The sequence below is a fragment of the Toxotes jaculatrix genome, chromosome 1, assembly GCF_017976425.1.
Source record: "Toxotes jaculatrix isolate fToxJac2 chromosome 1, fToxJac2.pri, whole genome shotgun sequence".
In the NCBI taxonomy this organism is placed as follows: Eukaryota; Metazoa; Chordata; class Actinopteri; family Toxotidae; genus Toxotes; species Toxotes jaculatrix.
Genome location: NC_054394.1, coordinates 20678454 through 20906090, shown reverse-complemented (window position 1 = coordinate 20906090; position 227637 = coordinate 20678454). Strand labels below are relative to the sequence as shown.

The window sequence follows — 227637 nt, the reverse complement described above, 5'->3', positions numbered from 1 at the left end:
CTTCAGTAAATGTACCACCACTGCCAATCATTTTTCTATGAAGTGGTTTACTTAAATGAGAAAAGAGTCAAAGAGTTCTGTCAGCTGTTGAGGTCAACCAGGAGAATGCATGTTCCTCTTCCATGTTTTGTTCAAATTTATGCACATTACTTTGAGCGCAAATTGATCTGCGAATCGAAAAAAATCAGTCCACAAACCTTTGTCAGGTAAAATTCATACAAACAGCACCGGCACCAGTAAGCAGGATTTTAAAGCCTTATTTGAGTTATTTAAGAACTAAAAATAGAAAAGCAGTTAAGTCATGAGAAAGGGTCTGTTTTTCACTCTCAACACTGACTAAAAATCAGCTTAACATGTTGCATGGGCTTGACTGTAAGGTAGTAGGACTGAGGTGCTGCCTTTTGTGTGTCCTTTTCTGAGCGTATAGACCTTAACACACTCTAAAGGTTAATAAAAACCATTGTGTGAAGCACTTTATTTGAGAAATAAGTTTTTCACAACAGCTTTTAAAAAGGTTTCAGACAAAAAATACATTGCTTCACCAGTGTGAAGTCCTCTCAGAAGAGGCACTGACAGGGGAGGTGGTCAAAATACAATGGATAGAAAAGTCTGACTTCTGTTGCACCTGCTAATGTGTAATAGAAAACTGTGTTTTTCAATTTAAGAATTTGGTTGCACTAGTCACTGTACCAGTTTTATGTCTTAACTAGACTGACATTATTTAGATGATCTGGTTCTGTCTGGATTTGTTTCTGTCATGCATTTGTTTGGTGAGTTTTCCAATGCCTCAAAGTCTGGTTTGATAGACAAAGCTGTGCTAGTCTCAGTCTTCGTCTTCCTTGTGTCCTGGGAGAAGAAGTGCATGCAGTATACAGCGCAAGCACAACAAGAGTGACATATTGTTAAATGAGGAACTGGGAACTTGTCTTTCAGATTCAGTTCCTTGAAGGCTGCCTTTAAATGGATCCATTTCGTGTCATATGGTCAGGATGATCCAGGCCTCGATAAGAGCTGTTTTTTTGTTGGTACATTTTTTGTGTGCGCGTGTTTTCTTTTTAATGGCCAAGTTGTTTAATCCACTGTTCTTCAACCTGTAGTGTCTAATGTGCAACACCCAGTTCTTACAACCTACAGAGTTGCTTGCTGAAATGTCCTTTGACAATCCATACCAGCAGTGGTATAGTTAAAACTACAGTGTGCCATCATCTGTGGGAAAGAACAACCACAGTTTTTCATTTTGTACCAGATCTTACAAGAAGTACATAAATAGGCAGCGTTAAACAATGTTCGTGTCCAGTATAAAATAAATACACTTGACACAATCAACAACTGAAAACTGTGACATAATAGGTGGTGTGAGACATGTTAAAAACGACAGAGAACACATGAAGGCAGACAACATTTTGGATTTATTACACCAAAATAATTTCTATAAAACTCTTGTTTTCTATGTATCTTATGAACAAATAGTTAAAGGACTGTAAGTGATTTGTTATGAACCCAGAGTGTGTTGAATCAAGCCTGTAACTCTTCTTTTTCACATTCTGCAGGCATGTTGCAACATCATAGAAAAACCATAAACACATTACCCTCACAGATCACATGCTGTGCCTTGTTTTTCCAAAATGTTTCCATTTGTCATGAACATGTGCGTGTTATTGTTATTGCTCTGACAACACTGACAATATACGACTTCACTGTGACCACTTTACTGGGTGCACCTGTAAAATATACTTTACATTTTACATTTTTTTTAGGTGTACCTGATAAAGTGGCCTGTTTACACAACGCACCAGTTGCGTAAACAATGATGAGTATTTGTAAAATATAATGAAATCCAACACAACAAACCAGCAAAATATGTGACACTTACTGTGTCCAATTTTAGTGAAGTCAGAAGTGTCAGAGATGTGTTGATTCATTCAGTTATGCACCAACACTGGCCAACTGCCATTTTTTCTGCCCTGAATACTTTTACCTTTAATCTGTCTAACTTCATTTTGCCAATAATAATTAACATACATTTACTTAAAGCAATCCTATGCAACTTCTGCTGAACAACAAAGTGTCAATTACAGAATATCATAGTCTAAAAATGAACAATTAAAGAGAAATCATAAAGTCAGCAAACCGGCTCAGTAATATCAGTTAAACAGCAAATTCTACAAAGAGGTTTCCCAGCCCTAGCTAACATCAGTCTCCATACTGCTTATACCAGACCAAGTAGCAGCAAAACCCTTGAGTGTTTCAACCTGTTATTTGTAACAGGAAGAACGTGTCATTTCTAATCTGAAAAGTTACATAATCTTGCTTTAAGTAACATTTTCAGTGCTGGACTTTTGTGGCACTCCTACTTAGTAGTTAGGGTTACACGCCTCACTTTCTTACCAAGAGTGAGATTACAGGATCGATACCGCTCTCATTTCTGTATGGAGCATGTGACACCATACAGCCAGCAGATGGTTAGCTTAGCTTAGCTTAGTACAAAGATTGGAAACAGGTGGAAATATCCAACCTGTCAAAAAAATCTGTGCACAGAATGAAGGGTAGTTTTATGGTGGGTTACACAATGGAGTATTGGAGTAAGTGATCTTTAAAGGAGCTGATGGGGAGACCTGTTTCCAGTCTTTATGCTAAGCTGGGCAAAGCAGCTGCTGACTGTATCTTCATATTTTCAGAATAAGCCTTATTTCCCAAAATGTCAAACAGTTCCTTTAGGTAAAGGATCTGAATACTTCCCCTATTTCTTAATGCAAGCCGGTACAAAAACACAAACAATTATGGGCTCAAATTTAAAGACTATTGCAATGAATTGCCTTCACGGTGTTTTTGTGTCAACCTGCCTGTGACTGAATGGCCAACTCTTACTCTTTAAAAACATGTCCAGTTAGATATGGTGTATAAAATAGTTGTTGGTGGCAGTGATACATATCTATATATATAGTTTTCAAGTGTAAGGGACACACTGTGAACTTATTCTGACTAAGTACAGCATTCTGGTTTGGCCCCACCACAGGGTGTAATTGAGCACTTCACAGTTTGCCGTCTGAATACGGTCACAAGATACATATCTCTGATGGTTTAAGCCCACACACACACGCAAACAGTTACTGTGGCACCTCTTAATTCACGGCCTCATAGTTTGGCCCCTGGAGTCTTTGGGTCTGCTCTGTGAAGGTGTCAATGTTCTCATCACTATCTTTGGATGCACTTATTTTCAGAGGCCACTAATATTCTGAAGGTAGTATAGTCTGCAAGCAATAAAATAGTACTATAATTGGCACTGCTACAGTTTACTTAACACTTCAAAATACAGGAATTAGACAGTGAAATACATCTGTTATTTACTAAGTCATGGTCATTTCTCAACAGAACTGTACATATTCTTTGTTGCATTATACATATTTCTTTGCTGGAATTCAGCAAAAAGTTTTTGTCAGACATGTGGAGTCTCCCCTAGTTCAGTTTCAGAAGAGTCACAGTGCAGGGTCACGAGATTGTGCCCACAGAGCCTTGCAGAGGGGAATGACACGCATGACCACTGACTGTGGAAAACAGGATACGGGGTACGTCGCAACAGGAAGTGTTGCACTCCTCCTCTGCAGAACATCAGTTTGACCAGAATGACTGCAGGTTGATGTCCACACTCTGTAACTCCTGTGGCAGTATTCAAATTTCGAAATCATCTTCGCTCACCATTTCTTCTGAGCTAGTTGAGTAATTCAGTGGAAAAAAAAAGGTTTCGTCCAAAAAAAAGAAAAGAAAAGAAAAGAAAAGAAAAGAAAAGAAAAAACCCAGATAAGCTGTACTTTTCTTTATATTGAATGCATCCAAATAAGAACTTACTTTAGTCAGTTGTGTGTGGCAAAAACAAAACAAAAACAAACAAACAAAAAAAAAAACACTGAGTCATCTATTGCAGCATTAAATTCATATTTAGTAGTAGTAGTAGGTTTTTACCAAAAAAAATTTGATACATTAACAACCACAACTAATAACATAAACTCAAGTACATATGTTTCTTGTTGATTTATGCATTTTAAGCTGTTTCAACCTTATACATGAAAAAATATAAAGCATTTAAATTGCCATCTGTCAGGTCAGATATAAAACGGGATGACTGAATTTAAATAAATCAGCTGTAGTTGATGTTCTATCTATCTATCTATCTATCTATCTATCTATCTATCTAGCTATCCTTTATATTCATGTTTGAGCAAAGCAGGCTACTAGTTTTAAACTACACCATTCAAATCTTGTATGAATTCTTAAAAACATGAAAGCATACACAAACCAAAAACACTGTTTTGAAAATTATAAAATAAGTAAATACAGCTAACTAAACATTGTATACATATAAAACACAAAGTACTACTAAACCTCCATCTCATATCTGTGTGCTCATGTAAGGAAAGTCAGGAAACGCCCACAGTCTCATTCGGAGAACAGATCTGCTTGGGTCTTACCTTTGGCCTCAGTACAACATGCAGTGATGAGCTGTAAAGGTGTCCACGAGTTGCTGAACTACTGGAAGCAAATTGCCAAAGGTGGTTTAAAAATGCAGGCTTTCTATATATCTCTGAATTAGCAGGGGAACTAAAAACTTCCTTAATTCTACCAATTTAGGCTGGTAACATAAGGCTTCTTCTTCTTCTTCTTCTTCTTCTCCTTCTTCTTCTTCCTTATTAAAACAAGAAGGTGACAAACTCTTCCTAAAAAACAAGTTTTTAAGCCCATGAATCCAGAGTGAACGCCTGCTGCTGATGAGTTCAGCTCGTTCAGTCAAATCTTGAAATCTTGAGTCTAAAGCCTCTGGACCCCATTAGACTTAAATGCTGAACCTGTTTTTCCTCTCAGATTTACTGTACATTAATCATGAGCACACAATGATACAATGAAAGTGACCACTTTGTGTCAACACTGCATGTCCATCAAGAATTTGTTTTTAATGGCATCTTTTTCCTTCTTTCTTTTGTTTTCACACTCTCAGTAAAAGGTAAAAGGTGTTAAAAGTGATACAGGTTGCATGTAAACATACAAGAGGTTTTAACAGACGTATTGCAACACTTTGAATTCATTTGCAACATGTACTTTCTATCTCTATCCACAAAAATAAAAACTACTTGGATGGTCCCTCTTTATGTCACTAATTTCTTTGTGTTTATATTTCAAAAAGCAGAGTGGTAGAATATAAAAAAAAATCAATTTCAGTTTGTAGTCACAGAACTGTTTTTGTAAAACAAGGCATGCATTTGGCTGTGACTAATATTTTTGACAACTGTAATGGCCGGGAGTGTCAGAGCAGCAGTAGCACCCCGTGACAGAGCTGCAGCAGATAGCAAGTATTAAAATCAGCTCATTCATTTTCATTTGTTCTGAATGAGAAGAGCTCAAAAAACAGAACAGCTGTTGTGTTGTTGTAACCGGTAAGTGTCCAGACCAACTTATACCAAAAGAAAACCACCTCCTATCTCCAGGAGGTGCAGAGTTGCAGTGTGTAAACACAATTCTTAAGATAAATTTATGTTTTTCTAAAGCTATGGAAGCATCTATTCACACATAAAGATGTTTTTGAAGACACTCTAACCTGCTATAACATAAGTAAGTACAAAATGCACTCTGTTTCACATATGATTCTCATGAAATCTGAAAAAAAAACAAGAGAATACTACTTAGAATATTTCAGTTCTGAGGGTGGACACTCCACTGAGAAGACCTATGTTTCCTGGCTGATAGCCACCCGAGGTTTCAGTGGCCGTCATGTGTTTCACAATGACATGGAACGGTCGCTTGACATGCGTGCAAGGGGACATCCAGCCCTCTCACTTCTTATTCCTGATTCCTCATTTTCTCCGGACTCCACAAGATTCAACGATCAGACTGGGCTGTGCTTATTATTAGACAAAGGTGAATCACAAGGCACACAGACGCGCGCATGCACACACACACACACACACAAGTGCACACTCACAAAAAGCCATTCACAGTGGAAAAGAACTTTTTCTACATGACACTTTAGAGTACAATTCTGCAACAGCATACCTAAGCTGCAGTATCAATCAGTTTTATAACATTCGACATTAACTTTTTTGACTATCTTCATTCCCAAACCACAAACACGTACATTTACCCATGAACACCCATATAAGGCTTTGGGCCTCAATCCCACCAAACAAGTAAGTTCCTCTTTCTTATGTATTGCTCAAGTCAGACAAGGATGACTCAGTGCGGATATTAATCATGTTTTTTTTTTGTTATCTTCACATCTCACTCTGCTAAGTCTGCCTGTCAGAGTTAGCCAGTCTATTTTTAAAAATCTGAGAACTCAAACCCTGGTCAGAACTATTAAATGTTAAAAGCAACGTCCCCATAAAACACACTTTCAGCTTGACTCCAACACTGTGCTTTGACAGGAGACTGTACATCATAATATGTTAAGCCATTTTATGTAATTTATCATTACAGTGGCAAGCATAAATGAAAATGCAAACCAATGCTATTCATTTTGCAACTCTGTCCAACTTGCATTAAACAGCTAGAGCTTCTTTTTTCAGTGTAGGTCCAAAATCAAATGGAGGGGGGGAGTATAGGTGGACAAGAAGGACTTCAGCTCAGGACAGACTGTTGAGTTATCTAACCTATGTGCTTAGCTATAAGTGCAGAATACCTTTTAAAAGCAGATAATGCTGTGGCAGGGGGATAGAATCTAATTGTTGTGATAATCTAATGAGATTTTTTCTCTTGGCTGTTGTCAGGGCAAATTTATGCAGCTAACCCATGTCACATACACCACCTGGTGGCCGGGTAGCTTATTGATTTAATTTACTGTATGGTTAGACCTCGGGTGCTCTGCTACTATATATATCACTGCCGTCAAGGGGTGCTGACAACCTAGGAACCCAACCGTGGGGGTGACCCTTACAAAGTGGGTACTGAAATGCCTGTTGTAAACACTGACTGTCTGTATATTTAAAAATAGTATTTAAATGTACTCATTTGGCAGAAAAATGGTACTAATAAAATATACGATTTTACTGAATTGATGATACTGCTGGTGCTATGTGCAAACAGCATTTCACTATTGCAGCTGGCCGGGGTGGAGCCATACAGTTGGGTAGATGACATCAATGGCTGCAAACCTGGGGGTTGTGCCCCCTCCAAAAGGTCACAGTCGAAAAATCTGAGGGGGCGTGTAATGATTGATGTGGCAGGAAAGAAGAAAAAAAAACCAAAGTTCTGCTGCACAAATCTGCACAAGTTTTTGGCCACTCTTTTTTGGCCAATCTTTCCTTCTTTTTTTTTTTTTGACGTATTTGCTAATTTAACCTCTTTCAGCTTTAATCAGCTAACTAAATTAAACCATCTAAAAAGGTTAGAGGGGAAATGTGTTTTAGGTGGAACTTCAGACAACTCATACACATCTAAAACATGAGCCCCAACTAGACACTGTTTTCTGTAAGGGGTCACAACCCAAAAAGGTTGCAAACTACTAGTTTAATCTTTAATTGTGCAGTATATTTTATAAACCTGTCTGAGTATTTTTCAATGTAAAACATTAACCTAAAAAGTAACAAGAGCTGTATATCAAATGTAGTGGAGGAAAAAGTACAATTGTACTATTTAAGTACTGTACCTGACTAAATGTATGTAGTTACTTTCCACAACTGAAAAAATCTCAAAAATGTGAAGGGATAGCTAGAAAGCAGAGCTTGCCTCTAAAGCACCTCTTGTTTTAGGGTCTGTAGTTAGGGGTGTAGTTCTTTGCTACACGCTTGCCTGATCTCTCTCATCTCCAGATATCTCCTGTGGCTTGTTGCGTTTATAAATAAACCCCATTTTCTCAATCTCAACTGATCCAGGGTTCCTGTTTATAACGACAAGAAAAAAAAAATGCTGTTTTGTAGGTAAATTTTATCTGGGGTGGCTTATATCAGGTACAATGTACCAAAAAATATATATATGTGTGTGTGTGTCTGTGTGTGTGTGTGTGAGCGCGTGCATGCGTGTGTGTGTGTGTGTACATATGTCTGTCTAACAAGGTAACACTGCCTTAGGTTTTCAACTACCCTCCTCCATCATACTTAACTACGACATGGGAACAGCTTTTAGTTTGTGCTGTATGTAAAAAAGTTGGTTGCCAGAGTGGTTCCCAGAACTCAGCTGGAGCATATATTTAAATCATTTTGCTTCCTGTTAGTACAACGACAGTATATATTAGGAAGAGTAATTTGCGTGTAGGTTTCACTATCCACGATCCTTATGTTCCCTAACACAGCCTACAATAATACACAGACGTTGCACAAACACCAATGTCCTCTAATGGGGCCCTTCAGAACAACACTGATGGTATGCCCCTCTTTTTATTGGCTGTTATTTATCTGTGATTAATGTTGAGGCTTTTTTCTTTTTATGGTACAGTTGAATACTCTTGTGACTTAGGCCACTTTACATATGGTGTTTTGCAGTTGCATGTTGATTTTATGTTAGGTTAGCGTATATATCATATCAGTATATCAAATATCTCAAATCTGTTTAGAGGAGGTCTGTAACAAACTGATATAGAAAGGTCTGGCAACCTAGATTAGGCACTGACAGCCCCCACTTTGGCTGACAGCGTGTTGACAAAGTTGGACCCTTGTCCCTTGAGTGCTGTGCTCCTGCAAGGTGGCTGTAAGGTAGTGGAACCCAAATTGCCCAAATGAGAAACCCTATGGTCTGATGTGGATATGACATCAAAGGAAATTAGCAGACCTTAGATAGCTTCTACAACATTGTACACTATTGTAAGTAGGCCATGAAATTACTCTCTGCATTTTACCCACACAAAGTGAACGAAACACACACACAAGCATGCTGCATGGTAGACTGGTGCCTTGCTCAGGGGCACCACGGCCATGGTCGCAGAGGCGGTGGGGGGGGGGGGGGGGGGGGGGGGCGTCTCCTTCACCACCACCCATATCCATTGTGCTTGGTCGAACCGGTGACCCTCCGATCTCCGGGCAGAGGGTCGGTATTAACAATACCAATCATCATTACTTTTTTTAATTTCAACTGTAACTATCTTACTGTGATATGTTTAGATAAGATTAGATTTAACCTAAATAATCTAAAAGGATTTTTTTCCTTTTTTCAAAGATACTCAAAAAAATGCACACACACACACACACACACACACACACACACACACACACACACACACACACACACACACATATTTTGTTGTACAAACAATCCAAAACCCAAAGATTATTCAGTTTATGTTCATTTAAGACAAAGACAAGCAGCACAGCCAGTGGATCTTTGACACTTTTGCTTGTAGAATGATTAAAATGATGCAACAGTTAACAAAGTGGCTGCAGAATTTTCTGTTGATCGTCTTATCAATGAATCCACAAGTCACTCTACCTGGAACTGTTATGAACTAGGAAATTATTTTTTAAAAAGAGAAAAAAAAAAACTGTACATAAAGGCATCTACTGTGTGTCACAACATAGCAGTATTACTACAACAAAACATTCAGACGGGTGCAGCAGCTTTAGTATGTTACAGATTACAAGCACAAATGTATGGAGCACAAATGAAATGTATTAATATTTTGTGATTTCCAGTTCCTTAATGATATAATCAAATTTCCCATGATGTAACAATAACATCAAGAACTACCTTGATGCTTCTATGTCCAATTTAGGGACAAAATAATTGAAACACCACATCTGCTTTGGGGAGGACTGTGGTGAATCCTGCTGTGAGTTACCTAAATGTGAACGTTAACCTCTTTAATTATCGCCCGTTTATGTATAAGCATGACGGATTTGATCATAGGTTTGACTAACTCCACTTTTTAACCATCCCGTTTTACTTAAATATGGGATAAATCTCCTCAGATCAGGCCTGCGCCTTGCTTAGGAGAGTTTCTGAGTCCCTGGGGCATAAAATAAAGTAACTTCCTGAAATCGTATTCGGGGCGGGATCCTGACCCTCCTCTCCTGTTTATATTTTTTTTCCTCCAGGATCCTGATACGTGGCTGTTTTGGGAAAGCCGCGCTGACCGACAGTCACTTGTGTGCTGCAGCTAGCGGATCCCTGCCCTCAGCAGCTGGGAGCGTGGAGAATCTCAGCGGCGCAAGCCAGCCTTCATCAAGCCGGCCTGGATGGCAGGGACACACTGGTGCAAAGACTGTCGAAACCACAAGGTATTTTAACCATAAAACGCCACATTCATGTCGTAACTTACACGATTTTCTGGCCCGTAACATTAGCACTAACTTACTCAAACTGATGCTAGTTCTAGCAGTGTGTAATCGTCAGTGTTAAATCTGCAGCGACTGCGTGTGTGTTGAAGCTAATCTGCCCCGGCTAACGTTAGCCTGCTAACTTTTATCCACAGACGTGAGAGTTAGCTAGTTCAGCATGTGTTTGTCAAAAGCACGGTTTTCGGTGTGACCTTAATTTACCGCGTTGTTTGTCAGTTTTTATCACCGCGACGTTTTGATTTTTTTCTGTGTACTTTATACCGCAATTGTCTGGAAGTGTTGTAAGTTAACTGGTGCCTCATCTGGTCAACTGTGCCCTGCTAACTCCCACACAGCAGCCTGCAGCAGCGAGCAGCAGTATGTGAAGATGCTTCAGAGCTTTAATAAATATCTGTTGCCGCCTTTCTGCAAGAGATAAGTGATAAGAGTAATCAGTTGCAGGAAGGTTAAAGCCACTGTAACTTTTAACTATGCTTGGGCAGCTGCCAAAAAAAAAAAAGCACTGCTGGAGGGTGGTATTTTTGAGGTTGTCTTTCGCTGGCACTAGTGGTGTAAAGTAACTAAGTACATTTACTCAAGTACTGTACCCAAGAACAGTTTTGGATAATAATCTAATATTGTAACTAATAATTGTTAGTTGCAGTCCTAATCTAATGCTCAGGGACTGTTTTGTCTTTACTTGAGTACTTCCAGTTTATGCTACTTTAAACCAGTTAAACCAGTGATTTCCAACCTTTTTGACTTGTGACCCTTCACAAAGTAGTCCTGTTGTCACATTTCAGATGTCAACGAGATGTTAGCAGGTCCACCAAGGGCAATTTCTCCTCTAAACTTCTCACATAGTTCCATTTAAATATCTGAGGCTCAAAAAGGTAAAATGGTAATGTTGCACAAAACAAAGCAAAAATTAAGTCACATGCCCAAATAAGAACAGAAATGTGCGTGGCTGAGCTTTGTTTTTTTCCTCTTTTTCCCGTTAATCATGTCACGACTCCTCAGATTTATTTTATGACCCTTTGGAGGACCCCCGACCCCTAGGTTGGGAACTAATGAACTAAACTAGCTAACCAAGTAATTAGAACTATCTAGCTGTTAACTAGCGGCTACAACAGTAAACTTCTGCTCACACACTGATGCATCAGTATTAATGAAGTAATGATTATGATCATTTATGAGATGAAACAAGTGCTTTCACTTTGATATTTAAGTACATTTGGCTGATGATACTTCTGTACTTTAATGTAAATAGAATTTTTCATGCAGGACTAGTAATGCAGTATTTTTGCACTGATACTTAAGTTAAAGATCCGTCTACTTCTTTCAACAATTTGTATTTGGTTTGAGTTTAACGATCTGTCTGAAACTGTGCTCCTCTTACAGCATTACTGGTTGCAAGTGCTCTTTGGACCGTGGGACGGATGAAAGGTGGAAGCTGTTGGAGGCCCAGCTGGGCTGTAGCTGCTCTCTTTATCCCGGTTACTCTGCTGATGCTGACCTCGAGAGGGGCATTAAGCAGCCAGAAGATGACACAAACAACTATGGCTCATGCAACTGCCACGGCTGCAGGACCAGGCCCCAGCCTGACAGATAACCTCGCAGGCCTCCAGGCAGTAGCAGACTTCTTAGCCAACGAACACGCTCATGTTTGGCTCCTGTCCCTGGTGGGCTCTGTTGCTGTAGGCCTCAGCGGGATTTTTCCCCTGCTTGTCATTCCTATTGAGGCCGGAGCAGCCCTCAAAACAGAAGGTAAGAAATGACAATATGTAACCTAAATATGCTTTTGAATTACTTTGTAAGGCACAATACTATACCATCACAATATTTCACTTATGACAATAATGATAACACAATAGACTATTCTGTCCTATGCAGTATTTTGCAATACAGCCATCAAGAATACATGAAGATATGTGTGAGAAAGGATGTCTCTTAGACAGTAATATAATTTTTCAAAAAGCAGGAATCAGTCATGTACTATATGTCTGCACTGCATTATGAAGAGCAAGCCATAGTAATAATAGGACTATTTTTCATTTCAGAATTAAAAATAGACTATCTTTAATCCATACACATCAGCATGAACACAGATGGTACAATCTAAATGTTAAACAGCCCGAAGTGTTGAAAGCAGCAGAGTTTAGAGTTCAAACTCCTGCAGTAAAAGAAGGAAATATCTCCCAGCAGAGTGTATTGCACTCCTGGTTCATACTTTATGCATTACGGGAGCTGCAAACAGCCCATCCGTCTGCTCTGGCATCCACAATTCTCACACTTCTCACAACTATAAATAAAAACTCTGTAGTAAAGCTCTGTAGTAAATCTCAGCTCTCCACACCCCCCTAACAAGAGGAAACAACCCCAGTGGGTTCAACAAGTTGCACTGCCAGGTTCTTTGTCAGCCATTCCTAGACCAGCCACACAGTCTTACTCTTGTAGATGGTTCGTGAAGTCAGTGGTGACTTGGTATGTTGTTTACCATGTCCGTGATCTTCATTCAGGTTGTTAACCTGATAACGTCATTGAAATCCATTTATATTCTGAGTGCCTGTACCCTATTGCATCTGCTCTTTGCTGCTGTAACAGTGTAATTTCCCCATTGTGGGACTATTAAAGGTTTATCTTATCTTAAGTGAGACATTTCACTCAAAACCAGACATGTGAACCTCATAGAGATCCTGGAGGAGGAAGGTAACCATGAATGTCTGTACATAATTTAGTGCCAGTTGGTGTGACAGGTGTTGGGATACTGGAGATGTGAATACATTGGTGGTGCTAGATAAAAAGTCAGAGGATTACCAAAGTTAGGAGGATTCCCTCAGCAACCAAGGCTAAGTTACTGTAGGTCAGCTTGAGGCCTGTGGCCTCCAGAGTGGCCCCACCCACAGAAACGTGGCATTCCAGATGTATTTTAGGCCTTGGGTTTTCAAGTGCAGTCCTGACCGGAGGTTAGTCATTGCCAGGGGAACTCCTCAAGAATAAGAAAACTGCTGTGCAAAGTGTGAAGACTCACAGTATATATTAGTAGCCTGGGCTAGAGACACTTTTGTGAATTTCTGTGAACCATGTTTTATTTGTTAAGAAATTATAAATTAATTGGTGGAAAAGGTTCCATTAAAAAAAAAAAAAAGAAAAATAAATGAACAGTTCTTTTGCCTCGTTTCTTCACCCCTCCCTTGTGTTTTCTCAGCTGGTTGCCAGAAACTGAAACAGCTCTTGAGCTTTGCTATTGGTGGTCTCCTTGGCGATGTGTTTCTTCACCTCCTTCCTGAGGCGTGGGCGCTCTCTGGCTCCCCAGGTTGGTTCTCCTTTTATCAGTGTCATGACCACCTTTGTTTCTGAAGTATTTATTATTTTTTTGACCCATTCTTCCCACTGAAAAAGAAGAATTGGATAGTTTTAGCAGAATAGCTAATGATATGTTTGCTATGTAAATATACTATTTATTATACTATTCCTACCACATTTCCTTCCTTAGAAAATTAAGTATTGTTATAGTTATTAGAGACAGCGTTGTTTGTAGAAATACCATTCACATATGTAAATGCCTGTAGAATTCTACAACTCAGTTGTCATTTACTGTATTTGTTTACTGAGTCTTATATACAGTGTCTCTGCTACCTGCCCCCAGCTGGTAAACAAAACCACTATGTGACCCAGGGCCTGTGGGTAATCATTGGCCTGTTGGCTTTCCTACTCCTGGAGAAGATGTTTCCAGACCAAGACAGCCACGAGGACCCCATTTCAGACTCAGACCTGAATTTTAACTCTTCTGTAAGTATTTCATCTGTAGTAGTATGTTTTAGGAAAATATGCTCACTTTTGTCCTTAGGAGTCTCTCTGCTCACAGACATGTCAGTACAAGTCTTCTCATAGCCTTCACATTCACTTCTGTGCTTACTACAGACCATGGCACAGTACATAACCCCTCATAAAACCACAGGATTTTGTATAGATTAAACAAATGAGATTTTAACATATTAATTTATGAACTTTAGAAGTGCTGGTAAGCAGAATTCATTACTTTCAGACTCATTTAACTGTACCCCCCACCCTCATCTCTAAGCTAAGCTAAGCTAACCAGCTGTTGGCTCTCAACATATTTTACCATACAGACATGTGAGTGGTATCAGTCTTCTCATCCAGTGCTCAGAAGAAGGAAAAAACACCCAATCCAAAATGTCAAACTATTTCTTTTACAATCCCCTGGCTATAAATAAATGTGAAGTGGATGTTTATTAATGTGCAGCCTCAACCATATAAGATATTGTGTTTACTGTGTATGGAGGTGAAACAGATGCTCATGTCACTTATTATTTAATTTGGGTTTTAACTAGTATCAAAATGAGATGCTTGTCCCAATAAGTGTTTAACACGTCGCTTCTTTGTAGGCTGTGGATGTCTGGTTGCAGTATTCTTCTAAAAATGGCCTCATCCTCCCTCCTGTCTTTTGTAATGCTAGTGAGGGAGAAGATTGGAATCCACGGCTCAGCTCCTCTACCAGTGTCTATTTATAGTGCTGGGGTGAAGCGGCTGCTTTAGCCATTTCAGTGTCCACAGGAGAGCACTCAGCTTATAGACAGAGGCAACAATAGACGGGGACAGGGTGTGACGGTGTGTGTAAGAGACAGAGAGGGAGGTTTTAAGTATTTTCTCTCAAAATATGGTGTGTTTGGGCTACACGTACCAAAAGATACAAGGACAGTAACAAACTTAACTTACAAACTTAAATGACGGATACATCATGTGTGTGGAGAGCTACAGTGGCTTAGTCCTCATCAAGCAAAACCAGCAAGGTGTTATGCAATGTCGGTTTAGCCTCAATCTGTTTTGCTGCAAGAGGAGATAGATAGCCCTGAAAATTCATCACACTTTATTACTTCCTCATGCTTCAATCATAGACATGGAGCAAACATTTCCTTGCCATGGACAGAAGACACTAGGCTATTTTCCTCTCGCTTGATTTGGCTATCAGTTGAAATGGCAACGTAAGTGGTTTCTGAATGAGGGAACAGGGAAGTTGGCTGTTCTCGGAAAACCGAGACTATAGCCTGAGATGAATCTGTCTCCTCTGATATATTTAAAATATCAACTTGTTGAACAGTGTTAGAATTTAAGGGTCATCTGTCTGAAAAATCAAAAAAAAAAAAGCAGAAGTACAAATGACTGCTTATACTGCATATGTAAAATGCTAATAAAATAATTAGGACTTTTTTTCAACAGCTGTTCTGCTGCTAGTGGGTGAACCCTGTGACACGCAGTGGGAGCTACAATAAAATGCCTGTTTATTGCACTTTGGAATTGATGCTACCATTAACTTTCAGTTTTTTGTAAGTTTTGATGGTCAAGGTGAATGAATTGTTAAAGTTAATGGCCTATCACTGATGGTAGACCCAGATGGTTAATAGGAACACAAAGATTATTTATTTAAAAGAAATCTTTGAGAATGTATTTAAAAAGAGGGTTCACATGGAGACAATGTGTTCATTTTAGCCTTGTTTTTTTAATCTTTTTTTATCCTTTTATCTCCACAGACACAGTCTAATTCAGTTTTCAGCGAAAAGGCCGTGGCATCACTCCGAAATGGGCACCATGTTGAGTCATGGAAATCCTCCAAGCAACAGAGTCTGCAGGAAAGATCAGAGAAAATCAAGGTAATGCTGACAACCAAGACATTTCCCACTTAACAAAAAAGAGAGAAAATGATTTTAAAAAATAAAGAGAGACGCCACAGGGGTTAAACTGTTGATAGGGGTTGTTTATGTAGGAGACGGATTCCTCAGTCCTCCCAACTGAGGCCTGTTGTTTGTCATAACCAGCAACTTAGTTGGCTCAAACACAACTTACTGGCTTTAAATAGTGCACCCAGCTCCTAACACAACAGTGCTTTTTATTAGCGAAGGACTTTAAATTGGGTTTGTTAAAAGTGGTTGGGTTATTTGTGAAGTCAGAGCAGCTGCTGGTTGTGCGTCTTTGTTTTCTACCACACTGGACTCAGATTCCAGGTTTCCTTAGAGGAGCAGATCATTTACAGCCCCATTTTTAATGGGGTCAGACTACAAAGCTGAAAGTAACTTTAGCTAACATCACAAGACTTTCTCAGTATTTAACATCACAACCTACACAAGCGTACAGTGTGGATATCAAAGTACAACTCCTCAAATTCAACCAGCATTATTGTGACTGATAAACAATTACATTCCTGTTGAGCAGGGTTTTCTTAGTTGTGAAGTGTAATGTGAGTAACAGTGGCATTGTGTTTTGTGTGTCTCAGACAAGTGGTTACCTAAACCTGCTGGCTAACTGCATTGACAACTTCACTCATGGGCTGGCAGTAGCAGGGAGCTTCCTGGTTAGCAAAAAGGTAAGAAGCTGCGATAACCTCAACACTAAGGTTAAAATTAGTGTCAATAAATATTACAATAAAGTTTTGACAGGCTCAGAAGGCAACATATCTAATTCATGTTTAGTTATTTCATGCAGGTAGTCCTTGAGTCAGAAGTTCAGACTGTAAATTTCACAGTGAATAAAAGTTCAACTTGCTTTAAAAACAAGTGAGGGCATTGTTTTAAAACAGAGATAGTGTTACTGTAGTCATGGGTCTGGTTCTTCAGTTATCAGCCATGTTTAAGTTGTGTTTTGTTCTGAAAATGTTTACATTTCTAATCTCACAGGTTTGGGAAATTAGTCATGCGAGAATGTGATTACATTGACACTTAGTCCTCACCATGCATATCGATTAGAACTCCCGGGGTTGCAGGCCAAATCAGCACACGATCATGAACTGACAGTCACTGTGAATAAATATAGTGCACAAACTGACACTTGCTCTTGCTCTTGTCAACATATAGGATAGTGAGGATATGTGAAACATAGAACTTCAAGTTGCACTTCAAATATACTCAATTTATGATGACAGAGAAATGTTATTATATAGGCAGGTATCAATATGTATTTAGCTCAGCTGGCTAGGGAAACCTCGAGTCCTGCCTCCTAACAAAATGGCTAACAAGAAGGCTGTGTCAGACTGAGTGACAAAATGTCCATTGAATGTGAAAATGTGTGAATGCAAATTTTGGTTATTTGTACTTTAAAAGCCTGAATATTAAGTACAGTACGAGAGCTGCAAAATGGTCAAAGAGGAGCGCTTTAATTCTTCATGAAAGCAAAGGACAAAAATATATCTGGGGAATCTGAACACCTCCCTTTGTGAGTACAGTGTTTGGCAGGGTATACAGGTTCACTGGCAGAGCAGGGAACCTGTTTTTATCAGCATTCCCACTGTCTTAAAAGAGGACCACTCAGTAGGCATTCATTAAAGGACACAGCAAAGTTGTGGTTCAAGTTGTGGTTCAAAGTTCAAGTTTGAATCCTGTTCTTGTTGTATTGTGTTACGGGCTTATTCAAAAAGGTACTTCTGAAATTGCAGTGGCAAGGGTTTGTGTCGCTTCAGTAGTTTACTGTATATTTGTAGCTGTGGGACCGAGAGAGTCCAGCTGGAGAGACATAAGGCAAGCAGCATGAACTATGGATGAATGTGCCAGAGAGGAAGTAAACTAGATGTCTCAAACATACACATACAAGACATCTCTCCAGTGTTTTTCTGTTTACGCTCATGCACATTTATCGCAATGTGACTTTGCCACAGTGAAATGCTGTATGAAGATGATCTGTACCAACGCAGTGGTGATTGAACATGAATAAATTGGGGTTCGTAATTTTTAATTGTGAATGGCTGATAAACATACTTTAAACTTATTATTAAAAAAATAGCACTTAATTATGTCAAGATAATGTCAAAATTAAAATTTCCCCTCTGGGAGTAATAAAGTATTAAAGGGGGCTGCTCATTAAATCACATTGCCTCGTTCAATTACACTCGGAGTGGGTTTATTAACTTGTTGATTTAATGTCTGAAATTTTTACTGAATGAGTTTTTGAGCTTTTTACATCCCCCTGCTTCTTGGACAAAGGGTCATTTTGTTATTTAATTGCATTATGCACTTTTTTTTTTTTTTACTTGAATTTAACTGCTTTTCACATCCTTATATCTGTGCACATCTGTCATTTATTAAAATGAAGCCTGGCCCTTATCTCATAAACAGTTTTAGCTGTTTTTAAATTTAAATTTCAAGAAAGAAGACGAAATTAATAAAGAAAATTATTTGGAAAGAAGTCATTATGCCACAGTTGACAGTTGACTGAATAGGGTGCTCAGCATTTGCACATGCCACAATTACTGTTGGATGCTCTTCTATTTTTTTTTAACAAAAATATGTTTTGGCTGTGAGTAGCCAGACATTTGCTGCACATTATGCCTCGTGATTGTCTGACTACACCCAGTTTGTGCTTCCAGTGTGCTGACAAAACCTGCTGATATCCAGTAGCCTTGCACCTTTAGTACATGTGATGTGCATATAATAATGCTCCTAACTAACCTCTGATTTACATAATTGATAGGTCTTGTCATCTCATCATGCTCAGACTATTTAATCTTTTAAAGACTTGCAGCTTTGTTGCAGCTTTACCTCACTTTATGCTTTTTTAAGTTTTTACTTCCTCTTTTATATTTTCCATCTGTGCACTGTGCTTTGTAAGCTGAACACGCAGAGCTAAGCACTCAACGTAGGTGCTCCCAAGCCTCTAATAACATTTCCCTTTGATACTACAGAGCACATTTCTTTACCGAGTAAGACAAAGTAGTGTTAATGAGACTTTTCTTGCAGGTTGGATTCCTCACCACCTTTGCTATCCTGCTTCATGAAATCCCCCATGAGGTGAGATTCTAGAATCCTTGGTCAAATTGTACAATATCATTTCAAAGCTTAAAAGGTTTACTTCAGGGTAAAAGTATGTCGAAAGAATGAGACTGCTACTGTGCCAATAAACACGCTGAATGTTTAGACATTCTTATGATGTGAGAAATGTGTTCGTCTGCAGGTGGGAGACTTTGCCATTCTGCTGAGGGCCGGGTTTGACCGATGGAGCGCTGCTCGTATGCAGCTGTCTACAGCCCTGGTTGGGGTCTTGGGAGCCTGCTTTGCTCTGTGCATTCAGTCACCAAAAGGCACAGGTAAGATCAGACTGAGATATGTACAATCAAAAACATTTTTGCTAACTGGAGACCACTTACCAGTCGCCAGAATCAGTCTTAAGTTTTTTTTATACCATCTCTAGAAAATGCCACTGCGTGGATATTGCCTTTCACTTCTGGAGGATTTCTCTACGTTGCGCTGGTGAACGTGGTGCCTGACCTGCTAGAGGAGTCCAGTTTAAGGTACATTGGGTGTTTTCAAATATTGATGCTCTTAAAGGTGCCGAGTGAATTTTTTTTTTTTTTTGATAAAGTTATGTTTGCATTTAGTCTGCACTGTTTACATTCTTGTTTACTAGCTTGCTGTCTTTTTCTTCACAGCTGTGTAGCTTATCTACATTAGTTGGCAACGGTTGCTCACTAGAAAAGCTTGAAACCAGCAGAAGGACTTGAGCACATGTACATCCTCGTGTGTGTTGACATTACATTGCGCTACTAGTAGCCAAAATTTTTTTACAGGATACCTTCGACTTGTTGTGCATTATTGGAGTTCAACCATGGTGACTATGTAAAAAGTCAAAACTGGGTACATCATGTGAAATGCACAGTGAGTTCTATGGTGTGAAAATGAGCAGATGGCATATTTCTTTAATGTCCTTGAATCTGTAACCTTTCTTTCTTTATTTATTTATTTATTTATTTATCTAGTAGATTTGTTGTTTTGTTTTTTGTTTTTTTCCCCCCAGACACTCCATCCTGCAGATCCTGCTCATTTTCTGTGGCGTGGCAGTGATGGCCCTGCTCTCTGCCATCGTTGGCTGAACATGGAGGCCTTACCAAACACTAAAACTCATCACTGGAGAGAAATCCTCTCTCTTAGGGGTTGGTTCTCCACCAACCCCTAAGAGATAACACCTCTTTGATATTATCCTCATCATGTTACACCAAAATAAATGTCTGACAAAAGAGTGGCACTTTAAGGACGGATGACTGAAAGGAAGACCTTGTCAATCTGCTGGCAGGACATTTTTGTGAACACTTCAACATGTGCCAGACTTAAATATCATGGGAAGTAAGAGGGTATGTATGGATATCTGTTACCAAATTCTTTATATTGTCGATCAGATAATCATGTTATTTTGCACATACATTTACACAGGTACACCTGACGTACCTGCTCCACAGAACAGGTGTTATAGAACTTTTACAAGGACCTCCTTATTAGAAATGTATTGAACCCTAAATTGTTTAAACATTATATGTGTTTGTTTCTGTTGTGCATCTTCTGTTTCTGATGTAGCTGCTGCATATTTATTGAAAAAGAGAAAAGCAACCCAGTTTTATCAGACGTCTACCGCAACCACCACGCCATAATGTTGTCTTGTTAAGAAATAAGTGTCAAGAAGTCAGGATGGTTGGTTACACAAATGTTGGCTCTAAGCCAAAGTGTGTTTGTTTTTTTTTTCTAGTTGTATTTCCCTAACAGAGTGTAGTCTGCACCTTCTTTTAGCACAAACTGGTGCTCACACCAAACTTTTGTTTAATAAATAATTGTGATAAAGTTGAAATTAATTGGAGAGTAAGAGCGATACTGTTTGTATTCGGTATTCAGTCTTGACTTATACTTGTTACTAGGAACTCTGTGAGTCATGGGACAGATTACAACTCTTAACCATGCAGGATTGTTCATATGATTATGTTGTTCACTCCTCTCTTGCTGAAAATTTCCACTCCTGAGGAAATAAATTTCTCTATAATCTGTATTTTAAAAAAGTCTTTTTAAAACTGTATGACAAAAAAAACACATACTGGAGACAGTATGAAAAATTGGTACTCAGCCGTTATATTGATCTCAGTGGGATTAGGATATCCCGATTATTGATTGGTAGACCTGCTTTAAAGGTGCTGAGGTATGCCCAGTGTGTTAAATTGACCTCACCTCACAAAAACCCGCCCACCATGAGCATGTTTTTACTGCAAAGATCCTATGCTTGAAATGTCATATGGGAGTGGAGGGAGGGGGTATTGATTGTGCGTTCACACTTGTCCAATTTCAACCCAGTCTGTTTGGCAAGCTTCTGTTGCCATAACGACTCCACCGCAGGTTGCCTTCCTTAGTCATCAGCCTGCGAGCAGCCTATTGTCTGTGGGAGCCTTCCTCAGTCACAGCACAGAAGGACAACAAACAACCACTATGTACATTGTAGTGGGAGATGTTCAATGGGAAACAGTGCAAATACGCGAGTGACAAATCTTTCATTGATGCTCAGCTAAATTTCCATAACTCCATAGCTTATTCTAAGTGTTTAATTCTTGGAGTCTGGATTACAATATTTGATCTTGTGGATGACAAATATAACTTTGCCGAGGATGGGGATGTCCCCTCTGTTGTTGTGTGGTAGAAATTAAGCAATAGCAAGATGCAATCAAGATGCAATCAAGATGCAGTGAGAAGTTTTAACAGGGCACTTCACCTGCCCACAAAAATCCTTTAAATTTCCCATCAGCTGCTTTTTGATTTAACGCCTGTGCTGAAGTCGGCATCATAGCAAGATTTCATAACATCAAAACTGAATGTTTCCAACAAGAACCAAGCTTTACAAGTCACACACACACGAAAACAGTCAGTCACATCAGGATTTTGCTCTGTAACATTGTTCTGTACTATCAGGAAGAATATATATTTTTTAAAAACCCACATAATTATCCAATACACGATATGAAATATAGCTGTATAATAAATATAGTGTTGTAAATTGACTGTGCAACATTATATATATATTTAAAAATGCATTTCCATCATCAACTTCATAGTGAACTGTAATAAAAGAAAAATGAAGCTTTGCAAACAAATCATTAAAAAAAAAACATGAGTTCCAGTTTCACAATTGAATGTTGCTTATTTATTTATTTTCAAAGCCATTGCAGGAAAGCAATTTATGTACAGTATCTTAAATTTCAAACCCAGCACCTCACTAGCTCTATTTATTTATTTATTTAAGGCCTTAAAATGCTTTGCTGTACTCTGATGTTATTAACTGCAAACAGCATCTCAGGCTGGATCATTAGCAAACATTTTTTTTTTCTGCTTTAGTTAAGTCCACTATTGTCTGCACCTGCCACTGATAGATCTGAGTGAGTGCAGATTTGATTTTTAACCCTATACTGTTGTATTCAACTGTTCTTCTTTTCTTTGATCCTTAACGTTCTCATCCTTTAGCTATAGTTTTTTTGTGTGTTTTTTTGCTCAGGTGGCTGTGCAAAAGAGAGAGAACTGCTCTAATTAAACAACCCTGTATAAATTAATATTTAATTAATAAATTGCAGTGGTGAGAACTACAGAGGTTAACATGCTTATGTAAATGTATATGCTCGTCCTCACTTAGAAGGGGTTTAAACTTCCATGACACATGAGTAATGTGTTATTTATCAAGATTACATTCTATATTCAAACATATGTAAAGACTGACATTTAGAATACACGTTTAGCTGGCACTCATCTCGTAGCTATTAGGTTTAGTTGGCAGAATCACAAAATAAGAGCAGTGGAATGAGATCACCACTAACAGTGCAACTCATAATTTGTAGCAGCCACTGTTTCTGGGGTAGGAAAAGAAATGATTGTTGATTTATCGCATATGATTCAATTCCCCCTCCACTGCACCTGTGTGTTACATGTTTACCAAACCTAAAAAGTGACCATTCGAGCATCACAAATGACCACTCCCCCTTAACAGAGCACATTCCCGTCTGCTCCCCATCCCGCAACAACCTGGAGGAGAGAGAGCGCAACTACATCACTGCCCCTGCCTCCCTCCTCACAGCGTTGGTCGCCATCCATCCCCTCTCCTCCTGTACCATAACAGATGGTGGGAACAACATTGCATCCACCGGGCACCACAACAATAGACCGCAGCATCCAGTCCAGACAACACTGGCCTTGCACCATCATGCTCCTAGTGCAGGACTGCGTGAGGCTGTGAGTGCCGTCGTGATTTATTTCACGACCACCACCACGGCCACGGAGGAACCTTCTTGCGACTGTTTTGGGCTCTCCATCGAGTGGGGGAAGATGGCCGCTATGAAAATATTAACCAGCACAGGGCTCTTCTTGGCGTTCTGTGCGCTGGGGCTGCTCGCCATGGCGATTTGCACCGATTATTGGTACGAGACCGACGCGAGGAGGCATCGAGAGAGATGTAAAAACTATGCCAACAAGCGAAACGACCCAGGGTACATCTACATTTCAAACCACAACCTCCCCCTCCAGATGCCTCCAAAGAGCCTGGAGAGGAAAGGTAACGGCCCAGATGCTGGTGCTCTCATCAGGGGGAAGCGGCACTTTCTGGCCGCAGCGTCTGCCATGGAGTCTCATTGCAGCCGGCAGTTTAACTCCACCATCTCCGGGCTTTGGAGGAAGTGTCACCGGGAAGGCTTCGACCTGGAGACCGAGGACCTTATTTACAAAGGTAAACACGAGCAGTCAGAAGCCTGGCTTTACTTGTGTGCACCAGGCCGTGATGCTCGGCGATGAGCTCACACCGAGCCTGACACAAACACAGGATCATCCAGAGGCCCAGACTCTCCCCTCACATGAATGTGTGTGTTTTTAAAATTTAAGCTTATGAAAATAGATGAGGATGCCTTTTATTTTTCTTTTAACCTTGTGTATCTTTTTTTGTGAATTTCGCTGTCCATGGTGCTGAGTGAACCTCGTCTTGCTGAGTCCCTGTCTGAGATAATGGCCGGTCTCGTTTTCTCCTTCTGTTCTCTGAACCCGTTTTGCATCTGTAGGAGACTAAACATCATCTTGTGAAGGTTTATGTCACACAGGGGCTGCTTTTGTAGTGCAAAAGCAGCTGAACCATTAATAAGAGCAGAGAAAACACGACGTACAGCCCAGAACAACAACAATAACAAGCCAAATCTCAGGCCTCACCAAACCTGCTATACCTGATCCACAACATGGTCCTAAAACTGAGCAGATACGTAAAGAGGGGAATCTCACTCTGTAGAAAACAGGGGTGTCACAAATTGTTGGTGTGATTACATCTGTCAGAGTGGACACAGATAAGACATCGTTCAAACATCAATGTACCTAACAACAGTCCCAATGGCACACGACTAACACATTGTCTTCTCTTCTAATCATCACCATGTTGTTTCAGAATCCACCTATTCCTGAACCCGCATCACTTTTATCTACCTAGACATGATGAGTAATGTCCCTGTGTGTTAAGTTTAACCACTGAAATCTGCAAATCTGCTAAATGAATAACACTAAGATCTAAGGCTCTGGAATAAAAACCATTTACAGTATAACTCTTTCAAGTCTGCCTTTCAAAAATTACATTGTGACAACAGTGCACAGTTGACATGTATGAAATATAATTACATACATGTAATATACAGTTATGTTTTTGTTTAGTTGAGTCTACATCTCAGTTCTCCAGGTGTAGACTTAATGACATGAGCACATTAATCCATTGCATACTACCATTATGATTCAGTCCTGTGGTCATTATGAGGTTGTACTGGATTGTTTACAGTCTCAGACATAGATCTGTCTTTTACATGTTGTGTCAGCAAAAGAATCCTAATATTAGTTGCATTCTACTATACACATATGAATTGTACATGCATGATATTATGTCCATACCTTGTACTGCTCAACTTTGATTGTGGTCACACAACTACATTGTATTTAGCTGTGTGCTAAAAGTGTCCCTGGCCCTCTGGGTCATTCAACATACAGCAGAATGGAGGTGCAGATTAAAATTAGCCTTGGCTGAAAGTTTAATGAAATCCATTTACAGTTCTATTAATTGCAGTTGCCCCAGAATTAAATGATGTATGTAATCTACTTAGTCCCCTGAACTTGACTTGTGTACCCCGCCTCTCGCCCAGTGTTAGCCCCCTGGCTTTCCACCCCCCCCATTCTGGATGGATGGATCTACTTCCTTTTGCCTGATTCTTAAAATCATATTTGGTTCTTTTTGTATTCATTTTTATTTCTTTAGCCAGCATCATTTATGGACTAATAACTACATTTAAAACAGACCAATAGCAGCTCCAATAAACCTGAAAAACTACATGGAATATGAATTTGCTCAAGTAACATTACATAAATGGGTGCACATGTCAAAGTGAAATGCCATTTCAATCACACAAATAATTTAACATCATAATAGCTCTGACAAAGCTTGTTTTCAGAGCTATACCAGCTACTCAGGCAGCCCAACTGTGAGTATGCTCGCCAGTTTGAAACCAAGTTTAAACACATTGTGAGATCAGACGTCAACAGCGCAGCCAGTCAGATGTTTTTAAGGTTCCTTTTTAAACTCTGTCGGTGTGCTTAGAGGCAAACAACAAATACACAGCTCTCAAGTGATGCAATTTACAAAACTGTGTTCAGAATCAGACAGAATGAAAGATAAAAGCTAAATGTTTAACAAGTGAATGCGTCTCATTAGGGACCATGATTTGTTGGAAATCATTTTATCAAGTACTGCAAATTATGCACCTTGATGGTGCACAGGCGTAAAGGTGACTGGTGTTTGTCTAATGATGATTACAGTTTCAGTGATCACAGCGCTGTGACAGCGGGGATGTCAGGAAAATAGCACGTTCTGTGTTAAACACATTCTGCTATTTTGGACAGCTATAGCATATAGCAGTGTTGATTATTGTTTATTTATAGCTGATGTGTTTTGGAGCACGTGTGTAGAGCTGCGATGATCAGTTGATTGATCAATTAGGAAACTGAAAGGACATTTAACTGTTAACTATTTTGATAATCAGTTAACTATTTCCAGCTTCTCTGAGGCATAAATTTCAAACATTTGCTGGTTCCATCTTTACAAATGAAAAATCCAAAATGAATTCTTTGTGTTATATGAAAGTAATTTGTAAGTAACTAGCTTTTCTAAGAGCTGGGGTTTAAAAGCCAGGTAGCCACCATTTTAAAATAAAATAAAAAATAAAAAACTATTTCTATTTCTTTTCATATGGAGCGAGGATTGCATAGGTTCCATACTTGTTGTGCTCGATAAACCATTTAAATATGAATGTGGCTAATTCTGAATACAGATCAAGCAGATATGAAGATATTCACTTTAAATGAGAACAATAAAGTTTCTGTATGTGGCCTTTGGTGGAATAATCCATATTCCATATTGTTTCTTAATCCCCCCTTAATAACAATGTAGGAGTGGTTGGGATCATGAGGTTAATAAGGCCAACTCAGTTTATTAAAACTCAGTGAGGGTGTAAAATAAATATGAAGCTTTTCTTCCATGTGTATGTTATCTCATAATCCCACATGCGGGGAAAAAGTTCGGAATGACATTTTTACTTAATTTTCTTTTTACCTCTCTCTACTTGTATTAAGGATGTTTGTGCCCCAGCTAAAATTGTTTTCATCATTTTTCTTTGCCAGGTATAATTCAAAGATGTACCCCAGTCAAATATCACTACTCTTCGTCCATCCTACCACGAAATTTACCCGTCAACATCACAAAGACCATACGACAGGATGAGTGGCATGCACTCCGTAAGTCTGAAAGCGTTTGTCTTCATGGAGTTGGTTGGACTGGTTTAGTTACCTGTTATCTGTTCTTTGCATCTTCAGTTTATACACATTTATTTTTCTGTTTTCTGCTTCTACTGCTTATGCTTCCAATTAACAGACTATCTAATCAACAAAAAGAGAAAAAAAAACTGGAAAGGTAGAGAAAATCTATGATCTACCGTCTGCTAACAGTCAATGTTTCATTTGAAGTCTCTACTTAAAAATTATATGCTCTACACAATCTTCTTTTGCATTTAGGAGTTTAGTTGACTCATTTTTCTAAGTATATGTGGAATTTGGTGTGCCTCAAGGCACGACTTTGGATCCTATGCTATTTTGTTTTCTTATTTTCATGTTTCTCATAGATCACATTATTCACAAACATAGCTCTACCACAGGCATTCTGAGATATTTTGGAAAAAAAACTTTCTAGCCGAACTATTTAAATAAATTCATGCTATTATTTCCCTGTGCTGTCATCATTCCCTTCAATCCTCTATAAAATTGTCAGTGAGCTTATTGTGAGTGAACAGTGCTTATTACCATAATGCCAGCCTCTTTACACCTGTTAATTTCTGAATTGTTTGAAAGATTTAACTTATCACTTTTAAGGCACAGCTGCCTTTCACCCCTGAATATATCACTTATGTAATTAAGCCCCTTTCTTCCATGGCTAGACCCATGACCAGAGGTTATCAGGTCATCACTATTAGGGAGCTGTTGGCTTTAGAATGGCTTATCTGAGAACATTTTGGTCAGACAGATCAGTGTATTCTTTTAAATCTCTCCTTAAAACAATTGGATAGGCTTGTAGTTCTTGCTTGATATCCTCAAAGAGATAGAGTAAGAGAGTTGTTTGGCCTTAGATTGCATCAGTTGTGATTTTCAGTGTGATGTAAGGGTACTTTTATCTTATTGCCTCTAGGTGTATTATTTTATGTTCTGTGCAGATGTGTCCGTGTTTTGCTTCAGTTTTGAATTCAGTGTTGTGACTCTGCTATGATATATTCTGCTTTAAACACACTATACTAAAACAATATCTCCAATATTATTCCTATTCTTTGTCATATTCATCTATATTAATACTATATACTCTAGATATCTTTATTGTTCCTAGTACTACTGTACTGTAGCTTATTGGAAGTGAAGCTTTATTTTATCGGTTCTTAATTTAAGAATTATTTCCTAATATATTTCTATTACTAGGCAATTTGGCACTAAATAATTCGTACACATCCCCCTCTTTTAATAAGTGCAAAAATGTGGAATTTGTCTACATACAGTTCAATTTAAATAAAAAATTTAGTTTCCAGTGAGGCCTGAATAATTAATATTTACTGAAAATGAATATTTGCTTGGGTTCAATTAGAGATTTTCTTCCAAAGACATTCCTGTTTTTGCCATAATTAATGCTAAATTACGTAGTTCATTCTGTAAAACTTCCTGGGAAATCATTAAAAAATGACATGCATGAAATTATGTGTTTCCCTTATTAGCTTTCACTCAATTCTTTGACACAAGCTAATAAGCATAATACTAGTGTCTCCTAAAGCAGCTGGGTTGTTACATCACATCTTTTATACAGTTGAAGTAATAATCGATTCATATTCAACTTACCTAGTCAAAAAACATTTTAGTTTGGTAAACAGTGATAGCGGGATACTTGATGCTCATACATCTGCACTGTAGTTTGAACGCACTGCAAAATTTCTTATATTGAATGACAGTTTAAATAAATTCAAATTTTTATTTATTCAGTTTTTTTTGGATTAAACTGGGACTTCTACATTTATCCATTAGCTCAGCCTTTCACAGTAATCTCCAGTTTCATTGTTCAGGACCTGTAAGTTACATTTCACTTGGTGATGGTTTCATCTCTGCTTGCAGATCTAAGAAGAATGACGGCTGGCTTTGTGGGCATGGCCGTGTCCATCATTCTTTTTGGCTGGATCATTGGAGTGCTGGGATGCTGCCAGCAGCATGACCTCATGCAATATGTAGCTGGGCTACTCTTTCTCATGGGAGGTACTGTGAGAGCACATATGCTTCCAACCACATACAGACACGCAGACAAAATCCAATTTTATTCAATTTCTGTATTTATTTGGTGACAGCTGAGAGCATGTATGGGTTACCATGAGAGAGCAGATCAATGTTGTGCAGTAACATGATTCCTGTCCTGCAGTGAGATGCACTCTACATGTACTTGTCTTGTTTCTTCTGCTCACACAGGAACATGCTGCATCATCTCTTTGTGCACATGTGTGGCAGGAATCAACTTTGAGTTATCCCGCTACCCCCGCTACATGTACGGCCTCCCTGAGGACATTAGCCATGGCTATGGCTGGTCCATGTTTTGTGCCTGGGGGGGCCTCGGTCTCACATTGCTGGCTGGCTTCCTCTGCACTTTGGCCCCATCCCTGAGCACGCCTGCTCGCACAACGACCCACAAGCCGAGGCAGGAGAATGGAACCGTGTGACAGGCCCGAGACGTGAAGCGACTGACCCACCGAACGCACAAGCCACACCCTTCCAACCTTGATGTGCAACTCTGAAACAGTTTTTGTCTGATCACCATCTCACACCACCCTTGACATCGCCATCCCCCTTCAGTGTTTTCAGTGTGCCTGAGTTGTGACAGAAGGATCAAAGTAATGACAAACTTCACACACCTAATCTCGAAAATCCCAGAGGGACCTCCAGGAACAGCAAGGGTAACACCTACGTAACATATGACTGAGGCATGGCTCTCACAGCACAAATAAAACATTTTTTTGGTTCAGATTTTTGACATGCTGACTGTACGATGATCTAAAGGTGACTGTTTTCTCTAAAGAGAATTTGTCTTAAAATGGTGCTCTCTTAAATACATAAAGCCACATACACTCCCACATATGCACACACACACACATGCACGCACACACACACACACCAGTTTTTCCACACATGCTCAATTACTCTGGATGAATCATGAGAGAAATCCTCCTAAACGAACAAACATACAAATCAGGCATCCTGTCAGCATTCCTCTTTCAGTCGAGTGATGTGTGCTGTGTTATTGTTTGTAAGAAAAAAAAAAAAAATCAGGCGTTGACTGCCCATTGCTTATCTTTAGTGTAGCACACTTACAGATATCAAACATGAGCCCCGGGGGTAGAAAGAACGTCTGCATCTTCTGCAGAGCACAAAACGGATCTAGCAGCGTGGTCAGTACGATAAAATACACAGAAGTAAACTTGCATTGAAAAGCAAATTGTTTGATGCTTCTTTAAAGATTCTCTATGTACAAATGCATCTCTATGTAGATCCAGATCATTGTTTGTGTAAAGTAGATTTTGAATAAGAATGTTTGTTTTCTGTTTGTTTAGAGGTGATGATGGCTGAAAGTATGGAGAGGATGAAGAGTGACAGGATTGTGCTAGGAGAATAAATCCATTATGTATTCAGCCACATGAAGGTATTTGGTGGTACCAAATGAAAAAGTGAGAAGTAGAGGAAAGCATTAAGTTACAGTAACTGCTGAGATGTGACTTAAAGCTGCTGTGCTGTTACCGCTCTGATAGAACCAGTTGTTTGCTGACAGCCGAATCATAGCCTGCCAAGAGCAAAACAAGAAACTAAACTGTGCAGGAAGCATTTGATTACTCCATTGTTTACCCTTAATATTGGTCAGCCGTTTTGTGTAACACTCAGAATACAAGCAAGTTAAGCAACTTTAGAAGAAAAATAAAAGTGCAATTTCAGTTTCCCACTTGAAACCAAAAGCACAAGCTGTATTCCCAGAAGTCATCTACTCTGAATACAGTAACATAATAGCATCACACAGCGGTAGAAGCCAAAGTGTAATCATTCCATAATTTCTAATTAAAATCCTGGCCAGTAATGACTGAAACAATGAAATAAGTGGAGCATAATTAACTTAATGACAAATGTTGATAACAAATGTTTGGTTTTGTTTACATGTGGGTTAGATAGCACAATCAGTAAAGCCTGTGAAGGCATGTTTCATAATATTCATCTGCAATCAGCAAATAATAAAGTTTACAAGCGTATGTATCATGACAACCAAACAAATTACAATTTCAGGACACAATAACGTGCCACTAGGCTGAATCAACATATGCTACTAACAGCAAAAAAAAATTTCAGTCTTCTGCACTGTTATGATTCAATAGTTTGATTGAGAATGTGTTAAAAAAGCACATATAAAACTCAGTCCCACAATACAAGGCATAACATAGGCTTTGACAACAAAACCAAAACTCAAATTTAAAGGTCAAAATAAAGTAATAAATCCATTCCAGTTTGATTGATCTGTGGAACACACCTTATATCAGTAAAATACGTATTTATTGTGTACTAACTTACAAAGTAGTACACTATGTGTTAGGCAGAATTTTTATCTTACTATTGGAATTCAACTGTTGGATTAAAAATCCAAATCTGGTGTCAAAAGAAGCACAAATACTGATTTAGAAAGGCTCTTGACTGCAGAGAGATACGCTAAAAGCTGTAATCCAAATACACGCTGAACATTTTGTGTTTTAACTGTGGCGTGTTCACATCAGCATAATTGGCATTACTGTCCAACAAAAACAGATGCTTTCTTGAAATTTAGATCTAGAACAGTTGCATTTTTGAAAACAAAATAATGAATATAAAGAAAGTACTACATTTCGAAGAAAAACATTTTTGATTGAAATTGGAGAAGCCATTTCATATTGACGGTCTGACTAAAGTGTGGTACACATCTTTAATAGTGTGTGTGTGCACCTACTTACAAAACTGTACATAGTATGTAGTGTGGGACCACATAAAAAGTTTTGAAAACACAGTTTAGCAGGTAAGACTTAAGATTGTTAAATGGAAATGGAAAAACAATTCTCCTGGTGACACTTTAGAATGATAATAACTCACTGTAGCCAGATTTCTGTTAAGCAAATATGATTTTTCTCCCTCCCCCTTAAATGTTGATTGCTGGAGATGAGTCTTGAGATACTCGAGCAGCTATTTCAATTAATGCTCTTAGGGGAAAAAAAGGTGTTATAATGTTTGTTGACAACACTGTATGTGATGTTCGGTCCTTTCACCATCACCATTAACCTCCTCATGAGGCTACCACTTTCCTGAGGTCAAGGAAATTTACTGAGGCATGATTGAAAACTGTATCTTCAGTGTCTTGTTGAATTTTTGCACTTTGCTGGGTCTCATAAAAGTCAGTGAACCTGAAGTCTGAGCAGGTGGAGTTATACATTATATGTTTGCAAGGTCACATGTGGGGGCAAAGTTGATCAGAGCATGTAATAAGCACCATGTTGTGTTTTTTACAGAGAGTTTAGGTTTACACCATGCTGTGTGTTTAGGGTCGGTCGGTCCAGGCTCTTATTGTGAAAATGTTTATGCCAGAAACAAGGCCATGCCATAAATGTAAAATTATTTATATTTATGGCCATTACATTGACAACTGAGTCAGCATATTTTCTGACATCCTACAACTCGCAGAATGCAATGCTGTTTGATGTTTTGGTTTTATGAAGTTTTAAGTTCACACCCAAACTGATACACAGTAATTTAAGTATTACTGTCAGCAGTAAACTGTAATGTGTAAGTACGTGATGCGAGTATAATGTGTCGTTAGGACTGAAGCACAACTGCACACAAATCTTAAGTTTTTTGTGTGTGTGTGTGTGTCTGTGTGTGTATTATAGGTGGGAAAATCTGACTTTTCCAGTACTGATGTGCCACCACTGCACGTGTGCAGGACTTGGTCAAAAAGTATTACAAAAAGCAAAAATTTGAAAGCACATATTTACGCCCCCATATCTCGAGAAGTTAATTTGAAGTACACAAGCACATAACAATGTCTGTATTTTAAAACGAAGACTTTGTCATTGATTGGGTTGCGCTTCAGTGCAGAAGAACAGCAGCACACAGTAGCAAGATTTACAAAACATAAAAAATAATGTACTTAAGAGAACGAATGAGGTCAGCACAGTGTAAAAATGCGTTTGAAATTGTTGTAAAATCCCTCTCAAGTGGCAACTTCCTGTGTTTCATGAGGAACTTAGAAATGTACTCTGTGCAATGAGAGATGCCCTGTGAAAAACGCCACCATTTAATGTGGCACTTATTTCAGTAGCACAGCTATTATTTTCTACAAGTCATTTCTACTGGTTCAATCCACTGCAGATGTTACGTGGGGACTAAAAAGACATTACAGTCTTGCATGAGCTCATTACAGCTAGTTTCTTTCAATATATGAAAAACTTGTGTCCATTTTTAATTAATTTATTTTACTGAAATAAAATCTGTAATTACTAATGTGTCGTTACTTTCAGTGTTTGCATTTGTGCCCCAATTCTGCTCTCCAAAGTTTCACATTTATGTTGGAATCTTCCCCACTAATATTTCATTATTTTCTTTAAAAAATGTAATATGTGACTCTCTTTATCTGGCTGATGGGGCAGCAGTGTGTTTTGTACCGTTGTATCTGTGGGGTTGAGGTAGTTTACGGAGTTAAAACTGAAAAAAAAAGAGTCCAGGCCTGATGTGAAATAAATGTCCTGGAGAGGTAAGACATGATCATAACACCACTGTCCTTCAAACGAGCATAAAGGCGAGGCCTGGCCTTTTGTCACTGAGGACATGGTGCCATCTAGAGGGGGGACTTGATGTTTTGTGCCTTTGCCTTTTTAAGGCTGACATGATCAGCTCACTGCTACAGGCCCATAATGTACAAGTACATAGGAAACAAGAATATAAAATTGATCACAAAACATATGTAATATATCCATCACATATTACAAGATATTGTATGAATGACAAGTTATCATACATATTATTATAAGCTATAATTTACAGTAGGCTGCTCAAGATATTTTTATCTTTAAAATAGCATTCAAACATATACTTTTTTAAAAAATAAGTTTATTTTAAACAGAAATCAAAACACATTTTATCCAGTAAAATACAGAAAAACAATACCATTAAACTAAAAGTCCCTATACACCAATCTTTAAGACCACTACTCTACTAAAACTGCTGCTGCAACTAAGGCATCCAAAATGCAAACGCTCAAAGACACAAATTAAAAACTACAGTAGCATGGTACATAAACACATCAATGTGTGTGTACTAACTACACTACAATAAAACAAGTCACAGTACAAAATTCAAAACTTAACTCACACCAAATCTGTGAAAGAATATGATGAGGATGATATATATGAAAGACATGATATATACAGCACTTAACAACTAGGGCTGCAACTAATGATTATTTTCATTTCTATTAAACGATTCATTCACTCAAACGATTTCAGTTTGAGAGTCTACTTCTTGCCACGGTAATGGGCGCCGACCACCATGTAGCTGTCAGGTGAGATGTTCAAACTGGGTGGCTTTGCTTTGTACCTACAGAACTTGACCTCAGATCTGGCTTCTGGGCCTCCCCTGCAAGGGTCATGTTTCTGCAGGTAACTTATAAAGGTCTCCCAGCCTCCGCCTACACGCACCATCACATGACGCTCATTTAGCATCTGAAAAGGTAACACAAGACAGCATAGTCAAGACGGGGATTGCGAGGAAATAAAATAAAGTGTGCATATATTTTCTAGATGGGTTATTGCCGGTAAATTCATGAATACACAATTACATGAAAAAACAGTGGTGAAGAGAGACTCCCCCTCTCTACAGACACACCAGTCTAATATTTACAAGCTTCTCCTCCCTGTGTAGCTGTGGCTATGAAAGGCAAATGATATCCCAGATAGCTTTGTCAAAATCTCATTAAACCAAATGAAATAACACCTCATGGCACCAGCTGAGCACACACACAAGACTAACCCACATATGAACATGCAAACACACACATGCGGTGACGCACAAAGGCACACCCACACAGATCTGCAAAACAAACCATCTAATAAGCACTATTTTAAATGAAATGACTACTGTACACCCAGTCTATATTTTAACAGTAGTTGCAGAGAGGTCAGTTGTATCTGAATCAACACATCCTTCACAGACAGCCGTCTTTACAGCTGAAAACCAACTGCTGCCATGGCAACTACAGCCACAATATAAAGCCCAGGGAAAAAAAAAAAAAATGAAAGAAGAAATTGAGATTGAGATGAGTTCAGCACAGTCCCTCAACTCCCAGTAGACATTAACATTCCCAGGAGGTCTCTCAAAGCCATCCGTTGTCCTGTCAGCACCGGCCCACCCCCTCTTGCCTTATCAGCAATAAACCCTTCATTATGGAGCCATTAAGAATGTGATAATACAAGCAGATCTACTCTTCTTATGAGGGGAGGCGCGTGTCATGTGCATAGGAAGAAAAATCAATGGTACAAGCACAGACACACGCAGGCGACACAGGCAGCTTTAGAGGAAGCTCCAGACGCGGTCCGTCTCAGCTGTCATCCTGCAGATTAAAATGTTGAGGTTGACAGGGGTCAAGTCTGACATCCTGAATAAACCACTTTCCTGTCAGACGTGGAGGGAATATCATTCTGACTGGTCTGCATTCTCAAAAATTCAGTCATCATCTAAGGTTTATTTCCCAAAGAAATAGGTTCTGGTGTTATGTAAATGTAATCCAGCATTAATTACTGGTTATAGCTGGATGTGACTTTAAAAAAAAAATTCTGTTTTTATACAAGCCAGTATTCCCCAGTGTTGTTATATCTGCCATGTTTAAAGTAAGTTGCTTAATCGAGCAAATAAAACTGGAGATTTTAAAGCTTTTATCTAATGATTTTAGATAAAATCATTTTTATGAGTCACTGGTTGGTTATCTGGCCAAGTCGCTGGTTGGTTATCTGGTTGGTATGAGTCACTGGTTGGTTATCTGGCTTTAAGTGTTGTTTCTTGTATGCTAGCGGATGATATTTGGATGATGTGGATGATGTTTCTTGTTCTTAGGTCTCTGGTGTATGTCTTTTAATTTATGTTTTTTTCTATTACTTCTATGGCTGAATTCTACTGTATAATATGCATTAGAACACATTTAGAGCAGGAACATATGTTATCACACATTACACCAAACTGATGATTTAGTGAAAAAAATACAGTCAGCATCTTTCTGTGCTGCAATATTCTACACAAGCTCTCTTTGTCAGGCAGACTCCTTTATTTCTGTCTCTACAACTGCCCCCCTCCCCCTTCAGGTCTCTGTACAGAGTGTGCTACGTCTGCAGCCCATAAACTACCGTCTGGATTCCCCTGTGTCCTCCCTGGCAGCTCCATTGATTCCCTCTCTCCTTTCCTGCTGAAAGATGCATGAGTGTAGGCAGGAAAGTGGAATCATTTCTTGCCAGTAGGAGGCAGGCTTTAGCCACATCCACTGCTTTTGATGCCATTTTTGAGTACAGTCAGAAAAGAGACAAAATGAGGAGCATTAGAGAGTGTAGTATACTTGTGTCTTGTCATTTTTTCTGTTTTTCCTGCTGTACTCAGGTCTTTGTTGCAAAAAAGACCTTGATCTCTGAGAGACTGCCGGAGTAGATAAAGGTCATATATACTGTATATGTGGGCTTTGTTGCACACCACACTGTCTGAAAGCCCCTGTGACAGCACGTTCATCAGAATGTAGACAAGCCTTTGCAGTTTCTGAATGTGACTTTTCCTTTTGGTGCCACCATCAGGTTTACATTTTTGGCTTTGAGTGAAATTCCAACAACGATTGCCAATGTCCAGGGCCACATGACAATGTACCCTAAAGAGTTTTGCGCTGACATTTGCACAGATGTTCATGTTTCCCTCATAATGAACTGTAATAACGTTGATGAATATTTTAGTTTACAACTAAATAGCAGCAAAAGTAATGATATTCTCATCTGCCTCGGCTATTCTTTAGCTTTAGTGGTAATTAGCACAAGTTTGTATTTAGATGGTGAACATGGTAAATTTTTACCTGCTAAACAGCTGCATTTTAACATTGTCCTTGTGAGCATGTTAGCAAGCTCATGTTAGCATTTAGCTCAAAGCAATGCTGTGGGTAAGTACAGAGTTGCTAACATACACATAGCCTCTTTCATTTGTTTATTCACGAGGTTTATAAATGTTCGGAATAATCATATTTGTGGTATCCTGTTGGCAATCATTTTTTCACTTTCCTCCTGCACAGTAAGGCCAGAGGTCAGGGTCACCTACAGAACAAAGACCTTGCTGCTTCTATGGAGTCAATGTCTTGCTCAAGGACTCTTGAGAAAGGAAGATAACAAAGGGTTTTTCTACCATTTTCTATCCTCATTTTGATGATTTTGCTCATCTATAATTAGTCTTCAGAACAAGATGTTTTCATTTTAGGTTTATCTTTTATATAGATAAGCATGATAAGCAAAGAACTGATTCGGCATGATATTGTGAAGTGTTTGAATGCTTTTTCCTTCCATTGACACAGTCAGACAGTGTCCCCGCTACAAAGCTGAAGGAGCCTAATTGGGTGCAGAGAATAAAGAAAAGCCTTCCTCTTTTTTAACACCAAAGAATGGTAGAACACTCCAGGGCCAGCGTGATTGAATAGTCTCCATAGGGAATAAGGAGGGGGGAGAGGGGGGTTGAAAGTTTACATGTGAGGAGGGGCGGTCATGCTCAGCCGCTCATTAACAAGCTGTCTGATTAAACCCCTCGCTAATGACTTTGCCTCGGTAATCAATAGTATCTGCTCTTTAAAAAGGTCTGTATACATTGAATGGCACGCTCTCCTAGGAGCAGCACAAGGGTTATCATGGTATATGGTAATTGAGGTTTATGGCGTGTTTCTCTGCACACATGTAGGCAGCTGTGAGCATCAAGGTAATGGATGGAGTCAGGGCTGATGGGCTGCAGCACTCTATTCACACAGCTGAGGTGCGTTTGCTTGTCAGTGGGGAGGAGAAAAGGGAAGGGAGCAGTGCACACAGAGTCTACAAACTCATAATTATAGCTGGAAAGTGGCAGATGGACACAGAGTTTTGGTAAAACACTGCATTTGCAAGGGCTGCATGGAGAAGGTGAGCACAAAAGATCAACAGTTAAGGTAGTAAAACTAATTCTTCAAAGCACTGAAATATAACATAACTAAAAAGGTGATTTCTCTGTCCTCTATATGTGATTTTGCTTTGCATAAATGTGTTCTGCTGGACCTAACCCTCAGCTAATAACATGCTTTGGTTATCACATCTTTATGGCCTCAGTTTTCTTTGATGTTGTGTTCAAACACGTTCTCCCGTGTTACTGTCAGGTCTGCTGTGGAAAAACAGGTGTTCTGTGACTTGAAGGGGAGCGTTCTTTTCTAAATGGGCAGTAAAAATATGTTGTCTGTCAGCGAGTCACAATGTAGATGTAACTCTGCTGGAAGCAAACTGACGCCGACAGCATTGATTACCAGTTTAGAGAGGCTGTTGCGTCAATGGGGATTTCAATACAATTAACAAAGCATTAAATAGGTTTTCACTAGTAACCAGTTAGCCACCAGAGCTGTGATACACCCGTGAGTGTGTTTAATGCAGAAGATATACAGTGTGAGATCATGTTCTGTTTTCAGAGTGATTTTAGCTTAAATTGTCCTGTTGGTGTTTTTTTTTTTCTTTTAATTTACAGCATTTACTGTTTCCTGGATTTATGGATAATGAATTACTTAGACATACTCTAATATGCAAACCACTGAAGCTGTTATATTTTCTCTCTGTGTATATGGATGGTGGATGAGGTAAAACCTTCTTCTTATATTCAATACCCTCCCCACATATATGGACTTGGACTCCCATGTGGACTGCCATTTGAACCACACACCATGGTCATATTTTCGTGAAATCACTCTGAAAGAGATGTGTTTGTTTTTCCTTCAGGTTTGAACTCTTCACTGAAGGTCTATGTTCTGAATAAAATCATTGTCAGCTCAGTCTTATCCTGACCATTGGTTGCCAAGCAACTCTGCCTCCCAGAAGGCCATTCCTCGAGCCTTTGTACAGACACATACGGGTGGAGCACGACTCAGGGAGGTTGAAAGGCACTGACATCTCCATCCTAAATGATTGCAAATCTGTCGCTCTGACATGTTGCACTTGTTGCTGACTCAGCTGTTGATTAATGACCTGAGGGGCCTTCATCCCTCACATCTTATGTGTTGCAGAATCTATGACGCATCTTCACTGAATAAGCCATTTGGTTTATAGTTGTTTATGTTTTTGTTGTACTTGTTTGCTTCCCACAGTCATTAAGGTGTCTTGTGCAGCCAAGCACACCTCCCTAAAGTTTTGAGTGTGTTAACCACACAGGTGTGGAGTTTAAGCATGTTTTAGTAGTAGTTTCTACAATATTTCCTAATTGTGTATGTGCATACTTTGTCTCTCAAAATGTATTTACTGTTGCACAGTAGTAGTACATAAACAGAGACAGAGTTAGCAAGAACATACTTACCCGTATGTACAGAACTTTATCCCCAACACGGTAGCAGCCTTTAGGTTGTTTCTCAACGAGAAACTTGGTAGGACAGCTGCAGGGGGGATTTTCAATAATGTTCCTCACCTGGACCAGATCAGACAGAGAAAGGGGAAATCAAGTACAAACACACACTGTATGCTTTTAGCTTCTGTAAGCTCAAATAAGGTTAATTCCACTGGAAATAAAATACATACAATATCATCCAAGAGGTTGTTGGTGCCTGTGCTTCTCCGGCTTGTGGATTTGCTGGAGGATCGAGGAGTCGGGGCTGCAGGTGGGGAGGTGATAGGAGGTGTAGCTGTTGGAGTGTGGTTGTTTACTGTGGTAGAGGAGACTTTGGCAGCGGATACCAGGGTTTGGCCTGGTGTGGGTGCTGACAGTGGAGTTGAAGCAGATGTGTTAGTGGTGCAGGATGAAGAGAACAAAGGTGTCTGTGTTGAGGCTGTGGTTGTACAAGGGTTAGAGGCTGAGGACTGAGGAGGGGATAAACAAGTAGGTGCTGGGTTTGTTGTGGCTGATGGAAGATCAGAGGCAAGGGAGGCAGCAAGGGGTTCAGACAGACAGGTTGCACTTGGAGTGAGGGGTGCAGGTGGAGGAGGAGGAGAGGGGGCTGGGGGCAGGGATGATTGTGATGGTGAATACAATGATGTAGGAGGAAAAAAGGCGAGGGGCAAAGGGGATGATGGAGATAAGCAACCCGCCTCCTCCCTCTCTATCTCTCTCTCCAACTTCACCAGCCCCGGAGGCTCCACTCCGTACCTGAGAGAAAGGTTTAACAAAAATAAATCAGCAAAAATCACATAAAGTGTAACACACAAAGAGAATAGTGATCCCCAGCCAAGGGATACTTGAACACCAGGGGACATTTCTGCAGCTACCGGGGGACATGTAAAGATGTGGAGGAGCTGAACTAATTTGGAAAAAAATTATCATTATTTGATTGCAGTTCTAACTGAACAGCATGTGTAGGGGTACAAGTGAGTTTTAAACCTAACAAGTGAGCAAATGATACCTAAAGGTAACTGATAAGCTAAAACAGTCAGCTAAAAGGAAGATAAACAGACACAGTTAGCTAGAAGTAACAGATAAACTGTTAAAATAGAGAAATAGTTAGATAATAGGCCGGGATTAATGCCTAAAATGGTACCTAAAAGTAATGGATGTCTCTAGATACTGGATAAAGCAACTAGTAAACTGCTGCTTTATTGCTGGTACAAATTTTTAAGCATGTTGCATCATGATTGTTGTGGGGTGAAAATTTCAACCCACAGAAAACAGCACAGCAGTTTTCTACTCAGTGTGATTCAACTGTGATTTGCTTTTTCAGGAGCTGTGCCATGGGTGGAGCAGTTGTTGTTTTTTAATTTTCTACTTACCTGGCTGCAATACGTCCCAGCTCCATCAGGCACAGGCACACCTCCCGAGGTTGCTTGTGGAGGACTTCACACAGCACATGCACGAAGTACAAAGAAAGAAGGTGGAGGGGCAGAAATAAAAAAAAAAAAAAAAGTTACTGATCTGAAAGGAAAGATGTTTTCCGAGATAAACGTCTGTCTGTGTCAAAAGAAAACAGGAGCTGTGGTCTGAACAGACAGGGCACATTTCAGGAGGTACTCTGTCTCTATTGTGCATCTCTATCTTTGAACCTGAGCAGGAATTCCTGTGGGCTCTGGATGTGCAGCTGAGGGCATGAGGGCATGGAAGCTTCATCAGAAAGTCAGCCTCTCCTGCCTCTAGTCCACTATCTGTACAATGAAAAAATGGCTTTGTGCACTCAGTTTGATCTGGACAAAGTCCTGGTTAGTTCATTTGTTATGGTGATAGTTTGGTTGAGCGCACATAAAAGTATGTACAACCACCCTATGTGGTGCACTATCTCCAGCAGTCAGCATTCATGACTGACACAAAATGTGATCAGCAGAGCAAATGTCAGTATCAGTGATATTTTATTTTTCATTCATCTGTATTTGACACCCACCATGACATGGCGGCTGGTGCAAGAAAAAGGATATCATCTGCACCATTGTGTTGATGAGGCAGTAAACTGAAGCCTGTCAAAGTACAGTCAGTTTACTCTCCCTGTCACTCAATTAGTCAAGTGAAGTAGGTTAGCCTGCCTGAAGGGGCGACTTATTGTTTGTGGGGATTAACCTGCACATTATCATTCTCACGCATCTGCTGCCTTGCGTAGACATGCCCAGGTAAGGAGTGCATAGAGAAGATACAGAACCATGTTAGCACGTTGACTGCAGGTTTTCTTTCTAGGCACACAGAGCATCATATGTACAGAAGGTGTTAGGGAGAAATGAAACAGGGAGTCTGAAAGCACAGAAATATTTAGTCATCACATTGACATTTTGCAACAAATTCAGCCTTCCATCAAAGTATAAATTAAATTGTCCAAAAACAATACAGCTTATCACAAACCCAAACAAAATTCTCCAGCTCAAAAATACTCATTCTCTTTCACAGCAGACTAGTTTAGAAGAAGACAGAAAAGCTTATACTAATTTAAAAGGCAGTGAGTAATTTGATTGTCTTAGGAGTAAAGACATTGCAAATCACTAATAATCACCAGTTTAAAATAAAGTAGTTTGTAAAGTAATACAACTGTACAGAAGTTATACATCTTAAATGTAACTGGGGTTCCCACCAAATAAAAATGAATGTATTATTTGCCACAAATGATGCACAGTGCAGTATGTGAGTCTTTCACGTGGAAAAATCAGAGGTGGAAAAAAGACACTGGCAAGATTTGTCACTAAACACAACAGAACTGGAGAGATCAAAGAGCAATGGAAAAATTAAAGAGGAAATATAAGGGACAGGATGTTCTCACACTACAAACCTCAGAAAGGTTGAACTCAAAGTCTAAAGATTTTAATTTAATCAATAAGGTACTACAAGTGCTGAAAGGCATGATCCACTTGAGGCAATTACTCTCAAAAAGGGGAGGAAAAAAATAGGTCAGTGCTCCTTAACTCCATAACGTTAAGAGCAATCTCCGGTCTTAACTCACCCAAATCCTCTGACTCAAAAAGGTAAGCCTCTTCAACGCCAGTCTTTCGACACCAGTAAAGGAAGTTGGCTGTGTTGTCTCGGGCGAAAAATGATCCAGAAGTTGCATCAGCTCGCCAGTGGATCACTCTTCTTATAAAGGGCTGTAATTGTTTTCAGCACACACATATACACACAGGTTATTTCTGCACATTAGTAAATTAATGTTGGTTCATGTGTAATGAACAACAATACACATGTCATCTGCATTATTCCAGCAGTGTTTAAATATAAAGACAGAGACAGAGGTGGAGACAGCGGAGACATGTTCTTCCATTATGCCAAGTTTTTTTTGGTTTTTTTTTTAATGTGTGTAGGTGTGTGTGTCTGTGTGTATTAAGGACAAATCAGGAATAGGATCTTGTCAAAACAAAACCTACTGTAGCAAGATGAGGATTAGTAACAGGAACCATGAACAGACATCGACAATGCCTGAATGCACCATCAGATATTGTCATTGCCAACCTCAGATCTGATCTGGTTTTGCAGTCTGTGTCTCAGCAGGCTCTGTGCGTTTCAACTGTGGCATCCTCAGACTTTGATACACTTTCTTTAAGCAAAGTTTCTATCCTGCAGTTCACTGATTCTTGACAACTGGTCTGAAACGGGTCTTCTTAAATCGTGGTTAATCTATTAAGACAAAACTGATAATCTTCATTAGCTATTATTAGTTTGTCAGCCATATTTTGTCACAGCATAAAAGTGTACAACAGAGTAAAACCCTTCTGAAACAAGTGAGCACAAATTTCTTTAATATGATGATAAAATGAATTTGAATTCATAGGGCGCAGCTTTTGGTGGATTAAAATGACTTTCGATGTGCGGTTTTGTGTTCTCATGATTGCACAAGTCCTCTCCTCCGTATTCAGGTTTGTGTGTGTGAACGTGTGCATGACTGTGTGTTGCTGCAGCACCTTGCCATTGTTGGCATGGATCATTTTCTCCTGGAGCAGCTGTGCCAGCTGACAGAGGAGAACGCCATTATCCAGCCTCTCCATCAAACTGTCTCCTGTGAGGTCCACACCTGAGGAGGGTGCACACACATTTACATTCAATTATATACAGTAAAATGTAGTTATTATTCAAGATATACCAAGAACTTAGTAGTCGATCAGTCTGAAACTAACAAAGGAGAAATTACAAAATGTTTGCGACCCAGCTAAAAAATAAAAAACACCCATAAAAGGCTGCATTAACACACTGCTTTCCTTAAATCTCTGTTTGATTTATAGATTTACCAAATACCAAATGTAGCCACAGGAATGCGTCACCTGACAATAAGCTTTGAAGTGTCAAGCAACAACAAACAATCAGGAAAGAACTTTAAGGTATTACTCCTAACACATCAAAATGACTTTCAAATCAATCACACTCACAGGCCAACAAGCTGTTTTGGCTTTTTTTTTTTTAATTCTTCCTTTTTTGTTGTCTTTGCATCAGTCAGAAACTCATCATGTTGGAGTCTTGTCACTTTCCAGACATCCTTCGACAGGTTGTGGCATGTGCACATCCTTTATGTTTTCCCTCACAATGCAGTAAAGTGGGAGAAAACACCCCTTTCCCTGAAGTCTCAGACACGGTTCTCCTAACGGAGAGGTATTTCAAGGATTTGGGATAATAAGTAGGTTAATGTGCCTCTGTGTTTAATATGACTGCAGCTTTGTCATCTTTTTTCTTCAAAATAAAAGCCCCAGTTCCAAACTCAGAGAGTCTTGTTCATTTATGGTTGACTGTGACAAACAACAGCCTGAGGTAATGTTATGAATATTACCTATATATGTCACACTGAAGTTTTGAATTGACTTTCTCTCTTGTGATGAAGGTCAAACACTTGTGAGTATTTTGGAAAAGAAAAGCAATGATCACAGTTTTCAGTTTTACAGACTTCAACCATCAGATATAGGTTCTGAATTACAGGATGATTGTCTCACCCATAATTGTGTTGAGCCAGAAGGCCAGGTCTTCTTTCATGGGTAGCAGGCTGGCATCATGACGATAAGGTAGCCATTGGTTGTACTCCTGAGGACTGGCAAGGCCTGGCCCTGAGTGTCTGTACTTTTGGCTTAGAAGGCAGTTCATCCCCAACCCAGTCAGGTGTCTGGGGCTCAGTGGACTGTCAAGGCTGGTGTTCATGGCTTCCACGTCACTGTCCATGCTTCAGCTCCAATTGGTCTTTGGCCTTAGTGGACCACAAAACAGATATGTTTGAGGAGATATCATGCCTCTCCACCTGTTTTTCATGCTTATGCTCAGCAATTTTGCTATTTCTATTTGCATATATAATACAGAATACACTTTACACGTTGTTGTCACAAGGCATTTTGACTTTAGATTTAACTACAAATCAAGAACCGAACAAAAAGTCATTTTTGAGCAAAAAGAAGACCATGGATTCTGTCCCATGTCTCTTCCTCTCTTCCACTGAAATTGCATTAGGGACTGAATTCTCCTCAGCCAATACAGACAAAAGGAATAATTACATTGACCAGTAACTGTTGAAATGTATGAGCACGCACATGTGGCGAAGGGCATGGGCATGCCAGTTTTGTTTTAAGAAAAAAACTTGAAAGAAATCTGAAACAATAAATAATTAAAATCTAGTGGTATTTGAGGATAATTAGTGGGTGTTCTTTGAAATGAAAACACAGAGCTATTCTGCACATGAACAAAACCAACAATGCACGCTGAAACTTATTTTATACACTGGCTACCATGCATGGACCTTATACTCACAGCCACGCAATACACACAATCATTAATCAAAGGGATTAAACTGACGGACTTAATAAGATGTACAGCTACAGCCCTGAGCCAGTCTCCTGGTTCTGCTGCATGGCTCATTTGTCCTGTTCCCAGAGCAGCCTTCATCATAAAGCTCAGCCCCATGCAGAGACAGGGTCTGGCTGCCAGTAATACTTGCTGCTAATCAGCTGGAATTAAGACAACAACACATGCAGTGGGTCACTGGGTCTGCTGAGTAATGTATAGTAGAGGCTGAGGCTCGGTTTATGCCAAACTGACTTTAAAGTTTTACTGTGAAGTAACAAAACTAAATGGGCATCAGACTGAAAACAGTCCTGCGTTAAAACAGTGCAAAGGGTTGTAATGGAGGTACTGGTTAGACAAGAAATACAATGTGCAACTCCGTTTGTAACAACTGAAAGAGTTGCAAAGATGCAAAAGCACTACACAGAGGTTTACAGTGCAATGCGACTGGGCTTTGATCTGTTTTATATATTGTTGTGATGATCACAAGGTAATTGTGTTGAAATTGTGTTGAAAACAATCCATCAGGGCGAGCCTGCGTGGCTGCGTGACTTGCTGGATGAAGCTGCGTTGAAGTAAAAGTTGAGCCAGGTTTTACTGGACTACCATGCATTGTTTTGCAGAAGCCACGTGGCTTCATTCAGTATTATTAATACTGCCATCGACAGAGCCATGCTGCTAGCATAGCTAAAGAAAATCTTATCACTTTATCTTTAGTAAAATTGTAAAGTAAATGCTCACCTGGAGGGCAGATGTTTGGGACCCTGACAGGCAGCATCACAGCTGGCTTTCTGAACTCATTTATGGTTGTGTTTGTTTTGGTTGTGTTACACCTGTGTTTTTGCATGAATGTACCTGCAGCTCAGTGTTGCAGATAATCATTACAAGTTCAAGTGTAGTTGTTGTAAAGTTGCCTTACACAGCAAAAAGCTGAAGACAAATCCATGCACCACAGCTGTAGAGGAAGCAGGGCAAAGGTGTAAATACAATATGTATGTCAGTGAATTCTTCTGACTGGATGTAGTGAAAAGGCTCTTTTGTAAACACATCATGCAGACATGGGACAGACACGAGGGATACGAAGGGGCGTCCTGCCAAGTTTGAGGCTGGTTTACAGGTTGACCAGCAGGGCATGAGAGCCTCTGTCTCTAACAAAACATCCAGGTGCAATATTCACACCTCCGCTACAAGACGGCTCTGCTGGGAAGGGAAGGCAAAGGTCACCCACTGGCCTAACTCTCAGACACAAGCAGTCTTTATATTCCTGCAGACCTGAGCATCCATGTATGTAAACACACACTCTAGTGCACAAACAGACACACACAAGCCCATGCATGTATCAGAGTTTCTATTTCACCTCATTTATGTTACGCAACCTTTAATGTTTCCAAAGTAGTATTTGCTTCAGTGGCATTTCACAACCTTCAGTTACTGTTTTCACAGTAAAAGCGATCATCTTCAGTGTAACCGCCTGTTTGGGGGAAACAGCTAAAATTACATGGCCAGCCTACCTGAAAAATGTGTGCAAATTGAGGGATCTGAGCTGAAGCATTGGCTTAAATACCTGAACATGTACTGTATGTATATGAGATGACAGAGTGATTGATGATTAGGTGCCTTCAGCACAGCTCTAACACTGGTGTCTCCTGAGAATGAAACCAAAGCCTATGTCTGGCAAACAACTAACTTCACAACTAGTTAACAAAATTCTGTTTCCCTACATAACAGGCTCAGTTCTCCCCTTTTTCAAAAAAGGTGAAGTTGCAAAACTGTCTGTTAAAGAATCACCTCCTCATTAAAAAAAAAAAGTGTGTTGTTTCCGCAAACAAATCTCAGTAGAAATTTTGTTTACTTCTATTACAACCTGCAGGCTTGTGTATTCTGCTTTTGTCTTCAAGGTCTGTTCAACATCCACTCTGTGTCAACTGTTTGAAAAAACTATACATAAAATATCAAGATGAATAACTTCATGTGGATGTCCAACAGCACTGCTGGCAGCTGTATCTCTCTCCATCAGCTTTGAGTGAATGATCTGCTGTCTCAGGTGTCATTTGTGGGATTGTAACAGCTTAAAAGAGGTAATGTAAAACTAGTGAATGAATAACAGGTATTGAATGGGCACAACTGCATAGCTGGGGTATAGGTTTCAGCTACAGTGGTGCTCTCACCCTATGGCTTCCCTTCAGCTGCTTCCAGACTAAATAAACCTCATATCAACACAGGATGGAAAGGTCTATTGCCCGCTGCTGTTTACGCACACTGAACAGTGGAGACCTACTGTCCTCTAGCTCCAGTGAAACACAATAAAATACAATTTTGGCACCAAGATTATAAAAAAAGGAGAAAAAAAGAAAACTTCCATTGATTGTTTTAGTGTGAGGTAAATCAAATAAACAATGAGCACCTCAGAACAGTCAGTTCATTCAGCGGATTCTGACTCAGCCTTTTGGTACCAAGGCTATGACAGATCAGACACCATGAACACTTTGGAGAATTCATTTCTGCATCCATCTATGGAGCACTCATGTGACAACTCATTTTAAAACTCACTTTCAAACACATACTTTTCTCTGACTGTTCATTGTGTGGCAAAGAAAAGAAAGAAGAGAGGAAAAAAACATTCAAAGTTCTTTGAATTGTATGGTTGTGACGTTAAATTGTGAAGACACACACCAATGAGTGCTAAACACTGGTGTAAAATACATGAGGCACATAACTTTGTGGTGATCAGTTTGATTATTACAAAAACCTTAACTTATGGTTACTGACCTACTTTTAAACATTAGTAATGTAATGAAAAAAACTTTGAGACAATGAAATAATCAATATTAATGAGCTATAGTGGTGGAAAGGAACTTTACAAGTTCTGCACTTGTGAAAAGTTTGATGTCCTTGTACTTGACTATTTCTCATTTTTGATACCTAACACTTCTACTCCACTACATTTAAGAGGAAAATACTGTACTTTTTACCCAAACTTGTCACTTTGCAGATCAAGATTTAATGTGAACTTGATCAGTTCATAAGATATACATTATATATTATTATATGTTGTCAAAGATATGCCTTGATTACATTAAAATGCTGCTTATACATGAATGACACACATGCTGAATCAGTAATAATCCAGTAAAATATTATATTAATAGCCCTTCATAAATACAATGTGGTTATTTTTGCATAATTTCTACATTTACTTTTGATACTTTTCATACATTTTGCCTCTAATTTTTATTTACTTCCACTTAAGTACGTTTTTGAATGCAGTGAGTGCTTTTACTTGTAGTCCAGTATTTTTACAGTTTTATTGCTTCCTTTACTTAGTGAGTACATCTTCCACCACTGATGTGTGAGATATAGGTTTTCGTTGTTTTCGTTATTACAGTGTTTGTTTTTTTAACATCACCTTCATTATGAACTGTCAACATCAGCAACAAACTTGTATGGAATCGAAACTACACAGTAGCTTTTATCGCGCAAAATATACTTACAAAACGCCAACGGGATTCTTCACAAGATTTCCTTTGTTTCATAAAAGTTTCTTTTGCGGATCTTCTCGCCCGTATTTGTCCTCTCATACACATGCATGCATCACTCAGAGCCAGATGTTCATCGCCCTCAGGTTCGACCCATGTATGTACACCACGCTGCAACAGGGGCCGTCGCTTTTAAAACAAACTCTCCTGTGAACACCCCTGCAAGTTTTGTGGTGTCAACTTACATCTACCGGAGACAAGTGAAAATGAAAAATAAGTCATCACTGCGGTTTCCTCAAGTTTTTAGAACTCTAAGAAATAAAGTAAACTTTATTGGACATATTTGAAGCAATATGAGTCCGTTTCTAATAAAAACCATTAAAGTTTATTGCAGGGGTTTGATTGATAGCAATGAAAGGGTCCATTGGAGCACGGTGAGAAGTCCGAGCAGCGCATCAAATTAGTGTTGAACACTGAATTTGCGTACTTTAGAAGATATTTGACAATACAGCATATATTTTTATTGTATTAGGGGTGTAAAAAAATAACCGATTTGAATCGTTAAATCGGTTTTGATTTAAAAGATGTGAGTGTATCAGTACACAGAGCCCTGAATGTAGGATGAACCGGCCGATGGCCCGATTGCAAAGTTATAAATCGGTTTAATGTTGTTCCCTGTCGGCATCTCCCTCTCTGACTCTCTCGCGCACCTTCCCATAAAACTCTCGCGAGACGTCAGATAACGTTGTGTTTGCGAGGGAAAAATAAAAATGTCCGACACCATCTACAACGCACTGTCAAGTTAAAAGTCAAAGGTCTGGAAGAAATTTGGATTTTATATGAGGAATGGAGCACTGGATAAAACCGCCGCGATATGCAAAGAGTGTAAATCCGCAGTAAAGTACACCGGTAGTACGACAAATCTCAACACTCACTTGGTGAGACGACATGGGGAAACAGGCCATGAGGAGGCTAGCATAGCTAGCACAACGACACACAGGACACAGGCGTACAAGACTTCTTCCAGCCGAAACTCTGCTACAAGAAGTCGGCTAGAGCCAAGGTAATAACTGCTTCAATAACCCGGTTCATTGTTAAAGATTTGAGACCATACTCTGTCGTGGAGAACGAGAGCTTTCGGGACATGATAAAAACACCGTAGCCCCGTTACAACATACCAAGTGGTCAGCATTTCACTGACAAGTGCGTGCCAGAGCTGTATAATAAAGTCAAAGATGAAGTCAAAGAACAGATGTCTAACACAGAACGAGTGGCAATTAAAATTTAATTAAATTAAAATGTTATGTTCTACCTCCATAGCTTACAGTTCCCTGATCTGAGGCTAAACAGATCTTTCCAAAAGTTTTAGTTCCTTCACCTTGTTTAGTTGTTTTTTTGGTTTTAATTTGTGCCAATAATGATTTAGAATATTGTTTGTTTTTCATTGTCAGAGGGGCTTTGTAAAGTTCTTACAGTGCCATATGTTGCACTAATAAGCATGACATGTTTCTGAATTCACATGTCAAAACACAAGTACAGATATACTTGTTCTCTAGTCTTTGACAAATCTATTGGAATGCAGGTAATGCCACATTTATAGTTCTGACTTGTTAATTCATAATGTAAAATGTCTAATTGTAAATTGCACAAGTTGTAAATTGTCTTCTTTGAACAAGAAACTATCAGATTGTGACATGTCCCATCGAAGCGAAGCGTATCGTATTGTATCATAATGAAATCCTACCAAATCGAACTGAATCGTTCCATTTTAAAATGTATCATTTCTGAATTGTATTATGTATCGAGATACGTATCAGATCGTCTTATATTGGAGAGATGCACATCCCTAGTATGTATACATGTAAAGTATATTTACTCCAATAGGCTACTGAAGTACAATGTTGAGGTACATGTACTTCAGCTTACATACGTTGTTTTCCCATTTAAGCCAATTTATACTTCTTCTTCACTACTCTCAGAGGGTAATGTATTTTTTAATATGCTTTTTTTCCTGCACAACCCTTATTTGTCAACAGCAGCGACAAGTTACTTTTCAAATTAAAAGTTTCAATGAGCGGCTGTGGTAGGGGACAAAACCTGCCTGCTAGGAGCAAATTTCGTCAAAAGTTTGATCCCACTTCTCAGCTTGTCTTTGCTTCAAATCATGCAGTGAAGCAGAAGACATAAATATGATGTAAATTAGTCCCTGGAGTGGGGGTGTATCTGTCTGCTGAAGGCACATCTGTAAACTGAGCGCTCCTTTGTTATACTGTATTTTCTCCTATATACATGGCAGTCATGTTTGTTCGTGAGTTAAATTACAGTTTGTCTCTTACATTTCTTATAGCTACAAATGCAGCCTTGGATAGAACCTTTATCACTTCATATGTTTAGATAAGGGTGAACCCCACTTGTGCTTCCTAGAGGCTGTGCAGCTCCTTTAAAAACAAAACAGACAGAAAAAGGAGATTGTTAAAGAATCTCAGGTCCAGAGAGTTTAGTGAGACAGGAAGTGGGTGGAAATGGTCACTTGTGCAGGGAAGGAGTTCAGGAAGTGATAAGAGGCTGTGTTCTCCACAGATTCCCTTTTTTTCTAAGCCATTGTATCTAACTTGCTACCACACCAGTAAGTTACCCCATGTTATTTGCTGTTTTTTTGTGTGCCTAATCCTGCTTATATTTGAGTTTATTTATACACAATTCTGTTGAGTAACATTTGTTGTATATTCATTTACTTCTTTAAATAAATAATGTGACCAGAGCAGCACTCCCTTTAGGCCTTTGGTGGATGTATCAACATATAAGTAGATTGTTTCCTCTTTGTTCATTTTAACTGGTCGTGGCATGCATGTTAGTATTTTGATTATGTATTCTTTTGTACAGAAACTCATCCATTCATCCAAGCATCCTTTGTTTGTTTCCACTTAATAAATGATTGAAATGGCTCCTGGATCCAGTGTAAATGTGCACACCAGACAGTGTTTTACAGAGATTGAACCAGCCAACAAAGGAGCGTTGTACCAATCAGAGGTGACATGTGCTGTGTGCTCCATGAAGTTATGATGTGCAAATATTTTATGAATTTACAGAAACTCTGAAATTATGCAGATGAGACGGGGGTGTAGTACCATGCATTACTCTCTGCTGTAGTGCATGCTTCTACACCTTCTTGACACTACCACTGGATGGTGCCAAGTAAGACATTTTCATATCCTGCACGTAGTGGTTTGAAAGTTCGTAAGGGTGGTTGGACAAACTGCATTTATATTTACTTTGCCAAAACCCACTTGAATTACATAATCTTGGTATCACAGGCCTCAGTGGCATTCTTAGAAACAACCGTAATTCAGTGTACCACTAGTGCACAGTGCCACTAGTGCACAGTTGGCTGCCTTTGCAGCAGGTAACAAACTGACTTATGCACATTTATGCAACTGCCTGAAACAATGTTAGAAACTCAGTAAAGAAACTGAACCTCACCTGGTGACTCTGTGCTCTGATAAGATGTCTGTAGTGGTAAATACATATTTTTGAGGCTGTTTCTGTAGCTGCTCAGGACCATGGTTTATCATTATCATGTCAAACATTCAGATTTTATCCTTCTTTTTACAAGACATGTTGGCATGAAATGGCAACTTCTCTGGATTGACAACTTATCTCTTCTATCGCTTTTTGCTCAATAATATTTTGATTACTGCTGCCAGGCTGGGATGGGTGTTAATTACATTTCTTCAAAAAGGACAAGGTGTGTTTTGTTTTTTTTGTTTTTTCTTTTTTTAATAGTTGCAGAAAGCAGCTCCAGGGCATCAATCAATCAAGTAGGTGGTGGAGGCAGCCACATGCTAACCCCAATATTCTTACCTCCTGTATATGTGTGAGTGTGTGTGTGGTGTAGTCCCAGGTGTGGCTGCTGGTTCATTTGCAGCACTCTCCCAGGAGATGAGTCCCTCATGTCTCTATATCTATCAGACCCTCCCCTTTTCGTCCATAAGTACACCTCCCCACTCCTCTCCTGCTCATTTGCACTGGTTAGCATTCATCTGACTTGAGCTATTGTGAATTTTAATGAGTGTGTGTTGGTGCATTAGTCTCATTTCATGCCACATGCATATAAGATTAGATATAACCAAACTACACACTGTCAAAGTTATTTTGTTAATCACACTGAAATGTGAGTTGTTTTGAGTGAAGTTTTGCTTTAGAGAAAATTCTGAGTCAGTGAACATTAAACTAAGTCTAAACTAACTGTGAATCACATCCTGTCTCTGTTATAGAAGCAACGTGCCTTTGAGCAGGTACGGTATAGCGGACATACTGATGGCGTTTTAAAGACCTGTTAAACCAATTTAATAATGACTCAGAAGCACCCACAGAGTTAATGAACAGTCCCTCAGCGTCTGGAACACAGCCTGGGTTGTAAAAAAGGAAGCCAAACAACAGTCGGATACACTGGTTTTTCTGTTTGCTTTTTTAAAATGCTTAACACTTAAAGGAGAAGTGTTAAGTGTTTTAAAAAACACTTAACACTTAAAGGATAAGGCTGGTGGTGACTTTGTTCGATATCTTTATTACTGTCAATTAACCTCATGAAAACTCCTAAACCAATGATGAACAGATAACAAATGTTGTCAAAACTACAGTATCCAGCTCCTTTAGGAAATTATTTAGCCTTTTATTTCTTGACAGTAGATAAAATAAAATATCACCAGAATATTACTTTAAAGCAAAAAGCCAATGTTTTGGAAACTTTGCTTCCTTGCCTTTTGATGGGGACAGTTGAATGAGAAGACGGAAATCACACTCATACATTACAGTAATTTTAAAAATAAGTCTACAGCGAACAGCTTGTTAGCTTAGCATAAAGACTGGAAACAAGGGGAAACAGCTAGCCTGGCTCTGTCTGAAGGTAACAAAATCAATCTATCAGCACTTCTTAGTTAACTCACAAATCAACACTTTATATCTTGCTTGTGTAAAAACAATAATTTGCGGCTTTACGAGAGGTTACAGACTGTTAATGTTAATGTTATCTTTGAGATTAAACAAATTAAAGATAACATGTTAATTATTGAGCATTAGATGTGCTGATAGGTTGATTTTTTTTTTTTTAACCTTTGGACAGACTAACCAAGTCTAAGCTACAGTTAAGAACAGACATGAGATTGGTATCAGTCTTCTTGTCTGACTCTTGGCAAGAAAGAGTCAGACAAGTGTATTACTGTCTCTTTGTTTTCTGTTTTCAAGCACTATATGTTGCTAAAGACAATAAATTGAACCACAGTAGGGATTTAAATGAAAACTCATCTTATAACTCCAAACCTTTCTAGTTAAATGTGTGCTGACATGAGCTCTTGTATTTTAATAGGAGGTCCTTCTGGCATTGAGAAAATGATTGAATTAAAACAATGTCTCAGCTACACGACATGGATCAGTACACACATGACAGATGGCATCTCAGGTTGCCAAGACAACTGAACCCTAATCCGCCTCCCTCTTATCCCCTTTGCAGTGGTGGTGGGGGGGGGGGCGGGGCAGGGAGGGGTGTTTGATAATTCAGCACAGGGCACCATGTGCTGTGTCCCACTCAAATTGGTCCCCTGGGTCAAGAGGACCCCAGGCCCATCAGATGGGGACACAGTTATTAGAGACTTACAAGTGTTTTATCATTCTGTCAGATTAAAGCAGATTTCATTTTTAGGTGGAATGAGCTCTGTTTATGTAATTGAATATTTTTTGTGTCTGCTTTTAACCAGATATGTGAATGTATTTGTTTTCAGGTTTTCATTGCTTTCTAGTTGACTCCTGTGTACAATAACTTTTCCTCATGCTGATTTCACATTCAATATGTTTTAGGACAAACCTGGCTTTTTTTTCTCCCCTACATATGACCATAATACCTTTTCAATTTTTGTTTCATATTTAAATTTAAAGGGGAATTCCACCACTATCACTACTCAGTCTGTGAGAACAGTTGTATATTGTCTTTGGTAGTTCTGGGGGAAATATCATCAGGGTTATTTACAGTAATCATAGGCTTGGAGACGACAAATTGATAATGAAAGACCTGTGTTACAAGGAGCAGGAGTAATGGAAAAAAAATGTAAGAGATTGCATTATGGGAAATGTAGGACCTAGTGTGTTTAGAGCCACCAGCAAGAATTATTCAAAACTCCCTGTCTAACAGAAAATGCTTTTTGAATTTTTGACAAAGGGAGTACCTTGAAATCTCTCTGTACTTTGCGTCTCCTAAAATGTGCTGCCATCGTCATATTATGCATTGTGAGTAAAATCCACCTCCACTCTGCCATTTTTTTTTTAATCTCAAAGGAATTTACTGTGATTTAGCTAAATCATGTCATTTCATTCTTCATCTTAATTACTGCTCATTATTCTGACAAAGTATTAAAATTGTCTCACTGTCACAGCCTGTCGGTGGGTGTGTGGCTGTGAGGCGTTCATATAAATGAGTAATAAATAATATGTCAGCCAGTCCTGCACATTACAAATGAATGCTGGTTACCTCGGCTCAGGCTGGCAGGACAGGGGGTCAGTAGCTGCGGGGCAGACCTTTACTTTAATTAAACTACCTGTCACACTGAGCGTCTAAATGTGGAGCCAGTCTGGAATCACTGCCAGGAAATTGCTGTACTTTTCCTTCGAGTCTAAAACAGGAAAGGCAAAATTAAGACAACTAAAAAAAGATTTTATTTATGCCAGTTTTAAGCATATTTTCACTATATAAAACAAACCAATATGCAAAATCCTGATACAGCAAAGTGGTTTCTATGGAGTGTCAAGAAATGGCCACCAGAGGGCAGCACAGCTGCTTAATCACAAGCCCTTGATGCTCGACTAAAAAGGAAAAAGAGGAGCCATCTTTACTTTTAATGGAGTGGGGCGCAGCCATTGTACAGTGATTTCATGTGTCTGCTTTTAAGTGAGAAAACAAGAAGACAGAAAGAAAACCAATCCAGTGCAGTGCAGGTTTTTCACTTCCTCCTAAGACTGCAAACAGCAAATGGACAGACCTTTGATGAGAACCAAAGGGGAATACCTGCATTTAAAAGTGCATTTCAGTACCTGTATGCCTATGCAGCTCCATGGTTACCCGACAAAAGCTTAATGCACTTCAAGACCTTCAGTCAGATGTGGAGAGGGCTCGGCTCCACGGGCGGGTGCCTCACTGTCATTTGTCTCTCTGTCACTGTGATTCCAATCACTGGGATTTTAACAAGATTACCAGGAGCAAGTGGAAGCAATGGAGTGCCAGTGTAATGTAATTATCAAGTGATGGAGTGCTTGAAATGGCTGTATTATCACTGGCAAGTTGCTTAACCCCTGTCAACAAGTGAGGGATCACAGCCTCACTCCCTGTGTGATGATGAACAAAGACTTATCAGCATATATGAGCATAAATATGTGTTACTGTTTTCATTTGACATTTTTTCAAACGCAAGCAATGCAAGGGTGGATGATGTCTTTGTGTCTGTTTTTTTTTCTTTGTGTCTGCTTTGTGGATTTATGTGATACACTTAGCTGAAGTACAATTACAGCAGCAGCTTTAGTAGAAATAATGAAATGTGAATGTACTTGAGTGTGTAAAAAAGCAAAGACCTGAATCTTCAGTCCACACACACACACTTATGCACACATACTCCGCAGGCTCACTCTTTCAGCCTCAACCCCATGGTCCTAGAGTCTCTCCTGTCCGCCACATTTCTCTCTTTTGCCACTTCCTTTTCACACAGTCTCCATAGCAACTCATCTCAGTTTTAGAAACATGGACAAAAGACACATGAAAAAAAAAAAAGACATTCACAAATAATACATGTAGACACACAATCAATAGAACACACGTACAATTGCACACACATACGCACATATACTTACAGATGTGCATAAGAAGAAATGCAGAGGCACACATGTATCACGGCCTCACCCATAGACCTTTCACCACTGAGAAAGGATTTAAAGCTGCTCAAAATGTTGTTTTCTGTCATATTTATAAGTATTTTACTGCAAGTTATTTCCTTAGTCACAGGGTGATACAACACCGTCACCAAGACATTTGTTTGTCATAATGACATCAGCCAGAAAATACTGTCATATCAATCGTTCAATGTCTCTCTTTGTTAATTCCTGTAAATGCATCCAAGATGAGTCTCTGATGAATGGCAAGATGTTTCATATTAACTTTTACTGAGTCATTTCTTTTGCTTTCTGTGGTCACCATTCAACTCAGTTTCACATTTTGTGATGGGATATTGTGCCATTCAGCTTCATCTGTGATCGGATGTCATGAACATGAACAAGCTAGGAACTTTTAAGATTCACCTTTCACCTTCAGGCTTTAAAAATATTGGATGTAGCAGAACCAGAGACATTTTCTTTTTTTTTTTCCTTTTTCAAACTTGTACTCTTCAGACTCAAGTTTGACACTTGAGGCAGTTTGTCAGAGTTTGCACAGCTCGCTCTGGAGCCACACAATGCCTGTACACAGGCTATGATGTGTAAAATTATATGTGGAGTATAAAAAGCAATCCCAAGCTTGGCCACACTCCACCACGGGTCCTGAAAATGTTACTAAAAGTGAAAACAGTAGTAAAGGTAGTAAAGGAGTTGAAGTTTCAAAAGTGAAAGTAGTAGTTAGTTACTTTCCATTGCAGGGAGCTGAAGCCATTGAAACGTGTTGCATGTGTTTGTGTTTGTATTTGTGTGTGAGTGTGTGCATTAAGGGAGAGAGTAGCAGGTGTAAGTGGTTAAAAACCTTCAACTCCAAGTCAAGGTGCTGACTCTGTTTCAGCAGAAGGGAGAAAGACTGACAGATGGACAGAGAGAACGAGGGAATGAACAAAAATCTTGCCCCTCTGTGGAGCAGTGGATTGACAGATTTACTGTGTGTGGACACATTTCTCCTGTAGCAGCGGTCAGGGTAGTGTGAAGGGAACACCATTAAAATCGGCTTGTTTGTTTAGTCAGGGGCAGAGCCTGAAAATAAGTGTTTGATACATCGATCATGGAGGCTCACTGCTTGTCGAGCCAAAGCCAAATCTGCTTGAGTTTGAGTGGATATAAGCATGTACAGTCTTTCAGAGGTCATAGCCTGCCAGTGTGTGCTCGTGCAGTGTTTGAGTAGTTGTACCTCTGGGGGAAAAAAAAAAAAACTTTTCGGAGATGGACAGTGTCCAATCGGTGTGTGACTCATCCGATATATCATTCAGATGTGGCATCTCTGCAGTGTCTGAGTCACCATGCAGTAGTGACAGAGCGAGGAAGAGCACAAGGGAGGGAGAGAGAGCAAAAGGAAGAGAGCAGATAACAAAGGAGGCTGATATGATGAAAGAAAGATCATGACATTATCTTATCCTTTTCATCTGACTCTTTTCTGCAGCCTTCACTTTGCTTGCTTTAGTCTGTCAAAGGCAGAATCTAGTGGCACGATTGATATTGTGTCAATCTAGAGCTCACAGGAGGTATAGCCCTTACGATGTTTTAAAATTTAACACAATATCTGGTTTAAATGAAAAAGTCTAATAGTCAATAATCTGATGCCGAAAGCAGGTTTTTCCTTAGCACTTCTTTGAAATATTTACATAATATTTCTGATTATGTGGAGAAAATGAGACAATTGAAGAGTGCAAAACACAGCTAGATATTACTATGGGGAGTCTAATACCAATAATGCAGGGGGACAAAACATTAAACATGCAACAAAAGATAATTTATTTTGTTTGTTTTTGTTTGGCTGAGGGGTATTTTACAAATTTATATAATTTTCTTGTAATCTCCACTCTCTCACCTCTGTGACTCAATCAGTAAATTAAAGAAGAAGAAAAAAAGCAATCCAAAATAACAATAAAATGTAACCAGTCTGGGTGTAATTTTACCAGTTGTGAGTGAAATCTTATGCGAGTTGTAGCTTTAGCTCTCAGTTTTCATGTGAAATATCAAGCTGCCTGTTTTTTCCATCACCTTTCCAAAGCAAATGTCAGAGGTAGTGTCTCCTGTGTGTTTTACCCTATTTGTTTATTGTCTGTCCCTTTTCTCCCACACACGTGTCCCAAGGTGTCCGCTCTCACGGGCTCAACTCTTAAAGGCACCATGCATCAATATTTTATCACAGCTATGAAACAAAACAAAATCCATTAGATGAATGCAAATGTGTGCTGTTAAGTTCTCATTAAAGATAGCTTCAGGAAGTCAATAACAAAGAGTGGACTGAATGACGGTTTTCGAATCAGCAATTTTGTTTTTCAATTAAGGAGCAAGCGCATGTTTGCTGCAGTGGATGGAAAGTAATTGCCTGCAATTGTAAAGCAATTTCTAACCCTAATGGGTAAATTGCAGGATGTAAAAAGGGGCTTGCTGTTGTGCCATTCATACCAGCAATTACAGCCAATGATATAACATGAGATGATAAAGGGCTTCTTTGTAAGATCAACATTGTTTAACGCATGTGTTTTACAGGTTGGTCATTATTTAACACAGCTGAAGAGAATGGATTCACCACAGTCAGCTCTTGCAGTCAGGAGTGTGTACTGAGCCATCTCTCTAAACGCAGAACAAAAGGGCAGACGGAGATAGTGTCGTATTATCACTCCGCTTCGAGACCTCTCTATCAGATGTGTCACATCACTGTAGCTAATGAAATCAGATGGACAAGTATTGGTGACAGCATGAAATCAATAAAGCCTCAAAGGAAGGACGTGTCTGTACGCATGTGTGGTTTACCTTTATAGTATGAGTCGATGTAGAAGTGCTGTAACTGTAAATGTCATGTTGTAATTTCAAATGCTGTAAAAGCAGCCATAAAAATCGATTGCAGAATGAGAATTTAGTCATAGCACAACATTGCTTGCATCAAGTTATTATATTTTTCCTCCAGTCCCATTAGACATGAAAGGCCCTCCCCCCATCTCTCACTTTTTAATGAGATTTGGAGTGTGTGTCACCCCACTGTGAAGCCATCGGTGACAGGCAAGAGGACAAAAGGAGGCCTGATGCTTGGGTTTTGGGAAATGCCCCCCTCCTAACCAGACACACACACACACACACATATCTACTGCTAGCTCCCATCTGGTGATAGGGCATTAAGAGACTAGCCTGAATAAAGAACTACTGGCACACATACATGCATGTCCGTGCACAGACAGACAGAAACACACACACATTTCAATTCAGGTGCTTTAGCTCCATTAACTGAGGGAGGAGGGAGGAGGGGGGGGGGGGGGGGTCCCTTCTCTTCCTCTCCATGTTACCAATGTTTTAATCCTCTATTCAGCATCATCTTGTAGTGCAAACTGTCCTTATCAGCACAGGAGAGAAAATAAAGCAACAAGTAAATTTTGTTCATGTTAAAAACCAAAATGAAACCAAAATAATAATAAAAAAAAAAAACGAAGAAGTCTCAACTTCGATGTGAAATGCTGAGGTACTCAGTTTGCACAAGCTTCTAACCAGATTTTCTCCTTGCATCCCTCCAGACATAAAATGTATGCTTTATTCTGAATAATGTAGGAATTTGTGATACAACCAGCAGCATCCCTGAAGTGTGGGTTGTGACTCATGCTCTTGAAAGACAGCTATTTTTTAAATTTCTTTTTGATTTTGAAATAGTTTCATTTTTAACCTGGTCCACCACTGAGGGGGGAAAAAAGAGAAGAAGACAAAGAACAAAGAAAGAGCATTATGTCTGTCAGCATGTGCAGTGTACATATACATATACCTGCAGGTTTCCCAGCTCCATGTTCAAAGTCTTGCATTATACTGTCATGTTTTAAGTGTCTTTCTGTGTATGTGCCTGAAGGAGACCTGATGAAGGAGAGTTTTGGACTTCCTAATATTAGAGTGCCTCGCCCCAGAGGCTCCCCCTTGACGAACCTATGACGCACTTCCTGACAAGGTGGTGGCTGCGTATGGGGAGAGGAGAAGGAGGATGGGGGGGGAGAAAGGGGGTTGATGGGGTGGGTGGGTGGGTGGTGGGGGCAGCTAAATATATACCAGCTGTGCTGATAGTGCTGAAGGCTGGCATGTGCAACCAATCATGCTTCCTCACTCGTGCGGGAGGAGGATCCTGCTGCTGTTTTCCGAGCCAATCGGCACTGATCCAGAGCCTGTTGTGGGGGTAGGAGGGGGGCGGTTGTAGAAGTGCGACGTATAGAATATAGAAGATCATTTAAGGTCTTGAATACCACAATGCTATGCTGTGTTTTATCTGCATTTTACATGTCTATGTACAGATCAGTGAACACGCCTGTGGTCGTGTTACGCAGTGATCCTTCACTGAGCACCATGGACAGCTCACGTGTGGCTGTATGTGACTACGGAAGAAGATGCACAGAGTTAAAACTTTGTATTAACCTCAAAACAGAGCTGTTTCTCTGTTTGCAGCTAGAATTAAAGAGTGATTCTAAAAGTTTTTAATAATTCACGAGCTCATTTATGCAGCGGGTTAATGCTGCATAAATGCTTTGTTTGTGAGACTTTGGGGATAATAATTCCTGTCATTAATTAATTCAAACCTAAAGCGATCTTCATGTGTCCATCTTGGTCTTAAATCGATATCCTATCTAAAGACGTACTGTCTCATCATCCCGTGAATAGCTCAGAGGTGCTGGAGGCACATTGTGCAAATCAGGAGCTTATTTACGAGCCATGTAGGATCTCAGGGGTCCCAAGCACAACATGAGCACAGCCCCCGAGTCATTAAAGACTGATTTTGGCATCTACTGCCACTCCCTTCACCCCCCACCCACCTCCCTTGAGGCAGTAGCAGCACCTGCCCCCCACCCACATTTGAACAGCCATTTAAGATGCTGAACATATGCGCACGCATTCTCTCAATTTAGCATCCAAGCTGTCAGACACACACGCCCTCATGCTGTATTTATATATGTGATGCAAATAAAAACATTAAAACCCAAGAGAACATTGAAAGAGCGGCTGGATGACGTCTTTCTGTACAAAGACTTGCATCAGCACACAGGTAGAATGGAGGATTTTTTACCTTTCGTTGGGGAGAGGCAGTGGTACGTTTAGTATAATTGGTGGATTGATGGTCACAAAGGGTTATGGGTCACCTCCCTCACTTGCACTGGGACAAGATGACGGTTCTGGCTGGTTGGCTGCGAGAAAACACCATTTAGGGGTGGCTGGTGACACGTTTATTGAGCCTGTCAAATTAACAAATGCAATGAGCTGAGCCGGGACAAGAGTCACAATAACAAACGCACACACACATAGAGGAGGGCGACAGAGCATGTTTTTAATATCACCTGATGCAGAAGTTGCTCATCAATCAAACAGTGATCTCTGTGTGACCTTGGGCTTTTCAGAGCTCTTGCAGAGTTGTTTGACGTCAGTGATGTTAGGACGGAGAATGTGGTCTGAATTTTATTTCACTAATGCTGCTCTACACATTGCAGGACTCCATACAAAATGACTTTAAAAGGAGACCTCAAGGTTCACATACACAGGAAAGAAATGATATGTCTACTGAATGTGTTAGCCTGTACCTTATTTTGGATGTAGTTACCAATTATTTTTTATCTTATACATTTGGTCTTCTTAAATTTATATTATGAATATTGTGTGTCAGTTGCACAAAACTGAGCACAAAGAAACTTTCCCCCTTCAGCAGATAAATGTTAAAACAACCTCCAGGTGTCAAAGTCTGCACATACATCATTCTGCACAGTGAATTTTAGTGGATTTTAGTTTCAAGTTAAAGTCATGCATGACTGTGGTAACCACTGCCTTACATAAGAGAAAGCAGTTTTTCTTTTAGTAGATCATTGAGCACAATTGGTCATTAAAGAGATAACCAAGAAATGCTGCCTACTCTGCCAATTCTCTCTTTGATTATTCAAAGATTATATCAACATCTGGTTGTGATATTTTGAGTTGTGACATGTGAAAAACTGAACCATCTTCATCACTCTTGAAGTATATCAGGGGAAAAGAAATTCCCAGGGTGCACTGCAGTTGTCTAAGCAAGACCCTTCACAAAATTACAAAGATTAAACCCCAGAGTTTAGATTCTTTATTACTATTAGTATTGTATGTCTGTGCTATGGGTTATTATTTTATCTATTCATCTTTAAAACAAGCATTTATATCTAAAATGCTTTATTCGTCAGGTTTCACATATTGCTCTTGAAAATGTCTTTCACTTCAGTGGAGAAAAAATCGTGCAGATTGCAGTCTTCTTTCACTGTAGCCAGACATCCCTGCCATTTGTTAATTTGATAATTGCTAATTACAAACTGTGTGGTCAGCTAATAAAAATAGAAGTTTGTGCCTAAAGGAACGAAGAAATGCCTATATATATATATATATATATATATATATATATATATATATATATATATATATATATATATATATATATTTTTTTTTTTTTTTTTTTTTTTTTTTTTTAAATTTGTGGGATCATTACAGGGTTAAAAGAAGACTTTAATCTCAATGACAAGTTTACCCGAAAGAAACAAATCATTTATCTCTGCTCAGGCTCAGATGTTTTCTCTGGTTGTATCTCCTCTGATGATCATCTGTGAGAACTGTGCGCAGAAGCTTTGTTGGTGTAGGGAGGGGTCGGCTCCTAAATCGAAGTAACACCTCCAAATAGCTCAGTAAGTGCTCCTCCTCCCTCTCATCTCCATTAAGAGGTTAGAACAGTCAATAGGTCCAGCCGAACACTGGGGACTGACCCTATTGATTTCACCGACAAGGAAGGAGGGCTGCCATTAACTATGTACTTCCTGTGGCCTTGGTGGAACAGCTAAAAATCACTCTGCTGAAAACCTCATTGTAATGATATTACGCACTGATCCCATGTTTTTTAAGTAAACTAAATAGATACTAGATGTTGTGAATATTCCCGGCATTCTCCATCAAGTTTATAATGGAGAAACAACCAATCACATAAAACACTTTGGCAATCAGGTCTCATGAATGAAGACCTTCACATCGTAAATGTGAGCAGCAAAATGAATTTGTCATGTGTACCACAAAGTTTAGGGAAACGTCACTTGCCTCAACTTTACCCTCTAATACAGATACTTATTCCATTGTAACATGTATGTTACATTGGAATAAGTGGTTGAATTAAATCACCTCAGTTATCAGATGTTCTTTTATTCAGTTTTCATTGCCAAAATTTAGCATATGGTGGATATCTGGATATGTGACTAAGCAACTCTTTACTTCACCATATCAACTTAAAAGGTGATGGTACATCAATTTTGTGTTGACAACTTGTTTCCACTGTAGTTTTAACATTAAGTTGTGTTATTAGCAACATATGAATGCAATGTTAAGTGAAAATGTAGCAATGGTCAAGTAGCAGTTGCTAAGAAATTGCAAAGTTGACAAAACATATGTTCTTCAGTACTGTCCGACTTGCTCCATTATCTGTTTCTTGCCAATACAAATACACCAGGACACACACAGATTTGTTTGCTTTTTTTTTTTTTTTATCAAAAAAGGATATAGAGTATTTCATTTCGACATCAACAAACCTCTCAATTTACACAGCAACAGAAGCCATAGAATCACACTTTAACTTCAGAGGCACAAAAACAGGAAACTTTTAACTACTTCAGGTTGCACATTTGTCATTTTTGAAAACGTAGAATCGCTTGGTTAGGTTTCATCCTTAATGTCAATGAATAACGTGACAATGAAATCAGGGTTGTACAGGGGAAGGAGGAGTTACATGTGGTCAAAGTAGGGAAATAGGGGTCCAGCCACTGAATGATAAACATTAATCAAACTAAAACCAGGGGAAAGAGAGAGAGAGTGAGAGTGACACAGAGGGAGGAAACAACATCACAAAGTTCATGTGGACCACATCAGAACAAAAAAAGAAACATGAAGAAGACGAGCGTCCGCCTCTCAGACGGAGCTCGTTATATCATTCTCATCTGGTGAGCAGCCCTGTCACAAACTCCTTGTACTTTCTTGCAGCCAAAGATGTTTGTGTTGGACTCTATTACTATATTTTCATACAGACAGTATATTTCTGTTTTTTTCTTTACAAGTATTTATTTTCTACATCTGTTATCACAGAAAACACGACTTTAAAACAAATGCATAAAAAAAACAGTTACATAATGACTGTTCATGACGCTTGACCAGAACTGTTACTATGGATTTATTGCTTTGTACACTGAGTAATGTTTGGTGCCACCTGCACACTGGGGGTACCATAATGCTGAAACCTTGCTGCTGATGGTCTGAACTCTCTTAAAAATATTTTACTTCCAGCTAAAAACCAACTCTGCTCTCCACCTTTGGTTAATTGTGCAAAGAAATTGAAGCATCAGTAACAGTTTCTGAGACAAAGACAAAAAAATTTTCAAGAAAAGGAGACAAAAAAAACAAAAAACAAAAAAAAAGGACATACTACAAATCTAACTTTGTTCCATGCATAAATACACATCCACACACATCTATATTGTGAAGTGCTGACTTAAGGTCTCCATAGACGAGTGATAAATTAACCAAAATTGGCCCCTTCAGACCTTGTCAGTCAGTGTAAGTGCAGAATGAGGACAAAACAGATTCTGGATGCGTGGTGCGTTTGCTTGTTTTTCTTATTCAGGAGCTTAAAACACTTTTCATTACCAGACTCCCATAGGTAGACAGGTTATTACATTATGCGTTAATTCATAAAATGTCTCAAATTACTTCCATTCTGTAATGGAAATGGACAAATGGGAGTTTGTCCAAATTGCACGTGTTTGTGATTGCCTCTACTCTTGTATCTTCTCTGTAATTTTAAATAGCAATGTCCTGTTTTGTTGAACTTTATGCAAAGTATAGATATATGCAAACATTCAAATACTTGTTTGGGAATGTTTACTTCAACTTCTATAATGTCATTTGACATTTTAAACATCTCCCTTTAGCTTTAAAGGCCCTGGAAACATAGTTTCTCAATCAGCTTCTCATTTTAAAACAGTGGGATCCCAAATGAACATTCACATTTCTGCTTAAGTTAACAGTTTCAGTGATTTTGTATTTTTATTTTTTCATTTATGATTTTTTTTTTTCTTCTTGCTGGTTTGTTGGGGGTGTGGCTCAGTTGGGAAAAGGTGATTCTGTATTATGTCATGAACATTTGACTCAGAATCCGATGATGGTTGATGGATTGTTTTGTCACTGTCAAATTTAATCAAACCATACCCACAAAGTCCTGATGAAGCAGAGTGAGCAGAGAGCTTTTGTGCGTTCCTTTATTTAGGCATAAAGCATTTTGAAGTGACAGAGAAATACTTAGTTTTCAGGTGCTTTAATATGTGCGTTAAAAATTACTCCCCTCTCCCTTCGATCATGTAAATATCTGTTTTGTGCTATTTTACATATTTTCCCTCTCATTAGACATTATTAGGTTTGCTGCTATAATATAAGACTCTCATACTGATTTGGGCTATTGTTCATGTTTGACCATGAATCTCTTGGTCTAACAATATCTAAATTTAATCTATAAACTTTTATACATCTTTACTCTGTGCACCTCTAGTTATCTCTGTCATATATGCTATATTTAAGACAAGTCTTTCCACAATGTATTGGTACAAAGAAGACGTTAACAGTAATGTGGAGTGTAATAATGAGAATGGCTTTACTCCTGCACTACACTGCTGAGACGTGACGGGTCACAAATGCTAAACTCAAATTCAACAGCAGTAACAAAATGGATCACCTGTAGCAAACATTTGAAAGACATTTTAACCTTTTATGCAAGTGTAACCAAACAGTCTTCACAAGTCATTGCGCCACTCATCAAATCTCTACAGCAGGTCACTTACATGTTAAGGACTTAGATCTACACACACACACACACACACACACACAAACACACACACACACACACACACACACAGACACAGACAGAAGCCGTGAATAAGAAAACAAAAAAGTCATCATATTGTGCATTGAAAGGACACACTACTCTGAGTGCATTCAGGAGAGATACAGTACAATCTATATCAACATAGTGTCTAGTTTCTGTGCAGTGACATATTGATACACTGTAATGGCTGGCTTGTAGGATGTTGTACTGTAAGACTTAATTTGATAAATAAGGGGTCGGTTCTGATGGGCAGCTTCTATGTAACCCTACAGGCTTCAGTGTGGTCAGGAAGCCTCGGCTGATGGGATGAAAATGTTCACGTATACACACAGTTGCACTCCAAATAAATATATCTATTATCAATATGCATAATAATACATTTACAGACTGCCAATTTGATATGTGTTACACCTCTATTAATCAAATGTCTTTAAATTTTTTATATATTTTGGTAATTTTTACATTAAGTCGACAATTTTTTCTTTTTTTTTTTTAGAATCTGTGCAAACAATACGACAATGGATTGTAGTTCTTCTTGTTTCTCATTTTTTATGACTAAACTGATGCACACTCAGGAAAATAGGTCTACTCATGTCAATGAATGTGTGTTTGGTCTAGGAGTATCCCTCATCCTGCCTGTATCCGTAGCCTCCTCCCTGTGCTTCTTCTTGGACGTACTCCTCCGTCTTCTCCCATCCAGCAGCCCAGCCACCATTCACCTGCGTGGTTGCACCGTACGTCTTAGCTGGACCTCCAAAAGCACCATAACTCTGAGTAATGTCACCTGTCTCCTCTGCCAGCTCGTCCTCATCGATGAAGCCACACTTCTCCTCACTGGTCAGCTCTGGATCAGCCCACGGTTGTTTTTCTCCAGAAGCAAAGATGCCATAGAAGACCACGCCCCCATAATGCACCATGGAGGCAATCAGGAACACATACTGCCATTCTTCACGTGTCTGAAGAGGAAAGGTAAAACATATATCTTTATAAACCCTTAATAATTCTTACTGTCAAAAAAGCCCATGGATACTCACAGCACTTGGTTAAGGTCATTAGGTTTAATTGAAAATAAGTTTGGATTGTGTTCCAAAATCTGCATTGCATGTTACAAACTCTTACGGATACAGGAAGCAGCAAACCACTAGACTCCAACAGCTCATGTACAGAAAACAAAGCCTATCACTCCCTCAGGCAACAAACTCAAAATTATCATCACAGTACAAACCAGCAGTCTAATCTGATTGACGGAAAACATCTGAACCCACAGCAGTTGTGTGCTAAAATGTAGATGCTAGAAGCTAGTTGCTTCAGCTCTATCACAATGCCTGTATGAAGACTACGGAGCTAGCTTTCTTCTTTATACTATTACAACTGTGTTTTGCTATTTTATAGTATAATTCTTTTTTTATCATGCTTAACAAGAGGCATTAGAGTTGTTGTCAGATATGTTAATGAACACTTAAATCTGCTTAGAACTACATTTTAGTCTGTTATGAACCATGTATTGCATGCAACGGATATTTACTGTCAATACTGCTCATAAATTCTTAAAATAACGTGTTACTTGCTTATTTAAATCTCGTTTCAGACTAATTACACACATATGAAATTAGAAGATCTTTATTATTGCAGTGTTTGGTGCCTGACGGGGAAAAGCCCTTACCTTGTTCTTTGTCATAGCACCAACAATCAATGGGCACACCATCCCAGACAGAGTACCCACACCATTGGAGATGCCCATTAGGATACTGGCATAACGGGGAGCAATATCCAGGTGATTGACATTAAAACCTGATGGAATTTTTAAAAAAAAATTAACAAATTAAAATACTGTTGATAATTTTTACCTTGTGAATTATGATAGCTCCAGGCAACCAGATTTAAATGTCAAATTGAAGGAAACACTGTGATCATATGTGTCAAGTAATAAAAGCAACAGATTCTGGACACAGTTGTAGATAAAAGCAGCACAAACAGCGACCATCGTGTTGCAAGAAATAGGCAGCAACTCGCCACACATCCTCCTCCTCCCCCACTTTAGGTGAATGAGTAAGTGTCCTCGCAAGCTGCTGGCTGCCTGGCAAATCCCCTGGGACAGCTAGCACTGAATTATTAAACACTCCAGGAGAAAGCTCAAGAACAACAGGCAAGAAACTGATTTTGCACTCAGTCACAGACCTCTGCATCCTCTGGAGCAAAGCATAAACATGGAAAGATCTGCTGAATGAATGGATGGAAAGAAAACTGAAAGGTTCATTTTGCCAGCTAGTGAAAATGTGTCACAAATCCTACCTAAAATCTGATGTCTTAAAGAGGGCTTTACCTACACAACTAATTCTGATCTGGTGTTATTTGAACTTTGTAAATAAATCAATACTAGAGGCACTGCAGCATCATATTACTAAGTAACAGCAAACATACTGTTACTTGGGACATTCACAAAATTGTACATAATGTCAAATACATTTCAGCATTATAACAAACATGTCTGTTATAACATTTCGTAATCCCCACACTCGTGGCTGCCTGTCAAAGAGTCTGTGCAGACAATACAAACTAACTATCCATTCTCTAGTTAAGGATCTCTAGTTAGGGTCTTTTGTTAATTTTGTGTTTTTGACACAGCTTCTCCTTTAAAAGACAGATACCGGTCATAGAAAACTTCTAGTGAAATAACATAAAAAGGTACAAAAAAATGTTTTTTTTATTTTCGTTAAGCTGCCACAAATTTACTGCAAGCTTTCACCAGTAAAGTACAGGCTGCTATCAACTACTAAATTAAAGGAATAGATTGACATTTTGGGAAATATGTTTGGTGTCTTTCTTGTCGAGAACTGCTCACTTGGTTCTGTCCAAGGGTAACAAAGGTTTAAGGTTAAAGGTTAATTAATGAGCTTTATAGTTGGTGTCTCACCAAGAAAGTATTTCCCAAAAATATCCAACTATTGCTTTAACTACACTTCTGAATTTTCGTTATCCTCTTTCATCATCATATCCTAAACTGTACTTGTACTAACCTGATATAGCAAATCCACTGAAGCCCACTGCCAGCACCAGGAAGGAGATGGCCACCCCTTTGCTGTGGGAATATCCTACCACCAGCAGCAATGTGGCCTCCATGCCAAATCCTAACAGAGAGAGACAGCAGGTCACACACACAGAAACACACAAAGCCCACGGGCTGTTGGTCATCACGTTGCCAATTGAATTAAGCATGATACATTGTCTGCACTCAATTACGTAAGTGACAGATATGAAATCAATGCACAGTCACACTCAGCAGCTCAACTTGTGTACAAGAATTGAACAGATAGATTTTTACAAATATACAAACACAACCATCTCTTAAACCCATCTGGCAGTGAGGAGCAACTGAAAAGGAGCACTATGGATCTGGCACCGTGAAAATAACACCCTGTAGCAGTGCCGAGAGAAGGTGTGGAAAACGTTATTTCATTCCCAGTACAGACTTCTCACCTCCACAGTTCATGATTTTCCTGACAGTGGTAGTTGTCAGGATGTTCTTGCTGCGCAGGTAGTCGGCCAGCTGGCCACCGATGGGCACAATGATGGTCATCACCAAATGGGGGAGGGCAGACAGTATGCCGACCTACAACCACATGCAGAAAATCAACCAGCTAAGCTGCAGCGCAATACATTTATTCTGAGGAAACAGCACAACAGGATTTTTAGACTACAGATGTTACCTGTTTAATACTATTTAATCTTTTTCAATCTCTTTATTTGTAAAGGCCCTAATAATCATTTTGATCATCTCAAATAAGAGATTCTTGTATTTGTATTTTTCTCTGTGCTCCTCTCACTGGATCACCAGTCAGGATTTAGTGACATTTGAATCAATGACAGTAAAATCATTCCTTCATTAATACTAAGGATGTTTTTCCCTATTGTTAAATTTGATTGTTGTTTGTGTAGTAATGGCCATTTAAGTTATAAATGCTTTAGTTATGAAACCAAGTTTTAAGATTATTTAAGATTATTTTATTCACTTGTTCAGTCATCACTAATCTTCCTGGCCTGTTTTAGGAAATATAAGGCATTTTTGCTGGGAAAAAAAACACAACCTTTTCATATCCTGATTTTGTCTTGTTATGTAATGAGGATCGCATGAGAATGATCCTCAGCCTACCAGTTGCGCTGACATTGATTTTGAAGTGTCACATGCTCACAAGCTCGAACACAACAGTGTTGTGTTTTTTTCCATACTGTTTTAATTTTATTGACCACACAATTCATGCACCATGTTTGTCGCTTGTCCTCTGGCTTGTATCATAAGCTCACCTTGCTTATCTCAAAGCCAAACACTTCCTCAAAATATGCAGGTTGGCTGATCAGTAGCAGGTAAAAGGTCCAGCTCCTGCAGAAGTTGGCCACAATGATTGCATAGACAGGCATAGAAGTAAAGAACTTCCTCCAGGGGGTCTTGAATTTCTGGAATAGATCATCACAAAGGATTGGATTTTACACATAAATTTACATTACCTGTTGTGTTGAAAGACAGAAGATTATAACTATTGGAAGCGTAACTTGGAATTGTGTTGGTACTTCAAGTACCCTTTACAACACAAAGGATTTTCTTGAGTCTTTCTTGAGTCTAACTTGTTATGTGGACTGTGTGCCCTTACCTCAGCAGGACCCATTAACTTGGCACTCTCTCCAATGCTCTCTTCAATGTAGCAGCGTTCCTCATCAGTGATGGACGGATGTTCAGCAGGGCTCTCGTAAGACACAAGGATCCAGAACATGTACCAGAAGATGCCAAAGCACCCTGCATGTCACAGACAGAATACATGTCAGAACTTCATTATGGATCATATGATCATTATGGATGCAGTGCTGCAGCTAATTTTGATCTCATCAGTAAGTACACACACTCACTGAGTGTTTGGTAGTTTGATCTTTCCAAAACGCCTGAGAGAATAAAGCCCAGACAGGAAAGCTAACTGTATTCAGTCCAGAGAGGAAGACTGGGGGTTATTTATTGACATGCCAAAACATTGGGGGGAGGGGGGATCAATACACAGTCTGCCTGGATAAATCCATTTGACTTTCACTGGACTTTCTCATTGTCAAACTCTTAAGGTTTCAGCGAAAAGACACTTTAGTTCACTAAAAACATTTCAGCTAATCATTTTTTGGCACACATGCACATGTATATACTTTTTTGTTATGATTTTACCACAGAATCTTATTTCCCATTCCCTTGTGCAATAATACTAACATGTATCGCTTGCAAACCCTCGTCTATCTTACCATAGACATAGAACACTGAGGACCAGCCTGAATACTGAACCAGGATCCCAGCCAGAGGCATCGCTATCACAGCACCAGCATAAGAGCCTGAGAGACAGCAAGACAAGGGAGTCAAAGATTGAAAGCTCAAACGTCTTAACCAGCAACATGCAACAAATCAATTGTGAACCCAGTTTATAAATTCCAACAGGAGACACTGAGCTCTAAGTATTTACCACAGAATGATATGGTGGCCAGACGACTCCTCTCCAGCGGAGGAGCCCACTTACTCCAGATGCCATGACAGGCTGGGTAGGTCACTCCCTAAACACACCACACAGCAACAGTCAGTATTAATTCATGGTGAAGAAACATGCAAAGTTAACAGCAAGGGACTGGAACACTGTGTTCTTTAGCCTACTATTTTGAGCGCTCTTCCTGATACAAACAGTTTGGAAATGTGTGTATTCAGTGAGAGTGAACAGCGTTCTATAGTGATTAAATAGATGTGACAAATGCTTAGGTTTGTACAATGAACTGATTATAGGCCATATTTTTGCATTACCTTGCACCCATTTTTGATGGCTTCAACACAGTAGTATCACCAGCAGTATTATCCCAGTAAATAATGGTCTCAGAATACATACAATAACTGACAAAAATTAACATTTTCACCCTCCTCATTAACAAGAATAAACCGCACGATGACATGAGCAAAGAGGACCTCATGAGCTGTTCATGGAGCAAAGCCACCCCGCAGCTATTAAATGTTCATCAGTCACTAATTTGAACAAACTGTGCTGATGTAAAATACAATCTGTATGGGCTTCATTAGGAGAACACTGTACTGCCACCAGTCTTTAATTGATGAAATGTTCCATTATAATATTGGATTGTTTGTATTTATTCCCCTTGATACAAAGCTGCTACTAATGGAAGAGTCATTTACCATCATGACTGTTAGTGTTGGACACCATTTATCCCAAAACATTGAAATATGGTAGAAAACCCACAGCCAGACAATCCTTTGTCCTAAAACATTATCTTCTAAATAATGCCCACAAACAACTTTATCTTTACATTTCGTTAATTCTGTTTGCCTATCTAAGAAAAGCACTATCAGCTTCACTATAATATGCAAGTTTAATCAACATGCCAAGATTTATTTTACAGCAGACAGATATCTGGGTGTCATGTTCCACTACGAAGCCAGAGGCCTGATGTGCTTTTGCATGGCAGTGTTTTCCTTTCTATCTATCTGTATACAAGCACTTTGCTGTTGTGTATCCAGGATACAAAGTGTGACAGTAAAAAATGAACTGGACTATCCCACAAACACTCAGCCACAGTGGACTGGATCAATACAGCTCATCTCATATTCCCTCTGGCTGAATATCCATCGCACGGTACAGTCTTCCCTTTGCTTTCTCATGGAGTAGAATTTGCAGGAAGCCCCTTTGTAAAGTGTATTTTTGCCAATACCCAGCTATTTGTAGCCATAACAACACAAACTCACATCAGACAAATGTAACCTTTATGTCTTGTTAATGGTGAAAATATGCTCTGCCCATTTTTTGTAGTTAGTTCACACACCATGATTTTTATTAAAAAGAAGAAAGATTAAAAAATACTACACCTTTGGATGGTAACAGTCTCTTACCTCCACCAGACCTTGTAATATCCTAACAAAAATGACACACCCATAATGGACTCGGGCAGCCGAGGGAATGAACATGTTGAGAGTCGATGTTAGGACAATGGCTGCACCAAATACCCTGAAAATGATAAAATGCATTTTAAATATAGCATTTTATGTATAGCGGCTCCCCACATATTTATCTTGACTGTACTGAATTCATGTTATTAATACATTAGCTGGCAAGGAACAGAGCACTGAAATATCACAGTAGATGAAATATAACTTATTTTTTTTTTGCTTTTTTTTTAGGAAAATATTAAATGCGTTATTGGCCTTGAGGGATTTTGATTGGACTGTTTTGAGGTACTTACTTGAGTAGTTTCATTTTATGCTACTAATTCCTTCTATCCTATTACATTTCAGGGGGAAAGGTTGTACTTGTACTACATTTATTTGACAGCTGTAATAACTCGCTACTTTGTAGATCCACATCATTAAAACAAAATACAGTCAAAAAAAGAATAAGAATATTGTAGGTTGAGATACTCAGCAGTATGTAAAGTAGTTAAAATTAGCCCTTCCTTTCGAAATCCCTACAAACTGATGCATCAGTACTTATAATCAAATAATAATATGCATTATTCTGAAATGGGACAGTCTACATAATATTTACTATTTTTGTTACTTTGAGCAAATTTTTTAAATCGCTACACAGTGATTTTAAAAATTTTACTTGATCTGAGATTTTCTTCCAAAACTGAAAATATATTTAAAACTTAATTGATTCATATTTTTTCACGGCCTTTTCAAAGTCATTGTCTTTAACCCTTTTTAGAAATAAGATGTCACATTTAAAGCCTTTTTGGTGTATAGTACACACAGGAAGAGCACGTATCTCGGTTCTGATTGGCTCTGCACCACACGCGCCCATCTTACGTCACCGAAATAAATATTTTATGCCGCAACGGTACGTTAACGGTCACGTCTACGTGTAGGTGTCGCCTAGCAACCGTTTTCACGTCATGAAGAACAATATTTGATTGGAGTTTGACACTGAAATAGACGCAAATAGAAGATCAAATAGAAGATATTTCTTGTCTCTATTTTTGTGCTATCTATTTATTTTGACTTTGTTAACTGGGAGCGGTGGCTTTACTTTTGTCATCAAAGGCAGAAGAAAAGAATAACGTTAGCTGCATATATTTGGTGATAGATTAAAGGTAAAACCATCATAAAGTGGTAAGGTGCTGGGCCACCATATTCCACCAGAATAGCTTCATTGTACATTGGCACTGATTCTACAAGTCTCTGGACTCTGCTGTAGGGATGAACAACATTCTTCTAAAACGTGTTCCCTCATTTGGTGTTTTGATGATGGTGGCGGAGAGCGCTGTCTGACACATTAGTCCATAATCTCCCATAGGTGTTCAAAGGGGTTGAGGTCTGGTGAGCGCAAAGGCCATAATATATGATTCAGATCATCTTCATGCTCATCAAACAAGTCAGTGGTCCCTCTTGCCTTATGTCATACTAGAGGAGACCGCTCCCATCAGGATAGAAATGTTTCATCTTCAGATGAAGGTGCTCATTCAGAACACCTTTGTACTGATTTGTTATAACCCTTTCCTCTAAGGGAAAAAAACATGCTTGCAAAATGCCCCCCACAGCATAACAGAACCTCTGGATCCCCTCACTGTAGAGGTGATGCATTCAGACCTGTATCATTTTCTTATACGCCTCACATGCACTCCCCCACTTGTCGAGAATATGGTGGAGGATGACTCATCTGACCGTATCACTTTTTCCACATCTCTGTAGACCAGTGGTTTATGCACCACTGAACTCTCAAATGCGCGTTCATCTTTTTAATGAGGGGTTAATGCACTGCAACCCCACAATGATATCCCTCTCTATATGATTGTGGACAGACTGTTCTTGCTTACGCAGTCTTATCACACCCTGCATTAACATCCTCAGTCTCCTGTTTTTCCTTACATATCGTACTAATGCACCAGCATCACAGCCATTTAATGTACGCTGTCAACCACAGTTTCTGACCCTATTTACTGATCTTTCCCATAGATCTAAATCGCCTTAGTCACTGTTCTTATTTAAATACTAACCAGTTGAACAGTCTTGTGACTGAAGCTCCTGCCATCTATGCCCCAACAACAAACCATCTTTCAAAAACCCTGAGATCTTTTTCTCTTATCTTAATACAAAATCAGAATCAACTGGGCCTGCTCAGCATTTTTATATATAAGCCACAGATGATGATATACATTAATTATACCATGCAGTGCACCTGTGCGGAAGCATCTGTGTTTGCAATGTTTCTCCACTCATTTATTAAGGTTTTTCCTTTAATTTTTCACCTTCTGTGTACATATATGGCAACTTTCCATTCATTTGAATATTTTTTTAACGTGAAGGAGCAGCTGAACGGGTGAAATCAGGCGCAGGGAGGACCAGGCCATCCATGAACACCCAGCTATTTCTCATTTCTGTCACGTCTCTCGCGCCCCTCTCATCTGCACGCGGGGGGCAAGCCCTAATCCGGTTGAGACTACTGTTGGGCACGAGACCAATTGATTCGATTGCATCCTCGTGTCAATCAACAGGACGAGGAGCAAACGACAGGGATTAAGATTTTTTTTCCCTTTTTCTTTTTAAAGGAGGTAGGCCTGCGATAAAATCAGGTTAATACGGGTAGAATCATTACTGTCTGTTCTAGCTGCACTTTTTAATGATAATAATTATCATGTAATACTGGCTTTTTTTTTTTTTTAATCTTTCAGTTTATAAAACTTAATTTTTAAAAACGTGCTCAAGATTTGGGCCTCTGATATTGAACTGTAAACCATTTTTGATTTCTTTATAAATGATGGTGTTACCAACAACAATTAAAGGAGCAGTTTATAGCCATGGTAGGCCTAGCCTATTTGTCAACATTCAACCCCTAAAATGTGCGCCGTCATATTAATATTATAGCCCACTGTCTGTAATATAACGTAATTATAATGACTTTATGCATTGGCAGTGCTCATGTGAATAAAAGCCTTTGGCGACAAGACAGGGTCTGGTCTCCATGCCCCGAGAGAGCGACAGATTAGACCCGGCTCCCCCCAGGGAGCTCATTAACAGGTGGCAGGAAGCCCTGACACCGGGAGCTGCAGGCCTGCCAGCCCGGTGCCCTCCCTGCAGCTCTGGATCACTTCAGAGCAGCTGACTGTCTGCTGCCTTTATGTAGTGGTTCTCAGCCTATAACTGTGAAATGCTTATCCAATTCATAATTCAGACAAGAATGACGCCATTTTTTTTTCTTGCCTTGGCTGTTTTTGATTTTATTTTTATTCGTTGTGTGTGCGAGCGTGTTAACTGAATTTGTTCCAGTCACCGTGTGTTTATTTTCGTTTCATATCAATTTTTTTTTAAAATAGCAAAGAAAGAAAACACACATTGAGGGTGAGAGGAAGGGAGAGTCTCGCCAACTGTTCAATAAATTTGTTTAATAGGCCAAAAAAAAAAAAAGTAAAATATCACAATGCTTCGTCTGCCAAATGAATGGGGGTGTTTATGGTAATTGACGGGGAGTGCCGCCTACCTGTTTGCTGCCAGCCTGGAGGATATGTATCCTCCCGGGATTTGTGTCACGATGTAGCCCCAGAAAAAAGATCCGTGAATCATTCCCACCGTCTCTGGATCCCAGTTGAACTTGGCTTTCTGGTAGATAATATGGAAAATAATACCAGTAATAATAATAATAATAAAATGACCATAACACTGGCCATACATTCTTTTGGCTGTCATTCGAGAAATAAACGAAAAAAAAAAAAAACCCATCATTCTCTGAAGGGACTGATCTAAAGACAGGCCCGTCTATTAAAGGCCTGCGACTGTATATTTCGATTAGATTGATTGATCTGATCCTCAGAATGATTCAGCTGTCCTGTCCTGTTAAAGGAAAAATGCTGAGAACCTGCGTGAAATCTAAAATGCTGTACGTGTTGGGTGGGGACCATTATTATGCTTAACACCTTTCTTAAACTCGAAAACATAAATCTAAGCACTGATTTTACCTAAACGTAGTCCTATATATTCTATTCTGAATGCACATGTTGAAACATCATTTTAAAGATGTATGTCCCTTTTAACCTTGCACACATGCGCCCTTTGTGCTTTCAGTGAAATGTATTTTAAAATAATGTCAGCTGTTACCCCTGTTTCTACATGATTTAGGCTCCAGGGCACAATGATGGATTTGACTTTAAATCTTTCTATAATTAAATGATATACTGCCCAAAGCATATACTATAAAGGCTAGCTGACTTTATAAAACATGATCATCTCTATGGAGCACTGACGATTTGGGCCTTTTTTCAAAAATATGCAGGCCCATTAAAAAGTACATCTTACAAACATCCACTTAAATTTTGACAAAGCTCATCAGTCATCATTACTGAGGGGAAGGGGGTTCATTTAAGATTTGGGAAATAATTTTATGGCCTAATGTGGCAGAAGGCCTTGATACATATCCTGTATCTCATGTGTGCAGAAATTCATTTCCCCCTTTCTTCCTGTCTTTTTTCTTGTTAAAGTAACAATCAGGTGTCTCCGATCTTGAGACATGCAGTCTGAGTGTGTGTTTTTTTTTTTTTTTTTTTTTTTTTTTTGTAGTCAGGAGTGCTCGCTGCCGTTGCCACACCTCTTTGATGATGATCTTGCCGTTCTGGTGGATGGTGCTGTTGTTGACCATGCCCACTATGGCCACGCCCAGGTTACACCGGATACCGAAGGAGATGCAGAAACCCAGGCCGCTCATGATGGCGATGATGTAGCGGCGGGGCAGACCGAAGCACTTGCAGTCGCACAGCGGGGGTTTCTTCTCCGCGGCCTCTCGGGGCCGCCCATCCTCCGTCAGCTCGATCACCTCTCCGGTTTTCTGTTTCCTCTCTATCACCCTGCAACAGCCAGGTGAGGACAACACTGTCTACTGAGTCCTCAAATAAAATAACATCACATGAGATGATGGTGCTCAAAAAAATAAAATAAAAGCATAATTCCTCCTATAATGTAAAATATATTTCTCAGGAGGCTTTTTTGTTTCCACTTTGTATGAATACTTTATTATGAACTGGATACTTGAAGCTTGGGAGGTTTGTTGTGGTTCGTCATTCCAGTCAAGTAAGTGCATGAAGCAATCCTTACAGAATCACCATAATCCTAACCTATAGCTGTTTGGGTGGTGAGGCCTATATACTGTGATTTCTTACTGGAGAATTTCGTCTGTCACACTAAGAAGAATCTTATCTTTGAGGTTTAAGTCAGACAATTCAAAGACACATGAGCAACGAATTAAAACCACATAAGTTCGTCCATTTGCGCTTGAGAAAATAAAAAAACACGATAAGAAAAACAAAACAAACAAACAAGCATCGCCTGTAGAGCTGAAAACAGGCGAGCATGTCCCTGACTGTACCGCATTGCAGCAGCCCGCTCACTTTTCACACTAATTAGCATTCACGGGACCGAGCAGCAGCTCCAGCCTCCAGACACACGTCTGTGGGCATTCCTCAAAGTCCCCCCTTTTTTTCCCTCAGCAAAGTCACATTTATTCACCTCAAGCCTTTTGTCCAAAAATCGAAACATTTAAATTCCTGCGTCTGCAAACGAATGCAAACCTTCGAGGTTGATTTAAAAAAGGACAGGAAAAAAATACCCCAAAACAATCGAATAAAATGCAAATAGATGCAGGACTTGCAGAGAAATCAAAGGCCTGGTTTTTAAAGACTACGCCTCAGAAAACACAGATCAACTGCATTTTTTTTCCCCTGAAAACACATGAGGGAAACCAAATGTCACCTGATCCTCAGAAAATCGTAACTGGTTTCATTGTATTTCTCCTGCAGATTTTGAGGAAATAAACAGAGGAAATGCATCTGAAATTTTTGAAAGCTATGGAAGATGAATTCACAAGGGAACAATCTAAATATAGCCGGAAGTCTAAAATTGTGTTCATTCAGTTTCAGATGCAGAAACTACCCAGATGTCTGCATTAAAGAAAAGTCAATATAAATCTTGTCGGCTGAAAAGGCGAAAGTGATGGTTTTAAAGTAATTTGGGGCACAGGCCGTACAGGTTTATCATCATGCGTGGCTGACTGGCCTTTAAAGATAATATGAAATGGTTTATAAATTATGAATGAACAGCCCCCCCCCCAAAAATCGCGCGCGGCCTGCACGTCCTGTGTAACCTGTCTGTTAATGAGATTCACGTTCAGGCCCCGCATCAGGATGGACTGACTGTGTGCACGTTTCCATCCAGTGGCATCTCGGTTCACCCAAACCCCTGCCATCACCACACACACACACACATACACACACACACACACAAACATTTGATTGCATAATTTTCTTCTCACTTGTAGAGGCGTGACTAGAGATCCCTGTAAGTTGTAAAACACTTTTAGGTTGCCTGCAGATCCACACATCATCGTGGCTCGTGTCCAGTTCAAAATAAATTGCATTTTAAGATCAGGTAATTCCCTCGCGCGCCAGTCGAGATGAAAAAAAAATGCCTGTCCTTACCTGTACATATGACCCAGGGTCTTCCCCGCAAATTCCTTAACCCCAGCCGTAGCTCTCGTCTTGACTGACTCCATATCCAGTTTCTGTGTGTAGGCCTGTTTTCTCGATATTATTCTACTGTTTAATCGTCATGTTACGGCGCAGGATGGCCGACTGCAGCGGCTACGAGTAAAACAACAAACGAAGTTAGAATGAACCTGAGCCCAGGGAGGCGACGATCCAACGGACGAGTCTAAATTTCACAATGAAAGAAAAACAAAAAACAAAACAAAACAAAAAAACACCTTCCTGTGTAGAAGGGGAATCAGACGAGCTGTGCGCCTTCATCCACCCCCAACTCATCCCCTGCCTGGCGTACAGTAGCCGCGCCGAGTGCCATCACGACGAAAACGAAAAGGAGTGAAACTGATAGCCAGCGTCGTCGAGCGATATGGATCAGTGTCCGCAACAGAAAAAAAGAAAAAAGAGGGAGAGAGAGAGAGAGTGTGAGGATTTTTTTTTTCAAAAAAGCTAAAAGTTTATAAGGCAGAAGTGGGTGTTTGAAGTAGCTTCAATCAATCAAAGAGGGAGTGAGGCTGTATCGTGTCTCCTGTGGTGAGCGCAGGTTCATCTGACGTCGTGTTCAGCACCGAGGTCAGCGACAGCAGCTCCGCGTTCAACATATGGCCAGCTGCACAGCACAGATGAAGGCCAGAGTCAAAATATAAGAGGCTAAATCACACACATGAGTCGGTTTCCATAACGTAATTTCATAAAACATTGCTGTGGTGGTGGTTGTGGTAGGGGGGGGGGGGGGGGAAGGAAATGTTTCACAGTTCGATCTGTCTCTTATTTCGAAACCTAAATAATAACACAACTCTGTTTCGATTATATAGTTTTATTTGTTTGCGTTTTTATGCTTTAAAAGTATAAATCAAAACAAGGACAGTAACCCCATACATGAAAGCTGCAGATCTCCCGAGGGCGGTGCTATGGAAACCAAATGAGCAGGAGTGGATGCCCCCCCCCCCCCCCCCCCCTCCCCTCCCACCAACAGACTCCTCTTCTCAGCGTAGAGATCCATCAATAATTTAAGCGTCTCCCAGATTTTCATCCCCCTGCCAACCACATCTTCCCACAGAGACATGAACAAAATTTTGGAAATTGTATATTTCAGGAGAATTCAAGGATACATTATCTAGCAACTGTCTGCAGACCAAATGAATTAATAATAAAACTACTACAACTACTTTTACTACCACTAATAATAATAATAATAATAATAATATCAATAATAACAACAATAATAATATATTTTAAAGATATACCTTAGATGTGTGATTAAAGAATTAAAGCGTTGGGGCGTTGGGGAAAAAAGCGACCAGTGCCTTTCTTGTTATTTGTGGGTGTTGGGTGCCACCTGGTGGTCATATATGACACTGCACTTTGCTCAAACGTAATTCAAGACTTAAACATAATAAACATAACTTTTCCTTTTCTTTTTTCTACTTTCTTTTGTATGACTATTGTGAGATGATTGGTGCTGAATGCTTCTGTTTCCACTTACTTTCTTTGTATTCAAATGCTAGATCACGTTTTATATATTCGTTGTTTTCTTCTCCTTTTTCTTAAAGTTCCCCTCAAGTCAAAAATCTGTTTTGTTTATGGTTACTTCACTGTGTTGCTTCACCTTCACTGCATGCAATGACACACATCATTGCGGGCAGGCTGGACAAGGCTGGACACTAGAGAGACTTCTAGTGTTTTCATATTCTTCTGCTAAAGCGGCAAAGTTCCAAAAAAGAAATTGCACTCTTTATTTATTTATATATCTTGAAACATGTCTGATGGTGATCTTCCAAATTAGGGTAAGGTCCTTGTAAAGTATACAGGCCTTTTTCTTGGCCTCACGTCATATTTTTTTGACTTGTGTTATCTGGTTTTGTGATGTTGTGTACGCTATGTGTTACTAAAACTCAAAACAACACCTAATTGTTTATTCATTTATTGTGAATATACCAGCTTAAATGCATTTCTGCACCATAGGCTACAGTGAGCTTAGAATGTAACCGAACAGAATATTTACATAAGAGTAATTCATGCACATCAAACCAGACAGAACAACTACTTAGCAAAGACTAGCAGCAGCAACAATTGATATGAAACAGGTTTTGGATTCAGATAGGAAACTCCGTCATTACAAAATCATACAAAAACAAGTAAGGCATTTTGTTTGTTGGGAAACACAGTACAACATGCATCTTGCAGTAACATGCTCTAACCCCTTGCACACATCTGACATCTGCATACTGTGACAACAAGTGATGCTCAACAAACATTAGAAGATGTTTAATCCTGAGATTAGAGTAAGTCAGGCTTTTTTTGACTGTCAGATACAATTTGCTGTTAGCTGGAATCACATCTGCATCATTTACTGTGTAAAAATCACAAAGAAAGTCTTGATAGAAACACAGAAAACTCCAAATGCATGTCAAACTTAACCAGAAACAAAAGCCATACTGTATCTGATAAATCACTAATCTACTGAAAAGAAATATAATCAGATCCATGCCTCCCACAGACTGTTGGAGATTTTTACTTGGCTGGTCCCTTGAGAAAAAAGTAAAGTGTACAAAATGTACTTGAAGGTGTACAGAATGTACTCGAAGAACTTTCTGAGCTAACACTGCCTGATTGTCATTTAAATGAGGTGAAGACTAGAACAAAAAAAGAAATTAGGTGCAGTGATTAAAGTGATGCAAAAACAAAAAGGATTACGAAGTAACTCTAAACACAAACGCTTCAGGCTACAGAAACAGATCAATAAATTAATTGCTCTACATCCCATTTAAATAGATAACATATTCTTTATATCTACAGCAACACTTAGTATCTAGCTGGAGAGTATGAACAGGGTACTAAAAGTCCTTAAGTTGTTTTTTTTTTTTTTTTCACTGAAATCTTCACTCATGTATTCCAAGCAGGGTACAAGAACGTCTTTCTTCTTTCTTTTCTTTATATCTCTGAAATCAAGGTTACAATTGTTTATGCCTCCAGCATATGAAGACACCAATAATGGGAAATCTGAAAACAGAAATATAGGCCATTAATTATCCATGTGTGATAGAAGGAGGAGTAAAGCCAACCTGAACTCATGCACACAAAGTGATTGTATTAAAACAGAAGATCTGTCCAGAGATCTTCCAACATTTCCTTCATGTTATCTGTTCTTTTGGTAGAAGTCTTGTAATTGGTCCCGGAGCAAGTTGGAAATACATCTGGAAGATGAGACACAATGAGCCTGCAGCTTCTGTCTCACCCCAATACTATTGCAGCCCCTGACTCAGTGTGGAATCACTGCAGTATAATGGAGGTACTTGGTTTTCAAATGCACAGTTCTTAAGAGCTTTTCCCTAAATATAATACACTCAAATAACAAAACTGACAAATCTTATAGCCCTGCTATAGATCAGTGGAACTAAACATTACGTAGCTACCAATTTAAAAAATGTTTTAAAAAGAAACTGTCTGAGGAATAAGCACCGCCTATTTAATTTTTTTATATATAGATGTGTTTCATATCTGGTATATTTGAACATTTGTAAGTTTGAGTGTTTTCTACATTCATAGTTAAATGATATGAACCATTCAAACGATTTCACTACTGACAAATACTGTATATTCTTGTCTAAACAGTTCAGTCCTTCATCTTGTATTCTCAGTAAAAGAATCACATGCAGAAAATTAAATGAATAATATCATAACCAGCTCTTTAAAGTCTAATTACACCTAACGTCACATGTTCAACACCACAAGCTTTAACTTTTATCAGCACATACAGAGTCATTTGGTTACAAGAAATGGAAAGTTTGAATGCATTACACGGGGAATGACACAAACTGCAGTTACACTCTTTTTGCTGTTTTCCATCCCAACACTTTCCAACTTTTTTTTAATGGCACAGAAAAGTTACACTCAAGAAGCTGATTTAAAGTATGTAAGCAAAGTGAAATGTTGCATTGGATTTGTTTGTTTTTTTTGCTGCCTCTATGCAGATCCTAGTACAGGAGTATATTATTTTGACAGATGTTAATGTCCATTTAAAAATAAAAGATAACAGAGTTTTTATCCCCAAGACAAAAGCCCTTGCATATGGATGTTCTCAAGAGGGTATTAAATTCCTGACGTGTCCATTCTTGGCTTGGTTAGCGGAGTTAGAGGAGCAAGGCAGGGGCTACAGGCACTCAGACAACACTTCATGTTTGTCTGTCATCGAGGACATTTCCGACTGTGGCTCTGTGATGAAACTGGCACTCAGCTGGAGTTTGAGCTTCTCCACCTCGTAGTTATGCAGGTACTCTTGAATCAGGTAGCGTTCTCGTTTAATCCGTGCCTTCACGTCGGACGGGACGTCTGGGATCATCCACGCCACAAAGAACTTCACCACAAAGACCACATGCTGCAGAGGGGGAATTATCACACAATACAGTTTAATCAATTTCCTTCATGCATTCTGAACATTTATTCTTAGAGTGTAAGGTAGAAAGAAAACGTGTTGTCTTACTTCCATGATAATAATGAAGGCCATTTTGGCTGCCAGGATGTGCCAGAACTGCATGGTGTGCTTGTACTCACTCAGGTGGCCTGGAGGGTAACGGTAGTCACGGTATCTGCACAAAACAACAAGAAGAGGGGCATAATACAAGGAATAATGTATATATTCATGTAAAAATGTACTGGTACATTACTGGTACACATCAGTACTTGCTAAGTGTAGAACTTCAAAACCTACCTGGCAACTCCAACTACAAAATATAAACACTTAGGATTCAAATTCTTGAGTAAAATCAAATATAACATAACAAGATCTTTCCCTGATACCTGCAGGTGGCGGTCGAGTTATCTAACCAGTTGTCGCGTTCCTCCGGCATGTGGAGCTCTTTTATTTGTGAGATGTTGTATACTGACAAACTGTTGTTGACGTAGCCCCTCATGCCAGCCCCTTTACTGTAGGCATAGAAGTAGACCATACGAGGTATCATGTCTGAGGTGAACGCCATGATAAAAGCCTGGAATGAAAGTAAGCACAAAACGCTGTCAATAAAATGCTTGATGGTGAAGTAAAAATTCTGCAAAAATAGGTGGTTTGTTGCTTAGTTGACATTTTATGCAAGTCACCATCAAAAAATTGTATCATACATGATAATATATATAGAGATTCTGAAAACAACTGTCAAACAAAACTCACATTGGTAACAACGGACAAAATGGCCACTGCGTTGAGGATTTCCTGCCACGCTCCGATGTTTCTAGCCTTAGATGCCACCGGTCGTCTGAACTGGGTGGTGAACTTCCAGGCGTCCACCCTGATCTCCAGGATGTTGTTGAAAAGAGCCAGGAGCGGAGCCAATGGGAAAGAGGCCACAAACAGAGTAATGAAGCCAAACTGGACCACTGAAACGACAGACAGGGAGAACAGTTAGAGAGACTGAGTCATGAGTAAAAATGTGTGACCTCTAATTTATAATTCCATATATCATACAGGCAGACCAGTGACATTTCTCACCCATCTCAAGGTACTCGTAGAACAAGCCCAGCTGGCTGAAGTTCTGCAGGACGTGGTCCTGCTCCCAGCGGCTGAAATGGTTCTCAGGATGGTGCCGTCCCTTTCTGCTACTCCACCAGTTACGTATCAACCTATCAAGGAGCCCATGAAGAAGGACCATATGTCAATCTGGGACTAATTAAATAAAGGTAAGACCAGACTCATGACTTAGCACCCTCTGTAGGCTAAACCAATTCTTAAAAACATGTAGTCAACTGAGGGCATTCCCATGTATTTGTGGTAGAGCAGCAAAAATGGGTGTGTGGACACATTGGGAAATTATATTTATTGATGGTAAATATAATTGTACCCACACAATGACAACTTTACACACAACATATTGATCTGGTTTGCACTGGTTAACAACTTTTGTGTGAGCCACAATATTTTGTTTGTGTATGGCAAAAAATAAATAAACATCATTTTTATGGGCTTTCAAGCAATCTGTATGTTTTATAACATATAATCAGTGCACTAAAAATGCTGTCTTGTTGTTGCTTATTGCTAATTTCACACTGAGTAAATGAATAAGTTGAATAATAAAGAGGTGACAGATTGTGCGGAGGACAAAGATTTGACGGACTCACGGCAGCAGGGCTTCCTGAATGTTTCCCCATAATTGTTTTCCAACCATGACGATCACCAGCTGTGTAGTCAGCTCAATCAGACAGCCTCCAGGGTCACACTAGGACAGCAAGAGGTTTTTAGTTTTATATAACACCCTGTTATTTGATGCACTTCCAGTTGATAGCCCTCAGATTATAAAGCTGCCTTTAGTTGTAGAAAAATGTAGAAAACCTCGGCTTTGCTATGGGGATGTTTATTTAAAGAAATGCATCTCAGTTCTGAACACAAGAGAAACTTTCATTTGAGTTTAATTTGTAAGGAAAAACTCACCTCTTCATTCCTCAGTTTGCCAAACATGTATGAGTATTCACCGGGATAACCCACAAATTTGCCTTTGAAGAAGGCCACATAGAAGCACGAGGAGTAGTAGTTGACAAACTGGAACAGAAACATCTTCATGGTCAACCTGTTCTCATATTCCAGGTGGGTCTTTGGGATTTCTGCAGGAAGCAGAAAGATTGCATCTCATGTTACAGTAAACATCAGATAGTAGAGTCTGAAAAGACAAAATGATGATCATGCGTGTTTAAGCTCTCAGTTCTTCTGTTTCCTTAGATTCAGTTACTGTCAGATGAGACTTCCTCACCCATGTCAGTGATCCAAATGGCCACCCTCTCATAAAAGAAGTTGAGGATCATGATGATGACAAAGTTGATGCAGGAAGCAGTGACAGAAGTCGCTAACTGTGGAGTTATGAATCTGCCCACCAACTGGATCTTCCTCATAGGGTCTTTAATGATGCTTGCAAAGGCAGCATACACGGCCAGCCTGTAGGCTATGACCCCAATAATACAGGCCACAATCAGAGAAATCTGCAGAGAGCACACACACATAAAGCTGTTGACAGTATGTGACTAAGCATGGGATTACCCATGGTAATCCCATGTAGGTATAGAGTAAATGGCACACACACCCGCATACAACTGAAGTGAATATTCAGTTACCCAGAATATGACAGTGGCTCCAGAGAGGCAGAAGCGAGCACACTTGCTGGTGATGGGGAGATATGGCTCCATTTCCTGAAAGATTAATTACTGTCATTATTATCATTTTTTTCACATTTGTCATGTTTAATGTCATGTCTGAAAGAAGGCTCTAAAACACCTGAGTGATCTTGTTGAGTCTCCTGTTAGTGCATCTGATCTCGAACTCTGGCCGGATTTGAAGCTGTTGTTGCTCCTCTTCAAAATCCACCAAGTCCCACTCGTACTCCAGCCGGGCCTGACGCCGCTTCCAGAACTCCAGAAACAGGGTTACTGTCAAAGAAATGAAACAAAAAGTTGTAAAATCTTAGTTTGGGAGTCACCTAACATAGCTTTTGTTGTACAACGAGAAGTTAATCTTTGTGAGAGTGCGTTTATGTGTCCATCTGTTATTTGGACAGATTGTTTTATGACCTTAATCAAGTAGTGGATTTTGCACTGTCTAAAAACAGAGAGTGACTGTGTTGTTGTTGTTTTTTTTTCTTTTTTTAAGTGTAATGTGTTTCAGCTGTGCTATTACTCTCTCATTTCTTGGCTAACTGATGTGCATGACGTCAGTTTTCAGCCGTTTGTGGCCTACACTGTGCTGGGCAAACTATCCAACTGCTTGTACAAAACAACATAATTGTGCTGGCAAGTTGCTCTGGGCTGAGGCAGTATGGATGAAGGTTGATGCTTTAGTGTGAAAAGGCTTTAACTGTGAAAATCTGTCTTACAGGAGGAGGGGGTACATTGGATCTTAAACACTGTAAGAGTAGCACAGGCTGACACTTACCCCAAATCCCCATAAATATGGCAAAGAATACCGTTCCCTCATTATCAAACAGATGGGATTGCTGGGAGAGAAAATATGGAAAAGGATAAGTTCCTTAGAGAAGTACAGGAAGTGACATGCTGGGCATTAAAAGGGTGACATACTGTTTACTCAGCAGGATGCAATTTCTTTATTTTATGTGATATAATAATTAAACGTGGTTGACCAAAATATCTCAGATCATCGTAACAGATAAAAAAATCTTAATTGAATTAAATGACTGTAAATTTCAGCTCTGTAGCAAAAACATAAAATGTTATTCCTGACTTTAAAACAGTGTCCAATTAACATATAAGTGAAATGTTTTACCCAGGATGAGAGACATGTAGAGTTGAGCTTCCAGAAAGGGCATTTTTTATCACAAAGAGGACACATCACAATGCTGCCCCCAATGTTGGCGTCACAAATTTCTTTGCTAAAAAGAGCAAGAATTAAATGAACATAAATAAATAGAATCAAAGGTAAACACAGCAGTATTTATTCAAAATGCGCTGTTAAAATATAATGATGTGCATCTAGAATCAAGCTCTGAACAGGCCAACTTTTAGTCTTGCAAAGTCAAAGTCAGTCTTTCAAAGCTTTATGGCTTAATTCCTAAACAACACTGAAGTTATCACCCAAAATCAGAGCCTGCCTTTACTAATATCCTTGTGGTTGAATGGGAGCAAGTACTAGGTCAGCCAGATTCCATAATCTTGTTAGAAAAAAAAAAAAAACTTCCCAGGAGAGTGGGAGCTATTATAGCAGTATATGAATGCCCATGGTTTTGGAATAAAATGGCCAACAATCACATATGAACATAATATTTGCGTGTCCACATACTTTTGGCCATATGGTTATCAGCTCCCTGATGCCCTCTGGTGGTACTAACCTTGATATGTTGTCATCATAACTGAGCACTCCATAGGTGAAACATATAAGGCCCATGACAGCTGCAAAGAACAGCATCTCCGTGTAGAAGCCCAACCAGGCGAAGTAGATCCCAATCTTTTCCCCATAGTACTTCCTGCAGTCAAAGAATCACTGTAATGTCACGTCTAACTCAGAAGTAAATTCTCCGGTTTCAACATCAGAATCAGTGACAAACGTACAAACTTGTGTGAAAACAGTAGCTTGACCGAATTCGGGTGCTGTTGGTTTACCTGATGAGGTTCAGAGGCTGCTCCTTGTAAAAGCAAAGAAACCTGGCCCAGTGCTTGTACAAGTTGTAGCGCTCACTCTCACATTCAGCATTTCTTGCCCTTTTCCAGTATCGACACTGAAAAGAAAACAAACAACTGAGGGTGGGCAGTCGAGCAAAAGATTCTTGAAAATTACACAAAAAACTGTCAAACTGTTCCTTCCATTAACCCTCTCTCATCAGCATTTTTAGAACTGTTTCATCACATTTTCCTTCACGTGAAAAGGAAAATTCTGGGCTTTGTTTTATATAATGGGTACTTAGTTAACAGCTAATAAAATACTGATGTGATGGAAAATCTAGTAGTAGTAGTAAAGAATTATTAATAGTAAAACACTGCTGAGGAGCTAAAGTGGTAGTGTTTAGAAGCAGCTGTTCACTTGAGTAAATGTACTTTGATTGTTTGACCTGTGCATATTTATGTCCCTCCTTTTATGTGATCTTACATCATGAAGTGGGAAGGCTGCTGTGTAGGTCCCATTGCTGAGTAATCGCTTGATTCCCGTCTTGTCTTTGTCTTTCCGACCCTCTTTGTAGTACGGACAGCGAGCCAGGATGTAGAACACCTCACAACAAGGAAGGGATTTAACAGGAGATTAAGGGATTTGGATTCATTTGAACTTTTTAGCTAAATGCATTTCGCTTCATTGTTGCAGAAGCATTTTCTAACACTGCAGAGCGAACCCTACAGAGTCAGCCTGTCCATACGAATTTGGAGAGTTTAACTGGGGTGAACTTGTGGAAGCATTTTTCTTTTATAAATGCTAAAATCTCAGACCCAAGAGAAACCGGCAATGTAACAAGTAAATTCTGATTTGAAAGAAGAAATACTCACAATCCTGTTTCTTGTGGATGGTGGGAAGAACGTATCCTTGTCAGTGATGAGGAAGAAGTCAGTCTTGTTCTTGTCGAAGGGGTAGGTGAAATAGTCAGGCTGTGGGCGCATTATGTGGTCTGGCAGACGGAAAGGATGTGAGAGCCACTCCAGTGGGATGTCCACTGACCATCCCTGACCATGGGGGATATCACTCTCCTTGAAGGGAACTTTGATCTTTAAGACATCAGCATAGGTGGCCAGTACGTCCCATGGAGCATGGATCTTCAAGAAATATGTCTTCTGGTCTTTGGAGTCCTGATATAAGCATAAATAGAATAACTATTTATAAAGATTTCTTCACAATTGACTGAAAATACTGAAAGTACTGAAATACTCATGGCTCTCTACTCTAACACTGAACCATCCCTTTAAGACTTTTTTTCTGTAAAATATAATGTGCCTGAGCAAACTAGCCACTAGGTGGTGCAGGTACTCTATGGCTGAATTTCTTACTGATTTGTCGTCTGTCTCGAGCTCCAGTCCTGCTTTCTCAAGGTTGGCCTCGAACTCCCTCCTCCTTTCCTGTGGATAAACACACAAACCATTAATTTTCCACTTTACCTAGTGGTTCTGCTGTGGCTTTACCTTGCCACATAACATAAAATTAATAAAATCAATCTCAAACTCTAACAAATGGATTTGCACAGAGGTCATGGTGACTGGTAACAAGTGGTTGCAACAACAGATGTGGCTTCTCACACAAGATATTGATATAAAAAATACTATTATAACTTCCAAATGGATTCAGGGGACAGTTAATGCCTGTCTATCAGTAGACACTGGGCAGGCAAACTCTCCTTTACTGACCTAGATAAATACTGTGGGGCAAAAGTCTGGTACAGTGATAGAAGGGCGTGATTATACAACAATAACAAAACAAATGTAAATTAAAACCTAAATTAGTCATTTAAGACTTTTACTTTTAACAATGAGATCCCATTAACAAGGCAAAGTAAAAAGGAACTTGGATTCACAAAAGTACAGACAAGCTGTTGGATTTGGAAGAAAGCTGTAATTACTGACATGGTTAATGGTAATGGTTAATCAATCATTTATTCATGCTTTATAGCCAGATTTGGTAAAATCTTCCTCCAGCACAACACTTTGCTTGTATTTTTAGCTCTTTAATTCATCAGGGAGACCTCTCCGATAGACTGTTTGACCACTTGACTGATGGAAAAGGGCTGCAGGTCATCTGAACTAAAATCCATTTATAAACAGCTCATTAACATTTACAGCTGCCTGATTTATTAAAATGTATCATTGCAGGTGATTGACTTTTGCTAATGGCTTATTAGAAGTTGGCAAAGCTGAGACCCTTTATTGATGTCATACTAAAATTTATAAATGCTTTATTGCTGAATACAAATGCTAAAATATTTAATTGAATTAGGGTATACTGATTAGGAAGAATAGGAACTTAAAATGTGATAACAACAGCTCAACATTTTTACCACTCTGAACAATTATTTACTGTATTGTTCTCTCTACATTTCAACTATTTAAAGTTTCACCTTTAGATCAACAGCTAGTCAAACTAAAGCTGATGTAGAAGTTAATGCTTATATCATGTAAACTAAGTTGTAAATGTTAAATAACCTGTTTATAAATGGTTTTGGTCTAGATGTCCTGCAGCCCTTTTCCAGAGGGCAGGCAGTCAAACTCGTGATGATGATTAGTTCCTGTCCAAAACCTCAGTTTTCTGCTGACTCAAAACTACCAAGTCTCCGTTATAAAGGGAGCAGTGAATGAGGAAGTGATTTTGGACACAACCTTTGTGTGAAACTGTTCTCAGGTTTCACCTGATACATTGATCATAGCTGCTGTAAAAATACGAATCAAAATACTCTGACAACTACAACTCTATGGAGCACCAACAGACACAAAAAGTGATATAACTGGCTGAGTTTTATCACACAACTCCTTTAAAAACTAGATGTACTGATGCATCCTCTTATATAACTACATGTCTGTGTCAGTAAACAGCTGATCTTTACTTTACCAAATAATATCAAATCTGTTCACTTCAATAAGTGCAGATCACAAATGTCATATGTCCATGGAAAATATGTGATTTGAATCTCACTTCCTCTTTGCGGTACCGTGTATTCCTGTTCTGGGTATATATGGTGTAATAATGTTGGCAGCATCATAGTTGCTCACTGGCCACACTGTAAAATGCTGAGTAGTCAAGCAGTGTGCCACTTCTCTGTTACACCTACCTGTTTCTTTTCTCCATCTTTGTCATCGACGTAAGACAACACAAAGTCTATTCTTCGCACTCCGTCCCTGAAGAACACAGTGTCTTTGTTTGGTTGTAGCTTGTCTGTCTGAAGGACAAACAACAGGCATAAAATAACACTTTTAGCTTTCTCAAAGAATGGGAAGCATAAGCGAACAGAAGAAATACTACAACTGATACTGAGAAACGAGAGAAATGAAACAGAATCTTGAGGACAGACATAACACTTATAGACACACAGCATTAGATAGAGTACAGAGAAGAGCAGTATAGAGAAGCACACTATGTGCCAGAATTATACATGTAGGTTACATTATACATTAGGTTACTGTAAACTACTGATTCCAGGGATTAGACATTCACTTATCAACGCACAGGACAATACTGAAAAGTATTTCAAGAAGATGTTGTTTCCTGAGGGTTTAGAGGGTGGCCATGATGACTGTACAAAAACCACATAGAATGAAAAATAAATCTGGACAATCACAGTCTGTCATTATACAGAAATAGTTGATGGGGCGGGAGGAATGAGCTCTACATGTTCTATATCAAGATTTGTATTTTAGACGTTGTCTTAACTCCATACATACTATGTCTTTGTCTTTTTGATTTGAACTTAATCAGAATTATTTTGATGACAGAAATTAACTGAAATATAATGTACTCTGAAAAGGTATAGGTTAATTTAATTATACATATCAATACATGCTTCACTTTAACATGACTTTAAAAGAACAAGGTTCACTTTCAATTTTCCAGTCGGCTTAATGATGCCAGTGTTTGCAGAAGGAAGAGAACAACCGGCTGAAAGCCTGGCAGTTTTCCAATTTGTTGATTTTTGAGAGGCAATATACGTCTGCCATAATATAAAGGCTTAACATACGACATGGAGTACTCAGTATGTTCAGTAGTTTACTGAACCCCACCCAGGTTGTTTACCAGATCCATACACGTACTGACAGACTGTCTTACAACAATGGCATGAGATTAGCAGAGTCAAGAAAGTGTTCCATTCATCCACCAAATCTTGAAGTCATACATCACAAAAGCATAATATAGTCAGTGTTATGAATTAAGACGGATAAACCATTTGCTTCATGGCCTCACTGACAGGCAACAGGCTCATGTTTGAGCAGCGACAGTTTATTTCTGTCTCGCTGTTAGAGTAATGAGAGGAGCTCTTTGAGACACACAGGTCTTGTGACTCAGCAGTGAGAACTGTGAGTCAACGAAAGATCAGTGAACAAGTCGACAAAAATCACACAAACATAAACACTGACATAAACAGTCTTGTGGCGGCAAAGAAAAGAACACAGGCTTTGAAAACATCATAAAAAATACCTTAACCGTTTTTGAAAATCTTAAGTATTACATTAAGTAAGCTCATCATTTTGGGAAATATGTTTATTCACTTTCTTGAAGAGAGTTTTAAGTTAGTTTGGTTAATATGAAACTGTAACCAATGACCAATCAAACCAATAAAACCAACCAACAAACCAAGAGAAGCAAAACATGCCATTTTAAACAAACAAGATATACTGCGTTAACTGATGAGCTTTTTAACCTTCATACAGAGCCAGGTTAGCTGTTCCGCCCTGTTCCTAGTCTTTATGCTAAGATAAGTACATATGCTGAAACACCCACAGATACATCACTGTGTCATTACTTACTTCTGTATGTCCAGGCAGTGTCCCTCTCTCAGACTGTGAGCTGACACCATTTCCACTGCTTTCATCTGCAAAAGAAACTCAACAATTATATGTACAGAAGCATGTACAGTAAGTATTCAAAATTTGTGTAGAAGGGTAAATAATGTTCATACAACTGACAGCAGAAGCAACTGGTACTGTTCACATTTCAAAATTCTTAAAGAAAGGTACTGAAAATACCAGAGACCAGAGATGTTGTGGTTATAATTTCACATGTGCTTGTTTACAAATTACAAAAAAAAATACGTCAGTGCTACCCTAATAAATTGACAGTACAGTATCATCCCACCAACATTCAGTAATTTAGCTAAGCTAGGTTTATATCCACACAGGGTATGTGTTATGCAGAATAACAATAATGAGGCTCACTCCAAACCACGCTATCCCTTTAAGAGCAATCAGCCAGCCGATAATTGTTATGGCAGCGCGTGCATCACAGACAAACTCAATTTAACAAGGGCCTAATAAAAATCCCACTGTCTCTTGGCAACATCAGCAGATACAGACTCTTAACATATTGGTAAGCATTTATAGGAGCTGAGAGAGAGAGATGAGAAACACAAAGGCGGCAGCACACACACTCCTCTTCATCTCTAATACAATGACACACAACATTCCAGCAGTGCCTCTCTCTTCCTGCATGGCAACTCTCTGGCAAAGGGAATGTGCTCATGTGGCATTGCTCTGCTCTCTGCCTGTTCCCCTTATTATTCCTGAATGGTGGGAAAGCTGCACTTCCTGTGTGGGGGAGGCTGGAACATGCATGAAGACATCAGTGAAGGGGAGGGACCAGAGGCTGGGTTGGCTGCTGTACCAGAAGTCCAACCTACCCCTAGATGAAACACAGTCAGCACACAAAGGAGACAAAGATCTCCAGCCTCCTTCTGCTAGAGCCTAGCCACACAGACAGCCACCTCTGATTAGACGCAATGATATCATAGACAGCTATGTGAGCTAACAAGAAAAGGGCTGTGGTGTCTCCATGTGGACGTACTCACAAGGAATGTTAATATGGCCTATATATGTGGGGGCAAATGACTGTGATTTTTTCCTTTGGGCTCGTGGGAAGCATCGTTGTCTGTGCAGCTGAGTTGTTGTTTTCTTTTTTTCTTTCTCTTTAGCTGCGTTTTTCTTTTTCCTTTTATGTCTCACTTGTTTGGTCTTACTCCAACTGTGCACAGCCAGTAATCAGATCCTGGCTTGAGCAAACAGAAGCAAAGGGTCAGCAGTGTGTTACTCCAACTTCCACAGAGAGACAAATAAATGAAGGTCATAAATGCAATGCGTAGAAGTGAGCAGCAAGAGCAGACTACAGCACAAACACAGACCAGCACAAATGAGTATAGATGTCCATTCACTAAAAATAACCACTGTATACTGAAATCACACTCATTCATTAATGCACAATTACCATGGCAACTGTGGCTGAGGACGTAAATTTACTAAATTACGGCTCGTTTGACAGTAAAGCTCATGCACAACGTTTTCTAACACACTTTCCACCCATGCAACCCAATTACACTTCAGCTGCTATTTACAGTAACTGAGATATTCTCCTGTGAACACAGAATGCCAACTTATTAAAAAATATGCCAGCAACCTTTAGTGGGCACTAAATCAAAGAGACGTTTTTAACCACCACCTAAGATGGAACTAGTTTTCCCAAATGGTCTGCTGCTGCAGGGTATTGCTCCTTGATATGGATGTGAAAGAAATCCATAAGTTAATGTAAAAGCCCCAACTTTCTTGATCTGATGTCTTGCTGTATGATGACTTTCAGTCCCTGGCACAGGTCAAGCTCCAAAAATGCTGGATCCTACACTTCACATTATGCAACACCCACGTCTTTTAGACCCCACTGCTAAAGATTGCGATGCCAGAGCTGAAAGAATTCTGTTCATTTTTCCCTCCGAAACCACAGAGAAACCACTGAAAACATTATGTGAATGTTTTGACCAGCTGAGTATTACTCTCCTTGACCAGTCAACTGATCTCCATTTATAAGATCAATGAGACAGCAAATTCATGTGTATTTGTTCAGTTGGTATAAAGGAATAGCTGGTAAGAACCTGGTGTGTCAAAGGAAGTAGAAATAGTAGAAGAAATAGGCTTGAAAATCCATGGCACCTTCATAAAATAATGAACACCAGAAATGACAATACTGGCCCACATTCCTCGCTTTATAATCAATCCAGCAGGCAGAAATAAGCGCACCTCCTGTAAAAGAAAAAACTGTAAATATCCCACTCACCAAGCAGTGGGAAAGTATTTCTTGTGTCTTACTCCACTTCTCCTCAAAAATCTTCTCTTAAAGTTAGGAACCTGTTGGAAGATAACCAGCAATAGTCCCCATAGTCCTCAAGTTAAAATGCTTGCAGGTAAGGCCCATAGAGAAGTGTTTGTCCATGACTCCAAGACAACAGGTCCACAATTGCTGCTTCACCTGTATTAGCCAGAACATTTAAGGGCAGTGAGGAGTGATCAGAATTAGGGCCAGACAATTCTCCATCACTGAGTAAGCCTGAGTAGGCCTACAGTAAATCAGAAAAGGAGGCTGCTTGTGCCAATATATATCGATTCCCAGCAGCATGTGCTGATCATGCACAGACAAAAGGCTGTGCATTCCCTCTTGATGCAAATAAATCTGCTATTGTCCGGCTGCATCATGCCAAAACCTAAGTAACTGCAATCCGAAGAAGTTTCAGTTCCCTGTGATGGTGACTGCCTCTGGGCAGAAAATCTGCCTCTACTTTCTGCACCTCTGGAACATGCAGAGCCTCCAGATGAGATGCACATTTAGCGCTCCACAGTTTCATTCTGCATGCCAGCATGAGTAACTGGCAAGAGAGTGGCCCTCATCACTGTATCCCAGAGTGAGTCATCAAAACAAGTGGGAACCTGCATTTCTCAATCTGAACTGACATCCAGGGTCTAGTATTTGTCTGACAAGAGGATGTGAAACGATATGTCAGCCACCCACATACACTTACCCACACACACAAACACAATACATAATGCATATTTTACAGTGTCAAGAAGTTGTCACAAACTTGCTATGTACAGTATTCTGACACATGAAACTCTATACACACCAGCAGTGGTGGAATGTAATTTATTCAAGTTCTTTACCCAAGTACGATTTTTGTGTATTTACAGTATATCCTACTTTATACTTCTACTCCACCACATTTCAGAGGGAAATATTTTACTTTTACAAAACTGTTTACTTAAAAGATATCAATATTTCTTCCACCACTGTACACCAGTTGTGCACATTGTATTACAGACACTAGGGGTGGGCGATATGGACAAAATTCTCTGTAGTGGGGAATGTAACCTTCCCAACTACTGGGGACTCAACTGAGTAACTGTTTATTGCTAAAATAATAAGTCAGGACTGTCTATTTCTTTGCAAATCCAAAAAACGGAATATCTTATAGGTCAAGGAGTTACATGGTCAAATCGCCCAGCCCTAACTGAAACATTACCACATGAACATGCCTCAGTACAGTATATGAGTGCATGCATCAGTGCTGATTTGACACTCCAGCCATGAACACGGGACACAGCACACTTAACTACCAGGAGCCTGGCTCTGCAGATACGACCAGAGGCTGAGATAAAAGCTGAAAGAGCAGATAGACAGATCCAACAGGCATCTGGTTCTGATTAGCACACTAACCGGAAGGCAGAGAAGAATTAACAGACAAAACAGAAATAGAAATATGGTTCGCGAGTGAGGAGAGTTCAGTGTGATGAGAGAGCAAACGGATGAAAAGAGAAACAACAGCAGATGATAATGTGAGGACGGACAGACAGGCACCACAAAAAGCCTCTGATCTGCCCGTACCTGAGTGCAGGTTTATCCTGAATGCGGTCAACACTGCAGGACCATCTTTAAAGAACAGACAGACACAGGTTAGGATCAGGCTTAGGGTTAAGGTTAGGCTTACAACAATGTCCTGGGTCTGTTTAGACGAACCAATTCTGAGAAAATAAACAACCTAAAAGCCCAGCAGAATGTTTTATCACTTGTGACAATCAACCAGGGCTTCCATCAGTATCAGAGCATCTAAGCAAGCCCTGCTGGTAGTGTGCCTGTAATGTACATTTGATTCACTGAAAAACCAATTTGTTTTTTATTATGACTCAAGCAGGCTACGTGGGTGTCTCCTATCTGAAAAAAAGCACCAATACTAGCTCTTGTGTAGCTCTTCCACGAGGCTGGCACTCTGCTTACTCCTTTCACACATATACACCTTTTTTAATTTGATTTAATGCTCTTCAAATCACTGTTTTTCCCTTGCACATTAACACATGTAGACTAATTAAGCACAGCCAGAGATTCTGACATAAAACTTTTCTTAAGTGATACAAACATGTCAGAGATTGCTCTACACATCTCCCCTGTAGACTGAAAGAGTTTTATTAATGTCCGATGGGCAAGAAACAAAAGGCTGAATTGTGTGTTGATGAAATATTGATGTGATTAAGTTTAGTAACCTGGTCTAAATGTAATGGATCACACTGTAAGTCATCCACTATACAGTATCAGAAAAGCATGCTGTTTCATTACTAGGGTGCATTAGGCAAATGTGGCAGATACTCACAATCTGAAATGGTAAAGCATTAAAATATTAAATATCATACCAAAACACTTGAGTGAATTAAGTCATGACTGTCGTAGCAGGAGTGGTGTGTATTGTGCTACAGTGAAACCACATCTTGGTGTGGGTCTATGTCCTTTGTGACAAGACATCCTCTCTATCTCTCTCCACACATTTCCTGTTGAGCCAAGAACTATAACACAACTACAAAAGGAAGAATTGATAAAAACACGAGGCATAACTGAAACTCATATTTGCCAAAAACAAAAATTGGAATGAGTTTCAAGGTTCATTCTTGATCTCGGAAACAGCAGCTGAGAAAACAATCTCACCTCAAGGTCTATTTATTAGTTCGGCAGCTTTCAAACGTATCACATGATCTTCATCTGCAAATGGAGTTTACCCAGTTGTCATGGAATTGTGTACGCTGAGTGCTTTAAGGACATCATGCATATGTTGTCTTGAAAGCAACTTAAATTTTAATATGGTTTTCAAATCTGCTGATGAAAATAATGTGATAAAAGTGAAAGTTCCACTAAATGCTACTAAACGGACCATGGGGCGATATCAATTTGTCAAAAATTGTATTGTAAATTAATACCAAATAACACCAACTAATGGCAGATTAGAAATCCTATGAATCATAAACTGTAAGGAGAGAAAACTATTGATAACAAAAATATCCTCTTTTCTTGTTGTGTGTTTAAAGCATGAGTTTCTGCGTTTGCATTGGGGTTGTTTTGGCATTATCATGAGGATTACAATTTCCTTACTTATCATGAGAACATTGTAGTACCAAAGGGGAAGCCTTCCTGACAATTCCCGGAAAGCTTGAACAGTGAAAAAAATACCACAAACTCCGTACACAAGAGGTCACGTGCAGGGTAGAGGGGATAATGTATTATCTTCATAAGACATGACATAATACACTACTAATACCATGTCTGATATCTTTTATGGTCTGATAATTAACTCATGTTCAAGGAAAATAGTTTCCAAGTAATACTGGTCGACACAAATCGGACTCAGAAAGTCGTTTTCTTGCTTGCATGATATGCAGCCTTTGGCTGGTTTTGATATGGTTCATGCGAGATGGCAAGCAGCTAAGTATGTTTGTTTCTGTTTCCTCTATGAACAGGCAACATTTACCAAGAGATACTGTACAATGACAAATATAGCTCCTATTCAATTCAATTCAATTTGCAACACAGACAAGCACATTTTATTTTAATCTAATAAAAAAAAAAGGAAAAAAAGTCTGAAACTTCTTACGGCACAAGACAAAAAGATAGCCCAAGCAGTTCTATTGTAGCTGCCCTCTGGTTCATTGGGAGGAAATCTTGGTTGTCTTCCATGTCTCATTCAGCATCATGGGGGTGATGCAATTACAAGTGTTACTGTTTCCATAGCAACTCTTTGGCTCGTTTCACCTCTGACTGGAAGATGACTTCACTGACTCGCCTGCAGATAGCAGAGTGAAATCACCTTAAATGGAAGCAAATCTCTAAAAATATGAGGGATTTCTAATAAAAGCACTTAAAAGGAGGAGTCACTCGATAAAAAATGATTGACTGACCATTCCAGACAGATGCCAAAAAGCTGGTAACTTGCTAGTGAAAAGCTTTGAGCCCAGTTAAAAACACAGAGAATGCACTCCATACACACAGAGAAAGGTGACAACAGACACCTTCGTCTTCTCTGTCTGTTTCCTCTGTCAAATGAGGCTGAAGGTCTGGCCCTGATAAGCCCCTGAACAAAGCTTTTGCAGAACAAGAGCTGTCTATTAACCTGCAGCTCATCCTAGATAAACAGACACGTGTCTTTATTAACAACACACTGATTAACACTATAATGAAAGCAGAACTGAAAAGGTCTGAGATTTCATTATGTTCGCTCAACAAACTTTGATTCAACATGAATGCTGGCGAATAAATCATGTTTTCATTTGCGTTTCTAGAGAGATAAAGAAAAAGAAGCCAAAAACACACGCTCCTTTCTGCTGTCTCTATTCTTGAAGTGATTTCAGAAATTTTACCAAAAATACAGTTAGTTTGCTAGAGATTTCTAAAATTATTTCACTGGTGGATGTATGTGAATCAAAATGAATTCATTAGGGGTACAAAAGTAATTTTAGTGACTTTTCATACAGTATTCAGGACCATTATAATAAAAACCTGAATGAGCTTAACAGTACTTAAATTATCTCCCTGTAGCAGAGATGATAGAAGTAATGTCTTCAGATAACATTCATTACAGTGCCATAACAACATATAATGTATAAATTACATATTAAGATGCACTTAAAATTATTACATCATAATGAACCTTAAAATGGCCATGTGGATATCTATATCTGATATTCCATTAAGGCTACTGATTCTTCTATTTCAGGACTAAACTTCATTCTCTCATTCTCTGAGCCATCTTCATTAAAATACAGTGCTGCACTTATCACATGAGAACCAGGCTTTTCCAATGCATTTAAGTCATCTTCCGCTCTGACAAGCTGGGGTCAAAGGATATATGGTCAATCAATACATGCCATGCACTTCCTTTATCTTCAAGAGGGCCCATTTTGAGTGTGTGCTTTGTTTTTCATGTTATGGAGTCCCAACCTGCAGATTTCTGCTGGAAACTAAATTGTCTTCTGGCAGATACGACATGGCACAATTACTGAACTTCTACAGGCGCCTGTGCTTCAGCTAATGTAATAAAAATGATATAAATTTAGCACTGCACATTTGAGTGTGGAGTTTAAAATGTCAATGAGCAAATTAAATGGGCTCAAATTAGGAATTTTAGTGCCTGAGATAAGAGAAACGTGGGTTATGTAAATGGGTTATCTGGGTTTCAAGAGGTTTTTGGATTCATGCATTGTTAATAAGAACTTATAATAAGTGATCCTCTCATTATGGCAGAGCACTTAGTCTTAAGCCACAAACAGTGGCTTAAGGCTTTTCCTGTTCTTTTTCCTGTTTTTTTCCTCACTCAGGTTACTTTTCATTGAAATGTAGACGTTTGACATTTCAAATATTAGGAAGTACACAACATACTGCATACTGTATGTCCCTGCTCTGTAACTGACTTACAGAATGTAGGTCAAATGTAAAAAGAAATTCTGTGCACTTTCTTCTGTTTGACAGCTACTGTATGTTGTAAGAATGCCACTACAGCAGTGCCCTCTTCACAAACTGGGAGCTAACTGGGAGGAAACATAACGGGGGACTATTGAGAGATTAGGTGCTCTGTGGAAGTGGAAACTATTAATTTTAACTCATTTTTCAGTGTCCCCCGAGATCACTGTGCATGAAAACAACAAATAATGTCAAACAAATTTAATTTTGTCACACTAATGTCTGAAAGCATACATTCAACCAGGCAAACTGTCTAGACTGTTAACCTCCACATGGATCCTAGTGGACACTGCCTGAAACTACAGACTAAAAGAGGTTTGCTGTTAAGTAAAGGGTCAGTGAAGCCTGACTATCTCAAATGAGGCAATCCTATTAGATGTGGACACAAATACTGAGCTTGACAAATCACGGAGAGGGGGAACACACAGGTTTCTATACTCACATTATTCACTTATGATAGTTTTGTCCTTTCGTCAGCTTAACTTAATCAACATTGAAAACATATGGAGATAATGATTATAGAGATCTTACAGTGACACTGTCTGACAGGTGTGACTTTAATTAACCCAAATCCTACAAATCTACCTCAGTTTTGGTCAGTTTGGCCTCACTGACCCAACAGTCACAGGTTTTAAGGGACATTCCTGCGACGCAAAGCGAACAAGTAAACATCCCCACAGGCATACAATATGCAGCATCTCTCTTAGTGCTTGTCATGGGATCACTGCTAATGTGATGTACAATGACACACACATATCGGACAGTATAAACTCTTCCATGTGCCGAAAAGTCATTTTTAAATGGTGGGTTTATCCTGCTGCTGCAGTATCCACTAAAGTTCTGACCTCTGCCTGAGATGACCGTTATTAACCCAAACACTTCCCAAACTCTGCCACTTTACGCTCAGGCATGACGACATTGTACAGACACAGCCTCAGTGGTGAAAACAGCGGCCACATTGGTACTAAGCATAAAAAAAGTAAAAAAGTAAATATCACTCTTTAAAACAGCTACTTTAATTAGGCTGTGGACAAACAAGATGCACAAAACAAGTAACCAAGTTAAATTTTGTAGAGTGATACTGAAATTTTAAAATTGGCAAATTGGTATGCATATCTCCAGGCACTAAATAAAATAATACGTCAATAAAAATGTCATGTTTACACCTTATCTGCTGAAATGGGCGGTTATTGTGTTTATTTGATTTTTTATGGTTTGCTATACTTATGTTCTACAGGATCCAGTTTTGAAAATGAGGGCATACTCTTCAAAAGTTTAATGTAATTGGGTTATAAGATCTGTGGGATAAGGATTACTCTTATACCATGTAGTGTGTTCTTTGCCAGAGAAGCTGCAACAAGCCGCAGCACTTATGACAAATATAACAATAAGACACCAGATGGAAACCTCTTCATGACCCCCCAGACGATGTTAAAGGTTAATGAGAGCATCTTTATTTAATTACCTCCTGCCTGTAAATCCGTCGCGCTCTGTAGCTCGATCAAAGTTTCATCCTTCGCCTTTCCCGTTATTCGCCTCATAGCTGGTTGACGGTGTTATTATGAAGGCTTCACCTTCTCAGGAAAGTGGGGAAGGTGGTGAAGGTGCCGCTGTGATCCCGTCGGGTCGATGAAGTCTCCACCATTCAAACACCAACTGTTCTCATACTGAAAATCAATGAGTAAGATCCAGATCTATGGATATTGGATTGACCATATTTTACATTGTAACCGATCCCCACTGAAACTGTGCCCTACTGGGCTCCCTGACGCTGTCCGAGAATACCAAGCAGACGTAAAGGGGAGTGGCAGGGTTTATTTTTTGTCGGCAAAATGGTTTGCGTGTGTTTGAGGGTGAGAGAGAGAGAGAGAGAGAGAGAGAGAGGAGAGAGAGAGAGATGGTGAGGAAGGGCAGAATTTTTAAACCAATTAATCATGTACCCTGTTGAAATAAAAGTTTGTGAGTCATGTTGATGTGGTGAGTCAGTTGGCTAAAAAGGCAGGACACATTAGTACTGAGCAGGATACCTGTACGACCTTTCAAAATAGAACAAAAACACAAACGAAGTGTCCTGTACGATGAGGACATCTTGTGGCCATTTAAAACATTGCACACGTGTGCTGTATGTAAAAGTTTAATAAAATATATATGTTTTATAGCTTATTGTGTGACAGGAAAATAAACTATTGTTTCACCATTTTCACAAAGAAAGGTTGGTACCGTTTTTCAATTACCCACCCTTTTAAACAATTTGTAACTAATGATTTTATTAATGGTTATACATTATTAAAAGAGATAATTTATAAGCTAAGCTGCTATAAGCTGCTAATACTTGGGTGTTCAGGTTGTGAAATATCTCTCTGGCTAGTGTTTGTCCTCCTCCAGTGGTGCACTCGGAGTTTGTGTTTCTTAGTTCATTTCAGTCTTCATCGTCCTTGATGGGAACTTTGGCCGCATGGAAAAATTAGCCACACCAGCTCCAGCAGATTTATAGTTTTTCAACTATAGTGCAATTACGTTGCTGGAGTTCAATTTAAGTTGTTGCACATGCGCTAATTCATAAACCCTTGATTATGTTGAATGGGTAACCTTCTGGAAAAGAATTGCAGGACATCTGAACAACAAGTCCTGTATTAACTGTTTACTGCAGGTTTGATAGATTATTGTAAAAAGACTTTCTCAGTGCCTTTTTAACATTTATACCATAACTGCATGCCAATATTGGAGGCTGGTTCCATAATGAAAAACAAATTACCTTTATTAATAACATCATCATCATTATCCTTTCTAACTGCAGAATTAACAGTTTACTTTCCTTTATTAGTGACTTTTAAACAACTCTATCTGCAGACACAATGACTTATTGGAAAACTGATGACAATGACTTAACTATAATGACTCCTCAGCAAGAGACATGGTAACTTGATTTTTCACAGCTTTGTAACACCAAAGTTGCTCTTATAACTGATCAATAATGCATTAGACTGAATGATTTATTACCCATTCATTCAGACATTGGTTAAAGCCTGTGTAAATGGTGGTGGGTGCAAGGGAATTAGAGTATATGGCAGTCCAATACAACCACACCACAAACTGCAGCCTCAAAAGTGGATCAATTAACATTATATGCTTCAAAATCATGGCAGACTGATTGTGTTGGATTGCATACTGCATGCTGTTGTTCACATTTTTATATCTATTGCATGTCCAGTACATTGCAGCTCTTAAAACATTTAAAATTACATTTTTCTCACAGCACCAGAAAAGATCCATTTAAAAGTCACCATTGTCATCATCAGCATAATCTCTCTCAGAAAAGCTTTGGGATTGCACAGAGCAGCTCAACAACTCGCAAACGGCACTGTACCAATTAACAGAGGTTAATGGGTTGGCTGGCCTCTCTAGTTTGAAATGCCTCACTCAGCAGATTAAACAAATACCAATGATGGCCTTAATTGGTGATCATTGTCCTCAACCAAAATAACACCTGCTGTTTTCAGCTGATACTGAAGCTCTCTTTACGAGTTAATGGAGGCCCTGGCCACAAATCCCAAACTCCCTGAATAATAAGCCCACAGTGAAGACTATGGCAAAAAGCACATAAAATCCCTAAATTATTTTCTATCCTCACTGTCAGGGATGTACTCAGATCCTTTACTTAAGTAAGAATATCAGGATAACAGTGTAAAAACACAACATTATAAGTCCCGCTTAAGTGAAAGTAATGATGCACATCAAAAGTAAAAGTTCTCTTCACGCATGAAAATAGCTCTCCTGAGTGATACATTATTATATAGCCTATGATATTATTAGATTGCCAAAAACAAACAGTCTAGAAGGTAAGTCTCTTTTTAGTGAAACTGCTAACAGCTCACAGATCAGTTGACTGATCGATTAGTCAATCAAAAAAAATTAATGGGCAACAACACAGATGGATGAGATGGATGAAAATTTGTTTTAGTAATTTCTTAAGCAAAAATACCAACATATTCTTGCTCCACCTCCTCAAATGTGAGGATTTATTGTTTTTGTTTTCTTGTTGTACATGACAAAGTAAACTGAATTTCTTTGGATTTTGTACTGCAGTTTGGACAAAGATATCACCCTGGGCTCTGGGAAATTTAAACAATTTCCTCAGTTTCTTTTACATTTTATTGACAAAACAGTTAGTTGATCATCATAATCCTAGCCCCAACTACAACAACTGGTTTAACATGAAACAGATGATTTTAAGCTTATTTTTATGGACAACCTTAACCTAAAAAGTAACTAGTAAATAGCCTGTGGACTCAAATAGATGTGGAAGAGTATAAAGGCTACAATAAAGTGGAATAGAAGGATCCAGTATGATCAAATGGAAGCACTCAAGTAACTCAAAGTGCCTCAAAACTGTACTTAACAATGTAGAGCACTTAAATACTCAGCACCGCGGTCAGATAGGAATGATCTGCAGAAATTACTTCGTGTGCATTTGATAATTTATCTTGTGGCTCCTGTTCGGTCCGTCGTTCAGGTCCAACACTTTGATGCAGAGTGAGACCTCTCGACTTTAAATGGCTTGTGGCACACCTGTGAAAGGACAGTACAGGTATCCGTGAAAGTCAGAAGGCGACTGAGGGTGATTTTGACGATCCCCAGACTTTTCATGAAGCGCCACTAACAGGTCAAAAACGTAACGTTTCTAACACTCATCTTTGGCAGCTTGTACTTTTTCAAACACGATGAACGCCCGGCTAGCCCGACTAGCGCTAGCATGCTAACCGCTTTAGCGGTTAGCGCACTTGTCACAATACCATCTGTTTTGGCAATATACACTGGTACTGGTAGATATATGTGCGTATGTGTGTTTATGTATGTGTGCGTTGTAAAGCCCTCTGAGTAAATGTTCTCATTTTGACCATATAAACAAAAATGATGAAGTGTAATTTTACGCTACGCATGTTGAATGTCAACAAATGCTGGTATGGTGTGGTATGTTAGCTAGCAGGGCGATCAGGGAACTCCGTGTGTTTTTCCGAGTTGTGAGAGTCCTGATGATAAAATTACTGGATTTTCTCTGGAAAAACAGTAAATAACCTGTGGTGTGGATGAAAACTGTAAAATATACCACCATATACCAAAGTACCAGGATCGTATGATAGAGTAATAATGCTCATGTAAAGTTTCCAAAAGATGTGTTGTCAGCAGTTTTGTAATATCCAGTTTTGTAATATGATGTTACACAGGTACATTAAGGGGAAGAAAGATGATAATATCCCTTTAGACTCATTCTAATTTATGTTGTTCATCTTTACTGGATACTATACTTTAAGTGGAATGGGTGAGGGGAGACTTGAGGCCCACTAGAGGGCCCCCGAGTACAGCTAAACAAGCGAGGCTTTGTTGTAATTGAGTGTTAAAAGGTTTACCTTGTTTATTTATCGTAGCGTGTTCACTCATGAATGGGTTATGAGACAAAGGGCCCCTGAGGACAGACATGGGACATATGAGCAAGACCCACGTATTTAAACAGACCATTTCTGCTGATTTTTCATCTCTTTGTGCTTGTTTATGTCTCTGTGCAGTCATTTTGTAAATCACACACAGAATAGCCAGATTTTGCATCAGTGTTTACTCGTTTTGCGTCTCTTCATTATTTTTTTTGAATGACTTAAAAACAATAAATATCAACAGACACTAATCCCTGTAGGCCTGTTCAGTCACACTGACAACAGTAGCATTGAATTACAGAGCCACTACATACTGTATCTTCCCATACTGTTGTTGTTATTGTTCTCAGGCTTAAAACTGTTGCAAAAACAACTGCAGTGACACCATCTTTAAGTTTTGCTTTCAAACCATCATCCAGGTATAGGTGTCAGAACAATAGCATTTCTGTTGGCTTATGCCTCAGTTGCATCAACCAGGCTGATTATGCCGCAGGCCTAAACTGCTTTCAGATTGGCTTAGGTTTGTGCTTTTTTGAGGTACTCTTAAAAGAGATGACTTAAAGGTTGCAGGAGGGTTTACTTCTCTTTGACTTAATATTCTATTTTATCACATATCTTGTCTACATATGTGCAGCCAATGACTGTTTTGAGTTAACATGCTGAGGGATGTCATGATCATAATTAGAGCTAAAACAAGTAGTCGATTATTTGATAAGTAATTCAGCAGAGGAAATAACTGGTAACTGTTGTGAAGATGGATTAACCATTGTATCCATTTTTCAAACAGAAATAGAGAGAAAAATGATAATCGTTCTCTGGCTCCAGCTTCTCAGATGTAAAGATTTTCTGCTTTTCTCTGTTGAATATCTTTGGGGTTTGTACTGTTGGTCAAAACAAGATGTCTCCATGGACTTTGGGAAATGTGGGTGGCCATTTTGTCTGTATTTTCTGATACTTTATAGCCCAAAACAATAAACCATTTAATGGGCAGATTAATTGATCCTGAAAAGAACTGTTTGTAGCAGCACAAATTGTAACAGTCTAATAATTTTGTTTATTTAGCCTGATTACAGGGGGAACAAAACATTTTTAGTAAGTGTCACAGTGTGTTATGAGTACATCCATTAGGGTCTTACATTAGTTTATCATACATTACCTCATTAATGTAACTGGACAATGGCCACTGCAATAGCCAAACGTTTGTGTTTTTTTTAAAGTTGAGATCCGAAATACATGTTTGTTCCACTAAGGGGCGCTCGAGTACAGCTAAACATCCGCCGCTTTGTTGCAATCGACTGTTCGTGACCCCCCTTGTTTGTTTATCATGTCAAGTTCACTTGTTCTGAACCATTAGCTTTAAAGGAAACATATCCTCTACACGGAATTTCATAATTAAAAAGATTTTTTAATTGTCTTTTTTAAAATTGTAAACTGAGCTTGTTTTTTAAAATTACACTAAGAGCTGCCATGTGTTGGACAAAATGATTTATGGTTGCTTTTTATTTTTAATTTTGTTTCATCATATATTTTGTGCAGCCGCTCAAACAGAAGAAAGATTTGTTTGAGTTTCCCTGAGAACCGCACACGTTGTGGTCATAGTCTGTTCATTTTTCGGGGTCGTTGTTAGAAACATTATCAGTAGTATTATTATTACATCATAGCTCCATTATTATGGTCATTGATATCAGTTTTGCCTTTTGCTGTGATTAAGACCATTGCTATTATTAATAGTACTGTAGTTACTAGCTTGCGTCTATAGAAGTAGTACTGGGAGCATATAGCTGTTGTATTGACATGCAAAAATCATGCAGTTCTTGCAGGTTTCTCATGTGTTTGGAGCGAAGCAGTCAGCGGTCGGCTCTTTTGTTCCGAGAGTAGATTCTGTGTGTGTGTGTGTGTGTGTGTGTTTGTGTGTGTGTGTGTGAGAGAGAGAGAGAGAGAGAGAGAGAGGCTGTCTTTGGGATACAGCAGAGTGAGTGAGGAGGAGAGGCAGAGAGAGAGAGAGCTGGATGCTGACAGATTCCTGATAGATGGTTAAAATGGCGAAAGCTTGTTCGACCCCAGCGAGCCACCAAAGTGTAGCGCTGTAGGTCGGGACATGTAGTAACTGAAGCTGGATATCGCTGTGTACCTGTGTGTGTGTTTTTGTTTTTTCTTACCCTCGTCTATTCACCTCACGCTGGTTCTCTGCAAGTGCTGGAATATTTTCTAGAAGTGTTTAAATGGCATCCACAAGGCGCCGCCGCCTTGTTCCTTGCTTTTTGGGAATACTCCTAAATGCTTTAATCGGTAAGTGGCATTATTTTATTACCTGAGCAGAGAGTATTGTTGCAGAATGTGAAAGCTTTGTAAAGAAAAAAAGACTGCCGCTGTCAGTTTGCTGCTCTCCGCAGCCTGGTGCATATTGCAAGCAGCGATAAGTGCATTGCTGACCAGTAACCCTGAACTTGGCCCCTTTCTGCTGTCCGTTAGTATTTGGGCAGTAAACGTCAGGGTGAAGACCAGTGCTGGAGCCGCGTGCACTGCGGAATTTATACCTGTAGGTTACTGAGGTGCATAGGAATACTTACCCATGCTAATATGTTTAAAGTTACATTTTTGGTCATGCTGCAAAACTTGAAACCTTCTTGCAGCGTATTGTTGTTGTTTTTGCAAACACTACACATGCACGATACGTTCAAATGTAGATGGATACACAGCAGCCACGTGCAGTGTAGTCAGCAGAGTTTTTGTATTGTTTTCATATTTATTTTGATAGGAACCCGGTTAGAAGAGTGCAAAGGATGTTCCGCTCTGAAGGTGTGCAGTTGGTGCGTTGAGAAAGTCGCATTTTTGCGTTACAGTAGAGAAAGGTTGTGCAGAGCAGACTTAAAAGTTGTGGTGTCTGTTATCAGAAGTGGTTTTCAAATTCTTGTCATGACTGCCTTTTAATCAGGTGTCTCCTTAATGCAGGATAAGCATATTAAGGTATAGCAGTTTTTGTAGGTTTACAGGCTGTTGAATTGAAATCCGCTGTTGTCTTTATCTCTTAAAAACATGTCGAGTTGTGTGACCTGACTCTACTCTTTAAGCTAACTTTAAAAAAAATGACACGCTCTCAAAAGTAGATGGAGTTTCATTTCATATCAGGTGACTTTTAAAAGGTGATGGAGTTCTTCACTGGTCAGTCCTTACATCACATCACCCTGTGGCTGGGTGAAATGACAGTGGTTATTGCTCTGAGGATAGATTGAAGACTAGTTATTGCCTGCTGGGGAAAATATTTGTACAGATTAAATGTCAAGACTGTCCCTCTCCTCCTTTTCAAATTTTCCTTTTAGACCCATTGTTCACTATGATAGACAGTTTCTCTCTCTCTCTATGTGAGGCCCCTTAATTCAAAGGCAGGAGAAGGTATTGAGTATTTGCAAAGCATACCACACAGGGACCCACAAAGGCCCCCACTGGAATCATAAAGGATAGTACACAGTGGTTCATAACATGTTCAGTCAGGGGACTGGGAACAAAAACTTCAGAAACACGGCTCTGTGATGGATGTAATTCCAATCTGCCCGTCGCATTAAAGAAATGAAGCTCTTTCAAGTGCTTGTCTGCTTCAGAGATTAGATTCAGTGTAGATAAAGGCGCATTTTATGACATTTTAAGCAGAGTTAATACGACTGACAGAAGCATTAAGACGAATATCTGCATTAGATCTCTTATGAAGTGAAGAGCTCAAACTCTGAGGTAAAATGCAGCAGATCTTTCGAAAGAGCTCATCATAAGAGAAATCTGGGTTTATCAAAGGCTTTGAATGGATGGACGGAGTTAGCTTGTGTCTTTCAAGATTCGAAAAAAAAAAAAGAGTATCAGCGTTAAGTCAAAGCTTGTAAGAGAAAAATCCTGAGGCTTCACTTCATTTCTGTTTATGCTCCAGCTTATTAACATTTCTATAAGCTCATTTATTTTAATCTAAAACCACCAGTATGTATTTAGTTTAGCACCAGTAGGATTAGGATTAGGACTGTTTTAGAAATATACTACAGATGAGTACTGTGAGGGAAGACAGTAGTACATGGACAGTGGAGAAAATAGCCAAGAGAGGTGAAACTGCGCAACAGATGCCCTACATCTGCTATCATGCGAGCATATGGACTGTTTCTCAGCTTTCTTGTGTTACATTTTACTACTATAGCCTGTATTACTGTCTTTCTGTCATTTCTGAGTTGCCCTTATAACAGGTGAATACCAGAATACTGGAAACTAAATGCTCATGAGTATTGAAGGTAGCTAGAAAAGAACGGTATTTATTTTTTATTGATCAGGCAAAAACCTATAGGAGAAAATGCAAGTATCAATGCTGTGTACATCCTCCCCCTGGATGTATAATAAATATTGCTTTTTAGTCAGACATTATAGACTTTACAGAAAAGAAATTCAGCTCATTTACACCGGGGGGAGTTCTTAAAGGAGATGTGTCTCATCCACACACATACGCTTGATCTAAATGCAAATACAGAACGTTTGCTGTGCAAGAATACTGAACACATTTTTAAATCTATACCTATTTAATACCAAAGTCAACACCCCTGGGCAGTCATTTCTGGCTAACAAGACCAGGCCCCTATTTATATGCATGGCGAGAGAGAGCCTTAGCTTCACTTTCAATGGTCACGGGGGAAGAAAAAAAATGCATGTATAGACTCACTAGTCAAGTTTGATTAAAAACACTTTGGTGACTTTGTCCCAAAATAAGGTTTAAAATGCTGTTTTTTTCCAGTTATACTTCTGCTGCACATGCACAAAGTTTCACATGACACCATCAGCTCATTCCAACAGAGCACTTGAACTGATGCGAAAGTTTATTTTTGATGTTTGAATAACTAAACCTGACGCATCACGTGTGTTTGTTTTGATAATATTTTTTCCTAAACAGCTAGCACTCCCTTATAACATTTCTGGTTGAAACTGTCGTGAACCTCAACTGTGCACTTTCGTCAGCGCAACACTGTTTGCTCCTAGTTCAGCTCTTATAAATCAGGTGATTGGCTTTCTGGGGGGAGGGGTGGAATATGTGTCATACAACCATCATCTTTTCTTTAAGTGGTTTGTCTCCTTCCTTATAACGTCTCTGTTAATGCTCCCCACTCAAGAGAAACACAGGTGGCATGCATCCATTTCTTCAAAGTGGAAATGCTACTTCAGCTCTCCATCTACAGTTCAGTGCAGTTAACAGAGAATAAAACCAGAATCATTGTGCAAAAATATTGTTCTATATTTTTGCAGAATATATTATTATATAACAAGCCTAACGCAATGTCCCAACAGTCTGTCTTAGCAAATTTAGTCATTCATTTAAAAATTTGTTGTATTTTTTGCTATGGTGAACAAGAATGTATGGCCAAAGAGTTGCAAGAGATGGATCCTGAAAGTGAAAAGAGAAAGCAAGTAATTTAGCAATAAAACTACTCCTAATGTGTAAGTCTGGACTGCTCCTTTAATATTTTGATATTTCAATTCATTAAGCAGTATTTATTTATTTGTTCTTTTTCTGCTTTTCTTTGTCTTATCCATGGCCAATTATAGAGAACTGAATAATTCTGGGCCTTTCAAACAAAACATAAATCTGATGATGACACCTTGTGCTCTGGGCTACAGGGATAGACATTGTTCACCGTTTTCTGATGTTTTACAGACCAAGCAATTAGTCAAGAACATAGTCAGTAATGAAAATAATTCTTAGGCAAGACTAGATCCAGGACATAACACAGCATTGTTTTCGTAGGGCTGTTATTTGATATGATGCGCAGCAGTTGTGTAAGTATACACTTACACTACTGTCTGTAAGAAGCCTGTGGTGTGTCCTAAGCTCACTTAGCTCTTTCAGTGATGCTTGTGTCTGCTATCTATATCAGTATGTCAGTAGCTGGTGTTGGCTTCTCTCTTTACTGTTGTAGCAGTAAACCTTTGTGCCAGTCAGCCACACTTATCCGTGAATGGTAAGCCAGAGCATGAGCCACACTTAGCCACTACTTGTCCCTGGTCTCACCCTGTAATCCTACATGCTAGTGTCTCTTTCCTCTGCATGGGAAGAGCAGTACGACGTGTGTGTGTCTGTCTGTCTGTCTTCTTATCTAACCGTGAAAATCCACGCCTGTATAGATCTATGCCTGTGAACATGTGTTTCTGTGGATAGGCGTGTTCTTGCCACCAGTTTCTGCAGCTGTGCTGTCCTCTCCTGCTCTCTGCATCGCATCCCCATCTGGATGCTCAGCATTCACAGATGACCTTAACCTAAACCACACAAGAGTGAAAAATCCAGCTATCCCTTTTTTCTTTTGTCCGCTTATCGTCTTTGTCTCACTGGATCTGTCTTATTATTCAGTGTTTGTTAAAAATGATTGTCTCTGACCTTTCTCGCATTGTTGTTTGTAACCTTCTACCCACCCAGAGCTCAGAATTGCATTAGCCACTCACTCTAGCAACATGCTTTATTCATTAGGAAAGCCACAGCCCGAGAACTTTCACATTGTTCTAGCTAATGGAAGAAACTGATTAATTGAAGTCACGACGAAGCACAGTATATACAACGTGAATATAGCTGTTTAATCAACTCCAAATCAATGACATTATAACACACCGAACTGTCATCATCTTGTTTACTGCAAGGGTTGATAACATTGACTAATGTGATTTGACAGCTGAAAATAAGCCTCCAATATATTACAGTCAGTCCACACAAAGGAAGGTTGAATGCAAAACACTTTGATGTGCTTTACATCCTCATATTTTTTCCAGAAGCACTTTATGCTGTATAGAATACTTCACTCTGAGAATTATCCGTGTGTTGATCAAAACATGAAGTGTGACTGATTGGATGTGTGGCTGCAGGCTTTTTATATGCTATTTTTTTTTTCTCTACTGGCTGCTTCTTCTGTGGAAACGTGATCTTTGTTGGAACAAGGAAGTGGAGCTCTGTGGCCAGCATCATTTTGGAGAGCAGTAGTCCAGGCAGCGGGATCACCGCCTGCCAGCTAAGGGTTAAATATTTCTCCACCACCACCCCCTTGTTTTTCACAAGTGGTAGCACCAATGTCTCTCTGGTCCCATGGCCATTTTACTTACCGTGCATGTAGAGTGACGAAAAAGGGAAAGGGGGGGGGGGCACATAAAGAAAAGATACAGAGCAAGAGGAAATGTTTCTTTGCATTATGCTCCTTATGTGATCTTCATGAAGGAGTGTGTCAGTGAATTCCTTGTCTGCACCTAAGGGGAAGTACTGCTGGGCTGGAATTTGAGGGACGAAGCCGGAGGTTCTCTGTTTTGACCCTTGTGCTTTGCTCCCCCTCTGCTGCCCTCCCAAAGCCCCCCTCCCACCAGATTCCAGGGCCCTGGGGCAGAGACTGGTAGTGTTTAGTCCATCAGCAGCTGAAACGTGATACCAAGAGCCCGCTAAGCTCCTCTTTTATAGTACCAAGTCAGGTCAGGCTGTTTACATCCTTTATTTATTGTTCTCCCACTCCGCCTTCTTTACCCTCAGAAACCACGAATGCCGAAAATCGGATCTCGTCACACCATTATTAAGTGGAAAGCATCACTACAAACAAATCTAAGTGATCTGGAGCTTTTAGTCACAGAGTATTGTTTTGTGTTAGTGGGTGACAAAGAAAAAGAGAACACAGGGATCACGGTGACAGAGTTGCTGCCGCTGGTTCAAAGCTAGAGCAGTACAGACAAGGCCATGCATGTGTGTGTTTATATTACCAGAGAACACATACTCTGGATGCATTCAGTCTAAAATCTGCGAATCCCCTTGTGACCGTAGCCTGGAGGTAGCTCCAGGTAGCTCTCAGGGTTGATATGAGAAGTCTTACTGTTACATTCCCTTAAGATTCTGGATAGTAATATGTTGGTATAGAACACGAAAAAAATATCAAGAAGTGAAATGAACTGTATGTTTTATTTATGAGAAATGGACGTGTAAAAGAGTGACACAAACATGGGTAATAACAAAAAAAAAACATGGACTGGACTGGATTGGAATGGACTGGGCTCACGGTTGCCTACCTGGTTATAGAGAGAGTCAAAGTGTGATAATGGGACAGTGTCTGTTTGGAATCTCTTCCCCATTAAGTTATTTATTGACGAAGGAGCATAATTTAGGATATAAGCAAACTCTTTGAAATGAGATACTGAGAGATGTCTCAGGAGAGCACAGTAGCATATACTGTAGTATGAAATGATTTTTCTGGAGCCTGGATCGAGTTTGACTACAAAAACTGAGCAAACTCCATCTGCTGAGAAAAGCTATGAGACAAAAAAGCTAGCAAGTGAATGTTGAGTTAGTTTTTTGTTTTGTTTTTGTTTTGTTTTTGACCCACAAAACAAAAATGAAAAAAAAAAAAAAAATAGAGTCAAAGTTTCCAAAGATACCAAATACGTCAGCTGAAATTTGGATGTTTATGTGAAATGATGGGCAAGATGTGAAGAATATTTTCTTATCTCATTTCGTATATATCATTTGTGTGTGTGTGTGTGTGTGTGTCTCTTCAGGTGTGATGTCTGAAGCGGAGCTCTCCTTCACCCTGGAGCCCAGCGACATCATTGCTGTACAGGAGCAACCCCTCATGCTCCACTGCCAGGTGGACGGCATCCCGCCGATTACGACACAGTGGAGGCATAATGGCCTACTTTTAACTCAGGACCAGCATCACACCACCTTCATCAATGGCTCACTCCTGATCAGTCACTTCCAGAAGACAAAATCTGATGGCTCATCGGACGAGGGTGACTACGAGTGCATGGCCCAGAATTCTTTTGGGCTGGTGGTGAGCCGTAAGGCCCGCATTCAGGCAGCCAGTAAGTCTCTTCTTTGGTCTTTGGCTTTTATAATATGAAGGCTGTATTTGCTTTTCAGGGAGGCATAAAAAAGTTTGCTGATACTCTACATAACATGGTCATTGTTATGATTTTTATATTTGTTCTTATCAGCACCTTAAATTGGCTTATTTTGAGATACCAACATAATAATAATTTGCCTTAGCCTGATTGTGTTGTCAGTATGTTAAGAAATCACGATTGAACTGTTATGAAACAGAACCTACAACCACATCCACTCACTTAAGTTTGATTAAGTTGTGATCTGAGTTCTCGACAAATGTAAACATTGTAATTGAAATATCGCCTTAAGTAATTACATTTCAGTCCAGTCCCAGTCACCTGGGTATTGCTGGGCATGTAAATGTGCTTAATATCCCTGGCTGTGGAGTCATTTGAATATTTTACTATCATTCTTTGAGTGTAATGAACTTTCTGATGCTCATCTGCAGCGCTGCTTAGAAATTCAAGCCTTTGAGTTTAGCATTAACAAGCTCTCATGCTGAGAGTCTCCAAGCTGCTTTGTAAGAGTGCAATAAGCTCGAAGCAACCCAGCAGCCCACTCCCTGTTAGAGGCATCAAGATAGATTTTCCCTGGCTTGAGCATCAAATCTCTTATTTGAAGTCATTCTAGAGCAACATTAAATTCCCAGCATTGTTTCCATGGTTCATTTACTACATTTTTATCTTATCATAGTGAGACAGTCTGACTCTCTGTCCGCCTGTCTTCTCTTTTCTTTCACACACATACAGTGCTTGCCTCAACTCATGATAAATCAAAGGCATCGAGGATGTTGTGCTGTTCCACACTGTGCTGGGATGAGATTTTTTTAAAAGGCTCTGTTATGTATATTCTGTAACACAGAGATGGACAAAGACTCGCAGAAGCCTGTTGATTCCTGGGTTGTGTAGACAGCATACTGCTGTGCTGTTGTGGCCAATACAGCTTTTCCACTCAGTGGGATAGGGAGGTTAGCATGGACGTCTCACTGGCCGAAGCGAAAAGTCACTTCATCTCAGTGACTGGCACTGCCAAACACATGCAGTTTTTTAAGGCCTCACCGAAGGGTTTTTCTTTTCTAAAGGTCAGATTGAAGCTGCAATTTGAGCACATTTTTTATTCTGCACCAGGGGATAGTAATCAGTATGGTCCCCCTTATTTTTTATATTACACAATTACTTTGACATGGTGATAATAAAGCATGAGGAAAATGAAAATCCATAGATTTACGAGCACAAAGTTCATCTGGTAACAATCACATTTTGTTCATTTGAAGTTTTGGCTTCTTTGTTGTCTTGAAATTCTGAATCAGACAGAATCAGTTTGATCACCAGATGAATAGAACAGGAAATGAAATTTCTTTTAATGGATGTAAATTTAACAATAATCATGTATCGTTTAAAGATGTTACAATATAATGTCAAATTGTGCCCCACAACTTAATCTTTGAATGTAATACTCTTTTTTTATTTAAGAGTTTAAAACCATATGAACATGAAAATTAAGGAATTATACAAGTGTAAAGGAAATCCTCCATATTTCATCTGTTGTTTCAACTGATTGTGCGTTTTACCTCAGTGAATGAACCTGACCTTGTTACCTTGGACCTGGATGCTCAGGTTCAGAATCACTGATGGTGGAACTATTCTGTGTTGGCTGGGCTTTGCTCTTCTGCAGACCATTCCAGTTTTTCCTTTTGACTTGTATTGATTAGAAAGGATTACTGAAAGTCCCATTCTGACACCTGACACCTGACCTTTTGTGGTGTGTTAAGCAGTCTTTTGGTGAGGAAAATGAGGAAAAGCTCTACAATAACTCCTTAATGGAGTCTCACTTCTATCAAGGCAGCAAGAAGCCATCACTGTGAAAATAATCCTCCGGAGGCTCTTCAAAGGGACTCAAAAAATAAAAATGTGTCAGTGTAAAATGTCCCAGTGCTACCCATCACGGCCCACCAATATCTTCTGTGTCTTTAGGATGTGCCATAGAACAGTAATGTTGGTATTCCACTGTGGATTTGACCATGTTGAGTTTTCACTGATTTGCAGTGTATGAAAAATGCTGTGGTAGTTGATTTCCTGTCTGACCAAAGGATCTTTTACTTACTCTTATATCATAATGCAAAACACATTAGCAGGAACAGCTTTCCTACCTTCATTCCTTCTGTTTGGCTCTCTTGATATTTGTATCACAGTTCATTCAGAAAAATCATAATCATCCTTCATTGGCCAACTTCCTGCTCTCCACAGCCTGCAGGGTCCTACAGGCACCTGTTCAGTACAGAAGTGCTCCCCTGTTGATCAAACATCAATTTGTCAGACTGTTATGTATTCGGCCTTTAATATAAGGTCTTTTAAGAGGTTCATCTTTTAGGTGAACGATATTCTAGAGGGGTTTGGACAATCATTGGTCCATTTCATCTTCTCCTGGCCCACCCGAGTTCTGTACTGGGCATAAATTATTTAGGATTAAGTGTTTTCATTTTGTTTTTTGGAGAGAAACAAGCTCTCCTTACAAAGGTCAATGACTAGTGTTTGTTTCTTTTTCTTTTCCAAGTGTTTGTTAATGTTGTTGCTTTCTTTGTGTTTTTGGGGTAATTTGCTGTGTTATAGTCTCTCTTACAACAGAGCTCTGACTTGTACCACTGTGATGCAATGGGTGGTGTGATTACTGAAGCCTCTTTATAGCCCTCCCAGTGGATAAAACCTCCATCCTAGCCTCCACTCTACGTCCCTCCATAAATTTCACTTTTTATTTGCTTGACAACCATTTGTGTGAGCTCACTGTCGGGGGCTGGTGTAGGACGGACTCCCCGTTGACCCACTAAATCGGCAGTCGGTCCAGGAAACACTTTTTTCCTCCAAATGTTATCTCTTTGATGGTCGGTTTCTCTCTCTCTGTCTCTCTCTCTTTCCTCAGTTTCTCTAGGACCCCCTCATTAGCTTAGGTTCAGGAAGTTTTTCATCATTTGGATGAATGACAAGCCTGGTACAGTGGACCCGGCCAGGGCTCCTGCCCCTCCCCCACAGTACACCCGCGTCACCAGGCAACACACCACAAAAGCCCCCCGTTACAAAATAGCTTTTAGGATCATTTGAAATGGCTTGCTTTTGTCTGTTTGTCTGGAATTAATTGGAAAGAGTTGAAGCTTTTTAGGAAATAATTTTTTTTTTTTTCTAGACCCATTCATATGAGGAGACTGTAATTGACCTCAGGGACTATTTAAAAAGATTTGCAAACACGATATGAAGTGTGCTGAGAAAAGGCAGAGGAGGGTGAAAACATAAATAGTAAAAATGCAATAAATGAAAGTATAATAACTGTGCGTTATATGTATTTATTTTATAGACTGCTTCAGTGCTGATATAGAGCCCTTGGCCGCTGGATGATGATTTCCACCTTGTTTAATTCTGAAATCGTCATGGTAAATTATACTGCCGATATAATGGCAGGCTTCTGAATGAGACTTTAATGAAAAAGAAGAACCCAGGGGGCCATAAAGGATGAAAAAGGAGAAGCCAGAGGATGCTTGTAAAAGTCTCTCAGTTTATACCCATGCCTCTCATTTGTATAAATTTAACTCCTCTCAGAGGTGTAAATATAAATAAGTGTGATGTCGGCCAGGCAGAGTCAGAATGTGTAGCTGCGGCAGAAGACAAGAAGTTGCAATATGCTACTTTTAAAAGCAGTGTGGATGGCTTGCCACTAGCAGCTACTCAGCCTCAGACAGCGGTTAGTGAGAGTGATTTATGGGAAGCTCATGTTAGTTTACACGAGTGTTTGTTTGCGTGCATGCGCGTGTGTTTGGAGGGTCGACGGTAGCTCTCCATCACCCTGCGACCTTCCTGTCCCCACCCCTTTCATGGCCTCCCGCCTGGGTGAATGCTGAAGCTCCATCCCCGCATCTCCTTGTAGCTCCCTTTGTCTGCGAGCCAAACTCCGCCCTCGATCCATCCCCCTCCTACCCTTGCTCCTCTGCTCATTTGCCACGAAGCAAGTCATCTCTCTGTCATATAGACTAGCCAACTAAATGCCATAAGTGTGTTCTGACATTTAGACATGAAGCCTCTTAGTGTTTTCTTTTAATCCTTGCAAAATCAAAACAAGTTCATGCGAAAAAAAAAATCTACTGCATGTTTGGCATTGGAGTATTACTAACCTCATCTGGCATAGTTTTTGAGGAAGAGAATTATGTAATTTCATCTTATGCCACCATCAAAGCAAACATAACCTAGTCATTGCTGTATTCCTGTCACTGATCTCATCGCTCTCATTGATATTCCTGCCTTGAAGACATCACATAGTAGTAGTGCATACGTACATGGCCTATGACTGCCCTGTTCCTTCCTTTGGGCAGGTATTTGGGCTGATGTTAAACCAGAGTGTTCCCCCCTGCTGTGTGGTCAGCGCCCCTCCGTCTGTCTGCCAGTGTGTCAGAAGGAGTGAGGAAGAAACCGCTTTTTTTTCTTTCTTTTGCTTTTTTTTTCCCCCCCTGTACTGATGAGGTGGGCTGAAGAGATGAGAGCTCTGACCTCTGCTGTGTAATTACATTAGAAACTGGTTTATTACTGTACACCTGCAGACTGAATACTCAGATCTCAATGCCTGATTATGCATGCTCTATTTAAGTTGATTTAGCGTGAGCGAGATTTTATTACCTGTTTTAGAATAGTGGTCTGCTTTTCAGAATTGGTTCAAAGTAGGTCCTTTTGCCATTCCCTGTGTGGATATATATGAGCAAAGGCAGGAGTAAACAACAGCAAACCTTATTGTCTCTCCCTCTCTCTTTCTCTCTCCCCCATGTCTATAAAGTCTATTGTCTCTAATGTCTATTTTGTCAGGAAGCTGAATAAACAGCATGTCCCTAATGACAACTCTGGATATTTGCATTGACAAATGCTTAAGCTTGTCCAGCTCTCCTGTGGGGAAGGAGCCGGGTGAATCTCTATTATCACTGAAGATGACACATCATTGACCTTGAAGAAGTGGAAAGTCACCAAGGGATCCCATACTGTCCATAGCATGCCTTATTGTCTTAGTTTAGTGTATGTCCTTGCATGGTGGTGGGTAACAATGGGGTGTCAGTGAGCTACAGTGAAAAATTTTGTTTCACTTCAATTTTCAAACCAATTAAGACAGTTTAAGTCACTTGTTAATTAGTGATTTATCAATTACTTATTAAATTAAATACAGTTCATATTTTATACATTGTTGGTAATGCTGCATGGTTGGTAACAAAGAGAGCATGCACCCCAAGCTGCTTTGCAGAATTACATCCATTGCATTCCCTCTATCACCATATGTCAAGAATGAATGGCTAATACAATAAAAATCAAAAACACAGCGGTTGCTGAAGGGCTTAAATCTTGAGCCATGCTGACAGGACTTCAGCCATGCACAGAGCACAAACATGCATTGAGAGCTATAGCAATCTTCTGTTAGAGGGAAGCTACTTCATAATATAAGGGATGAGCTACTGTGTGGAGCAGAATGGGCACCTTTATGCTCTTAAAATACTTGTCTGTGTAAAGAAACATCACTTGGGAAACCGGGCCACTAAGCAGGGGAGAGGATTACTGAAGAGTGGTCAAACAGCTGGATGGCAGAAACATTGAGCTTATTCCTCCAGGTGCACTGTCTCAGTGTTTGTGGCAAAAGACAAACTAATTTGGACTAAAGTGAGAGGAAAACATATGCAATACCCATTAACTTAACCTAACTTATTATCATTAAGTTGATGAAACATTCTACCTGGATGGACTGGAGTCATGTTTTAGTTAAAGTGAAATATCATCCCTGGGTAGCTCCTGACAATGCTAGTCTGTGGCTGTCAGTGGATGTGTCTGTGTTTCAGCATGTACGTCTGACTTCATCTGTGCTTGTGTGTTGGACAAAGTGGCACTCTGTTAATGAAGTCTGTGCTGGTCTCCGGATGTCTCTGGGCCACCCTAGCCATTCTCAAACAAACAAATGAAAAGGGGGCCTAAAATTCTTTCTGCCTGCTTTTAAGGCTCACGGGAGGAATTCCTAAGTAATAGAGGTGAAAGGTGAAAGGAGAGAGCAGAAGCCGGGCCAAAGGCTGGTCGAGGCAGACCAGCCTCCAAATTCTGGAGTCTGGCTTTGCAGTCTATATTCAGCAATCTCGTATTGACCTGTTTTGATTTGGACAAGTCCAGCATGATCTCCTCTTCAGCGGTTTTGTCTGTAGCATGCTTGTGTTGGTGTCAAATCCTGTGTTTTCATGCCAGCATGTGTGTCTTGTCATCAGCTTTAGTCCAGCTGGCTCCTGGGAAGAGTATGTTTGATCTGTTTTGATGTTTTAATCTTCCAGAGTGAAGTGGTATTTTGTTTGGTCCACACTTCCGATTTTAGGTGTTTAACCATCATCAGTTATCAGAATGAGGATGTGGTTTAGATTAAGGTTAGCCAATACAGAATCGATTTTGTCAATAGACGGTTCTCCTAAAGACACACAAGACACAACATTGTGTGGGTTTGTTTTGAGTGTGCATGTTGGTGTTCCTATGGTTCCAGGCTTCACTAGGGGCTTGGCTAGCTCCAGCTACTGCCCCGTCACCGCGCTTCACTACACTTAACAGAGCCTTTATGGCCAGATTGTGCAGTTAAAAGCCTTTACAAGGGCTACACCATCCACCAATAAAAGCACCAAAACTCCCTCTTCCTGTCTTCTCCTTTGGCAGACATTTTGATTTGCATGTGTGAAAATGTGTAATAAGGACAAAGACAGACAGGAGGTGGAGCCATTGGTGGATATTAATTAGTGTTATTAGTAGTAGAGATAATAGTGAACATAATAGTGTTATCTAATAACATTATCCTCCCCTCAGTTGTTCACAGACACACAGGGCCCCTCCAGGTTTCTACTTTGTTTAAGCAGGATCAGGATATCTGTCTGTGGTGGCCAATATGCAGAAGAATGGGTGACAAAGGCCAGTCAGTGATGGGCAGGCAGTAGCTCTGCTTTGGGCCTCAGCCCCCTCCCCTCTCTAGCTTGTGTGTGTGTGTTTGTGTGTGTTGGGGTACCTCTCAGAGCAGAGCAGAGCAGCACCTATTGTTAGTTGTGAAATGCAGGGCAGTAGAGTGGCTGGGAACAGGCAGAGGCTGTGGAGATGTGCAGCCTCTGGTGGCTCTGCTTTGTGACGGTGGCCTGAGCGTTTGTTCTCCTGACTGACTCAGCTAGCTGCGGCTGAGGCCCCCTTTTGTCACTGCTGACTCTGGGTGGGTGTGTTTCCCCTTGCACCCTCCCTCCCCCTTCTTCTCCCTCTGTTTCAGCATTGACTTAGAAATAGCGGGGTTAGAGGTCATGAGGGGCTGGACGATGGAGAGGGGGGTTTATCTGGGAAACGGTGACCTTTTTGTGTGCACTAGGGCAGAATACCCCTCCCCTTCTTTTTTTATTCTCCTCCCATTACGTTTCCCCTCCTCCAGCGCTCAGCCTCCTGCTCATTCCCCAGTGGGGACCCATCCCCCTGTCTGATGGCCCTGGGGCAGTGGCAGTGACCTTGGCTTTGGCAGTGAAATAAGGTGGCCCAAACCTGCCACAGCATCTCAGCTCTAACGTTGCCCTTTCCCAAACAAGCAACGCAGCAGCCTGGAAGAACAAGAGCAAAATAAGCGCATTTTCACTCACTCAGAAAGGACATTTATTTGTCTCTGTCATGTGTTTTCTGTTTTTCCACAAAGGCTTTAACAGTTAGTCTCTGAGAATAAGGTCAGTTCTATACATGTTTCATACAACACAGGACTTGACGGCTGATTTTGGATTTGGATATTTGGACTTGAGGAAACCTGAAACATTTTACTTTCTTCTTACAATTATAACAATTAGGTTCTGCATTAAAGCTATTATTTGACCACAACACTGTCTGGAGCCCGTGACTGCACACAATATGGCTTGTCCAGTCCTGTCCTCAAAGCCGAGTTTCCAGCTCAGCACACTGAGACTTATTTTTCACTTTTGACGGAGGCTAACTGGTATGTGTGTGCAGGGAATAGTGAGGGAGGGCAAGTATGATACCATGAGAGATTGTGGGAGGAAATGATTGAATAGGCCCTGTGTGTGTGTGTGTGTGTGTGTGCTTTGCAGTGGTCTGTTCTATCACATTCTGAAATAAAGAATTTACTGTAAAAAAGATGAACTCATTGGAACCAACACTGGAAGTAAATAAAAAACAATCTTCCCTCTCTTCTCCGTAGTTGCCGCATAGGGATGAAGCTCCAGAATTGTTTGGGGTTAAAAGACTGTCAGGCGCTGCTGTGTGTGGAGTCGGGCACCAGGGATAAAATGAATTCCACAGGAACCAATTAGAAGAGGTTGTTGCTGGCATAGGATGAAAGATTTCTGGGGTGGCCAATTTCCTCCTCACAACCTGTTTGCAGTGTTTGTAGTTTTGCTAGCATGTATTACTTTTCGGATTCTGATTTGTAAAATGTACAGTACATAGGGCTTATATTACCACAGATACCTAGACTTTATTACTACAAATTGTCAAAGCATTCAGTGCGAGATTTAAGAATGAAAAGGTGGAAATTTTAAACAATACCTCCTTTTGTTTTACAAACAGATTGTCTTTAAGTTTTGGGCTGATGGTTGGACAAAACAAGACATTTGAAGACATCATCTTGGGCTTGAGGAATTGTAATCAGAATTTTGATCTTTATTTTCTGACATTTCATAGAAGCAGTAGTAATTGATCAATAAAGAAAATAATCTTCACATGTAATAATAATACAAACTGAAATTCCCTGAGCATTGATTTGAAAGCATGTGAAATTCCCTATGTGATAAAATCTGATATGACAGTTGTGCTTCTAATCATTATTTGCAGCACATGTAAAGAGTTTTCTTTGACAGCAGAGTTAATTTAATCTTGATGTCGATGTGCAGGTGACTCAGCAACATTAATTTGAGTTATCAGAGTGGTAGCAAGTAGACTAGAGCCAAACAAGCTGCCTTCACTAAAGCAGGCAGGGGTAGATGAAAGTGGAGAGAGGTAGGGAGTAAAATAGATGGAGCATGTGTCGGTGGTCTCAAATGATCTCTGGGCCCCTCTGGCTCTGGAGGCTGGACCTTGAACCAGGAAGGAACATTCCATTCCGATGCTGTGACGTGACCCCCTGACCCTGGCAGCTTTGTTTCAAGGGCAGCTTTCGATAGGCAGCAGGATGCAAAGCAACAGCGGCGGGCCGGCTTAGCTTGAAGAAGCACGCCTCTGCCGTCAGAACATGCTGGGAAACTGCTCCCCTGACCCTAGACTCGTAATTCATCACTGTAACGTGCACATTGCCTACGCTTAACTTCAAATAAATGCACTGACATGGACATGTGCACAGGCTCATGGTCAGTGACTGTACATACCTGGACCTGCTGCTTGAAAAAAAAAAAATGCAGCTAATGTGCAGTCTGCCTTCCTTCAACACATAGACCTGTTACTGGGGCCTTTTTTTCCCTCTCTGAAAGCAGGACTGAAACATTTGATTTAATTCCCACCTCAAGTGATGTGCTAGCAATTTTAAGATCCATCATAACCGATGTTTCAGCAGGCCTTCTTTCAGTAGCTGCTCAGCAGATGAGATGTGTTTATTTTATAATCATATAAAGAATTTGTATCATCCACTCAACTGGGGTCTTCAATCATATTTATGAATGTATGGGGTTTTTTTTCTTAATCGAAGTGGTTTCATGTCATGTGTTAGTAAGTCGTAAGGTGGACCATTTCATTGCCTCAGCGTGAAAATATGAAACATAACGCTAGTGGCCCTCTCCATTTGCCAGCATATGCATTATTTGTGAGTGAGAAGACAGTTTTAGAGGGTTAGCTGGCTGATGGCAGGCTGGAGGAGCCTGTGATATGTGCTCATGTCTGACAGCTTATGGTAGTGCTCCTCCCATCCACTGCAGGGAATAGACGAGACAAGAGCATGCCAGTCAAGAGAGGCAGGACTACAAGCAGCTTGTGTGTTCCTTGTCTACCTCTGTGTTTGAAGGACATTATTTAACAATGTATCTAATAGCAGAGTACAGAGACATTGATGTGTGACTGAGGGACTGCTCAGAAAGATCTCAGGTGTTGACTTTCAGTCAGGGAAACACTTCACAACAAATCACAGTATTTTAGGGTAAAAGTAGTCACATTTAGTGGGGAAAAAAAACATTGATGTATTATACTTAGCTCCGTCAAATGTTAAAAAAACGAGAACAGAGTAGGTGGTCTAGAGCTGAAATGATTAGATAATTAATCACGTAGTTGTTTCACAGAAAATTAATGGGAAGCTGTTTTGATAATTGATTAGTTATTTTTATTTCCTGCTTCCAGCTTGAGGATTTGCAACTTTTCTTTGCTCTGTACTATAGGAAACTGAAAGTGTTTGGGTTTGGGACTGTAGGTGAAACACATCAAGCAATTTGAAAATGTCTCTTTCCCACATTTTATAAACAACGAAATTAACTGAGATTTATCGACAGTGAAAGTAATGGTTAGTTGTAGCCCTGATGCGGTCTATGCAAACTACCTCAACCAACAGAAAAATATCTAAAGAAATAACCAAAAATGAATACTTTGAGCTGCTTGAAACCACAGTCTAATATTAACTGATAATCCTGATTAATTAATAGCAGTTTGATTTACAGTGAGAAATAACTACTACTACAGAGACAAATCCTGTATTTTATTCCACTGTTCATAAGCCTTAGCCTTCGTTTTTCTTTTCCATAGGAAAAAAATGTTTCTGTCAATTTATGTAAATCCAGAGCTGCTCTTTGTTTACTCAAACCCTGAAAAGGGTATTTCATTATCTGATAGAACAGATACGCCATCGTAACAAATACTGTATCTGCACAGTCTTTGTTTGCACACACACTATAGGTAGAGGCAGAGACAAAGGGCTTTCATTTCTCACCCACTGTCTTGTAACACTAAGTGGTTATGACAGGGCCTGCACTTGCCTCTCTCCTCTCTCTCTTGTTCTGCTCCTCTTCCTCTGTGGTTATTTTTCCTGGTGAATTGTTGTGAAGTAGACTCCATGCAGTGGGCGTGGAGGAGGAGTCGCACATGTGCGTACAAAAGGAGCTGGGGGTTACTGACTGCATATTAGCATGAATTCATCAGGATTAGCCAGTTTGGAGGCGACCGGGGGCAGGGGGGGGGTTCCTCGGATCAGCATCAGCAAGGGGCAGTAATATCCCTGGTGACCGCACTCAGCTGGTAGCCTGAATGGAGGGAGGGGAACAAGATAGTGGCAAAAAAAGAATAGGAGGCAGACTTTTGGAGATTCCAGCTGTCTCAACAAGAGGATATGGTGGTGACAATATCTTGATGTCGCAAAACAAGGAGATGGCAATTTTCCATACATTAACGGCTGCTGCTCCCTTCATCATTATCTTAAATGCTCCATTCTCTTAAATGGCTTCTGTCACTGTAGCTGCCCAGGAATTATTCTGTATTTACTCCACTGCCTCTCTCTTTGTTCCATGAGACAGTATGTATTAAGTCATGAATGTGTGTCTGTGTTGCTGCCAGAAGTTCCTAAAAGCATGCAGTGGATAGGCAAAGCATCTCCTAGCTGTCTTGTTGGTAATGATAGAAGTTAGAGCATCTCAGCTCATGTTTACAGAATAGAACGTCTGGGCTTTTGCTGCTTACTTTCTTTATCCTCCTTTTAGACTAATATGAGCCAAGGCCCAGACTTGCCCTCAATAACAAGGAAATGATTTACCAAATCAAACATTTTCTTTATGGAGCACTATTAGATTTTTATGGTCTTTCTCATTCCTTCCTCGTCAGTTTGTTCTCTGTGTCTTTGACATAATCGCTAGCTCCTCCTTTGCTATGTTGTAGACCCATTGCCCCCCACAAACACATCTCTGTTTGCCACACACGTGATGGCACTGTGTTGCCCGGGATTGTGATTAATGGCCGCAATTCAGCCTGAAAAATTCCCTTGAGTGGGTGCCAGTTGGCTTACGCAGAGAAGAAACTCATTACTGCTGTCAGTTGAGCTGACGGAGCAGGGAAGGTTGTGAGTGATTGTGCGTGTCTGTATGTGTGTGTGTGTGTGTGCATGCATGCAAGGAAGAGAGAGAGAGAGAGAGGGAGAGAGAAACTCATTTTTGTGCATGTCAGTATGTGCATGCATGTCTGTCCACCTTTGCCGTATATAAGCCATCATGCGTGAATAAGTGTGTCCACGTGTTTTAAGCTGAGTGTAAAAGTGACAGTGTGTCCCAGGGCTCGTATCCAAGTAACATGGATAATTTCTCAGAAATGAATGAGCCTGATTCCATCAGCACCCTGCACACACAAACACTCCAACTCAAGCCTTTTAATGGATAACCTGTGTGCTCCATGCTGCTTTATGATCACAGTCACTCTCCTGTACTGTGTGTTACATATGTTTGGAACATATGGATTCTTGTTTGTATATTACAACATATTCCCATCCTCTTCCCATAAACACTTATCTGTGGCAAGGTAAATATGGCAGGTGGTGGGGTATATTACTCCTACTTATTATTCCTATGTTACAGCCAATTCTTGTTAAATGGATGGAAAGGGTTTCATTTTAAACACTGTAATAGCCTGTCCATTCTTATTAAAGATTATGTGGCATTGAGTAAGTAAAGCAAGAAGGAGAAAAAAACTAAAGAGAAATGGAAAGAAGAGGAAGCAGCTTAAAATGAGGGTAGGTCTGCATGATATGGATAAGCAGAGAAATGTGCCATTCACTGAGAGATCGCTATCTGCATTCACTGACACCACAAATGCTGCCAAAATGAAGATTTGAGGACCTGCACATATACATTGCACATTTGGAAATTAGCTCCATATGTGGCTCAGGCTTTTGCTTTGATGCTTTGTTTGAAGAGACTGGACCAGGCCTGGGAGAGAAATCTAATTATTTTAGTTAATCCAGTGTTTTTTTTTTTGTTTTGTTTTTTTTTTGTAAAATGTGTGCTACATTTTAATTGTGGATGCACAATTTATATTACTACTTACAATATCACACACAATGTGTACAGCTAGTTTAAATCCTTAACTATTCTGAGACATGCAGGAAGCCTAGCTCACACCACAAAGATGGAGGTTGTAGATGAAAGTGCAAATAAGGATGACAGCTATCGAACGGGTGCTGTAGTTTTGTTGTTCTTGTAAAACTTGTTCCACATATGTATAACATTTGAACTCCAGAAGACTTCAGTACTGATGCAAGGTTGTCAGATTACACAGGAATTCACTATATAGATAAGACTTTGAATGGACAAACAGTTGGTCCATATCACCCAGACCTAGTCTGGATATTTGTATTAAATGAACAGTTTAAGATTTCAGACAGGCAGTTGTCGCTCTGCTCCGTTGATGGATTTGTTTATGTGAATTTCTGACAGGATTGCATTTTTGGAAGCTGTGATGTGAGGATTTGGAAATCAGCATGGTCACTAAGACACAGATGAATGACCAATGAGAACCACACAGCTGAGGCACAGTGGACCTCCCTACTACTAGGGGCATCTCTTATGCGTGTGTGTGTGTGTGTGTGTCTGTGTGAGATGGATTGACGAAAGGGTGAGATTTACACAGCCGTTTCAGCCATTTGGGGAACCCAGTTTTCAGGGTGCTGTGAGATGCAGTGGAGCGCATGGGCTGGTCCCGCCCTGCGTCTTTCAGATGTCCCGTGGGAGTGCCAGATGTGGGGTCATCCATCTACCCTGGTTCAGACCAGCCCACTCAAAGCCACTGTCAGATGCATAGTCAACACTGCGTGCTATACTCTCAGAAAGGATCACACGCACATACACACACACACACACACACTCACGAAAGGTATATTAATCTCAGGAATTTCTCTAGACTTTTCACCAGCGATGTATGATCAAGAAACTGCAGTACAAAGGAAAGACTTTTCGGGAGAGATTCATTTTGGCCTCCTCAAAGTGGCCTCCCAACCCAACAGTTGTCCTCTAATGAGGGGGAAGTAATGAGTGTTAGACTGAGGAGAATTGTGATGCCAAATGTCCAGGTTGTTATTCAGAACCACTGCTGTCTGCGGGCAGAGCTTATTTCTTGCTTCACAATACAAGAGGCGGAGACGAGCCAACGAAGAATTTAATGGCATTTCCATTTGAATATAAATGTTATTTTACCCCAGATGTCTCTGAACGTTTTAAAATATTTCACACTCTCCAACACCAAGAAACGACAAGACAAGACAGGGACAAAGCAGGTGTAGGTTTTCGCTTTTTGTGCAGAGAGTCTAGAGTGAATGAGCTGAATGAGAGACTGCACATAATTCATGTGGATATGAGCTCATATATACTGGTAGGATGACAGGAGAGGCATCTCATTTTAATTCTAAAGTAGGCAGTTGCATGCTGAGGTATTGGCGATATTAATTAGATATGTGGCCTCTGGGCAAGAAGAGAATGGCATTGTGAAGACAGAGCCTCTTCCCAGCAGCAATCAGGTGTGAAAAAGAAGAGTGTCAACATCTTTTTTATGGTACATTATTCCTGGCAATAAATGCTTAGAAAATGATGGGTTTGAAAAACCGAAACATGATCTCGAAATTGACAAAAAATATTGCAAACAGGAAAAAAATTACTTCTATTTTTCTATCTTGTCTTGGTGACGCTGTTGTCCAAGACGTGTGAGAGTAAATGGTATGTGTGTAAGTTAGTTAGGTAAATTTCTTCCTCTAAGACTATGCCATTTTTAACACAGACCCTTGAAGAAAGCTTATTGTTCTCTCTACTCAAGAGAAAAGAATTTCATTAACTTAAAAGATTTAGTCTAAGCTACCTAGCAAGTTTATGAGAAAAGAAGACGTAGGAAATCAGCAGTCTATAGAGAAAGTACATCCCAACCCATTTATGGTTAATGTATGCTCCACTAGCTTTCAGTTCTCATTGTATTTTGCCAGAAGAGTTTTCTTTTATCACTTTTTCTGAGAATGTTTTCTGTCCACATTCTGAGCTAAGTGATAGCTATTTCTGGACTGGACAGAAAAACTTTAGCTAAGATAAAACATTTACTTTTGCAAGTGTTCAACAACTACATTTCCAATGAGTCTGATTCCCATGATTCTGTCCAATACCTTAGTTAACTTATATATTAACTGAACTCAAGTATCATTATTCAGCTTTAGAGAAAGAAATCCTCTATAAGAAAAAACATTTTCTGGTTGCGGCTATCAGGCTAGAGGTGACAAGTTCAACAAGGGGATCTATCTTGGGCCATACCACATGCAATGTCCTTAATAAGGTGGTAATTTGGCAGAGGGACTAAAGAGGGGAGCAAGTTAAGAGAAGATCGAATTCTTTCGAGTAGAGGATTCCAGGCTCCAGTAATGGTAAAGTAGTTCTTTGTCTCTCTCTGTATTTTTTTTTTTTACTTGTTTTTTTTACTTGTTTTTTTTTCTTTTTTCTTTTTTTTTTTTTAACCAGAGCAGAAGCAGAATTTCATCCCCAGTGTACAACCAAGAAACAGAAATAGAAAACCGTAGGCTGCATATTGATTTAGGAGAGGTATTGTTTCCTTAAACCTCATAAGTTACATTCAGGCGATAGCTAGACATTATATCAAGATAAAAAAAAGCTCAAAACAGCTTACACCTGTTTTTTGTCCTCTTCTTCCACCAGCCAGTCAGGTGGCTGCATCAAACTTAGCTGATCATGATAGAAAACATCATTAAGATACAGGCTATGTGTGTATGTCAGTGAAGAGGTGCCCATGGGTGTGTCTGAGAGGATGCACAGTATGCACAAGATGAACCCGCATGAGATGCTAGATAGTGCTGAGACGGGAGGTGTGAGCATAAAAAAAAAGTGGGGGCCCACCTGCATGTTGAAAAGAGAGACATTTGTGTTCTAGAGGAAACTAGATAATGTGATGGGTAGCGTGGAAGACACACTATCAGAGTAAGTGTAGGTCTTTGAGCCCGTTTGAGTCCTCTCACTGATTATCATGAGAGAATGTTTGAAGTTGTTTAATGAGTATGCAGTTTTACGCCCAGTTAGTCCTTAAATGATACAAAAAACCCGCTCCTTTTGTTCTCACACATCAGATCCCTTCTTTGTTGCTTGTGAGACTGTGCATGCACAAACACTTATTAATTTTTTTTAATTAAAAAAAAGGAGACAGTATCAACAAGTTTAGCAGCTAGCAGTTAATTTTAAAATAAATGCTACTGTTCAAGGCACTGGTTTGTTATTTTAACCCTCCTTTCTCTGTGGTCCTCCATGAGCTCTCTCACTCTCTCTTTTCTCTCTTGCAGGTCTCTAATCTTACCCAAGCCGTGACTGGGAATCATTTAAATAATCCCTTAATTTTCAGCATCTGTTGTGCTTTAATGGGTCTCTCTTTAATTAGGGTCGGCATGTTGAAGTGAGTGTAGGAGGCTTAGTGCGGAGATTTGGGGCTACTGGGGCAGGCCAGCAGTGCAGGGGCTGGGGGTGCAGGAGTGGGAGGAGCACAGGACAGTTGATGGGGTGAGGTGGTGGTGGTGGGGGCTATAGGTGGTGCAGTAGTAAGGGGTGTGGCAGAGGCACAGGCACAGAGCAAGGCACCAGGGAAGGCCCAGGCTTTGTCCCTGGGGTGGAGAGGTTAGGAGGGGTGGGGAAAAGAACAACAAGCCAGTAAACAGTGTGCCTTTCCCATCACACTATGTTTTTGCAACAAAAAGCTTTGATTTTCTTACTTTGCTGTTAATAGCTGATTGCAAATGATAGTTACACTACAGCTTGACTGGCTGTAGTATAGTGTTGTCCACCAAAGGGTTTACAGTAGCATATTAAAATAAGACAAATTCACAAGTCACAGCTTTTTGAAGCTGAAATTTTGTCATTTTGGCTCAGAAAACTGCTTAAGTGATTAATCGATTATCCAAATACAATTATGAAAATAGTTGATGATTAATTGTAAATTGCTCGACTAGTCAATACAGTAGTCCGTACAACATAATGGTAAGCAGCAGCCCCATAAATTAGCACATGGTTTAAATTTAAGTTGGCAAAACAATTGAAAATCAAGGGCCGCTTGCTTGTTGTCGAATGCAGTTACAATGTACAGGGGTTTCTGTTTTTCTGGTCACTCGGTGTCTTCTATTCATTTTCTTGGTTAAATGAAGAAATGTCAAGCATTTTTGTGAGTGATAACTATTGTAGCATTGCTGCTCCTTCCGCCTCCTACAGCGAGCCTTAATAGCAGCCATCAATCTTACTATATTTAACTTAGTGCACACAAGCTCCACAGTATTGATCAACACAACAGACTTAAGGACAAGCACAGCACCAGAAGGCCCAATGCAAATAAGCTTGCAGCATGAGCAGAAAAGGCAATTAAATTCCAGTCAAAACAGTTTTGTAATGCGAGAGGAGAAATTCACTCAGTTAAGAAAATCTGTCATGTTCAACTGTGAACATAGGAAGTCAAATGGAATCACCGAAGACATGTTAAGGAAAGGCTGTAAAATCACGAAAAGAAAAATTAGCTTGGTAATTGAAGTGGGCAGAATGTATTTTTCTTTGGTTGACATTTAGCTGATCCATGTGTTGTAATATGCCATTTATTGCAACAACAACAACAAAAACTCATACCTTGTGTTGATGTGGTGTTTGATTGCATTATATGACTGGGGGTCATGCTATGCTATCATGCTGATTTTTCTCAACATCTTCACTCCACCTTTGGAGCAGTGAAATAGTGAAAAATCTCAGCAGCTATTGGTTAGATTGCCATGAAATTTGGTACACATGCCCCTTTCAGGATGTTATAATAAATACCTGCAAAGTTTGTACTGGACCACCATGTGTGCATGTTGGTTAAGAAGCAATATTGATCACATGCCAGATAAAAAAATTATAATATATGACAGGACATGTATTTGCCATAATAAAGAAAAGAAAGTAAAATTGAACTACTAGAAAAAAATAACAAAAAAACATATTTCTAAGATCCCACTGTGTAAGGCATATTACAGGTTGTAGAGCTTTTAATATAAATGATCAGTAGGCCTAGTTCCTGAGCCCTGCTGTCCGTATGTACATCTGCCACCTGAGACCGAGTGGCAGATGTGTCTCAACTGATGCTTTTGCTCATGCAGGTAGTGACACAGGAGGGTGTTGATGTGCTAAAGCATTAAAGGAGGAGAACGAGTGTGTGTCAGAGGAAGAGTATAGCTCACACACATGCAGCCCTTCCTTTCGTAGGTGATAAGCATCACGCACCACCAGCCAGCAGATTGATCATAGAAGTGCCCATGCTTGGGTGCAGGGTGGTGGATGGGAAGGGGGCGGGGGGGGGGGCGGGGGGTGTAGTGGGGCAAGGAGCTAATAAAATATCACATCTGCATTAAAATGCCATCTCTAGGGTCCCAGCAAAGGGCCTGCTATTTCAGGGATTCCTATTTAAAGGCTGTGGAAGTGTGGGCTCTCCACACTGGAATAGCACTGTACACCATCTCCATTATTTATGGGCCTCATCTGTATTTTACTGGTTTACCACGGTGGGGGTGGGGGTGGGTACGGCAGTCATCACCCTTGCTTGAACAACATGTGCTTAATGATGTCACAGGCTTGAGAGGGCTCGTGGGGGTGGGGCAAGGGGTGCAATGAAGAGCCGAGCAAACGGTTGAAATGTATGTGTGTGTGCGTGTGTGTGTGTATGTATGTGTTGAAGGTCTGGAGGCAGTAGATGTGAGGGAGGGTGATGACATTATAACATGAGGGGTTCACTGAAGCTTTACACCATAGCTGCAGGTCTGAATGATGCCAAAGGATGTCCGTCCCTCTGCTAGCATCATTACCTCTGTCATATCAATGAATCATCCCCAGCAAAGGAAAAAAAACAAAAAACTTCACGTGACCATAGGTCTGTAAAAAAAAAACATGGAAATGTCTCATCAGATTGGCTGATTTGGTCATTGCAGTAGGAGCTGTCGCAGAAAACACAGCACAGTTTGGGCTTTTAATCACCATGTTAATTATTCTCTGTTGAGTTTTTGTGTGCGTGTGTTTAACTGAGCAATAAAGAAATGGATCATTACTTTGGGGCCATTAGGCAAAAAAATACATCAGCCAGGGGTCATTCAAATAATCACCATTTAATCTACATTTCTTCATTAGATACATCTGAGTTGCTCACATGAAAAATGCAGAAAATCCACTTGCTGAAATTTCTGTTGTACATGACCAATAGCGTGGAATTGAAGGATGGGGAATTTCATCAATATCGACTGCCCTTTTAGCTTGTCATTGGCTTCCAAGTCCAATAATCAGTATTACTACATCTGCAGTTGCATTCATATTTCATCCTTTGTGTGTCTTTGTGAGATTCAAGGAAGGATAAGGATGTGAAATTTTGACATTTAAAACAACCTTTCTCGTGTTAATTTCTGCCTGGTTCTGACTCCTTAAGGAACTATTTGGCTGTAAATTGTGAAGTGCACAGCAGGGCAGTGCCACTCGCTTGTTGGCTATTATTAGATGACCGGAGTTTTGACAAGACCTGATTTACAGCTTAGCTACCCGTCTAAATCACCACGCTTCACATTTCCTGTCTGTGACCTTCATTCATATTACTCCCTCACTCATTCTTCTTTTGTGGTTGTCACAGTGGAACCGTCAAACATATGTTCAAGGAGCAGTCTCCTCCCTGTGCACTTGTGTATGGATTTCTTTTTAGTATGCACCCCAACCATTCTCTCCCTTATTGCAGTAATTAGACCTGCTCCATTTAAGCCAGCAGCGTCATGCTGTTAGTGGACACTCTTTAATCACGTGTGAGTGTCTGTCAACACACAGCAAAGGCAGACTGAGAAACAATAGAGTAACAGGTTTGTTGCTGCTGGGTGCTGGGATGTGCGAGAGCGACTCAGTGCCTCGTGTGTCTGTCTTTTCCTGCAGCGTCGAGGGCGATCAATACAATTGTGTGATTCTGTTGAAGCAGCTCTTTGCATTTGTTTATATGCTGCCTATATGCTGTAGCTGAGCTGTATCACTTTAGATTGACTCTGCAACCTCTGCAACAATAAAAGGCACATTCACAATGCAGATTACAAATGGCTTCTTTCTTTTACACCCAGCACAAATGGTTAACAATTTTGTCTGCTTCTGTACGTGTTTATCTGTGTATGTAACCCTGATGTGATTTTTCCAATTGTCTCTGATTGCACGAGTGTGTCGATAGTCGCAGGGGTTTGGGCCTCTTAGAGAGGCCATGTTTTATGCATGAGGGCCAAGGGTGGGGCCCGTTAGGGGGGTTGTGTCCGTGGACACACACAACAGCCAGATCAGTGGACACCATGACTACTTGGCAGAGATGCAAGAGAAAGCTCCTATAGGCACTGGTCCTCCTTTGTTCTTCAGAACAGTAGTGTGCGTGCATGTGTGTATCTTAATTTGTGACTGTATTCCAAGACACTGAGCTTCTTTGGTCACATTAGTCACTCTGAGCTCCTTGTTGTCTGTGTGTTGTGTTCTGAAGGACTTCTAGCTGTTTCAGTACCACTGCTTGCTCTCTGTATCAGCAGTGGCAGTGCCCTCAGGGATTTATGTCAATGCTACACTCTGCCAGTCTCTGCCACGAGCTCCGTGTTACAGCAGGCCAAGACAAAAAGTATTGCTGATTGCTTTTGTCAACACTCTGTCTAGGAAAGAAGTGAGAACCCATAAAAATGTCCTTATAGGCCAATATTCTGTCATTGGATATATACAATAATTTGATACTTCTGACAAGTTTGCAATGACGTTCAGTGTTTTACAACTTTAGTAAATTGAAATGAAAGCGAAGAATGTTTTAGGACTTGCAGTTCAATGTGGTAAAAGGGAACAGCCATAATCTAAAGAACATGTTAAGAGCTGCATATGTACTTTAATATTGGTTTGGTGATAAAATATTACTGATGTTCTCTGTGACGTCTAAGCCTTCACAGTGAAGTTGGCCTAAAACATTTTATGGCTAAAACGTTGTGAGTCCCAGGTGGACAAAATTGCAGTTGGGCCCTTGAGATAGGCACTTAGGCAGAATTACCCCTTTAGGATGTACAGCTGTTTAAGTGTGGCCTTGTAGTAGACAGGGAAATAAAAAAATATGAGCCTGAGAAGTCTGTCAGACTGAGTAACAGTCAAATTTTCTAGGCTTTTTTTTTTTTTTATCGTGAGACAAAACAATGGGAACAGTGAATGTGCATCTCCTCTGACAGAGAACTCACGCCTTATGGACAGTGAAGTCACTACTGCAAATTAGCATGTTTAAATTTTCATCAGAGCTCCATACATCCGTTCAAAGATCTAAGGTCAAGTCGTGTTGGAGAATGCCACACTTCTCATTAAGCTCTGAAATGGAATAATCACAGCGTTAGACCACTGATGCAGCCACAGTGGTTGAAAGTACTGCCACTCTATATGAAGTATCTCTATCACTCTCATTCTTTGTGTGTCTCTCTCTCAATCCCTTGTCCATTTAAAGAATACTTGTGGTTCAGTTTTATGTAAATGCAGACATTTTAAACTGCACCATCTCTACTGTATATCAACATTTTATGACGGTGTGAAATAAACATGAATAATTTCAGTGTAGTCAGTTCAAAGCAGAAATAGCTGATAAGTCTGCAAACAAATAAAACTCATTTTCCACGGTGGAAAATGTAGACAGACATGTTGCTTGGGACCAATAACGTGCACAAATACACACTGAACATAAGAAGCAGAAGACAGTGGAAGGACAAACAGACAATAACCAGGCATGTTTCAGGCATATATAAGCCTTCTTACAAGTGTTGTTTACAACTTGCTCATCCTGTAAGTAATGAATTAATGCATGCTACAGGTTGGGAAGAGCAGGAGGTTATGGAATAATAAGGCATCCCTCCCTCTTGTTATTCTGACAGTGTTCAGATGAGTCCCCCTTCGTCCAAGTTAATTATGGTTGACATTTAAATGAGTATACTTGTGTTGAAGAAGGTGGGAGAACTGAGGAAGCAGAGGGCCTCTTTCTAATTGAGTTTGTCGCTGGCTCCACCTTCGATGCCGCCTTTGTTCTGCGGGGAGTAGATATGTGAGGTGCAGCTGAATGAGGCTCTCTGTAGGGGTATTGATACTGGTTTTGCTATGTGATGATGTGTGCACGTGTCTGTGTTGTCTTCGTCATTGTTAGCATGAATTTTTAAAAATGGGCCTGACCTACATACTAAATGTTAACATATGGCAGGAAATCCATACACCAGCCCTGTACTTTACATATGTATGTGGAGATCACCTTCAGCAACTGATGACTGCGGCTCATGTACACCCACTGTACACTTGTTATGTCTTCTCTTGAGCAGAAAGCACCATTTGAATTGTTTGTTTGGTGCCACAGAAATGGCAGATGTGCTCAGTAGGGACATTTGTAGTGATGTTCTTTAAAGAACTAAATTTTCTTATGTGTGTGTGTGTGTGTGTGTGTGTATATGTATATGTATATATTAGTTTTCTTTTTGAGAAATATACTCAACATTCCTCTCCCAGAGGCCTTCTATGATCAGGGAACCAAAATCTTAAAATGTTTGGATTCATATCTCTGGTAGTTTAGTATGACTGTTGGAGGTGTCCACGGTAGATTATTGCACTTGACACAGAAGTATATTCTGTATTAGCCTTTCATCACCTTAGCCTTCCATCAGCCAGTCAGTATTCACACCCTGTGAATCATCATCCTTTGTCTCTATATGTGTTAATGAATACCTGCACATGACATTGGCATATCACACAGTGTTGCTGTGAAGCTGTTTTACCTTACTCTTGCAGACATAATGCCTTGATGTTATCAGATAATAGAAACTTGTTAGAATTGTCCATATTTTTCTTGGCCTTATAAACTATAAAATGAAATCAAATAGTATACAAACATATAAATATATATTATAGAAACTGTTCTTTCCTATAAGCAGCCAAGCTTGTTGTCCTGTAGCTGTGAGCTGTGTTGTGATATTATGTACTAATATCTCCCTCTCCCTCCCTCTACAGCCATGGCAGACTTCCATGTCCAACCAGAGTCAGTACATGCTGAGGAGTCTGGTGTGGCTAGGTTCCAGTGCCAGATCCATGGTCTGCCAGAGCCTGTCATCAGCTGGGAAAAAGACAGCCGTCCGGTGGACACCAAGGATGAGAGGTTGGACCAAGCCACAACACAACCTGACACTTAAAATTAAAAATGCCACCACTTTATAGGTCATTTACCAGGTCTCATTGTGTTAATCTCCTTCTGTCTTAATTTTTTTTTTCTCTCTCGTAGGTACACTCTGCTGCCTACAGGTGTTCTGCAAATTACCGGAGTGCGTGAGGAGGACAGCGGAAAGTTCTGCTGTGTGGCCCATAACAGTGCAGGAGTGAAATACAGCACTGAGGCACTCCTCTCTGTTTCAGGTTGTTATATTTAATGAATTTCACATCTACATACCATGTGCAGGCTTAGTTTTTTTGTTACATGGAAGCAAGCACACGCACCCTTACTACAGATTAACTTTTAAATCTGTCTTGTGTGCTGGCCTTTCTTTCTCACCATCACTGCTCAAATACAACCACTGAATTCTCTTAGTTTATCTACCCAGCATATTTCCAAACCTATTGTTCCTCTGCCTGATCCAAGAGATACAGCATATTGAGCTAATGCACTCGAGAGAAATCCAATTAAAGGATGCCATCCATCATGCTCATTCCCATCTTAGGCTCCCCTCTACCTTTTTCTTTCAGGCTCCCAATCATCTGTTTACAAAGAGCCTATGATCCTGGTCGGCCCGGAAAACCTCACCCTCACTGTTCACCAAACTGCCATCTTGGAGTGTGTTGCTACCGGATACCCTCGGCCTATCGTGTCTTGGAGTAGACTTGGTGAGAAAATTTCCTGATCAGATCAAAGACAAAGCCCCAAAAGGCACATATATGTAGTTTGAATTTTTCATTTTGTGTGTGTGTGTGTGTGTGTGTGTTTGAAGAATTAGTAAGTACAATCACAGTGTGCACTTGTTTTGTGTGGGTTGTATGTACGTTTTGTCCTCGTGTGTTTGTATGTTCTTTGCAGCACAGCTTTGATCTGTCCCGTGTTGTGTAATAGACGTGTTCGCAGAATACATTTAGCATCTATTGTGTATACATGAGGCAATGGGATTCAACATTAGGCCTTAGGGCTAAACATTATGTTCGACTCTGTGTTGACAAATGCATGCTTCATCTCCTCATGAAGTTGAACCTCCTTCCAAAGCACTGGAGAGCCTCGGAGTAATTGCTGTGAGGTGCTGAGACAGATACGATTAGTTTCCCCCTTCCGTCATGTGCGTTTTTTCTTGACTATCACTCAGAGTCTGTCGTGACCAATTTTTCAATCTGGTATCTGTTTTCTTTACCTATTATCCAATCTGATTTGCTGTTCCAAATGTAAATTGCTGCCCCTCCCAAGCAGTTGGGCATAATCAGATTGAGGGTATTGCCTTACACAATATCACTAGAATGAAATGCTAACACGATAGGATTTGTATGTATTAGATTACGGCAGGGAGGCTGGGATAAGCTGCATAATGAATCTGATAGTTTCACATCAGTTACTCCTTAATGCTAGAGTTTGTTTGCCGCTATTCTTTGCACAGCTCCACAGCTTGCTAGCTTTCTTTCTTTCTTTCTTTTCTGACGCTAAGTTAATTAGTGCCTGACAGAGAGAAACTGATGGAGGGGGCGAGAGAGAAAGAAATATAGTAGAAAATGGAAAGAAAAGAACAAGACTGCTTTTGTTGAGACAAAAGCTCCCTGGACTGTTACTTCTCAGTCCAGTGAGTCTGTTGTGATAATGGAAAAATGCAGAAAGGGCAATAAAACACATCATAATGACAGACGCAGACCAAAACCACTTGGTAAGCAATTTGGAGTGATTTATTTCATCTCAATAATTTGTCATGATTAATGACAAATATTGACCTCTCCATCACCGCAAGATTACATCTTGTCTAAATGAAGCCGCAAGATTTCTCACAAGGACTGTTGAGCTCATATCACGGTTTGGCTTCAGTGCACTGGCTGGGAGCTACGGTTTTGACTGACTATGAGATTCTTCTCATTAAATGTAATGAGTTTAATAGCTGGTTTGTGAGTTGTTGCAATGTAGGACCAATGAACATACAGTGTGTGTTTATCTCAAAACTCAACAAAAGTGCACTGATTTCATTGCAGGATTATATTTTGTTTTATGTTTTGTTTTTTGTTTTTTATTTTAATCCCTTTATTTCTAGATGTGTTTTGTTTTATATTGCTATTTGTATAAATGTTACACATGCAGTAGTACAAGTTGTTATTCAAATAAATATTTGATTACAAACTGTAATTTAAACTTTGATTTAACTTATTTGTATTAAAAGACCTGAAGGTGCAGCTAAAAATACGCTGCTGACTAGTGAGCATATGGTTTGTATCTCTGGCTGGAGCTCCTGCCTCTGCATGTGTCCAACATGGTGCCCATCTCCCTGCCTCCCTGCCTGGCCTTTTAACACATTAAATCTGGACCTTGCAGGCTGCAGATGGAAGTCAAAGATGGGATTTCAATGCCCCTGTGGCCCCATAGCTAATATCAGAGGCAGGCTGAAGTCATTGTTGGGGTTGAGACTGCAGAGAGGGAGCACAGGAAAGTGTGAGCTTATCGTGTAAGTACAGCTAGAGCAGAGAGGAGGCAGCTATGGGTTGTGTAAGTAGATAGGAGATTAGAAGTTGCAGTTAGAGTTCTTGGTCCCCCAGTGGCTGCAGGAACATATACTGTGTAAATGTTCAAAAGCAAATGTACTGTGCTCCAAGGCTTTGCTAGAAAAAGGCATAAAGAAAAATGATTTAAAAAACTTAAAGGTGAAAGCTGTAATTAACTGACCACCCATTAGGGCAGATGCACATACAATGAAAACATCACTTCATTGTAAAGCATGCGAAAACCTTTTGATTCATTGTAAACACGCAGTACTCTTTGGGATGTTACTCTGACGACCAACATGAGTTTCCAATAAAGACGACTAATCACAGCAGTGTACACTACTCACACATCAAACACAAACCCAGTGATTTTCCTCTCTTTCTTACCTTTGTGTCTGTTGTTCTGGCAGCTTCACAAGACATTACAATTCTGAGAACCACACACTTCACTGTGAAAGCTGCATCCTTGACCTCTGGGAGGGCCAGAAATAGCACTGCCTCTGTCAGCTTGTGGCCGTAAATGTGCAATATATTTAATTAGTCTTTCTTGCTGGCAATTTAAGCCCACTCTGATCTTTACTGTGGTACACACATGCCCCCGTTCACCCCCATCTAACATGGACACATACTGTACATGTGCACAGCTTGTCCTTTTTTGCTGTCCTATATAAATTCTTTCCCTTCATCCTTTTCAACTGCTGTCTCTCTCTTTTCCCTGACTAGACGGCCGTCCCATCGGTGTGGAGGGAATCCAGGTACTCGGCACAGGAAATCTGATGATCTCAGATGTTGGTGTGCAGCACTCAGGGGTCTATGTGTGTGCTGCTAACAAACCAGGAACCCGTGTTCGTAGGACTGCTCAGGGACGTCTGGTGGTACAAGGTGAGCTATGGATAAAAGTAATTTCAGCCATTTTCAAAAGATTAGGTTGGATCTGTGGAGGGAAACTAAAAGTGCATAAATACAGCTGTGGTCAGGTGATAAGGTAAAGCTTGTCAGTTCTGTGGGTGGACCTCTGTGCAGGCAACCTGACTACTGTATGATAACTTCACCAGCTTCCTACCAGCCAGTACTTGGAATTGAATATATTGGAATGCACAATCCAGCTGGAGGAAGCTCTGCTTGTAGTTGAATCAGTGTCTCTGCCACTGAATCACTCATGTGTTTCATGTGGGTGGACTTTGATTTAAATCCCTAATTCTACTAAAAAGCCCTTCTACTTCCACTGTAATACACTGCACTCAGGCCATGATCACAAACATTAGAATAATAGCACAAGATAAAGAAGAGTCAGTGACCAGGTGAGGACAAACAGCTTATGAGTCCAGCTAACTAATCACAGAATCATGATTCAGGTCCTCAACAATGGCTGCCAGAGATAAAAATATAAATATAAATGATCAAATGAATTCATTAGCACCATCCATGAAGCTTTTAATATTGACTTGGAACAGCATGGAACAAAGCAAACATATCACATTAAGAAGCGGCAAAGTCTGTAAAGTCAGCTGTTCTAGGCTGTAATTTATTGTCTTTGTGCAGGCATTGCAAAGCCAACAGTATCCTCAGTATTTTTATCTGCTTCTTCGGTGTGTCGAAGTAAGTCTTTTTGGCTCTTTGATGACACAGATAAAACACAGTGAAAAACAAAAAACTGCTTACAGCCAGCGAAATTAGCGATAAATTGTACATTTTGTTCTTCATAACATGTTTGAGTTCAGTCTCACAGGCCAAGAATATAAATAATATAAATCATCAATAAAGTGTAAGAAGCAGACAGTTTTATTTAAAAACATTTGCATAATTTGGTGCAAATGAAAAGCTCTTTAAAGTATGTATTTATCTGTAAAAATGTTTTTTGTTTTGGGTTTTTTTTTTAAGCCCGGTAGCTGAGAACAAACCTAAAAAACTCTACATAAGATGTTGATGGATTTCTGGCAGGATTACGATCAGAGATAAAATTTCCTAGATTTTTTTCTCAATTTAACAGCAGCTCAGATACACACTATATGACTTAATAAAGTCCAGTAAATCTTTATTTTAAGAGTGTAGGATATTTTAATATTGGAGCATATGTTTGACAAATGCAGTAATGTTAAGTCCTTTACATAAATTAAATTCATAGTTAATGGGCTGTAACATCCAAAACGGGTGTGGTTTCTCTCGCTTAGAGAGATGGATGGTTTTGACCAATGGGATGAGGCCAGGTGTCGGTGGCCCTGTACATTAATTGTCACCAAGCTGGAAACATCCAGCATCTGCCTCACTCACATATTGATCAGATGGACCACACTTTGCTTCAGCCCATAGCAGTATTGATCATGATCAATATTTCATTTTATCTGCCTGTCAACTCGGAGACAAGCCCCTAACCTAGCAGGAACAAAGAAGAAAAGCCATAGATGTTAATGATGTGTCAGTGTCTTTGTTTTTTTCTTTTAATTGATTTGTGAAAACCGAGGTGTACTTTTAATTCCAGATAAATGTAAGTTAGGCTTGTTTCATTATAAGAAAAAATAACATGTCAATTTTATCACGTGTCCTTGAAGAACTGGTCTGTTAGTCTAATGTAAATTAGTCAGCTGACATCGCTGTTTCAAATCACTGACACAGTCAGGAAATCGAAATCCAAATTATTGCACATGTGACTACTTATGAAACAATCACACATCACACAAATACACTGATACACTGAGTCAATTAGGTTCATTTTGGCTCCTTTGGGGTACAAAGAGACAAGAGAAACAAAGACGGAAGTGTGTGAGCCAAATGGGAAAAACAAGAGCAAGATGGATGGATGGTGCTGTTGATCTAACCCACACCCTTACAGGTGCAAATCAATATCTTCCCGAGCTCCCTCTGACCTTCACCTTTGAGACAGCTCTCAAAGAACATGCTGAGAGAAAGAGGGAATAAAGCCGTGAAAGAGAGAGAGATAAATGAAAGGCCCATCATAAGCTGTCAGCAGTCTCCTTTTATGTGCCTAAGGGCCCCTTACCTTTTCCAATGGGAGGATCGAAATGCTTACATTGAAATATTGTCAGACAACATTTTGTCTATTAGGGTGGGAACAAGGAGGAGGGCAGAACAGTGGGAAAAAACAGGTATTGTCTGTGTAGCCAAATACTGATCTAATTTATTCCTCTGTGCCATAGAGCTCCATTGTTGTCCAAAACTATTGTTAGTGACAGGTTCCTTCATTACAGTGAACATGAACACTGCAGTTTATTCTGAGTCAGTCTTACATACTCTGCAGCGGTACGTACTAACTAGCACACCAAATGCATAATAATCCACAACTGAAAATAGTCCCCCAACGCAAATGTACTATTTAGTCCTGTTTAAGTAACTTTAGCTAAAAAGTACAGTTTCCAGTGTCCTAAATGAAACTATAAATTTGTGATCTGTTTTTAAGATTTAAGTCTCAGTGTGAAAAAATGGGCTTGAAGCTGAGGGGTCTCAGTTTGCACGTCGTCTGTTTTCTGTGCTGCATCGTAGCGCTACATCATACGTCAAGCCTAAATATTAATATATCGTAGAGTCTGACACAGATCACAGCCAAAACTCTCTTAGAGCCATCTTGCAGCATAGAGCCCATTTACGTGCATTGTGGGATGAGATTTATTGATGGGATTTGCAGATAATAAGAAGTAGTTTAATATTTTAAACATAGTATGAAAAAAACTGAGATGCCAAAAAAGAAACTCCCAGGCATTGGTGGTGTTTTCTTTTTCCCACCAATATCTATGTTAAAAGCTGTAATTTTACAGTTTGACTCCAGTTGCTCAGTCCCACTATGTAATCATGAGTAAAATGACTGGGACAGAAGGAAGCGAGGACAGTGGAGCGTTTTTACAACAGGCAATGTGATATGCCTAGTGCTCCAGCTTCGTACCCTCTAGTGATGACTCTGAGATATTATAATTACCATAACATTTTTTCTGAGTTAATATGGGCATAAATAATTTAGGTTATCAAATCACTGATAACTGCCAGGACAATAATGAGTGCAGAAGAGATGATACAATAGCTCTCGATCCATCAGCTCAAATAAAAGCACCAACCCAGAAGTCCTTACTCTGTGATTTAAAGTACATAGAGCAGGTACATAAAGTACCTGCTCTGCTAAGAGCACCATTTCAAATGAATGAGTTATTACCACTAATTGACCATAACTTGAAACCTGTAGCATGGGATGAGATAAGATATGATGAACCTATAAACTGCATCAGTGTATTTTCATGTAAATATGTTGGTCTTTCAGTCTCTAGTGCTGTTTAGTAGGACACATTGTGCCTCCTTCCTCCTTCCATGTTTCTGCTCTCCTCTCTCTCTTCTTACCCAGAATATGCATTGATCTGGTGTCTCTTATAATCCTGTTAATTGACCCTGAATTATAGATTAGCAACAATATTTATACCATACACCTCTAACACTGTACCCTGTTTCTGTGTAATAAATGACAAAATGACCTGAATACCCCATGGGCTCTCATTTTTTTCCCTTTCTCATTCTCACTCACTCTTGCTTTTTCTTTCTGTCTTTTTACTGACGTCACTTTGTCCCTTTTTTCCTCCTCGGTTCCCTGCTTCTTCTCTCGCTTTCCGGCGCTTATTTGTCTCTTTGTCCCTCCTCTTTCAGCTCCAGCAGAGTTTGTTCAACCTCCGCAGTCCATCGCTCGTCCTGTCGGCACCACCGCCATCTTCACTTGCCAAGCGCAGGGCGAGCCTGAGCCCCAGCTCACCTGGCTGAAGAACGGACAGATCCTGGAGCCCGGGGGGCACGTCAAACTCAGGAACAACAACAGGTAAAAAAAAAAAATTAAAAAAAAAAATAACGAAAGTGTCTGTGTATTCATTTATACAAGAATCTCCACAGATTCATAAGGGTGAAGAAAAAAATGGCAAAGGCAAAACAGCATCCCTGCAGTAAATATTAAATTGGTACAGTGGTTTTATTATTTAATCTTAACCTGAATTATGTAGACCATCACATAATTCAAACTTTCATTAACACAGCCCGAAATCACTGCACTCTCTGTATTCTCTCAGGGCTGGACCCAGCTCTCAAACAAGTAATATGGATGTCAGCATTAATCACAGCTTCCTTGATCTGATCATTGGCATTATCAAATGTTCAATTTCTCAGCGTTTCTGTTGCTTCTAACACTGCAGCTGCTGGAATTCATGCCTGCCAAGACATGAGCCTCAATTTATTTGTGCCTTTGTATGTGAGCAGCATATTGACTGGATGTTGGATGCTTTCCCATGGCAGTCCCCAGGAATGTCATGCGGAGAGGGACCGAGCAACCAACTCTGTTAGTTACCATTCTCACCACCTCACACTATAAAGGCTGCATGTTGCAGGGAATGTTTTATTGTGTTGCTGTGCTGAATGTGGTATTGCAGAAACATCTTCACAATAATGTGTATCCCTTTCTAGACCTGCTTTTCTGCACTGAGTTTAGTTGACCTTTTTGTAGTGTTTTTGACTTGGGTTCGTTGAATAGTTAAAGTCAGAAATACAGCATTATTTGCAGAATAATGGCTGATAACACATCACAGCCAAATCTTTTGTGTTTTGCTGTTTTTCTTCACACAATTTCAATGCATGAACTGAAAGGGACAAAACTTAAGTATTCAGCCTGTTGCTAACACTCTTGGGTGTGTTATTGTAAACTTCTATACTCATTCATCCCGCAAATGTGTTTTTGAGTAAATTCTGTTTTGCATTAATGCACACGGAAAGTTCAATTTTTCCAGTTGACCCTGGCAGTCAACCATCCATGTATGTTATTATTCATAAAAGAGAAATATGAAGTGAATATATTAAATATGCACCAAAAAAATCAATACTTGCACACTAGTTTCAGTGAGTGAAGGGAGCAGACACCTCCATCGCTCACATACGCTGCTCCACTCCCACTTGCCTCTACCAGTCTATACTAGTCAGATAGATGGAGCGAGGCACTAACAAAGGAGGAAAGAAGAGAGGGAGGATACAAATGAGAGGCCAGACGTAGATGTGGAAAAAAAAGGAGAAATATGACGGGTGGTCAAAAGTGAAATGATGAGTTGGCAGGAAGAACAAATGAGGAGAGAGAGAGAAAGATAGAGCTGGTAGCCAGGGCATCACAGCGTTTCCACTTGCCACCATTAGTGTATGACCTGCTATAATATGGATCTCATGCATCACAAACCCCGCTCTGTGATTGGTTAAGGAGGCATGCCTCAGCTTGACATCCACCATTAGCTAATTAGCTCATAAACTCAGCTAGTTGACCAGGAAATGCAGTCAGCCATTTAGAGAACAGAACAGCTTGATGTGCTTCTTAAGAATTTGCACTGTGTAGTTAGTGCGGTTAGTAGATGGAAGACATTACAGTCTGATTCATTATCACAGTCTCTTGTATAGTATTGCAGATCACTGAATGTGAAAAGCAGCCCTACCCAGTGTTAACCCTGTCTCCTGCAAAATACGCTTATTTACAACTAATTTACTTTGCTAGTTGCTTTTCGGAGGAAGTGTAATTGCTGCCTAGATTGCATCCACTTCTAACTAGGGATGCAACTAACAGTTATTTTCATCAGTGATTAAACTGCAAATTAGTTTTTTTTTTTAATCAGTCAGTTAATTGTCAGCAAAGAACTTAAAATTGACATGACAGTGCCCCTAAGCCTAAATTGACAAGTTTTAACCAAAATCAAACCATATATTTAGTTTGTGATCATCAAAGCATCAGAGTGAAACTGAAAGCGAATATTCTTATTTGCAAAGCCAGTATCAGTGTCATTTTCTAGCGAACAGCTCCTTCAGCATTTCCCTCATTCTGTTGATAAAAAAAAAAAAACAATCTGGTGGAAATGCATTTCCTAAAAATTTCAAATCTTACTATTAATTAGTTACATTAGATTATGTTGGCAAAGTAGCCACTTTTGTCCAAGTGTTCATTGCATTACTGTACACAGGAGAGGTTTGGGGTTACAAGCACCAACCCCTATGATTAGAGGCCAACATGCTTTCCCACCAAGCTGTAACCACCCCATAAATTTTAGAAGAATACTGATTTTTTTTTTTACAGAAAACCAAGTTGCAAAGTTCACAGCAAGGTGTAGTTTCTAGTTCAGGGGAAGAACTGAAAGGAAGGAAAATGAAATGGCATGGGGCACAATTTACCTCCTGAACCAAGCCAAAACAAAAGTAATGGTATGTAAATGATATTCAACAGCTCCAGGCAGCATAATGATTCTGTTCTTACATACATACTACATACATGTGTACATATACACACGCTTGGACGTCCGGTGAGCGCAACAGACGTAGCAGAGAGATTTTAATTAATGTGTGTGTGTGTGTTTGTGTATTGTGTGTAAAAATATACACAAGCAGAGGTTTCTCCCCTTAGCCATCTCTCATGACGCTGACCTTCAAGAGCAAATCGGACAAGGGAAGGAAGAGGAATCGATTGTACATTTCATTCACACACACGCATGCACACACATTAATCAAAACACAAGTGAGCCCGTATGTGCACAAATAGCCCTGTGGTGCCTGCCATCATTCATTTTGTGCACACGCATAATCAAACATGAAAATTCGCAAACATGCTGCCCTTAACTCCTCATCCCCACGCACACTTCACACACAGGGAGGAGACAGAGCTGTGTGAAACGCCGTATAAGATGCGATGATGTCAGAGAAGAGCTGACTGTTGCTCAGGGTGAAGCTGTGTGTTTGCTCTCTGTGTAACATCTCAACAGATCTTGATGCACACACACCTGCACACATGCTCAGACTCAAACACACACACATGTTGCGAGCACTATTGCTACCCCATTCATTATCGGCCTTTGCTGACCAGGCTCCAGTAAAACATGCTATCGCGGCTATTTGAAGCCCGTGTGAGAGCTGTTGCTAATTATGTATAAGGACTCGCCTCACTCTTAAGTCTCTAAAGCCGGGGCGTGTAATCATCCAAGACATACAAGCTGTGATCGCACATTAGACAGAGTAATAAGCATGAGGTTGAAAGCCAGCCTGTTTTCTTTTAAAAGTGATAATGTAGCTGATGATGACAAAAATTAAATTCTGCCTTGTGATGAATAGGTACACGTGAAGTTTGCTCCTCCTCTGAATAATTTAGAAAACTCAGGATCTCTTTACATTTGTGTGTAAAAAGTTTAATGTATATAGTAAAGAAAAAAATATGTTTCACATGTGAGCGTTGTGGTGTCTTTCATAATTAATGGCCAACATCTGAAGGAACAGGCTCCCGCACAAGCCTGGACATTTCGTTGCAAAATCCTTTCAAAGGGTCTTTTTTTCTTTTCTTCTTATTACGTTTTTTTTTCTGCTGTCTTTCAGCAAGACCTGCCTTTCTTGTTTGCGGCCCCTCTCAGTGCCCCATATCCCCCTTCCTGCCCCCATTACAGAGACCTGGGGCCTGGGCATTGGCCTTGAACTCTGACCCCGCCTGTAATCAGTCATATCCCTGGGCCCTTCCCTCCTCTCAGGCCACAGACAGCTCATCACTCCTCCCCTCCCCCTCCCCCACCTCTTCCTCCTGTTCTCTCTTTGTCCCCTTATTTTTTTCCCCCTTTCCCTCTTGCCGGATCCAGAATGGCCATGCTGGCTTTTGATGGGGTGCTGCTCAGAGACAACGGAGAGTAAACACAGCCTCAGCAGCTGAACAACAGGCCCAAGGCCCCACTGTCAACCACTCCCCTGGCCCACGGCCTTATCCATCAATCTGTGAAATGACCTTGAACTGATGAGTAAATGATGGTGTCAACCTGTCAGCGCAGGACAGCTCAGCTTTGGAGCTCATGCAGGACAAGCAAACAGCCCAAATTCAGGCCATATACCTCCCAAAGTCTCACTCAGTCTCACTTTATATCCTCTTTCTTTCCTCACACATTGTGTGAATCTTTGGTGCCACTGCTCTGCTATTGCGTATTAATGAAGATCGATCTATTTTAAAACTTTAGTCCAAGCTATCTCATAAAAAAAGAGAGGTTCCCTAAATGACATGTCATTGTGTAATCTTCTTGACTGAGAATTTTGCACATTAATCTCTGACCTATAGAAATAAGAAAGTGGTCCAGACAAAGACTTTTATTAATAGTATTGAACTTGGCAAAGTCATCTAATAAAACTATTATTTCTTGACAATCCAAAGTATTTTCTTATGTAAATGTAGTTTTGTTCCTCTCATTATCTTGACAAATTCAACACAACTGAGATTCAGCTTAAATCAGTTCTAAGTTTGCGGAATCCATCAGATCTTTCCTGAGAAATATCCTGGTACAGAAAGGAATGTGGTTTACATTTCCAGCTGCAGCAACAGAGAAAAGAAGGCTAACACCTACTTCAAACAGAGGCACTTTTCTCCACTTTTTCCAAATGATTTACAAAAGTATATTTTTAAGATGAGGCTAAAGTGAAACCAAAACACACAATCTTACAGTCTACAACTTTAAATTAAGTCATAGCCAAAAAGAATTAAATGCTTTTCCCCTCGAAATTTAAGAAAAAAACCCTTAAATGCTGCCGTCATTAATAAGCTGTGATCATTTGCCAAAAAATACAGAGCAAATATGCATGAATTAGTACAGAATACAAGCAGATTTAGCACATTAAGCACATTTATACTCTTAATGTTAAAACCACTTCACCGCTTCATCCTGTAAGTTGGAAAGGAAGCTTTGACAGCAGGTGTGGAATTTCATAAGTGACACATCAGCAGCAACAGTGTGCGTACGTGGCTTGGCATTTATACTGTATGTGTGTGAGTTCATGCACGTGCAGATGAATGTGTCTGCATGTGGCTGGACGCTGCTCTAACTTCTGAAAGAAGCACCATCTTGTGAAATTTCCCAACCTTTCCCTCAAGGCCCATCCAGGTCCGGTGGCATCGGGTAGTGTGTCCCCGGGGGCCTCTTTGCTGCGTCTGGTCAGGCTGCCTGTCTACAAACACTCCATCTATTGCTGATATGAAAGGCTGTCAGAAATGTGATGGTTGAGTAGCGAGCTGAGGGCTGGCGACTGCTGCCACCTCAGGGGTCAGAGGTGAGATTGACTTAGAGAGGGTAAAATACAGAGGGCCTCTTTGACCTGATAATTATCCATATTGAATCCACCTGGTAGACCCGACAGAATAATGACTCTTCCACCTCGCAGCCTATTCTGACCCACTTTAGAGACGTACAGTAATTGTATCCCAGCACATCAATTTTGAAAAGGAAATGGAATGATTCACTCCTTCGTCCTGCCAGCTGACCCAGAAGAGCACTCCCCTGTCCTTACAAATCCATCCTTACAAACCTTGCTGAGGCTGGTACGAGGTCAGCGCTGTCTGTCGAGAGCTGAAATGCCACTTTCCTCATGTCCCATTTCACAGGTCCAGAAGGTGTCCAGTGACACACCACGTACACCACACAAGGCTGACATGTTGTTCTTTCAGTAAATTGCATGCTTTTCCTCATGGGATTGTCCTGGCATTTCTTAATAAATTCTGATTTAATACACTGAGGATCCAACCTGTCTGTCAAAGAAAGATGACAGCCTGCTGTACAGGTTCTTACAAACTGTAGGTGACAGATTAGCGGGATGCTGCAGGATATCTTGAACTCCTGTGGCATTCGATTCTGCTGTTTCAACTTAAAGCACAGCACGAGAGTCAGAAGCCAGAAGGTTTTCTTCCCTTTACGTGAAAAACACTTTAAATCTCTTAAAATACCATGACCGAGGACTACACTATCTTGATGTCGAGAAAATGGACAAAGCTACCACTCAAGCACTTCCTTATTCCCAAGGTATACATTTTTTGTGTGTTCTCAGTTTCCCCCAGCACACATTTCACCTTAAATACAGCAGAAATGGCCTTGGCATGAAAATGACATGAAGAAATGTTTTGTGCCACAGGGCCTCATTTCCATAGTATGTTAAATGTTTTATTTTTCCTTTTGCCTCAGGAAAAATGCAATGAGAGGAGTGGATTATGTATTCTCACCTAATAACACCTACTCAACGTGCACACACAAGGCATACACACACAATACTCCACTTATATTTCTTCTATAACTGAAGACAGGCCAGGTGGGAGGGAGGAAAAAGAAGCAGAGATTGAAAGATGGGGACAAAACAGAATGGTGGAGGTATGAGAGAGAGGAGCGATGGCTGGAACAAAGAGAATATAGAGTGAAGGCACTGAGAAAAAGGATTTACTGTGTGTGGGAGGTGGTGTGTGTGCATAGGTATGTGAGTACATATGTGTGCATGGACAGATGAAAGGTTTTACTGATGTAGGCAAATTACATTTTTTTGAAACAGATTTATCTACCCCAATGGGAGTTCCAGTAGAAGACGAATCAGTTTGAAAGAATGTGCTTTGCATGAGTGAGGATCTTCAATATGTGCTGCCGCTGTCTGTAGTTTGTAGTGTGTTTCTTACACTCACGCAAACACACACACAGTTGAACACGGCACCTTATGGTCCTGGCATATTGTCACATTCATCTTCCTTGCTGTGTGCAGTCCCTACCTGAGGTATGAAGAAGCTACAGGAAGTATATATATTCATGTACACGCATGTTACTTCTGGGAAATGTCATATTTTTAGTAAAGGAAAAAACTTTCACAATACCAGAAGGCTGCTGTCACAACTTACTTTACAAATGAAAAAAAAATTATTTAACTGTGTAACAGGGATGTAACATTATGACAAAATCAGTATTTTTTACTACTTTGGTCCATTTTACTTTAATTTTTAACATACTGCACAATCAACTCTTATGTTCCACTTGGGTGTCAAAGAAACTAAACTTCTCCATTTTCTTTTTCAATTTCTTTCTACCCTGTTCTACCTTTTCTCCCCTTCCACTCTCACAGCACACTGACGATCTATAGCATTAGCCAGGATGATGAAGCTATCTACCAGTGCATCGCTGAGAACAGCGCTGGGTCCACACAAGCCAGTGCCCGCCTCACGGTGCTCTGGGCTGATGGACTGCCTGGTGTGCCAACCCACGTGCAGGCCGAGGCTCTCTCACCTACCACCATCCAGGTGTCCTGGAGGGAGCCCGATCAGAACACTCGAGACATCATCGGTTATGTCCTCCACATCCGCAGGAGCTCAGGTGAGGCTGCACTGAAGACACAGAAAGTGCAACGTATTACATGAAAATAAGTTGAAATAAAGCTCTAAAGTGAATAATAAATAAAGCATGGTCACATGAAATCAATGTCAAAGCCTATATTGCATGAGATGAGGAGAGGCTAAATAGAGGCAAATAAAACCTTGATGATCATTACAGAATGAGAATGAGCCAGAAAAACCATGTGAACCTTTGTCTGACAAAGCTACTTCCATTTAAACTCCGTAGAAACCAGAAGTAGATGTCAACAAGAACTGAAAATATATCCTTCCCAACAAACAACTACACATATGTTCAGTGCTGCAGTACAAGTCCCTATACTCCACTCAACTCCCATTAAAGAATGAATAAGGCTGACAAAAAATTTTTATTTTTTTTTTGCTTTGGGATCCATATGTGTGGACTGTTGGTCTGATACTCCCTGTGTGTGTTCATACATGAACACGTACATGTGCTTGTTTATGCGCATGCAGTGTGGGCTTTGGGTAAGTGTGTGTGTGTGTGTGTGTGTGTGTGTGTGTGTGTGTGTGAGAGAGAGTCTTATAGCACCAGCTGCTGTTTTCCTCAGTCATTCTATCGGTTGGATAATTAAGGGCCCCGGGGGCCAACCAATAGGCTCTGCTGTAATTACCCTTCCAAGACTGCATAGCCCAATTGGTTGAGGGCTGGAGGTAGATAGTGGTTATGGCTGGATGTCTTTGAATTAAGAGCAATAAAATGCTTTAACACCTCCTCTGTAACTCCCGCTTTTGCCCCTTCTGTCTCTTTACTCCACCTCTGCAATTCACCCAACCATCATCATTCGGGCTCCCAGGGCCAAACTAGATTAGCTATTACCTAACAGAGCTCCTCTCATAACACCAGTGAAATGGGCAATAACCATAAATTGATGACATAAACAGATTGTATTTATTGTTTCTTCTCTTGATCTTATTTTCCATTGCTTTAATGCCTGCTCCTCCTCCTTCCCTGTTTTTCTTCCCATTTTTGTCTTCCTTCTCTCACCCTTTTCAACCCTCACCTCTTCTTTCTGTTATGGGATCTCCTCCTCCATCTTCCTGCTTCAGACCCAGTGGAGATGGAGTACGAGGAGGCTGTCAGTAAGGTGACACTGCAGCAGATCATCAGGGACCTGGAGCCCTCCACAAGTTACACCTTCTACGTCAAGGCATACACATCCCACGGGGCCAGCAAACCATCAGACAGTGTCACTGAGAGCACCCATGGGGAGGGTGAGTTGGAAGCAGAACGCTCACCCACAGGGCATATCTTTGACCAATAACAAACATGCTGTTTGTGTAACATGATGCCTATCAGAACGTTGGCATTATTGTGATAATTCGCACTCAAGCGTGACAAACATGTTCCCGTTAACTGTCAGGTGCTGCTGCTACTATCATGTTGTTGTACCACTTTGGTTTACAGTCTGTGTTGTGTTGCAGTGCCAGCGCCTCCTTCCCTCTACACCAAGGTGGTGAACAGCAGCATTGTCCAAGCAACGTGGGAGCTGTCCTCCAAGATGGGCCAACATCAAGGCTTCAGACTGTATTACAGAAGAGCCCACACACCGCTGTTCACTGGTCCCATCATTTTCCCGCGCAACGTCACCCAGTACAACATCACTCAGCTGGGTGAGATGTACTTTCTTAGGACTACAATTTATTGTGTTATTGCAAACATTTGTTGTTGTTGTTGTTTTGAATTGACTGTTTCTACAGTCTCAATCATCAGTGTCTTTATTAAAGAAGCCATATTTGATGCTGGGATCTGGGCCCATAAACAAGCATCTCAGATCTCAGACCTTGGAACTGTGCTGAATATTAATCTAGGATTAATATTCACTCCTACCTCAGAGAAGGAAAAGAGTTATTTCTGGAGTTTCTTACAGTTTGTTTCAGCAAGGGAAATGGTTACTTTCCTAGAGTAAATATGGACAGAAATAGGTGAACTATCCAAGGGTTAAAAAAGCTGATAAAATGTAGTTTTTCCTCAGGCTGTAAGCAGAAACAAAATATGCCTCACTTGGACAAATTTTGCCTGGTCAGCATTGATTCCCTGCTTAGATGCTTTATAAATACTGACCCATGTTTTCTTTTTCTGTTTTTTTAAGCCTGTTCTTTATTCATTATCTGGGAAATCTCTTTCTGTCTTTTGTATCATACAGATCCTGCGCTGGTGTATGAGATAAAGCTGCTTGCGTACAACCAACACGGAGATGGCAATGCCACCGTTCGATTTGTTTCACTTCAGGAGGCAGTGGAGAAATCTGGTGATTTTCGTTTTAGCAAAGTCAGCTTGACTGCTCATGCCTCAAGCAGACAGTCCACGATACAATCTACTCTACAATCCATGCACACTTCATGATATAACCTGGTTTATACAAACTTTGGCAGTGATTTGACTGTGATGTGTTCTGTATCTCCTCAGTACTGGACACTCCGTGTGACTGTGTCAAAGATGAACATAGTAAAACATCCACAACAGGCATTATAATCGGCATTCACATCGGACTCACCTGCATCATCTTCTGTGTGCTCTTCCTCGTCTTCAGCTACCGTGGCAGGTCAGTACAAACATGATGTATAAATCACTATCAGCAACAAGTGGAACCAATGGAAATCACTTACCAATAATTGTTGTCAAGGGTCAGCGCTGGTCTGTCATGAGTATGCAGCTGACAATCGCTTTATGTGTGCCTGTTGGTGTAATCCCCAGGTTAATGATGTGTAAGACTGTTCAGGCCACCCCCCAGGCGGGGCACAGCGCAGTGCTCGAATCCTCGTCCTCTTCCCAGGGGGCCTCTGGGCTGAACGGGGCTGCCAGGAGAGAGATGGAGGTCAATGGCAGCGCAGCGGGGAATAAAGTGGTCGACAGCAACGAGCTCGAGAGACTTTTCAGTCAACCCATCACACAAGACACATGCATGGTGAGTCCTGATAGAGAGAGCACTGGTTCAAGATAAATGAAAGCCTTTTTTAATCCAGTCACTGTTACATGTGACACATTTTTTACACAAGCAAAGAAAAGAAAGAAAGAAAGAAGAATACAGATTGTTGCAATTTAGGTTATATTTTTATTGTTCCGGCCATCCTTTCTGTTGGTGGAGGGAAGATTTTAATGCCAGCTGCCGGATAAAAACATCAGTCACAGCTTACAGACCAATTTCCTGGTTTATATTTGACCTACTGTCCTTGCTGTGGTACACTCACGATTTTCCTGTTGAGAATTTAATTAACAACATGACAGATGAGCTCACTTCAAATAACTCAGTAGCTAATCTGGTTCAGCTTTTTTGGAAGTTATGATCATCTTGTTTCTTGCCCTGTTGGATCCACTGTATGTTTACCACTGTCACCATGTTCTGATATCTGTGAGAACAAACAAAAGCCACAGCTATTTTCAATTGTTCAATTGTTTTCAGTCCGACTCCTACATGCTGAACGACACCCAGCTGTCTACGATACCGCTGGACGAGTTCAGGGTGGAGCGGGACATGGAGACCCAGTTCCAAGAGCCTCCTGCAGTAGGAGCAGGTCAGCAGGACCAAGGCTAATCATGTATGAAGGCAAATTCACATGACACTGTCCACAGTGTCCACTTAGACTCTTCTCTCACTCAGGTTGACAAGTGTTTCCTTTCAAAGTAGTTTTTCCTTTTGTGCAAAGATTTTTTTTTTTTTTTTTTTTTGTAAGTTAAGAAGTTCTAGAGGATCTAGGACTGTATATTGGAATGCTTTTGGCCTTTTTTTGGAGAGTTCTCTTCTGATGGATGGCTGTTTCTAGCTAGGCAGGCCAGTTAGATGTTCCTTATTTTTACAGTTTGGTTGTTTGTAGGGCTGTCACACAAAAAGTCAAGTTTGAATAAATTCAAACACATAATTCATTCAAACTAATCCAAATTTAACCCATATTTCTTATTGAATAGCTTATTTTATTGATAGGCCAGCAGGGAAGCAGTACATCAAGCCTTCGGCTGAACCACAAGACGAACTACTTCAAACACCCTGTTACGCTTATAGACTAAAATTTTGAATTTGAACAGTTAATTACAGGTTGAATGTTTAATTTTTTCCCACGTTAAAACAAATGTTTGAAATTCCAACTCGAAGTGACAGCCATAGTTGTATGTTAATTTTCTGGTGATGGGCAGCACAGAATAGAAGCCACAGAATGTCCTTGTTATAATAATGATTTTATTTTTAAGTTTATATATATATAAATGCATATATATCTTTATCACCTATATGTCAAAGTGGTTATAAGTTATTGATCTTATCTCTGCTTTTCTGTGGATGTCAAAGACTCCTGTTGCCTGCTCTCACCTACCAATGATTCCACCTTCTCGCTCACAGAAGACCTCAGCCTTCTTCCAGGGATTCAGTATATTCTGACTCAGGACTTTGTTTCAGTGACATCAACACTTTTTTTATGAGTTCTCGGCCTTCATACAGGCACTAGACTTGGCTGTGTGAACCTTACGATTCAACAAAAACCTACCTCAGCCGGAATGAATGTGTTGCGGGAAGCTTTTAGGGACTTTACCTTCCCTTGTGCTCACAATTACTTTACATGCGGAGGAACTGATTGGTTTGAAAGTTACAAGATCAGGTGCCGCACTACCTCAGATGTCAAGAATTTTCATTCTTCTCTTGCTTGTTGAAGCAAAACGAAAAAAAAAAAAAAAAAAAAAAAAAAAAAATGAGTATCCAACATAAAGCACTTCCAAATGCTGAAGTTAATGTTCTACCTCAAGATAACAATGTTAATGTTGTCGCTGTTGTTGTTGTTTGTCTGTTTATTGCATAATGAAAAACCCTTTTGCCCCCCCTTCTGTGAAATCCCAGCTTCCCTCTGTTGATGGATATGGTGTTTGTAGATACAATGTCAGTACCTCAATTTGACAGACTGATAACACTGTTGTATGAATAACAGTATGTTAGGAATATGTATGAATTATGTTGTTCCATAGTAAGATTTTTTTAAGGTCATTTTTTTTAAACAAATGTAGTTGCTTCAGTTGAATGAAAAGACCATTAGAGATACACTGCATTGCTAATGATATTTTCTGGACTATTAACTGCTGACTGAGATGTGACACAATATGTTCAATTGGACGAAATAACATAATATACAGACATCAGATATGTGTTTAAAATTAGCTGTGTGCTTGTGTAATTGTGTCTTTTTGTGTGCAGATATTTTATTGACTGAATGAATGTTTTCATACATATTACATATGATGTAAAAAAAAAAGAAGAAGAAGAAAATTAAGCACAAGTCTTACCAAAATGTCCCAAAACATTATTCTACTGTTGTCTGTGTAATGACTTCAAGGAATAGTTTGACATTTTCTGAAATACGCTTATTGATGTTGGATGTTAGATGATACCACTCTTGTGTCCCTTTCTTAATCATGAAGCTACAGCCGTCTGGCAGTTAGCCTAGCTTAGCATGTGCAGTACAGTACGTAACTTAAATAATATAACACCTAAGATCCCAAATTGTCATATTTACATTACTGTTTCTGTACAGATTAAACAAATGAGACGTAACATGTTAATTCCTCAGCTTTAGAGGTGCTCGTAGGCACATTTTTTTAACTTTGGACTGAGCCAGAAAAGATGTCTTACCCTGTCTTTATGCAGAACTAAGCTGACTGCCTTCGAGATCTAGCTTCATACTTAAAGGAATAGATTGATATTTTGGGAAATGCGTTAATTTTCTTTACGATGGAACGCTTGTTTAGAAAATTGATCCCACTCTCATGACTGTATAGAAAATATGAAGCTAGAGCCAGCAGATGGTTAGCTCAGCATAGACTGGAAACAGGGATAACAGTAATAAAATCCACCTAATACACCTCTGAAGTTCACTAATTAACACATTACATCTTATTTGTTTAGGCAGAACAAAAGCTGAAGTATAAAAATTACAGTTTGCTTGCAGTGACTTCCTGCAGTCTCAGCTGTTTGCCTGCTATTCAGAGATATTTAACAAACAGACATGAGAGTGGTGTCAGTCATCACATTGAACTTCAAACCAGAAAGCGAATAAACCTATTTCCCAAAATATTAAACTGTTCTTTCAACAACACAGAAATGACAGTGGTATTGATCTCTCAAAAAGAACACAAATAAGCTATTTCCCAAAATTTTGGAATTATTTCTTTAATTTAAAATCGACCGCAGTGTATCTCTAAACTTTTTCTGCATATTTGTTGCTGCAATGTTCTTAGTGATTTTTTTTTTCATGTCACGTTATCTGCCTCCTTTTTAAACAAAGTTAGGAGCCTTTTACACTTCTGGTGCCCAGGAGTCATGATAGTTGCTGATCATGCTTGTCTATCGTTACTCTCTTCCCAAAACCACAATTGCTGCTCAGCCTTCTCCCTCCTGTCAACACTGACTTGTTAAAGCACTTCAGGAATACCATGTTGATAACAACGCTGAATGCCGACGACCACAGATGGAGAGCTGGCTGAGGGAGATAGATGATCGTTGGGTGGCTAAGCAATTGCAGGGCTTCTCTCTCCAGCTCTCTGCTCCGTGTTGTCACATACTGTACAGGACTCGCTCTGATGCATTATGATTAACCTACCTCAAACCCCGTTTTTGGCCTTTCTCTCAGGTCTTGATGAAGGAAACACACAGAGTACGAACAATGGAGTACAGGAATACACACACATATAAATGTACATATATATTACATATATATTGCTATTGTCAAAACATGCTGGACAGACAAAAAAAAGAAATAGAAAGGGACACAGACATACAAATGGAGGGAGAACTTTTTAGGACCTTTATCTCATGCACTAACTATTAAAACGAATCATCCTCATGCTTAGTTTCTAGTTGGTGTGAGTGGTTTTCATCAGATTTTTTTTTATATTGTTTATTTTTTCACATCAGAAGCTTTTAATTTTTTCACTGGTGTTTGACTTTATATGCTCTGTGGAAAGTTTATCTGTGAAAAGTGGTTGGCACCTACAACTTCAAAACATGCACAGTTCCATGATTGGTTTATTGATTTGTCTTTCTAAGTTGGAATATCAGGTGTTTTTCTATTTTTTCCCCATTCTGCTGACATTGCATGAATGCAGCATAGGTTTCTATGTATATGAAATTGGAAAAAGTTTTTTTTCTAAATGTGCGTTTCGATTATTTTGGCCCTATATACAGTATCATATCTTCTGATCATCTACCACATTCCACATGGGAGTTGTACGTGTCACCACAGCAGTGAATCACCTGCCATTTGAATTTGTTATGCAAACCAGAGTTATACACAGTTTCCTTTTTAGTGATCATCTTAGGTACTGTAATCTTATGCCTTTTAAAGTTATTTGCTTATGCTTATTTGTCTGCAGATTTTCTCCTTGCATCCATTTCTTGTATTTAATTGTACACTTTGGTGTTAATACCATGTTACAAGTGTTGGAAAAACAATAATGGTACTTGTCAAAATAGCAGAACAAATGCCCGACCTAAATGTCTCCTGCTTGTATATTTATAAACTACCAGTATGATATTTTCTCTCGAGGGCTGCTGCAGCCTTAATCAGTGTTTTTACTTCTGTTGAGAGTAATTGCACTGGGGAAACAATTGGTGTGCTTTTCTTCCTCTTCCTTCCTTCCTTCCTTCCTTTCTTCCTTCCTTCCTTCCTTCCTTCCTTCCTCTGTCTCTCTGTGTAATTTAGGGTTAATCTCCTGCAGGAAATTGCCCACATCTCACCCGTGGATGTGACAGGTTTTAGTGCCATACTGTTTAACCTGATTCACAGGGAATGTGGTGCAGTGACGATCATGTTTACTTGATTAGACTTTGATAGGTCAGGTTGTCGTATTGCTGTATAATATTTGAACTTGTGTGATTTAATGGAGCCCTAAAAGCTGTTCTTGCTGACTGACCGGTGCTATAACTCCGTCAGCAGAAGGGATGAGATGATTCATTCATTGACACACTTAGTGGGAAAAAAGGGGCCTTGGTCATATGTATTTTGCAGCCTTGGGATGTGTTGTCGCCAAACTCTTCTCCTCTCAGTTAGCCGGCCTCCAGAGTGTGTGCTCAGGGACTCTCTGATCCATGTGTTAAATGTATATCAACAGGCTGTACTTCTGGACTTTACATGATTTTCATCCTTAAAATCTGTTTATTGCCCAGTTCAGACAGGTTTGCTGTGAGGGATGCCCTCTTTGTTGGTCATTTCAATCAGTAAGACAAAGAGTTGGCCACTTTTTTGGCCACTCTCCTGGAAACACAGAGAAGCCTCCTTATGTCCCCAAGCGTGATGAAAACAAGGATGCAGTGATTACAAATTAACATTAGGTTACACTTTCCGTGGAAAAATAGTGTGAGGCCTATAAACCTTTAACAAGTTTCTCTGGATTCCCAAAGAAGTGATCAACTATGCTTCTTGCTATTAAAATCTCATAACTAAAAACTTTTGTTACTGGACTAGGAGCCCTATTTGGTGTTAGATTTATTCGAATTCATTTGAGTTCCAAAATGATGTCATTTAATTGATTGGTTGATAGATAGAAAATTAGTCAGAAATGAATTTCAAGTCATTTTTCAAAAACAAAATTCAAAACTCAATTCGTTCAAACTTCTAAATTGTGAGAGTTTGCAGCTTCAGCTGAGAAAATAATTAGCAGATTAATTAGCAATGAAAATAGTCATTCGTCATTCTGTAATTCCATAATACTTAATAGTACATAATAGTATCCTCATCTTGTCACAAAGAAGGCATCCTGGACTGGGCATGTGCAGGATTTGTTTTGCATTGATTATGGTGCCAGTAAATGGCTCAGTTCTCTCTCTTAATATGCATTAACTGAACACAGGTAGCCAGATCAAGTTAGAAGGACATGATAGGCTTAGATTGGCTAAACTGACAATGTGTCACTTAACTAGGGATGCAAGTACTATGCTGTAACAATGGCAAGGACATTTAGGAGACCTGAAAGATTCTGACTCTGGTTTCCTTAAAAGTCCAAACACTGATGACACTAGCCTCTTCTTCAAATATCCTTTACATTATGTGGTATTGATCATTGTGGCACCAAATGATCCGATATGATTGTGAATTGATTACATTTCCAATGCATTTATCTCTGTGGTGTTCTGCTCTGAGACCCTGATGACTGTAGATGTCAAATAATGCTGAGTTTAAAGATTTTCCAAGTAATTTATACTCTTGTCAAATGGTGATTTAATGTAATTGTACTTTTATGTTTGAGATCAGTATTATATTTTATATACCTCTGTCAAGCAAAGCAGATTGAATCCAATGTATTTAAAGGTCGTAGGCACAGAAAAACCTACAGTAGATCTGCATGAGAAACGAAAAGCTAACGTGTTATTTTAGCTGAAATGAAAAGTGTTTGTTACTCATTATTGGACTTGTGATGGTAACACTGTGATATTTAGCCAAATAATGGCAAAAATAATGTTGTGATCTCAATATGGTGCTATTGATGGTCCTGTCTCACATTGTCAGTCAATCTGTTTTGATGGTGTGTATTGATGAAAATAGGTTGAGTGACCTTTTCCGCTGACAAATCTAAATCTGTCTTGCCCTCGTTGATGCCTGATGATCACCTCATCCTCATCCTGTTCCCACCAGTCATGCTCACGTGAGTGACTCGGGGTGAGATCCTGTCAGTCCTGTTACCTTTAAAGTGACAAGTTGTCTTCATTTTCCTTCACAAACCACCTTTGCTCGAGGAGAATGCCTGTTCTGTATTGATGTTGTCATCAATCTTGAGCCATTCAGTCATCTTGGCCACTGGAATGAGAAAAGAGCTTCTGTGTAGAATCTGCTCTGCAGGTGTGACTGACCCCCAACACCTGAACTTAGCATCAAAAATGAAAGTCAGTGAGAGAGACTCAGTGTAAACGTCATTGTTTAAGCCTGCTTACAAAGACATGCATAGTAAAATCTTCCTGCACAGAGCATCACATTTATGTTTGTGATTCACAGTATAAGCTATAATCCTGCAGCGCTGCAGGCAAAAGGCTGTTTAGTCTTAAAGGGAAAATTATGTCAGTATATTGTTGCCATATCAGACCACATTAGTGAAAGAATATTTGACCTGCTCTTGCCCAGTGTTGCCCAGAATTTTACTCATTTGCTTAAACTCGAAGACATATGCTTAAACTGAACATTGTCTTCATATCAGTGGCAAGAGGTGATGATGAAATGTTGGATTTGTTATGTAGAAGTCCTGGTGTTTTTTAATTTACAACTGCATAACTTAAGACTCGGCCACATAGTTAAGTTTAATCTTCATTTCTGGATTTAAAGCTCCTGAAAACAAAGTCAAAGTTCAGCAAAAACAAACACATTTATTAATAGTTTTAACAATCAAAAACTCAGCTGATATGCTTCATCAGGACAGATTTGATTGACAGCCAAACAGCCCTATCAAAATCATCAAATCACAAACTAATATATTAACAATATGATACTTCAAAAAAATATATAAAATAACTGCAGTTCCTGGTATGAAGCTGATAATATGATCAGGACAACAGTCCTGTTATGGATATAACCTCATAAGCACAGCATTTGAGTCCCGATGTGTTTGTAGAAAAAATAAAAAATCACCATCAGACTGTATTAAAAATACATTTTCCTAAATGATTTTTATTTACTTGCTCTTTTGTTTTAGAGAAACATTTGCTTCTATACTGAAATAATTTCAGTTTCTTTTCCAGTTTTTGCTCAGTAGAATATCTGACCGCAACAAAGGGCAAGAGAAGGGAATAGTTTTCAGCCACTTTATTTTCACTACATTGTCAAAGGAATTGCTTTTACTCCGACTACATTAAAAATGAGTAGAACTTTTATTTAATCTATGCATTTTTTAAAAAATCACTGCAGGGTTCAAATGTGTTGCCAACCCGAAACCAAAAACCATATGCATAGCCAGTTGTGTAAACTGAGCCTCATTTGTAGTGTTACCTATGTTTAATTAATTGATTTTTTAGGGAATAAAGGGAGCACAAATCTGTAAAGTCAGCCCATGATCACACATCTGTCTTTCTGTCTGTTTTTCTGCCTGTCTGTCTTGTTGTGTGTCTGTCTGCTTTCACTGTTTCACCCACAGTTAAATTCAGGTCAGTATGAGATGATTTAAATTCAATATATGTTCTCAGAGCATTGTCAGGGATCACTACTGTATGTTTCCACAAAGTTATGTTTCTACACTTTCTCAAGACCAAGGTGTTGCAATTATAAATCTGTATACATATCCACATATACTGTTGGTACTGTATGTGTGTATGTATATGTGTAAAAAGGCAAAATAGACCATTTTTTGTGGTTTGTATTGTTTTAGGGTTCATTGTGCAACATTGATTGAAGAAAAAAAAAACAATAACAGTGATAATAAACTAGCTCTAGTAAAAATTGATCCAGAAACTGTCTTTATTCTGTGTGTGTGTGTGTGTGTGTGTGTGTGTGTGTGTGTGTGTGTGTGTGTATGTATGTGTGTGTGTGTGTGTGTGTGTGTGTGAGCTTGCTGGATCAAAAAAAAAAAAAAACATAATTTGCAGCATAGATGTGTGTTTGCTTGCTTGCTTCCTGTGGTCCACTGAGATATGGCAGATCAATCTGATGTAGGCTTCTCCTCTTCCTCTCCACTTTACTGTCCTTTTCCACTGTTCAGCACATTAACTCATGGCCTGCTGGCCAGACAAAGAGTATTGAGCACAAGGCCCAGAGCTCCTGGTCGATGAAGGTTGGTGCCGGACTTCTAATCACTGTGAGTCCCAATGCATGATTGAACTTCAAGACAGAGAGTCCAATATGGATCAACTGCTGCCCCTGTCTCTCTGTTCTGCTTCTCTCTCTCTCTCTCTCTCTCTCTCTCTCTCTCTCTCTCTCTCTCTCTCTCTCTCTCTCTCTCTCTCTCTCTCTCTCTCTCTTTTGGTGAAGGCATCAAAGGATAATTCCAGTTTATTGTTTTAGTTTTGGTCATCAGTCCTATTTATAATGTTGGCATTGCACTCAGTTGATTGATGAAATCTTGGAATACAGCAACATCAAGTCAAATGGAGTCAAATGCAGGTTTTAGATCAAACTTCAGGGCTAGCCAGACTTATTGGGAAAATGAAGGATAATGATAAAACAATCTCACTACAAGATCCATTTAGTGGCTTTTTTGGAGCTTTGGATTTGATCACATAGTATTCTTTAGCAGATGGAATTTGCTCAGTTGTGGCAGAATTAAAGGAGTTAAAATTTCCATTTTTTCTGAGCACCTAAAGTACTCATCCATGTTAGCTTAAAAGTTAAGACTGTGCTCTTGGTTAAATTATTACCCCAAGGATCTGAGATCATTTATCAATCATCACCACTTATCTCCTGGTTCAACTTTGACCCATTGTATTTACAGTTTGCCTGTGTAATGAGGGCTTCTGGCCAACATTTCAGGTGCACTGACTTTTTCACTTTTACCTCATTAATTGGTTTACATAATCTGGTATAACTACTGTCCTGTTTGACTGTCTGAATGCTTGGTTTTTGGCCAGACTCAGATCTAAGATCTCAGCGATTAACTGTAGTGTTTTATAGAATTTATAGAAAAGATGGCCAAAAATACAAAAAGTCTAATTCCCTTACTTCTCTGTACTTCTCATATCATTCACATTTTTAAATGCTGACCCATGGATGGGCAGCAAAGCTGGTCTGTGTCTGTCAGTGTGTGTGCACAGACTTTATTACTGTTTAAACTTTTAAAGGTTTGGTTGCTGAAATGCTGTAGATCTCTTCAGCTGTAGATCTCTTTTTGTTTAGGTGTGATGATGAAAAAATATTTCCTGAGGCAGTTGTTTTGTAACCTTAGATGTTTATTTATGTGAATATCAAATTAAATTTTTAGATTTTTTTTTTAGTATTATGTCACTGGATTTACTGTTATTCCTCACATACCTTAAGATGGATGTTAAGTTTCTCCTTTTCTTACAGCAACTGCAGCCAGACCATGAGTGTATGTCTACATACTGTGATGTGTAAATATGTGTGTGTGTGGGATGAGAGGTGTGTGTTGTGTGGAAGATTGTAATGGCAGAGGGATGATGTTTGCGATCATTACAGCGAGTTTCTTCATTTGTGGTTTTAATAGAGAGACAATAGTTTTCCACAGCAGCTCCCCTGTCTCTTCCTCTCACAGACACACACTCTCACACACACACACATATACACAACAGTCCAGACTGACCGTGTAAAGCAGTGAAACTCTACCCCCGGCTGGACCACCTCAACTGGGCCCCGGCTCCTTCTGACCCCACAGTATTTAAAGCAAGCTGAGAAAGGGGACCTCAGTTTCCCAGAGAGAGCCCAGAGGAGGAGAAGGAGGGGTGCAGCTGTCTTCTGGCTTCTCACACCGCACGCCTTTTAGTGGCTCAAAGGGAGCAGCCAAGAGAGAGGGAGGCCAGAGGTCACACCAGCCAACTTTCATACCCGCCTACCTCTGATGTTCCCTGCTTTTTTTTCCCCTGTTTTTCCCTCTTTTTTTTATGTTTCCAGATTCCCAGCCGTAACACGCTTCCCAGGTGACATCCCTACTTTCAGGTCGCAAATAATCGAAACCGTCTTGTCAGCTCCTGTTTCTTTTTTAAATACTATCCTGTGTGTGTGTGTGTGTGTGTGTGTGTGTGTGTGTGTGCGTGTGTGTGCGTGTGTGTGCTTGTGTGTGCTTGTGTGTGCTTGTGTGTAAGTGTCAGGGTGGAATCAAGGGATTCTTAGTTATGGACAGTATATGTGCATGGTCTTTACTTAATAACATTAAAAAACTACTCAAACTCACAAAAGTTTTATTCAAATTCAAGTTAACGTACAGAGTTATTATCATCAAAATCTACTTGAAATTCTAATCCTCAAGGATTTCAATGTATGAAACCCATTTCACTGTAGAGATGGTTTATGATCTACATTTTTTTCCTGCAATTGCCATTCATGTATTTGCTTTCGTACTTGCCCCTCTGCATAATAATCTTCATTATCATTTCCAGAGTCTGACTTTACCTCACAGGGTTAAGTTGCAGACACAAGATTTTCTAAGGAAACGTGTGTACTGAATGTAAAGCACTGAAGAAAAGCGAGTGCATGAAAACACTGGACTTTAACACGAGAGGCCGCTGTTTGTTTCCTCTTTCAAATTGACACTGATGTTATCATTCTATAAGCTTAACCATGTTTATTATTGTAATGTAACCAAGTTACTCTAAGTAAACCTAACCAAACCTTAACATTATCTCTGGCATGCTGCCAGATATAGTCTTGGACCAAAAAAATCAAAACAATGAGCTGAAAAACACCAAAACACTCATCAAAACAGAGCTGAAGGGAACTGGAGATAATTCTCTCAGGGATTTGATTGTACGAGCAACACCTTTCATACTACGTCTTTTGATCCTTTTTTTTCATAAAAATATTGATTCTAGAGGCTTTAAAGTAGGTAATTATGATGCAGAATGACTCATTTTAGTATAATGTCATTTATATTTTAGAATTATTATTGCTGATTCATATAAACAGCATCTTAATGTGGAAGCTGATCAAGTTGGGACTAAACTTAAGGACTTATTGCTCCACTGTTGTTATGCAATGTCGAATAGCTGAATCTAAAATGACACATCTACCTGGAGAGTCACAACAGGTAGAGGAGGTTGTCCACTAATCACAGGGTTGTTGGTTTTGCTCCTCTTATCCACATGCTGAAGTGTCCTTGAACAAGACACTGAACTATAACTGCTCCCCATGGTTAGACCAGCGCCTTCCGTGGAAGCCTCTGTGTAAATGAGAAGCAAATTGTACGATAAAATGCACTAAACTAATGAAGTCAATAATTTAAAAGATGTTTTAAAATCTTCAAATAACACGTAACTGAGCTGAACTCCTGCCTGTTGTATAACATACACTGGCTATGACTATTTGTTCCTGTGGGTGAGCTTGTGTGTTAAGGCTTGTGCGATTGAAATCTGCCACTTCTCCCTTTGCCTGTGGCTCCGGTTTAAGATGGAGTGTCATGTGGTGGAGGGTGACTGATGGAGAATGTGGGCATTAACATGCTGAGGCCACAGGAGACGTGGCACTGAAAGCATTAATGGAGTGACTGTTTCTGAGAAAAGGAGGGCTGATGTGATTGCAATGCGTGCCGGGGGAATCGTTCTGCAAGAGCCGACCGTGCAGGCTGTAGGTATCACTGCCCTTATAACACATTTATATGTATCTGAGAGATAAATTTGGTGGCCTTTTCAGTGGCAATGAGTGTAGGGCTCACATGCAGAGATGTGCAGTCATCATCTGTGACACAACCCCCCTCAAGCTCCCTCAAGTTTCTCTTCATTTATCAATCAAACACACGTGCACACACATGTTCAGTGTTTGAGCTGCTACTCACCGGTTAACACGTACAACGCACCCAAGCACCCTCAAGAAAGAAACGAGGGGAGGGGGAGGGGCAGAGTGATCCCCTGTGCGCAGGACGGCAGTCATGTGTGGAGCAGGACAAAGAAAGGAGGGAGGGTGGGACAAAGGGAGCAAGGGATGGAGATGTGGGGTGGCACTGAGGAAGGAGATAAAATCGAAATATGATGGGAGCACAGAGGCAGTAGGTGCACAGATGTAAATACCAAAAAGGGAGGGAAAGATGGTGTATGATGCTTTTAAGTTCAAATTACAAAAACTAAAATATTTTCTCACCTCTTGTTGCATCTAACTAAGCAGGTGCATGATGGTGTTTGAACTATTTACCTGAGAGTTTTGCTGAGGGAAACTTTTATTCGTGGTTCTTACAGGCTCCAACACATTATTTGGATTTCCCGTGTTATCATTTTAACATTAGAACACCGTGAATAGTGGGATATTCCCTCACGAAAGTCTGATGAATTGCAGACTGGAGGAATGTGTGCAAAAGGGCTCAAAAAGACCACAAGAGAGCCCTCAGGCATTTTCACAGTGATTTCACAGCAGGATGGTCCTGAACACTGAACAGTTCCTGTAAAGGCTATTTATTTTTAGAAAGTAGTTTCTCTGAAAACAGTTCACACTGAGATCTGTGTTTTCAGTGAAATGTCTTGTATTCATATTCCCCTCAGGCTGAATCGTAATAAGTCTGGTGATCCTCTGACTTTTCCTCCAGCGTCGTCATGGATTCAAAATTTCACTTTGTCAAATATTTTGATTTTTGATCTTGCAAAACTAATGACATTCCCACCACCCTCAGCCATTCGTTGGGTTAAGATCTTACAGTGTATTCACACATACATATACAAAGTAGATGGCCAGATCTGGCTTCTCACAAATCTGCTGGGGATATGTGATGTTGTGCACATACTTTACAAACCCTGCTCAGACTGTATTTTGTAAGACACAGCAACAATGTTGGCGAATTTGTTTCCACCTGTTGTTGTTCTTCTATATTTCTCTGTTATAGACACGTCATAGAGAATTGGGAATGCAGAGAACTGACCAGGACAATCGGCTTTTCCTCCATTTTGTTTAAAGTTCTTTTGTGTAGTGGAGTGAAGTAGTATATCACTCTGTGCTTCAGTGTCTGCTGGAATCAAGATGATCACGATTGGTTCTCGCCTGGATGTCGCCAGAGGATATTTGCATAAAGCTGAGCCTTTCTCAACTTTTCCCTGCCATGTAGCTGGTTGAGTTTTGAGTCTGTCAAGCTCAGCAGGGGGTGCAAAGCTGCAAAGCCAGGTCTTCTTCACAGTGAATAGCAGGCATCACTGTGCCAGCTTTTTAAATCTGTACGTGTGAACACTCTATTCAGAGTCCCATTTCTCAATCACCTCCATGTTATTGGGATGGACACAGAAATCTCAAGAGAGTGTCTCAGTCATTTCATACCTTATCTGTATTTACTCATACGTACTTTAGGTTATTATTCTTACTATATTTACCCACTGGTATTGTTCATTCTGTACATTCATTCATATTAATTAATCAGTGCTAATCACTACCTGGTTAGATGCTAAACTGAATTTTGTCAAGCTAGTTCTTACTCTATGCAGTGACAATTACGTTGGATCTAACTGAATCAAAACCTTAAATACAACCAAAAACGGTTAGCATGGCAAGATACCACTAGAAGTAAGTGAGATAACATGTTTTGCTGTAAATTGGGAAAACACACAAGAGGGAAAGGAAAGCTTTAAATCGCTTTAGATTTCTGGTCAGCACTATACATGTTTGGCAATTTCCACTTCTGTTTTCTCCTTTCTCTTTTCTTTTCTGCTTTTTTTAATCTTACTGCCTGTTGCCCTGGGCCTGTCCTTCTCCATTACCCCTAGCCGTCACCTATCTCTAATCCATACTCAGGAAGAAATCCACTCGGGTATTGTGGTCTGCAAACAGGGCTTTGTTCCAACAAGAGGGTCAGGGCTTTGTTCCAACACTTGTATCTGGCCTTGAGGAAGCACTGTTTCATAGCGAATTACATGAAAAAAAGATGGTATTCATTGTCTCTTTGATTGACTCAAACATTTTACGTATTGATTTTTCAGGGTCTGATCAAGCTGCTTTGTGCCAAGGTCGGCCTCCTGTTTCATTGCCCTGAACAGAGTACAGTTGTTACAGGCAGAGGAAAACAGCTAATGCAGCAATGTATTCTTATCCATCAATGAAGGAAACACGGAGGAGTAGACCCTGCCTGCACCCCCACCCCATCCTATCTTTCTCTCCCTTTATCTCCCCTCCTTTCTCTATCTGTTTAATCACACTGAGCCATATGGATGCACAGTGTGTTGTACTAATTAGACCCCAGGGCGTGGCCACACACCGGGGACTAGAGTGACTCTAGCAGTTGCTATGCTGGAAGCAGAAGTATACCTCCCAGTATAAACTGGAAGGATGGAGATATGGTAGGTCAGCTGATGGCGACTCACATGCAGCAAAATGTTTTTATGGTAGTAGCCCTGCTAAGACGAAGACCTGTATTTTCGAAGAGCAACAGATCTGGCCTCAGATCAGCTGTGGCTGGCAGGTGGCAGGGCATCAGAGCAGAGAGCCCAGACTCACAAAAAGAACAGAAGAAACTAAAGCTGATCAGATTATAAAATGATTTAAAGTTGTCATGAGGAATATCAGTCAATTTAGATTAAATCAAGTCGACAAACTGATTATGTAGGTTGATCAGTTAGCCAGAGTTAACCAAGTTGAATCCATCAACATGTTTTTACTCTACAGTTCTAATCAAATTAATCTCACTGCAAATATACTATTATTAAAATTATTACTATTATTTTATTGATTTTAAGAGTGTGTCATGTTTTGATTCTATTTCTTAAATCAAAGCTAAGCTATGGTCAAACTGTACCAGCTTTTTGCTGAAAAGCTGTGTGACTAAATAGATAAAATAATCTGTGACTCTTTATTTTATGGGTCTACAGTTTCATAATAACTTCCTAGGAAGGAGCTTACATGTAAAGGTAATCTCTTGTAAAGGTTCCTCGAAAAGGACGATGTAATTTGGCAATAATTACAGGATAAAACTGATACTATTAAATCCATATACCCTCTATGAATTCCAGTTGATAGTAGTTGTAGTAGTAGTAGTAGTTGGTAGTTTAGATTTCTTTTATCTTTTAGCAACTGCCTTTAGTTAGTCCAAAGCTGGTCAGATATTACAAAATAAAACAAACAAAAAAAATGTAGTGGTAACCTGTTACAGGGAAACACAGAAGAGCTTTGTTCTAAGGATTACTGTACAGATTGTAAAGCCATTTTAGGCAAGTTTGTGATATATATTTTTTTAGCTTTAATTCTTTATCAGTTTGCACCAATGCTTTATTAATACTTACATTACTTACAAGAAGTACTTCACAGTAATGCTCAAACTATAAACAGCTTATTTTTTTGTGAGGTTGAAAGTTTAATTTATTATGTACATAAAACTGTGCTCTGCAGATTATATAAGCCTGGCTGCCTGATCCTTGTAAGGGTTAAGGAGCACACTCATAGGGGAATAAATCAGGCGTAGGTTGTTGTTGGTGTGTGTGTGTGTGTGTGTGTGTGTGTGTGTGTGTTTGAAACAGTGAATGAGCAGTTAACAGAACTGGCCAGAGAAGGAAGGAAGGAAGGAAGAAAGAAAGAAAGAAAGAAAACTGGCAACAGTGTCTGGTTAGCTGGTCCTGTCTAAAGAAGATGACCCTGCTTCTTGTGTGGAGCAACCTTCTGTATTTGCCTGAGCTCTTAAGTGTTTTGAATTCCTGAGTCTCACACATCACTCCCGCTGAGGGACCACAGACCTGGGTGGGCATCAGGTCCAGTTGCTTGGCGGGCGAGGTGGGCTGCTTGGACTAAGGGGGCCAGGAGGAGGGGGCCTAAATGGGTAGCTGGTGGGGGTGAGGTCAGCTTAAGGGGTCGTGGGGATGTAGGCAGATACGGGTCAGTGTTTGCCCAGCTGTCCCTAGGCAGTTGAAAAGGAAGTTACTGGATAGAGATGGCTGGGTTGATGGATACGGGTGTGACATGTTATTTAATTGTGTTTTTATTGCAGTTGAAGGTAACTGAACACAGTTGGGGGGGTATAATTCCCTTAAAGCTGCAATAATGTTTTTTTTGGCCACTTGGGGGCAGCAGAAACAAGCTGTAAACACAACCTTCACTTCTTAAGTTGGTCATACTGATGAACTTCTTAGCAGACAGTAGCTTACACATCCAACTGTTACTGAGCAACATTACCATTCATTTGGAGTTGTGCGTCTGGCCACCTGCTGACTATTGATTGTTCTGGTCTCTATCAACTCCTGAGAAAAACATCTTGCTCTTTAGCTGCTATATTCTCCAGATAGCCGCTAATTGGTTGTTGGACAGGCAGTATGCAGTCAATGTTTACAGCTTTGTCGCTGAAAACAATGCTACCAGACTTACATGAGTGAGCAAAGCAGTAAAGGTTAGGACCAGAAAACCTTAATAAATACCTGAATGATGCTGAAAACGCAGCACAGGGCGTGGAGGAAATGCAGATTCGGGTTTTGATTCACTTTGGGGTTATAATATTTCACATAAAATGTTCTTATAAAAATATAGATTATAGCTGCTTTAAAGCTTTATTAATAATTTTAAATGAAAAATGGGTTAAATGATGATGCAAAAAAAAAAAACAACTATTGTATGCTACCTGTCAAGCAAACAGCAGACAGATTTAGTGACAAGCTGATGAACATAGTGGAGCGTGGAGTGATAGCCTCTATTTCTTTTGAAGACTAAAAACAGAGCTAAAAGAGAGTCAGTATTGGACTTAAATTCATCAGAAGACCAGAAACACGATTCCAAGTGAATGTTAATGTTGCCCCATAAGAACTGGATGTGTAAACAAACAACTGTTTGTTTGCTGCATCAGCTTATAAGATAATAATATGTCAGTGTCGTGTCTACAGCTTGTTTCCACTGCACCAGAACAGCTGAAATCCAGTTAATGCTGGTTTCAGCAGTATTTTTGAGGTACTTGTACTTTAGTTTCATTTTATACACTTCAAACTTGAGGGTTTAATATGCCATAAATACCTAACAAAATAATAAAGTTAATGGTAGCTTTTGGTGGTAGTTGAAGCTCTGAATGTGGACCATAAGATGTGATTTAAAGCTCCAAATGCTAACAAGTGGACCTTCAAGCTGAGAATATTTTGTTACTTGACCAGTAACACCATCAAAATGCAGAAAGATGTATCAACAATTTATGGATGTTTTATTGTTTGAATACAGAGTAGCATGTAGCAGATTAACCTAAAGAAGCCAGTGGTTGCTTGTTGCTTATTGCTTGTCTCTTGGCTCTCTTAATATGTGGTTCATTATGTCCACTGCTCTGATTTTCTTTTTCCTCCAAACATCTGCGGTCACTATAATCCTGTCAAACCTAACCTCCATTATTCTCCTGCCCTCTTTGCCTCTCAGGAGTCCCAGGGGAATTTGTTTCCACTACTTCATCTGCTTTACCAAATCCTGCATGCTGAGCCAACATGCAGATCCGTAATCCTGTATTAAACACTGACACATTTATTAGATTTAGATTTTTTTAACTGTCTGTTACAGTTTAAACTAAAATTTAATCTGTAAGTTCAGGGCAATGAAGCAAACTGTGAACAAACTGCATTAACAACTTTAACTTCCTATTTCTCACATCTATTTGTTACATATATGCTATTGAAGCACTGTACAGTATACACATATTTTTAATTCTCTTGGGTCAAGGTTCAGCCCTGAGAGAAACAAGGATTTTGCATGTAGACAAGGTCTTTGACTGAAGCTTTAGCACTACAAACCTACCAATATGAAGCTACTGAGCTTGTTTTATTGACAAGGGAACCATATAAAAATGATAACTGGCCTGAGGGTCCACTTTAATCCTGTGATTGTACTGCAAGATTGGATCAAATGAAATCATTGCATTGCTCTCAAATTGCATCATCACCCTCAGGATGAAGGATAGTCAGCCTAATGGATGGACCTACTTCTGCACTGAAACAGGACCCCATTTCCAAGTTTCATGTGATAAAGGGTCAGGTTAAGGTGGAAAGATGGGTGGATTGGTGGTCACGGGTGGAGGTCACCATGGCTACTGGTTTGTCTTATCAAATCAGTGGGCTGGTGTGGAGGCGAGGTGAAGGTCAAGGAGGCTGCTGCTGCTGCTGCCCCAACCCCCCTTGTCCACCAACACCACCACCACCGCCACCACCACCACCACCAAGTATTGACAGCTCACTCAATAACCATTACTCTCAACTAGACATGAAGTGGGTGGACCCCGCTGGGCCGCTAATTGCACGATCAATAGGTGACCATAAAATACCTGTGAGCTCACCAGAGGGATCTATTAGTATAAAGAGTGTAACACTAACTGAATCACAGCCCATAATGATATTAAGAGGGCAGGAAGTACAAGAATAACACATATTATCATTGATTTATGTGCTCAATATTTTATTAATTTTATACGAAATTTTAAATTGCATTTTTGTCAAAAAAATCATTTTTTCAGGCTCCATCAGTCTGTGGCTCCATCTTATCATGAATCATTGCACCTGACTGGCCTTTGTCCTGTCATTGCAGCCATTACAGAGTCTTTCCAATGGCTTTTCCTTTGTTGTCTCAGCCTATAGGCGCAACGCTATTGGTCGGCATGCTTGGTAATGTATGGATGACGAAACACACACACACAAAATGTGGAAACACCAAAATTCTGCCAATGCATAGGAAAGAAAAGCAGTGCCACCTAATGGTCAGATACAGTCAATGCAGCAAGAGTTCACCTCAAATCTATCCCATGATGTACATTTTGGCCTGTTATGTTAAACTGTATGAAGTATATACAAACAATAAATTAAAAAAAAAAAAAAACCCCAAAAATGCTGTGTCCAGGTCCACATAGAGGTAGAGTTGTTAGGGGATGTACAGTGTGTATGATTGTCATGCTAGTACAAATAAACTGAAGACATACGCAAGAGGGGCACATAAATAAAGATACACTCATTAGTTGCAGCTGAGTCCGTTCGTTTCTGATAATGTTGACTGTAGTTGCTTTACAGCAAAAAGAAATGGTTAATGGTCTGTGTAACCTCAAACTATGAGGATGTAAAGCCATCAACACAAGGGTTAAGCATAACAGGCATAACTCGTTTTATATTTAGCCGAGGCCACAACGACTATAAGTCTCCATTAACTTTACGATTTCTTCCATCTTGATTTGGCAGTTTGGTGTGGCAGGGTTCAATGGGATCATCACTCCACACAGTCTAGACACATGATCCTTCAGGTGAGGTGCATGTGAGTATGTGTACATGTGTGTTTACGTGTGTGCGCGCGCACATGATTTGAACCCCGGAGGAAGGGAGCATCCAGGTCGTCGGGGTGGTGATTGACTGTCTTGCTGAGTACCGCTGACGAGGATGCAGTTTTTTTTTAACTATGTCAATACAAACAGGCCTGTATTTCACTGACTAGATGGACGGCTCTCCCGCACGCGCACACACACACACACACACACACACACACACACACACACACACACACACACACACACACACACACACACACAATCCAATTGCAACAACCATAAACCCTCACAGTGCAATCAGTCATCCGGTGCTGCACATTGCTGTGTACAGTAAAACCAAGTAGCAATAAGGCTGTTGGAGAGACACACGCTTTTTCTTCACAGTACATATGTCTTTGTCAACATTTAATACGGCTCCAGTTTCCTCTTCTGCTTGCAGTTTGCAGTGTTTCACCCAGGCTTTGAAGAGATCTGTTTGGACATACGTGTCCAGAAGCTCCTACATCCAATCAATATCTGAGGATTTGTCAACACTCCCCTGAGAAGCAGCTTGGCATCCCCCTACCCCCATTCTGCATCCACTGACTTAACCCCCATACCTGTAACCTGCAGACACTTCGTCAGAGCTACACCACCATAAACCAGCCCTGTGTTGTTATCGATTTGGTGCTAATGTGGTTTAGAACAATACTGTAACATTGGTTTTGGCTGCCACAGCAATGGTTTTCCTCATGGTGGAGTGGCTAAAATTTCAGCATCATGATGGAAAGATTTAAATGTAGGATTTATCACCTGTTTTATGGTGCTTTTTTTTCCTTTTTTTGCATCTGATGTGAATTAAGCAGCTGGTGATATTTTAGATTACACCCACGTGAAGTAATGGAAACTGACAAAGAAGCAGTCCACTGTTTTGTGTGTGTGTGTGTGTATGTGTGTGTGTGTATGTTTTTTATTTTATTCTATTTTTTGCCATACCTTTATAATCTTCCCCCTCACAACCTCACACACACCCATTTACATATAAAGTACTCATCTCAGGCACACAAAATGACAACACATTTTATCTTGGACATATTGGCTGAACCTGTGGTTGCCAGCACTCTCACTGGAACTATATTGTTCAATGTCATGAACTGCTTTGCTCTTTGATGTCTGTACATTCTGACTAGGGATGGGGCTGATCTGATCCAGTATCGGTATCGGGTTCCTATACCAACATAATTCGCGGATCGGAAATTTCCGATCCAACCTGCGGAGATTTCCGATCCATGAACCATTTCTGTGCTTTAGTGTTGTCTGCTGAAATGACTCCACAAGTGATTCCCTGCCGGCTGCAATGCTAACTGGCTGCAAAATGTGGAATGGATTTCCTGAATGGAGGCGTGTCTCAATGTGACGCGGAGTAATAAGATACGCCACCGTTCAGGAAATCCATTCCACAGTTTGCAGCCAGCTATCAGGCGAACATTGAGCAGCACCGTAGCTAACCAACTTTTCAGCACAACATGTCTGCTGTTTGGAAATATTTTGCACTAGAAACACCCCAAAGCAAGACAGCAACCTGCAATGTTTGCAACATGTAGTGTTTGCAAAGCCGTTGTAACGAGGGGATTTGTTTCTGCTACAAGAGCCAGTATACTTAATTTGTGCTGATCAGATCAAGAATAGAATAGATAGAATGAATAGAATGCCTTTATTGTCATTATACGTAAGTACAACGAGATTAAGCCACCACCAGTATCAGTGCAAAAGCAGTGTAAAATAAGATAATAAAAGATCTGAAGTATAAAATAAAATATAATATAAACTAAAATATTTACAAAATAAACAGACAGATGTGCACATGTATTGTTTATGTATTTAAGTGTGGTGTGATACGTATGTATACCATATGTATATATATATATATTGCACATTAGTGTCGTATTCGGTATTGCACATTTTGGTATTACATTCAGTGTCAATTGCACATGTTGCGATAGTTAACAGAAAGTATTGCACATGAGTCCTTAGTGGCCGGAGTATTTCAGAAACTTCCCACTGGAGTTTAGGGCAGTTATAGCTTTTGGGAAGAAGCTATTTTTGAGTCTATTGGTTTTTGTCTTGATACACCTGTAGCGCCTCCCAGAGGGTAGCAGGTCAAACAGGTCAGAGCCAGGGTGGGAGCTGTCCTTGATAATGTTTGTGGCTCTGCTGAGGCAGCGGGTGTTGTAGATGTCCAACAGGGAGGGGAGAGGGCAGCCAATGATCTTCTGTGCTGTTTTCACGACCCTCTGTAGCCTCTCCCTGTCTGCTGCAGTGCAGCTGCCGTACCATACGGTGATGCAGTATGTCAGCAGGCTCTCAATGGATGAGTGGTAGAAGGTCAGCAGCAGATTGGAGTTTAGCTTGTGCTTCCTGAGGACTCTCAGAAAGTGTAGCCGCTGCTGAGCCTTCTTGGTGATTGACGTGATGTTCTCTGACCAGGAGATGTCGGCCGAGATGATGACGCCAAGAAACCTGATGGTGTGGACCCTCTCCACACACTCGCCGTTGATGTAGAGGGGGGCTGGGTCTGTGCGGTGCCTCCTGAAGTCGATAATGATCTCCCTGGTTTTCTTGGTGTTGAGAGCGAGGTTGTTCTCAGTACACCAAGCAGCCAGCTTCAGGATCTCCTCCCTGTAGGCAGCCTCATCACCCCTGGAGATGAGTCCGACCACTGTAGTATCGTCAGCGAACTTGACGATAAGATTGTCATTGTGGGCCGGCCTGCAGTCATGGGTGTAGAGGCAGTAGAGGAGAGGGCTCAGCACACAGCCCTGTGGGGAGCCGATGCTCATCGTGCGGGTGGAGGAGAGGTGGGGACCTAGTGTCACAGTCTGGGGTCGGTCTGTTAAAAAGTCCTTTATCCAGGCACATGTGAGAGGGGGGAGGCCAACAGTGTCCAGTTTTGTGCATAATCTGTCCGGGATTATTGTGTTAAATGCAGAACTATAATCCACAAAGAGCATCCGGACGTAGCTCTGCTGCTGCTCTAGGTGGTTCAGTGCAGAGTGAAGAGCTACAGCTATGGCGTCCTCAGTGGATCTATTTGCACGGTAAGCAAACTGGTTAGAATCAAAGTCTGGGGGGAGATAGTCCTTGATGTGTTGGAGGACAAGCCTCTCAAAGCACTTCATGATTACCGGAGTGAGGGCCACCGGTCGGTAATCGTTCAGGCTGGTGATGGGAGACCTCTTCGGCACCGGGACTATTATGGATGATTTGAGGCAGTGTGGGATGACTGCTTGATCCAGAGAGAGGTTGAAGATCCTGGTAAAGGTGGGGGCGAGCTGGTGAGCGCACGCTCTGAGCACCTTGCCAGGTACTCCGTCTGGGCCAGTAGCTTTCCTGGTGTTCACTGCCAGGAGCACCCGTCTGACATCATGCTCCTGGATGGTGAGTGGGGTTGCGTTGGAGCCAGAGCCAGATGGGGGTGTGGGTGTGGGTGAGGTTGGGGGTGGGGGCATGGTTGGGGCATGCTGCTGTGATTCAAACCGGGTAAAGAAGCAGTTTAGCTCCTCTGCCAGTGTTTCACTCTGTTCAGCCGTCGACGCATCGCAACCTCTGAAGTTGGTGATGTCTTGTATGCCCCGCCACACCTCCCGAGTATTGTTACTGGACAGGTGGGACTCTATACGCATCCTGTGATCCGCCTTAGCTCTTTTTATGCCTCTTTTCAGGTCAGCTCGAGCAGCACTGTACAGTGCACTGTCTCCTGACCTGAAAGCAGCATCACGGGCTCTGAGGAGTGCGTGGACCTGGCTGGTCATCCAGGGTTTCTGGTTGGGAAAAACCCTGATGGTTTTGTCCACAGTCACATTCCCGATGCAAAACTGAATATAGTCCAGCACCGTGCCTGTGAGTGTCTCCAGCTCCTGTTGTTCGAACACGTCCCAGTCTGTCTGTTGGAAGCAATCTTGGAGTTTGAAGAGTGCATCTTCAGGCCAAGTTGTTACAGTTTTTGTGGTGGGCCTGTTCCTGCATCTGAGGGGGGTGTAGGCTGGGGGCAGCAGGACGGAAAGATGGTCTGACTGTCCGAGGTGGGGGAGGGGTACGGCCCTGTATGCATTCTTGATGTTGGTGTAGACATGATCCAGGGTGTTCTCCCCCCTTGTAGTACATTTAACATGCTGGGAGAACTTCGGAAGTACAGTCTTTAAGTTGGCCTTATTAAAATCTCCTGCAATAATGTGAACACCATTTGGGTGGGCCCGCAGTTGTTCATTTATGGTGCACAGCAGCAGAGAGAGTGCCGTGTTTACACTGGCGTCGGGTGGGATATACACAGCCGTGATGACAACAACAGTTAGCTCTCTCGGCAGAAAAAAAGGCCGACATCTTACGGACATGTACTCTATGTCTGGGCAGCAGTGTTGGTTTATGATTGTCCCATTGTTGCACCAGTTGTCGTGCACATAGATACAGAGACCCCCTCCTCTGCTCTTACCGGAGTCCTTTGTCCTGTCCCGACGTAGCAGAGTGCGGCCTGCTAGCTGCAAGCTAGCATCGGGGATGTCCGGGTGAAGCCAGGTTTCAGTAATAATCAGCACACAACAATCCCGTATATAGCGGTTTCCAGCAAGTAGTAATTCCAGGTCGTCCATTTTATGTACCAGGGATCTGGCGTTGGAGAGATACAGACTCGGAAGAGGTGGCTTGTGAGGTTGTTTCCTTAGCCGTAGCATAACGCCGGACCTGCAGCCCCGCTTCTGCTTCCTCTCCCTCCTCCGCCTGCGTCGCCTTCTAGACCCGATGACAATCCATGGCGAGTCCGGTGGTCTCGCTATGTCGACTGGAATGTTGTGCGTGCGGTGCGTGCGGTGGAAAGCCCTTTTTATTTCTGTTTTATTTGGAGAGGGGTAGTCTAAATGAAGGTTACCCTTTATGGGTATCTCTTGAATTTAATAAATATTGATTGTTAACAGGATTTCCTGTTTTTCTGACTTTCTTTTCTGACCTTATACTTACCTCAAGTTGCCTTTTGGGACATACATGCATACATTCATACATATCATACTTGCCTGTAGAGAAGATTAATTACAGCATTTATTACAACATCATATAAAATAAAACAATAATTAAAGCTGCAAGCAGCGATGGGCGGGCCCTTGTACCCCTTGCGAGCTGCGGGAGTCGCAGCCAGCGCAGCCACGCACAAGTGTCCCCCTATGTCCTCTCCTCTCGCACAGCAGTATACAGCAACAGAAAAGACATGGCCCCCTCCCAGCAGGGGGCACTATGAGTGTATCACCATATGGGCATGTAAATGAATTGAGAGTGTGAAGGTCATCCTGATTATCTGTGCAGAGCAAACATGTAATTTGGTTTAATGGACAGTGTGTTATTTGTAAATTAGTGTTGTTTAGAGTTTGTGTAGACATTTCAAAGGTGTTACTTTCAGCCACATATGTTAAGAATACCAGGATGTGCTTGGTTAAATATATCCTGGTATTATATATATATATATGAAAAAGTTAACTTTAATGGACATTTGTACTTTGAGTGAGTTGTGTTTATGTGACTACATGTGTAATGTGGTTACAAGAAAGTTGCACATGTTAAAAGTAAAACGTAAAAAACGTAATTTGGTTTGATGGACAGTGTGTTATTTGTAAATCACCTTAGTGTTGGTTAGAGTTTGTGGATGGAGGTTGAGAATGTTTTAGTAATTAAAAGCAATTTTACAATGGTTGTGGCTTGTTGGTGTACACAGGTGTGCATCATAGCCCTTTTTTCCTTTTTATCTTTACTTACTTATTTCTAATATGTGTTTATTACTGATACACAACAGAGCTGTGTTGCAACCTTTTTAAGCTCTTTTTTTCTTTAATGAAATGTGTATTTTTCCTGTGTTTTATATACGTGGTGCACAAGAAAGCTGTGGTGCCGCCTTTTTTTAGTTTATTTATATTGTTTTTTGTCATGCACAACAGAGATGTGCGCTGCCATTTTTACCATTTGTCCTTTACTTATATTCTTATTTTGACTGTGTTTCTATTGGTGATGCAAAACAGAGATATGTTGCAGTCTTTTTTACCTGTTTTTCTGAACTTATATTTTTATATGTGCTGTGTTTTTATTGCTGGAGCACAACAGAGCTCTGTTGCATTTTCTACATTTCTACTGTGTTTGTGTGCTCTTTACATGTCCAAATCCTCTGCTTTCTCTACTTTCTCAACAATTAAGAACTATTTCAAATCTTATACAATCATGTACATCACCACTTACCCACAGACGTAATGCAAAAATACACAACACATTATAGATTATATGTCATAAATCCATGCTTTGATTCTATAGCAGTAATACCTACTGTGCATATATGTCATATACATTATTCAAAGCAAGGTTTTCTTTCCTACATTACAACAGCGTTTCCATGAATGCCATATCTCATTCTAACTAGATATGTTGATAACACAATATTTAAGAAATGCTGTTGAAATATAGGTTTTGCTTTATCTTTACATCACTTAAAAAAGCAAAAGGCACTGGTTATGGTACACCTAGTACACTAGGGTGGGGTTCAATTCCCTGCAGTGCCCTGCTAATAGATTGATGATGTAAGATCCACACAAAATCCAAAATCCACAGAGCTTGTCATGAAAACTCCATGTTAACATTATATTATTTAACATTTATGGTAAAAGGAGCTCAACTGCACCAATGCCTCCACTATCTTCTCTTCTCTTCTTTCCAACAGCCCTAATCTCATCTGCTCTCCAGATATACAGAGACATACACATGTACAAAAGACATGTCTTCTCCCCCAGTAGGTGCTGTATGTGTGTAGCATAATATGAGCATGTCACTGTGTTCTCTTTTGTATGCTGATCAGTTTCTGCCTCTTCATCTGGTCTGCTTTCCAGTGAACTACATGAAAAATACAAATAACTACATGAAAAATACACATATTTTCCTATTCCCAATAGTTGGCGCTATTTGTATATCATGATATCAGAACATCAATCTGTTCTGAATCACATGGTCAATGTGACTGTAAAGTTTGATCCACATTGGATGAAGTATGTGGGAGATACAGGCACAAATACATCCATTTCCTGTGTTGGCGAAGGGTCAATTTCGTAGCGGCACCAAAAAGAGCAATTTTCAGCATGATCGGACCATTCTCCTAGGATGAGTTCGTTAAAGTACAAGTTGTGCGAAACGCAGAATGGCGTCATTTTTACAAAATGGCAGACTTCCTCTACATCGTCCGTGGGTCTTGCTTGGAATATTTTTACAATCGAGGGAGCGCCACAGAGCCGTTTGGCCGCGCTCGGTTGCACAGAAAGTGTCAAACAAGAACTTTCATCAGGGAAAAAATTTTCGGCAAAGTTTGGTGAGTTTTTCAAAACATTCAGGGTGTGAAATTAGCCGATAAAGCGGCGGGAGAAAAATAACAGAGGAGAAGAATAGTAATAATCCCTTACGTTACAATAGGGCTTCGCAAAATTTCGTGCTTGGGCCCTAATAAAAAATGGCATAGTATAGTAAGGCGTCAAAAAATGCCAAAAAAAGTCATTTTTTTTCGAAGACCTCAAAATGTCATAAAAACGTCATACTATAATAAGGCGTCAAAACATGCCAAAAAAAAGTCATTTTTTCGAAGATTTTTTGCCTTTTTTTGTCATAAAAAACGTCATAGTATAGTAAGGCGTCAAAAAATGACAAAAGTCAAAAAAATTTTTGACCTAAAAATGTCATAAAAAACGTCATAGTATAGTAAGGTGTCAAAAAATGCCAAAAAAAGTCAAACATTTTTGTGACCTCAAAATGTCATAAAAAACGTCATAGTAAAGTAAGGCGTCAAAATTGGCCAAAATAAGTCAAATTTTTTTTTTACCTCAAAATGTCATAAAAAACGTCATAGTATAGTAAGGCGTCAAAATCGGCCAAAAAAAGTCAAAAATTTTGTTTGACTTTTCTTTTCATAAAAAACATCATAGTATATAGTAAGGCGTCAAAAAATGCCAAAAAAAGTCAAAAAATTTTTTGGACCTCAAAATGTCATAAAAAACGTCATAGTATAGTAAGGCGTTTTTTTCGGACAAAAAAAGTCTAAATTTTTTTTGACCTCAAAATGTCATAAAAAACGTCATAGTATAGTAAGGCGTTTTTTTCGGACAAAAAAAGTCAAAATTTTTTTTGACCTCAAAATGTCATAAAAAACGTCATAGTATAGTAAGGCGTCAAAATCGGCCAAAAAAAGTCAAAAATTTTTTTGACCTCAAAATGTCATAAAAAACATCATAGTATAGTAAGGCGTTTTTTTCGGACAAAAAAAGTCAAAAATTTTTTGGACCTCAAAATGTCATAAAAAACGTCATAGTATAGTAAGGCGTTTTTTTCGGACAAAAAAAGTCAAAATTTTTTTTGACCTCAAAATGTCATAAAAAACGTCATAGTATAGTAAGGCGTTTTTTTCAGACAAAAAAAGTCAAAATTTTTTTTGACCTCAAAATGTCATAAAAAACGTCATAGTATAGTAAGGCGTCAAAATCGGCCAAAAAAAGTCAAAAAAAATTTTTGGACCTCAAAATGTCATAAAAAACGTCATAGTATAGTAAGGCGTTTTTTTCGGACAAAAAAAGTCAAAAAATTTTTTGACCTCAAAATGTCATAAAAAACATCATAGTATAGTAAGGCATCAAAATCGGCCAAAAAAAGTCAAAAATTTTTTGGACCTCAAAATGTCATAAAAAACATCATAGTATAGTAAGGCGTTTTTTTCGGACAAAAAAAGTCAACATTTTTTTTTACCTCAAAATGTCATAAAAAACGTCATAGTATAGTAAGGCGTTTTTTTCGGACAAAAAAAGTCAAAAATTTTTTGGACCTCAAAATGTCATAAAAAACGTCATAGTATAGTAAGCCGTTTTTTTCGGACAAAAAAAGTCAAAAAATTTTTGGACCTCAAAATGTCATAGAAAAACGTCATAGTATAGTAAGGCGTTTTTTTCGGACAAAAAAAGTCAAAAAATTTTTTGACCTCAAAATGTCATAAAAAACATCATAGTATAGTAAGGCGTCAAAATCGGCCAAAAAAAGTCAAAAAATTTTTTGACCTCAAAATGTCATAAAAAACGTCATAGTATAGTAAGGCGTTTTTTTCGGACAAAAAAAGTCAAAAATTTTTTGGACCTCAAAATGTCATAAAAAACGTCATAGTATAGTAAGGCGTTTTTTTCGGACAAAAAAAGTCAAAATTTTTTTTGACCTCAAAATGTCATAAAAAACATCATAGTATAGTAAGGCGTCAAAATCGGCCAAAAAAAGTCAAAATTTTTTTTGACCTCAAAATGTCATAAAAAACGTCATAGTATAGTAAGGCGTTTTTTTCGGCCAAAAAAAGTAAAAAATTTTTGGACCTCAAAATGTCATAAAAAACGTCATAGTATAGTAAGGCGTTTTTTTCGGACAAAAAAAGTCAACATTTTTTTTAACCTCAAAATGTCATAAAAAACGTCATAGTATAGTAAGGCGTTTTTTTCGGCCAAAAAAAGTCAAAAATTTTTTGGACCTCAAAATGTCATAAAAAACGTCATAGTATAGTAAGGCGTCAAAATCGGCCAAAAAAAGTCAAAAAAATTTTTGACCTCAAAATGTCATAAAAAACATCATAGTATAGTAAGGCGTTTTTTTCGGACAAAAAAAGTCAAAAATTTTTTTGACCTCAAAATGTCATAAAAAACGTCATAGTATAGTAAGCCGTTTTTTTCGGACAAAAAAAGTCAACATTTTTTTTGACCTCAAAATGTCATAAAAAACATCATAATATAGTAAGGCGTCAAAATCGGCCAAAAAAAGTCAAAAATTTTTTGGACCTCAAAATGTCATAAAAAACGTCATAGTATAGTAAGGCGTTTTTTTCGGACAAAAACAGTCTAAATTTTTTTTGACCTCAAAATGTCATAAAAAACGTCATAGTATAGTAAGGCGTTTTTTTCGGCCAAAAAAAGTCAAAATTTTTTTGGACCTCAAAATGTCATAAAAAACGTCATAGTATAGTAAGGCGTTTTTTTCGGACAAAAAAAGTCAAAAATTTTTTGGACCTCAAAATGTCATAAAAAAACGTCATAGTATAGTAAGGCGTGTTTTTCGGACAAAGAAAGTCAAAAATTTTTTTGACCTCAAAATGTCATAAAAAACGTCATAGTATAGTAAGGCGTTTTTTTCGGACAAAAAAAGTCAAAATTTTTTTTTACCTCAAAATGTCATAAAAAACGTCATAGTATAGTAAGGCGTGTTTTTCGGACAAAGAAAGTCAAAAATTTTTTTGACCTCAAAATGTCATAAAAAACGTCATAGTGTAGTAAGGCGTCAAAATCGGCCAAAAAAAGTCAAAAATTTTTTGGACCTCAAAATGTCATAAAAAACGTCATAGTATAGTAAGGCGTTTTTTTCGGACAAAACAAGTCAAAATTTTTTTTGACCTCAAAATGTCATAAAAAACGTCATAGTATAGTAAGGCGTTTTTTTCGGCCAAAAAAAGTAAAAAATTTTTTGGACCTCAAAATGTCATAAAAAACGTCATAGTATTGTAAGGCGGTTTTTTCGGCCAAAAAAAGTCAAAATTTTTTTTGACCTCAAAATGTCATAAAAAACGTCATAGTACAGTAAGGCGTTTTTTTCGGACAAAAAAAGTCAAAATTTTTTTGGACCTCAAAATGTCATAAAAAAACGTCATAGTATAGTAAGGCGTGTTTTTCGGACAAAGAAAGTCAAAAATTTTTTGGACCTCAAAATGTCATAAAAAACGTCATAGTATAGTAAGGCGTTTTTTTCGGACAAAAAAAGTCAAAATTTTTTTTTACCTCAAAATGTCATAAAAAACGTCATAGTATAGTAAGGCGTGTTTTTCGGACAAAGAAAGTCAAAAATTTTTTTGACCTCAAAATGTCATAAAAAACGTCATAGTGTAGTAAGGCGTCAAAATCGGCCAAAAAAAGTCAAAAATTTTTTGGACCTCAAAATGTCATAAAAAACGTCATAGTATAGTAAGGCGTTTTTTTCGGACAAAACAAGTCAAAAATTTTTTGGACCTCAAAATGTCATAAAAAACATCATAGTGTAGTAAGGCGTCAAAATCGGCCAAAAAAAGTCAAAAATTTTTTGGACCTCAAAATGTCATAAAAAACGTCATAGTATAGTAAGGCGTTTTTTTCGGACAAAAAAAGTCAAAATTTTTTTTGACCTCAAAATGTCATAAAAAACGTCATAGTATAGTAAGGCGTTTTTTTCGGCCAAAAAAAGTAAAAAAATTTTTGGACCTCAAAATGTCATAAAAAACGTCATAGTATTGTAAGGCGTTTTTTACGGACAAAAAAAGTCAAAATTTTTTTTTACCTCAAAATGTCATAAAAAACGTCATAGTATAGTAAGGCGTTTTTTTCAGACAAAAAAAGTCAAAATTTTTTTGGACCTCAAAATGTCATAAAAAACGTCATAGTATAGTAAGGCGTTTTTTTCAGACAAAAAAAGTCAAAAATTTTTTTTACCTCAAAATGTCATAAAAAACGTCATAGTATAGTAAGGCGTGTTTTTCGGACAAAGAAAGTCAAAAAAATTTTTGACCTCAAAATGTCATAAAAAACGTCATAGTATAGTAAGGCGTCAAAATCGGCCAAAAAAAGTCAAAAATTTTTTGGACCTCAAAATATCATAAAAAACGTCATAGTATAGTAAGGCGTTTTTTTCAGACAAAAAAAGTCAAAATTTTTTTTGACCTCAAAATGTCATAAAAAACATCATAGTATAGTAAGGCGTCAAAATCGGCCAAAAAAAGTCAAAAATTTTTTGGACCTCAAAATGTCATAAAAAACATCATAGTATAGTAAGGCGTCAAAATCGGCCAAAAAAAGTCAAAAAAATGTTGGACCTCAAAATGTCATAAAAAACGTCATAGTATAGTAAGGCGTTTTTTTCGGACAAAAAAAGTCAAAATTTTTTTTGACCTCAAAATGTCATAAAAAACATCATAGTATAGTAAGGCGTCAAAATCGGCCAAAAAAAGTCAAAAATTTTTTGGACCTCAAAATGTCATAAAAAACGTCATAGTATAGTAAGGCGTTTTTTTCGGACAAAAAAAGTCTAAATTTTTTTTGACCTCAAAATGTCATAAAAAACGTCATAGTATAGTAAGGCGTTTTTTTCGGACAAAAAAAGTCAAAAATTTTTTGGACCTCAAAATATCATAAAAAACGTCATAGTATAGTAAGGCGTTTTTTTCGGACAAAAAAAGTCAAAAAATTTTTTGACCTCAAAATGTCATAAAAAACGTCATAGTATAGTAAGGCGTTTTTTTCGGACAAAAAAAGTCAAAAATTTTTTTGACCTCAAAATGTCATAAAAAACATAGTATAGTAAGGCGTTTTTTTCTGACAAAAAAAGTCAAAATTTTTTTTGACCTCAAAATGTCATAAAAAACGTCATAGCGTAGTAAGGCGTCAAAATCGGCCAAAAAAAGTCAAAAATTTTTTGGACCTCAAAATATCATAAAAAACGTCATAGTATAGTAAGGCGTTTTTTTCGGACAAAACAAGTCAAAAATTTTTTTGACCTCAAAATGTCATAAAAAACATCATAGTATAGTAAGGCGTCAAAATCGGCCAAAAAAAGTCAAAAATTTTTTGGACCTCAAAATGTCATAAAAAACGTCATAGTATAGTAAGGCGTTTTTTTCAGACAAAAAAAGTCAAAAATTTTTTGGACCTCAAAATGTCATAAAAAACGTCATAGTATAGTAAGGCGTGTTTTTCAGACAAAAAAAGTCAAAAAATTTTTTGACCTCAAAATGTCATAAAAAACGTCATAGTATAGTAAGGCGTTTTTTTCGGACAAAAAAAGTCAAAAATTTTTTTTGACCTTAAAATGTCATAAAAAACATCATAGTATAGTAAGGCGTCAAAATCGGCCAAAAAAAGTCAAAAATTTTTTGGACCTCAAAATGTCATAAAAAAACGTCATAGTATAGTAAGGCGTTTTTTTCGGACAAAAAAAGTCTAAATTTTTTTTTACCTCAAAATGTCATAAAAAACGTCATAGTATAGTAAGGCGTTTTTTTCGGCCAAAAAAAATCAAAATTTTTTTTGACCTCAAAATGTCATAAAAAACATCATAGTATAGTAAGGCGTCAAAATCGGCCAAAAAAAGTCAAAAATTTTTTGGACCTCAAAATGTCATAAAAAACGTCATAGTATAGTAAGGCGTTTTTTTCGGACAAAAAAAGTCAAAAATTTTTTTGACCTCAAAATGTCATAAAAAACGTCATAGTACAGTAAGGCGTTTTTTTCGGCCAAAAAAAGTCAAAAATTTTTTGGACCTCAAAATGTCATAAAAAAACGTCATAGTATAGTAAGGCGTCAAAATCGGCCAAAAAAAGTCAAAAATTTTTTGGACCTCAAAATGTCATAAAAAACATCATAGTATAGTAAGGCGTTTTTTTCGGACAAAACAAGTCAACATTTTTTTTGACCTCAAATTGTCATAAAAAACGTCATAGTATAGTAAGGCGTTTTTTTCGGACAAAAAAAGTCAAAAATTTTTTGGACCTCAAAATGTCATAAAAAACGTCATAGTATAGTAAGGCGTTTTTTTTGGACAAAAAAAGTCAAAAAATTTTTTGACCTCAAAATGTCATAAAAAACGTCATAGTATAGTAAGGCGTGTTTTTCGGACAAAGAAAGTCAAAAAATTTTTTGACCTCAAAATGTCATAAAAAACGTCATAGTGTAGTAAGGCGTCAAAATCGGCCAAAAAAAGTCAAAAATTTTTTGGACCTCAAAATGTCATAAAAAACGTCATAGTATAGTAAGGCGTTTTTTTCGGACAAAACAAGTCAAAATTTTTTGGACCTCAAAATGTCATAAAAAACATCATAGTGTAGTAAGGCGTCAAAATCGGCCAAAAAAAGTCAAAAATTTTTTGGACCTCAAAATGTCATAAAAAACGTCATAGTATAGTAAGGCGTTTTTTTCGGCCAAAAAAAGTCAAAATTTTTTTTGACCTCAAAATGTCATAAAAAACGTCATAGTATAGTAAGGCGTTTTTTTCGGACAAAAAAAGTCAAAAATTTTTTTTACCTCAAAATGTCATAAAAAACGTCATAGTATAGTAAGGCGTCAAAATCGGCCAAAAAAAGTCAAAAATTTTTTGGACCTCAAAATGTCATAAAAAACGTCATAGTATAGTAAGGCGTTTTTTTCAGACAAAACAAGTCAAAATTTTTTTTGACCTCAAAATGTCATAAAAAACATCATAGTATAGTAAGGCGTTTTTTTCGGACAAAAAAAGTCAAACAATTTTTTGACCTCAAAATGTCATAAAAAACGTCATAGTATAGTAAGGCGTTTTTTTCGGACAAAAAAAGTCAAAAATTTTTTTGACCTCAAAATGTCATAAAAAACGTCATAGTATAGTAAGGCGTGTTTTTCGGACAAAGAAAGTCAAAAATTTTTTTGACCTCAAAATGTCATAAAAAACGTCATAGTGTAGTAAGGCGTCAAAATCGGCCAAAAAAAGTCAAAAATTTTTTGGACCTCAAAATGTCATAAAAAACGTCATAGTATAGTAAGGCGTTTTTTTCGGACAAAACAAGTCAAAATTTTTTGGACCTCAAAATGTCATAAAAAACATCATAGTGTAGTAAGGCGTCAAAATCGGCCAAAAAAAGTCAAAAATTTTTTGGACCTCAAAATGTCATAAAAAACGTCATAGTATAGTAAGGCGTTTTTTTCGGCCAAAAAAAGTCAAAATTTTTTTTGACCTCAAAATGTCATAAAAAACGTCATAGTATAGTAAGGCGTTTTTTTCGGACAAAAAAAGTCAAAATTTTTTTTTACCTCAAAATGTCATAAAAAACGTCATAGTATAGTAAGGCGTCAAAATCGGCCAAAAAAAGTCAAAAATTTTTTGGACCTCAAAATGTCATAAAAAACGTCATAGTATAGTAAGGCGTTTTTTTCAGACAAAACAAGTCAAAATTTTTTTTGACCTCAAAATGTCATAAAAAACATCATAGTATAGTAAGGCGTTTTTTTCGGACAAAAAAAGTCAAACAATTTTTTGACCTCAAAATGTCATAAAAAACGTCATAGTATAGTAAGGCGTTTTTTTCGGACAAAAAAAGTCAAAAATTTTTTTGACCTCAAAATGTCATAAAAAACGTCATAGTATAGTAAGGCGTTTTTTTCAGACAAAAAAAGTCAAAATTTTTTTTTACCTCAAAATGTCATAAAAAACGTCATAGTATAGTAAGGCGTGTTTTTCGGACAAAGAAAGTCAAAAATTTTTTTGACCTCAAAATGTCATAAAAAACGTCATAGTGTAGTAAGGCGTCTTTTTCGGCCAAAAAAAGTCAAAATTTTTTTTGACCTCAAAATGTCATAAAAAACGTCATAGTATAGTAAGGCGTTTTTTTCGGACAAAAAAAGTCAAAATTTTTTTGGACCTCAAAATGTCATAAAAAAACGTCATAGTATAGTAAGGCGTCAAAATCGGCCAAAAAAAGTCAAAAATTTTTTGGACCTCAAAATATCATAAAAAACGTCATAGTATAGTAAGGCGTTTTTTTCGGACAAAACAAGTCAAAAATTTTTTTGACCTCAAAATGTCATAAAAAAAGTCATAGTATAGTAAGGCGTCAAAATCGGCCAAAAAAAGTCAAAAAAATTTTGGACCTCAAAATGTCATAAAAAACGTCATAGTATAGTAAGGCGTTTTTTTCGGACAAAAAAAGTCAACATTTTTTTTGACCTCAAAATGTCATAAAAAACGTCATAGTATAGTAAGGCATTTTTTTCGGACAAAAAAAGTCAAAATTTTTTTTGACCTCAAAATGTCATAAAAAAAGTCATAGTATAGTAAGGCGTCAAAATCGGCCAAAAAAAGTCAAAAATTTTTTGGACCTCAAAATGTCATAAAAAACGTCATAGTATAGTAAGGCGTTTTTTTCGGACAAAAAAAGTCAACATTTTTTTTGACCTCAAAATGTCATAAAAAACGTCATAGTATAGTAAGGCGTTTTTTTCGGCCAAAAAAAGTCAAAAATTTTTTGGACCTCAAAATGTCATAAAAAACGTCATAGTATAGTAAGGCGTTTTTTTCGGACAAAAAAAGTCTAAATTTTTTTTAACCTCAAAATGTCATAAAAAACGTCATAGTATAGTAAGGCGTTTTTTTCGGACAAAAAAAGTCAAAATTTTTTTGACCTCAAAATGTCATAAAAACGTCATAGTATAGTAAGGCGTTTTTTTCGGACAAAACAAGTCAAAAATTTTTTTGACCTCAAAATGTCATAAAAAACATCATAGTATAGTAAGGCGTCAAAATCGGCGAAAAAAAGTCAAAAATTTTTTGACCTCAAAATGTCATAAAAAACGTCATAGTATAGTAAGGCGTTTTTTTCGGACAAAAAAATTCAACATTTTTTTGGACCTCAAAATGTCATAAAAAACGTCATAGTATAGTAAGGCGTTTTTTTCGGCCAAAAAAAGTCAAAAATTTTTTGGACCTCAAAATGTCATAAAAAACGTCATAGTATAGTAAGGCGTTTTTTTCGGACAAAAAAAGTCAACATTTTTTGACCTCAAAATGTCATAAAAAACGTCATAGTGTAGTAAGGCGTCAAAATCGGCCAAAAAAAGTCAAAAATTTTTTGGACCTCAAAATGTCATAAAAAACGTCATAGTATAGTAAGGCGTCAAAATCGGCCAAAAAAAGTCAAAAATTTTTTGGACCTCAAAATGTCATAAAAAACGTCATAGTATAGTAAGGCGTTTTTTTCGGCCAAAAAAAGTCAAAATTTTTTTTGACCTCAAAATATCATAAAAAACGTCATAGTATATTAAGGCGTTTTTTTCAGCCAAAAAAAGTAAAAAATTTTTTGGACCTCAAAATGTCATAAAAAACGTCATAGTATAGTAAGGCGTTTTTTCGGACAAAACAAGTCAAAAATTTTTTTGACCTCAAAATGTCATAAAAAACATCATAGTATAGTAAGGCGTCATAAAAAACGTCATAGTATATTAAGGCGTTTTTTTCAGCCAAAAAAAGTAAAAAATTTTTTGGACCTCAAAATGTCATAAAAAACGTCATAGTATAGTAAGGCGTTTTTTTCGGACAAAAAAAGTCAAAAATTTTTTGGACCTCAAAATGTCATAAAAAACGTCATAGTATAGTAAGGCGTTTTTTTCGGACAAAAAAAGTCAAAAATTTTTTGGACCTCAAAATATCATAAAAAACGTCATAGTATAGTAAGGCGTTTTTTTCGGACAAAAAAAGTCAAAAATTTTTTTGACCTCAAAATGTCATAAAAAACGTCATAGTATAGTAAGGCGTTTTTTTCGGACAAAAAAAGTCAAAAATTTTTTTGACCTCAAAATGTCATAAAAAACATAGTATAGTAAGGCGTTTTTTTCTGACAAAAAAAGTCAAAATTTTTTTTGACCTCAAAATGTCATAAAAAACGTCATAGCGTAGTAAGGCGTCAAAATCGGCCAAAAAAAGTCAAACATTTTTTGGACCTCAAAATATCATAAAAAACGTCATAGTATAGTAAGGCGTTTTTTTCGGACAAAACAAGTCAAAAATTTTTTTGACCTCAAAATGTCATAAAAAACATCATAGTATAGTAAGGCGTCAAAATCGGCCAAAAAAAGTCAAAAATTTTTTGGACCTCAAAATGTCATAAAAAACGTCATAGTATAGTAAGGCGTTTTTTTCAGACAAAAAAAGTTAAAAATTTTTTGGACCTCAAAATGTCATAAAAAACGTCATAGTATAGTAAGGCGTGTTTTTCAGACAAAAAAAGTCAAAAAAATTTTTGACCTCAAAATGTCATAAAAAACGTCATAGTATAGTAAGGCGTTTTTTTCGGACAAAAAAAGTCAAAAATTTTTTGGACCTCAAAATGTCATAAAAAACGTCATAGTGTAGTAAGGCGTCAAAATCGGCCAAAAAAAGTCAAAAATTTTTTGGACCTCAAAATGTCATAAAAAACGTCATAGTGTAGTAAGGCGTCAAAATCGGCCAAAAAAAGTCAAAAATTTTTTGGACCTCAAAATGTCATAAAAAACGTCATAGTATAGTAAGGCGTTTTTTTCGGACAAAACAAGTCAAAAAATTTTTTGACCTCAAAATGTCATAAAAAACGTCATAGTATAGTAAGGCGTCAAAATCGGCCAAAAAAAGTCAAAAATTTTTTGGACCTCAAAATATCATAAAAAACGTCATAGTATAGTAAGGCGTTTTTTTCGGACAAAACAAGTCAAAAATTTTTTTGACCTCAAAATGTCATAGTATAGTAAGGCGTCAAAATCGGCCAAAAAAAGTCAAAAATTTTTTAGACCTCAAAATGTCATAAAAAACGTCATAGTATAGTAAGGCGTTTTTTTCGGACAAAACAAGTCAAAAAATTTTTTGACCTCAAAATGTCATAAAAAACGTCATAGTATAGTAAGGCGTCAAAATCGGCCAAAAAAAGTCAAAAATTTTTTGGACCTCAAAATATCATAAAAAACGTCATAGTATAGTAAGGCGTTTTTTTCGGACAAAACAAGTCAAAAATTTTTTTGACCTCAAAATGTCATAGTATAGTAAGGCGTCAAAATCGGCCAAAAAAAGTCAAAAATTTTTTAGACCTCAAAATGTCATAAAAAACATCATAGTATAGTAAGGCGTTTTTTTCGGACAAAAAAAGTCAAAAATTTTTTAGACCTCAAAATGTCATAAAAAACGTCATAGTATAGTAAGGCGTTTTTTTCGGACAAAAAAAATCAAAATTTTTTTTTACCTCAAAATGTCATAAAAAACGTCATAGTATAGTAAGGCGTTTTTTTCGGACAAAAAAAGTCAAAAATTTTTTGGACCTCAAAATGTCATAAAAAACGTCATAGTATAGTAAGGCGTTTTTTTCGGACAAAAAAAGTCAAAATTTTTTTGACCTCAAAATGTCATAAAAACGTCATAGTATATTAAGGCGTTTTTTTCGGACAAAACAAGTCAAAAATTTTTTTGACCTCAAAATGTCATAAAAAACGTCATAGTGTAGTAAGGCGTCAAAATCGGCCAAAAAAAGTCAAAAATTTTTTGGACCTCAAAATATCATAAAAAACGTCATAGTATAGTAAGGCGTTTTTTTCGGACAAAACAAGTCAAAAATTTTTTTGACCTCAAAATGTCATAAAAAACATCATAGTATAGTAAGGCGTCAAAATCGTCCAAAAAAAGTCAAAAATTTTTTAACCTCAAAATGTCATAAAAAACGTCATAGTATAGTAAGGCGTTTTTTTCGGACAAAAAAATTCAACATTTTTTTGGACCTCAAAATGTCATAAAAAACGTCATAGTATAGTAAGGCGTTTTTTTCGGCCAAAAAAAGTCAAAAATTTTTTGGACCTCAAAATGTCATAAAAAACGTCATAGTATAGTAAGGCGTTTTTTTCGGACAAAAAAAGTCAACATTTTTTTTGACCTCAAAATGTCATAAAAAACATCATAGTATAGTAAGGCGTTTTTTTCGGACAAAAAAAGTCAAAAATTTTTTTGACCTCAAAATGTCATAAAAAAAGTCATAGTATAGTAAGGCGTCAAAATCGGCCAAAAAAAGTCAAAAAAATTTTGGACCTCAAAATGTCATAAAAAACGTCATAGTATAGTAAGGCGTTTTTTTCGGACAAAAAAAGTCAACATTTTTTTTGACCTCAAAATGTCATAAAAAACATCATAGTATAGTAAGGCATTTTTTTCGGACAAAAAAAGTCCAAATTTTTTTTGACCTCAAAATGTCATAAAAAAAGTCATAGTATAGTAAGGCGTCAAAATCGGCCAAAAAAAGTCAAAAATTTTTTGGACCTCAAAATGTCATAAAAAACGTCATAGTATAGTAAGGCGTTTTTTTCGGACAAAAAAAGTCAACATTTTTTTTGACCTCAAAATGTCATAAAAAACGTCAAAGTATAGTAAGGCGTTTTTTTCGGCCAAAAAAAGTCAAAAATTTTTTGGACCTCAAAATGTCATAAAAAACGTCATAGTATAGTAAGGCGTTTTTTTCGGACAAAAAAAGTCAAAATTGTTTTTAACCTCAAAATGTCATAAAAAACGTCATAGTATAGTAAGGCGTTTTTTTCGGACAAAAAAAGTCAAAAATTTTTTTGACCTCAAAATGTCATAAAAAATGTCATAGTATAGTAAGGCGTTTTTTTCGGACAAAAAAAGTCAATAAATTTTTTGACCTCAAAATGTCATAAAAAACGTCATAGTATAGTAAGGCGTCAAAATCGGCCAAAAAAAGTCAAAAATTTTTTGGACCTCAAAATGTCATAAAAAACGTCATAGTATAGTAAGGCGTTTTTTTCGGCCAAAAAAAGTCAAAATTTTTTTTGACCTCAAAATATCATAAAAAACGTCATAGTATATTAAGGCGTTTTTTTCAGCCAAAAAAAATAAAAAATTTTTTGGACCTCAAAATGTCATAAAAAACGTCATAGTATAGTAAGGCGTTTTTTCGGACAAAACAAGTCAAAAATTTTTTTGACCTCAAAATGTCATAAAAAACATCATAGTATAGTAAGGCGTCATAAAAAACGTCATAGTATAGTAAGGCGTTTTTTTCAGACAAAAAAAGTCAAAAATTTTTTTGACCTCAAAATGTCATAAAAAACATCATAGTATAGTAAGGCGTCAAAATCAGACAAAAAAAGTCAAAAATTTTTTGGACCTCAAAATGTCATAAAAAACGTCATAGTATAGTAAGGCGTTTTTTTCGGACAAAAAAAGTCAAAAATTTTTTGGACCTCAAAATGTCATAAAAAACGTCATAGTATAGTAAGGCGTTTTTTTCGGACAAAAAAAGTCAAAAATTTTTTGGACCTCAAAATATCATAAAAAACGTCATAGTATAGTAAGGCGTTTTTTTCGGACAAAAAAAGTCAAAAATTTTTTTGACCTCAAAATGTCATAAAAAACGTCATAGTATAGTAAGGCGTTTTTTTCGGACAAAAAAAGTCAAAAATTTTTTTGACCTCAAAATGTCATAAAAAACGTCATAGTATAGTAAGGCGTTTTTTTCTGACAAAAAAAGTCAAAAATTTTTTTGACCTCAAAATGTCATAAAAAACGTCATAGCGTAGTAAGGCGTCAAAATCGGCCAAAAAAAGTCAAAAATTTTTTGGACCTCAAAATATCATAAAAAACGTCATAGTATAGTAAGGCGTTTTTTTCGGACAAAACAAGTCAAAAATTTTTTTGACCTCAAAATGTCATAAAAAACATCATAGTATAGTAAGGCGTCAAAATCGGCCAAAAAAAGTCAAAAATTTTTTGGACCTCAAAATGTCATAAAAAACGTCATAGTATAGTAAGGCGTTTTTTTCAGACAAAAAAAGTCAAAAATTTTTTTGACCTCAAAATGTCATAAAAAACGTCATAGTATAGTAAGGCGTGTTTTTCAGACAAAAAAAGTCAAAAAATTTTTTGACCTCAAAATGTCATAAAAAACGTCATAGTATAGTAAGGCGTTTTTTTCGGACAAAAAAAGTCAAAAATTTTTTGGACCTCAAAATGTCATAAAAAACGTCATAGTGTAGTAAGGCGTCAAAATCGGCCAAAAAAAGTCAAAAATTTTTTGGACCTCAAAATGTCATAAAAAACGTCATAGTATAGTAAGGCGTTTTTTTTGGCCAAAAAAAGTCAAAATTTTTTTTGACCTCAAAATGTCATAAAAAACATCATAGTATAGTAAGGCGTTTTTTTCGGACAAAAAAAGTCAAAAATTTTTTTGACCTCAAAATGTCATAAAAAACGTCATAGTATAGTAAGGCGTTTTTTTCGGACAAAAAAAGTCAAAAAAATTTTTGACCTCAAAATGTCATAAAAAACGTCATAGTATAGTAAGGCGTTTTTTTCGGACAAAAAAAGTCAAAAAATTTTTTGACGTCAAAATGTCATAAAAAACGTCATAGTATAGTAAGGCGTCAAAATCGGCCAAAAAAAGTCAAAAATTTTTTGGACCTCAAAATGTCATAAAAAACGTCATAGTATAGTAAGGCGTTTTTTTCGGACAAAAAAAGTCAAAATTTTTTTGGACCTCAAAATGTCATAAAAAACGTCATAGTATAGTAAGGCGTTTTTTTTGGACAAAAAAAGTCAAAAAATTTTTTGACCTCAAAATGTCATAAAAAACATCATAGTATAGTAAGGTGTCAAAAAATGTCAAAAAAAGTCATTTTTTTCGAAGACCTCAAAATGTCATAAAAAACATCATACTATAGTAAGGCGTCAAAATATGCCAAAAAAATTCACATTTTAGTAAGACCTCAAAATGTCATAAAATGCCTGATTTTTTTTCATCCACACTGGATGAAGTATTTGGGAGCTAGAGCCACAATTATATCCATTTCCTTTGTGTAGGCGAAGGGTCAAGTTCGTTTCAGCACCACGGGTAGACCATGTAACCCACACCAAAACTTTTGATAACTTTTTGTCCTTAATGCCTTAAGATTCAACAGACAAAATTTCAGCCCGATCGGACCAATCCCCTAGGACAAGTTCGTTAAAGTATGGCCAGTCCGAAACGCCAAACGGTGGCATTTTTCCAGAATGGCGGACTTCCTATATATCGTAGAATTTTCCTCCAAGAGACTTTTTTTCTTGTATTTAAGAGATCTATCTGTGCACCAAATTTCATGTCTGTAGGCCTCATGGGGGCTGAGTTCACATTGCAGGGGGCCCTGCTGAGCTGAGTGACCACGCTCAGTTGTGCTAAAACGGTGCCCTTTGGCAAGACTTGTAGGGGATTCAAGGTTTCAAGGCAGAACATTGGCCAGAATGGATGATAAGTGGGAAAAACCCAGAATCCTCATTTTCACAAATCGGAAGGTGAGTTTGCGGCAGTGTTCCGCCCACACCATGTAATGTAGAGAAAAGCTTGATTACTTTTGGACAATGGCATCTTAATAGCAACATGACAAGATTTCAGCTCCATCCGATGATTTACCTAGGAGGAGTTAATGAAAAATAACCAATGCCATTAGGTGGCGCTGTGACAATATCATTACATTAGCATATCAATCTGTTCAGAATCACATGCTCATCATGCCTGATTTTTTTCATCCACATTGGGTGAAGTATGTGTGAGATACAGCCACAAAAACATCCATTTCCTGTGTGTTGGCGAAGGGTCATTTTTGTGGCGGCGCCACGGGCAGACCGTGTAACCCACATCAAAACATTTGATAACTTTTTGTTCCTAATGCCTTCTGAGCAATCTGACCAAAATTCAGTGCAATCGGACAATTCCTCTTGGAGGAGTTTGTCAAAGTACGGCGAGTGCGAAAGGCAAAATGGTGCAGTCTTTCCAAAATGGCCGACCTCCTGTACATCGTTCAGGGGGTTAAATTAGCTGACAAAGCTGCGGAAGAAAAAGAGGAGAATAATAATAATCCCTTCAGTTACAATAGGGCTTTGCACGAATTTCGTGCTCTAATGATAATAATATTAAAGCAAACAGAGCTCTGCTATCGGAATAGTATTGGTAGATATCTTAATTCAGGTATCGGGATCGGTGCATCCCTAATTCTGATACATCCAGCATTGTCTAAGTCTGGCTTATGTCTTTTGTTTTGTAAAACTGCACCAATTAAAAAAAAAACAAAAAAGGAAAAAAATAAACAAAAACAAAAAAAGATGTTTGTTTTCTGCTTGTTTATTGAACAAGCGCCATCTTCCTCCCCTTTCAGGATGTTAAAATTATGTTCCAGCTCTTTATTGAAACTTTATAATGTTTACATTGACACACACATTTTGTTATGGCAGATCAGTAATTTACATCCATCTGACAAACAAATTTTTCTCTATTCACGTGTTTGTATTTAGCAACGTGCGAGACAGAATACCTGCCTGGTTGTGATGCTGTGGCTGATCGGTGTAAACATGATCATTTCTGCAGCTGTTGTACAGGTGGCTGTCATCTGTGCGGCCTGGATGATCTGCTGTCTTTTTCTGCTGTCTGTCCCTGGGAGACAGTTTCCTCCTGCACCCGCTGCATCTCTCACTGTTGGGGACATTAAGGTCAGTGTGAGTGTCACAGTAACAAGAAACCTTTTTCCACATACACTCATTCACCTCCTCTCTCTCTCTCACCCTCCGTCACACACGTCTGATTGGTAACAGTCACACTAGATACTTTCTCAGTTCCGCTGTTGCACTAAAAAAGTCAGCTGCTGTAATTGAATGGTGGCACATACACATTTATGCACGAATGCAATTAAGCATGTTGTACATGTCTGTGTGTGTGTGTGTGCTTGGTTGTGGGGGTTGGGGGGTATGATATGTGCATTCAAAAAAAGGGGAGGAATTTCAATAATGTGCACATGAATATGTTGAGTCGTGCAAGAAAAGACAATTGTCCCTCCCCTCACATCAGTTACAATCACACTTGAAGGTCCTCCACCTTTATTCAATTATCATAACTATCTCCTATCATTTACATACACACTCACACACACATATCTTGAATAATTCATGATGCATAATATTGGCAGCACTGTTCATATGAAGATGGAAAGGCAGGAAAATAGGAATTCAAAGCTTCCTCGGCCGATTCTACTTGTTAATTCTCAATGTGCATAATTGCAAATGCTTCTGCAACAAGAAACAGCAGATCCTGCACCCACGCTGAAATGCCTAACGCAATTTTATTTTCCACCAAAAATATTGAATGATTAAAATAATTTGCATACAAATAATGTCATAGCAAACTGTACAGGTAATTATTATGTTTTCATTGGGCATAATGAGTGTGTTTTTGCAGTCGCGCAATTAAGATAAGATTAATTCATCTCTGGAGGGCTGTCTGTATGCTCCCTCTAACGTCAAAACTCTCTTATTTTCTTTGACCTCATCATCTCAGTTTTTTTTTCTTCCCCCTCCTCCTGCTGCTTCTTGTTTCTCCATCCCTCTCTCACCTTGTCATCAAATGCAATTATGGGAATGCATAGACAATTTGGGTGACAAAAAGAGACGTAGAGCATACAGTTGCATGTAGCAATCTCCTGCACTTGAGGTGGGTTTGCTATCCACTGACTTAGATCACATCACTGCTCCTAGGGGCTGAGCACAGTTGGATACCAATGATATCACACAGTTCACCAGCCTCCCAGCTTTAATATGAAAAATATGCTGATGTTTGCCACCCCTGTAGTGTTTTTCAGATTTGCATTTCAATAGCTAAGGTGCCACATGTAGTATCAGGAGAGATAACGCCTGTCAAGCACATGGCAATAACACTGAACGAGGGTGTCTTCCTCTTCTGGTTTTTCACTCAGGTTCTGAATAGAGACACTTAAGTGTCAAAGTAGATTCAGCAGCTGGAGACACATCCTGGGATTGTCTGCCGCTGCTCAGTATGTATGAGCATTCATAATTACAAAGTCCTCAATTAGTCAGTAATTCTTCACGGCTGGGTTGAGAATTGATTTGAATACGCCTGAGGAATGAAACAAGTGTGTGTCTGTGTGTATGTATATGTGTGTGTGTTTTTATGAGCTTCACCATCTTCTTTCAGGTACTGTGATCTCCATTGTTGCATCCCTCCATCCTCAACACCTGTATCACTAACAAAGAGAAACGCACCCGACAATGTCTCCTTGAAATTCTGTTTGTACGCTACTAATTTGTTTTGCCTCATACATTTTGAGGGAAAAGAAAACACTGCCAGGTTGCAATGTTTTTCTGAGTACAGGAAGAGCTTCTTTTTTGTCTCAAATGCTAGTAGGGAGGTGGTTGAAGTTTGCATCCTGAATTCCATGTACAATGTTTTGACAACAGAAACGCTTAATGTAATGAAAGTAAACATGTCCTGTCTGGTGTTTCAAGTCACTGTTGAATTTTTAAATATTTAGTCAACTTGTGATCTTTCTATCCATTAATCAAGTGCTTTGAGTATCTAAAAACATAAAAAATATGTATCATGCTTTAGTTGCAACAGTGGATATTGTAGGAAAACAACTGAAACATGTTGCCAGATAACGTTTAGCATGTTGTGCATAAACATCTTGTGACATATGTCCATTAAAGGAACAATTTGATATTTTGGGTCATGTTTATTCAACTTCTTGAAGGGAGCTGGATAAGAAGATTGATACAACTCTCATGTCCGTACAGTAAATATAAAGCTATACCCTAAAAGACAGTGAGCTTAGCTTAGCACAAAGACAGGAAACATGGGGAAACAACTAGCCTGGCTCTGTCTAAAGGCTAAAAACTTTTTGCTTGAGAACAACCTATTGCAGTGTTACAGGGGCTTTGTGCTGCCATCCCAGTGTGAAATGAAGAGCTGCTGCACCTTTGTTTTGATGGGGAAAATGGCTGTACAGCAACATTATGGAATTTAAATACATTTCATAATCATGGTGGTTTAAAAAAAAAGAAATAATAATAATAATGATTTAGGTGCTGTAACCTTTTCCAATATAATGTTACTTTTTTGCCATACAAGGTCTCCAAGTGCAGAAACTGGTATTTAGTTGTATACTTGACTCTCTCATGGTCAAAGCTATGAAAACAATAAGAGCTTTTGTGCACCAGAGATGTGAATGTGCACAACATTGAAGGAACACGGGGAGGCGTGGCAGTCAGGTTATTATTGTCTGTCGAAGGTCTGCTGAAGGTCAGAGCATGGCTGAGCAACAGATCTGTTCTCTCTCTTTCCCTCCCCCACCTCAGAGGAGTAATGTCATTCAGTCTTATGCGTCCCTGCTGACGGACTAGCCGTCCCCTCCTGACTTCCATCAAATGGCCGTGCTGCTGCCTATGAACAGGACACCGCTTGGATCAATTCACCTTCTTCCCTTCATCTGAACCACTCAGACACTAATCAAAGAAGAGGAGGAGTCTCACCATCAAGCACTGTACAGAATCTGGTATATTTTATGAGGTGTTCAGCCCCCAAGTGCCATTTATCAAATAAAAGCATTGGAGAATTTAATTTGACTTCTCAGAATACGAAACACAAATATTGCAGTCTCTTTTAATGAGGAGTCAGGGATATTCTTCTATGTATGCTGCTTTAATGGCGCGTCTGGGACCAATTACACTGGCACTGTCACAACCCATCATTCACTCATCATTTTTCAGTAACATCAAATTCATTCTTACTCTCAGAGGATCTCGATTAAAAAAGGCTATGAGTGTCAAGTTACAGTTTCATTCTTTTTTAAACAAGATATCTGAGCCATAAAACTGATAAAAATTTTTATCTTCCCTTGTTAAATAGTACTTGCTGTGTGTGTATAGTGTAAAAATCTTTATTCCTGATGGTTTCTTCAAGGCCAGAAAAGGTCACTCTATCAGTCTCTAAGGTAATAAGGGAGGATCTTACAAACTGTGGCCTCTGACAATTGGAAAACCATCATGATCAATTGATCAGTACAGTCCAGGGAATATAACCTTGTCATAGAATCAATTGGCCCAGACCAGAGAAGGACAGGAATTGACCAAACTGATTTTGGCCCCTTGACTGCTGAGTTGCAAAACTTACTTAAAATCAATTAGAAAAATGAAAGCCAACAAAACAAAGGCAAAAGAGGCATACAGATTAATTATATTCTCAATTTCCATAACTGTCTATAATGGCAGGTCAGTCAGGGTTCTTGTTAAGTAATCATGGTTCTTGACTGCCTGACACATATGCCTATGATGATGGACCAATTTATCCATCTACGCTGCCGGGAGGAATCCTCCTCTAATGTTTCTTTGTGAGAGGAGGAAACATCTGAGGTGCCCAGCTGATAGATGGACGGATGGCCTGAAAAACAGGGGCAGACAAGATTGGTGGAGAGAAAATGTGGAAAAGACAGGGTACAAAAGATAAGAAAAGACAAGGAGAAACAGAAAAGAAAAGGTAACGGAAGGTGAAAGCAAAGGATATAAAAGTAATGGAAATAAAGGATAAAGAACTGAAAGAAGAAAGGAAAGAAAAGACAAGGGAAAACGTGTATGAAATAAACTGTAATAAATGCAGTTCTGTAAAACAAAATTCCCTTAAAAGAAGGATATTAAATCATTTAAATGTGTCCGAAAAATAGAAATTTGTAAATAGGTGCAGCTGGAAAGATGTTACTCGAACACACAGAGTAAAAAGATTCACTGCGGCTCTGCTTACAGCTGACAACCATTTTAATGAAGAAAGATTGTGTTTGTTGAGGTGGATGGTTGACAGTCAAAAGACCTTCCTCAGAACAAGGTGAGGTTGAGGTGGGGAGAATGAGAGTAAGTGAGAGTGAACACTTTATTTATGCAAGGCAAGGTAAGGCAATTCTATCTACGGTGTACAGCGCATTTCATGATAGGTAGCCTGATGTGTTTACATTAAAATTCATATAGTTATACAGTTAGACACACAGAGAAGCTAGTCATAAACCTGAGAAAATAAAGAAGTATACCCCCAGAATAAATTCTGCTTAACTGCCCTGATTGTTAACCTCATCTTATTCTGTTGTGGCTGCGTGAATCAGTATTTGCTGGTACACTATGTGTAGAAAAAATGACACCAGGAAGAATCACCCTGTACATTGCAGACTGTGTTTTAAAGCATCAACATTCATTTTACAAAAAGCTATAGTGAGTGACTACACAGCTCTGAACTGAACTAAGCAATACAGTTCTATACAACAAAGGGATTCCTTGTTTCCATTTCTGTGTAAAGACACGGTTAACACATGCATATGATTCAGTAACTGGCAGAGAATAATAGAAAGAAAGTCATGTCATCTTGCAGCTTATCTTGGTCCGGGCCCAGGTTGCGGGGGCGACTGCTGCCCAAGCCAATCAAATTTAACCAACCAGCAAAAATAAATAAAATAAACTGCGTACAACTGTGATGACAAAATATGAGCAAGATCAGTGTCTTCCACCAAAGAGTATAAATATAACTGTAAACAATGCATTATTAATAGGCCAACTGAAACATTAATGCATTTGCTTTTGTTTTTCTTTATACAAACGGCTTTCATGCTCTTGTCAGGCAGTCTTTGACTTCTACTGAACACCGTTTGATCAAAAAGACAAACTTGTGCCATGAAGTGGGGATCTGCTTCAGCGGTAAGAGAGGTCAGTTGGGAAAAAAGAACAGAGACAAAGAGGCTAAGGGGCAGTGGTGGTGTGAGGAGGTGAACATGGGGAAGAAGGAGCTTCTATGAAGGAGATAAAAAAAGGAGAGAATGGAGGTCAGAGGGGGGAGAGTAAATGAGAATTAGAGGCTGTGGGTGTCTGAGGCCGATGTCCACGCTGCATTCAGGTCAGACTTGTGGCTGCAGGGCTGCAGGGCACTCAATCAGTCCTTATAGTGCTTGGCCGATCCACAGGCACAAGGACAAAATGAAAAGCTTTGAAAGTAATCTCCAAGATAATAGACTCCTGCTTTATCCAGAGGTGGATCAATGCTGAGCTGGACCGGGCAGGCCAGAAGAGAGACATTTTCCTTCTTCATCAGCTGGAGATGGAGCTACTTGCATCTTAACCTCGTCCATTATCGAGACTAGCACAGGGCAAGCACAGTCCAAGAGCTTCAATCTCTGTCTCTATGATTTTACTGCCAGTCTGTACTTCATCCTTTTTCTCTACTCCATGCTGCCTCTCTCTGTCGCACAGCAAAGATAGATGGAAAGAGTATAAAAGAAGGTCACCCACTCCCTTATGAGAGTTCATTATCTTATACGCTGAGGGAGGAAGAGACGCAGAGAGGTGTTCACTGGGGATCCTGTGCGCAGTGGGGAATTTCTGCAAGCTCTGAAAAGGGCCAGAAGGGATGCTGGTCCAAAAAAAATGCAGGTCAAGAGTGTCAGACACAAAAGACAACACGGCATTCATTGCAGGCAGACACTTTCACAATGCCAGAGAGGAAAGAGAAGTGTACTTATTGTACTAGCAACTGTTCCAATGTCATGGAAATGCACGTTTAAATAGGTGAATTGTAGGCTTTGTGTAGCCAGTGGTGGAGCTTTGTTGACACACACTTAAACTAAGCAGGGGCAATGTTGATCACTCCCTGCGAATGTGTGTGCGTGATGAGTGTTACAGCATGCGTATCTGCAAGGAAACTGCGTGTCGGTGAATGTGTACAGACCTCTGTTTGTCCCCTATCGGTATGCTGCCAATTGTCAGACTGGAAGCTGCTCTTTCAAATCAGCAACAAAAGGCTCTTTCCCAAATGTTCGCTCTCTGCAGACACACTGCTTTCCTCTTGAATGAGGCAAAGGCAGTAGTGCAAAGACAAAATGTGAATTAACGGGGCAACACAAAAAAAGGATTTATCAACTCATGTAAGCAGAACTATCTCAAGAGGTGTGAAGAAAGAGTGAGATCCAGAGAGGGGTGGGGGTGGGTGTATGGAAAGAAAGAGAGCCACTGTAAGTAGAGATTGGAAATGTTCCCATAGCCACCGTCGTTATTTCTTCCCACCTGGACGGTCATTATGGTTTGGAGAGGAGTTCTGGCTGCGTCCCGTGTGGTCGCCGCTACAGTGTGACCCAGTCCAGATGGCCTCTTCTTTTTCTCCTCTGTGTGTGCTACACACTGCTGGGACTGTGACAGACGCACAGCATAGCATAACGGCCCACAGGGAGGATAGAAAGACAGACAGACAGCCAAGAGGTGTTTCAAACCATCAAGTAGAAACTGACACATTTATAGACAGATTAACGAAAAAATGTGAGTAAATCAGAGAGAAAGCAAAACAATAGCTGATGTTTTCATACAGGGAACGAGTGAATGGTCAGTGAATTGATGTGAATCATATGCTATGACCTTCAAAGTCAACAGTCTCAGCCTAGCTGAGCACCTATGGGAGATCTGAACCAGCCTGTAAAACAGTGTTCTCCATCACCATTATCATCATGCACACATCAAATGTGGGAATATCTTTAGGGAAAGTAATGTTCCTTCCTCCAGCAGAGTTCCAGAGACTTTGTAGGATCCATGCCAAGGTGCGCTGACTTCACATAATTGACTTTCTAGATGTGCTTTTGTTCCACCCTGAAAAGGAAGAGAATCAATAAAGACAGAAAAAGAAAAAAATGTGCTTTATGTCAATCAAAAGCTTTTTTCAGAAACGTTCTCCAAACTAAATTACACTCTAGAAATGAGGGAAAATTAAGAAAAGTGTTGTCTTTGACATAAAAAAAAATCATCTTTAAAACACCAACACGATCAGAACACGATGGATACAGATGCTTCCACACGGGGTAACAGGGTTTGATGGATGAATGGTTTCAAGGGCTTGTCACTGAATCTGCTCTGTCTTACTTCAACACTTCATGTTGGATTTTCCTCTAATTTGTTGCCCATATTTATATACAGATTAACAACCACAGCTTCCTCATCTACTGTAGATCTGTCCCCTCTGTTGTTTGAAAGAACGCCACCCACATCTTTTCGGGCCCGAAATGATCAAACTGACACGTAGAGCTTCATCATTACAGCCTCTGACCGACCAACTGTGAACCACTGTGTGCCAGCTGCTCCTCACCTCAGACTCCTCACTGCTCCACCGGAGCACCCGTAAAGTCTATCTAACCCCTGAACACCTCGGCCCCCCCACAGACCAGCCTCTGCCCTGTGATTCCCTGCTCATCTATTATCGCTGACAGACAGGCACCACACCTCACTACGCAGCCTGTAACAAGCTCCCAACAACATATGGGATCTCCTCAGTCCCTCAGACTGCGCTCTGTTGTCACCTTTTACCAGTCACAAATATATTTCCTATTTCACCAAACAGATATGTATTTTTTCCATTTACTCTCTCAGCCATGCTTCAGTGTTCACTCCCCATTCAGGAGGGACTCCATCACTTACCCAAATCTCAGCTGAAATAACTCTAGGATATTCTGAGGTTTCATAATTAACACCTTGCATTTCACACCTGGTACTGTGTAAGTATCAAAAATATCTGCAATATTGTACATTGCAATACACTGACAAATCATCTTTCTTGAAGAGGGGTGCCACAGGGCTTCATCTCTGGCCCAAAACAAGTTCATTGTAAACATTTTACTGATGTGTCCAGTATCAACATATTTGCGACTACCTGTATGTGTAAATTAGAGGTGGATAGTAGCAGGAGCATTAAAGTGACCGTACTAAAGTGACAGAGCAGCAGCAGTTGCAGCACTTGTAGCCCACAACTGTATGGTTTGAATTTTCCTTTCTAACGCTCAACATCAAGGTAGCTATGATCGATATTTTTATGATGAAAATGTATCAGTGACGAAGCTATTTCACATGAGGTGAACTTACACAGAATTATCAACTAAATCTGCGGCTGCCCTCAACATACTGTATAATGAGATTCAGCTCATTGTTAAGCTGTCCGGTCTTACTTTACTGTTTTGGTTCAATCTCACCGCTGGTTTTGGGCTGCAGCAGATTCTGGTTTCTCAGTGTGAAAAAAAATCTCTAAAAATTTTGCTCAGCACTAGTGATTATTTATTATTTTTGTATTTTCTGTTTTTTATGTATTTTAAAACTAGCTTATGCTATGAGCACTTCAGTATGTGGCACTCGTCCCTCCAACATACCTATCCCTATCCAAATAAAATAAAAAGAAAATATAGATGTCCTATCAAGATTCCCTTAAAATTACTTTGTCAGACATAAATTCTCACTTCTTTGGCCCAGGAACGTGTGCACACCACACACTTTTTGATATATAGCATGTGGAGTTCTTGTTAGCTAAGAGAAAAACCTTTACTGTACATAAATGCCTGCCTGTTGTTTGAACACACATTGTGCTGCTCCTTCGCCCTGCTCTTGTCTCTGTGCTGTAAATATTGCAGGATATAAATGCTGAAAGGATCTCATACCATCAGGCAAATGCAGAAGACAATAAGGAAAAACAAATCTTCCACACAAGCTTTAATTGGGTAATTAAGAAAAGCAAGATGAGACATTTAGTGTCCCTGCTGGGAGGAGAATAGCCCATTAGCCGGTGATTTTCTCGAGCGTGACTATTACTTATGGTATGTAAAGCCACTATGCTACAGTGACCGGTTAATTACATCCATTACTCAGGACTGGGTGGCAAGTTCACACCGGGAGAAACACACACAAACACACACATACACAAACACACAGAGAAAAGAACATACAATCACGTTTGTTCTCACATGAACACATATATACAGGGGTAAACAGTCTACATGTGTTTATACTTGGAAGTGACTGTTCCCAGTTGTTCCTTGTTTCCCAGAGCTGCACAGGCTGATTATCAACAGCATTTTAGAAAAGAAAGATTGATTCTATAAGCTGACAAAGTAAAACCTCTTTGTTGAATGTGTAAAGTAACAAAGACATTTCTTCTTATGAAAACATTTCTGCTTATAGGTTATGCCAGTTATGACCTTTAAAGTCATCTGTGCTAACCTTTAGAAGCCATCATGGGTTAATGTGAATCTGGTCTCTTAACAGAGCAGATGGCTTGCTGAGTGCATTCACCCACTGCAACCTTTTGTTTTCACTAAAGCTCCATATTTGAGCTCTGCTGGGAGTAAAATGATTTTTTGCTTGACTGATGGATCTCATATGAACTCTCATTAGTCATTTTGTAGGTGTTGGAGTGATGGTGAGGGTGATAGTTAGTGAAAATCCTCTGCCAAATAGTGACACCTACTGGCAAAATGAAAGAGTTTAATGCCCCCATTCAGAATCATTTTATGAGAATCAGAGCTTAAAAACACCCTGTTGCAGGAAAATTATTCATTTGGGATTTAGGTTTAACAGTATGTAAAGAAGACACTGATGGAAAGCCTTCTTAATACAAAAAAAAGTGAGTTGAAACAAACAAACAAACAAGCAACACATACCAACTTCTCTCTTTCTAGAAAATCTTTTATAAAGAAAAAGTGAAATGCTCAGTTAAAGCTAAAAATGTTGTTTCCTGCCTACCCCGGGACCAACCAGCTACTGTTTGTTAGAAACCACTTCATACAGATTTCGTTTCAAATTGAATAATTAAATCATTTGGTTTTAAAAATGACTGATAGACTTAAATGAATCACTGCCTGTAGTGTTACATTTACATAAAAGAGGTCAACGCCTGAATTCTTTCTCTGTCCATTCACTTACAGCCGACAAGCCATGGAAGACAAGTAACTGATAAGAAAACAATTAAGTCCTGGCATAGGAAATAGATTAATTATTATTTTCTGACTAATGTGTGAACAATTTTTTCATATCATTTTCCCTGCAGAGATCAAAAGTAGACCACCACCAGAGAGCAGCAGTGCCATTTCTGACCTCGAAGGCAAAACATGGACTTGCTTAATTATATGCAAACAAACTGTACATTCCTTTACTGAGCTTGTGCCGATTACAACCTACAGCCAGGAAATTAAGTCTATCAGCGTGTGTGTGTGTGTGTGTGTGTGTGTGTGTCTGTGTGTCTCTGTGTGTCTCTGTGTGTTTGTTGGAGCATTATGAACTGATATCTTTCCCAGACTCGAGGTTCCCTGCTTGCAGAGAACAAATGGCTGCAAAGGAAAGTTTTTGGCTTTTGGCTCTACACAGAAAGGTCATGGAGGATTGACAAAGTTATGGACTGATCACATTATAAGCAAAGAGACATGGATGAATTAATCTCTTCTATAACTTCTCATCAGACACAGTTCAGTCTTCATTACACACTGATAATTATCTAAACATTAGCTGCACAGAATAAATTGGACCAATTTCAAAATCAAAGTACTTAATTACAAAGTACAAACATTATATTCCCACAGCCTGAAACGGGAAGTTAATTTTCATAGTTTATGCAATGAATTAACTGCTATGAATTGTTATACAGAATAAAAGTAATGGCAAAGTAAATGAACAACTGAGAGAACAAAATGACCAAAGGATGACTACATGCTTTTGGCACTGGGTTTTTCTTTTGGCTCAGTAACTGAAATGTGGACAGTAGTTTAATTTGTGAAAGATTTTGGAAAAAGGAGACAGCATAGGCCACATCCGCTCATGCCAGGGTTTTTGTGAACTTTCTCAAACAAAATACTACGACTGACGACACGTGCAGATGACCGTGAAAATATACACCATTAAATTTAAGTTTAAAGGTTTTGTCTGCGTGAAGAACATCTGCCAACCTCACAGCTTTTCTCATATTCCCTTTTCTTCCACAAAATCACAGACATTGCATATATTAAAATGATGAAAATTTTGTTAGAACATTTTTTTTGTCTGAATTTAAAAAACACACTGTCTCCATCCAGCAGCCAAGACTGTTCTCCCAGATTGCAAACAGATGTTGATCCATAAAGGACATAACGACATACTTTATCTCTGCAGCCTGATGTTTTACACTGAAGATTAGCACTTTGTTACCGTAATACTTAGATAATCTTTCATGTATTGTCACGAAGATCAGCATGCCAATATTATGGCCTACAGTTTTCCAGAAGGCCCTAATTCATAGCAGGCTTTAAATAGTAATTACAAGAAAATTGTGTGACGTAACGGTTTAATCAGAGTAAAATATGTTCTGACTTCCACAGATGAAAGCTGAGCACCAGTCGTAACCATTACCAGGTCTAAAAGATCTCAAGCTACTTTTGGGAAATTCAAGGAACCAAGATTGAGTTCTTGTTTGTGTTGTGAGATTGAATAATAATGACTGTCCAATGGGGAATATCAGTTTTCCACTGTGACTGTGGCTTGTTTGATAAGTAGTGATTTTGATGAAGGAAGCGAAGGAGCTCCCAGACAGTGATGTCATATGTTTCAGAAAAACACCAACCAGAGCTGATTGCTCAGTCTCTTTCCCAAAGAGGTGGCTGTGGGTTTTGTGTGGCACTGGCAACTTGTTCTTCTGTATTTCACCAAATGATTCGGAAGGATACCTTTACAAGGTTGTATTAATATATCAAATGTCCATCTATTAAAGTCTGTTTTATGTAATATCATAACTCTGAGTTACACTTCGGTAACTCAGTTCCTATGTTTGCATGAATTAAAGTTAGACATCAACTTTATTAACTGTGAAATTAGGATTTTTATCATCAGCTGTCCAAACCACTCTCACAGCAGTTCAAGTTTAACTGGAATAAATGACCAACACATTCTGAGGAGGCAATACTTAATTCCTGTAAAGGTTCACAATACAACGTTGTAGTGTACCTACACAGCTCTGGCTCAGACTGTCTGCGTCTGCTGTTGTTCTTGGCTGGAACATGAACAAACTGTTTTTTCTCTGTTTTACAACCTGTAACAGTTTTTCTCATTATGCAAAGCTGAAATCCTGTCCAGAAACATTATTGTTCTTTCGTGCCATGATGATGAGCTTCGTGACTCCTGACTGATTCTTCTTCTCTCCCACTGATCTGTCGGTGATATTCGAACTTGACAAGTAGCTGATGTATGTAGAACAGCTACTCTACATCTTGTTATGAGAGTTTTTAGCTTTTTTCTGTTTTAGGGCAAATTTGTCATAAAGGCTGGAGGTGAATTTACATTTATTTCACAATGGTGAGTGCTGGATGCTAAGCTTTTTGCACAGTTTATGTACCAGCAGTGTAACGGTGAAGGCAAACAAGATGAATAAATGATTTAAAATTTCAATTATTAGTCTTTAGCTGATGCCAAAAATATTACTGTGAACCAGCAAGACAAAAATTAAATCTCACCCACACTGGAACATGTGTGGTTTTCCCATCATTCTTTTTCTGTTCCTGTTCCTGTGTAGAACATCCATTCAGAGCCAATAGTTTTAGCTTTTGGCCGATGGGATTCAGCCAAAGCAGCATGTTTCTTGCACAGAAGCAGCACACAAAGCAGAGAAAGTCTGTGTTTTACTTCCGTTACAATGAATCACTGTTTATAGTTTTACATGGATCACAAAAGAGATGTTTCCAACCCTTCTGTTACTGTGAATAGTTCACTGAGTAGAAGATGAACGAATTTTCAAAAGTCATAACATTTAAGATGAAAGATTCTTTTCAACATTTCAAGCAAGATTGGCAAAAACTTTGCTTTGGAAAAGGAGTGCCATGCAAAAGTATGGTTATCCCCAGAGATTTAGGTTCTCAGATAACTTTTATAAATGTCTCAGATCTTAACTCGCTTGTCAGGGCTGTGGCTTGTTCAGAGTCATCATTAGGAAAGGCCAGGTGATACAAATTTCAAAGCTTTGACTCTGTAAACCTTGTCCCAGCAATCAGCAGCCATGGGCTCCTCTAGCTGCCTAAGTCTCTGAAAATTAACCTAACTGATGCCCACAAAGCAGGAGAGGACTATTAGAAGATAGCTAAGTGTTTTCAGGTAGCCGTTTCCTTGGTTTGTTTGGAGTTAATAGGAACACGCCTGAAAATCCACAATGGACTATGTCAAGAGGCGCAAGCTGAAAGTTTTGCCAAGGTTTTCACAGTCCAGAAACCTGCAAGACGGCCCAAGAATCTCCCAGAAATGGGAATAACCATTTCTGGTTATTTTGCAAATGGAAATAACAAAGTAATCTTGCAGAAGATATTGAAGAAATGTGTCATCTCTAACTTTATGCCTTTTAGAAACCAGGTCACTTTTTATTTGTTTAGCTATTGACAGTAACAGAAATTTTGACCAGGGGTGCCCAAACATTTGCATGCTACTGTAAAGCTGCACGAACTGGTCACACACAGAGTTTTGTGAGTGGGTTTTTTTGTTATATTTTTTTCAAAGCTTTCACAGCAAGCATTATCCTGTCTTTCTTGCCCGGATCTCAAAAGAACTGTTTGCTTGAGTGAGTCATCTGATCTGGGGAATAACTCCTTGAGCAATACATATTTCTCTCTTCTCCTGCAAAAGCTACAGCTGAATCAGGCCCGATTTTAAACCTTTCATAACCTCATGATCTTGTGCGTTTCTTCCAGCTGTTGAGTTTCCTGTCTGTTACCTACCTTGGGACAGAAAGTATGAATAAATGATTATCTTCACATAAATGTTCTCCTTCATGCTCTGGATCAAAGTCTGTAATTCTTCCTATTGTTATTCCATATGAACTTAAAGAAAAATAAATCCAGTGTCCCTGTTTGGCTATGGCATTTGTCTTCATTCGTATCAAATATATTTCAAGAGGATCTTGCATTTAACCTTATATAGCAAAAAATAACAGAATTCCCTGTGAGTCCCTGCCTGTCCAGTAGTAGTCCTCAGTCACCTGAAGTTCACCTGCCAGCACACCTGCCTCTCATTCCTCATTATCAGCTATTCAGTATATATACCTGCCCCCCATCACTAGTCCTCTGTCTGTTGTGTCCTTGTAATGTTACAGTTTATGTTCTTCCCTTCCTGCCTCCCTTCTCATTGTTTGGATTGGTTTGCCCTCTTGTTGCCTTCTTACCATGTTGCTGACTGACCACTGCCTTGAATCAAGTAAATATCATTATATTCCTTGCCTGCTCTCTTACTGAGTCTTGGTTTTGGGTTCAAACATCACCAACCAGAAACATTACAACACAAAAACTGACAAGAGGATGGAACAAGCACCTACAACATCAGAGTTATTTGTAGAGCTGTGGGGGAGAAATAGGGATTTATGAAATTCGTTCAACAGATTTTAAAAAGGTACAAGATGTGCTAAGATGAGATTTTCTGAGCTAACAGACTTGTTTTTCAGACATGAAACTGAGACATAATTATTTTTATGTCATTTTTTATATATGACTAATTTTCATTACAAGTAAACCTGAGTAGAGCCAATTAAAGTAACAATAATGTGAAGATAAAATGCTTTATAAGGAGAATTTGTGTTTTTTTTTTCCCTCTCCTAAATCAAATATCTTTCTGATATACCTTCAGGACTGGAGTCTCCAGAGGTCTCCTAACCACGGCCCAGAAAGAAAATGGACGACCTTCCTGAGCACATATCATTCGTCTTCCAGGTCAGCCACACATGTTTCTAATCTGACTCTTAATTCTGCATGTCTTCATGCTTTACTGAGCTGGAGCCAGCCAGAAAACATGAAGGAGGTGCCATAACCTTTACATGTGCTCTCCATAATGTGTCAGCAGAAAAACACATGTCCTCTCCCTCTGCTTGTGTACAGGTTAACATATCTTTACAGTCGTGTAAGTGGGAATAGGTTTGCACTTTGGTCATGTGTGATGATGATAATGGATTGCATCGTGCAAGTGTTCACTCTCTCACACTTTTTTAACCTTCCTTTACCCTTCATGAGGGTAGGGCGTAGTTAGGTGTACCAAATAAACTGGCAACTGAGTGTATTTTATAGGTTAACTTCCTGCACTGTACACAGCTTATAATGTCCTTATTTTTTATGGTTGTATGCAAACTACGTAACACTTAGCAGAGTAGCTGTGGCTGTTGGTAACTGTATTTGGTCTGCTGTCAGAGTCCTGTCTCATTAGTGTGAAGAAGTTGTCCCTCTGCTTTTACTGCCTGAGATTAGTTGTAGTGCTTTCTCCAGTTAAACTTCATTAGCATAGATACAGATGTTTATTTTATGTCTTTGCAGAAGGCTTACTACGGCACCTCTGGTGATAATTTCAAATCTTTGCAGTCTTTGGATGAACATGTTGTTCACACTTCAGTGGCAAAACAGCCTGAAATATTTTAATCATCAGATGCTGAAGAACAGTCTGCCAGTTTTGACAAACTCCTGTTCGTGCTTCCCCTGTGGTTTATCTACTCATACTGTCAATAATAAGCACCTCTCTCCCAGACGCAAAGTGCAAATCTTTCATCTCCAATAACATTTTCTTCACTGAGACACAGACACAACCCATTTTCTTTTATTGGCTTTTGACTGTGAGTAATGTGGCCCAACCTAATAATAAGATGTTGAAATTACAACCAAATTTACATGGCAGGGTATGTTCTAAACCTTAAGTGCTATTTTGATCCAGACCACACCCTTTTAGTAGATGATATAAGTTTGACTATGTTTACAACAAAGATTATGAGAGAATGCAAGATTCACTGTTGTCCAGTGAAAATATAGTATTTCACTAAGTTAAAGGACAAGCTAACCTGTTGTTCAGAGCTGAAATGATTGAGCTGATTAATTAATTTGCCATTCGACAGAAGATTAAGTAGCAGCTATTTAATTGATTCAATTATACAGCAAGCAAAATTACCAAGGTTTCACTGGTTCCAGCTTCTCCAGTGTGAGGATTTGCTCCTTTGCTCATTTTAATATCATTATAAATGCAACATCTCACATTTGGTTACACAAAACAACATATCTGGTGAGCTTTGGGAAATTATACTGGGCATTTTTTTACTGGTTCTGACATTTTATGTACCAAAGGAATAGACAGTTAATCAAGACAATAACTGCCAGATGAATGGATAATGAAAATAATAATTAGTTGCTCAATTAGTTGCCTAGTCCTAGATTTTATTTATTTATTTATTTTTTCAGTTCTGTCTTGGTGTAATTCTGACATGTGTATATGTATATTTACAGAGTTATTGTTGTTTGTTGTTGCTTCAAAGCACAAAGGGCCAGGTGAGTCTTTTAAGAGAGGCTTCGTCGTTTAACCTGCAGAGTTGAGGAGCGTACAGCACAGTATTTTAGCATACTTGCGGCTACTGGTTAAAAGAGAGGGCTCCTGTGGCCCAGACAGAGAATACGTTTCATGAAATGTTTCTTTAGAGCAGACCAGGACAGAGAGGAGGCAGAGGTTAGGTAGAGAGCACTGGTGGGGGGCGGTGTTGGTCCCTTTTAATGACTCTACCAGTCAAAGTATGCAGAGGAACCTCTGCTACTGTCGTTAGGGGCCCGGCGTCACACGGAGGGAGAGACTCCAATCTACTTCCTTTTAGTCTGCTCAGGAAAAAAAGAAAATGATTCAGATAGGAGGAAATTTCCAAGACATTTAGAAGTCAACACATTTGACTTTTGGGGAAGGACGTCATCTTTCAACATACAAGAATCTCTGATGAAAACAGGCAACTTCTATTACCAGGAGAGGTTTTCTCATTGAGAATGAAATTGGTTTGGACCACAGAGAGCCTCATGAAGAAAGTCTCAAGAGCTGCACCCCAACACTGGCAGATTGTTATTAAGATTAGACTGAGATAGCTGAGACAGCTTCATTCATCACTGAATTTAAACTGATAGCTCCAGTTTTGTTGAGTTTGTTATTTGTTATTGTTTATTCTGTTAACCTAGAGCTGAACGCATTGGTGGAAGAAACACTTAAGTAAAAGTAACTTTACCACACAAATAAAACTTTTGCATTCAAAATTATATAAGGAAAAGTATAGAAGCATTGGTATCAAAATAAAATACCAAAGGTGAAAGTACTCATTGTGCAGAGTGGCCCATTTCGGAATAATGTATAATATATTGTTGGATTATAACATGATGCATCAAAGTGTTTAATGCAACTTTAATCTTAGAGCTGGTATGGGTGAGCTAATTCTAATTACTTTGTATACCTCGTGGTAGCTTAAGAAAATGGAACTAGCAGAAAATGGAAATACTCAAGTGAATTACAAGTACTTTGAAATTATACCTAAATGCAGTGCATAAGGAAATGTACTTAGTTACTTTCCACCACTATAGAACTGACAATATGTTTTGGCCAGTTTTTATAACCAGTTTTACGTCTTGAGAAGTGTCTAATTATTGAGCTAAAAAAGACAAGCTGTATCTGATATAAAGTTAAAGCTAATATTATTTGCATCATGCATTTGAACAATGAATGAAAAGACAGTGTTGCAGGGTTGAAGAGATTAACTAAACCCCTGAAATCTTTGTACTTATCTCGGTCATTAACTGAACTGTGACCCTATTCTGGGTTCTGGCTCCAGCAGACATGAGTTGGTGTAATCTTATCTGGTGTTTGTAGTTCAGCATTGTTTGTTCTGTTTCTAGCTTTATAGCCTCTGTCCGGGGATTGACTCCAGCTTGGTGCAGTAATTGATGGTGTGTCAGGTCAGGATGTTGATTTTATTTATGTTTTTGTTCTGAACTCACATAACAATGGTGTTGAGCCGCCAGTAAGAACCTGCACATCTATTAACATGAAAGCACGCAGCCTGCCTCCCCCTTTAATGTGATTATCAGGTATCCTCCACATGTGAGGAAACATTCTGCTGAGTAAACCACAAACATGCAGGAATTTGTACTTTGCTAAAGGAATTATTCCCAATGCACTGTGCTATGTTACGGTATATTTTTAAACATTTCAGTTTTCCAGCCTCTGTGGAAACTCCTGTTTGTAAAAGTACTCTGAAATGTTGTTAGGTAAAAAGTAGCAGAAAATGGAAGTACTCAAATAAAGTACCTGTAAAACTGAATGTACTGCAAGTACAGTGCTTGAATAAATGTGCTCCTGTAGCTAAGTGTCTGCTAAAGGACCATAATGAAACAAATAGTGAAACCAAACAAAAAAAACTTTCCGTTTGTCACAAAAATGTTCACTGTTAAGTCGTAAGTATTTACTGTTGATGACAGACGTTGCAGTGAATACCAGCCTGATGATAGAAAACCTGCACTTTCTGCATGACATAGTGGAGCTTGTTTAAATCATACCAAAAATAGGAAACTAATAAAAATCATCACTTTCATTAAAAATTCCTATTTCATGTAATTGGGCAGAATTTGCCCAACATGATTTACCTGTCTGGAATCTAGTTACAGGCTGTTGTTTGGCAGAACATGGACAGTGTCTTCTTCTGTTGCCCAGAGACCAAACTTTGTGTATTTATGTTTGTGTGTCCATTCTCACTTCTCCCACTTTCCTATCCTCACATCATTACCCATAACCTCTGTCCTCCTTGTTTACAAAGACATGAAGCCCTTTGAGGACTTAAGAAGTGCCATAAACTTGTCCTCACTAAACTGCTTGTAAATGTTAGAAAAATACACCACTACATAAAACTGCTGTGTATGGAAAGAACCTGACATCTGAAGTTCATGCAGTGTCAACTAGTGGTTGAATGTTTTTTTGTAAATATAAATTATCTATTTTGATATTAGTCATTTTAATGAATTTCACAAAGAAGTATGTTTGTGCTGGTGAAGTAAAGTTGTGCTGGTCAAACTGGTCTGATTTTGATCAGGCTGGTTCTTCTTCATGCCCTGGCAAAGACAGCATCTACACAGTACAAGCACAATTTACTTTATGTACCAAGAGACTGATCTTTGTTCAAAGCTAACTTTGCTGCTGACACCAGTCATTTGTCCCTTCACTGGGCCTGGGAATCAAATGAAGTCTGGAAAGACTGAGGTGCAGCACCAGGTTATGTTCTTGCCCTCCTGGGTGTTCTTTGCCCTGTAATTGACACGATGAGGTCAGCTAATGAATGTTGTGTGGAAAAACAACAAATACTGACGATTACAGGAACTTTGACAGACATGACTGACATAAGTGTATTTTTAGAATCTGTTCCATCTCTTTTTCCAGACTATGAGATTAAATTAATATGTGCAGTATGTGACGGGTCACATGTAGTGATGAACACAGAGAATCTTCACCCTTTATAGCATCTTTCAGCTCATTGTTTTGGTTTTGCAGCCCTTGACTTTGCTGTTTTGGCTCTCACTCACTACTCTCATAGCGTTATTTTAGGCCACACCAAGCAGCTGTTACCAGTGAATAAGCTCTGAAAACTCAGTACACTACCTGCTCAGTACCAAACAGCAGGCAAAGTTAGCGATTAGTTTGTGAACATAGTGATGCATTTAGCTCCTGAGGACCCCAACAGTTTCCTCAGGAGTTGGCAGAGGACAAAAAACAGAGCCAAAAGAGAGCGGAGATGGACTTGCATTTGCCAGGCCAGAAAGCTTTAAATGGATTATAATGCTGTATCTGTATCTGCTGGATGTATAAATGAATAGCTGTTTGCTGACTGACTTTATGTTCCCACTGAAACAAGGTTCTGCTTAATCTCTCACTTTTATTTATACTGACATGAGCTGAATGTTTGAAATAATATAATATTCACTCAGCAATCTGTCTGAAATCTGTGCCAAATTTGCACTGTGATTGCACATATTAAATGCCTACAAATACACTGCCAGACTTGTAAATGCAGCTGGTCTGTTAGCATTACATAACAAAATGTAGATGCATAGCTGCACAAGATGAAAAAACATGGAACAGAATGTAAAACATTTGACAGTAAAACAATTTAACTCAAGGTCTGCTTACTTGGGAGAATATTTTCAAATGTTTACAGCAAGAACATTTACAGTAGTTCTTGACTGATTTTTCTCGCTTTAATGTCATATTATTATTTATTTTTTATTTATGTTGACATCACATTAAAGCGAGAAAAATCAGTCAAGAACTACTGTAAATGTTCTCGCTGTAAATGCTCTTATATGCACTTTAGGGTGCTTTATTTAAAACCCATTAGAAAGCCAGTGTGCAGTATCAGGATCACATACTGTATCTCCTTCTGTCATCAGCATGTACTGTATATTCATGCAGAGCAGTGAAACAGAAACATACTGAGAGTGGAGGAGAAGACAAATACCCAGTTTGACTCAATCAGCATTGATCTTGAACACAGGGGAGTCGATTTATTAACACCAGCATTTGTTACTCAGACCCCCTGACTGGCCCTCTTTCATATGTAGCACTATTTAATAACCACTGCGTGTCATGGTTGTACAATGAAGGTGATAAATTATAAGGATAATGGTGTAATGAGAGGACACTGTGGCACACTGCTGAGAGAGGAGGGAGGAGAGGCAGGGGTGCTGGAGGCAGAGCGGTATAAAAGAGACAGTGAAGGAGTTTGTTGAACCAGAGTGAAGAGCAGACGTGGTGGACAGAAATGTGAGGCAGAAAAAAGAGAGAAAGAGTAAAGAAGGGCATTCCTCTCGAAAAATAAAACAGGATTGTGAACTCAACAAGAAGGTAAGGAAAAAAACTGATAAATAAGTTTTTTTTTTCCATATCAAGCTGCAAACTATGTACTTTAAATTATACAGGCAGAGGAAGGAATTTAGCAATCTCAATGTAACTCAATGGATATTGTATGCATGATTAAAAACAGTATCAGTACTGTAATAAACTGCATCAACTGCTTTAGTGGTTTAAGTTGAACTATGTTCCAGAAAGTGGACAGTTCGTTCTAATTAGAGAGCCTGTGATTTGAATAGTACTATCATTTGCAATTTAAATCACTTTAGTCTTTATTTCAGATCACTGTTGGTAACTTGCATATCCACTAATGGCCTCTATTAGATTACACTGCACTCTAACCTATTGCATGTAACTCTTCCTGTCCAAACTCAATGAATGTATTAATTATTTTGTCAATATTCTCTCTGTTCTTTCACCTTAAAAGCAAAGGTGACTAATTAGTCTGCTGTGTACAATTCTGCCAGTGTACAAATATAAATCTTGCATTGTGTGTGTGTGTGTGTGGGTGTTTGGATTATGTTGCCAGTGTTTCGTCAGTGGATGCAGAAATGTTTGAATGTTCCCCTGACGAATGGTGATGGCTAACACAGATGTGTAATCTGAGCGGGGGGCTCTGTCCAGCCATGTTTTTTCACCCTAAAACCTCAAAGACAAAAAGCACGGAACATATCCTTAAAGACACATTTTTTTGTTCTTGATAGAAACTGTTGTTGTATTTGCTTCATTAACGTTTAACACTAAAACTCCATATAAGTATCTGTCGTAGTTTTTTTGTGTAATTGTCTCATATGTACAAGTGTGTACGGTAAGTGTGTAAAACAAAATTAAACTGCTACACTGAAAACATGGATCATTGGTTCCTGTTATGTTCCTTCACCATGTTTTATCATTATCTTACCACCAGGACTTTCTGCTGCTGGAATCTATCTTCTTTTGAGTTCCTGGTGTGAAACCCACATTTCCAGAGGTGAAAGTTCAAGGGCCAGGCATAGCAACAGAGAGTGAAAATGTCACTGAGGCGTCTTGTCCTCATCCTGGGAATCACAGCAGCCACTGTTGTTACTGCTAGAGGTTGGTCTCTCACAAAGATGCTGCGACTCTGCAACAGAATGAGACTGGAGACAGGCTGAGAAATGACAAATTTGCACTAGTTGTTTTTATAGCTGAAAGTATGTTCCTGTTTGCAAATTTATACTCAAACTAAATTGCCATGTTTCCTAAATCACTGTTATCCACATAGCTGCACTCATATGAAGTTTCATTTTCAAAGCACAGCTCTTACATACATACCTGCTGGTGGGTACATTGTACTCAAGATTAACATTACAGTAAATATTGATTTATTGCAGAATCAGAAAACTTTTTTGGTTCACAAGTCAATATGTATTTGTCTTTGACGTGTCTCACCCAGCACACATATAGTTAAAACAAAAATATATACCAAGAACGGCACATCAGACAGAAGACTGGCTGCCCAATCACTATTGTTTGATTTCATGTTTATGTAAAATGCAATTCGCACACTTTCAATGTTCCTTTCAAGAAAACAACATTTGGAGTAGTAACTAAAGCACATTGCCAGATATGAATGTACAGGTATGAACACGTGGCACACAAATCATGTGAGATACAGTTAAGACATTGAACATGTGCTTTGATTTGTCTGTTGCAGGATCATGGAGAAGGGACAGCAAAGAGTCTGGTCCTGCTGTTTACCACTCTGATGGTAACTTTTGTTCTGAAATTCTAAAAAAAATATGTATTCAAAAAGTGTAAACTATTTTTGTTGGTTTAGTCCTATTCCTAACTTATGGTAGATATGCTGAGCACAGTAAGCATGAGGTGCTTTTCAGGCCATGTACTCTCTATGTCTCTAGAAAACTATGAATGGACAACGTGGTTCAATGTTGATCACCCTGGAGGTCGCGGAGACTATGAGCAGCTGGAAGCCATTCGCTTCTATTACCGTGCCCGAGTGTGTGAGACTCCACGGGCAATCGAAGCCAGAACCACCGAATGGGTCCCAGCCCGTGAAACTGGGGAGAAAGTCCATGCAGACCCCACTGTGGGCTTCTGGTGCCTCAATGAGGAGCAAGGTCCCGAACGCAACTGCTCCAACTATGCAGTCCGCTTCCTCTGCCCCAAAGGTTTGGTCTCGTAACATCTTTGATATCCATCAAGGCATCAAAATTTGGTCTCAGTGTAAAATCCTGCGCTCTTAAGTCCTGTACCTCAAAAGCTTGAGCATTATTCATGTTTTTCTTTCCAGCAAGTACCAGTGTGAACATTCAGGGTACCTGGGGCCCGTGGTCAGACTGGAGCCCATGTACTGCCCTCTGCGGTGAAGTGGGAGTCCAACTTCGCTCCAGAAACTGCAAATCTCGCTCACTGCCTTGCAATGGATCTACAGTAGAAGAGAAAGCTTGCAATGGACCTGAATGCCCAAAGACTGGTGAGTGTAGTCAGTTGGACAGACTCTTCTGCAGTTTAGCATTACCTCATATGATTAGCATAACCTCAACTGATATTTATACATTTATATCAACTGATTGACAACAATTTTGCAAAAAGGAATAGCTAACCTGTGAACCACTAAACTCTGTATTTGTTTTATTCTATTCTTTAGATTGTTTCTTACAGTGTGAGATGGGGAGGGTGAATGCTGAGTGTGACGCATGTATGTGTGAAGAGCACATCCTGTTGGGTTCTGTACGTGGTGCTGGAGGTCTCACTGCTGAAGGGGCTACCATCCTTCGATATGGCAAGCTCCTTACCCTTACTGACCACAATGGACATTTCCGCATCCCTGGTATCTGTCCTGATGGAAACACCACACTGACAGTCAGCCTGCAGGGTCATGCCACCCTTAACATTGTTGTGCCCCATAGCGCTGAACACACCTCAGTCCTCAGTGTCCAGCTGAAAAGAACAGGTACAATAGATGTCTGTGGATTTACAGAAAAAATATTTTATAACAGTTATATATAGGGTAATATGTTATTTTATCTCCAATTGTCATTTGTCAGAGAAGCTTCATGTGTTGAGCAACCCTGAGAGCAAGGCCAGGAGGCAGGGACAAACTGCTGCCTTCTGCTGCAAAGTGGCAGGAACACCACAGCCAGACAAGTACCAATGGTAGGACAGACCGCACAACTTTAGACTCCCAAAGAATCATTTCATGTTTTATTAATTTAAAAATGTGATATATTTCTTATTTATTTCTGAAATATTTTCCTTCATTTCTGCTGCCTGTCTTTCCTACTGTGCAACAGGTTTCATAACAACAGTCTTGTGGAGAATCAGTCTGAGAGCACTTTGGTCCTGAAAGATCTACATCCTGAACAGGCTGGGGAGTACTACTGCCGAGCAAGTGGTCCATCTGGGGTTATTAAGACCAAACCAGCTACTCTTAAAGTCTTAGGTGTGTTCTCTATAAATTGATAAACATATTAAATAGGCACGAATGTGAAAGAACAGACTTTGTTAGCATTAAGTAGAATAAAATCAATGGAGTACATACTGAATTTTACTTTAAAAGATGGCACACATGATCAAACTAAATCAACATTTTGATTTCTGCATCTCAAACACAGGTAGAAATGAGAATTCATGTAACCCCAAGCCCGAATCCCACCTCATCCGTCTTCCACATGACTGCTACCAAAACAGCACAGACTCGTTCTACTATGATGTGGGCAAGTGCCCCTCAAGCACATGTGCTGGGCAGCAGGACAATGGCATCAGATGTAAAGACAAAGTGGCCTACTGCTGTGGTGTGAAAAAGATGGAGGAGAGACAGCTAACATGCCAGGGCTACCAACTGCCCACCATGGTGGTGACTGAGTGTGGCTGCCAGAAATGTGTGGACACCAAGGCTATTGTGCACGGTAGAGCCATTGCTGCAGACAACGGTGAGCCAATGAGGTTTGGCCATATCTTTATGAATGGGGTCAGAATAAGCCGTACAGGCTACAAAGGTACCTTCTCCATCCAGGTCCCTCCAAACACAGAGAGGCTAGTCCTGACTTTTGTGGACAACATGCAAAAATTTGTCAATACCACAAAGGTACTTCCATTCAACACCAAAGGAGGGGCTGTTTATCACGAGATCAAACTTCTAAGGAAAAAAGCTCCTGTCACCATCAGCTCCACAGAAACCAATACTCTGGAGCTTGGGGAGGTGGATGGCCAGGAGGCAATGGTTCAGATCCAGATTCCTCCCCATTCCTTCTATAAGGAGAATGGAGAAGTCTTCATGGGTAATGTCAGCGCTAGTGTAACGTTTCTTGACCCAAGAGACGTCTCCACAGCTGCTGCAGCTCAAAGTGATCTAAATTTTGTAGGAGATGAAGGAGATACCCTGCCACTGAGAACCTATGGTATGTTCTCAGTTGACTTCAGGGGTGAGGAAAACAATGAGCCCCTGAACGCAGGTGAAGTGAATGTGTTCCTGGATTCTGCTCAGGTGAAGATGCATGAGCACCTCAACACCATGAAACTGTGGTCACTGAACCCCGATACTGGCCTGTGGGAGGAAGAGGGAAGTCTGCAGGTGGAGAAGAAAAGAAGAGGCAAAAGGGAGGAGAGAACCTTTCTGATCGGAAACATGGAGATCAGAGAGAGACGGCTATTTAACCTGGATGTCCCCGAGAACCGAAGGTGTTATGTGAAAGTGAGGGCCTTCCGCAGTGAGCGATTTATGCCCAGTGAGCAGGTGGAGGGAGTTGTGGTGAGTCTCATAAACATGGAGCCCACAGCTGGCTACTCCTCTAACCCACGTGCCTGGGGCCGATTTGACAGCGTTGTCACTGGCCCCAATGGCGCCTGTCTTCCTGCCTTCTGTGATGAACAAAAAGCTGACGCCTACTCTGCCTATGTCATGGCCAACCTTGGAGGGGAGGAACTAGAGGCTGTCCCTTCTGCTCCCAAACTCAATCCCAACCTTGTTGGAGTTCCCCAACCTTACCTGGGTAAACTGAACTACAGGCGATCTGATCATGAAGACCCCCAGTTGAAGAAAACCGCATTCAGCATCAATGTGGCAAAACCAAGTGCCAACACAGCCGAGGAAGGCAACGGACCAGTGTATGCATTTGAGAAACTGAAAGAATGTGAGGAGGCCCCATTCAGTGCAGCACACTTCCGTTTCTCGAGAGTGGAAGGAGACCGCTATGATTACAACACAGTGCCGTTCAATGAAGATGACCCCATGAGCTGGACGGAGGATTACCTGAGCTGGTGGCCCAAGCCCATGGAATACCGGGCTTGCTATATTAAAGTCAAAATCAATAGCCCGCATGAGATAAATGTGCGGTCCCGCAACATGGGTGGCACCCATCCCAAGACAGTGGGCCAGCTGTATGGCCTCCGAGACACACGCAGCATCCGTGACATGGACCAGACAACTGTGTCAGCTGTGTGCTTGGAGTTCAAGTGCAGTGGGATGCTGTATGATCAGGAACGTGTCGATCGTACCCTGGTTAAGGTGATTCCACAAGGAAGCTGTAAGAGAGACCACGTCAACACAATGCTTCAGGAGTATCTGGTCAACCACCTGCCTCTAGCCGTCAACAACGACACCAATGAGTTCACCATGCTAGCGCCTCTTGACCCTCTGGGCCATAACTACGGAATTTACACAGTGACAGACCAGGATCCCCGCACAGCCAAAGAGATTGCACTTGGACGCTGCTTTGATGGCTCTTCTGACGGTACATCTCGTGTTATGAAGAGCAACGAGGGCGTGGCACTGACATTTACCTGTGGGGATCGTGAAGTGACACGCCAGAGTGTCTTCCAGGCCCTGCAGAGTTCTCAAGGTCAGACAGTAACGAGTGTGGTGAGAGGAGAAGGCAGGCAGAACCGGCGCCGGCAGAGGGCCAATGCACCTCGCAGCAGTCGTAGGCGTAGCACCAGAAATCCTACAGGAAGACGCACAGGAGCCAAAAGTTAAATAACAACACTGAAGGTCAACATGGAGACCAAATGAATACCTACGATGGAGATAAGTGGATAATGTTAAAGTTGATAAAAGTTTTGATACAAACATGATTTTTTTTTTCAAATTAAGTGACCTAAACAAATGTAACAAAGATGGGCCTATTTCTTGCAG

At 39.3% G+C, this 227637-nt stretch overlaps 7 protein-coding genes and 1 long non-coding RNA gene across 8 annotated transcripts in view; 4 read left to right on the top strand and 4 right to left on the bottom strand.

Annotated features, from left to right (window-relative positions):
• Positions 1-1390: 1390 nt before the first annotated feature.
• On the bottom strand, positions 1391-4674 carry LOC121195938. Its single transcript, XR_005895834.1, has 2 exons — positions 4467-4674; positions 1391-3709 (listed from the first exon to the last, which is right to left on the bottom strand). It is a non-coding gene; the product is annotated as an uncharacterized LOC121195938 (long non-coding RNA).
• A 5331-nt stretch (positions 4675-10005) lies between these two features.
• On the top strand, positions 10006-22454 carry slc39a13 (solute carrier family 39 member 13). The gene is made up of 10 exons (XM_041042208.1): positions 10006-10193; positions 11634-11999; positions 13441-13548; positions 13882-14024; positions 15785-15904; positions 16525-16614; positions 18977-19027; positions 19191-19323; positions 19428-19527; positions 20031-22454. Exons 2-10 carry the CDS (start codon positions 11672-11674, stop codon positions 20104-20106), a joined length of 1149 nt encoding a protein of 382 aa, XP_040898142.1. The 5' UTR covers positions 10006-10193; positions 11634-11671; the 3' UTR covers positions 20107-22454.
• A 902-nt stretch (positions 22455-23356) lies between these two features.
• Positions 23357-29334, top strand: tmem276b (transmembrane protein 276b). Its single transcript, XM_041039354.1, has 4 exons — positions 23357-23753; positions 26723-26836; positions 28742-28879; positions 29087-29334. Exons 1-4 carry the CDS (start codon positions 23357-23359, stop codon positions 29332-29334), a joined length of 897 nt encoding a protein of 298 aa, XP_040895288.1.
• A 4427-nt stretch (positions 29335-33761) lies between these two features.
• gas2b (growth arrest-specific 2b) lies at positions 33762-48730 on the bottom strand. The gene is made up of 8 exons (XM_041044756.1): positions 48598-48730; positions 44272-44519; positions 43255-43364; positions 42303-42444; positions 40660-40723; positions 39478-40042; positions 39260-39367; positions 33762-34392 (listed from the first exon to the last, which is right to left on the bottom strand). Exons 2-8 carry the CDS (start codon positions 44492-44494, stop codon positions 34186-34188), a joined length of 1419 nt encoding a protein of 472 aa, XP_040900690.1. The 5' UTR covers positions 44495-44519; positions 48598-48730; the 3' UTR covers positions 33762-34185.
• An 18323-nt stretch (positions 48731-67053) lies between these two features.
• slc17a6b (solute carrier family 17 member 6b) lies at positions 67054-79992 on the bottom strand. Its single transcript, XM_041036282.1, has 12 exons — positions 79919-79992; positions 78037-78292; positions 76936-77054; positions 73353-73467; positions 71929-72016; positions 71714-71800; positions 71086-71228; positions 70742-70891; positions 69917-70049; positions 69457-69567; positions 68103-68230; positions 67054-67395 (listed from the first exon to the last, which is right to left on the bottom strand). The coding sequence occupies exons 1-12, from the start codon at positions 79990-79992 to the stop codon at positions 67054-67056; spliced, it is 1746 nt and encodes a 581-aa protein (XP_040892216.1).
• Positions 79993-81886: 1894 nt separating this feature from the next.
• Positions 81887-103441, bottom strand: ano5b (anoctamin 5b). The gene is made up of 20 exons (XM_041031753.1): positions 103141-103441; positions 93896-93960; positions 92206-92313; positions 90437-90505; positions 89942-90238; positions 89553-89672; positions 89069-89184; positions 88798-88932; positions 88236-88341; positions 87888-87948; positions 87234-87385; positions 87074-87148; positions 86716-86941; positions 86400-86569; positions 86090-86187; positions 85464-85594; positions 85146-85351; positions 84779-84966; positions 84462-84567; positions 81887-84356 (listed from the first exon to the last, which is right to left on the bottom strand). Exons 1-20 carry the CDS (start codon positions 103214-103216, stop codon positions 84132-84134), a joined length of 2730 nt encoding a protein of 909 aa, XP_040887687.1. The 5' UTR covers positions 103217-103441; the 3' UTR covers positions 81887-84131.
• A 5885-nt stretch (positions 103442-109326) lies between these two features.
• On the top strand, positions 109327-157386 carry igdcc3 (immunoglobulin superfamily, DCC subclass, member 3). Its single transcript, XM_041039869.1, has 14 exons — positions 109327-109393; positions 115637-115942; positions 138982-139126; positions 139250-139380; positions 139708-139845; positions 142402-142560; positions 146320-146485; positions 153568-153815; positions 154901-155065; positions 155276-155464; positions 155998-156102; positions 156261-156396; positions 156549-156759; positions 157255-157386. The coding sequence occupies exons 1-14, from the start codon at positions 109327-109329 to the stop codon at positions 157384-157386; spliced, it is 2298 nt and encodes a 765-aa protein (XP_040895803.1).
• Positions 157387-221378: 63992 nt separating this feature from the next.
• LOC121180649 (cartilage intermediate layer protein, nucleotide pyrophosphohydrolase) overlaps positions 221379-227637 on the top strand; it is a 6809-nt gene continuing 550 nt past the window's right edge. The window contains exons 1-9 of the mRNA XM_041036243.1: positions 221379-221516; positions 222430-222596; positions 223198-223251; positions 223403-223672; positions 223795-223977; positions 224152-224457; positions 224552-224660; positions 224798-224946; positions 225119-227637. The exon at positions 225119-227637 is cut by the window's right edge and continues 550 nt beyond it. Of these exons, the coding sequence (XP_040892177.1) occupies positions 222533-222596; positions 223198-223251; positions 223403-223672; positions 223795-223977; positions 224152-224457; positions 224552-224660; positions 224798-224946; positions 225119-227478 (3495 nt within the window). The 5' untranslated portion in view covers positions 221379-221516; positions 222430-222532 and the 3' untranslated portion in view covers positions 227479-227637. The remainder of the gene's footprint in view (positions 221517-222429; positions 222597-223197; positions 223252-223402; positions 223673-223794; positions 223978-224151; positions 224458-224551; positions 224661-224797; positions 224947-225118) is intronic.

What these genes read in the sequence shown, in the direction of transcription:
- tmem276b (XM_041039354.1), top strand. Translation starts at nt 23,357, where the DNA reads ATGGCCGCTATGAAAATATTAACCAGCACAGGGCTCTTCTTGGCGTTC. An exon ending in GGATGAGTGGCATGCACTCC is followed by an intron (nt 26,837 to 28,741) that starts GTAAGTCTGAAA and finishes CTCTGCTTGCAG; the next exon opens with ATCTAAGAAGAATGACGGCT. An exon ending in GCTACTCTTTCTCATGGGAG is followed by an intron (nt 28,880 to 29,086) that starts GTACTGTGAGAG and finishes CTGCTCACACAG; the next exon opens with GAACATGCTGCATCATCTCT.
- gas2b (XM_041044756.1), bottom strand. Translation starts at nt 44,494, where the DNA reads ATGGACAGTGACGTGGAAGCCATGAACACCAGCCTTGACAGTCCACTG. An exon ending in CTGGCTCAACACAATTATGG is followed by an intron (nt 43,365 to 44,271) that starts GTGAGACAATCA and finishes CACCCTCCTCAG; the next exon opens with GTGTGGACCTCACAGGAGAC. An exon ending in TTTTGAGTCAGAGGATTTGG is followed by an intron (nt 40,724 to 42,302) that starts GTGAGTTAAGAC and finishes TGCTGTGTGAAG; the next exon opens with TCCTCCACAAGCAACCTCGG.
- slc17a6b (XM_041036282.1), bottom strand. Translation starts at nt 79,992, where the DNA reads ATGGAGTCAGTCAAGACGAGAGCTACGGCTGGGGTTAAGGAATTTGCG. An exon ending in ACCCTGGGTCATATGTACAG is followed by an intron (nt 78,293 to 79,918) that starts GTAAGGACAGGC and finishes TGGCTGTTGCAG; the next exon opens with GGTGATAGAGAGGAAACAGA. An exon ending in GCAAGATCATCATCAAAGAG is followed by an intron (nt 77,055 to 78,036) that starts GTGTGGCAACGG and finishes ATTATCTACCAG; the next exon opens with AAAGCCAAGTTCAACTGGGA.
- ano5b (XM_041031753.1), bottom strand. Translation starts at nt 103,216, where the DNA reads ATGAGGCGAATAACGGGAAAGGCGAAGGATGAAACTTTGATCGAGCTA. An exon ending in GACGGATTTACAGGCAGGAG is followed by an intron (nt 93,961 to 103,140) that starts GTAATTAAATAA and finishes TTTCTTTTGCAG; the next exon opens with ATGAAAGCAGTGGAAATGGT. An exon ending in TCGAGACAGACGACAAATCA is followed by an intron (nt 90,239 to 90,436) that starts GTAAGAAATTCA and finishes TGCTTATATCAG; the next exon opens with GACTCCAAAGACCAGAAGAC.
- igdcc3 (XM_041039869.1), top strand. Translation starts at nt 109,327, where the DNA reads ATGGCATCCACAAGGCGCCGCCGCCTTGTTCCTTGCTTTTTGGGAATA. An exon ending in GGCACTCCTCTCTGTTTCAG is followed by an intron (nt 139,381 to 139,707) that starts GTTGTTATATTT and finishes TTTTTCTTTCAG; the next exon opens with GCTCCCAATCATCTGTTTAC. An exon ending in GGAGGCAGTGGAGAAATCTG is followed by an intron (nt 156,103 to 156,260) that starts GTGATTTTCGTT and finishes GTATCTCCTCAG; the next exon opens with TACTGGACACTCCGTGTGAC.
- slc39a13 (XM_041042208.1), top strand. Translation starts at nt 11,672, where the DNA reads ATGAAAGGTGGAAGCTGTTGGAGGCCCAGCTGGGCTGTAGCTGCTCTC. An exon ending in AGCAGCCCTCAAAACAGAAG is followed by an intron (nt 12,000 to 13,440) that starts GTAAGAAATGAC and finishes GTGTTTTCTCAG; the next exon opens with CTGGTTGCCAGAAACTGAAA. An exon ending in TTCATGAAATCCCCCATGAG is followed by an intron (nt 19,028 to 19,190) that starts GTGAGATTCTAG and finishes GTTCGTCTGCAG; the next exon opens with GTGGGAGACTTTGCCATTCT.